Below are 227500 nucleotides of genomic sequence, written 5' to 3' on the forward strand. Positions count from 1 at the left end.
CCTCTAGAGGTTTTTAAGCAAAAGCTTAACCATTCCCCCCCCCCCCTGTTTTTGCTAGAAGCCTTTCAGTTCTCTTTGGGGGCTCAGTAGAATTAAGTGCTGAATTTCCTAGGCAGTGCATTAAATAAATCATGCACAATTTTGAAATCCCTGTTTGCAGTTTTACAGCTTGAAGTGAAAGAGGGGAAGGGAAAATCAATTTAGCTTTATCCCAGGTTGTTTGCTCACCAAATAGCAGAGTAATTAAAGATGCCGCCATAATGGCATCTTAATGGCATTTTAAGCCATCCATGATCTCTGCCTCCCACGGAGATGACTATCACTTCCCACTTAGGGTCGTACGCGATGCCTGAAGCTCAACTGTGAATTTAAAGTAGGCACACATATCTGTTAATCTTGATGGCTGTTTATTTCCAGGTTGCAGGCAGCTGTAGGTTACATTTGGTAGAAACTACTAAGAGGGCGCAATAGATTTTTCTCTTCCACATATATGTGTGTGTGTGTGTGTGTGTGTGTGTGTATGTTTCATGGTGGGTTCCTACTGGTTTGGACCGGTTCAGCCGAGCCGGTAGCGGTTTGGCAGCCTGGATCACTGGAACCAGTAGCAACCCTGGCGTATCTTGAGCCTGTGCCAAATGCCCACCATGGCCACGCCCACCATGACATCACTCCCAGCCGCCACACCTGGCCCTCTCAGGTCAAACACAACACTGATGCGGCCCTCAATGAAATCAAATTTGACACCCCTGCTCTATATCATCTGTCTGCCTTTCTTTCTTTCTTTCTTTCTTTCTTTCTTTCTTTCTTTCCTTCCTTCTTTCTTTCTTCATTCCATTCTATACACACATACATACACACACACACAAACACACAATACCTTTCTTTCTTTCTTTCTTTCTTCATTCCATTTCATTACACACACACACACACACACACACACACACACACACACACACACACACACACCTGCCTGCCTGCCTGCCTGCCTGCCTTTCTTCTGCATATGCACAAAACAATTTTATTGCCCTTGAACTACTACCCCAAACTGACTTTCCAGTATAATCCCCAGTCCTGCTGGCTGGGAAGTCTAAGCCCTGTTGTAGTCCCAACTCTTTTGAAAGCCTCAAGGTTGGAGAAAGGTGCACTCTGGTTGATGGTTGGAACAGTCAAGAACTGTTAGATGAGAGGAAGGATAAATGGATGGATGGATAGATGGAAGGAAGGAAGGAAAGAAGGAAGGAAGGAAGGAAGGAAGAAGGAGGGAGGGAGGGAGGGAGGGAGGAAGATAAGTGGAAGGATAAAAGGAAGAAGGGAAAGAAGATAATGCAACAAGATAATGTTATTGTTATCAGAGATCCAGTTAGGCATGTTCTATTATTCACACCTATCTTGTTATATTCCAAGAAATAAAGACAGGTGTGAATAATAGCATGTGGCTACCTGGATCTCTGATAACAATTACATTGTTCTAAGTTCACATCTCTCTTTTTGTCTTAGAATAACTTAGAATATTCTAAGAAACAAAGCGGTGTGAATACTAGAACATGGCTACCTGGATCTCTAATCTCTGGAAGGAACAGTAGATTACCACAGTTGTTGTTTTTTTCTATCCATGGGAAAGCTAAATGCTGCATTTGTGGACAAAAGTGGATTTTTATTTCAACAATGGGGAACGGCAGAGTTCAAAAATATGCCACTGCCTATTCATAGAGGTTTTCTAATTTGGATAGGCGTGACCTGGGATGAGAGTTATCAACCTGGCTCAAAAGAAACATTGCAGCATGCTAGATATATTATACTGGGGTGGATCAGCGTTTGTAGAGTAAAACTGATCATTTATTTGCTAGGCTCAGATTCCCGGATTTCAGGCTGAAAGATCTGGTGTTCCTCAGCTTTTCTTCCCAGCCCCTCAGATGGTGCCGTACAAAAGCTTCAACAGCTCCTTCTCATTTTTTGTTTTCAGAGTTATCCCTCTCTGGCTAGAATGCAACCATATTGTAGAATCTATCAAGTGGGGAGGGTGTATAGGAAGAAGTTCATGCAATGCTGCCATCATCTGGCTGAGCATTACCAAGCAAAAAATGTAAGTGAAGACATTTGTGGGATGGGCGAGAGTAATATGAGCCTCACACAGTACTAGCTTTGAGTCCAGAGCAGTGTTTCTCAACCTTGACAATTTTAAGATGTGTGGAGTTCAATTTCCAGAATTCCCCAGCTAGCTAGCTTGCTTGCTTTCCTTCCTTCTTTCCTTCCTTCTTTTTATCCTTCCTCTCATCTTCCTCCCTCCCTCTTCCTTCCTTCCATCCATCCATCCATTTATCATTCCTCTCATCTTCCTCCCTCCTGCCCTCCCTGCCTTCTTCCTTCCTTCCTTCCTTCCTTCCTTCCTTCCATCCATCCATCCATTTATCCTTCCTCTAATCTTCCTCCCTCCCTTCTTCTTCCTTCCTTCCATCCATCCATTTATCCTTCCTTTCATCTTCCTCCCTCCTGCCCACCCGTCCCCCCTCCCTCCCTGCCTTCTTCTTCCTTGCTTGCTTGCTTCCATCCATCCATCCATCCATCCATCCATCCATCCATCCATCCATCCATTTATCTTTCCCCTCATCTTCCTCCCCCTCTCTTCTTTCTTTCTTTCTTCCTTCCTTCCACCCATCCATTTATCCTTCCTCTCATCTTCTTCCCTCCCTCCCTCCCTTCTTCTTTCTTCCATCCATCCATCCATCCATCCATCCATCCATCCATCCATCTATCCATCCATTTATCCTTCCTCTCATCTTCCTCCCTCCCTCTCTTCCATCCATTTATCCTTCCTCTCATCTTTCTTCCTCCTGCCCTCCCTTCCTTCCTCCTGTCCATCTGAAAACATGACGACTGCTTGGAAAGATGGTTTAATGATGGACAGGACCACATGGTTTGAAATCCTGGGCATAAAAGAGCACATGGGTGAGAGAGGGAGAGAGATTTATACCCCCTCTTGGGCCCCACCTTGGAGCTTCCTGTTCCTGTGTAAGAAATGTACTCTGATTGGTTGTCAGACTCCCATGGGGCCATGCAGGGGTAACTTTGTAGGTTGTATTGAGTTCCAGGCCTGGTTGAATCTTGCTGGGTGATGATGATGATGTAATGAAGGGCTTTGGGCAATTCCTATTATGGCTTAATGGCTTTGTCTTGGTCTGGATCTTGAGTGAGTAATCCTATCATGACCTGAGGGCCATGTCTTTTGTGTTGTAGATAAGCTGGCCCAGGCTTTTTTCTTGTAGATAGGTTGGCACCAAAATATCTGTTGGGGGGCAGGGAGCTGAGATTCTGAGTTTGTCTTTAGAAACATGTTTCTCCTTTAGCGAAAATATAATATTCAGTCTTTTTAATATTTCCTAGAATATTTCATTTTCCTAGGAGAGGGGTGGATGCTAGCTTCCTTTCCTTTCCTTTCCTTTCCTTTCCTTTCCTTTCCTTTCCTTTCCTTTCCTTTCCTTTCCTTTCCTTTCCTTTCCCTTCCTTCCTTCCTTCCTCCCTCCCTCCCTCCTCCCTCCTTCCCTCCCTCCCAACCTCCCTTGTTATGCACCTTCACTCCCAATTACACTTCAAAGCAATAGAGCCTCTGTGCCTCATTGTTGATATACAACATTCTTTGCACATTATGGGAGAGCTGTGTTGGCCTATGGTGGCAAAAAAAAATAAAAAAAATCAGGAGTCCAATTGCACAATCAAATTTTATGAAAACCCCAGGAGTGTTCAAACTTGGCAGCTTTAAGACTTGTGGACTTCAACTCCCAGAATTCCTCCTCTTATTCTTCATCTTGATGATGTGTGGATGGGCGGGGGGAGGGAGTTGGAATTGGTTCTAAACGGCACAGTAGATTTGTGGAACCTCTTCTATAGAAGAGGTTAGAACTGGCAGGAACCCACCCCTGCTGCCCATCTTATAATCAGCTCTGGGCAACTCCAAATCAAAAGTTAAAACAGCATAAACGCTATATTAAAGCTATAAAAACTAAACACATTAAAAGAACTATAAATCTTTTCTATTCTATTTGTATTTCTTTTTCACCCTTTTCCTGCTTTTTGCTTCACAATATTCTTTTAATTCTTATTTTGCATGTGATACATAATTTCATGTTTATCTTTTTGTTCTGAATCTCTCTCTCTTCAGAGAGAACATGGAATTATGTATCTTAAATTTATAATAAGTATATACATACATACATACATACATACATACATACACATATGTAAATACATACATATGTATGTATGTATATATATATATATATATATATATATATATATATATATATATATATATATACACACACACACATACATACATACATATGTACACACAACACACACACACACACACACACACACACACACACACACACATATTACAACCCCCGGTATGCCCAAATATGGGAGGAAGATCACTACTTCCATTCTCTGTCCTTCGGCTCGTCACAAGAGACCATCCAGACAGAAACCCAATATTTTTTACTGTTGCCTTTTTGTTACATTTGTTATATTTGTGCTGATAAATAAATAAAGGGAGACTAGTATAGACCTATTTCAAGCTATTTAGCTCTCATCAGCTAGCCATAAAAAATATTGGGTTTCTGTCTGGATGGTCTCTTGTGACGAGCCGAAGGACAGAGAATGGAAGTAGTGATCTTCCTCCCATATTTGGGCATACTGGGGGTTGTAAAATCTAAATAGATACCTTTCACCCTGGCTGGCTGATAAGGCGGCATCTTCAGGCTGGTGCCTTCGGCTTCGTGCTTGTGAGGATTGGTTGGCTGTGTTGTAACATCTTGATTAGTTGATGGAGTTGATGTTTGCAGATTAGTCGGCTGTTTCGTAACATCCTGTGTGGTTGAGGTACTGACTTGTACCTATTGTTCTTTTGTATTGTAACGACCTGGGTAATGGGCTGTCACACACCCAATCAATTCACTTACTGAAATAAAGCCAGCACTCCACACACACACACCAATATTTATAGAAAGACGGCAGCTCCGACCACAGCCCAGGTTCAAATCCCAGTAAGGGTATGGCTAGCTGATGAGAGCTAAATAGCTTGCAATAGATCTATACTAGTCTCCCTTTATTTATTTATCAGCACAAATGCAACACACACACACACACAAGCACACACTATTTCTCACTTTTTCCCCAGAAAAGCTTCTCACGACAGCTTGCCAGTCATCAAACAGAAAGTCAAAGAGGCACATATTATGATGTTTGCATTTTGTAACTTTCTCTTGATGTGGCTGTGATTGCCCGAAAAGCAATCAAATATATTTGCACAAGATTTCTTCACTTATTTGGGTGGACAGAGAAGATAAGGTTGGAGAGGAGCCACGCTGGACTATGGTAGCAAAACATCAGGAATTAGGTAGCACTTTCCCCATCCCTTTTCTGTGTTTCTACCTTTGAACCAGTTTTAACTTCCGGCTAAGATTTCAAAACTGGTTTGTCATTGCTGCCTTTCCAAGGGGTGACAGAGAACGGCCACCGAGCTGGCTTTGTAATAATCCATAACTAAAGCACAGATGAAACCTGGTGCTTTAACTATCCCACCAAACCAGCTTTCCGGACAACCTGTTTTATTTAAACCTGTCCATGTCCTGCAGCCAGGTGTTTGACCTTGGGCCAGTCGCTCTCTCTCTCTCTTTCAGCCCTGGGAAGGAGGCAATGGTAAACCACATCTGAAATCTTGTCCAGGCAGTTTAATGTCTAGTTTAATGAAAAGAAGGAGTAGAGAGTTCCAATTTCTAAAGGGTTGCCACAAAGAAGAGGGAGTCAACCTATTCTCCAAAGCACCTGATGGCAGGATAGGAAGCAATGGGTGGAAAATAATTAAAGAGAGACACAAACCTGGAATTAAGGAGAAGCTTCCTGAGAGTGAGAACAATCAACCAGTGGGACAACGTGCCTCCAGAAGTTGTGGGTGCTCCATCACCGGAGGTTTTTAAGAAGAGATTGGACAACCGTTTGTCTGAAATGGCATAGGGCTTCCTTCTTGAGCAGGGTGTTGAACTAGAAAGAAGGCCTCCAAGGTCACTTTCAACTCTGTTATTCTGCTTTCTCATCTGTGGCCTTTAATAAGGGAAGACTTCAACTCCCAGAATTCCCCAGCCAACCCTCCCGCAGTTGAATCCTGGGAGTGGGAAGCCCATCCTACTTCAAGATGCTGCAGCTCAGAAGCCACACTCAATGCGTGATGCCGGAATCTACCCCTGCCTTTGTGCTGGTGTATGCTCTTATTCTCCTTTCTCAAGTGTGGCCCCTTTAAGAAGGGTGGACTTCAACTCCCAGAATGCCCCATTCCCAGTTGACTCCTGGGAGTTGAAGTCCACTCCCTCTTAAAGAGCCAGGCGCTCAGAATCCCTGGGGGACTTGATGGGCAATGCTGGAGTCTATCCCTGCCTTTGTGTTGGTGTATGCTATTATTCTACTTTCTCAGTGGCCCCTTTAAGAAGGGAGGACTTCAACTCCCTTAATGCCCCAGCCAGCATTCTGTTGAATCCTGGGAGTTGAAGTCCAACCCTCTTAAAGATGCAGCCGCTCAGAATTCCTGGGCTTGACTCGACGCGCAATGCTGGAGTCCACCCCTGCCTTTGTGTTGGTGTATGCTCTTATTCTCCTTTCTCAACCGTGGCCCCTTTAAGAAGGGTGGACTTCAACTCCCAGAATACCCCCATTCCCAGTTGACTCCTGGGAGTTGAAGTCCGCCCCCTCTTAAAGGGGCAGCCGCTCAGAATCCCCCGGCGCTCAACTTGGATGCGCGATGACGGCCCGCGCTTCGCTTGCAAGGGTTAACCGGCTCTCCAGCTCTTCCCCGCCCTCCTCCCCCTCCCGCAGCTTCCCCGCCCTCCTCCTCCTCCTACCGGCCGGGGCTGCTCCTTGCCGCTGGCTTCTTCCGCAGCGTCTTGAAGCAACGCCGAGCTATGGCTTTGACCCGCGCCCAGCGCTGCCTGGTGCGGGTGCTGCGCTTCTTCTCGGGCGCCTTCCTGACGCTGCTCAGCCTGGCGCTGCGCGTCTCCGCCCTGTTGAGTTGGAAAGCGAAAGGCGCCCGAGGATCTCGCCCTGTGTGGCGCACCGTCCCGCCGCCCGACCAGCCGCTGCTGCTCCTTCCCGCCGGGGAGCTGGCCAGGCGCATCCGCCGCAGGGAGGTAAGGAAGGGGAAGGAGACCCCGAGGGTCTTGGGGGGCGCCCCCTAAGAAGTGTCCTAATGTCCCCATTTATTTGTACCCATTTCCTGTGTGCTTATTCATGTTTAGTCTTATTCCTGTTATCTTGGAGTGACTGACTGACTAACTAACTAACTAACTAACTAACTAACTAACTAACTAACTAACTAACTAACTAACTAACTAACTAACTAACTGGAAGAGGAGTGGCGTTTATTTATTTATTTGCTAAGAGTTTTGCAAGCGGGGAAAGTCAAACCGGGAGAAACAGGAAAAAGAAGAAGAACAAAGTTCAAGGGAAGAAAGAAGACGCGCGGTATTTATTTATTTATTCAGGTTTGCTACGAGTTTTGCTAACGGGAAAAGCCTCATCGAGAGGGCGAGATAGGGAAAGAAAAAGAAGAAGAAGAAGAAAGGAGAAGGAAGGAAGGAAGGAAGGAAGGAAGGAAGGAAGGAAGGAAGGAAGGAAAGAGAACAGGGGCTTTATTGATGCTTGCTGAGATGTTGCAAAAAGGAAAAAAAAATCAAATTAGTTTAGTTTAGTTTGGTTTAGTTTATTTGGATTTATAGGCCGCCCTTTTCCCTGAGGGGACTCAGGGCGGCTTACAATCATTAGGGAGGGGGTGCAATTCAAAACAAACAATATGTGAACAAAATAAATAAAGTAATAAAAACACAACTTGCATTCAACATTCAACACTCGGGTGGGGCAAATTGAAGGGGAAAGGTAGGAAAAAGGGAGAAAAGCAGGAGGAAAGAAAGAAGACAGGCATCTTTGTTTAGGTTTGCTAAGAGTTTTTTCAAACAGGAAACCTGCAAAGGGGAAGAAAGAGGAGGAGGAGGAGGAGGAGGAGGAGGAGGAGGAGGAGGAGGAGAAAAAGAAGAGGAGGAGGAGGAAAGAAGAAGAAGAGGGGAGAAGAAGACGAAGAGGAGGAGGAGCAGGAGGAAGAGGAAAAAAGCAGAAGAGGAAGAGGAAAAAGCAGAGGAGGAAGAAGAGGAGGAGAAGGAGGAGCAGGAAAATGTGTGCCTTTAGTCATCCCTTAGAACAGTGTTTCTCAACCTTGGCGACTTTAAGTTCTGTGGACTTCAACTCCCAGAATTCCCCAGCCAGCTGTGTTCTGGAGGGCTTATTGCAGATGGTCCTCTTAGAGCTGGACTACAAGTCCCATCACTTGCCAAGCACTTTTAGTGACGAGAAGAGTGGCGATCCAGTAGTGTTTTGAGTCATGCTTTCTATCCAGCCTGGATAGGCCACCAAGCAGTGATCCCACTTCCTATCGGCAAGTTCCAAATGGCCCCACAGTGTAGTGGGGTGCCTGAAAAGTGGTTAAAGATGGCCATGAGTTTAAATGTTCTTATTAAATAATAATATCTCTGCCTCCCACTCTACATCTGGAATCAATGGCTGGGGTGTGTGTGTCTACATTAAGCCCAAACCCATGAGGATGGATTTTTATTTTTCATTCTTTTAAAAAAAAGCCTCTCTCTAAATAAAAATCCCTAATCTGGGATTAAGAAGAAAACATCCCCTGTTTTTTATAAATTAGAGATTTTCCAATCCTAAAGAATTAAGAGAGACTGAACAGGTCTCTCAAAATCCTCTCTAGGAAATCCTGCCATAAAATCCACTTGTTTAGATGAAGGCGTATTAGCCTTGGTTTATTTTTTTCTAAAGTTTGTAGGTTTATTACATTTTTATGATGGGCAGCTTGCCAATAGGGCAAACCTTGGCCCTGAGATTCTCTTTCTAAAGTTTTAATCCAATGTTGCCTTTAGAGGGATGACGTCCCATGTTTGTGGAAGGCCTATTCTTCATATATTGATCTTCCTATCTACAATAGCATACTCTCCCCTGAAATGTTCTCTCTCTCTTTTTAAAATATTGATTGAAAATTAGCATGTAATACCGAGGAGTCCTTGGTGTTCTCTGAGCTTGGTTGTTTTCTTGCAACATTTCATTACCAAACTAGGTAATGCCATCAGTGCTAACTAACAGATGACATGACCTAGTTGAGTGATGAAACATCTGCAAGAAAACAGAGAACACCAAGGACTCCTCATTTCAACCCTGAGCTGCAAGTATTCTCTTTTATCTCTGTCTTATAATACTATAACAAACTAAAATAAAAAAACAGAAAAACAGAAAACAAAGTTAAGAAATATGTTTATGACTTCTGGCCATTCTTATTTTCCCTCCTCCCTCTTCCATATTTTAGAAGTCTTTTTGCCCTTCATTTTCTTTAGTCCTTGTCTTTCTTAGCCTTCCAATGCATAAAACTTCAATTAATTCCCACCCTCTTCTTTTAGCAAAAAAACAGTATAAGACATCTGGAATTTAAAAAAAAAAGTTTTGTTCTCTGATGGACAGGTCAGTTTTCCCATTTCTGCCAGATCACCCCAAAAAACCTCTCTACATCAGGAGTGGACAACTCGGCCAAATTTACAACGGTGGACTTCCTGCTGGCTCAGGAATTCTGGGAGTTGAAGTCCACAGGTCGTAAAGGTTCCATATTTACCCGCTCTTGCTGTAGACCAGGGCTAGTCAACCTTTTTATACCTACCGCCCGCTTTTGTATCTGTTAGTAGTAAAATTTTCTAACTGCCCACCGGTTCCACAGTAATGGTGATTTATAAAGTAGGAAAGCAACTTTACTTTATAAAATTTAGAAAGCAGAGTTACAGCAAACCCCTACCGCCCACCATGAAAGCTGGAACGTCCACTAGTGGGCGGTAGGGACCAGGTTGACTACCACTGCTCTAGACAGCCTAAAGGACAGCTACACATCTAAGTGCCGAGGTGGCGCAATGGTTAAATGCAGCACTGCAGGCTACTTCAGCTGACTGCAGTTCTGCAGTTCGGCTGTTCAAATCTCACCAGCTCAGGGTTGACTCAGCCTTCCATCCTTCCGAGGTGGGTAAAATGAGGACCCGGATTGTTGTTGGGGGCGATATGCTGACTCTGTAAACCGCTTAGAGAGGGCTGAAAGCCCTATGAAGCGGTATATAAGTCTAACTGCTATTGCTATTGCTATCTGGAGAATGACCTAAAAAGCAAAGGAGTTAATTCTTTGCTTTGAACCCCAAACCTTTCCCTCTAAAACTTTACTTTCCAGCTTTGGGCTAATATATAATTTTGCATAATTGTCAGAGGAGAAAGAGAGCAGTGAAGCTGCAACCACAAGTAATACTGTCATAGTCTAACTTGCTTTTTTTCCCTTTCCGTGTGGGGAAAGCAGGGAATTTCAGGGGCCTTAGGACAGTGATGGCAAATCTTTTCGGCACTGAGTGTCCCAAAAGGAATGTGTGTACATGTGTGTGCGTCTGCTGGAGCGTCGAAAAACTTGAAGACCAGCTGGCCAGTGCACGCATGCCTGTTTTTTGGTTGTTTTTTGGCCATTTTTTTGGTCATTTTTGGTGTTTTGGGGCTGTTTTTCATTGCAAGTGTGAGAAATGGTCATAAATCACCTTTTCCTGTGACGTTGTAACTTGGAATGGTCCAGTGGTGGGATTCAAATAATTTAACAACCGGTTCCCTGCCCTGATGGCCAGCTGGGTAGGCGGGGCTCGGTGGTCATGTGACTAGATGGGCATGGCCAACTCAACGTCACTCAGGTCGATGGGCACTTCGCCTTAGCTGTGACAATGTCATAAGGGTTAACCGGAGAGGCAGTTTCTGTAAGCAGGGCAATCAAGATGAGGCTAGAAACAACACCAGAATGTCTCCTTCCTGCCTTCTTTACAGGATTAGCCCTGTAAAGTGGGAAAAAAACAAAAGGAGATTTCTTCCAACAACCGGTTCTCCCAACTGCTTAGAAAGTTAACAACCGGTTCTCCCGAATAGGTGCGAACCGGCTGAATCCCACCACTGGAATTGTCACTAAACAAACTGTTGTAAATTGAGACACCTGTATGGGTGTTGACAAAGAGTCCAATCAGGTTTAGCTCACCTTACTCCGCCATAGCAAGCAAAGGCTTTGAGCTGCCTAATTACACATGTAGATTTTTAAACACCAGACAGAAATCTTCTGATACTACTCATCAGAATTCCTAAGAGTTTTCAATGGGTGTACTTCCTGTCGCCTCCTAAACCTGCACATCCAGTTTCGTGTTTGTTTTTCCACTAAACAGATTATCATTTGTTTCTTTATGGAAGCCTGGAAAACATATAAACAACTATTTGGCTAAGATTGGCCTGATCTTCAGAGAGATTTGCGCACTATTTAAAGGTAAAGGTAAAGGTTCCTCTCGCACATATGCGCTAGTCGTTCCCGACTCTAGGGGGGCGGTGCTCATCTCTGTTTCAAAGCTGAAGAGCCAGCTCTATTCGAAGATGTCTCCGTGGTCATGTGGCTGGCATGACTAAACGGTGAAGGCGCACGGAACGCTGTTACCTTCCCATCAAAGGTGGTTCCTATTTTTCTACTTGCATTTTTTACATGCTTTCAAACTGCTAGGTTGGCAGAAGCTGGGACAAGTAGCGGGAGCTCACTCTGTTACGCAGCACTAGGGATTCGAACCGCCGAAGTGCCGACTGTTCTGATCAACAAGCTCAGGGTCTTAGCCACTGAGCCACTGCGTCCCGCACAACATTTACACTACCTAGAACATCATTGAATTCTTATTCATTTACTTGAAGAGTTTTATGTTTTCCCCCACCTCGAGGGCGTTTTACATCAGCTGGGTTAAATGGAATGAAACTGATTTGTAAATAATGTGGCCATTTACTCCTCTTTAAACATGCCGGGAGGGCCAAACCTTTGCCCCTACATCAATACAGGTAGCCCTTGACTTGCAACAATTCATTTAGAGGCCATTCGAAGTGATAAACGACACTGAAAAATGTAATTTACGACCATCTTTCCCCATCGTTACAGCCTTTACAGCCTCTCCATCTAATTTCTGCCTCTTATCTCCAACCATTGAAAAAAAAAACCTAATCCGCATTAAATAGTATTCTGTATCTCCTTCATCTCTTATGTTCAATGTCCATCTATAATAGATGTAATTAAAATTTTGTTCTCATCCCTCGCAGTTGAAGTGCGTTGATCTCCTTGAAACCTACATTGAGAGGATCAAGCAGGTGAACCCGCTCATCAATGCTATTGTTAAAGACAGGTAAGCTGGAAAAGCTTTCACTTTCTGTCCAACAGGTTCTGGGTTATTATCTGGGGAGGAAAGGGCAGACAGGTATGGCTTGCTGGAGGAAGCTCTTCCCTGTTTCAAAATCTTGCTGGTTCCCTTTCCCTTCGCTCTATCGGGGCAGTGCCTTGAGAATTCTTCTTCCAAACGTCCCCTTCTAGGGGATTTGCTACATAGGCCTGGCAAAAGTAAAAAAAATAAATTGCAAGCTTTTCTCCCTTCCAAGCCCTTTCTCAGCATTTCACTGGCCTTGTACAACCCTGAATTGAAGACAAGAAGATAGGAGCTGCTTAATGGACGAGGGGAGGAGGAAGGCTGCGTTGGGTGTCTCCAAGAACATCCTGTTCAGCAATTTGGATGCAAAGCATCTCACAATCGAAACAGTCCTCCTTTTTAAATCAGGCTATATTTACTTCAATTTCTCACTGCCTTGACCCATTTTTCTGCAGCCTTCTTCGTAGATAAAGTAGGGTTTTCCATATCTGGGTTGCAGAGTTCCAGAGTTGACTAGGGAGGAAGGGAAGGGTTTGACTGTTAGCTGCCATCTTGTGGCCATTCAGATTTTTTTCCAAAAAAGGTTCCCTTTGCACATACGTGCTAGTCCTTCCCAGCTCTAGGGGGCGGTGCTCATCTCCGTTTCAAAGCCAAAGAGCTAACTAGGAAGATAGTTCATCATTAAAGCAGTCACTTCTTTGTCCAGGATTCTGCTCAGCCTTAAAAAGGCAGCTGCTTTAATGAGTCAACTTCTCAAAGCAGCATCTTTTAACTTCAGCAGAAGCTCGAAGCATAGCTGCTTTGATGAATGGCAGAGACTCCCATATGTCAGGAACAATTCCCACACTCTTTCCAATCAAGTATAAGGTAAAGGTAAAGGTTCCCCTCAAACATGCATGCTAGTCGTTCCCGACTCCAGGGGGCGATGCTCATCTCTGTTATAAAGCTGAAGAGCCAGTGTTGTCTGAAGACATCTCTGTGATCATGTGGCCAGCATGATTAAATGCTGAAGGCGAACGGAACGCTGTTACTTTCCCACCAAAGGCGGTTCCTACTTGCATTTTTACATGCTTTCGAACTCCGTTACGTGGCGCCAGGTATTCGAACCACTGAACTGCTGACCTTTCTGATCGACAAGCTCAGCGTCTTAGCCACTGAGCCACTGCGTCAAACTAGACATACCCAGTTCCTGCAACCGTTCTTCATATGTTTTAGCCTCCAGCTCCCTAAAACGTTAGCTAGAGATCTCCGTTTATTAACTTCCCTGCTCTTTCCTTACCTATCTGCTCAGGTTTGAGGCTGCCTTGCAGGAGGCCCAGGTGGTTGACCAGCTGCTGTCTGACGGACAAGAAGATGAAGAATCACTCCAGAAAAAATTCCCCTTGCTGGGCATTCCTGTCACTGTCAAGGAAGCCTTTGCGTTATATGGTGAGTAGCTGGATTTTGGGTTGTTTCTTCTTTCCACTGTTTTTCGACTTCAGTCTTCAACCTAAGGTGCGGTAGAATGTAGTCCAGAGCGTGACCCAACAAATGCGCGCATGAAAAAAGCGCGCCGACAAAACCGCGGCGAGAAAACCGCAACATTGAAATTGCGCCGACAACAGCACGCCGACAACAGCGCACTGACAAAAGCGCGATTAGGGTTAAGGTAAGGGTTAGGGTTAGGGTTAGGTTTAGGGTTAAGGTTAGGGTTAGGGTTATTACCTTGTTTTCACGTTGTTTGTTGATGGTGCGCTTTTGTTGGCGCGCTGTTGTCGGCGCGATTTTGACGTCGCGTTTTTTTCGCTGCGCTTTTGTCGGCGTGATTTTGTTATGCGCGCATTGGTCGGTGAACCGTCCAGAATACTTCAAGACATGGGGAAGATTTTATGATTGGCTAGAGAAAGGAAACTAGAAAAGAAAGTAGGGAGAAGATATAGAACCCCAACGATGCACTGTTAAATGGAAAAGGGGAGAAGAAGGGGAAAACAAAAAAGAAAATATTAAATATATGTATATATCCAAAAGCGAGATATAAAGGGGAGGAAAATATAGTTAGGATAGATTAGCGAAGGTAAGGGGATAAGAAATGATATCAAATTATATTTGAGTTTGCGGAAATGCCATCCCAAGGAAACCTAAACGGAGATCTGAAAGAGACACCTAAAATAATAGAAAAGAAAGAGAGAGAGAGGAGGAGAGAATGAAAGGAAGATGGGGGAAAGAAGAAGGAGGTAAGGAGAGGAGGATGGAAGGGAGAGGAAGAGAAGGAGAGAGGATAGGAAGGGGAAGAGGAAGAGTAGGAGGAAGAGGAAGAGGAAGAGTAGGAGGAAGGGAAGGGAAGAAGGAAGGGGAAGTAGAGGAGGAAGGAAGGAAGTAGAGAAGGGAGGGAGGGAGAAAAGAAAGGGGAAATAAGGTGGTGTTACAACAGGAAGAAGGGATGGTAATAAAGCAACCCAAACTGTATATTACAACCTATTAAATGAAATAATAAATGTATAAGAATGACAAATGTAAAGAAGAATAACAATTATGTGAATGTATACTTACAATGGTATGTAAGAGAACAAAAAATAAAAATTCTGGGGGGGGGAAAAGAATGTAGTCCAGAATTTCAAGTCTTTTCCATGAAGCAAAGTTACAACAAAGTTTGGAATTTTGGGTATGCAGAAAAAGGGCAAGGACCCCCTCCTTAGCAGATCACAAGATATATCTAATAGTTTTGCAGTTAAATGCTCAAGTCCCGTGATGGCGAACTTACGGCACGCGAGCCGTCACCCAGCTCAGCTGCCCTGCGCATGCACCTCCCGCCAGCCAGCTGATTTTCGGGTCTCTGATTTTCGGGAGATGTACGTGCATGGGGGGGGTGCATGTGCATGCAGGGGGTGAGGGGGTGTGGCACTCCACCGCACTCCATTTTTGGTTTCAGGAGGCTTCAGGGAGATCTGCTAGGCCCAAAACGGGGCGCAGGGGAGTTGTGCGCAAGTGCAGGAGGAGTGTGGGGGGTTGTGCATGCATGCACAGGGGGCGGAGCGCATTGCATTATGGATGTGGACGCACGAGCGTGTTGTCGCGTGCACACCTGCGATTTTGGCACACAAGGAGCAAAAGATTAGCCACCACTGCTCTAGTCTGTAAGATTGTTGTCTGCGGACAAATGACAATTAAAAAAAAAACCCTACTCAGAAGTACCGTATTTTTCAGAGTATAAGACGCACCGGAGTATAAGACGCACCAAGGTTTTAAAGAGGCATTTAAAAAAAAAAGTTTGTGCACTCTGCAAACCTCCCAAAAACAGCCCGCTTTTCGCGAAAATGGGCCCGTTTTCCCCCCCCAAAAAAGTGCATGAATAGCCCTTAGGAGATTTGTAGAATGTTCCTGAAGCGTGGGGCCCAAAAAAACGAGCAAAAAACGGGCGGGTTGTTTTTTTTTGCAAAAACGGGCGCATTTTTTTGTCCAAAAAAGGGCATTAGGAAGCTTATAGAGTGCTCCTGGGAGCAAGGGGGGAGGCAAAATTTAGCAAAAAACAGCCCGTTTTCCCCTCATTTCTTCCCTCCCCAACCCCCAGGAGCTGTCTGAAAGCCTCCTAAAGGGTCTGCATGACCATTTTGGTGAAGGGAGCAGGGTTTCAGGAGGCAAAAAATGCTGTATTCAGTGTATAAAACGCACCCAGATTTTCAGCCTCTTTTTTGAGGGAAAAAGGTGCGTCTTATACTCCGAAAAATACGGTACATTAAAAAGAAAAACAAGCCTGCCCTAACATTGGAAAATTGGGTGTCAGATAGGGCCAGTGCTGAAGAAAACAAGCAGAAATTTAAAAAATGGGGGATTTTCTGCTGGTAGGGCAGGCTTGCCCTAACAGGGGTTAAAACAATGAGGGAAGGGAGGTTTCTACGGTTAGAAAGAAGAAATGTGCGACACATTTCACACAACCTGAATGTATGTAGGTTCATCCCTGCATATATGCACGTTATAACACCCCGAACTTCGTGCTTAATCACAGATGAGAAAGAAACTGCACAATTCCCTCGTGTACGTAGTTGTCGCATAAGTGCATCCTTCATTGCAATGCCACTGTGCAGTTTCAAGAGCCATGTTGTTCTTCGGAGAAGTGTCTTCTTTTCTCCTTTTCCTTTTTTGTGGGTTCTCGGGCAAGGTGAAACGCTGGCCACTTTCAAGTCTTCGTTTCTGCGTCTTGGTAGGGATGCCCAATTCCTCTGGATTGGTTAACCGCCGCAACGTGATCTCCGCCACGGACGCTATTGTGGTATCCCGGTTGAAGCAGGCGGGCGCGATTCCCCTGGGGGTGACCAACTGCAGCGAGCTGTGCATGTGGTTTGAATCGAGCAATTGTGTCTACGGACGATCTAACAACCCCTACAATCTTGACTGCATTGTAGGAGGCAGCTCAGGTGAGTAGAGCGTGGATCAGCCCAGTCTGGATTTAACGGGATGGAACTGGAATCCTTAACCGCCGAGGAAAGGAGAGAACTCCCGAGCAGAAACCGCTATTAAGTTTGAAGTGTTAAATTTGGTTCCACCACAATATCGCGAAGCCCTTCGGCGCGGAGACATAAGCGCGAAGGTCTAATCCGCGCTGTCAGAATCGCTGAAGCGAAATCGACCGTAGCGCGGAGACATAAGGGCTTAGGGCAAATCCGCGCCTTTCCATAGTATCTAGTAGCAAAATGCGAAGCTAGCGCGGCGTCATCACGCAGGCGCAGTTGCGCTAACATGTTGCAGCTGTCAAAGCTTTCAAATGTCAAAGAATCGCCCTAACCCTAAACCTAATCCTAATCCTAAACCTAAACCCCTAAACCTAACTTATTTAGGTTTACTCCACTCCTACAAAGGAGGCCGCACCCACAGAGTAGGTTCGAAATTTTTTTGAAACCCACCACTGGTTTTGATGATTAGAAAGAGTAAACAATGGAAAGTAGAAAAGTAAGTGGTAACCTTACAGAGAGGATAACATCATAAATGTACTTGTTACTGATATTAAGAAGATATTTATACCTTCCCTTTCCCCTTCCCTCTTTTTTCACTTTTCATTTTCTTTGCTGAACTTTTTCTCAAAATATATATTGCTTTTGTTATTCTTTTAGAAATTTCTTCCATAGCAAAAGCACTTAAACTTGTATACCGCTTCACAGTATTTGTATTTGTATTTTATTATTTGTATGCCGCCCTTCTCCGGGAGGACTCAGGGTGGCGAACAATTCAAGGGGGGAAAAAAGGGGGAACATAAAAGACAAACTACAAATAATAAAAGTAGACAACAGTCGCACAGCCATACATGTCGAGAGGGGAGGGAACTCATCACCCCCAGGCCTGCCGGCAAAGCCAGGTTTTGACGGCTTTTCGGAAGGCCTGGAGAGAGGTGAGGGTCCGAATCCCTGCGGGGAGTTCATTCCAGAGGGCCGGAGCTGCCACAGAGAAGGCCCTCCCCCGGGTAATAGCCAGGTGGCATTGGCTGGTAGATGGCACCCGGAGGAGGCCAACCCTGTGAGATCTAATGCTTTACAGCCCTCTCTAAGCAGAGTCAGCGAGTGTGTGTGTCTGTGTGTGTGTCTGTGTGTAAAGCAGAAACACTGACCTAAACAACTTTATAAGCCTGTGCGTGTGAAACCTGCTTATAACTCAGCTGGATATGCATATTTTTGCAGATAAATCAAAAAATTAACATAAGCACTAACATAACTTATTATATAACTTATTAACATAAGTTGTCAATGCCAGAGTAGTAAAACTGCTTTTTCCAGAATGGATGTTCCAGAACTGTATGATACTCTTGACTTGGTCTTTATTGGAGTGCCAATCTGGTGTTTGTTTTCGTGCAGGGGGTGAAGGTTGCATCTTGGGAGCTGCTGGTTCTGTGGTTGGTATCGGCTCAGACATCGGGGGCAGCATCCGTATGCCCGCCTTCTTCAATGGGATCTTTGGACACAAGCCCACCACAGGTATTGCCTGGTTATCCCTCCCTAGAAGCAGTTCTAATGACATGTTTGTGGTTAGCAATAGCACTTAGATTTATATATCACTCCATAGGACTTTACAGCATTCTCTAACCCAGTGGTAGTCAACCTGGTCCCTACCGCCCACTTGTGGGCGTTCCAGCTTTCATGGTGGGCGGTAGGGATTTTGTCCGATACTGAAGCACTTTCCTTTTTTTAATTTAATTGACTTCCCTACTTTATAAATCACCATTACTGTGGAACCGGTGGGCGGTTAGAAATTTTTACTACTAATAGAGATACAAAGATCCAGGGTGGCGCAGTGGTTAAATGCAGCACTGCAGGCTACTTCAGCGGACTGCAGTTCTGCAGCTCGGCTGTTCATATCTCACCGGCTCAGGGTTGACTCAGCCTTCCATCCTTCCGAGGTGGGTAAAATGAGGACCCGGATTGTTGTTGGGGGCAATAGGCCGACTCTGTAAACCGCTTAGAGAGGGCTGAAAGCCCTATGAAGCGGTATATAAGTCTAACTGCTATTGCTATTGCTAAAAGTGGGCGGTAGGTATAAAAAGGTTGACTACCCTTGCTCTAACCCGTTTATAAATGTTAGTATCTTGCCCTCAACAATCTGAGTCCTCATTTTACCCACCTTGGAAGAATGGAAGGCTAAGCCAACCTTGAGCCTGGGTCAGGATCGAACTGCTGGCAGTTCATTTTCTCCAAGCTAATTGGACAATGGTGGGAGGTAGACCAGCTGGGTTTACTACTTCTTTGTTACGTGGGAGAAAAACAATATACCTTGGAAAATTGATATTAAAAGATTAGTTTCCTGGTGGGGGGAACACAAGTCATTGTTAGTTGAGGGAAACCTGTTCTGACCCCCACCTTACCCGTTAAAAAACGGTTCCACCACAAAACCGCGGTAGACTAAAGCGCGCTCGACGAAACCGCGTACGTGACGTCCTCACAGCGCGACTAAAATAGCACGCTGTGAGCGGTAAACTTAAAATTAATGCGTAAATCTAAACCTAACCCCCCAAACCTAACCCTAAATCTAACCCTTAACCTAACCCTAAAACTAACCCTAACGCTTAACGTAACCCTAACCCTTAACCCAACCCTAACCCTAACCCTAAACCTAACCCTTACCTTTATGTGAATCGGCTTGCTTTAATTTTATTTTAATTTTATTTATTTTTAATTTTATTTGTCGCGCTGCTGCTGATGTCACGTACGCGCTTTAATCGGGCGCGCTTTAGTGGACCGCGGTTTTGTCAGGCCACGTTCAAAAACTACAGCCAGACAGAATGTCAAAGGAATATTTTTATCAGTCCCGGCTCTTGCTGGCTACGAGCCCAAAATAAACACAGATAAATTCTCTGGCAAAAAGTTAAGCAGCAAATGCAAAAACAAACTCTTACAGCAAACCACTTCTCCAAGTTGGTTTCTCAGGGAACGTTGACTAGAACAGAAATGGAACGGAATGGAACGGAATGTTGACTTCTGCAACTAGGGCGTGGCGCCATCAGTCTTTTATCCGCAGGAGGAGAGATCCTAACGAGCCACAGCTGCTCGTTAACATCTCCTGTGAGCATCCCCAAACAACTCACAGGAGGTTTCTGCCGAGTCACAACACAAGCTATGAAAAGAAGCAACTGCGAATGCCAGATTAGGAGAAATGTGGCTTGTTGTGCAGGACTGAACTCTGCTTCTGTGGGTTTTTGTAGGCGTGGTGCCCAATGACGGCCAGTTTCCTGATGCGGTTGGCCATCGTATAAACTTCCTGTGCACTGGACCTATGTGTCGTTATGCAGAAGACATGGAACTCCTGTTGAGAGTCATGGCTGGGCCAAACATTTCCAAGTAGGTGGCTTTCGTTGATTTGCAGTAGAGGTAGCCCTTGGCTTAGAACCATTTGTTTAGCACTTTTGTTCAAAAGTGACCGACCACCACAGTCATGTGATCAATGTTCAGGTGTTTGATCACATGCATCCATTCATGATGGTTGCAGTATCCGCGGGGCATATGACACTCCCTGCCAGTTTCCCACAAACAGTGTCAATGGGGAAGCCAGCTGGAAGTCAAAAGTCATCCCCACCTGCACTGCGTCTTTTGTCTAGTCATTCTGTTTCTCTGTTTAGGTAACTAAGAATTGACTTATTATTAAAGTTCATTTGCTGATACCATTTTCTATTTATGACATGTTCTCTTAGAGGCTCATGGGACTGTCCATGCACATGGTCATCTGAAAATTTAATGCTAATTGATTAACAGATTAACAGAGTTGGAAGGAACCTTATAGGTCATCTAGTCCTAACCGTTCATCAAATGTTTTAGCCTCCAGTCCCCTAATCATCCTGATTGGTTCTTCTCTGCACTTTTTCTAGAGTCTCAACATCTTTTTTATAGGGTGGTGACCAAAACTGGATGCAGTACTCTAGGTTTTTGTGGTCACCTCAAGCTGTACTACCGTCTTCTCAAAAGATGCGCCGAGTCTCAGAGCATCTAGTACAGGGGTGTGAAACTCAAGGCCCATGGGCTGGATCCGGCGCGTGGGGTGCTTAGATCTGGACCGCAGAGCCAGCCTGGAAATAGCGAAGGCACCTCTGCTAGTGAAAACGGGGTGCTGTATGTGTGTGTGCGTGTGCGCGCGTGTGTGCGTGCATGCGTGTGTGAGCCCCCTCATGCCTCGTTTTCGCTGGCAGAGGCTAGCAAAACAAACTAGAAAGAAATTAGGGAGAAGAAATTAGAAGGAAGAAGGAAGGAAGGAATGGAAGGGAGGGAGGAAGGAATAGAAGGATGGAAGGAAGGGATGGAAAGAAGGAATGGAAAGGAGGGAGAAAGGAATGAAGGAAGGAATAGAAGGATGGAAGGAAGGATGGAAGGAAGGAATGGAAGGAGGGAGGAAGAATGGAAGGAAGGAAGGAATGGAAGGAAGGAATGGATGGATGGAAGGAGTGGGAGGGAGGGGGAAGGAGGGAGGAAGGAAGGAATGGAAGGGAGGGAGGAATTGAAGAAAGGAAGGAATGGAAAGAGTGGAAAGAAGGAATGGAAGGATGGAAGGAAGGAATGGAAGGGAGAGCGGAAGGAATCGAAGGAAGGAAGGAATGGAAGGAAGGAATGGAAGGAAGGAATGGAAGGAAGGAATGGAAGGAAGGAATGGATGGATGGATGTAAAGAAGGAATGGAAGGAGTGGGAGGGAGGGGGGAGGGAGGAAGGAAGGAAGGAGATTATGAGAGGGAGGGAGGGTCTCAGGGAAGTCCTGCCCTAGCACTTGGCCACCACAAGTGCCTTCCCCCCGACACGAGTCCCCTGTCAAGCCCACCATGATCAGGCCCACCCCTGGCCCTCCGAGGTCAAACACAACCCTGATGCGGCCCTCAATGAAATCCAGTTTGACCCCCCTGATCTACTAGATTATATTATCTAGGAGCTGGATTAAACCAAATCCAGTATGCACATTTCTGATGGATTATCTCCTAAGATAGGAGAGCTTCCCTTGTTCTTCACGGCTTCCCTTTCCATCTCATTCCTTCTTCTTCAGACTGAAGCTGGATGACCCGGTCTCTTTGCAGAAGATCAAGTTCTACTCCATGGAACATGATGGAGGCTCCATTTTCCTCTTACCGGTCGATAAAGAGATCCTCCAAGCTCATCGGAAAGTAAGAAGAAGTTGACTTTGGTTGCTTCAAAGCTTGAGTGCCATTGCAGAAATCAGATAGCAGCTTAAATACAGGTGGCCCTACAGTTCATTTAGTGATTGTTCCAAGTTAAAGGTAAAGGTTCCCCTTGCACATACGTGCTAGTCGTTCCCGACTCTAGGGGGCAGTACTCATCTCCGTTTCAAAGCTGAAGAGCCAGCGCTGTCCGAAGACATCTCCATGGTCAAGTGTCAGCATGACTAAATGTCAAAGGTGCACAGAACACTGTTACCTTCCCACCAAAAGTGGTTCCTATTTTTCTACTTGCATTTTTTACCTGCTTTCGAACTGCTAGGTTGGCGGAAGCTGGAACAAGTAGCGGTAGCTCACTCTGCTTTGCGGCACTAGGGATTCGAACCGCCGACCTTTCTGATCGACAAGCTCAGCGTTTTAGCCATTTGAGCCACCGCGTTCCTCGTTCAAAGTGACAAGGCGCTGATAAAAGTGGCTGTTTTTCATACCTACGACCTTTGCAGCGTCCCCAGCATCACGGGATCAAAATTCAGAGGCTTGGCAACTGGTTCACACTTACGACCGTGGCTGTGTCCCAAGAGTCACGTGATCCCCTTTTTGCGACCTGCTGACAAGCAAAGTCGATGGGGAAGCCAGATTCATTTAACGGCAGGGTGACCAACGGAAAGCAATTCATTTACCAAGTGTGGCAAGAATGGTCATAAAATGGGGCAACGCTCACTTAACACATCGCTCACTTAACAACAGAAATTTCGGGCTGGGTTATGGTTGTAAGTCGAGGACTTCCTGTCAATGGCAGTGTTGTCAGCTGGGCTGAAATTCGTTGGGTTAGTTCTCTTGTAGCTTGAGAGATCTGGACCTTGTCTTGTTGAGAATCATGAAAAGGCCTGTAGCTCAACGTGTTGGGCCACCAGTTTTTGTTTTTTTTAAATATATTAAATTTTTATTTCTCATATATACATTCACAATTATATAATCTCATAACTGTTGTTAATAATATGTATTTATAACAATTTTTCTCCCCTACAATTGACAATATAATTGAGCTTGCTTTCTTACAATCCCATACACCCATCTTATTTTACAACAATCCTACTTCTTCTTCCTTCCCTCCCTCCCTCCCTCCCTCCCTCCTTCCTTCCCTCCTTCCTTCCCTCCTTCCTTCCCCCTTCCTTCCCTCCTTTCTTCTCTCCTTCCTTCCCTCCTTCCTTCCCTCCTCTCTTCTCTCCTTCTCTCCTTCCTTCCCTCACTCCTTCCTTCCCTCCTTCCTTTCCCTCCTTTCTTCTTTCCTTTCCTTCCTCCTCTCCCTTCTCTCCTTCCCCTTCCTCTCCTCTGTTCTTCCCCTCTTCTTCCCTTTCCTCCCCTCTCTCCTACTCTTGCATTCCTTCCATTTCTTCCTCTGCTTTTCCCTCTCTCATTTTCCTCTCCTTTCTCCCCTCCTTCCTATCTTTCCTTCTACTCCTCCCTCCATCCCCTCTTTCCGTTGTTGTGTTTACATATTTTCCTCCAGTTTTGTACGCAGAACCTCCTGGGTTCAAATCCAGGCATCTCCCAAAGCAGGAGTAGAAAGTCAGCTGAGTTGAGACCTGGAAATTTACAGTACAGGAAGAAGTCCTCGACGTACGGCCATAACAACGCCTAGAATTCCCATTGTAAGCCCCGACGGTTGTAAATCAAAGCACCCAAGTGAATTATGGATTTTTTGCAGCTGTCATTAAGTGAACACTGTGGTCCTTCAGCGAAGCAATATATTCATATGTGTGGTTTATTTATTTTCTTGCTTAAAAACCTTTCAAGATTTCAGGGTAGCTCTTTAATTGTTAGAGTTCCTCCTCCTTCCGTTGATATTTCATGTCAAAGTTTGAGACCGAAGCTGACGGCCCTTTTCTATTTCTCCTCCCCTTTGCTGTCCTAAAGATGGTGGCACACTTAGAGACGGACCTGGGGGTTGAGGTGGAGAACGTGGCCATCAGCAAAATGAAATATTCCTTCCAAATCTGGTCAGTTATGATGTCTTCCAAGAGCAGTGATAATCAGGTATGTCAAAGGCAAATCTTTCCTCTCCCCCCCCCCACTCCCCAAGGATGGAAATCTATTAGAGCAGGGGTGTCAAACTCAACTTCATTGAGGGCCGCATTAGGGCTCTGGTTGACCTCAGGGAGCCTGTCAGCTCTCCAAGCCAGATGAGGTCTGTGACTGTAAATCCTCCCTTGAAAGACTTTGCTGGATGTGAATGAGCAGAATTCACAGTCAATTAATAAAAGGTTTTTTTAATCGGGACAAGGAGTTTGCTTCAGGCTCTTGGGAAGCCTTGCTCAGAACAGCTCCCTCCCTCCCTCCACATCTGTCCTACAAAATCACAGGGGATTCATGCAGGGGATCTGGTATGCATGCTATCTGGATAGGCAAATCCACTTAACACTGAGTTGAATATCACATCTAAATATGCATGCCCAGATATACACACACACATTATTACAGATACTCAAGCTGGCTGGTGATTCCAGGCACGGAGCAGCCTGAGGTGAGGGATTGGAAAAAAGGCAAACATCTAGAAGGGCAAGGAGTGCCATACCATTCCTGGCCTTGATGTCGTACCATTTTTGGAAAAGCAACCGCCTTTCCAGAATATCTTCTCCAGTCTGCATGAGTGACACCTCCCCCAGAACAAAGGTGCAGGTGGAGCAGTGTAGGTGGAGCACAGACCCCCTAAGTGGAACCCCCCAAATGAAAGATCCTCTAAAACAGGGGCATCCAACTTTGGGCCCTGCCAAGAGAAGATCTGGTATGCATAAATTGCCCATGTCGGACAGACAAGGAGATTGCAAGAACACAAGATTGTTGGCCGAGCAGGTACAAAAATAGCCAGGGAAATGATTGAAGCCTGGGAAAGGGGCCCCTTATCAGTCAACAAGTGTTTTGATTTATCATAAACTTACCTGGTACTTAGGAGTCAAGCAGTGGTGAGATTCAGATTTTTTTTACTACCGGTTCTGCGGGCGTGGCTTGGTGGGCGTGGCTTGGCTTGGTGGGCGTGGCAGGGGAACAATACTGTAAAATCTCCATTCCCACCCACTCCAGGGGAAGGATACTATATAATCCCCATTCCCTCCCGATCAGCTTGGACTCGGGAGGCAGATAATAGATGGAGGCGGGGCCAGCCAGAGGTGGTATTTGCCAGTTCTCTAAACTACTCAAAATTTCCACTGCTGGTTCTCTGTGACTGGTCAGAAGCTGCTGAATGCCATCTCTGGAGTCAAGTGCTCAGCAGCACAAGGAAAACGATAGCCAATCTCCAACCATCAACACCCCGATCAACCAACCAGGCACTACACAAGTACTAAACATAGAAGAGCCCAAAAGCACACAATTTCAGTAGAGAGGAGATTTCTGAGGATGGCCTCCAGCATGAAAAGCGCAAAAGACTAAACCTCTGGTATCAGTGAACCAACCCAGATTGGATCCTGCAACATGTTTCCTAATTGTCCTCTGAAAACGCAGAGACAGCTGCAACTTTCCATAAAAATGATACTAAGAATGAAGAGATGAGCCAAAAGAAGGAAATATCCCTCTCTCTCTATCTGTGCCTCTTTGTCCATGTTGCCTTTCAGGAAAATCAAACTTTCACTGATTTGCTTGGTGACCACGGAAAACCAGTATGGCCATCATGGGAACTGGTGAAGTGGATGATGAGACTCTCTTCTCACACGTTTCCAGCCATTGGTAAGAACTGAAGACCTGGGGCAGTTCCTCATATTTGTTACTTTTGCCACTTCTATTTTTTAACATCTAAGGATTTTGATCTAGGCAGGGTGTGGATTGGACCAGAACACTTCCAGCATCCCTTCTAAGCAGGGTGGATAAAAAAATCAATTTCAAAAAAATATTTAAATTTATTTTTGTTTATTTAAATCAGATTTTCTTTTATTTTTATCAAATTTATTTTAATAAAATAGTATAGTGTAGCCTTTATTGTCATTGTACACCATGTATACAACAGAATTGGTTAATGCTTAATATTAATGTTAACACGCTTTGGGAGTAAATATCTAAAGTTAGCTTTCTATGTAAGATACATTAATAATTTAGTTTATTCATCATAAAATGAAGCTTAGTTATTTAGTATATGAGGCTGTAGATTCTGCAATATTGGGAGTGTTGGTGAGTCAACAGCAGATCAGAGAAGGAGCCGCTGAGGGACGGAGATGATAGTTGCTCTTCAAAAATGAGTTGATTTAAATCAAGCCTTTTTACTAGTGATTTAAATCGTGATTTAAATCAAGTTGATTTAAATCAAATCCACCCTGCTTTTAAGCCTAGAATTCTGTGATTCTACATCATGGAACTCTACTCATCCCTCCAGTGTAGGGGTCTCTAACATTGAGAACTTTAAGACTTGTGGACTTCAACTCTCAGAATCCCTCAGCCAGCGATGGGGGTTAAAGTTCCCAAGGTTGGAGACCCCTGGTCTGGTAGAATTCCTAGGGGGACCTGCACCTCCCCAAAATCAAGAAAGCCACATATATCTAAACACCCACAATGCATGGCGTAGCACAGTCTATTTGCGCATGTGAAACAAATCGTTTTTTGTTGTGAATGGGTCTGCCTCAATATGTTTTTATCCCTCAGCACTAGGAATAACGGAGAAGTTGACGAAATACAATTCCAAGGCAAATGCCAAGCTAGCAAGCATGGCACAGAGCCTGCAGACAGAGATGGTGGAATTATTGGGAGAGAATGGCGTCTTCTTATACCCTTCACACCCTGTACTAGCTCCCAAGCATCACGCACCACTGGGCATGCCCTTCAATTTTGCCTACACAGGTAGGAAGCTCCCGTCCTTGTTTGAATCACTGTGATTCATTTCTCACTCTTTCCGAATGCTTCAGTTGATAGATTGGAAGAGGGCAATTTCCTGCTCTGAAGACATCGAAGTCTTAACATGCTACCATTGGGAAATTGGGTGGAAATGGTTGGCAGAAGCAAGGAAGGTTGCTACAGTAGGGATTTTAATGTAGCTATACCAGATTGGCTTTGGGATGTGGTGGCTCAGAGGCTGAGCTTGTAGGTCAGAAAGGTTGGCAGTTCGGCGGTTTGAATCCCTAGCACTGTGTAATGGGGTGAGCTCCCGTTACTTGTCCCAGCTTCTGCCAACCTAGCAGTTTGAAAGCACGTAAAAATGCAAGTAGAAAGGTAAGAACTACCTTTGGTGGGAAGGTATCAACGTTCTGTGTGCCTTCGGCATTTAATCATGCCAGCCACATGACCACGGAGACGTCTTTGGATAGCGCTGGCTCTTTGGCTTTGAAACGGAGATAAGCACCGCCTGACGTGGGAGAAGCATCGCTCTACCGCTCATCAAGGCATCTATGTCCTCAAAGATGCTGCTTTGAGAAGTTGACTTATTAAAGCAGCTGCTTTTTTAAGGCTGTGCAAAATCCTGGAAAAGACAAGAAAAATCAAAAATACATGTATAGACTGGGTGAAACCAGGCTTAATAGCAGTAACCATGAGAGGGATCTTGGAATCTTAGTGGACAACCAATTAAATATGAGCCAGCAGTGTGTGGCGGCAACCAAAAAGCCAATGCAATCCTAAATTGCATTAACAGAGGGATACAATCAAGATCAAGTGAGGTACTAATACTACTCTATAAAGCCTTAGTAAGACCACACCTAGAATACTGCATCCAGTTTTGAGCACCACATTATAAAAAGATGTTGGGACTCTAGAAAAAGCGCAGAGAAGAGCAACCAGGATGATTAGAGGACTGGAGACTAAAACATACAATGAACGGTTGCAAGAACTGGGCATGGCTAGTCTAGAGAAGAGAAGGACCAGGGGAGATATGATAGGGTTGCTACAAGAAGAGGGGGTCAAGCTATTTTCCAAGGCAGCTGAAGGCCAGACAAGGAACAATGGATGGAAACTGAATAAGAAGAGATTCAAACTGGAAATAAGGAAGACATTTTCCTGACAGTAAGAACAATCCACTCATGGAACAGAAGTTGCCTTCAGACGTTGTGGGAGCTTCCTCACTGGAGGCTTTCAAGAAGAGACTGGACTGCCATCTGTCAGAAATGGTGTAAGGTCTCCTGCTTGGGCAGGGGGTTGGACTAGATGACCTACAAGGTCTATACCAACTCTGTTAATCTGAATCTATACAGTATGTATCTGTATTTAAAAACCCCATCTGTGCAAGACTCCATGATTTCATTCATGGTATCATTTCTGATAGCAAAGCAGTAGGCGGCATTGATTCCCTTCAGCCTTGGGCCGTTGCAGTTGAGAGCTGGTCCAAAATAGCTGGAGTTGCCTAGGATTTACCACATGGTTGGCATGAAACTTAATTTCTTGGCAAGTGTAGACATGCATGCGTGCACTTCCCTTTCCCCTCACAAGAGCAAATGCAGTCCCAGAATTCTTCTGCTGTTTCATTGTGGTGCCATGGAGAAGAGAGGTAACCTAGCTAGAAATTGTAGTTTCAGTACTGATCCTATGAGAATATTGACAGTGTTCTGAGTGAGAGGAAGGATGGCTCAGAACATACTTTAAAACTGATTGGAATCTTTAGCTCGGTCTTTGGTAAGCAGCCGAGGTGGCGCAGTGGTTAAATGCAGCACTGCAGGCTACTTCAGCTGACTGCAGTTCTGCAGTTCGGCTGTTCAAATCTCACCGGCTCAAGGTTGACTCAGCCTTCCATCCTTCCGAGGTGGGTAAAATGAGGACCCGGATTGTTGTTGGGGGCAATATGCTGACTCTGTAAACCGCTTAGAGAGGGCTGAAAGCCCTATGAAGCGGTATATAAGTCTAACTGCTATTGCTATTGCTATTTCATGACTGAAGCTCTCTTTTCTTTGCCTCTGCCTCTGCCCCCCCTCTCTCTCTGTGTCTGTCTGTCTGTCTGTCTGTCTCTGTCTGTCTCTGTATCTCTGACTCTGTCTTTCTTCTTCTCTATCTCTCCGTCTCTCTCTGTTTCTCTGTCTGTCTCTGTCCTGTGTCTGTCTCTCTGTCTCTTTAACTCTCTCTCTGACTCTGTCTCTCTCTCTCTGTCTGTCTCTGTCTCTGTGACTTTCTCTCTGACTCTCTCCCTGAGTCTGTGTGTGTGTGTGTGTGTGTGTTGCTTTCTCATTTCAATATAGTGAACAATTTGTAAACCTCCCAGGGTTGCTAGGAATTGGGCAATGTATAAAATTATTATTATTATTATGTGATTAATCTTTGGTGAGATTCACAGCCTTTGGGGCTGGTTGGTAGCTCAACAGCTCGAGTCCTAACCGAGGACCTAGGAACTGTTAAGGTAACGTTGGAGGATATAAGCTGTTCCAAGTAGGGTGGTTTTTTGTAGAATCAGAATGTTCAAGTCTGATAAATTTAAAATGTCCAAATAGCGAGGTAGCCCTTTAGGTATTGCTCCAAGGGCTCCAATTACTACTACTACTACTACTATTATTATCATTGTTGTTGTTGTTAGTTGTATAATACTCTAGATTGATTGGATTTGACATTTTATCCACCTATTAAGTCCTTCCAGGGGCCTGGGATAGGCAGATGTGGAAGTATTAAAGGTTGTATTATTATTATTATTATTATTTACACCAGGGCAGCATTCGACCCTCTAGCAGTGTTGCCCTTTTACAAGTGACATAGATTTCCTCTGAGTCGTTGGGTCTTTCATGCTGGATTCTGGTTTATGCAGCATTCCTTGCATTCGTGCTGTAGATAAGTCCAACAATGAAGGCTGGACTTTACCAACTAACTGTATCACAACATCGTTCCTAAACAATGATCATAAGCTTTTCTCCCCTTTGAGGCCCACTTTGATCTCATAATCCCAGAAAATCCTCTTTGGAATCCCTTTGGATTGCTCTAAAACAGTGTTTCTCAACCTTGGCAACTTGAAGATGTCTGGACTTCAACTCCCAGAATTCCCCAGCCAGCATTCGCTGGCTAGGGAATTCTGGGAGTTGAAGTCCAGACATCTTCAAGTAGCCAAGGTTGAGAAACACTGCTCTAAAAGATTCCTCTTCAAATGTTTTATTCTTGTTTTACAGAAAAGCGCTCCAAATCTTTGACCTCTCTGTTGTTGTCCTTTTCTTCTTTTCAGCCATCTTCAACATTCTGGGCTTGCCGGTGACGCAGTGTCCTCTCGGCTTGAGCAAGGATGGACTCCCTTTAGGGATCCAGGTGGTGGCCGGACCTCATAATGACCACTTGACCTTGGCCGTGGCACGATACTTGGAGAAGGCCTTTGGTGGTTGGGTTCCCCCCGGCCAATCCTAACACGACTTTCCCGGGACCTGGAGGACATGAAGAAGAAGAAGAATGGTTCTCCACCTGTGAAATCTGGAGTTAGGGGTTTGGGCTTGAGGTTTTGAAGGGCTGTGTCCACCTTTTCTACAGAACCCAAGGGAGTAGACATGAGGCCATGAATGTGTTCACCAGGTTAGATCATTTGCTGGCCCCAGCCAAAGTGGAGAAGGAGTCCATTGGCTCTTCTCTTTGACTTCCTTGCTAGATTTTGGTGGGGAGGATGCTGCCTCAGGGAAAGCAAGGTTGGGAGCAAAGGACGGGTGTTGGGAGGTGAACCCCCCCCCTTTTTTTTTTACCCTTCATTGGTAGAGTAGGATTGGGTATCCTCTGCTGCTGTTCCTTTTTTTTTCCTACTTAGAAAATAATTTTAGACCAAGAGAAATCTTGATGGAATTGCACTCCTCTGGTAGAAAGAACAGGAGGAATCAAGGTTCCCCTCTCGATTTGCACCGAGAAAGAGCCCAGGGACCTTGGCTTTGCTTCACCTTTTCATGGACTTCTACTCAAGTGGAGGTTGATGTTGATTACGTCACTGGGAGAAGCACAGGCAGGAACCAAGCCCAGTGAAAGACATGTTGATGGGCTCAAGAAAACCTCTGGGAGAGTCTGATGTGTCTCAGTGTTTCTGCCTAAGTGGCTGCTTCTGGTTCTGGTTCTGGTTCTGGTTCTGGTTCTTCTTCTTCTTCTTCTTCTTCTTCTTCTTCTTCTTCTTCTTCTTCTTCTTCTTCTTCTTCTTCTTCTTCTTCTTCTTCTTCTTCTTCTTCTTCTTCCTCTTCCTCTTCCTCTTCCTCTTCTTCCTCCTCCTCTTCTTCTTCCTCCTCCTCTTCTTCTCTTCCTCTTCTTTCTTCCTAGCATATTCCACCAGGTGCAGAGCCCACTTTTCGGATCACTGAATGCCACTTTGCACAATCAGCTGCATCTCCTTTGGTTCTGCTGGGCAGGCACGATGCTTTGGGGAAAACAGGAGAAGGGAGCCTGCTTTTCCCGCAGGCTTATCCAGGGGTTCAAGGGTCCCCTCTACCCTGAACTGCTTTCCACGCCAGACGTGGGGAGCCTAGGTTGGGATGAGGCGGAAGGACCAAGAAATCTTGCTTTGCAGCCCCAACTCCTTTCCCCTCTCTCCTCTACAATCATCTCAACCGTTTCCCCCCCCTCCTCCTCTTCCTCCTTCTGTAGCAATCAGATGAGGGTCTTTGGAACCAGGAGTCCAACTCATGCTTTATGTTGCCAAAAGGACTTTATCCTGTTGATGGTTGATCCTTAACTGTGTTGCACGCACCACTTCTTTGGATTGGGGTGCCTGTGATGGAAAACTGTGGTCCCATCAGTTGATTCTCATGGGCCCACTAGGATGAAATATGTATTGCTGTCTGTCCTTGACAAATCAATATACTGTAATATATTATCTGATCCTGGAGATCTGTAGTCGTTGACTTTTTTTTTTTAATTCACTTCAAACCATTGTCATCTGTGAACATCATCTAAGGCTGTTGGTACCTGTCAGGAATCAGGTGGCTGAAACATGCTCAGGGTTGAAGATGTTGAGGCCTGTTCTCAACTCTAGCCCTCCGTAAGTGTGTCAAGATATCTTGTCCCCCAAATGGAAGTGGTGTCCGAAGAGACATTTCAGCACTTTACAGCGGGACAGTCAACCTTTGCTGGAGACTTTGAGAGTGTCCTCACAAAATGACTTCCAGGGTGGACACCGCCAGCTGTAAACCACCTGCTTTCCAGAATTCCAGCTGCTGATGTTGGGTCAATTGGCCAGCAACTCTAACTGATCCCCCTTGTCAAGCGCGAAGTATCAGGGCCACATGTTAAATTCTAGTTAAGGTGATTTGTTGCTCATGCGTATACAAATAATCTAGTCAACTTGCACTCAGCATCAAATCGGTGCTAGATAAGAATCACTGAATATATATCTGCTGGGGAAAAAAACCCTCTGCATTGGCAACATGAAAGGCATCCGGCCAGTAAACACACAGCTCCATTTGATTGCCCAGACTCCACCCCGCAAGGGATTATGGGGTCATTCAAAGAAGATGATAAGAATCAATGGAATTTTTAAAAGGGCTGGACCTTGACAGCTTGTGGGAACGTAATGATTCTACGCTGATTCCTCTCTTGACGCCACCCACAAGCTCTACCTGTACTACAGTCCCTGAATTACGCCCTCTGCTGATTTGTATTGCTTTATACGTATTTTTCTAGGCAGTTAAGAATTATTCAGATGAAACTTTAAGGTGATTTTTATCGCTGTGTTTAGTTTTTAAGACTTCCTAAGAGGGCCATGATATAAATAATTAGTGTGATGTTCCACAGTTTGTTAGTTTGCCTTTTTTTTTTTCCATTGTAAAAGATTTTTATTTTCCATTTTTTCATTTTCATACACTCACCTATATACCGTGCATAGCCGGAGCCATACAACATTAAACAATAATCGCAGCAATTCCTCTTGTCAACAATACCCCCAAAAATAGAAACCCAATATACCTCTTCCACTCTCCATACACCTCTTTCTTCCACCCCCTCCAACTTTCTATCTTCCCTCCATCATCCCCCTCTACCCTACTTCCCCTCCCCCTCTACCACTCCTCTCTCCCGATCCACTCCCTCCCTTCCTTCTCACCCTCCCTCCCCTCCTCTCTCCCACCCTCTCTACCCATCTTTCTTCTATCCCACTCCTCCTCCCCTTGGTGTATTTCCACTATATGTCAGTGTACTTAACTTATCCTATTTTTACAGAGAAATTAAAAGAAATTTTTTGAAATGTTTTTAGATTGGAATTGGGTGGAGGAGAGACCCCGACTGATACCAAATGATGTATCAGGATGCCTACCCAACTTTCCATGCATCTTGCAATTGTTGGGAACAATTCTGCAGAGCGTGGTATTTTTTTTTAATTTTATTTTTATTTTTAAACAAACAAACCTAAGCAGACGTAAAACATAAAAACCATCCTCCAGTTACATACAGTGTGTCGATTGGTTACAAAACCTTTGTGCTCCCTTACCACGGTCTTCACTTACAATTTATATAGAGTCTCATATTATCAATCTAATATATATGCACACAATTATTATCATTATTAAACATTTATTTGACTACAACCATTGTCACTTCCTTTTACGTGAGGTATTCTAAGTTTAGAATAAATTTACATTATGGCATTTCATCACATCATCCCAAAATCATCCAGTAATATTACATCTTTATATTTTATTCTGCATAAAATTGTTTATCTTTGGTTACAAAAATTTTATGTATCCTCTCCATAGTCATCACTTACAATTTATATAAAATTTCATATTATCAATCATATATATATATATATATATATATATATATATATATATATATATATATATATATATATATATATATATATATATATATATATATATACATACATACATACATACACACACACACACACACACACACACACACACACATATATATATATATATATATATATACATATATATATGTATTGACATTTGTTAGACAAATGTAACAAAAGGCAACAGTAAAAATATTGGGTTTCTGTCTGGATGGTCTCTTATGACGAGCCGATGGACAGAGAATGGAAGTAGTGAACTTCCTCCCATATTTGGGCATACCAGGCGTTGTGACTTTAAATATATACCTTTCTCCCTGGGTCAGCTGATAACGGAGGACAGCCTGTGGCTTAGTGGTTAATACAGCTGCCTAATATGTAATACAGCCCAGGTTCAAATCCCAGTAAGGGTATGGCTAGCTGATGAGAGCTAAATAGCTTGAAATAGATCTATACTAGTCTCCCTTTATTTATTTATCAGCACAAATACAACATACATACATACATACACACTATTATCATTGTTAATCATTTATATGACTATATTATTACTTCATTTTATGCATAGTAGTCTAAGTTTAACCAAATTTAAATTAATTTTTATTATGCATTTCATTACGTCATCCTGTATCCATCCAATGAGTAATACAATCTTATATCTCTTGCCATTTGTAGTATTTGTGTTCTAATTGTTGTCCAGAGGGACACAAAAAGAAGTACGGGCAAAGTTGAATTATTGATTGGTTTAACAAGGTTTAAAGCCTGCCTTAATCTGAGTACAGTCTGGGTAGAGACCAAGAAAACAGACAAACATTCAATTAGCAGTAAGAAGCAATAATCAAGAGCAGTAGCCGAAAGTTCTGTGACAGCCACCCTTTCAAGAACCTTTAGTGTGTAAAGGGAATGGCCTGGAGGGATGGGAGGAAAAACTGCTACCAAAACGAGAGATAAAAGAACACCAGTCCCGGTGCAGAACTGCAACCAAAGAAAACATCTTGGACATGACACTCTCTGGTACTCATGAACAAAATGGGAGTGGGGGGAGGGGCGGTGCATTTAGACTTGCAAGACTTTGTTACACTACCTTTATCGTGAACAATAATTGATCTGCCTGACTGATTTCCTAGTCAGGTCTACCTTAAAGGCTGACAGGCTGAAAGTGTGTGGGACACGCCAAACCTGACTTTAAAGGTAAAGGTTCCCCTTGCACATATTTGCTAGTAGTTCCTGACTCTAGGGGGTGGTGCTCATCTCTATTTCAAAGCCGAAGTCTCCATGCTCATGTGGCCGGCATAACTAAACGCCAAAGCCGCATGGAGCGCTGTTATCCTCCCACCAAAGGTGGTTCCTATTTTCCTACTTGCATTTTTACATGCTTTCAAACTGCTAGGTTGGCAGGAGCTGGGATGAGTAATGGGAGCTCACTCCCTTACGCGGCGCTAGGGATTCGAACCGTCGACCTTTCTGATCGACAAGCTCAGCGCCTTAGGCACCGAGCCACCGCATCTCTAAAAACCTGGCTTTACCTGCTTGCAAAATGCGAGAAGGTTGGGAGCCAAAGACATCACCCCAAAGTCCAAGTTCATGATAGGTATGAGAAGATCCCCAGATACTTCAAAGCCAATCATAGCATCCTGTCATCCATGAATATTCTATAATGGTCCCCAACCCCATCCGTGGAATGGCATTGGTCTGTGGCATGCCAGAAAAGGACTGCATAAACAAGTGAAGCCCCATCTATGGGAAGATGATTTCCTCCCTCTAACTGAGTGCTGGGCATTCCCACCCCCTTTATAGATTCATTGTGCTTGTGTCTTCAAAGCTGCATTAGGATTGCTTCTGATAAAGTGAGATCTAAACAAATGTATCGCGTGTTTAAGAGGTGTTGGCTGATTGAGGAGGAAGATGGAAAACCATCCTTCCACATCCCTACCCTTGGGCAGCTTTCTTTGATGCCCCATTTTGCCTTGAACTAGCCATAGCAGATTAAATACTTTTCATCTGAAGATGCCTGACATCCAGTAAAAAAGGAGCAAATTGAAGGCCAGGCAGAGATGGATGTGATTATGGGCGAGGGAACTCAAGCAACAATAAGCTACTCCAGCACACCAAGTCAAGATGGATGAGGATATGGAGATCATCTGTCATTTGCCACTCCTCGCAGATGAGCCATAGATGCACGTCTAGAGGGAAAAATGAGTCTTTCAACACTGAGGATGACAAATGAGTTTCAAAAGAACTTCCATAACTTTTCTGAACAAGTTCACGGAAGCCTTTGTCTCGTTTCTACTACACTACAGAAAAGTAAACCCTGCCGTAGGGAGGAGGAGGAGAAGAAGGAAGAAGGAGGAGGAAAAGGAGAAGGAGAAGGAGAAGAAGAAGAAGAAGAAGAAGAAGAAGAAGAAGAAGAAGAAGAGAAGGAAAGGGAAGAAGGAAGGAAGGAAAAGAAGAAGGGAAGGGAAGAAGGAAGGAAGAAGGAGAAGAAGAGAAGGGAAGGGAAGGGAAGAAGGAAGGAAGAAGGAGAAGAAGAGAAGGGAAGGGAAGAAGGAAGAAAGGAGAAGAAGAAGAAGAAGAAGAAGAGGAGGAAAGGGAAGAAGGAAGGAAGAAGGAGAAGAAGAAGGGAAGAAGGAAGGAAGAAGAAGGAGAAGAAGAGAAGGGACGGACGGAAGGAAGGAAGGAAGGAGAAGGAGAAGGAGGAGGCTACCATAGCTGAACTTTGAGGTGGATGTTTGGAGTTCAACTACCAAATGAAGCAAAGTTGGATTCCCATATGAAGAAATAGAGATGTGTGGTCTTCTAAAGTGCCCCCACCCCATTAAACCATTAGATCCAAGATCTAATGATCAAAACTACTGTGGCCAGAAGTATGGGATGGAGGGAAACAAGACATGGCAGATGCTACTTTTGGGTCATCCAGCCACAATATGGATCTTCCAATATTGTTTGTTCCTTGTGTAATAAGGAAACACACACATTTTGGAAACACACCTACACACACACATAATTAGACATAGGTTGTCTGGAGAAAAAAAATCAGTACCACCGACTAAGTTGCAATTCAGAAAGACTTATTAGTCAAGTCTATATGGGCCACAGTGGCTCAGTGGTTAGAGTGCACTACTGCAGGCTGCTTCTGCTGACTGCCAGCTGACTGCAGTTCAGCAGTTCAAATCTCACCAGGTTCAAGGTTGACTCAGCCTTCCATCCTTCTGAAGTGGGTAAAATGAGGACCCAAATTGTTGGGGGGCAATAGGCTGATTCTGTAAACCGCTTAGAGAGGGCTGTAAAGCACTGCAAAGCGTTGTATAAATCTGAGCGTTAGTTCCATTGCTATACACAAGAATGTAGGCAAGGAACAGCCCTCTGCTAGATAAGGGTCAATGGAATTCAAGAGGGGAGGGACTTGAATCTTTTGTGGCAATGGTAAGATAAGATGGTTATCTTTGCTTTTCTGGGAAGGATATTTAACTGCTGTGATACACCTACACCAGTGAAGTTCAGAATGGTTCAGCCAACAATAGTTTCCCCCCTGTTAAATTGTATGGATGTTAAAGCTACATTTGGAAGAAACAAGACAGGACGAGCAATTGAACTTTGATGCTAGAGAAGCAAGCAGGAAAACAGGCACATGGGCCACAGTACAAATCTTCTGTAATTCTCACAGGAAAGTTTAATGATCAAGGCAATATAATATTTTGGATGTATCATGCAGAGACACAGTTTCCAGTTAATCATTGTGGGAAAAGTCAATGGAAAACGAGGAAGAGACAAAGAGCAGCAAAGAGATAACCATTAGCAGACCTAAAAGGCCACGTTGAAGACAGATCATTCTGGAGAAATGCCTGGAGAACAATCACCAACACTAATGCAATCAATCCATCAACAGAAGCCAACAAAGGCAGTCAATTAATGTCTTCCGGAAGTGATCAAGGCTAAGCCCTTCTATAGAATCACACCCCGGTTACAACAATTGTGATATCTGGAGTCTACACTATTCTAACAAACCCTCCTTATACCTTATGCGTCATTTCACAACTCTACCTGTTGTGGGATCCGTTGAAGGATTCTTGATTGCAACAAAGCTTTATTAAGAAGTGGGAGTGAACTCAGCTAAATGTTGGAGATGCCACCAAACACCTGGATCTTATTATCATAGGTGGTGAACACGTGGCGAGGCAAAGAAGTATTGGACAAAAATTAAGACACAGTTGGAAGAGATAATACAACAACATATTGAGCTGAAGCCAGAAACATTTCTGCTAGGAATTCTACCTGAAATTTATAATAAAGAGAATGCATCTTTAATCATTCATGTATTAACCGCAGCTAGAATTGAATTTGCACAACATTGGAAAAGTGTAGAGATCCCTATTGATGAGAAGGTGATAAGGAAAATATTAGAATGTGCAGAAATGAATAGATTAACATTAGCAATTAAGGAGAAAGAACAAAATAAATATTATATGACTTGAGAAGTATTTTACCAATGGTTGGAGAGAAAAAAAAGTTTGGAAATGAAGAAAGCTAAAAAATAAATATACAATGTACTTAGATAAAGATACAAAACTATTAGTATGTGTATGATGAGAATAATGATGTTTAATGTTGATATATTATTACTAGAAGATAGTAAGAAGAAAAATGGAGAGTTTTATAATGTTTAAATGCTCATATATTATAATACTAATCTTAGGGAAATAATATTAATATGAAAGATGTGGCAAAAGAGGAACGATGTTGCATAAAGATGTTTGTACCCAGATGACATAGTTCCTAAGGAAAGATGGAATGTTTATTTTTGTAATTGAAAAATAATAAAACGCTCTAAAAAAAAAGAAGTGGGAGTGAAATAGATCACAGAGAGAGATGTTAGAAGCTTTTTTTTTTAAATGGAAGGGGAAGATGATTTTTGCACAGAAGTAGTATATAAAAAGGAAATGCTGATTAGTTACTCATACCTAAAGAAAGCTTCTACCCATTTCACTTTTAGTCCCATTCAGCCCAGGCCAAAACCATCAATTTCCACGTGCATTTGACGTCAATTTACTGCTTCTATTCCAAGTATGTCGGGATTGAAATAAACAGTGATGAAGTCTCCAGCTCAGGCCAAATATTTATTAAGGGCTACCTGTTCAAGCGATGATACCACTGCAGCACAAAAGGGGGAGGGTGAAAATGATGCACCAGGATGACAAAATGGGCAATAAGGGCTTGTTGGTTTGTCACTGAAGTGGATGGATGGCTTGGACAAAGAGAGTCATTTGCAAGTTGATGATAACGTATTGATCCTGCAGAGATAGATGGATGGAGAAGGTATAAAAGGAGTCCCCTTCTGCTCGCCATTCTCACGACGGATCCAAGCTGCAAAGGGGTCAGAAAGAAACAGAGATGCATCCCCAGATATTGTATGTCCTGTTTATGCTTTCCGCGAACTGCTGTATGAACGCTTACCCAGTTTATCCAGATATGGATGGCATGCAAGGTAAGGACCTTTGCTTATCACGAATCCGAATTTCATATTAGCTTTCAAGTGCAGAAGGTGTAAGAAGAACCTGTTGGATCAAGGTCTTATCCCGTTGGCTGCCCTCCATCTGGGAACTAAGGGTTTTGTTCTTCCAAGACAGCTGGAGGATAGCAATAGCAATAGCAATAGCAGTAGACTTATATACCGCTTCATAGGGCTTTCAGCCCTCTCTAAGCGGTTTACAGAGAGTCAGCATATTGCCCCCAACAATCTAGGTCCTCATTTTACCCACCTCGGAAGGATGGAAGGCTGAGTCAACCCTGAGCCGGTGAGATTTGAACCGCTGAACTGCTGATCTAGCAGTAGCCTGCAGTGCTGCATTTAACCACTGCGCCACCTTGGCTCGGTAGGGGGAAGATGGGCCTCGGCCACCCTCTGGTTTGCTAAAGTGGCCATGCGTTTGGGGAGTCTATAAGGTAGATTATACATTTATTGAATCCAAGCAGTTGGCTTCAGTATTGTACAACCAAGTCCATGTAGTGTTGTGGGTCTCCAGCAGCCAGTGGAACTGGCAGCAGATTTGGACAGTGAAAAGGTCGGGGAGGAAGATGGGCCAGTCCTGGAGTCTGGGGAAGGCTCTGATGAGGGCTCTGTGTTGGAGGCAGAGAGGGGACCAGGGCCATCCAACAGTTATCAGCTGCCTTCAGAGTCAGGCATCAGTGAGGTGGACAAACAGCTGGAGCCTGTTCCCAGTGTGCGCATGCACAGAGTTGCCAGGCGAAGGGAACAGCTAAAGAACAGGGGTCGACTTGGGAGTAAGGCCACAGTTGAATGATGAATGGCCCCTCTCGGAGGAAATAAAAGAGGAACGAAAGGGGAGTGGAGTTTGCAGGAGACAATTAGTTCACTTCATTAGTTCATGACTCTCCAAGACTCCTTGCCAAGTTTTGCAGATATCGGCCTGGCAGCTCTCCAAGCCAGAGAAGGCCTGTGACTGTAAATCCTCCCTTGAAAGACTTTGCTGGCTGTGAATGAGCAGAATTCACAGTCAATTAATAAAGGGGTTTTTTGGGGGGGACCTGGAGTTTGCTTCATGCTCTTGGGAAGCCTCGGTCAGAACATGTAGGAGAAATAAAGCCAGCCTCCAGGCTTTGCCTACTTCAGCTATAAAGTTATCTAATGCAATGATCTATTATTAAAACGTATAGATGATTTTCTTTAGATTCTTCCAGTTGAAGAAAATTGGCTTAAATTTATCCCAGAATCTTTGGTTTTCCATGGAGCTCATCTCTGACTTGGGTTGATATGATTACCAAGACATTATTTCCTGATAATACCATAAGCCCCAAACAGCTTCTGTTTTTAGTATTGTCCATGTGTGCCCTGGTCTGTCTGCTTCTTCTTAAGATGTTCGTAGAGTTGGAAACCATCCCACCCCATCACTTCTGCTCAGATTTTGTGCCTACAGATTTTAACTTGGTAGACAATACAAAGAGCTTCGTACCTGACGACGTACCTTCCATTGGGCTTCGTCAACCTCGGAACACGAATCCAGCTCACTCTGTTCTGGAAGAAGAAACTAAGATCCAGAAAGGTGGATGGTGGAATGGTTAGTGAAGATGAACGGTTTGCCATCCTCTCCTTCCCCTTGCTCCTACCCAGTTCATTGTGACAATGCACGTAATGTGTTGAACAAGACTGCATCTTAATCTCAGTCTTCGTTGCATTTCCATCTTCACTATCTGGGGTTTTGATCCCTTGTCTGGGTTTCTAGTTTTTTTTTTTTTAATTTCAAAATCTTCAGCTTTTCTACATGCATGACATTATATTGCATGTGTTAAATAGGTTAAAAAAAACAATTTAGTTTAAGGCTCATTGGTTATCTAGGTTTTGGTGTAGAATCTGGATTGATTTAAGTGTGAAGTGTTTAAGTGGAAACTAATTGTGGAGAGAAGCAACTTAGAAGTAAGGAGAAATTTCCTGACGGTTAGAACAATCAGTGGAACGACTTGCCTCCAGAGATGTTGGATAACCACCTGTCTGGTGTAGGGTTTCCTGCCTGAGCAAGGGGTTGGACTAGAAGACCTCCAAGGTTCCTTCCAACTCTGTTATTCTGTAAAAGGTAAAGGTTCCCTTTGCACATATGTGCTAGTCGTTCCTGACTATGGAAGCTCATGCTGTTACGCGGCACTAGGGATTTGAACCACCGAACTGCCGACCTTTCTGATCGACAAGTTCAGCCTCTCAGCCACTGAGTCACCACATCCCTTTGTTATTCTGTATTCTCTATCTAATTTAGAATGTTTTTTTCTTCCTGAATTAATTAAGGACATTGTTACTGCATAATTCATTTTCTCTTTACTGGAAGAAAACCAGGAAGTATTTCCATACCGTATACAATTAGCTATTTATTTGTACATGTCCTTCTACACTACAGCATAAAAACACTTAGGAAGTAAAATACTTTCACTTCTGCTCTATGTTTTTCAGGTTCTTATAATTACTCTTACAACTAAAAAAACAAATCAATATATGAAAGGAAGGGAGTTTCATTTAATTTATTCAGGGAGATCTGAACTGATGCCTGATATTGTTTTCTCTCCTTTTTCTTCCTTTCCTTCCTTACCATTTTCTAAAGTCAATTATAAATATGAGAATGTCCATCCTGCAATTTACTACATTCTTACACATAATGTTGATCTTAGATATGATAACTGTAGGATTATTAACAAGAACTCAATTCGGCTTTTTTGTGTTAATCGTAGTCCGTCCATTTAAAATGTATGTCTTTAATTGTGTTTGGATCATGGAACGATTCCTAATGATACAGAACAGGGTTGCTAAATCTGTCAGTCTTAGTTTTCAAGCAGTATTTATTCAGTGGCTGCTCCGGCCCTCTGGAACGATCTCCCCGTGGAGATTCGGACTCTCACCACCCTTCAGGCTTTCCGCATAGCCGTCAAGACCTGGCTATTCCGGCAGGCCTGGGGCTGTTGAGTTCCCAGCCCCATTTGAATTGCTGCGTTTGTTGTATTTTTAATCTGTCTCTGTATTCTGTTTGTCTTGTTCGTTTTTGTATTGCCCCTTCCCCATGTGTTTGTTCGCTGCCCTGAGTCCCCCTGGGAATAGGGCGGCATACAAGTTTAATAAATACTAAATACTAATACTAGCTTCACCAAGATTAATGGATCCATGGATTTCTTGAAATTTGCATTGGCATAACATTAGTGGACAAACTCAAGTGTCATAGCATAGCATAGCATAGCATAGAAAGGGATAGGGATAGGGATAGGGATAGGGATAGGGATAGGGATAGGGATAGGGATAGGGATAGGGATAGGGATAGGGATAGGGATAGGGATAGGGATAGGGATAGGGATAGGGATAGGGATAGGGATAGGGATAGGGATAGAATAGAATAGAATAGAATAGAATTCTTTATTGGCCAAGTGTGATTGGACACACAAGGAATTTGCCTTTGCTGTATATGCTCTCAGTGTACATAAAAAAAAGATACATTCATCACGAATCCTAAGGTACGAGCAATCAAAACATATTAGGAAACAATCAATATAAATCATAATGATACAAGTAACAAAGTTACAGTCATACAGTCATAAGTGGTGGGAGATGGGTGATAGGAATGATGAGAAGATTAATAGTAATAGTAATGCAGCCTTAGTAAATAGTTTGACAGTGTTGAGGGAATTAGTTGTTTTGCAAAGTGAAGGCGTTCAGGTAAAAACTTTCCTTGTGTCTAGTTGTTCTGGTGTGCAATGCTCTATAGTGTCATTTTGAGGGTAGGAGTTGAAACAATTTATGTCCAGGATGTGAGGGGTCTGTAAATATTTTCACGGCCCTCTTTTTGACTAGTGCAGTATACAGGTCCTCAATGGAAGGCAGGTTGGTAGCCATTGTTTTTTCTGCAGTTCTGATTATCCTCTGAAGTCTCTGTCTGTCTTGTTGGGTTGCAGAACCAAACCAGACAGTTATGGAGGTGCAGATGACAGACTCAATAATTATAATACAATCATACAATCATACAATAGCAGAGTTGGAAGGGACCTTGGAGGTCTTCTAGTCCAACCCACTGCCTAGGCAGGAAACCCTATACCCTTTCAGACAGATGGCTATTCAACATCTTCTTAAAGACTTCCAGTGTTGGAGCATTCACAGCTCTGGAGGCAAGTTGTTCCACTGATTAATTGTTCTAACTGACAGGAAGTTTCTCCTCAGAAATTCCTCTATAAAACTGTATCAGTAGCTCCTTGGGCAATTTGAGCTTTCTGAGTTGGTGCAGAAAGAACATTCTTTGTTGTGCTCATCTAATTGTACCTATTTCCAGGAGCTCTTCAACACTGCATGGTGCAACTTCAAAAAAAACCAGATGCAATTAAAAAATATGTTTGAGAAAAAAAATAAGATGCAATCAGGAATCCAGAGGCTTAAAGTAGAAAGAGGAAGGGGGCATTCTTCCTATTCAAATCTATTTGGTGATTTGACGGAGTCCAGTGACAGATGCATAGATCATAAAATGTTCCACTAATATCGCCCTCCTTGTCTTCGCTCTCCTTTTGTTCTTGCAAAATGACCCCACAAGATTTCAGTGGTATAAATTTTCCTTTTCTCTCTTTCTTCTTCGCTGTTTGGGGGAGATAACTATGTTTAGATCTCTTTGTCTCTTTGTAGGAGGAAAAGAATCAAACCAGGATGATGCCCCTTCAAATCTGGTGAGCCTTCTAGGCAATTCTGTCCAATTTGTGGTGTGTAATAAAGGACCAATTTTACATAGTGCACACATCTTCTGCATGCACAGGCCAAGAATGGCTGAACCTATCCAATCCATTTTTCTTCTTTTTCTCACTTTTTCCGATCATAAGTTCATTTCCTCCTATCTCATTTGGATTGGGAAGGCTTTTTTAGATTGAAAAAAATGCATGATCATCTGTATAAAATGCTGTGCATATTTCTTCAAGCTGGTGTTTCCTCACTGGCAAGATTAGCCAGTGTTCATGAGTTTGACAGATAATTCCCACCCCCACGTCCCCCGTGTCTGGAACACATATTTTCACCAAAGACGCACCTTCTGTTGATGGGACACATTGCAGAATTCAGAGTAGGGCAAATTCTGAAGAATGTTTCTCCCATAACCAAAAGGTTACAATAAGAGGTAAGAGTGGAACGACTTGCCTCCAGAAGTTGTAAATGCCTCCAACACTGGAAGTTTTTAAGAAGAGATTGGACAACCATTTGTCTGAAGTGATGTAGGTACCCTGCCTAAGCAGGGGGTTGGACTAGAAGACCTCCAAGGTCCCTTCCAACTCTGTTATTCTATTCTGTTCTGTTCTGCTCTGCTCTATTTGAATTCTATTCTATTCTGCTCTATTCCTATTCTGTTCTGTTCTGCTTCTGTTCTGCTTCTATTCTGTTCTGTTCTGTTCTGTTCTGTTCTGTTCTATTCTATTCTATTCTATTCTATTCTATTCTATTCTATTTTCTTCCCTTCCCTTCTATTTCTTTCTATCTTCTCTTCTCTTCCATTCCATTCCATTCCTCTCTTTCTTCTCTTCTCTTCTCTTCTCTTCCATTCCATTCCATTCCATTCCTCTCTTCTCTTCTCTTCTCTTCTCTTCTCTTCTCTTCTCTTCTCTTCTCTTCTCTTCCATTCCATTCCATTCCATTCCATTCCATTCCTCTCTCTCTTCTCTTCTCTTCTCTTCTCTTCTCTTCCCTTTCGTTCCGTTCCGTTTGGTTCTGTTCCATTCCTCTCCTCTCCTCCCTTCCCTTCCCTTCCCTTCCCTTCCATTCATCAGGTTTAGCAGGGTCATTTCCCCCAATAAGCCATTAGTCATTGTAGCAATGTTATTTTTTTTTTAGATTGAAGATGTCAAGTCAATACTATGGAAATTGGAAGCTGCAGATAAGCTCCGGACTCAAGCTTTTGTCAAAGCAGATCAGACTCCTCAGAAACCAAACAAGAGAGGTGAGCTATCTTTCAGCCTCAATCGCCTTCTCGAACGGAGTTGAGTTCCATCACTGGTGACTTCATGGACAACTCCCCAAGATGGTTTGTCATTGATTTCTTGCAGGATGTTTTATTTCTTTGCCCTGCTCCCTAAGTTAGTCTTCAGCTCTTGGACTTCCTGGTGGTCTCCCACACAGACAATAACAAATCCTGATTTTGGTTAGTTTTTTGAGATCAGCCAAAATTGGCTTGGTCCTTACCCCAGTTGAAGAACTCTGTGGCCTTATAGAACAAGGATGGGCAAACCATAAGTTACCCCTCTGAAGCTCACTTGCAGACCCCCAAAGAATCTTGATATTGTAGCATAAGCTGTTCTGATCTAGGCTTCCCCAGCAGCATGAAGCATGAAGTTGAGTCCTTGGCCCAATAAACCCACTTTATTTAATTTACAGTGAATTCCCCCTCCAGCAAAGTTTTTCCTCTCCCATAGTCTTTCAAGATAGTTCACAATTACCCACCTTGATCAGGCTTGGAGAGTGGCCAGGCCGATATTTTTCAGACGCTGCAATATTTGGCAAGAATGCAGGAATGAACTAATTGCCTCCTGCAAACTCCACTCCCCTTTCGCTCCTCTTTTATTTCCTCTGGGAGGGGCCATTCATCATCCACCTGTGGCCTTACTCCCAAGTTGACTCTTGTTCCTTAGCCGTTCTCTTTGCCTGGCAACTCTGTGCATGGAGAACAGGCTCCAGCTGTTCTTCTGCCCACTGATCTCTGATTCCGAAGGCAGCTGATAACTGTTAGATGGCCATGGTCCCATCTCTGCCTCTGACGCAGACCCTTCCCCAGACTCCAGGACTGGCCTATCTTCCTTCCCAACCTCCTCACTGTCCGAATCTGTTCCCAGATCTGCTGACGGGCCACAACACAAGCAAAACATTTGCATTGGGGAGATTTTTTTAAAAAGAAATTCAACTCTTAAAAATAAGAATGGAAAGGATATTCTACATCCCTAAAGTGAAACCATGCCCGTTTCCTTTAAAAAAAAAACATGCCCCAAACAAACACATGGAGCTGCCAACTATTCATGGCTCCTGTAGTAGAACCTACACTGGGTTGCTAGAGGGACATTGGAGGATACAGATACCATGCCTTCATCATGTAAATGATGGAACTGACATATGGGATCAGACGTCATGACTGCATTACGTTAGTTGCACCATCTGCTCAATGAGATTGTGACTCATTATTGTCACCCTGATGTCATTGCAGGTTGACATGGACACCGCTGAGTGGGTCACCATTTGCCCACAATTAACAATTTTGGTTGCAGGGAGGTGACTTCATAGTTAGGAACACATCTGACCCATGAACAGGGACGTGCAGTCACTAGAGGCAAGGGAGGCGGGGCCTCACCAGTCTCCTCAGGGAAAGGAAAGGATTTTAAATAATTTTCTTAAAATAATTAAAGCCAGGGCAGTTGCTACCAGATTTCAAGTCACAGTGGCTTGGTGTCTGCTCTCAGTATTAACTAGGAGGAGGCCAGAGAACTAGGGGCCTCTTTTGCATAAGGAATTTTTCACCTTTTAAGAGTTAAGCAAGGGTTAACAAGCGAAGAATTCCTTATGCAAAGGAGGCACGTGGTTCTCTCGCCTCCTGTAGAGGGCATTTTTAGAGGCTTTTTAGAGTTCTCTGGGAGCAACTAGCTCAGTCTGACAGAGCTCTGGCTTTTCAAGAGGGGAGGGCAGGGCAGAGCAGGGCAGGGAGAAGCAGAGTTGAAATCATCTCTGAAACAGCTGGAAAAGGTGCGTGTGGGGCGGGGGGAGGAATTCAAAAAGTTTGATCGGAAGGCAGCAGGGGAAGGGGGGGTATGGCAGAGGAGCTGCTTTCAAGCCTTTGGAAAATATATCCAATCCAACTTCTGTGTTTGTGTTTGAGAGTGAGTGAATGAGAGAGGGATCAAAGTTCTCTGTGTGCGTGTGTCTGTTTGAGAGGCAGGGGAGGGAGGGAGAGAGGGAGGAAGGAGGGGGAGGGAGAAGAAAAAGAATGAGAAAACTTATTTTGCAAGGGGGGGAAATGCTGTCGCTTTAAATTGGAACTGAGCATGCCTGGCTGTGGAATTCTGGGAGTTGAAGTCCACAAGTCTAAAAAGTGCCTCACCAGGGCTAAAGCTGACCGCACGTCACTGCCCACGAATGAGGATAAGATTGGGGGAGAATCCAGGGGGATTGATTGCTTTGATTTATATCTCCCCAGAGGAGAGCTTCCTTCATCACAATGCTCTCCTGATGTGTGGACTCCAGTCCCTCTAATTCAGTGTTTCTCAACCTTGGCAACTTGAAGATGTCCGGACTTCAACTCCCAGAATTCCCCAGCCAGCATTCGCTGGCTGGGGAATTCTGGGAGTTGAAGTCCGGACATCTTCAAGTTGCCAAGGTTGAGAAACACTGCTCTAATTCTCATCCAACCAGAGTGGAAGGTAGCTTGAGGACCGAGAGAATTCATAATACTGCCATTCTAACAGCAGAAACCTTCTGTAGGAAGAGAAACACAGACCGTTCCTTGCTGTTCATCCATTTCTTCTTTTTCTTTTTTTCAGCTTGTTTCTGGAAGTATTGTGTCACCAACTGAACTTGGGAAAGAGCTGTGCCTTGTCTGCTCAAACTGCAATTTCCACCCTCCCCACCCCCCCAAGAAAACATCTTCAGATCAATCCTTCCAGAAAGTGGGTTTCTCTTTTGCAGCCACCCATCACTTCCCCATCTAATCCAGATGAGCAAAGTCATGTTGGTTACGGTTAAATACTTCACCTCGCCCTGTAAATAAAACACTTCTGAACTCTGTGAGTTTCAGTTTGCTTCCTATTTCTTCAGCAATGTCTTTGTTTTACCGGGCAAGGGGGGGTTACTTATGCCCAACACTTTCCACCAAGGCATTACAAAGTGGTATTAACACTTGACGTTGATTCTATTGCTCTTCAATTTATCAGGACTTGGGACCACCTGGTTTATCTCAAAACAGAGTTGGCTCAATTGCAGTTATTAACATAAGGTAAAGGGAAAAGTTCCCCTCACACATATATGCTAGGCGTTCCTGACTCTAGGGGGCGGTGCTCATCTCTGTTTGAAAACCGAAGAGCCAGCGCTGTCCAAAGACGTCTCGGTGGTCATGTGGCCAGCATGACTAAATGCTGAAGGCGCATGGAACGCTGTTATCTTCCCACCAAAGGTGGTTCCTATTTTTCTACTTGCATTTTTTACATGCTTTAGAACTGCTAGGTTGGCAGAAGCTGGGACAAGTCACGGGAGCTCACTCTGTTATGCGGCGCTAGGGATTTGAACCCCCGAACTACTGACCTTCTTCTGATCGACAAGCTCAGTGTCTTAGCCACTGAGCCACTACATCCCTTAGTTATTAAGATAATTAAGCTTAAATAAAATTATTGCGTGGAGTTAAGATTATTAATGCCTCTTGGGAAAATGGCGAAGATGTTGCGAGTGAGCAAAACCTCTGGAAAACACTTGCTGCCCCATGTGCTCCACACAGGACATGATGATGATGATGATGATGATGATGATGATGATGATGATGATGATGATGATGATGATCTGTGAAAGCCTTCAGATAGTGAGCAATTTGTAAAGAAGGTGCTGTCCTACTCCGTCTTGTAAAAGAGAGATGGCAGGTATTTCAAGCATCTTCCCACTGGAATCACGAACCCAATCTTATCAAAACAGAATAACAGAGTATGGAAGGGACCTTGGAGAACTTCTAGTCCAACCCCCAGATCAGGCAAGAAGCCCTGTCATATCAGACAAATAGCTATCCAACATCTTCTTAAAAACTTCCAGTGTTGGAGCATCCATAACTCCTGGAGGCCAGTCTTTCCACTGGTTAATTGTTCTAACTGTCAGGAAATTTCTCTGTAGTTCTAGATTGCTTCTCTCCTTGATGAGTTTCCACCCATTGCTTCTTCTCCTGCCCTCAGGTGCTTTGGAGAATATGTTGACCCCCCCCCTCTTCTTCATGACAACCCCTTAGATATGGAACTCTGCTATCATGTTACCCCTTGTCCTTCTCTTCATCAGACTAGACATACCCAATTCAAGCAACTGTTCTTTATAAGTTTTAGCCCCCCCCCCCCGATATCCCCTAATCATCTTTGCTGCTCTTCTCTGCACTCTTTCCAGAGTCTCAACGTCTTTAACACATTGTGGCGACCAAAACTGGATGCAGTATAGCAATAGCAATAGCAATAGCAATAGCAGTTAGACTTATATACCGCTTCATAGGGCTTTCAGCCCTCTCTAAGCAGTTTACAGAGTCAGCATATTGCCCCCAACAACAATCCGGGTCCTCATTTTACCCACCTCGGAAGGATGGAAGGCTGAGTCAACCTTGAGCCTAGTGGGATTTGAACAGCCGAACTGCAGAATTGCAGTCAGCTGAAGTAGCCTGCAGTGCTGCATTTAACCACTGCGCCACCTTGGCTCAGTGCTCCAAGTGTGGCCTTACCAAGGCATTACAAAGTGGTATTAACACTTGACGTTGATTCTATTGCTCTGTTAATGCAGGCTAGAACTGACTTTTTTGGCAGCTGCAGCACATGGCTGACTCAAGGTAGCATTTTTTCAGATATACGGATATGATTAAAAAGCAAAAGCTCATTTCATGCAGAAATGCAGAAACTCCATGAATCTGATGAAACTTGTAGAATGTAGATCCTCCCCACCACACTATAAGAAAGATGTTGAGACTCTAGAAAGAGTGCAGAGAAGAGCAACCAGGATGATTAGATGACTGGGGGCTAAAACATACGATGAACAGTTGCAGGAACTGGGTGTGGCTAGTCTAGTGAAAAAAAGGACCAGGGGAGACATGATAGCAGTCGTCCAATATTTGAGGTGCTGCCACAGAAAGGAAGGGCTCAAGCAATTATTTTCCATGACATCTGAAGGCCAGACAAGGAATAATGGATGGAAACTGAACAAGGAGAGATTCAACCTGGAAATAAGGATAAATTTTCTGACACAGAGAGCAATCAACCAGTGGAACAGAAGTTGCTTTCGGAATTTGTGGGAGCTTCATCACTGGAGGCCTTCAAGAAGAGATTGAACTCCCATCTGTCAAAAATAGTGTAGGGTCTCCTGCTTGGGTGGAGGGTTGGACTAGATGCCTTACAAGATCCCTTCCAAATCTTAACCTGTAATTGGATGAAGGGAGTCATAGTTCATGAAAGTTTATGCTTTCAACAAAATTTATTCCTCTGAATAGTTGCTGCCAGGGACCTTCTGATCTGTGGCTACCACAGCCTAGCATGGCTTTCCTCCTGGAACTTGGTTGTTGTTAACACAAAGTTGTGTCCAACCCATTTTGACCCCATGGACAACGTTTCTCCAGGCCTTCCTGTCCTCTACCATCCTCTGGAGTCTATTTAAGCTCACACCGACTGCTTGGGTGACTCCATCCAGCCACCTCCTTCTCTGCCGTCCCCTTCTTCTTTTGCCCTCAATCATTCCCAGCATTAGGCTCTTCTCCTGGAACTTTAGCTATTCCTGTTTAATGAGCCATACTTGGAGCTGCAAACTGAAGCTTCCTTTTCATGAACAGTTGGAGATAAGATTTAATTTTGTTTCTTCAACGAAGAGAAAGTTCAACAACCTTTCTGACAGATTTATGATGCGCAACAAGCTAGAAGAATGTTTCTATTCTTTTTCGCCTTCCTGCTCCACCTGTTTTGTAAATATCACTGTGGGGAACTCCAACTGTTCATGAGACGGAGCCTGGGAAGAAAACTATTCAGAATGAAGGGGCATTGCAGGGGAAAGTCTGGCTTACTACCCAGTGGTGGGTTTCAAAAATTGTTCGAACCTACTCTGTGGGTGTGGCCTCCTTTGTGGGAGTGGCTTGCCACCCATGTGACCGGATATGAAGATGCCGAAGACACTTGTCAGAACCACCTTAAATTACCTCACACACAGCACTGGCATGCATAAGAATAGGATGTAAACTTGTTTTTTAAAAGGCATCTTTGGTTTGCGTTAAAACAACTTCAACACACGCAATGTTCTGATTGCACCACAAACGCAGTAGTCATCATTACCTTTCACAAAGGCACTGAGTTTTATAAATATGAGCATGATAGGGTAGAATAATCATATCCAAGGACCAGTGGTGGAACCTCTTCTGTAGGTGTGGCCTGCTTTCCGGGTCCACTGGTGGAACCGGTGGGCGGTTAGAAAATTTCACTACTAACAGAGATACAAAAGTGGGCGGTAGGTATAAAAAGGTTGACTACTCCTGATCTAATTTTTAACCCAGTCTGATCCTACTTAGCATTCCAAATTTGGCCAAGTTGAACTTGATACTACTACCTTCCATCCTTCCGGGGTGGGTCAAATGAGGATCCAGATTGTTAGAGGCCATATACTGACTCTAAACCAGTGGTGGGTTTCAAAAATTGTTTGAACCTACTCTGTGGGTGTGGCCTCCTTTGTGGGAGTGGCTTGCTGCCCATGTGGCCGGATATGAAGATGCCGACACTTGTCAGAACCACCTTAAATGACCTCACACACAGCAGTGGCATGCATAAGAATATGATGTCAACTTGTTTTTTAAAAGGCATCTTTGGTTTGCGTTAAAACAACTTCAACACACGCAATGTTCTGATTGCACCACAAACACAGTAGTCATCCTTACCTTTCACAGAGGCACTGAGTTTTATAAATAGGAGCATGATAGTGTAGAGTAATCATATCCAAGGACCAGTGGTGGGTTTCAGAAAGTTTGGAACCTCTTCTGTAGGTGGGGCCTGCTTTCCGGGTCCACTGGTGGAACCTCTTCTAACCGGTTCGGTAGATTTGACGAACCAGTTCTACTGAATAGGTGCGAACTGGTAGGAACCCACCTCTGTTACTACCTTAGTTTGGTTTGAGATTGATCAAACTCCATTTGCATCAAATCTTCAGCAATTTCTATAATAGTGAGCCTCAAAAGAGTTCTATTGTTTCTGGAAGTCTGTGGACATTCTCAGTCATTCCAGATCATGCTTGTCCCAAATTTTTCAAAAGGCAACTGGACTTTGTTTTTCCTCAAAGATGTTTGCAAGAATATTGATATTCCTTGCCGTTATCACTCAGAGACAGTACTACAGACTAGATGATGCAAAGGAAGATCAATCCTTCCATTCTCCACCATTCAGTCAGAACTGAAGAAGCTTCTTGGATGAGAAGCAAAGCATCTACAAGGAAAACAACAAGTCCAGTTGCCTTTTGAAAAAGCACCTTAAGGGACATCATTTCTGGAAGGCATTTTCTGTTGGATCTGTGCATTTTTGGATGCAATGTGTGACTTAATCTCTTGAACAGTCTACGACATTGTAGCTGAGTTTGATGGAAGAAACACTTTGAACCCATGTGTTTATTTTACATATCAGTAACTACCATAAAAGTGATGTGGTGGCTCAGTGGCAAAGACGCTGAGCTTGTCGACCAGAAAGGTCAGCAGTTTGGCGGTTCGAATCCCTAGCATCGTATAACGGAGTGAGCTCCCGTTACTTGTCCCAGCTTCTGCCAACCTAGCAGTTCAAAAGCACATTAAAAATGCAAGTAGAAAAATAGGAACCACGGGAAGGTAACAGTGAGCGCTAAAGCTAAAAATAACCCCTAAACCTAAACCTAACCCCCCGAAACCTAACCCTAAATCTAACCCTAAACCTAACCCTTAACCTAACCCTAAACCTAACCCTAAACCTAACCCTTAACATAACGCTAAACCTAACGCTAACCCTTAACCTAACCCTAACCCTAAACCTAACCCTTAACCTAACCCTAACCCTAACCCTAACCCTAACCCTAACCCTAACCCTTACCTTAACGTGAATCGGCTTGCTTTCAAAGCGCTTTTTAAAGCGCTCTTTTTTCTCCGCGGTTGCTGTTGTCGCGCTGCTGATGACGTCAGCGACGCACTTTAATCGGGCGCGCTTTAATGGACCACGGTTTTGTCATGCCACGACCACAGAGACGTCTTTGGACAGCACTGGCTCTTTGGCTTTGAAACGGAGATGAGTATTGTTCCCTAGTGTCGGGAACGACTAGCACATATGTGCGAGGGGAATCTTTACCTTTAACTACCATAAATATCATCTAAGTCAGCAGTGGAGGTTGTATATAAAATAAAGTTTATTATCATTACAGGAATACAAAGTAAACAAACACTTATCTTTGCTTTGCAAGGGGGCTCTTATTCATCTACAGCAGGAGTGTCCAAGCTTGGCAACTTTAAGATTTGTGGACTTGTGGACATGCTAGCTGGGGAATCAAGTGAGGCCCTAATACCACTCTATAAAGTCTTAGTAAGACCACACCTAGAATACTGCATCCAATTTTGGTCACCATACCATACAAAAATATATTGAGACTCTAGAAAGAGTGCAGAGAAGAGCAACCAGGATGATCAGGGGACTGGAGACTAAAACATATGATGAACGGTTGCAGGAACTGGGCATGGCTAGTCTAGAAAAGAGGTGGACCAGGGGAGACAGAATAGCAGTCTTCCAATATTTGAGGGGCTGCCACAGAGAGGAGGGGGTCAAGCTATTTTCCAAAGCACCCGAAGGCCAGACAAGGAATAATCGATGGAAACTGATCAAGGAGAGATTCTACCTGGAAATCAGGAGAAATTTTCGGACAGTGGAAACCATCAACTAATGGAACAGAAGTTGCCTTCGGAAGTTGTGGGAGCTTCATCACTGGAGGCTTTCAAGAAGAGACTGGACTGCCATCTGTCAGAAAGGCTGCTTGAGTGGGAGGTTGGACTAGATGACCTACGTGGTCCCTTCCAACTCTCTACAGATACTCTATCTGTATCTAAATCAGTGTTTCTCAACCTTGGCAACTTGAAGATGCCCGGACTTCAACTCCCAGAATTCCCCAGCCAGCATTCGCTGGCTGGGGAATACTGGGAGTTGAAGTCCGGACATCTTCAAGTTGCCAAGGTTGAGAAACACTGATCTAAATTATGGAAGTTGAAGTCCACAAGTCTTAACGTCGCTAAGGTTGGACACCCTGACCTACAGTATCTTCTCATGTTATGATGGAGCACTTTAACTTACAAAATACCTGTTTCCCGAAGAGAGGTCACATCAGGCAGAGCCCTGATGCCAAGGAACTTGAAAATGGCGCAAAACGATAAGCAGGATGATAACGGTTCCCTAAAGTTCTTAACCAGGCAAGCCATGGTTTGACTTGCAGGTAAAGCTAAGCCAGTATTTATTTATTTATTTTAAAAAAGCTTGTTAAATAAACCACCTGGCTTGCATGCCATGCTGAGATCAAAAACAAGCACGGTTTAGGATAATCTACAAACCAGGTTAATGCGAGTATTTCTGCCAGTCCCCCCAGCGATACGCACAGATCTGTTTTTGCCTCCCTCTTGAGTGTGTCCTTCTTACACATCAGTGTCTTCTCTTACAGGTTGTCCTTGTTTAGTAACTGTCTCGTGTGTGAACTGATCTCGAAGCTATGATAGTGATGAGAAAAGACCAATCCTTGCATCTGTGACCTTCACAGGTGTGTAAAGCAAAGGAAAGCTGGAGTAAGTGTTCTGACGTAGGCTTCCCCAAAAAGCAGGAGGCAGAATCCTGGTTCCGACAAAACCCTTCTATTAAACGAATGTGACTTCCTCTCATTCACATTCAGCAAAGGCCTGGCAAACAGTCTTTTAAAGGAGTATTTATGACCACAGACCTTATCTATCTTGGAAAGCTGCCATGCAAATATTTTCCGAATGAGGTGCTGTGCATGAAAAGAGTGGGCACAGAGTCTCTGAGATTCACGGACAGATCTTCACACTCCTGAAACGAATCTAACGAACGAACGAACGAATTTTTTCCTGCGAAAAGAGCCGAGGTGTCGCAGTGGTTAAATGCAGCACTGCAGGCTACTTCAGCTGACTGCAGTTCTGCAGTTCGGCTGTTCAAATCTCACCAGCTCAGGGTTGACTCAGCCTTCCATCCTTCCGAGGTGGGTAAAATGAGAACCCGGATTGTTGTTGTGGGCAATATGCTGACTCTGTAAACCGCTTAGAGAGGGCTGAAAGCCCTATGAAGCGGTATATAAGTCTAACTGCTATTGCTATTGCTAAGCCCACTCCCCTTTCGTCCACCTGCGATTTCCACTACCTGTTTGAGTGAACTGGTCCGAACTGACTGAATATTACCTCTGGGTGGTGCTCAGGCTATTTATAAACCCCAACCAAGAAGTCTGGATGGAAAAAAAAATATCCTTCCTAGGTGCAGAGGCAAATAATCTTTTTCAACAAGGTAGTGTTTGATCAGTTGATTCTCGGAATCCTTGCAAAAATGTCTTGGAATCTCTTAACAGAACTAACCACGCTGGAGAGTCAGATTTAACTACCTTTGCTCCATGAAAAGTGTACATGTGGGTGAAGAATCTCTCATATATGGCCAACTCATGGTCAAAAGGTTTGGCAGGAGAAGATGACTACAATGATTCTCCCCCTAAAAATACAAAGTATTTTTTTTTAAGACTAGCATATGAAGAATATTCAGCTTGGGGTTAGTATTGCACACCCAATTCCCCGGTAGACCTTTGCAGGCACCAACTTCCAGAGCCTGGTCTTTAGCTCATCTTCTTAGCCACGCTGGCATAAGTGCGTTCGATCTCCTCGTCAGCTGGACAAGTGTGGCTGAACTCATTCCGCGCATAAGCCTGGTGGAGATAGCGCCAAACTGCCGTCATCTCCAAAGGGATCTCAAAGTTGCGATACTTCTTGGCGGCAATCTAGAAAACGGGAGAGAAGCAATGGAGAAAAATTGGCCAATGAGAAAAATAAGCAGATTTCCCAAGCGTCGGAGCAAATGATGAGGTACTCAGGCAACTGGTTCTTTTGGATGCAGAGACAATGAGCAAACTAGTAAATAAAGGGAAAAAAATTAAGCTTTCTTATTACTTATTATTGGGAAATGAAAGTCGGAAATTTTAACCGTTTTGCAGCTAAAATGAGGACCCAGATTGTTGGGGGCAAGATGCTGACTCTGTAAACCGCTTAGAGAGGGCTGTAAAAGCACCGTGAAGCAGTATATAAGTCGAAGCGCTGTTGCTATATGAAGATTTTCCTCCCATCTTCTTTATTCAGCAAGCAAGAGTGGAGAACAAGCAAATTAGCTGAGAACAAGCTCTAAACTTCTAAAAAAATTTCTTAATATGAAGACAAAATCAAAATGTGTCACTAAACTCCTCGGGATAAGAGTGGTCTTCCACATTGCCACTACAACACCCAACCTAGCTTCAGGTTTTATATACATGTGTATTTATGAGCAGCACAATGGCCTAGTGGTGAAGACGCTCGCCTCCCACTTGGAAAGTCGAGAGTTCAATCCTTGATAGTGGCAAATGTCTTAGCATGCGAAGAAAAAAAATATCTGCTGTGAACTTCATGTAAGCACCAGGAAGGGCATCCGGCGAGTAAATGCTCAGCTCCATCCAGTTGCCCGACTTTACCCTGAATTAAGGAATTACAGGATCATAAAAAGAGTGTATATGGTTATTTGTTATTCAGATATAATTTTCCTTCCTTCCTTCCTTCCTTCCTTCCTTCCTTCCTTCCTTCCTTCCTTCCTTCCTTTTCTCCTTCCCTTCCTTTCCCTTCCTTTCCTTCCCTTTCTTTCCTTTCCTTTCCTTTCCTTCCTTCCTTCCTTCCCCTTCCTTTCCCTTCCTTTCCTTTCCTTCCCTTCCCTTTCCTTTCCTTTCCTTCCTTCCTTCCTTCCTTCCTTCCCTTCCTTCCTTCCTTCCTTCCTTTTCTCCTTCCCTTCCTTTCCCTTCCTTTCCTTCCCTTTCTTTCCTTTCCTTTCCTTTCCTTCCTTCCTTCCTTTCCCTTCCTTTCCTTCCCTTCCCTTCCCTTCCTTCCTTCCTTCCTTCCTTCCTTCCCTTCCTTCCTTCCTGCCTGCCTGCCTTGCTTTGCATTCCTTTCGTTTCCTTTCTTTTCTTTTCCTTCCTTCCTTCCTTTCCCTTCCCTTCCTTTCCCTTCCTTTCCTTCCCTTTCCTTTCTTTCCTTTCTTTCCTTCCTTTCCTTTCCTTTCCCTTCCTTCCTTCCTTCCTTCCTTCCTTTCCCTTCCTTTCCTTCCCTTTCCTTTCTTTCCTTTCTTTCCTTCCTTTCCTTTCCTTTCCCTTCCTTTCCTTCCCTTTCCTTTCTTTCCTTTCTTTCCTTCCTTTCCTTTCCTTTCCCTTCCTTCCTTCCTGCCTGCCTGCCTGCCTTGCATTCCTTTCCTTTCCTTTCCTTTCCTTTCCTTTCCTTTCCTTTCCTTTCCTTTCTTTTCCTTTCCTTCCTTCCTTCCTTCCTTCCTTTCCCTTCCTTTCCTTGCCTTTTCTTCCTTTCCTTTCCTTTCCTTCCTGTGCTTTCCTTTACCTTCTTTCCTTCCTTCCTTCCTTCCTTTTTAAATTTCCAAACAATAGAGGCCGGAGAGACTGAGATCAAAGGGTTGCTGCTACAATTCACCAATAAAATTCTTCCCCACAAATTTGGATGAGAAAGGAAGACAAAACACAGGGGCTGCAACTCATCTGAGAAAAAGAAATGGAAGTCCATTAGAGAGAGCAAGACACACTCACCTTGATGATGTTGAGTTTGGGCAGAAGGTTGCAGTCTGCTAACGTCATCCGGTTTCCATCCAAGAATTTCCTCTCGGAAACCAGAATGTCTTCAGCACAATTCTGGTCAATTTCTTCAGGCAGGGGGTTTCTTAAATAATCATCCAAGCGCTGGAACTCTTTCACTAAAGCTTTCTCCAAACCTGAAGCACAAGAAAAAAGATGTGGAAACCAATGCAACATTCTTCACTTCTAATGGATTATAGATGGTCCTTGACTTACGGCCACACTGGGGATCAGAATTTTCATTGCTAACCAAGGGGGTTGATTTGTGATAGCACTAGCATTTAGACTTATATACCGCTTCACAAGGCTTTGCAGCCCCCTCTAAGCGGTTTACAGTGTCAGCATTTTGCCCCCAACAATTGGGGTCTTCATTTCACCAACCTCAGAAGGATGGAAGGCTGAGTCAACCTTGACCCGATCAGGATCGAAATGCTGGCAGTGGACAGAATTAGCCTGCAATACTGCACTCTAACCACTGGGAGGGAGGGAGGGGGGAGGGAAGGAAGGAAGGAAAGGAAAGGCAATAGCTTGGTTCTTATTTTACTGACCTCAGAAGGATGGAAAGCTGAGTCAACCTTGAGCAGGTCAAGATCGAACTCCTGGCTATGGGCAGAGTTAGCCTGTAATACTGCATTCTAATCACTGGGAGGGAGGGAGGGAGGGAGGGGGGGAGGGAAGGAAGGAAGGAAGGAAAGGCAATAGCCTGGTTCTTATTTTACTGATCTCAGAAGGATGGAAGGCTGAGTCAACCTTGAGCAGGTCAGGATCGAACTCCTGGCTATGGGCAGAGTTAGCCTGTAATACTGCATTCTAAGCACTGCACCATCAGGGCTCCAAATAGCAACAGCACTCAGATTTCTATACCGCTTCACAGTGCTTTACAGCGCTCTCTAAGCATTTTACAGAGTCAGCCCATTGCCCCCAACAATCTGGGTCCTCATTTTACCCACCTCGGAAGGATGGAAGGCTGAGTCAACCTTGAGCTGGTCAGGATCAAACTGCTGGCAGTGGGCAGAGTTAGCTATAGCAATAGCACTTTTGACTTACATACCACTTCACAGTAGTTTACAGCACTCTCTAAGCGGCGTACAGAGTCAGCCAATTGGGTCCTCATTTGACCCACCTCGGAAGGATGGAAGGCTGAGTCAACCTTGAGCCTGGTGAGATTCGAAGTGCCAAATTGCAGACAGTCGGCAGTCAGCAGAAGTAGCCTGCAGTACTGCATTCTAACCACTGCGCCACCACACTTGTTAAGTGAGTCATGTGGTTGTTAAGCGAAACCAGCTTTCCCTACCGACTTGGCTTCTCGGGAAGCCATCTGGGAAGGTTACAAATGGTGATCACTGACCTGGGACATTAAATCATCCTAAATGCATGCCGATTTGCCAACCCGTGCAATTTGCATCAGGGGAGCATGGGGAATGGGGAATGGTTGTAAGTGGGAGGATTGGTCATAAGTTTCTTTTCTCAGCGCTGTTGTGACTTCGAATGGTCGTTAAAGAGCCGAGGTGGCGCAGGGGTTAGAGTGCAGTACTGCAGGACACTTTAGTTGACTGTGATCTGCAGTTCAGCGGTTCAAATCTCACCGGCTCAAGGTTGACTCAGCCTTCCATCCTTCCGAGGTGGGTGAAATGGGGACCTGGACTGTGGGGGCAAGTTGGTGACTCAATTTGCTAAAAAAATTTGTAAACCGCTTAGAGAGGGCTGAAAGCCCTATGAAGTGGTATATAAGTCAAATAATAAATAAATAAATAAATAAATAAATAAATAAATAAATAAATAAATAGTTGTAAATGAATGATGAATGGTGGTTAATTTTGCTTAGCATTTGTAAGAGGTTTTTTTTAAAAGAGTGTTTCCCTTCTTCCTTACTTTTATTTGCTTCCTTATGGGGGTTCTTGATGTATGCAGAGAATTTGGCAAAAATGTTTCTGCCCACATCCACGGACTCCTTGTTTTGGGGGGTGAGCTGTGGGTACCTTAACGAGAAATGTCAATGTTAGTTTTCCACCACGCCAATGAATAACATAAGACATTTGCTTCCAAATCAATTGTTATAGAACTCAATCTCTGAAGAAAGACAAGATTTTTAACGCAGAAAATGTTACGATGATACACCCGGGATCAAAAACCTGAATAAACCAGAGCCCTAGATAGGTAAGAAATAAGAACAGTCTTTCTCCACCATTACAAAGCAAGTAACGTCTAATTCTTGCAAGAAGCAATTTATTATAGAATTCTAGACTAATAACCAAGGATGTTATTAGACTACAATTACTATTAGGTTAGATCAGGGGGTCTCCAAGCTTGGCGACTTTAAGACTTGTGGACTTCAACTCCCAGAATTCCCCAGGCAGCCATGGCTGGGGAAGACATGCTGGCTGAGGAATTCTGGGAGTTGAAGTCCACAAGTCTTAACGTCGCCAAGTTTGGAGACCTCTGGGCTAGATCGCAATGACAAGGAAACCGGGAATGGAAATTTGAGGATGCTACAAAGAGACAGGGTGAAATGGAGGAATATCTTTATCTGTTTGCAACTCCACGTACTATAGAAATAGTCAGTTTAAGGGGATAGAACCCAGCAGATTAAAAGCAAGCTTGTGAGAAGGGGGTCAGAAACATTGAGCAAGGTAATACAGTAATTAAATGCTTCATCACGGAGAGCAGGACTGCTCAATTGCAAGCTGTGCATTTCAGCCACTGCAGCCTAGAAGCCAAAGAGCATCATCTGAAATCTCCTTATCATCTCCCTTTCATGACCCAATAATGCCTTGCGGGGGTGGAGTCTCAGCAACTGAATGGGGCTGAGTGTTTTTTGGCTGGATGCCTTTCCTATCGCCAATGCGGAGTTTTCTTCAGCAGATATATTCTCATTGTGCCCAGAGAGAGAAATATCTGCCTCTACCTAGGATGGAACTCACAGCCTCCTGATAGTGAGGGGAGAGCGCCACCTATAGGCCACCACACCACTCATCATGTGAAATCTTATGAGTATTGGAAATTGTTAAAGGTTGCAGGTCTTCTGCACCTAGGAGGAGGAGGGGGGAGGGGGAGGAGGTGTGGTGGCGTTCAGCAAAAAAGAGAGAGCTAAATACAAGCAATTAAAAGTTTTGGCCGCTAGAGGGCACCATTACCATGCCGTCTCTATTTTCTTATCCTTCCATTTGCCTCTGGATATTTTAGTGCCTTTTCTGGTGAGTTTCCACAACTTAACTGAGAAACCGAAAGAATGAAAAAGAACACGATTCTCCTGGTATAATCTGTGGCAGTTTCCCCCAGTCTGGTCCCTTTCGGATGGGATGGGTTACAGTTCTCAACTTTTGTTTGTTTGTTTGTTTGTTTGTTTGTTTCATACGTGGCCCATCTCGCAATCTAAAGCGAGCCTGGGCTGCTTTATTCCCCTAAATTAAAGATCGGGCCAACTGAGGATAATGAGTATTGTAGTCCGAGACATCAGAAGGAGTGCTTATTATTGGAAGCCCACTTCATGGACTGCAGTTTCTCTTTCTCTTTCTCTTTCTCTTTCTCTCTCTGTGTGTGTGTGTGTGTGTGTGTGTGTGTGTGAGAGAGAGAGAGAGAGAGAGAGAGACAGACAGACAGACAGACAGACAGACAGAGGGACAGAGAGAGAGAGAAAGAGAGAGATAGAGAGAGGAGAGAGACAGACAAACAAACAGAGAGACACAGAGAGAGACAGACACAGAGAGAAAGAGAGACAGAGAGAGAGAGAGACAGAGTGAAAGAGAGAGAGACAGCCAGACAGCCAGACAGAGAGACAGATAGAGAAGACACAGAGAGAGAGAGAGACAGAGAGAAAGAGAGAGACAGATAGAGATAAAGAGAGAGAGAAACAGAGAGAGAAAGAGACAGAGAAAGAGAAAGACAGACAGAGAGACAGAGAGACAGACACAGAGAGAAAGAGAGACAGAGAGAGAGAGACAGAGAAAGAGAGAGAGACAGCCAGACAGCCAGACAGAGAGACAGATAGAGAAGACAGAGAGAGAGAGAGAGAGACAGAGACAGAGAGAAAGAGAGAGACAGATAGAGATAAAGAGAGAGAGAAACAGAGAGAGAAAGAGACAGAGAAAGAGAAAGGCAGACAGAGAGAAAGAGAGAGAGACACACACAGAGAGAAAGAGAGAGAGAAAGAGAAAGAGAGAGAAAGAGAGATAACACTAAACCTGTTACTTCTCTCCACTTCATACTGAATACTGAAATATTTGGGCTTGGCTGCCATGTTAAGCGAGGATAAAACTTTCTGTTCTTGTATCTTAAAAAGACAGATTATGCCTCCCTCTCCCCCCCTCCCCCCCCCCACACACACGTGTGACGCGCTGCAAGGAATGCTCTCCTTTGGGGCTCTTGTCCTTTCAAGAGCCTCCTGTTTACTGCAGCTGCAGCCAGACAATTCAGACAGTGGTTGCCAACAATGAGCGCATCTTGGCCTCCCTTCGAACCTTTGGAGCTGAGCGTTTCTTTTGGCTCCGTGGCTACTTTTTAATCCTTTAAAAAAAGAGAGAGGGAGGGAGGGAGGGAGGGAGGGAGGGGGAGACTATCTTAAACAAGCCTGCCTCCGTGGCTCTGCAAAGAGACACAACACTACCCACATAAGCCACAAATCTGCAGCATTTGCACCCCCTTGAAAGAAAACTCGCCCATCTTTCTCTGTTCCCCTAGCCTTCCCATTCGTCCTCCGCCCGATGCTTGACTTCCCTTCATTGTTTTTAATCTCTCTGGCCACCACATTTCCTCCCTGGTCCTGGTGGGAAACAGATGGCTCTTGCAAGCTGTCCCTCTCTCATCGCGAAATCGGGTCGCAGCCTCTCTGCCAGAAGCCATCTCTGCAACATGCCTCGGTCCTTCAGTGTCAGCAGCAATTCAGAATTCCCAAGCAAGAGGTTAAATGACCTTGAGCAAAGTAGAGCTTTGAAAGCGCCTAGTTGTATGTTGAGACTGTAGGAAGTTAGCGCCCACCCCTCTCCTAGAAAAATGAAATATCCTGGGAAATATTGAGAAAGGCAGAATATTATATTTCCCTGGATATTTCCCTGAAATGAAGAAACGGGCTCTTAGGTAGGAAACAGACCTTACTCTTAATAACCCACACCTTTGTCAATGGGCCATTAAAAGGCCTGAACCAGTATACTTTACATAACAAAGATCTCCCCCCTTCAGTTCCAGGGTTGATGGGATTAAGGTATGATAGTATTCACCCTTTGCCCATCTCACCACAGGGCACCTGGGAAGAAGCAATGCTCAACCAAACTTGGACTCCACACAGAGAGTGGTCCCTGCGTGGCCCCATGGGAGTCTGGCAACCAATCAAAATACAAGCTCAGGATCAAAGGCCAGAAAGGGCATAAAGCCAGGGACTTTCAACATCTCACTCTCTCTTTCTTCTTCACCCAACATCTGGAAGCATGTGATTCCCCCCTTCCTGCTCAGGAACTCAAGCCATGTGATCTGGTCCACCATTAAACCATCTTTCCAAGCAGCCTCCATGTTTTCAGTGTCTTTTTCCCCATTTGGAACTGAACCCAGAAGGAGATTTCTTCCAACAATTCCAAAAAGACTTTGGAAAGAGTGCAGAGAAGAGCAACTAAGACAATGAAGGGCCTGGAGACTAAAACAGATGAAGAACGGTTGCAGGAATTGGGTATGGTTAGTATAGAGAAAAGAAGGACGAGGGGGAACCTTGATAGCAGTCTTCCAATATTTGAGGGGCTGCCACAAAGAAGAGGGGAGTCAACCTATTTTCCAAAGAACCAGAAGACAAGACAAGAAACAATGGATGGAAACTAGTCAAGGAGAGAAGCAACCTAAAATTAAAGAAAAACTTCCTAACAGTGAGAACAATTAACCAGAGGAATGGCTTTCCTCCAGAAGCTGTGGGTACTCTGGAGGTTTTTAAAGAGGAGACAACAAATAGAATAGAATAACAGAATTGGAAGGTACCTTGGAGGTCTTCTAGTCCAACCCCCTGCTTAGGCAGGAAATCCTACACCACTTCAGACAAATGGTTATCCAGCATCTTCATTAAAACTTCCAGTGTTGGAGCATTTACAACTTCTAGAGGAAAGTTGTTCCACCGATTAATTGTTCTCACTGTCAGGAAATTTCTCCTTATTTCTAAGTTGCTTCCCTCCTTGATTAGTTTCCATCCATTGCTTCTTGTTCTACCCTCAGGTGCATTGGATCTCTTGGACAACCATTTGTCTGAAATGATATGGGGTCAAATGCTCGAGCAGGGGGTTGGATTAGAACAGTGTTTTTCAACCTTTTTTGTGCAAAGGCACACTTTTTTCATGAAAAAAATCACGAGGCACACCACCATTAGAAAATGTTAAAATTTTTTAACTCTGTGCCTATATTGACTATATATAAAGTAATTTTCCCACGGCACACCTTACACTATGTCACGGCACACTAGTGTGCCGCGGCACAATGGTTGAAAAACACTGGATTAGAAAACCTCCAAGGTCCCTTCCAACTCTATTATCCAGAGGTCTCAAAGGCTCTCCACCTCCAAGTTGCACTACATAAAATTGGCAAAGAAATGTGAGTAAGAAAAGTGAATGGACATTCAAAATAGGGAATGAAGATACTTAGGGGGGGAGAGGGTCTGCTCCAGAAAATCTTCAATCTTCAGAAAATCTGTTTTCAGCTCCTTGTTGAAGACTAAAAACGGAGGGTTGATGCCCGGGGCCAAATCCTTCAGCTCATCCGGTTTCCTAAACAGAAATTACAACAGAGAGGAAGAAAATCTATATATATATATATATATATATACAGTATATAAATGGCTTTGTATGTGTGTGCGTATGTGTGTTCCAGTATAACTCTGGAATGCCTGGAGCAATTTGAACCAAACTTGGTACATAGATGACTTACTCTCTGGAAACAAGTGCTGTGGGGATAAGACACTCCTAACACCACTCTGGATGTGTATTCTGTTAACATACAGCCTGTTGTGCCAAAACATGGCTTCTACTGTACTGCCATAAATGGCTTCTACTGTGCAGTGCAGTGGAGTTGCCGTGGAAACAGCTTCACAGTGCTCCACTAGGAGGATCCCTCTGATAAGCGGGAAAATCCAACATTAGAAATTGTGTTTGATCCGGACATTTCCCCCCTATAAATAAATACTTGGGCAATGCTGGGTTATTGGCTAGTAAATAAATAAAGATGGTCCTGACTTTGATTTTATTTCCCCATTTTACTTTCTTCTTCTTTTTCCTTAGATCAGCCTTCATTTAACTCCTAGGAATACCTAGAGATCCATCTGCAAAGGGTGGACAAAAATCTTCACCGGTCTTGAAACAAATATCGAAGTTTGCCTGGGTTTTTGGTGGACACTTGTACAAATATATCTGCAACGGAGTTTGTAATTTCCCAGATATGCTGCCTCTCTTAACCACCTTTTCACAAACCTGAACATTTTTGTGCAGGCTTTTCCTTAGTATATGTTGCGGGATTTGATCAAGGTCCCATTAATAATATTGACTCATGTAGTAAGTAGGTTGTGTTGCTATTATTCCTGTCATCTTCTCGTCTCTTCCATCTTCTCATCTACTACTATTGCTATCTTATGATTTATCAATCATTCGTATATCTTATGATGTATGATTGAAGCTTATGATGTATGATTGTAGCTTATGATTTATGATATGTGACTTATCCCTTTGTTGTTTTTATGTACACCGAGAGCTTCTGCACTCGAGACAAATTCCTTGTGTGTCCAATCACACTTGACCAAGAAAGCATCTGCTTTGCTACTTGCTTTCGGCTGCCATTGAAATGGGGGGACGGGGGACGGATGGCATGGTATTTGGAAGGGGAAGCTTTCAGTACAGGAGTGATTGTAAAAAGGGAGTTGTTCACACCGTCTGAAGTTAGTGGATTTGACGCCAAGGCCAACTGTCCGGCATACCAACCTGATGATGCTTTTTGAAGATGAAACCCACATGACACCTGAGGGGTTTGGGGATTGGACTATGGGATGGGGTTACCAGGGGGAGGGAGTTGGGTCAAATATTGATATCTATGATTACGCGCGCTTTTGCCTCAGATCTTGCTTTGCTTAGCTGCTATCTACTCATAACCAGTAAAAGTACTCTTAATTCTGCAAAATGGAATTAAGTGGTTTCTTTCTTGGTTACTGAGGGAGGCCGCCTTGACAATTCTATTCACTCAGTCATTTTCTGATTCTAGTTTGGTTTAAACGCCAAGACTTTAGTTGTGTTCACAAATGAATGGCGAATGCATGAAATCTCGCCTCCGTCCCTCTTACCTGGTCATATCTACGGTGGTGACATTAAATCTGACACCTTTGAGCCATAACACCATAAAGAGGCTTTGACAGAAGGGGCAATTTCCAATGTTCTGTCCATCCAAGCCAGCCTGCCATAGAAACAAAACAAAACAATATCTTCATAAATGACAGGTGAGGGAATAGAAGGGGAACTTAATGAGAAGGGAATGAGAGGAGAATGAGAAGAAGGAAGGAAGGGAACGAGAAGGAAATGAGGAGAATAAAAAGAGGGAAAGAAGGGAAGGAGAAGGGAAGGAGAATGGAAGAAGGAAATGGGATGAGAAGGGAAGGAAGGAAATGGGAAGGGAGGAAAGGAAGGAAATGGGAAGGGAATGAGAAGGGAAGAAAGGAAGGAAATGGGAAAGGAATTAGAAAGGAAGAAAGGAAGGAAATGGGAAAGGAATGAGAAGGGAAGAAAGGAAGGAAATGGGAAGGGAAGAAAGGAAATGGGAAGAGAATGAGAAGGGAAGAAAGGAAGGAAATGGGAATGGAATGAGAAGGGAAGAAAGGAAGGAAATGGGAAGGGAAGAAAGGAAATGGGAAGAGAATGAGAAGGGAAGGAAGGAAGGAAATGGGAAGGGAAGAAAGGAAATGGGAAGAGAATGAGAGGGGAAGAAAGGAAGGAAATGGGAATGGAATGAGAAGGGAAGGAAGGAAGGAAATGGGAAGGGAAGAAAGGAAATGGGAAGAGAATGAGAGGGGAAGAAAGGAAGGAAATGGGAATGGAATGAGAAGGGAAGAAAGGAAGGAAATGGGAAGGGAAGAAAGGAAATGGGAAGAGAATGAGAAGGGAAGGAAGGAAGGAAATGGGAAGGGAATGAGAAGGGAAGGAAGGAAGGAAGACTCTTCTGCACTTATTTACCGTACTAATAAAAAAAGGAGGGAAACTTAATAATTTTCAGATGATACTAAGCTGACAGGAATGACAGACTGGAAAACTGGGCCCTATCTAACAAAATGTCATTCAACATAGAGAAAATTAAAGTCTTACACTTAGGCAAGAAAAACCAAAAGTACATATATAGACTGGGTGAAACCAGGCTTAATAGCAGGAACTATGAGAGGGATCTTGGAGTCTTAGTGGACGACCAACTAAATATGAGTCAGCAGTGTGCAGCGGCAGCCAAACAAGCCAATACAATCCTAAATTGCATTAACAGAGGGATACAATCAAGATCAAGTAAATACCACTCTATAAAGCCTTAGTAAGACCATACCTAGAATACTGTATCCAGTTTTGGTCACCACACTATAAAAAGATGTAGAGACTCTAGAAAAAGTACAGAGAAGAGCAACCAGGGTGATTAGGGGACTGGAGGCTAAAACCTACAATGAACGGTTGCAGGAACTGGGCATGGCTAGTCTAGTGAAGAGAAGGACCAGGGGAGACACGATAGCAGCATTCCAATATTTGTGGGGCTGCCACAGAGAGGAGGGGATCAAGCTATTTTCCAAAGCACTTGAAGGCCAGACAAGGAATAATGGATGGAAACTGATCAAGGAGAGATTCAACCTAGAAATAAGGAGAAATTTTCTGACAGAGAGAACAATCAATCCATGGAACAGAAGTTGCCTTCAGAAGTTGTGGGAGCTTCATCATGGGAGGCTTTCAAGAAGAGACTGGACTGCCATCTGTCAGAAATGGTGTAGGGTATCCTGCTTAGGTGGGGGGCTGGACTAGATGACCTACAAGGTCCCCTCCAACTCTGTCTATCTAATCTAAAACCAAAAAGCGATATATTTGTTTTGAGTGATACTTTCCTGGCGACAAGCAATTAGATTGACTTGTCTAGCTTTCTAGATGCTGACTCTCTGCTCTCCTCAAAGGGGTTAAACCCCTGGAATTCCAGAAAAATGAAATATCCTAGGAAATATTGAAAAGGCAGAATATTTCTCTGGATGTGAAAAGAAAGTAGCATGTTTTAAAAGACAGAATAGCTGCCTGCAGCTTCCTGCCCATCCCCCTTTGTCAATGAGCCATTAAAGCCTGAGCTAGTCCACTTTACATAATAAAGCGTTCTCCCCTTCAGCTCCAGAGTGATGGGATTAAGGCATGATAATATTGGCCCTTTTACCCAACTCGCCACATGGCATCTGAGAACTCAACCAAACCTGGATTCAAAACGCAGCCTAGAGAGTTGCCTCTGCATGGCTCCATGGGAGTCTGACAACCAATCAGAATACAAGATCAAGATCAAAGGCCAGAGAGGGCATAAAACCAGGGACTCAGCTTCTCTTCCTTCCTTGCCTTCCCTTCTCTTCTCTTCTCCACCAACATTGAAGCATGTGGATCACCTTTTCTGTTCAGGACTCAAGCCATGTGGTCCTGTCCACCATTAAAACCATCTTTCCAAGCAGCCTTCATGTCTCCAGTGTCTTTTTCCCCACTTGGAACCGAACACAGAAGAACATTTCTTCCAATACACTGTTAGGAAGTTTTTCTTTAATTCTAGATTGCTTCTCTATCTGTTTCTTGTCTTGTCTTCTGGTTCTTTGGAAAATAGGTTGACCCCCTCTTCTTTGTGGCAGCCCCTCAAATTCTGGAATACCACGATCCTGTCATCCCTAGTCCTTTTTTTCTCTAAGAGTGACCATACTCAATTCCTGCAATGTACTTCAGATGGTTTTGTCTCCAGACCTTTAACATCCTAGTTGCTCTTCTTTGCACATTCCCCCCCCCAAAAAAAGTCTCAACATCTTCTTTGTAACTTGGTGATCAAAACTGGATGATTTTATGTATACTTGATAGAGGATTGGTGATATAATGTATAACCTTAAGAACATATTACAATGATATCTTGTTGTTGATAAATAATTTTAATAAGGGAATAATTAAAAATTGGTATATATATGTAGCGACTATTCAGAATATTTTTTTTAAATGTGTTTTTTATTTTCCATTTTTCATTTTCGTACAGTCACATATATACTGTGCATAACCGGGGCCATATAACATTAAACAATAAACACAGCCATTCCTCTTGTCAACAATACCCCCCAAAATAGAAACCCAATATACCTCTTCGACCCTCCATACACCCTTTCTTTCGCCCCCCCCTCCAACTTTCCATCTTCCCTCCATCGTTGCTTTTGGAGAGCTATTTAGAATATTTTGTTGAAAAATGAAGGAATAGGATTTCTGTTTGAATGTATGAGTACAAGGATAACAAAGAACATAAGCATACCTGATAGTTGATTGGTGGAATTATGCATAATTGAAAAATAGTGATATATAAATATAAATGGTTGGTAATTTTTTTTTCTTTCACATGGGGATTATATAAAGGTATACTTTTATCAAATAGACAATCAAGAATGTAAGGGAATTATGATTTATTGGAAAATAAAATAATACTAATTGTAATCGAACATATACTGTACAATGAAAGTGAGGTATTTAGTTATACTAGATGAAAAATCTGTGATGGTAAATGTTATTCGAGAATATGGATGTTAAAACACCTGTAACCAAACGACATGCTGTATGTGATGATGCTTTTTGTGTTTTTGTTTTATTGTGTGTATGTGTTGTCTGTGTAATAAAAACAAAAATTTATATTTAAAAAAAAACCTGGATGCAATATTCCAGGTGTTGCCTTACTAAGGATTTATAACGCGGAACTAATACGTCATGTGATTTTGATTCTATGCCTCTGTTTATTCAACCAAGGATTGTATTAGCTTTTTTGGCTGCCGACTCATGTTTAAGTGATCGAAACGTGATGGAGAAGTGGAGTTTTCTGAACAACAGCAACAAAAGGGCAGAAAAAACAAGCAGACCCAGCTTCATTCCCCGCTGGGCCTTAAATGCATGTCCTCATTTCATGCTGGGTATAGTTTTAGATGGCTGGTTGAACAAATGGCCATATAAAAACAGCCAGCAAACCTTAACCGTCCCTTGTGCTGATGAAGTTACCTAACCTAACAATAGAGAAAGAGAAATAAGCTCAAAAAACATTAGGGACCCAACAATTCAACCCTGAGTTGTTCATTTTCTCCATAACCATAAAACAACTGAACAAGGAGAGAGTTCAACCTAGAAAGAAGGAGAAATTTTCTAACAGTGGGAGCAATCAACCCATGGAACAGAAGTTGCCTTCGGATGTTGTGGGAGCTTCATGCCTGGAAACTTTCAAGAAGAGCCTGTCAAAAATGGTGTAGGGTCTCTTGGACTAGATGACTTACTGTATAAGGTCCCTTCCAACTCTGTTAATCTGTATGCCAAATCCTGGATGGGAGTTAAGACATCTGTGGGGGCTTCATATTTCATTGTAGTTGTGGAACAACTTGCCTTGGAGAAGTTGTAAATGCTCCAACACTGGAAGTTTTTAAGAAGAGACTGGACAACCATTTGTTTGAAATGCTATAAGACAGCGATGGCGAACCTTTTTTGGCTCACATGTCATAAGCGGGGGGAGTGCAGGGGGGGTCATGCGTGGGTGTGCCACACCCATAATGCAATGCACAACCCCCCAGTGCGCATGCATGCACGATCAGCGCAACCCCCCATTTTTTGCATGCTTTTTTTGCTCTCCCCAGGCTTTCAGAGGCTTTATAGGAGCCTGGGGAGGGTGAAAACAGCCCTCCGCTTCCCCCCGGAGGCCCTCCGGAGGCTTCAGGAGCTTCCCTGAAGCCTCTGGAGGACTAAAAACGACTTCGGAAGTGACTTCCGGTTTGCTCGTAGGGCCGTTTTTAGTCCTCCGGAGCCTTCAGGGAAGCCTCCGGAAGCCCCCTGAAGCCTCGGGAGGACTTAAACCGGCCCTACGAGAAAACCAGAAGTCCGTTCCTGAACTTCTGGTTTGCCCATAGTAGGGCCGGTTTTTTGCGCTCCGGAGACTTCAGGGAAGCTCCTGAAGCCTCCGGAGGGCCTCGGGGACCGGGGTGGGGTGCGGGAGAGGCTGTTTTCGCCCTCCCCAGGCTCCTATAAAGCCTCTAGAGCCTGGGGAGGGTGAAAAATGACTTTTAAAAAGGCTGAACTCAGCTGGCCAGCGCACACATGTGCATTGGCCAGCTGACAGGGCAACGCCTCCGTGTCATAGGTTCGCCATCCCGGGTGTAGGGTTTCCTGCCTGAGCAGGGGGTTGGACTAGAAGACCTCCAAGGTCCCATCCAACTCTGCTATTCTGTTATTGGGAGCTTCTCACATTCTCTTGCACATTCAGAAGACTATGGAGATTCTCAACCATTCAAGTCATGATTGTCCCAAAGGTGCTTTTCAAAAGACAGTTGGACTTTCTTGTTTTTTTTCTTGAAAACGTTTTGCTTCCCTTCTAAGAGGCTTCTTCAGAACGAGATGAGATGTGAAATATTTCCAAAGATAAAAACCAAGAAAGGTCCAGTCGTCTTTTGAAAACCACCCTTGGGTTCCTTCATAAAGTTGACCCAGTCCTATTTCAGGCTGATCCCTGCTGCCGGAGAGGAGATCTTTCCTAACTGAAAGAGAGCATGACTGTTTTGTTCTTGTTTTCAAAGCAAACAGCACATGATTTCCGCTTCCTTAGGTGCGGGCTGGATCAGGGGTGAAAGCAATACCGAAAACTCCCCATGCGGCGTGCCAGCCTATTGTAGCCCTCTTCGTCTTCGGGGTCTGCGATTGTGAGTTGTTCAGGAAATGAGATAAAGGATTGCCGAGCACAGCCAGTCCTCCCAGTGGGGGGAACCTTGGACACAACACAAAGTGTTGGTGCTGTCGGCTTGCAGCAAAGGAGGAGGGAGGGAAACCCCAAAAGGAAAGGTGTGGAAGAAAAATACAAATGTTTTCCCTAAGAGTCATCGGAGGCTTTCTCCATTCCCCCCCCCCACCCTTTCTATTCCTTTTGATTAGATCTTATAAGGAAGCTAAATTAATCAGAATTTTCCATGCATATTCTTTTAAGCTCTGACCATACAATGTGGAAAGGATTTCTCACGGGCTGGCTTATTTCCGTTTCTCTTCCCTACCCAACCCTCCTAAGTGGAAGATTCCTGGTTTAAGAAAAAGGAGAGATTCTCTCCCCAAAATAGAGTCCCAGTTTATAGTATTATAGGAATTCTATATAGGGACGCGGTGGCTCAGTGGCTAAGACACTGAGCTTGTCGATCCAAAAGCTCGGCGGTTCGGCAGTTCGAATCCCTAGCGCCATATAACCGAGTGAGCTCCCGTTACTTGCCCCAGCTTCTGCCAACCTAGCAGTTCGAAAGCACGTAAAAAATGCAAGTAGAAAAATAGGAACCACCTTTGGTGGGAAGGTAACAGTCAGTGGTGGGTTTCAAAAATTGTTCGAACCGACTCTGTGGGTGTGGCCTCCTTTGTGGGAGTGGCTTGCTCCCACAATATGAGCATGATAGTGTAGAATAATCATATCCAAGTACCAGTGGTGGGTTTCAAAAAATTTTGGGAACCTCTTCTGTAGGTGTGGCCTGCTTTCCGGGTCCACTAGTGGAACTTCTTCTAACCGGTTCAGTAGATTTGACGAACCGGTTCTATCGAATAGGTGCGAACTGGTAGGAACCCACCTCTGGTAACAGTGTTCTGTGTGCCTTCAATGTTCAGTCATTCCAGCCACAAGGCCACGGAGACGTCTTCAGACAGTGCTGGCTCTTCGGTTTAGAAACGAAGATGAGCACCCCCCCCCTTAGAGCTGGAAATAACTAGCATCCATGTGGAGGGGAACCTTTACCTTTATCTTATGAAGGAGGCTATAGGAAAATTTACAAATCAGTTTCTATTATCTTCTTCTTGTGCCATATCAGTCATCTGATGTTGGTAATCATGTTGGAAATCCTATTTTTACCAACAGCCGCACGAAGAAGTGCGGCTGAGTTTCGTCCAAACCAGTCCCATAGATTTTGAAGCCACGATGGTCTTCTTCTGCCTGGATTGCCTTCAATCTTTTCTTGGAGGATTAAGTGAAGGATGCTGTATTTTTCTAGGTGTCGCATCACATGTCCAAAATATTATTTCACTTTTTTTTTGTAGCAGATTTTTTAAAATTATTTTTTCCCCTTCTACAACACCTTACAGTCATGACATCAACATTGTTGTGTCATCATACCTGTACATGTATATAATATTTCGCTTCTATATTTACACACCTTTATACACTGTTCTATATATATTTATATATATTGTTTTTTGGCTTAATTAATTTGATTCCTGTTTTGCAGCCATTTGTACCAATTGTTACAAATTTCATAATATTCCGACTCTTCTTTATCTTTTAATTTCAGGGTTAATTTGTCCATCTCTGCACAATCCAAATTTTTTTTTATCACTAATTTGTCCGAGGGAGTATTATTTTGTTTCCAGCATTGGGCAAATGCTATTCTAGCTGTAGTTAGCGGATGTGTTAAAATGTACTTAATTTTCTTTGTATATTTCCCTTTGATTATTCCCAGTAGAAAGATTTCGGGTTTGTATTTTATCTGTTCTCCTGTAATTTCTTGCACTCATTTCCAAATTTTTGTCCAATATTTTTGTGTTTCCGGGCAGGTCCACCATATGTGATAATAAGTCCCTTGTACTTTTTTACACTTCCAGCAGGTCAGCTGGAAGAGCCAAGGTGGCGCAGTGGTTAAATGCAGCACTGCAGGCTACTGCTAGATCAGCAGGTCAGCGGTTCAAATCTCACCGGCTCAGGGTTGACTCAGCCTTCCATCCTTCCGAGGTGGGTAAAATGAGGACCCAGATTGTTGGGGGCAATATGCTGACTCTCTGTAAACCGCTTAGAGAGGGCTGAAAGCCCTATGAAGCGGTATATAAGTCTACTGCTATTGCTATTCATGTTTGGGTACATTTTAGCCAATCTTGTTATTTCAATTTTTAATGGATTTGGTGATTTCCCTTGGCTTTCCCAGGTGACTTATCACCTCCTCATTTCTGATTTTGTCAACCCAACTTATACGTAACAGCCGCCTGTAAATCCACATTTCAAATACTTCTCATCTCTTCAAGGGGCTTTCTGTCAGAAACTGACTCTCCACTCCGTAGAGCAGGGTAGAAAACATGTAGCATCTGATGACCCTGACTTTCAGTCTTAGGCTTATGTCGGGAACTGCAGAAGACCTCCTTCGTTTTGAAGAAATGCTATTTGAGCTTTCTCTAGCCTTGTCTTTACTTCAGTGGTCATGTCCCAGCTTTCATAAACATTAGAACCGAGATTTTTATTGCAGTTTTGATTGCAGAACTGAAAATTGGTCTACCAGCTAGAGCTGAGCCGAGGTGGCGCAGTGGTTAAATGCAGCACTGCAGGCTACTTCAGCTGACTGCAGTTCTGCAGTTCGGCTGTTCAAATCTCACCGGCTCAGTGTTGACTCAGCCTTCCATCCTTCTGAGGTGGGTAAAATGAGGACCTGGATTGTTGTTGGGGGCAATATGCTGTCTCTGTAAACCGCTTAGAGAGGGCGCAGTGGTTAGAGTGCAGTACTGCAGGCCACTTCAGCTGACTGTTATCTGCAGTTCAGCGGTTCTAATCTCACCGGCTCAGGGTTGACTCAGCCTTCCATCCTTCCGAGGTGGGTAAAATGAGGACCCAGACTGTGGGGGCGATATGCTGACTCTGTAAACCGCTTAGAGAGGGCTGAAAGCCCTATGAAGCGGTATATAAGTCTAACTGCTATTGCTTAGAGTGGGCTGAATTTGCTATTGCTAAATTGTGGCAAATGGCAGAATCAAGACCCTGAAAGCAGAGTGACTTGTCTATTGCACACCTGAGGAACCACAGTTAGTTTACACGTTGCCTGAGGTCTTTTGAAGGATCTTTTTTTAAAAACATTTCAATTCACATTCAGCTTAATGCTCAAACATGTTTAAAGGCTTAAAGCCTGGTTTACAAGCCATAATTTGGGTTAAAACGCCAAAACGCCACGGCAAAACAGCATGTTCTGCTACCGTGCATTTCAATCTTGACAAAATTTAAGATGTGTGGACATCAATTCTCAGAATTTCCCAAGCCAGCATGCTAGGGAATTTTTTCACACCTTAAAGTTCCCAAGAGAAATATTGGTCTATGCGTGAGCTATAGAAATAGCAGTAGTCTTATGCACCACTTCACAGTGCTTTACTGCCCTCTCTAAGTGGTTTACACAGTCAGCCTATTGCCCCCCAAACAATCTGGTTCTTATTTTACTGACTTCAGAAGGATGGAACGCTGAGTCAACCTTGAGCAGGTCAGGATTGAACTCCTGGCTATGGGCAGAGTTAGCCTGTAATACTGCATTCTAATCACTGCACCATCAGGGCTCCTAATAGCAATAGCACTTAGCCTTATATACCATTTCACAGTGCTTTCCTGCCCTCTCTAAGCGGTTTACAGAGTTAGCCCTCAACAATCTGGGTCCTCATTTTACCAACCAGGGAAGGATGGAAGGCTGAGTAAACTTTGAGCTGGTCAGGATTGAACTCCTGCCAGTGAACAGTGAGTTAGCCTGCAGTACTGCATTCTAACCCCTGCACCACCACGGCTCTTACCGCAGCAAATGGTTTCCACAGAAATCCCTGGAAGGATGACCTGTATCAATTTTTTAAACCAGTAGATTTATTGTGGCCAAGCTAGGAAGCTATGCCACTGGCCCTTTATGAAAACTCCTTATGTATTTTGGTGCAGACTTTCAGTAAGAGAAATTTAAACATAGTAAACTCAGAGTCAAAACTCTGGTCCAGAAAAAGAAGAAGAAGAAGAAGAAGAAGAAGAAGAAGAAGAAGAAGAAGAAGAAGAGGAGGAGGAGGAGGAGGAGGAGGAGGAGGAGGAGGAGGAGGAGGAGGAGGAGGAGGAGGAGGAGGAGGAGGAGGAGGAGGAGGAGGAGGAGGAGGAGGAGGAGGAGGAGGCTGGAGTTAAAGGTAGCAATAGCAATAGCAATAGCAGTAGACTTATATACCGCTTCATAGGCCTTTCAGGCCTCTCTAAGCAGTTTACAGAGAGTCAGCATATTGCCCCCAACAATCTGGGTCCTCATTTTACCCACCTCGGAAGGATGGAAGGCTGAGTCAACCCTGAGCCGGTGAGATTTGAACCGCTGACCTGCTGATCTAGCAGTAGCCTGCAGTGCTGCATTTAACCACTGCGCCACCTTGGCTCAGGTAGTTGTGAAAGGTGAATTATATGAGTCACAACGATAGAAAGAATGAAGGTGTCTTTACACAGAAGTATAAGGATGGAATCTTTTCTAAGTGCAGCCAGCCGACATTATTAAAATGCCACCCAATTTATTGTGGCACCTGTTTTTATGTATAGGAATTAATTTCATCAGAATCATATCGGTGCAACGGAATATGGTACTTGCACATAATTGTTTTGGAAGGGGAAGGGAGAAGGGAAAAGGAAGAATAATTTTTAAAAAAGGATTAGAAAGAGAATGCTGTCTGGTACATCATTAACTCAGGCACACTCACTTTCCCCATAAGTTGGTTCACACATGGATAAAGGAACTGTACCTCTGTTTTTCTGCCTCCTAAGAGGACAAGGATTAAGTTTACTTGTGAATTCTAACTGAGTTCAAATCCTTGTATCAGAGTTCAGGATTTCCACCAGGAGTTACACAACAGTGCAGGGACACTTAAGTATAAAGTGTCCTTCCTGGCTAGATCTCACCAGATTTTTCCATCCTCCCTCCCTCATTTCATCCATGTTACTTTTGCCTTTGTACAGTACTAAGAATTAATAGCAACAACATCACAAGTGTGCTACTCTGATGATGTCCAACAAAGTCTTTTGATCAGCAAAATCAGCTCTTGAACATTTGGTCAGCTCAGTTGGAAAAAAATGATAAAGCAACATATAGATTTGAAACCAGAAGTATTTTTCTTGGGCATCCTACTGGAAAAAATATAATAAAAGGAATACCTACTTAATCTTACATATGCTAACTGCAGCTAGAATTGTATTTGCACAGCAATGGAAAAGTAATGATATCCGTACATAGAAAAAACATTAGAAGGTGCAGAAATGGTTAGATTAACACTTAAAATCAAAGAAAAGGAAGAAACGGAATATTTATTTAACACGAAACTTATTTTATCAATGGTTAGACAATAAAAACAGAAAGAAATATAGAAATATAAGAGAAGGATTAATTTTACAAGTAGGGTTTATTATATGGGATAAACAAATATTACTATTATGTGATCAGCATCAATGTTATGAACGATTATTTGTTATCATGATTATTTCTCAAAAATGATTGTACTCAGACAACACACTGGTTACATAAAAGTGGATTTTTTTCATTTTAATAAAAAAAAATTAAAACTTTAAAAAACAAACCAAAACATTTGGTCAGCTCCAAACAGGAGGCAAGATTTCTAAATGGCCACACCCAAGCACTTAACCAAACGATTCGTAAGATAGTTCTCATGCAGTATCAAATGTCTGGAAACCTTAATTTAATCTACCGATGTAGTAGCATAGTTTCATAATGGTATACTCTTCTAGACTTAAAGGTCTCAGCCACCCACAATCATTCCCATTACGTTTATGATTTCCTGTTGTGGTTTGCCAGTCCTCTGGTATTCTGCCCCACAACCTGCTTATTTATTTATTTATTCTTTTTGAACAAGGCCTCTGACACTTGCCCCAAAGCCTACCTTTGCAACGAATAGGAACTGACCTTTACAAACAGCTCAATCTCGGGGTCCTTTAGGGGATTACGAAGCCAACTCGCCATCCTGTCTTTAGCTGGCCACCAACTGTTGCTGAGAACTTCCTTCCCACCACGGACTGTTTGTCACCAGGCTTCCCCACCGATGCGCTGGGGAATTTTTCAGGGCAGGGACTTTCTAAGGAAGACGATGACATTTCATGCCTGAAACTCCCTTGGTTGGAAGCGGCTGCCCTGCCTCAGCCAGAAGTCGTGAGGTGGTGTGCCGAGCAATTTGCTACCAGCCGGACGGGGATCTCTGTAAAGACCTCCCAGCCATGAGTCAGCAACACGGTTTATCAGAAAGCCACATACCACGTTCTTCTCCGTGATATCAAAAGAGCCAGATGTCTATTTCTCAGAGAAGCGACCCAGAATAAGTCCTTCTCTGGAGCGCCACTCCGCAGCTGCCAGAATTTCTATAACAGGAAGTGAGCCGGGAAGCATCTCGTACCTCAGTTAGATAGAGAGGTCACTCACTTCATACATTTCTGTCATATGATAATTGCTCCACCCAAGGACATCCTTATATTTTATTTACAAGGTCATTTCCCATATGATGAAGTTTTTACATAGATAAATGGCCCCATCCATGAATCAAAGGAACAGTGTAACAACTTTGGGGCGATGCCGGACTTTACAGGAATGAAAATGTGATTTTGGGATAGAACCTCTATGGAGGTGAGCATCTAAACAATCCCACTTCCCAACCAGTTCTAGTCACGCTCCAGAATGCTCTCTAGAAAGAGAGACCGTTGCGCTAGAAGAGGTGTAATCAGAGGTGGCATTCAACAGGTTCTGGAGAACCGGTAGCGGGAATTTTGAGTAGTTCGGAGAAACGGCAAACACCATCTCTGACTGGCCCCCCGCCCCCATCTATTCTCTGCCTCCTGAGTCCCAGTTGATCGGGACTTGGGAGGAAATGGGGATTTTGCAGTATCCTTCCCCTGCTATGCCCATCAAGCCATGCCCACCAAGCCATGCCCACAGAACCGGTAGTGAAGATTTTTGAATCCCACCACTGGGTGGAATGTTCTCCCCAAGAAGAAGAACATGATTGGATGGTCTTTCTGAAGAAAAAATACTCCATTTTATATAGCATTTTATCATGAATCACAATTGGATGGATGCCTGGATGAATGGGTGGGTGGATAGCTGGCTGGATAAGTAGATGAATGAGTGGATGGAGGCAGATGACAGATAGACAGACAGATAGATAGATTTGAGAATGGAGGATAGAATGGATTCTAAAAGAGAGCATAGCTTGCTGTTGACTGCCCCCCTCTCTCTCCCTGTCTGTCTCTCTATCTCTGTCTCTCTCTGTGTCTCTCTGTGTCTCTCTCTGTCTCTCTCTGTCTCTCTCTCTGTCTCTCTCTCTGTCTCTCTCTCTGTCTCTCTCTCTGTCTCTCTGTCTCTCTCTCTCTCTCTCATGCTTCTATCTTCTTCCCTCCCTCCCTTTATTCAATCATGTCAGAATCTTGCAGACTGCCTGTGCAAGTGCCTGCAGTTTTCTTGCAAAGGTTTTTCTGAACTGGTTTGCCATTGCCTCCTATCTAGGACTGAGAGAAAGTGACTGGCCCAAGGTCACCCAGCTGGCTCTGTGCCTAAGATGGGACTAGAACTCCCAGTCGCCTAGTTTCTGGTCTGAAGCCTTGAAGAATGACACCAAACTGGCTCTCTGACCTTCTCTAGGCCACTTGTCCTCCTCCTCATCTTCTTTTAACGACCCCATAATCTCTTGCAGGGTGGAGTCTGGGTAACTGAATGGAACTAGCAGAGTGTTTACTGGCCGGATGCCTGTCCCTGTTGCCAATGCGGAGTTTCATTCAGCAGATATATTCAGAGATATATTCTCAGTGTGCCCAGAGAGAGAAATATCTGTCTCTACCTAGGATCGAACTCACAGCTTCCTGATTGTGAGAGCTCCACCTCTAGCCCACCGCAGCATTCCCTTCTCTAGACCACTTGTCCATTCACTAAATCAATTTACTGTACCGTTTGTGTGTTTGCGTGTGTGCTTTACAATGCAACTGCAGAAGAATCTTTCCCTTCCGGATTTTCCTTCCGAAACAATTTAATAAAGGCCAAGCATTGGAGGAAATTATGCTGCTGCTGTTATTTTTCTTTTCCAAAACAAACCACGAGGAAAAGCTGGTGATATTTGCCCATTGACATAGCATTTGTACACAATACCCTTCTTTCAAAGCTTTGCTTAAGAAGCACCCTCTGCGAGGAGAAAAAATTGCCGCTTGTTGTTTTGTCCTTGTTGACCTCACTATCTTCACTCACTGTGGAAAGGGGCAGATAAGACAGCATCTTCAACTCTAATGCATTAGTGCTATGTATTTATTCGCTGCTGAAAACTTCACCTCTTAGAACCATATGTATTGCTGAAAACTCACCTTTTTAAAAGCACATTTGCTGCTGAAAACATCACCTTTTTAAAAAGTGCATTTGCTGATGAAAACTTCAAATTTTAAAAAGTGCATTTGCTGTTGAAAACTTCAAATTTTTAAAAGCACATTTGCAGCTGAAAAGTTTGCCTTTTTAAAAGAGCATTTGCTGCCAAAAACTTCACCTTTTTAAAAGGGCATTTGCAGCTGAAAACACCACCATTTTAAAAGCGCATTTGCAGCTGAAAACGCCACCTTTTCAAAAGGGTATTTGCTGCTCAAAATGTCACCTTTTTAAAAAGTGCATTTGCTGATGAAAACTTCACCTTTTTAAAAGCGCATTTGCAGCTGAAAATTTCATCTATTTAAAAGCGTTGCAGCCAGAAGCACTGAATAGCCGAAGCATCTAAAAAAAATGCCCTTTTAAAACATGGTCATACGTTTCCTTCTACCAAATCTGAACTTTCACCCTCTGTATCACTTTTGCACATTGTTAAAGAACGTGTGTGTTTTCCTCTAGTAGGGTTTTTCCGCTTTAAACCATTCCCTTTTTTTTTTGGCAGGGAATCTCTACGTTTAACTGGATGTCTTGGAGGCTCATGGCACAATGCAGTCATTTAAATGACAATGTAAACATTGAATTAATGAATGCTCTACTGGAGCATTCATCTCTGGCTTTCAGATGTTGCTGATTTTTTTTAAAACTTTCGGCAGGATGAGCAATGGTGAGGGATCTTGGGATTTCTATTTCAGCAACATCTGGAAGGCCACGACATACTTTTCTCTGCTCAGTTAGAAACAGAAAAGTGCCACCATCGGGGGAAATAGAAACAGTTTAACTAAGGAAAACCCAAAGTGTGATGCTACCATAATGTGAATAGAAATAATCTAATTAATTGGCTAAATGTTGTTGCTGAAAAGAAGCGTAAAGAGTAAACAGTTAATTAAGATAACAGTTGCTGGAAGAAATTGGGTTTCAGCTAAATGAGCTTTTGCGACTAAGCAAGAATGAAATGGGATTTTGCTGGTAATGATGAGTATTTCTGGATTTATTTGATGGGAAGAGATTTGCAATTTTAGGAGCTGTGTGGGGGCCCTGTAAACATTCAGATTCTCACTGTTGTAGGAAGGCCATGCCTCAAGAGCGTGGCCTGCTCGGGCTGCATTTTCGGCTGCGATGGCCTCCTGCAGCCTCTGCTAATGAAAATGGAGCTTGGGGGTGCCGTGCGCTGCTCCATTTTTGCTGGCATAGGGTTGCAGGAGGCCCTCATGACTGAAAACGGAGCCTCAACAAGGGATGTTAAGCTGGCCACATCCCCTGGCCATGCCACCTGCCCCCCCAGCCACACATGCCCCAGCCAGTGGTGGGATTCAAATTTTTTTACTAACGGTTCTGCAGGTGTGGCTTGGTGGGTGTGGCATGACTTGGCGGGTGTTATTTAATGGGTGTGGCAGGGGAAGGTTACTGCAAAATCCCCATTCCCTCCCGATCAGCTGTGGCTCGGGAGGCAGCGAATAGATGGGGGCGGGGCCAGCCAGAGGTGGTATTTGCCGGTTCTCCAAACGACTCAAAACTTCTGCTACCGGTTCTTCAGAACTGGTCAGAACCTGCTGAATACCACCTCTGACCCCCAGCCTTCCCAAGGTCAAACACAACCCTGATGCGGCCCTCAATGAAATCAAGTTTGACACCCCTGGCGTAGAGTCTAAGCACAAAACGAAAGTAAAATAAAATCATGAACTTAGAGAAAGAAAAATTGTATATATCACTGGAACAGCAAACATTATTTTGGTTTTTAATTTGGGACCTGCTGATGTCTAAAGCCAGCACAGATTTACTGGATCTCTTTTAGTTTAGCTAGGCAAACACAAACACACACACACACACACACACACACACACAAACACATGCTGCCAGCCACGTACAGAACCAGCTCATTGTTAATGGACAATAGGAGTGTTTAGTTCCAGCAGCAGGAGGAGATGAGAGAGACCAACATTGGAGTCTGGGCTACACCAGGCTGGCTATGCAATGCAATGCCTGGATCTTGGCAAATGGGTTGGCTTTGGGTGGTTGCCACCGTGGTGAGTTTCTCCTGTTATCCAGCACTTCTGGAGGCAGCTCCTGAGTTCTCAGGTATGTTTCTGAGCCGGTGTGCTAAAACTGGGAGGAAGGATCTGGGTTTAAGATGGGCAGTTGCGGTTTTCTGGCTGACTGTGGCTGAAGAAGAGAGAGATGGCCACTTCTAACTTAAGTCCATCAACGTCTCTTATTCCTTCAGGGAAAACTGCAGGAAATCGAAAGAGAGCAAGGCCAGGCTGAGAGGGATGGTGGGAATGAGAAATAAAGGACTCTCTGTGTGTCTGATTGTGTGTGTTTCTTCTTTTGAACGATGACTCCAAACTTTAAAAAAAAAACAAGGAAAAATTGGTTGTCAGAATAACAAAGTTGGAAGGGACTTTGGAGGTCTTATAGTCCAGCTCAAGCAGGAAACCCTATATTATTCCAGACAAGTCTTTTCTGAAGTTGCCCCTACAACTTCTGAAGGCAAGTCCTTCCGCAGATTAATTGTTCTCACTGTAGGGAGGTTTCTCCTTAGCTCTAGATTGCTTCTCTCCTTGATTAGTTTCCACCCATTGCTTCTTGTCCTGCGTTCAGGTGCTTTTGGTTCTCCATTGACTTGAATTTACACCAGCTAGCTTAAGAGAAATATTTCTTTCCTATTTTACAGTTGCTAGCAAGCCGTGCTTCCATCGCTTCTATTTGTTTATCTTTCTATGTGTTAGGTTGCCGGATTTAGGGTGCTTCGCCCTAAATTGGAAAGAGCATTTTTAGGGCTTGAACCATGCTCACAACTAAGGCTGTGTTATTAAAACAGTAAAAAAAAAATATTCAGCAGCTTGGCAAAAGACCTTCCTGCAATTAAAAACGCAAAGCTGTACATGGGTCTGCCAAGCAGTAAGTGATAGCTTCATCGCAAATGTTCAATGCTGTCCATCTGGTTTTTGGTTTTTCACTCGGTGATTTAATGCCAATCCTGCCACATTTAATAGCAAATGTGTGCTGGAACAGACTAGAATCCTAATGAAACTCCACATAGCACTGGCTGTTTCTGCAGAGTGGCTTGAAAAGGGTAGCTGAAGCATTCAGAACCTCCTAGAATAGAGGAATGGGAGAATGCTAGGGAGTGACTGCTCTTTAGAAGGCCAGATCTTGAAGAGGAAACTCAAAGACTTTGGCCACCTCATGAGAAGGAAGGACTCACTGGAGAAAAGCCTAATGCTGGGAATGATTGAGGGCAAAAGAAGAAGAAGGGGACGACAGAGAAGGAAGTGGCTGGATGGAGTCACCAGGACAGGAAGGCCTGGAGGAACGTTGTCCATGGGATCACGATGGGTCAGACATGACTTTGCAACTAACAACAACAGGGAGTGTTTGGCTAGACTGTCTCCACTTCCTTAAATATCAGATGCCCCCGAATGTTTTGGGAGTTGAATTCTAGACTACACGGCTCTAGGGTTATTTCTAATGCAGGGGTCACTAAACTTGGCACCTGTAAGACTTCTTGTCCCAAAGGTGCTTTTTCAAGAGGCAATTGAAATTTCTGTTTTGCTTCTCATCCAAGAAGCTTCTTCAGCTCTGACCGGGTGGTGGGGGAATGGAAGGATTTATACTCTTGGCAGAGAGCTGGTCATTTGCATTTCTTTTAGAGAGTCATTGAGGCCCCTAGGAGGATTGTCTGTGTCCTCAGAATCACCTGAGTGGTGCCCCAGGTTCCTGTAGCCTGCAATTTTTTTTCCCTTTGGAAATCCATCCTTACTCCCACCCTATTCCAAGGGTGTTCATCCCAAATTGTATAGCTAAAAGTCTGCAGGGATTCTCAGCCATCCAGGTCATGGTTGTCCCAAAGGTGGTTTTTCAGGAGGCAACTGGACTTTCTTGTTGTTTTTTTCTTTTGAAGACGTTTCGCTTCTCATCCAAGAAGCGGGGAACGGAAGGATTTATACTCCTTGCAGACAGCTGGTCATTTGCATCCTTTGAGAGAGTTGTTGAGACCATTTAAAGGTTCATCTGTATCCTGAGTCACCTGAGTGGTGCAAATGGTTGTGGAGCCTTCTTGGAACCGTTGAAAGGACTATCTTTTGTCCAGGCAGAGCTGAAGAAGCTTCTTGGATGAGAATCGAAATGCCTTCAAAGAAAGAAAAACCAGAAAGTCCAGTTGCCTCTTGAAAAAGCTCTTTTGGGACAACCGTGACCTGCATGGTTGAGAGTCTCCATAGACTTCTGGATTCCAATTCCCAGAGTTTCCCACCCAGCATGGCTAGCTGTTGTCACCCAGCAGGAGCCGTTGGAGCTGCCACCAGACTCCGACAGCGAGGGGCCCTATGAGTCGGCTCTGGAGGATGTGAAGGACCCTGGACAGGGTTCCGACTCTGAACAGGGCGCAGAGAGGCTGGTTGGCCACCAAGAGGCACCTGAGCCTTGGACCAATGGGGAGGAGACAAGGGAGAGTGAGCTGGACACCAGCAGTGAGTTGTTTCTGGATGCACGGCACCGAAGAGCTACTAGGCGTCAGGAGCAGTTGTGCAGTTACAGGAGGTAATTGCACTCAGCTGGTGGTCATTGGGCTCCTCTCCAGACTATAAAAAGACTGCTTGTGCACATGACCCTCTTGCAGAAGTCAACGCAGGAACGAATGTCGGAGAACGTTATGGTGAGCTTGGCAGGCTGGATTGCTGCCAAGCCTTATCTGTGCTGGATTGCTGCCAAGGACCTGTCTGTCTGTTAATTAAATGCCGTACCTTATCTTTGGCTCGGAGTGTGTGTTGGTGTGGGATGAGGGGGGTCAGAACAGCTAGGTATGGAATTCTGGGCTCCTGAACTTCACAAATCTTAAAGTTGCCAAGCTTGGAGACTCCTGGTCTAAAGACCAGGGCAAGTAAGATTTTCATGATGTCCCTGACGTTCCTCTTTCACAAGGTTATTTGAGGAAGGTTTTGAAGAACCACACCATCCATGCCTGCGATGGGGAGCAGCTCACAATACTTTGCCCCCACAAGACCTCCGTTACCATCCTGTCTGCTTTCTATGGGAGAAGGGTGCCCAGTCCAAACCTCTGCCCAGGCTCAGGAGAACTCTCGTTGGAAGACATTGATTGCTCATCCACAACAGCCCATCAGGTAAGACCAGGGGTGGGCTTCAAAAATTGCAGCAACAGGTAAACAATGATTGCTTGGGAGGGGGGGAAATTTTGGACATGGAATTGATTTAGAGCAGGGGTAGTCAACCTTTTTATACCTACCGCCCACTTTTGTATCTCTCAGTAGTAAAATTTTCTGACCACCCATCGGTTCCACAGTAATGGTGATTTATAAAGTAGGGAAGTAACTTTACTTTATAAAAATTTACAAAGCAGAGTTACAGCAAACCCCTAACGCCCACCATGAAAGCTGGAACGCCCACTAGTGGGCAGTAGGAACCAGCTTGACTACCACTGATTTAGAGTAATGACAAAAATTGTAGTCTCAAAACAAATGTCAACAGCATATAAAGAAAATTTGTATAAGATGTTTTACAGGTAGCACTTACCCCCTGATGAAAATAGCAGCAATGTTTAAGAATAAATCCGAAAAATGTTGGAAATGTCATCAGATATCGGGCTCATATTACCATATGTGGTGGACGTGTGCAGAAGCTAAAAAATACTGGACTAAAATTCACACAGGGTTAGAAAAAATGATAGAAAAACATATAGATTTTTAAGCAGAAATATTTTTATTGGGGATTTTACCGGAAACATACAGTAGAGAATTGAAATATTTGATTGTAAATGTGTTGACAGCAACTAGAATTGTACTTGCTATAAATTGGAAAAATGAGAAAATGCCAACGCAGGAGGAAATTATTCAGAAAATAATGGAATGTGCCGAAATGAGCAAATTGACATTTGAAATTAGAGAACAAGAAGATAAACTATTTTATAAGATATGGGATTTATTTTATCCATAAAGTTAAAAGGTAAAGGTACCTTTAAAGGTAAAGTTAAAAGTTCCCCTCACACATATGTGCTAGTCATTCCCGACTCTAGGGGGCAGTGCTCATCTCCATTTCAAAGCCGAAGAGCCAGCGCTGTCAGAAGACATCTCCGTGGTCATGTGGCCAGCATGACTCAATGCCGAAGGGACACGGAATGCTGTTACCTTCCCACCAAAGATGGTTCCTATTTTTCTACTTGCATTTTTAAACGTGCTTTCAAACTGCTAGGTTGGCAGAAGCTGGGACAAGTCACGGGAGCTCACTCCGTTATGCGGCGCTAGGGATTCGAACTGCCGAACTGCCGACCTTTCTGATCAACAAGCTCAGCATCTTAGCTTAGCCACTGTGTCCCTACTACCAACCCCAGCTACTTATATTGAAATACATTAAGTGAAAAAGCTAGGAAGAGAGAGAGAGGGAGAGGGAGGGAGGGAGGGAGGGAGGGAGAGAGAGAGTGAGAGAGAGAGAGAGAGAGAGAGAGAGAGAGAGAGAGAGAGAGAGAGAGAGAGAGAGAGAGAGAGAGAGAGAGAGAGAGAACTAATCTCCCTACCTTTTTAAAAAAGCTGTTTTCCTCTTTTAAGTGTGGAATCGTTAAGCAGATAAAGCAATCAACAGAAATGAAGGAAGCATCAGAAAAATAAAGTCTATGCTGCATGACCAACGCTATTTTTGAGGGCAATGGAAGAGCAACAGAGAATGAGAAAGGGCTGTTCTGGTGTCAGCCTTCTCAACATGGAGCATCTCAGCTAAATGAAACCCCTGCCAACCCCAGCTAGAAATTCCTTTTTCGGCTGCCTACTGTATCTCTAAGTGTGACAACTAGGGCGTTGACAAGCTGCAAATTCCCTGCTTTGATTGTTGAGTTGTGTGAGCCAAGGCGGGAAGTTCCCAGTGGGGAGGTTGGGGAAAGACATATTGCCATCTAGTGGCTAGCACAGCAATGCACTTGGATCTGGATACTTGAGAGACCGCCTCCTGCCAATTACCTCCTTGCGACCCATTAGATCACACAGATTAGGCCTCCTCCGAGTTCCATCTGCCAGTCAATGTCGACTGGCAACTACGCGGAGGAGAGCCTTCTCTGTAGTAGCTCCGACCCTTTGGAACGATCTCCCCGTGGAGATTCGTACCCTCACCACCCTCCAGACCTTCCGCACAGCCCTTAAAACCTGGCTATCCCGTCAGGCCTGGGGTTAAAGAATGTAACTCACCCCCACCCGAATGGTATGAATGTTGTGCTCTATTTTTAATTATGTATTGCTCTTATGTGTTATTGTTTGTTATTGTTTGTATTCCCCCTTCCTATGGGTTGTGAGCCGCCCTGAGTCCCCCCAGGGAAAAGGGCGGCCTATAAATAAATTTCAATCTCAATCTCAATCAACTGCCCAAAAGCTTGACTGGTGATGAGATTTCTCCTGTAGGTGGCTGGAAAGATCTGGGAAGGAATGGTCTGGAAAAGTGTTCCCCTGCTTTTTTTACACAAAGATTACATATGAACTGAATCGGAAGGGACCTTGTAGGTCATCTAATCCAACCCCCCACCCAAGTAGGAGACCCTACCCCATTTCTGACAAATGGCAGTGCAATCTCTTCTTGAAAGCCTCCAGGGATGAAGCTCCCACAACTTCCGAAGGCAACTTCTGTTCCATTGGTTGGTTGTTCTCACTGTCAGAAAATTTCTCCTTATGTCCAGGATGAATCTCTCCTTGTTCAGTTTCCATCCGTTATTCCTCGTCTGGCCTTCGGGGGCTTTGGAAAATAGCTTGACCCCCTCCTCTCTGTGGCAACCCCTCAAATATTGGAAGACTGCTCTCATGTCTCCCCTGGTCCTTCTCTTCTCTAGACTAGCCATGCCCAGTTCCTACAGTCGTTCATTGTATGTTTTAGCCTCCAGTCCCCTAATCATCTTGGTTGCTCTTCTCTGCACTCTTTCTACAGTCTCAACATCTTTTTTATAGTGTGGTGTAGAGAATCTACATTCTACAAGCTTCATCGGATTTATGGAGCTTCTGCATTTGACGAAATGAGCTTTGGGATCACAGAAGATTCTGCTTTTTAATCAAATCCGTATTTCTGAAAAAATGCTACCTTGAGCTATCCGTGTCAGAAGCTGCCAAAAAAGCCAGCGCAGTTCTAGACTGTATTAACGGAGGGATCAAATCAAGATCATGTGAAGTGTTAATAGTGCTTTATAATGCCTTGGTAAGGCCACACTTGGAATACTGCATCCAGTTTTAGTTGCCACCATGTGAAAAAAGATATGGAGACTCTGGAAAAAGTACAGAGAAGAGCAACAAAGATGATTATGGGACCGGAGGATAAAACTTTTAAAGAACGGATGCTGGAATTGGGTATGTCTAGTCTGATGAAGAGAAGGATGAGGGGTGATAGCTTAGTGCTCCAATATCTAAGGGGTTGCCATGAAGAAGAGGGGGTCAACCGCTTCTCCAAAGCACTTGAGGGCAGGAGAAGAAGCAATGAGTGGAAACTCATCAAGGAGAGAAGCAACTTAGAACTAAGGGAAACTAAGGGATAGAATCAAGATCACGTGAAGTGTTAATACCACTTTATAATGCCTTGGCAAGGCCACACTTGACACCTGCCTATCACCAGAATTTCCCATCAACAACCATAAATTAACTGGGAAAGAGAAACCTTGCAACCCCAAAATACTAGAGAATATTGAGATGTGGAGAGCCAATGCCCTTCTAAAGACTATTTATGTCTTTCTAAATTAGATATGGCTGAGCTTAATGCTTATCTTTTCCCACCAGAAAATGATGGACGAATGCCAGGACCACCGATGGTGCCATTTCCTTGTCCACAGCCATGTGTTTGGGCCCGATCCATGCCCAGGAACACACAAATACTTGGTGGTTTCATACAAATGCAGACCTGGTGAGTGATTTTGGCAAGGCAGGAGTGTGGAAAAGGAGAAGATATGTAGTTCTACTTTAGAGTTTCAGTAGATCATCCAAAGCTGCTCTAACATCATTGGTAGAGATCAAAAGCTTCCATCTATCTGGAGGGCTTTGGGAAAAGGGCAGAGGTGGGCTGCTGGGGGTTCACACGGGTTCGGATGATTCTCTAGCGAAGATTTTGCGTGGTTCAGTAAACCCCCAAATACTACTCCTGGCTGGCCCAGCCCTGTGAGTTCTAGGCCTCCTTTAGGCATAAAAGCCAGCTGGGTTACCTTGGGCCAGTGACTCTTTCTCAACACTAGCTGAGATAATGCCCAGCCGCTTCTGAAAAATCTTGCCAAGGAAACAGGGACTTGTCCAAGCAGTCTCCAAGAATCAGACATGAATGAATGAATGTGAATGAATGAGAAAGAAAGAAAGGAAAGAAAAGAAAAGAAAGAAAAAGAAAGAAAGAAAGAAAGAAAGAAAGAAAAAGTAAGTAAGAAAGAAAGAAAGAGAAAGGAAAGAAAGAAAAAAGAAAGAAGGAGAAAGAAAGAAAGAAAAGAAAGAAAAGAAAAAGAAAGGAAAGAAAAAAGTAAGTAAGAAAGAAAGAAAGAAAAGAAAAGAAAGAAAAGAAAAAGAAAGGAAAGAAAGAAAACAGTAAGTAAGTAAGTAAGTAAGTAAGAAAGAATGAAACAAAGAAAATTAAGTTTATATGATCGCCTGTTGAATTTCAGTTGAAAATATGACATCTAAAATTAAGAGATGTGATTTTTGAAGCTTTATCCGGAAACACCTATAATTGAAAACAAGAACCAGTTGATTAAAATATTTGAGGCTAAATCATATTTCATTGTAATTTGACTAACTGTTGTCATTGAATTTTTGCATAAAACGTAGTTGTCCAGGTCTACGCAATACATTATCCAGCACTTACAGCCATTAACGGTTGATATCAGCTCAAAAGGATTCATTTTCAGATTTAGCCTGTTGTACTGATAGTCCCTTCCTTATCTCAAATATGGCCTTAATAAAAGCAAGAGATTTTTTTTAAGAAAAAATATTATGGAGCCAGGAGGAGGTAGAGACTGATGAGGAATGTCTTATGTCTCATCTTCAGCCAATCATCGTCTCAAGACTGTCTGTGAAAATGACAAGATGAGGCTACAATGTCGGAGCAGCTCAGTTCTAGCAATTTATTCTTCGATCTATGGGCGACCTTTGCGGGGAAAGTTGGAGTGTAATTCTATGAACGGGACAGAGCCTGAAATAGGTACACGAGAACTCAGCCTCGGCTAAGACAATCCTAAGCATTGCTGCACTTGGTGAGTCTGTGGGGCCTTCCACATCAGGATCTAGTACCAGCTTGAAGGTTGCTCTGGATCTCTGTATTTCTATCATGGGAACTGGTTGGAGAACTTTCCCCCATTGCACCAAATCCTCTGACAACGTCCCAGGTCCTGAAAGGGGAAGGGTAGCTGGTTGGCTTTGTAGCTTCCTTTAAGCAGCCCAATCCAAGCAAACAAAACTGAAATTGGCCAGCGTTCTATCATTGATCCTAGGGTGGTGTGTAAAATGCCACGCTACTGTTTTCCCCCCTTCTTTTCATTCCCCCTCCTTTGAGTTGAAGTGGAAACGAGTGGGGCCTTTGCTGTTGTCGAACCGGCTGTGATGGATTTCAGCCTTTTGAAATGTTGAGAAGGTCTTCTGAGGCTCGGAGAGGGAAAGTGGTGGTGTACAGGTGTTATAAAGGAAAGAGAGCCCTTTAAGTATGACCTCTTTCAAACATGCACTCTGGTTCATCTGCCCTGTTGGATATTTATTTTATCCTTGTACAAGAGCCTGAAGATCTGGCTCTGCAGGTTGGCCAGAGGACCAAATGGGGCAGTTGGAATTCATTGTTGGAATGTATTTTTGTGCAACAACTACAGTAGTATTCAGCCAGTAGATAGCAGTGTGTACAAGTTTGGATCTCTATGGTATATATATTCCATGTTCTTTTGTTCTAAGTGACAGAAAAGCAGTTAAGCAGTAAAGCACATGGTGACTGTACACTGATCTGTGGTGCTACATATAAACAGAATTTCTAACATGGATTGATGGCAGATTCCATCTAAATCTTCTCCCCTTGCTTTCTGCTCTCCACCCACCCATCTTCTTAATTATCATATTGATGTATTTATTCTAATTGTGCTCCTTTGTCATAGTTTTTTTAAATCATTCTATTATTGTACTTCTGCTTATACTCCTTTCATTTTTCTTCCTTTTTATTATTGTGAGCCACCTAAAGTAGCCCCACAGTAAAATAAGGCAGCAAGGCAGCAAATGAATTAATAAACAAATAGATCACCAACTAATGGATGCAGCTAGTTCTGAACAGAGGCTTCATTACTGTACACAAAGAGTCAACAATTGGTCTAGCTGGGCAACTACCAAGAGGCACACGCTAGCAAGGGCTGGTGCCAACCTCTCTTGTCCTTGCCTTTCAACTCCTTTTGTTGCCTGTTTGTTGCCGGCTCAGCTCTGGCCCCTTCTCCGGTTATAGTACCGACTCTCCGTCCAGCAAGAAACTAACATTGGCAGGAAATTTGCTCTCCACTTAGCCATCTCTGTTCTCCCTTTTACGGCTTATTTCAGTTGAAAGGTGGACAAAAGAGATGTTGAGGTCAAAGAGAATACACTTCGCGATGACACCGCTGTGTTGCGAGACTAACATTGAGGGAGCTTGGGCACTGTCCAGGAACGCTTTTCCACAGCAGGGTTTTTATTCAAACAATTCTGCAGGGTTCCCAGAGAGACGAAGGAGAAAAAGGAGAAGAATGCAAGCAGGACACCCGTTGTTAAAAAGGGTGAATTTTTTTCTCCTGCAAAAAAATAAATAAATCAGAAACACACATCCGACATTTTGTGGTTCTGTTTAAAAAAAAAAAAAAAGCTAACTTCATAGTTTGAAAAAGCTGGGACACCAAGTGTGGCCCACCTGAGTGTCTCCAAAATATTTTAAACTCCAGGATCTTCTCAGCATCACCTAAGCAAAACATCTGGAACATCGCTTGATCAGCAGCTTTCTTTGCTTTCAGAATCTGAACAAGATGGAACAGATTCACCCATGCCACGCTTGCATTTTATGAATGACTAGCTGATGAGCTGGCATTGCCTGGGTATTTATTTATAGGGGGGAAATGTCCGGCCCAAACGTAATTTCTAATGTTGGATTTTCCCCTTTACCAGAGGGAGCCCCCTTGTGGAGTACTGTGAAGCTGTTAACATGGCAACTGCATTGTGCTGCACAGTAGAAGCCATTCTATGGAGGTACAGTAGAAGCCATGTTAAGACACAACAGGCTGTATCTTAACAGAACACACACCCCGAGAGGTGTTGGGGGTGGTCTTACCTCCCACAGTGTTTTTCTCCAGAGAGTAATTCATCTGTGTACCAAGTTTGGTTGAAATTGCTCAAGGCGTTCCAGAGTTATGCTGGAACACACATACACACATACACAGCCATTTATATAGAGAGAGATGAATGAAAGCCACACCAACCAAGCGGGTCTCTATCTAATTATACATATCCGAGAGAAGAATATGGTGTCTCAATGCTAACAAAACTTGCGACCACACATTTGAGACTGGACTGTGTAGTCTTGGAGGCCTCTTTGGAAAGTCCACAGCAGAGACAACCGCCGGAATCTGCCATTTTGCCACCCCTACTTGGGCTGACTGCGTTGTGTCTCTGTGTGTGATTTGTAGAATGCACAGCTCCCGATGCCTTGAGAAGAGTGTCCCACAGGTGCCACAAGAAGAGGAATTGCACCCTGGTTGCTAACTCGGCTACATTTGGAGACCCATGCTTCCCGGGGGTGAAGAAACAATTGAGAGTGTCCTACACTTGCGGTAAGCAGGACATTTGAGGTGGGATAGACAAGCAACTGACAAGCTAAGTCCGTGATGGCGAACCTATGGCACGTGTGCCACAGGTGGCACGCAGAGCCATTTCTGAGGGCACACGAGGCATGCGCATGTTCGCCAGCTAATTTTCGGTCTTGATTTTCAGCCATTTTTCACCTTCTGGAGGGAGAAACATGCATGTCCATCTCCGCCCCCCGCCACCCCGTGCCCCATTTTGGGCCAGGCTGGAAGGCCTCCTGCCCCAACCTGGAAGCCCAAATAGGGTACGAGGACGCTGTGCGTGGCCCCGCCTGCACCCCATTTTGGACCTGGGGAGCCTCCTGCACCAACCTGGAAGATAAATATGGGGGGGGGGTGGAGGATGTGCACACATGCCCGGGGTGCTTGCATTGCATTTCGGGGTATGGCATGCCCATGCACGCACTTTGGGCACCCAAAAGGTTAACCATCCCTGGTCCTAGCAATTCCCCCAAAATAGATGAACCATCATCATCCCCAAGTATTCAGTGACCCCCCAGCCATTTCTTAGTGCTAGTATAACGGATGGCCTCATGTTAGCAATCCTATTTTTCACGTATGTTAAGATTATGATAACTATTTATACAAGCTTTGGTTTGATTTTTTCCCCATCCCCTGCACTCCTGTGTGTCTTTCAGTGCCAAGGCAGTTGTTAGAAGAGGCGACCCGCGAATCCCGAGAAGATCCCTTCTCAATTTCTGATTACACCCACGGTAATCATTCCGCCTTGATTTTAATCCGACGTACGGCTCTGTATGGAGAAGGGCCTGGGAAACGCCTCCCCTCCTCACCACAACCTTCTCCTAGATCTATGGAGAATTTCAACCATCCAGGTCATGATTGTCCCGTGGGGCTTTTCCAAAAGGCCACTGGACTTTCTTGGGTTTTCGTTCTTTGATCATGTTTCACCTCATCCAAGACCCGAAGAAGCTACCTGGATAAGAGGTGAAATATTTTCAAAGGGAAAAAAAAAAAAAACTAGTGGTGAAATCTAAACAAAAATTCCTACAGGTTCTGTGGGCGTGGCTTGGTGGGGTCACGTGATGGGGTGGGTGTGGCTATGTAGTCATGTAACTGGGGAATAAAAAAACAGAAACTCACTTTAACAATGTCCTGCTGGAGCAGGGTTGGACTAGATGACCTCCATGTCCCTTCCAGCCCTGGATTATCTTTTGAAGTTGCTTCTAGTGCCAGGTTTGTAGTCCTTCCTTCCTCTCCTTTTTCCCTCCCTCCCTTTCTTTCTTTCCCTTTCTTTCTCCCCTCTTTCTTTCTCCTTCCTTCCTTCCTTCCTTCCCTCCCTCCCTCCCTCCCTCCCTCCCTCCTTCCTTCCTTCCTTCCTTCCTTCCTTTCTCAGCGCTCCACCACCCCCCGTTTTTGGCCTAGCAGACCTCCGGGGAGAATGCTGGGAGCAAAAACGGAGCCACCACCCATTTTTGGAGAACCTGTAGAAAAAAAATTCCATTGTTGGAACTTTAAAAAAAAACTTTTTAAAGTATTTTTTACGAGCAGTTTAGGAGAACTGGGCCGAAGCGGTAGCATTCCACCCCTGAAAAAAACCCAAGAAAGTCCAGTTGCCTTTTGAAAAGCACCTTTGGGACAATCTTCTCCAATATCGAATGGTGTAGAGCAGTGTTTCTCAACCTTGGCAACTTGAAGATGACCGGACTTCAACTCCCAGAATTCCCCAGCCAGTGAATGCTGGCTGGGGAATTCTGGGAGTTGAAGTCCGGACATCTTCAAGTTGCCAAGGTTGAGAAACACTGGTGTAGAGGTAACAGTCCCTGAATTTGTGAATGTCAGGAGTGAATGCCAAGAAACCTGGGGCTACTATGTGGCTGCAGAAGAGTAGAAGAGAACAGCAGTGTGTACATGAAACTCCAAAGTTTGCTACAAGGACTTAACTCCCTCCCAAGAAAGAGTTCCATAGAGATTGGATCTGGTTAGTAGCCACGCAAAGCGAAACAAGAGTTGGATATGAAAAATAGTATATTTAGAGAAAGACAATATATCTTTGAATGAAGCCAGCCAATCACAGGCTGGAAATATGAACCGAATCAATTGGAGGGATGAGGTTCTTGCTACATTTTTCCATAAGGTCCACCAGATTATCACATCTTCAGGTAACAGGCCACGTTTTCACAGCCTGTTTGGCACATCGAATCAAAAGTCACTGTAGAAAGTGGGGGGTGCCCTTGGGATGGTTTTCCCGAAGGGGTGCCTTTTTGTTTGGGAATTCTGGAATCCCTATCCCAGTTCGGCAAAGTTTGCCTTAGGAAAAAACCTGGAGACATCACGCCAAGGAAAGGAAGGAGGATACTTCCTTGTTCCTCTTCCACTGGCTTCTTTCCTATGGTCACATCCTATAAAGAACCCATGACATCCTCCAGAGGTTGCCGCGATGCACCTCTCAACACCAGCTGGATTGAACCCGGGTGAGACATCCTGGGATTAGTAGCTCAGCAAGTTCTGAAGGATCTCCACCCTCAGCCTGCAAGATGGAAGGGAGGCCTTCCTCCGTGGCAGTAGCAGGAGTGGGCAGCTGCGGGTTTGCACGGGTTCGGGAGAACCTCTAGCTAAGAATCTGCCCAATTCGGAGAACCCGCAAATCCCACCCCTGACTGGCCCTACCCATCCTGCTCCTCCTCTCCCACCATGCCCCTCCCCTCCCGGTAGTCTCTACGTCGCCCGTTTGGGATGCTAGTAAGTACAGGGGCCGCACGGAGGCTCAGGGAGGGCAAAAAACGGGCCTACTGGAAGTTTAATAGGATTTGTATGCTTTAATAGGATTTGTATGCCGCCCACTCCCTAGGGACTCTGGGCGGCTCACAACAAGTAAAAGCATTTAAAATATTTAAAAATACAAAATTAAAAACAATGCAACATCCATTCCATCAAGCGGGGCTGGAAATTAATCAACAGCCCCAGGTCTGCCGGAACAGCCAGGTCTTGGTCGCTTTACGGAAGGCCGGGAGAGTGGTGAGGGTCCGGATCTCTGCAGGTAGCTCGTTCCACAAGGCCAGTGCAGCTACAGAGAAGGCCCTCCCCCGGGGAGTCGCCAGCCAGCATTGTCCGGTCGACGGCACCCGGAGGAGGCCCAACCTGTGTGATCTTATTGGTCATTGGGAGGTAAATGGCAGGAGGCGGTCTCTCAGGTAGCCAGGTCCAATACCATGTAGGGCTTTAAAAGCAACGACTAGCACCTTGAAGCGGGTCCAGAGACCAATGGGAAGCCAGTGCAGCTCGCGGAGGATAGGTGTAACATGGGTGTATCTAGGTACACCCATTATCGCTCACGCGGCTGCATTCTGGACCAATTGTAGTCTTCGGACACTCAGTTCAGCTCCAGAGGGCCCCTGGAGCCCGGAGGAGCCTGTTTTCACCCTCCTGGAGGCTCAAAAAAAAGCCTCCAGAACCCAGGGAGAGAAAAAATGGTTCCCCTGCCATGGTGCAGGAGGCTGACTAGGCCACACCCACCATGGCCACTCCCACCCAGCAACCGGACAAAGAAGTCCACCAGTGGTGGGTTCTGGATCCCATTGCAACTGGTATGCTGCAACGGGGCCGGGCATCCTTATTGGGCACTGTGCATGCCACCACCCAGTGACACTCAGCTGCTCGGTGGAGGTCATGCAGCCACTGCACGCTGTGCACACATGTGCAATTGGTCCATTTGCATCAAAAAGTGGTCAGGAACGCAGGCAGGCGGGCGTTGCTCCCAGCTCCCACCGGTACATCTGTACCGGGCCGTACTTCCCAGAACCCACCAGTGAAGCCCACCCCTGGGCAATAGGAAGCGCCTAAGAAATCTAAGCAACATATCCCTCCGTGAAATCCATTCTCCAGCTTTTGACTCCTGCATTTCTTTCTCCTCAGTTGCGCTGGGCACCTCTGTCCTGAAGAGAACAGAATTCCCAATGGGACTCTGCTCCCCCTTCGGTGGCTCTGATTCTGCCGCGGCAGGAGATTTCAGTTGGGCTCCCCACCCAAGGGAAGACAACATTCTCTCAAGAGCCCTGTCGTATTTCCATAGATAATAAACCTGTAGCAGCCTGTAGCACTAACATAATTCCCTTCTCTTAGAACATAATCCCTTCCCGGGATCTTGCTCCTGGAACACGGAGGCGCGTTTGCCAAATAATAGCAAAGATGATTTCCTGCCGGCTTCGGGTGAGAAATGAAACGGTTGTGAATTCCCACCACGTAATAGGCTTGCTTAAAGGGTTGTTTGTCGCTTTTGTTGTTGATAGCATAGCATGTTGTACACAGCAGAGTATTAGGTTCACTGCCGTGTGGCAAGCCAGAAATGCATTAATCTGGTAACCACATTGTGCCAACGGGGCTGTTACAATTGTGAACGGGCCTAGTGGAGTGTCTTGCCTTGAGGTCGCCTGCAGTCAAGCTGGGGAAATCATTGGCATCCTTCCGTCTCAAGAGACGATGGTATCGTGCTCTGGAAAGAGGTCCTAATTCAGCATCTGGTGTGACTAAAAAGGCCAATTCTGGAGTGGCAACCCCTTCCACACTGAGGACAGATACATTCTGTCTACTGCCCGACCCCCAAATTTTGCTGGTTCTGGGACTGCCTCTTTGCCTCAGCCTGCCGAACAAGCGTCTCTTCAAATTGGAGAAGGCCATGCTGCGTCTTTAGCCTCCAAGCTGAACGATCAGAGGTCAAGGTTTCCCAGCTCTTGGTGTCCATTCCCAAGACCTTTAGATCCCTCTTGCAGATATCTTTATATCACAGCTGTGGTCTCCCTCTGGGGGGCTTTCCCTGCACTAATTCTCCATACAGGAGATCTTTTGGAATCTAACCATCGGCCATTCTCACGACATGCCCAAGCCAGCGTAGACATCGCTTTTTCAACAGGGCATACATGCTAGAGATCCCAGCACGTTCCAAGACTGAGCTATTTGGAACTTTGTCATGCCCTGTGATGCCAAGATGCCAAGATCTGGGGAAATAGAGTCATAAATATCTCTTCCATTTTGGCACAGTTTAGAACAGGGGTGTCAAACTCAAGGCTCAGAGGCTGGAAGTGGCCCACAAGGTGCTTAGATCTGGCCCACACGCCCATCCTGGAAGCAGCGAAGGACCAGCCCACGGTGCCTCTGCCAGCGAAAAGGGAGGCCTCCCCGAGCTCCATTTTTGTTGGCAGAGGCCTGCAGGAGGCCATCGGGGCCAAAAATGGAGCCCAGAAGGGTCATCGGGGCCAAAAACAGAGGCTCAATGAGTGACACCGAGCATCCCACCCTGGAGACACACGGACACACACACACACACACACACACACACACACACACACAAAACCTTGATGCAGCTCTCAATGACATCAAGCTTGATACCCCTGGTTTGTTTGTTTTATTTGTCAACTAGTACAAGGAAATAAGTAAGAAAATGACATGAAAAAATGCCACAATTAAATGGATAAAAATAAGCAAAAACATAGCCATAAACACATAAAAAGAGTACATATAAATGGGACAGTAGGACAGGGACGGTAGACACCTGTCAGTAGGTAGATGATGGGTTTAGAATATTGGGATGGATGGGTAGAGAAGCAAAATGGCTGCCTTAACTTTTTCTCGCTCCCTCAATAGGATCTGATTCCACCTCACTTTTTTTTTGAAGTATGGTCCTTCTCATGCCTTCTACCTGACCAAAGTTGCGTGTTCCTGGCCAGATGGATCTCAAAAACCTCCTGTGAGATCATATCAAGAGGACACCATCATGTAAACGGCATCAGCGTTGCCCTTTGCTTGATGATGTCATCAGTGAGACACTCCGACTTCCTTGTCCGATGTCATTCCTGCTCCTTCTGGAGTGCTTGGCCACCGAAACTAGTGGCACAGAGGAAGGCATAGGTTTTGGTTGTCAAAAAGTCAACCATCCCCTATCTGGAAGGTGTGGCCTTCAAAAGATGCATGAGCCGGTGAGTTTATGCTTGTCCCTTAAGCAAATCTAGACTAAGAACAAGAACTTTGCTCTCTTGCTACTGGAGACATCCTTAGTAAGACCACCCTGTCCCCTTGTTTGCTACAGGTGGCTGGTACACCGGGCCGAGGCTGTCCAAGCGGTTCCAAGAAAATCTGATGATATTTACTAACTCTCTGGAAACAATAGCCCATATTTGGGGTACGTGCGATCCTTCTGGGCTGTACAGGAGTGCGAGGCGTGACATGAGATTTTCATCCTACACGAAACAGAATCTTTGACCTCCTCAGGTCATCGATTACCAGATTCCTCCCTGCCTTCAACCATGGCACAGCTTCTAACGTGCTTGAGAAGTTCTTCGAAATGCAGGCAGATGATTTAGAGGTGTATCACATGTTGAAAGTATCACATGTTGAACTGTGCAGCAACAGTCAAACGTCAACAGTTGACGTCAACACCAGGAATTCTTCCATGGTGTTTGGCATTCTGTCATAACATGTTTTATGATAATTTTATGTTGCAAAGGGTTTTTATAAAGTTTCCCAAATTCTAACTCCACGGGAGTCATGCTTCCCAGATTTTGGACGGATTCTGTAAGTTAGCCAATTTAAGGTACCTTAATCAAAGCCAATGCAATCCTAAATTGCATTAATAGAGGGATACAATCTAGATCAAGTGAGCTACTAATACCACTCTATAAAGCCTTAATAAGACTTTAAGAGCCAAGGTGGCGCAGTGGTTAAATGCAGCACTGCAGGCTACTGCTAGATCAGCAGTTCAGCGGTTCAAATCTCACCGGCTCAGGGTTGACTCAGCCTTCCATCCTTCCGAGGTGGGTAAAATGAGGACCCAGATTGTTGGGGGCAATATGCTGACTCTCTGTAAACCGCTTAGAGAGGCCTGAAAGGCCTATGAAGCGGTATATAAGTCTACTGCTATTGCTATTGCTAAGACCACACCGAGAGTATTGCATCCCGTTTTGGTCACCACACTATAAAAATACGTTGAGACTCTAGAAAAAGTGCAGAGAAGAGCAACCAGGATGATTAGGGGACTGGAGGCTAAAACCTATGGTGAACGGTTGCAGGGCGTGGCTAGTCTAGTGAAGAGAAGGACATGGGGAGACATGATAGTATCTTCCAATATTTGCCACAGAGAGGAGAGGGTCAAGCTATTTTCCAAAGCACCCGAAGGCCAGACAAGGAATAATGGATGGAAACTGACCAAGGAGAGATTCAACCTGGAAATAAGGAGAAATTTTCTGACAATCAGCCAGTGGAACAGAAGTTGCCTTCAGAGGTTGTGGGACTTTCATCACGGGAAGCTTTCAAGAAGAGATTGGACTGCCATTTCTCAGAAATGGTGTAGGATCTCCTGCTTGGGTTGGGGGTTGGACTAGATGACCTACAAGATCCCTTCCAACTCTATTAATCTGCTAATTGAAAAAGGGCTTTCCCTACCATATGCACCATTTTGCCTAGTTAAAAGTACAGGCCCAAGAATTTTAATAGTATAGAGACAGATTTTCACAATCCTTTGGGATTCAGCTAGCCCTGTGATGCTTTCATTTCTTTCCCACCATTGAGAATTTAAGGCAAGTTTATCCTCGAGACCAGAAAACTATTTAACTTTTCATCTTTAAGATTAAGGAATTAGAGGATGTGGTTCACATCACATGCAAAGCCACACTATATGTTGGTTGAACATTAGTAGAGAAGAAACAGACTAATTGTACTTATTTTTTCATTAAATGTAGGAAAACTTAAATTTATTTTTTTCTCCTGGCCTCACCAGTTAATTTTTGGATTGTAGGACCCAGGAGCGTACTACGAAGCCAAATATAATAACAGGTAACAGATTAACAGAGTTGGAAGGGACCTTATAGGTCATCTAGTCCAACCCCTCACTCAAGCAGGAGACCCTACACCATTTCAGGCAGATGGCAGTCCAATCGCTTCTTGAAAGTCTCAAGTGATGAAGCTCCCACAACTTCCGAAGGCAACTTCTGTTCCATTGGTTGATTGTTCTCTCTATCAGAAAATTCCTCCTTATTTCTAGATTGAATCTCTCCTTAGTTTCCATCCATTATTCCTTGTCTGGCCTTCAGGTGCTTTGAAAAATAGCTTGACCCCCTCCTCTCTGTGGCAGCCCCTCAAATATTGGAAGACTGCTATTATGGTTCTACTCTTCACTAGATTAGCCTTGCCCAGTTCCTGCAACCCTTCATCGTATGTTTTAGTCTCCAGTCCCCTAATCATCTTGGTTGCTCTTCTCTGCACTTTTTCTAGAGTCTCAACATATTTTATAGTGTGGTGACCAAAACTGGATGCAGTACTCCAGGTGTGGTACCTGGACAAACACTGCACAGGGAACTGTGATGGGTTCAGTAAACAAGGGTTGAACAAGCCATGGCTTGTTGAGGTTTGTGAATTCAGACCAAATGTGTTGAACATTCATCATCTTCTCTCTTTGCAGGTGTTCCTGAGAAGGTGGGCTTTTATTTCCTATGTGGGGTATCTGGAGGGCTGCTGTTTCTCCTCCTCTTCTTTGCCCCCAAAGCAACCTTCTTGGAAGACCTCAAAGGGCCCTTCAAAAAGGCAGATGTGACGGACTCCTTGCAGCTGGAGACAGCCAAGCTACAGGACGACCAAGATGAAGAAAATCGGGAGGAAAGCTCTTCTGAATCCTCTTTCAGCCACCTTACCTCCAATTGCCGGAACACCAACATCTTTGGGCCGGAACTGACGGCGGCCTTGGAAGGGGCAGCTGATCAAAGAAGCCACGAAGGCGATGAAATTTGGATCCCCAAGGAATCCAGCCCATACGCCATCCACAAAATTAAGGCAGCCACCAAGTGAGAAGGACCAACGTTGGAAGTAGTTGGGCAGAGCGAGCTGCGCTGGGGGAACGCAGGGAGTCCTTCATTTCTGATTGCAATTGGGACCAGGATTGCTGTTGTTAAGCGAAGCAGTTGTGAAGTGAGTCCTGCCCAATTGGATGAGCTTTAATACAGGGTTGTTAAGAAATTCACTGCAGTTGAAGGAATCGCAGTCATTAGAAGCAAAATCCGGCTTCCTCCATTGGCTTTTGTTTGTTGGAAACTGGCAAGCTGGGAAGGTTGGAAACGGGGATCACACGACACCCCCCCTCCCCGAGATGCTGCAACTATCATCAATACATGCGAACTGCCAAGCACCTGAATTTTGACCATGTGACTGTAGGGATGCTGCAGTGGTTATAAGTAGCAATTGCAATAGCCCTTAGATATATACCATATTCTTTGGAGTATAAGACACACCGGACTGTAAGACGCACCATGATTTTGAAGAGGTTAATTTTTAAAAAAATAAGTTTTTGCACTCTGCATGCCTCATTTTTTGCAAAAAAAGGGGGGGCATGCGGAGGCTCTGGAAGGCTCTTAGAGTGCTTCTGGGGGCCGAGGGGGCAAAAACGGCCTGTTTTTTGCTCAATTTTGCCCTCCCCAGCCCCCAGGAGCACTTTGCAAGCCTCCTAAACCCTCTGCATGTCCATTTTTGCAAAGGGGGTGGAGTTTCAGTAGGCCAAAAATGCTGTATTCAGCGTATAAGACGCACCCAGATTTTCATCCTCTTTTTTTGGGGGGAAAGGTGCATTTTATAATCTGAAAAATATGGTACCGTTTCACAGTGCTTTTACAGTCCTCTCTAGTCAGCCCAACAATCTGGATCCTCATTTTATCCACCTCGGAAGAATGGAAGGCTGAGTCAACCTTGAGCCTGGTGAGATTCGAACTGCCAAATTGCAGGCAACCAACAATCGGCAGAAGCAGCCTGCAGTACTGCATTCTAACTACTATGCCACCGCAGCTCATACCTGTTGCATGTTCCTTTTTTCAATGCTGTTGTAATTTTGAACGATTGCTAAACAAATAGCTGTAAGTGGAGGACTGACTACTTGTATGTGAAGTTCAGACTTCGTGAGGATGGAGGACAGTTTGTTACACCACCCACCTTAAAAGTTTTTTTTTGGGGGGGGAGGAAGAGACCATGGACACAGGTACCTGCTATATCCAGATTTCCTGCAGAGTTAGGGCCAGATTCTTTGGCCATGTTTACTGAAAATGATGCTAACCATGTAACGTTATATTTTCAATGTAATTTTCAATAGAATGTCCTAGGGGGGAAATTCACCGGAGAAAGCATTATGTTTGGGAAAAATAGCCATGAAAAGAAACCAGGCCACCAAAGAACACGATGGATGGACACCATCAAAGCGGACACCAGCCAGTGCATAGGTAAAGGTAAAGGTAAAGGTTCACCTTGCATATATGTGCTAGTCGTTCCCGACTCTAGGGGGCGGTGCTCATCTGTTTCAAAGCCGAAGAGCCAGTGCTGTCCAAAGACATCTCCGTGGTCATGTGTCTAAGAGCCAAGGTGGCGCAGTGGTTAAATGCAGCACTGCAGGCTACTGCTAGATCAGCAGGTCAGCGGTTCAAATCTCACCGGCTCAGGGTTGACTCAGCCTTCCATCCTTCCGAGGTGGGTAAAATGAGGACCCAGATTGTTGGGGGCAATATGCTGACTCTCTGTAAACCGCTTAGAGAGGCCTGAAAGGCCTATGAAGCGGTATATAAGTCTACTGCTATTGCTATTGCTATTGCTATTGCTATTGCTATTGTCTGGCATGACTAAATGCCAAAGGCGCACGGAGAGCTGTTACCTTCCCACCAAAGGTGGTTCCTATTTTTCTACTTGCATTTTTACATGGTTTCGAACTGCTAGGTTGGCAGAAGCTGGGACAAGTCACGGGAGCTCACTCCATTGCACGGCGCTAGGGATTCGAACTGCCGAACTGTCGACCTTTTTTATCAACAAGCTCAGTGTCTTAGCCACTGAGCCACTGCGTTCCCACCCAGAGCATAGAACAACTGAAAAGAAGCAGTGCAAGATCGGATGACATGGAGAGACCTGGCCAGAGAATCATCAAGAGTCGGACACGCCTGAATGGATAACATCATCATCATATTTTCAATCTGTACGTTATTAGGTTGCTAGGAGTCGGAGGGGAAAATATGTAAATTCTCCCCTTCCAAATGATGTCAACCATGTAGGGAAACTTTGACTTCCAGACCTGGGGGTGTCTTTAAAGCCTGAATTTATATTTACTTACAAAGAAATAAATGGAAACTAGCATAGATCTATTTCAAGCTATTTAGCTCTCATCAGCTAGCCATGCCCTTCTGGGATTCGAACCTGGGCTACTTACATATTAGGCAGGGGTGGGTTGCTGCTGCCGTTACTGCCGGTTTGCAACCCGTGTGCAATTTGTGCGTGCTGCGCATGTGTGCACTGTTCAGTGTAAATTGTTCTGCGCGCATGCACAGAACAATTTACAATGAACTGAGCACGCACAGTCACTTAAAAACAAAATGGCGGCGCTTAAGTGGAACCAAGGGAACCGGTTTGGAGGCATGTCAGGCCTGGGACACTGCGAATTCTGAACACAGTCCTGAATTCCACTACTGGTTCGGTCGATCCGGGCTGAACTGGCAGCAACCCACCTCTGATATTAGGTAGATGTATTAACCTCTAAGCAATGGGCTCTCCTAGCTTTGTCAGCTATACCAAGGAAGAGATTAAAGTGTTGTTGTTTTTTAATCAGGGCAATCTGGTCTACTCAGATATGGGATGGAACATACTGCTTCCACGTTCGCCCTTTCAACTCAGTCCAGGAACCTTCACAGGCAGTCACTTCTGTGACAATGTCAACTTGATAACAGGCATGGAAATTTCGTGTTAACACAAACTATTTTGTGTTAAATTTAAATTTATTGATAAACAAATAAAGGGAGACTAGTCTAGCTATTTCAAGCTATTTAGCTCTTCTCAGTTGCCATACCCATCTGGGATTTGAATCCGGGCTGCTTGCATATTAGGCAGATGTATTAACCTCTAGGCCACAGGCTCTCCTCGTTTTGTTGGCTGTACCGTGAGCGGGAGGGGGGGAGATTAAGTGTTTTTCTGGTGAGACCGGTCTATAAGGGCGATGTGGTCTACCTAACTATGGGACAGAGCATACTGCTTCCATGTTCTCCCTTTCAGTCCAAATCCAGGAGCCTTCGCAGGCAGTCGCTTTCACGACAAACTGTTTTTGCGTTAAATTTATATTTACCCACATAAATATAATTTGTTGTGAAAGCAACTGCCTGCGAAGGCTCCTGGATCGGGACTGAAAGGTGAAAACAGAAGCCGTGTGCTCCGTCCCATATTTGGGTAGACCAAGTTGCCTTGATTTAAAAAAATAATAATTTAAAGCCTGAAATTATTCTGATGAAAACAACTTGGAAGTTGTTTTCTTGCCACCTCTCAAGGTTGAGAGAAGTCTAGACCAGGGATCTCCAACCTTAGCAACTTTAAGCCTGGCGGACCTCAACTCCCAGAATTCCCCAGCCAGCTGGCTGGGGAATTCTGGGAGTTGAAGTCCGCCAGGCTTAAAGTTGTCAAGGTGGGAGATCCCTGGTCTAGACTGCTCCTTTCAGTTTTTCTTGCTTATATTATGTGTGGGTGTCTGCCTCAAATCTTAACCCTGATAGTCCCAGGGATAACTGAGTTGAGCACACCTTTTAGCACTAAGTGGTTTGTGGTTTTGCACGTTCCATCAGGGCCATTTATGTGTATTACATTTCTCGCATTGATACCCTGACCTAAAACCTTAAATGTGTGCATTTACATAAAAATAACAAAATGGATGTTTAAGCTGTGTGAAAATCAAATTCTTTCACAATGGGTTTTTTTTAAAAAGAGGCGTTGTTGTGTGTGGTACATCATTCTGCATATGGATTTCAGTGTGCAGTATATTAAACTGGGTAACCTCAAATTGTGATGCTGGGTTGTGGGGAAAAATAGATGTCACCTCATACCAGTGGAAAAGAAGTTGCCTTCGGAAGTTGTGGGAGCTTCATCACTGGAGATTTCAAGGAGAGATTGGACTGCTATCTGTCAGAAACGGTGTAGGGTCCCCTGCTTGGGCAGGGGGTTGGACTAGATGACCTACAAGGTCCTTTCCAACTCTGTTAATCTGAATCTATCTCAGACGATCAAAGGCCTGGAGATTAAAGCATATGAAGAACGGTTGCAGGAACTGGGCATGGCTAGTCTAGTGAAGAGAAGAACCAGGCAAGACACGATAGCAGCAATCCAAAATTTGAGGGGCTGCCACAGAGGGGAGGGGATCAAGCTATTTTCCAAAGCACTCGAAGGCCAGACAAGGAACAATGGATGGAAATTGAACAAGGAGAGATTCAACCTAGAAATAAGGAGAAATCTTCTGACAGTGAGAACAATCAAACCATAGAACAGAAGTTGCCTTCAGAAGTTGTGGGAGCTTCATTACCAGAAGCTGTCAAGGAGAAACTGGACTGCCATTTGTCAGAAATGGTGTAGGGTCTCCTGCTTGGGCGGGGGGTTGGACTAGATGATCTACAAGGTCCCTTCCAACTCTGTTAATCTGTAAGTATCTCAGATGACGGCTCCTGGTTTTCTCTTCTTTTTCGTCACCGACTGTCCATGGTAGAAGCAGGCAGAAGAACCAGCTGTCAAAATATCTCAGACACTAGGTGAAGATTGCTATGCTATTGTTCCTTTGAACATGGACAGGGAAACATCTGAACGGGTAGCAGCAGATGGTGCTGTCTTCATAGCTTTATATAGCCTGTGATTTAGATTGATGAGGTTCAATCCAAAGACATTTGGAAGGCCATACATGATGTAAGAAAAAACATCCTGATAGGGTTTAGCACATTTCCCCATCTCTTAAGACACACACACACACACACACCAGGGAATATTTCCAAAAGATATAATAACATCCGCACTGTTTCTCTTCCACTTCAATTGCAGTGGAGTGAAATCTACTTAATGGACCATTTGGAGAGAGAGAGAGAGAGAGAGAGAGAGAAGATTCCATTACTGCCAAATGTTTATTACATTACAAAGTATTGGTGGTGATTTATGTCATTTGGATCCATTGGTGTCATTCATCCAATGCCATTATGCAAATGAAGATAGCGGCAATTGATGTAAAAATGCATGTAAATGAACAGGCTTGCCTGACACTTCTGCGAAGAGGCGTTCAGATGAAAATTCAGTCTCTTGCATCTGCTAAAAGAGATGTCTTAAAATCAAGATTTCAACGTGCATCTTTTCTCACCGCCCGGTTTTGTTTCTGATTACTATTAACAGTGTACTTGAACAACCCACTGTAGGTCTCTAATCTGTTAAATTTATGTACTACCCATCTCGCTATTGCGTGTGTTGTGGCCCGTCAGCGGCAGCAGAGTCGGACAGCGAGGAGGTTGGGGAGGAACATGGCCCAGTCCTGGAGTCTGGAGAAAGTTCGGACGAGGGCTCTGTGTTGGAGGCAGAGATGGGGCCGAGGCCATCTGACAGTTCTCAGCTGCCTTTGGAGCTACACAGCAGTGAGGCAGAGGAACAGCTGGAGCCTGTTCCCAGTGTGCGCATGCAGAGAGCTGCCAGGAGAAAAGAACAGCTCAGAAATCAGGGTCAACATGAGAGCCACAGGTAGACGGTGAATGGCCCCTCCCGTAGGAAATAAAAGAGGAGCGAAAGGAGAGTGGGCTTTTGCAGGAAACAATTTGTTCGTTTGTTCATTCATTTCAGGAGTGTGAAGTTCTGTCCATGAATCTACAAGGCCTAGGACCTGGGTACCTACGAGACCGTCTTCTGCCACATACCTCCCTTAGACCAATAAGATCTCACAGGATGGGCCTTCTCCGGGTGCCTTCAGCGGGACAATGCCGGCTGGCGGCGCCTAGGAGTAGGGCCTTCTCTGTTGCCGCTCCGGCCATATGGAATGAGCTGCCCCCAGAGATCCGGGCCATCCCCACTCTCATGGCCTTTCGCAAAGCCATTAAAACCTGGCTTTCCTGGCAGGCCTTCTGATTGGGTGTTTGCTGCGTCCCCTTTTTAACTTTGTGTGTCCTATTGTTTTTAAATTCTTTTAATTTCTTTTTTATTTCTGTAAGCCGCCCGGAGTCCTTCGGGATTGGGCGGCATAGAAATTTAATCAATTCAATTCAATTCAAATGCAATAAATTCAATCTCAGAGACTTTGTGCCAAGTTTTTCTTTGCACTGCATTGCATTTGGAAAATATTTACATGGCAGCTTTCCAAGCTAGATAAGGTCTGTGGTCATAAATTCACCTTTGAAAGACTGTTTACCAGGCCTCTGCTGAATGGCACCAAGGACCTTTCAAGGAGAACATCTAGCCTTCTTCTGTCCTGTATCTTCCAGCATCCCTGACATGAAGACATGCTGATGAGGCCATCAGACAATCCCTGATTTCTCCCTTTTGAACAAATCGTTCAGTGAGTCCATTTTTCCCCAACTGAGTTGGACTTCCAGGCTTAGAATACAAAATATAGACATATGGAAGCAATTGCAGGAGACTGAATCCGAATGAGCCAGAATCTCAAAATATTCTGTCTGCTTGAAAACCTCAACCCTGCCTCCTATTTATTCCTTTCTATGAATACCATTGACACTTGGGACTGCTGGCTGCCAACTCTCCCTCCCACTTTATGTCCAGCTGGTTCCAGGAGATTTCATCACACTTAGTCAACATTTTAAGTTTACGTTTCCAGTTGCAACGGATGGCTGTGAAGGCTGGACCATAAGGAAGGCTGAGGGCCAAAGAATGGAGGCCTTTGAACTATGGTGCTGGAGAAGACTCCTGCGATTCACTTGGTCTGCAAGGCGATCCAACCGGTCAGTCCTAGAGGAGACCAACCCTGACTGCTCTTTAGAAGGCCAGATCCTGAAGATGAAACTCAAATGCTTTGGCCACCTGATGAGAAGGAAGGACTCACTGGAGAAGAGCCTAATGCTGGGAACGATGGAGGGCAAAAGAAGAAGGGGACGACAGAGAAGGAGGTGGCTGGATGGAGTCACAGAAGCAGATGGTGTGAGCTTAAATGGACTCCAGAGGATGGTAGAGGACAGGAAGGCCTGGTGGAACGTTGTCCATGAGGTCGCGATGGTCAGACATAACTTCGCAACTAACAACAATAAAAGATGTACAAGGAACAAAAATAAATTTCTAAGGGTTACTAGAGGGTGTAGGGAAATCTAACATACATAAAAAAAAGAATTAGAGAAGCAAAGCACTGGTGTCCTGCAGCCAAATAAAAGACTGTATTCCTTTACAGACAGATTGTTCATCTCAATATTGTACCATCCAGTCATCTCACTGCAGCCAACTCACTGCAGCACAAGAGAGATACTAATGTATCAAGCAAACGATGAAGTAGAATCCTTAAAGAAAGGATGCAAAAAGAGGGACAGGTTGAACCGTGAATGACAAAAAAATTAAAATATTGTTTTATTTACTCTAAATAACTAAATTGAATTGTTAAATTTTCCCACGGCAAGTTGGCTGCAGTGACTTGGTGTGGCCAGTTGTCCCATTCTGACTTGAAGAGGTGTGGACTTGTTCCCTTGAACGTATGTGCTAGTCGTTCTCGACTCTAGGTGGCGGTGCTCATCTCCGTTTCAAAACCGAAGAGCCAGCGCTGTCCAAAGACGTCTCCGTGGCCATGTGGCCGGCATGACTCAATGCCGAAGGTGCATGGAACGCAGTTACCTTCCCACCAAAGGTGATTCGTATTTTTCTCCTTGCATTTTGCACATGCTTTCGAACTGCTAGGTTGGCAGAAGTGGGAGCTCATTCCGTTACGCTGTGCTAGGGGTTCGAACCGCCGAACTGCTGACCTTTTTCATCGACTACCACATATGTGCAAGGGTAACCTTTACCTAATTATATATATAAAAAAGATTTCAAGATAACTTCAGATAGCCACAGCTTCTTCCTTTTATTTTTTTTACTAAACAATTGGAGGGAAAGATGGAAGAAAGAGGGGTAGAGAGGGCGGGAGAGAGGATGGGAGGGAGGGTGAGAAGGAAGGGAGGGAGTGGATCAGGAGAGAGGAGTGGTAGAGTGGGAGGGGAAGTAGGGTAGAGGGGAATGATGGAGGGAAGATAGTAAGTTGGAGTGGGGCCGAAGAAAGAGGTGTATGGAGAGTGGAAGAGGTATATTGGGCTTCTATTTGAGTTTGAGTTTTATTTTATTTATATTTCTGGGGGTATTGTTGACAAGAGGAATTGCTGTGATTATTGTTTAATGTTGTATGGGCCCGGTTATGCACAGTATATATGTGACTGTACGAAAATGAAAAATGGAAAATAAAAACATTTAATGAGAACAATTGGAGGGAAACAAAAGTAAGGAGGGGCATTTGACTCAGTTGTGAGCCCTGATACATTCACACATTGCAGCAATTGTTCAAAATGTTAGCTAGCTGTCTGGCTCATCATCTCTTTCCTCTACTCTCCCCAATGTCTGTTATTATTAGCTATAACATCTCGGGCAAGATTTGGGACAAGAAGCCATTTTTAAAAAAAAAACAAAAGTCTACTGGAAGAAGTGGAAGAAAATCCAGGAAGGCTGACTAAAATTGGCTTTTGTCTGTGGGAAGCTTGTTCTTGGCTTTCTCAACAAAGAATTCATGAATAGCCACCTCAGAAAGTAGTTCGTCTTATCAAATTTTAACCAATTTTCTAGGTCACGGAGAGAATTCAGGCCTCGCTAACACCCGAAGATATTTTATCTGTCCTGAAGATGAAACTTCATCTAACATTTTGGAAGTCAAATGGCGGTCTTGCTTGTCTACAAAATGAAAACAAAAAAACCGTTCAAATTTGGCCTTGAGGGTGAAACAAAAAAAAACAACCAACAGGGACATCTTATTAATAAATTGAAAAACAAAACAAAAAAAATGCAAATCCCGTACATTTTCTACTCAGAAAAGAGTCTCTCTATGTTCAGGGAAGCCTCTGGGCAGATAAACATGTCCAGGGTTAGAGGTTCAATTGTTTAGATTCATCAGGAAGATCTCATTATATTAGGAATCGTGTTGCCGAGCTGAATTTTTTTGGAATCCTTCCGGTCTAACGGGGTCTAGAATTAGGAATAGGAATCCACATTTTGCCAAGCAAATCTGAACTATCTTCCTATTTGTCTTCCTCCACCCAATTCATTTAAATACCATTGTGTGATGGAATGTGTGCTTGGGAGAAGCAGCAGGGGAAAGATTTGGCAATGCAGAGCTTTTCCCAGAGAAGGGCCCAAGACCAGCGACGGCTTACTATTGAGCTGAAGGAGGGAGGGAGAAAGAAGTTTGGGGTAACTATACCCTAGAATCATGATAGCTAATCTATGGCACACGTGCTGGGCACGCCACCCATTGCCCGTTGCTCTTCTAGGTTCCGCCGCACACATGAAGCCAGCCAGCTGGTCTTCGCATGTGCGGGAGTGCTGGAAACTGGAAGAGCAGCTCCCTGGCGCGCATGCATGGGCTGGGAACATGAGCTTTTGGTTCCTGGCATGCACATGTGCGCCAGTCAGCTGGTCTTCGTGTGTGCATGTGCACCAGAAATCAGAAGACCAGGTGACTGCCACGCATGCACACACTGTAAACTGGAAGATCAGCTTCCCGGCACGCATATGTGTACTGGGGAACATCTTTTTCAGTTTCCGGTGCTCCCGCACATGCGTGCTGGGGAGCTGCTCTTCTGGTTTTCAGCACTTCCCCGCCGTACGTGCTTCTGTTTCGGCACTTGGTGCCAAAAAGGTTTTCCAACACTGCCCTAGAATCTCTCAAGATATGTCATGTAGGTTAGAAGGTTATGCCTTTAGTCTGGCAAGATTCTGTCCTTTAGGAGTAAGCAAATAAACTGGACTCAATCAGATTTCATTGTTGTTTTTGGGCTTCTATCTGACAATTGGGCTCACCCTAGAAACTCTCAGGATGTGTCAAGTAGGTTAGAAGGTTATACCTTTAGTCTGGCAAGATTCTGTCCATTAGAAGTAAGCAAATAAGTTGGTTTCAATTGTCTTTGGGCTTCTACCTGACAATTGGGTTCACTCCAGAATCTCTCAGGATAGGTCGTAGGTTAGAAGGTAATCGCTTTAGTCTGGCAAGATTCTGTCCATTAGGAGTAAGCAAATAAACTGGACTCAATCAGATTTCATTGTTGTCTTTGGGTTTCTACCTGACAATTGGGCTCATCCTAGAATTTCTCAGGATAGGTCAAATAGGTTAGAAGGTTATCGCTTTAGTCTGGCAAGATTCTGTCCATTAGGAGTAAGCAAATCAACTGGACTCAGTCAGATTTCATTGTTGTCTTTGGGTTTCTACCTGACAATTGGGCTCACCCTAGAATCTCTCAGGATAGGTCAAGTAGGTTAGAAGGTTATAGCTTTAGTCTGGCAAAATACTGTCCATTGGGAGTAAGCAAATAAGCTGGATTCAATTGTCTTTGGGCTTCTACCTGACAATTGGGCTCATCCCTTTTGGCATCTACCTAGAGCCGCAGAATGGCAATGGATTTGGCCACTGAGGTATGAGCGTAGAAGTGTTTGCAATCTTCTACACCAGGCTCCTACTATACATTTGCTCTGGAAAGAATTCAGGAGGTTTAAAATTGCAATCACTGGTCCATCAGCAAGTTCCTGAATTTTCCTAGGGATAAACTTTTTGAACCACAGCCCCCTCCCCCAAATTCAAGTCTCCCTCCTACCTCATACTCTGAATGAAGAGGAAGAAATAGTCACCTTTGCAGTTGGTAAATTGTCCCCTCTGTCCCCTTATGAGAAAGGGTAAAATTAATCATTTTAAATTTAATTCTTTTCCCCCGAAATATGCCATTTGGATCCCAAGGACCCTGGGGTATAGTAATTAGGAGTCTCTCTCTCTCTTCTCCAGCCTTCTCTCTCCAAAATTCACAATCTAAACATATTGTGTTGGAAGGATCATCTTGACAGAAAGTGGCTAAATACACTGAGATGTAATAGGAAAGTGTTGACAATCTGCATCCTGCTTCCTGATTGTTCGCTCCAAATTTATGAGTAGGTGGGAATTCAAAGCCACAAACAATAGCCAGAAAATTCTGAGTGGGATCCATTAGAGCTGATTATGTAAAGGTTTTTCCCCCTTATGTTACGCTTTTAGCTTTTCCACAAAGCCGAGATTCTCCGAAGTAAAACAAAGGGGCATGATCCACAAAGCAGTTGAAATGAAGAAATACAATGTGTCCCATGTCCTTTATTAAAGGGAGGGACACACAGAGTTCTTCTTATCTTCGTAGCTCCATTGTCCATCTTCCTATCCCAAGGATCTCCAAACTTGGCAGCTTTAACATTTATGGACTTCAACTCCCAGAATTCCCCAGCCAGGCATGTCTGGCTGGGGAATTCTGAGAGTTGAAATCCACAAGTCTTGAAATTGCCAAGTTTGGAGACCCTTGCCCTATCTCAAACCCCCTTCATTGTCTTAGGGGCTGCCACAGAGAGGGGGGCGGTCAAGCTATTTTCCAAAGCACTTGAAGGCCAGACTAGGAATACTGGATGGAAAGTGAACAAGGAGAGATTCAAGAAATAAGTTTTCTGACAGTGAGAACAATCAACCCATGGAACAGGAGTTGCCTTCGGAAGTGGTGGGAGCTTCATCCCTGGAACCTTTCAAGAAGAGACTGGTCTGCCATCTCTCAGAAATGGTGTAGGGTCTCCTGTTTGGGCAGAGGGTTGGACTAGCTGACCTATAAGGTCCCTTCCAACTCTGTTAATCTGTATCTATGGACATGTTGGAGACTTCATCTTCCCTGGTGTTCTACAATTACATTTGGACCATAATGTTTGATGGTGGAATTCTATCTTCATAACATCAATAAATCAATTGGACTCAGTCAGATTTCATTGTTGTCTTTGGGTTTCTACCTGACAATTGGGCTCACCCTAGAATCTCTCAGGTTCTGGTCAAGAAGGTTAGACGGTTATTGCTTTAGTCTGGCAAAATACTGTCCATTGGGAGTAACCAAATAAGCTGGATTCAATTGTCTTTGTGCTTCTATCTGACAATTGGGCTCATCCCTTTTGGCATCTACCTAGAGCCGCAGAATGGCAATGAATTTGGCCACTGAGATATGAGCATAGAAGTGTTGATACCCACCTAGTTGGAATAATTGATAAACGTTTGTTACCTATTCAACCAAATTCCATACTGATGCTCAGCTTCTCTGCAGCAGAGAATGCAAAAAAGCCTGCCATACTGGTAGGATAGAAGATGAGCTTCTTCCATTAGCACCACACTTTTCCATCCTGAGTAGAAGAATAGCAAAAAAAGGAGGAGAAAACAAAGGAGAAGGGGGAGTGTTGAGAGAACTTGTCACGATCACCAAAGCACAACATTTTTATGATATGTATTTTTTTTCCTCAACTTCTGAGCCAGGGACGTTAATTGCAACCCTGATTGTGCAAATCCATGGCAACGGATTGTGGAATGTGTAATTAAAGCCCAAACAAGCAGGGAGCTAAGTGCTTTTCTGAGCAAATGTTGCTTCATCTAAGCAGAAAGGATAGGTGATGATTCTGTCCTGCATACAAAAGGGTATTAATAGAAAGGACGGTGGTTCTTCTGAAGGATGATGATAATGGTGCAGAAGTGTTCCACAGAAGAAGGTGAGAGGCTATGCAGAGGAAACCAGCCTCATCTCCCTATTGGCCTTGGCGTGAATGAAGCCATTTCTAGAAACGTATTAAGAGAAAGTAGAAGAAGGAGGGAAATTAAAAGACGCTTGCTCCTGGGGATGAAAGCTATGGGAAATCTAGACAGCATACTTAAAAGCAGAGACATCACCCTGCCAACAAAAGTGTGTCTAGTCAAAGCTATGGTTTTCCCAGTTGCAATGGATGGCTGTGAAAGTTGGACCATAAGAAAGGCTGAGCGCCAAAGAATTGAGGCCTTTGAACTCTGGTGCTGGAGAAGACTCCTGCAAGTCCCTTGGATTGCAAGGTGATCAAACCGGTCAGTTCTAGAGGAGATCAACCCTGACTGCTCTTTAGAAGGCCAGATCCTGAAGAGGAAACTCAAGTACTCTGGCCACCTAATGAGAAGGAAGGACTCAGTGGAGAAGAGCCTAATGCTGGGAACGATGGAGGACAAAAGAAGAAGGGGATGGCAGAGAAGGAGGTGGCTGGATGGAGTCACTGAAGCAGCCAGCATGACCTTCAATGGACTCCAGAGGATGGTGGAGGACAGGAAGGCCTGGGGTTGCGATGGGTCAGACATGACTTTGCAACTAACAACAACAAGGAGGAGGAGGAAGTACCTCCCTAAAGAATGAAGTAGGAGATTAAGAAAAGTTAAAAAAAAATCTTATACCTAATGTTGCAGAATAGATTCATTTCATTAATACGTATCACAAGAAACTTTCATTCCGGAGCTTGATATTCTCATGATTTTTAATGTCAGACTGAGATGAACCCTCAGTACTGTCTTCACTATCCAGATTATTTCTTAAGAGATGTGGATTTCTGATCTCCAAAACTATCTAGAAAGCATGATCCCTATTGAGAATGGAGCAAGGTATTGAAGCAAATGTTAAACTTGGCTGGGAAAGAGAGTTCATACAAGTCCATCATGTGGATGATCCACAAGAGACTGGGTGAACAGGCCACACTTGGGATCCTGCATCCAGTTTTGGTCACCACGATGTAAAAAAAAATGTGGAGACTCTGGAAGGAGTGCAGACAAGAGGAACAAAGAGGATTAGGGGACTGGAGACTAAAACATATGAAGAATGGTTGCAGGAACTGGGTATGTCTAGTTTAATGAAAAGAAGGACCAGAGGAGACATGATAGCAGTGTTCCAATATCTCAGGGATTGCCACAAAGAAGAGGGAGTCAAGCTATTCTCCAAACTACCTGAGGGCAGGACAAGAAGCAATGGGTGGAAACCAATCAAGGAGAGAAGCAACTTAGAACTAAGGAGAAATTTCCTGACAGTGAGAACAATTAATCAGTGGAACAACTTGCCTCCAGAAGTTGTAATTGCTCCAACACTGGAAGTTTTTAAGAAGACATTGGATAACAATTTGTCTGAAGTGGTGTAGGGTTTCCTAACAAAGCAGGGGGTTGGATTAGAAGACTTCCAAGGTCCCTTCCAACTCTGTTATTCTATTCTATTCTATTCTATTCTATTCTATTCTATTCTGACATCTGCTCCCAAACAGGATATCACATAGAAGAGTAACCATAGGATATGGCTGCAAAACAGTGGATATGCAATTGCAATTACTCACAACTTGCGGGATCTGAGAAACAAATTGCAGGATAGAACTCCGAATTCATCAAGAATGGGAAAAGTTCAAGAACTGTCAAGCCCATCCAGTCTTCTTGCAATGTTTGACTTCATCAATTCATTCACACATTGTAATGTAAGGGAGAACTTATAGAAGAAGAAACAGCAGACTGAGAAAGATAGAAAAAAAGGAATTACAATTCTCTTTAATAGGAAGGACAAATGAAAGACCACCCAAGGTCAGAGAGCTCATTTGATGCAACTCTCCTATCCAGAAAAGGGCTGTGTGTCTTTCATTGAGGTTTCCAAAGCAAAAGGAACAACTGATCGCCATCACAGGGCCGAAGCAATCTAATGCCCTCTTTGATAAAATAATCTGCTTAACCGACAAAGAGGCAGAAGAGCTCATTGTGGTCTACCCCCTTGGCCTTTTCAGAGAAAAATTGCAACACATCCTTAACAAGAAAGAAAGTTTGGCTACGGAAAGAACTACCACAATAAGAGATAAGCAGCTTGCTGAAGAACAACTTGTGCTCCGTCCTGGCCCACGAAGGCAACTTGTACTGAAAGGGAGCTAAGTGCTTAACACATGTTATTTCAGCAACTGATCTGCCACAAAAACTCAGAATGGACCTTGTGAAAATAACGCTTCCCTTGTTTGTCATCAATATTGGATGAGCGCTTCAACGTCTGCTCTATGCTGGCGTTCAAAGCCTACTCAAGTATACAGCAGGTATTCCTGAGACAGCTTGCTTGTTAATTCCCTGAGCCATCACTTTCTTTTTTCCTACGGCTCTTTGCTCCAATTTTCTTCTTACTTAATAGCACATTTCAAACCAGGTATAGTCAAACTGAGTGCAATAGGTCTTATCTACTGACGAGATCTTCGGAGTGAAAGGAACTGCTATTTCTTTTCTCTCATACAACTGGTCAAACAACTGTCCTTCTTCTTTTCATTATTTTGTTCCTTTCTTTCTTCCTTCATCTATCTATCTATCTATCTATCTATCTATCTATCTATCTATCTATCTATCTATCTATCTATCTATCATCTATCTATCTATCTATCTATCTATCTATCTATCATCTATCTATCTATCTATCTATCTATCTATCTATCTATCTATCTATCTATCCATCCATCATCTATCTCTATCCATTCATCCATCTCTATATCTATCTATCTATCTATCTATCTATCTATCTATCTATCTATCTATCTATCTATCTATCTATCTATCTATCTATCTATCTATCTATCCAACTATGTATCTATCATCTATCTCTATCCATCCATCCATCCATCCATCATCTATGTCTATTCATCCATCCATCATCCATCTCTATCTATCTATCCATCTATCTATCTATCTATCTATCTATCTATCTATCTATCTATCTATCTATCTATCTATCTATCTATCATCTATCTATCTATCATCTCTATCCATCCATCCGTCCATCCATCCATCCATCCATCCATCCATCCATCTCTATTCATCCATCCATCATCCATCTCTATCTATCTATCTATCTATCTATCTATCTATCTATCTATCTATCTATCATCTCTATCCACCCATCCATCTATCATCTATCTCTATCCATCCATCCATCCATCCATCCATCCATCCATCCATCCATCCATCCATCTATCATCTGTCTACCTGTATCTTCTCTCTCTATTAATCCATCCATCCATGGATGGATGGATCCATCCAGTCTACCTGTATCTCTCCCTCTTCCTCTCCCTCTCCCTCTCTTCATCTATCTTGTCTACCTGTATCTCTCTGTATCATCTCTCTCTCTCTCCATCCATCCATCCATCTATGCACACAAACACCCCATCCCCTCATCCTACTTTTTATTAACAAAATAACATCAGACTGAAGAACAGTTATGAAGTACTCAACTTCTTGAACAATTTGAGCCTCCTTTGAATGGCCCAGATAAAGGGATCACCTAGCTATTAGTCAGGGAACCAAATAAAAGAAAGAATAATGGAATAGCAGGATCAGTTGGATGCAATAGGTCTTGGTGTTCTCAAATCCATTTCTGTTTTGAGACCATGTGTGTGCTCTTAATCTGAACCCCGTTTCTTTCTGCTTGATGATTTGCGGCTCCATGTGACTATAGCAGAACCCCAGAAAACTGCCCTTCCTTCTAGCTCTCAACACTTCTCCCACTGCACTGTGGGGCAGCTCAAGGAAAGCCTTCAATAGAAGCAGCCAAAATCGGCAGCTCAGATATTCCCAAACTCAAATGGGAGCCCTCTCTATTGCTCCCAGCTCTCCAACTGTTGCTGTTAGTTGTGAAGTCATGTCTGACCCATTGCGACTCCATATGACAATGTTCCTCCAGGCCTCCCTGTCCTCTACCATCCTCTGGAGTCCATTTAAGCTCACGCCAACTGCTTCAGTGACTCCATCCAGCCACCCCATTCTCTGCCATCCCCTTCTTCTTCTTTTGCCCTCCATCTTTCCCAGCATTAGGCTCTTCTCCAGTGAGTCCTTCCTTCTCATTAGGTGGCCAAAGTATTTGAGTTTCATCTTACAATGAATCAAACCACAATGTTATGGATGTAAATTAACCCAATAAAAGGAAAAGGGAGAATCTCGGCACATTTCAAGCCAGAGTCAATGGATTTGCGTGTTATTTTCCCTGTTCCAATTATTTCTGAAATCCAGCTTTCTGACCAATCTAGCCCAAGAGAAAAATATTGAACCCCAATCCTTTCTTTGATAAAACTAAATTTTCTTTGAAGTAGATAAACAACCCCATCTTTGAGGTCATCAGTAGACTAAACTTGGGGTTTTACATAAGAGTATATACATGTTATATACTGTACTTTGTTCTCAATATGGATTACTGCTTATTCCCAGTTATGATTTTTCCATGCTTGAGTTATAGCACTTGAGGATATTCCTGAGTTTTCTATATGGGTATGTAGGCGTGGGTATCTATGTGTAGACATACATTCTTTTCTTAATTCATCCGGAAAATTCAACGCTTCTCAGTTTTATGATCCCATTGTTTCTTTTTCTAATGCACATCTTGGAAAACAGTGTGCAGCAACACACCTCCATCCCAATTCTTCAAGACCCTGAAGATGAGAGGTCTTTGTTCAGTGTTAGCCGAGGTGGCGCAGTGGTTAAATGCAGCACTGCAGGCTACTTCAGCTGACTGCAGTTCTGCAGTTCGGCTGTTCAAATCTCACCAGCTCAGGGTTGACTCAGCCTTCCATCCTTCCAAGGTGGGTAAAATGAGGACCCGGATTGTTGTTGGGGGCGATATGCTGACTCTGTAAACCGCTTAGAGAGGGCTGAAAGCCCTATGAAGCGGTATATAAGTCTAACTGCTATTGCTATTGCTATTATAAAAAATATATAGGTAAATGTAAAGATTCCCCTCCCACATATGTGCTAGTTGTTCCTGATTCTAGGGAGTGGTGCTCATCTCTGTTTCAAAGCCGAAGAGCCAGCACTGTCCAAAGACATCTCCGTGATCATGTATGTGGCTGGCATGACTAAACACCGAAGGTGCATGGAACACTGTTACCTTCCCACCCAAATGTCCCCGTTTTTCTACTTGCATTTTTAAATGCATTCGAACTGCTAGGTTGGCAGAAGCTGGGACAAGCAACAGGAGCTCACTCCGTTACGCAGAGCTAGGGATTCGAATTGCCAAACTGCCAATCTTTCTGATTGACGAGCTCAGTGTCTTAGCCACCGCGTCCCTAAAAAATAAATAAACACATATCATAATATATATTCCATCTCTTGCTCTCCATCCCTTAATAGCCGAAGGTTATTAGAAGAGCCGAGGTGGCGCAGTGGTTAGGGTGCAGTACTGCAGGCCACTTCAGCTGACTGTTATCTGCAGTTCAGCGGTTCTAATCTCACCGGCTCAAGGTTGACTCAGCCTTCCATCCTTCCGAGGTGGGTGAAATGAGGACCCGGATTGTTGTTGGGGGCAATATGCTGACTCTGTAAACCACTTAGAGAGGGCTGAAAGCCCTATGAAGCGGTATATAAGTCTAACTGTTATTGCTATTGCTACCTCACTGGGGCAGTTCTGTAGGGATGGCAAGTGTGTTGATGCATAGCAGAGTCTTGGAGGTCCTCCTGCTGCCAATTACCTCCAATAGACCAATTAGATCCCACAGATTAGGCCTCCTTTGAATTCCATCCGCCGGCCAATGCCGACTGGCGACTACCCGGAGGAGGGCCTTCTCTGTGGCTGCTCCGACCCTCTGGAACGAGCTCCCCGTGGAGATTAGAACCCTCACCACCCTCCAGGCCTTCCGCAAAGCCCTTAAAACCTGGCTGTTTTGACAGGCCTGGGGCTAAAGAGCTTTTGCCCCCCCCCCCTCGAATGGTATGGTTGTTGTGTGCTTTTAAATTATGTATTGTTCTGTTCGTCTTTTTTATCCCTTATCTGTACCCCCTTCCCTGACTTGGATTGTGAGCTGCCCTGAGTCCCCTTCGGGGAAAAGGGCGGCATATAAATGCAATAAATTCAATTCAATTCTATTCAATTCTATTCCATTGGGTTTAAATTTAAACCTTGGCTCGCTTTTTATGCAGATAACTGCTTCCTCTCCCCCCCCCTCCCAGCCCAGCCCCGCCGCCAAGAAAGAAAAAAAAAGAAAAAGAAACCACAATCCAGACAGAGAAAATTAAATCCTGATACAATCCAGCAATAAATTGAATATGCTCAGGCAGGATAGGTTGAATTTCATACAGGCAGGTAAGATACAGCAGGATTCATAGAAAACTAAGCTTTGAATACATATATTTCTATATACATCTATATTAAACAAAGTCACCCTGTTTTCATTCTGCATATGTGACAAATTGCTGTCGGCTCCTGGTAGCAAGATCGCTAAGGGCGCTTACCCTGTTTCGTTAGGGGCACTTTTTGGTAACAAGGAAGCCAGAGGCTGCATCCATACAACCATGCTTAACTGAGTTACGGGAAATAACCCATTCTTTGGGTCTGCACAAAATACACACTGCATCGTTAACTAAACGGGGTTTGCACCACACAAAGCCACATCAACCTCCTCCCCTCCCCCCACGCACACTTAAACCGAGGTTAACACAAACCAAGCTGAGCACGTTTAGGTGAATGCAACCACTAGGCCTTTCTCTGGCACGGTTCGGCGGGATAAAGCTCAGTTAATCCTCGACTTACAACAGTTCACTTATAATGACTGTTCAAAGTTACAACAGCACTGAAAAAAGCGAGTTGTGACCAAGTTTCACCCTTATGACCGTTGCAGCGTGTGATCAAAATTCAGAAACTTGGGCAACTGGCTCATATTTATAATGGTTGCAGAGTCCCGGAGTTACGTGATCCACTTTTGCGACCTTCTGACAAACCAAATTGAGGGGGAAGCCAGATCCACTGATCCACTGATCCACTGGGTTTACTAGCTTAACACCTTCAGTGATTCATTTAACAACTCTGGCAAAGAAGGTCGTAAAATGGGGCAAAATTCACATCACCACTGTCGGGCTTAGCGATGGAAATGTTGGGCTGTGGTCGTAAGTCGAGGATTGCCTTCTAAATCTGTTAGATGAAAACCTCAGAAGCTCCGGCAAGCAGGAAAATTAATTGGAATTTTGAAAATAAAACGGAAATTCTCAGCAAGCAACACTTCCAAGTTCTTGGGGAAGAGCTGTGATAAAGCATTAATAAAATTAATGGTTGCAAGGGGAGGGGTTTGATGTTGTGGTGAAATGACGGACTTTCCTGGAGCACCAGGATCGCCACTGAATTCTGGTCACCCGGATGGTCCAACTGGACCTAAACCATCCCGTAGAGACAGTGACAGGTAGGGGTATACCCTGTCGATTCCAGAGATACCCGCAAAGTCTCTGGTGATCCGGGAAAAAGCCCCTCTTGCCGGTGAATGTGTCAGCCATTAGGCTGCTGGAACTGCTGACAGCTCCGTAACGCAAGGGCAGAAGAGAAGCATGTTGTTTTGGTGAGAGTTTTAAATTTTTTTTAATTGGAGAGAGAACACCCTAAATCTGGAGATTTAATTCAAAATAAAGACTGATGAGAGAGTAAGCGGCAGATTTAAGGCATGGTCAATTGAAGGTTTCCTTTCCCCCTCTTTTTTTTTTTTTTTTTTTACTGCCGGAAGCCTGATTGGACTTACATTGTATTTCACTTTTTAAATTGGACTGGAGTTTTGGAAATAAAACGGAAATTCTCAGCAAGTAACCCTTCCAAGTTCTTGGGGAAAAGCTGTGATAAAGCATTAATAAAATTAATGGTTGCAGTGAAGACCGTGTTAGGTCCCAGCTGTTGTCTAACTCTACATCGGCAATTGTCGAACAACTCTTATAAAGAGCAATTTAGCATTCAGAAAGATTATTTTTAGGCAAACAAATGCTAAAGCCTGCAAGTTATACATAAACGTTCTCTCGAACTAAAATGAATGTCATGTCCATTTCACTGTCATGGCTCCAAACCAAAGAACTTTGACACTGACATTTTGTAAACAAAATTCAGGATAAAGGGAGGAGGAATGGTGCATTTTGTTGCAGCAGGCCGTCCTGGACTTACAACCCTCTGTTTAGTTCCAAAGTTACGACGACACGAGGAAAAAGTTGATTTATGATAGGTTTTCTCACTTACGACCAAGGCAGCAGTCTCTTGTTCATGTGATCAAAATTTGGGCACTTGGCAACTGGCATGTACTGATGACAGTTGCCCTGTCCTGTGGTCATGTGATCACTTCCCAACCAGCAAAGTCAATGGCTTAAGGACCACCTGATTCACTTAGAAACTGCGGTGACTGACCTAACGACTGCGGCAAAAAGGCAACACAATTGGGTGTGATCGCTTAACAATTGTCTTGCTGAGCAACGGAAGTATTGTGGTTGTGAGTCAGGGACCACCTCCTGCAACTACGGTTTCTAAGGTTGTATCAGGAATTTAACATTCATTTCAAGTCGTCTCAAATTTGCCATTCAACATCTACCCTTTTGAAACTTCCCACCCCTTCTCCAAAAAATAAAAAGAAAATAAAATCCTTTGGCAAATCATTTTTGTCCAGTATGACCATGTAAAATTCGAGAGTCCTGAAATTTTGTTCTACCGTATTCTTTTGGAGTATAAGACGCACCAAGATTTTGGAGGGGCAAATTTAAAAAAGTTTTTGTACTCTGCAGACTTCCCCAAAACGGTCTGTTTTTCACAAAAATGGACCCATTTTTTCGTAAAAAAAAAGGGGGGGCATGAATAGCCTTTAGGAGGCTTGTAGAATGCTCCTGGGGGCTGGGGGGGGAGCAAAAACAAGTAAAAAATGGCCCACTTTGGAAGTCTCCTAAAGGCTATGCAAAGGGGATGGGTGGCGCAGTGGGTAGAGTGCAGAACTGCAGACCACTTCAGCTGACTGCTAGTTCTGCAGTTCGGCTGTTCAAATCTCACCGGCTCAGGGTTGACTCAGCCTTCCATCCTTCCGAGGTGGGTAAAATGACGACCCAGATTGTTGTTGGGGGCAATATGCTGACTCTGTAAACCGCTTAGAGAGGGCTGAAAGCCCTATGAAGCGGTATATAAGTCTAACTGCTATTGCTATTGCTATTGTTTCAGGAGGCCAAAAATGCTGTATTCAGGTATAAGACGCATCCAGATTTTCACTCTTTTTTTGAGGGAAAAAGGTGCGTCTTATACTCCAAAAATACTATAATTTTTGTTTTTCTGCTGGGTGGGGGGGGGCAATGGGACTATGTTCCTTCAAATGTGGAAGAGTCATCTTGTGTTAAAATGACAAAGATAGAACAGTTGGATGCCTCTGACGATAGCCATGTCCGCACTATTGATTTTCAATTTCTTCTAGAGTCATTTAGTCATTGTAGTGCCAAAATAACAATAATCAGGACAGGTTTTATATCACTCAATGATCTTTGTGTGATGCTATGAAACCCCTTTAAATTTAACTAACCGTTGGGGAAATGATCAAAACAATTTTGAAATTCTTGTTTTTAAATTCGGCTGTAATTAGACCACTCCATTTGTTTTGGCCTTTGTTACATAAAAAAGGCATCCTGGAGAAATAACTTTGCATTAGTTAACTAGGCTTCGTTTTTCCAGGTGCCTGGTTAGAATTTTGATTCATTCCAGAATAAACTGACAAGATGTTGTTGTTGTTTTTTAAATATTGTTATTCTGTCAATTTGTTCAGAACATCAGATACTAGATTCGTTTAAAACACAAATTGGAAATATTGTATGTTTTGCCCTAGTCCTCCGGAGTTATGCTGCACTCACAGAATCTATGAAGAATAGGGAACCAAGAACATAGAAAAGCATTAATGCATGGATTGGCGTCTGTATGTGTATGTGTGTGTGTGTGTGTGTGTGTGTGTGTGTGTGTGTGTGTGTGTAGCATTGTTCTTCAACCTTGGTTGCTTGAAGATATGTGGACTTCAACCCCAGAATTCCCCAGCTAACCTGGAATTCTGGGAGTTGAATCCTGGTGGAATTCTGGGAGTTGAAGTCCGATATATTTTCAAGCACTCAAGGTTGACAAAACACAGCTAGATGCTAACAGCACTGCAGGGCAGCCCACAAAGCAGGGAAAGCCTACATCATTTAATAGCAAGCATGCTGGGTAATTCTAATGATTGTCTTTGCATCTAAACCTATCATCCTCAGCTTGGTTTCTGTTGCCTCTGCCTAATGCATTCGCCGAGGGAGTAGAAAACGAGGCCCTAAGCAAAAAAAATAAAATAAGAAATAAGACATGCAAGTCATGGCACAACAGAGGAGATCATAGCTGAACAGGTAGGATGAGGGTTTTGGGGCTAACCTACTGGTTTTTGTATGCATCAGATTCAATGGACTAGTTAAGGCAGGGGCCAGCAACCGGCAGCTCTGGAGCCGCATGTGGCTCTTTCATCCCTCTACTGAGGCTCCCTGTCGACGGTTGGCTCCACAATTGATAGGGCTTTTGGTTAGGACAGGTAGGGGGAAAAGGATGCCACGCTAGGAGGAGACTCTATGGTGGGGGGAACCAGACTTCCGGATGGCAGAAGAAAAAGGATGCCATGCTAGGAGGAGACTCTATGGCGGGGGAACCAGACTTCCGGATGACAGAAGAAAAAGGATGCCATGCTAGGAGGAGACTCTATGGTGGGGAAACTGGACTTCCGGATGGCAGAAGAAAAAGGGTGACATGCTAGGAGGAGACTCTATGGTGGGGGAACCGGACTTCCGGATGGCAGAAGAAAAAGGATGCCATGCTAGGAAGAGACTCTATGGTGGGGAAAACCAGACTTCCGGATGGCAGAAGAAAAAGGACGCCACGCTAGGAGGAGACTCTATGGTGGGGGAACCGGACTTCCGGTCGGCTCCAGAATTGAACGGAGGGCTTTCGGTTAGGACCTTTGTGGCTCTTTGAGTATTTAAGGTTGCCGACACCTAAGTTATATATAAATATGCAAAGTGCACCAGTATGTTGGCAGGGAGTATTCTTTAAAGACAATTGGGGAGAGGGCTGAGAAAAGGAATTCTTTGCCAGTAGTGATCTATGCAGTTTCCCAAAATACGTATGGAAAAATGACAGCCTCAGAATGACCAGAAATATAGAAATCCCACTAACTCGTTTAAGAAGACCTGGAAATTCTTCCAACTTCGCTTTGACAAGGGAGGGGGGGAAAAACCCCACCAATATTTATCTCCATCTTTTTTTCTCCATTCTTCTCTTTCAAATTAGTTTTATCTCCCTAGGGATATCCTGTTAAGCAGTTTTCATCCTCTGTGTGGAGCCATCAAGGGGAGAGCAAGCAACAACAGCAGTGTTGTATCGTTGTGACGCAAGCTCTACCCCATCTGTACCTGCGTTTGACAACATTTCATCAATTGGACAAAAACATTTGTACCCAAAAGACAACTCTTAGTTTTCAGCCTCGTCTCTCTAAAGTGACTCGTTGGTCAAAACTCCTAAAAAGTTTTGCAAACCTAAAGTTGAAAATAAAAAATAAAAAACCCAGATTTTGTGTTTGTGTGTGTGTGTGTGTTTAAAAAGAAGAAAAGCCACAACAGCTGCATATTATAATCCTACAAGCACTTAAAAGTACCACATGCCAAAGAAACTGGACAGTTCCAAGTTAGCTGTTGCGGAGAAGAAATCAAACATGAGGAGCTCCCAATTTTGTACACCTGGAAAAAGAAAAGAGAGAGAGAGAGAGAGAAAGAAGGAAAGTGAGAAAAAAGGGAAGAGAGAAAGAAGGGAAGAGAGAAGGAGAAGGAGAGAGATTTTGTTCCTCATGCAATCAGGGAGGAGAGGCCTAACTCTGACACCCACCTGTGGTAGCCCTTTCTAGATACATCCATTGTGCAAGTTCTCTTGGTCTAACCCAGGAAAGGAAAGAAAAATTCGGTCTCTTAAGAGGAGAAGTGTGGGGCAAGTTCCACGAGGGATGATGGGTGTGCTCTTCATTTAAGACACTTTTCTTGAATCTAGAGAGTCATCTCCTCATCCTCTTCCTCACTGATTCACCCAACCATCCTCCCTGCCCATTAAAAACCCAGAAAAAAGTTTTGGCTGTGGGGAACAAATCAACCAGGAATGCTGAAGCTTCAAGGGGAAACAGACTTACTCCTAAGGTCAACTCGGAAGAGGATGAGAAGTATAAGGGGCATAGACTGCAAAGAAGAGTTCTTTAAAAGAAACTCAGGGCTGGATTTTGGAGCCTGGGATTGTCCCGTCCACAGTAAACTCCGTCATGACCCTCCGAGCCAAAGGATTGGTGGTCTTGAGAAGTTCGGCTGCAGATGTTCGGATGCCTGAGGCTCCTTTGCCCCCTTTCTTCTGAAGGAGAGCCTTAAAGTCCTCGTTCTTGCTGGAGGTTCTGCTTGTGCTGGAAGGGCATTCGTTGATCACAAGCCCTGCGATGGTCTTGGTGGGCATCTGGGAATTTGGTCGGTTGCCAAAGGAGTCAGTGGGTTCCTTCCAACCCAGTAACTTCCGCTTGGATCTGTGAACAAAGGGATGATGAGAAGAAACCAAGGGAGAAATGGAGTGATGATGGCCGCTAGCACAAGCAACACTTGTGAGCCATCTAGAAGCTAGGGAAATATTTCTAATGGTACAAGCTACAAATCATCTATTCATCTATCCAACCATCCATCCATCCATCATCCATTCATGCATCCATCACCCATCCATCCATGCATCTATCCATGCATCCATCCATGCATCCATCCTCCATTCATGCATCCCATCCATGTTTCTATCCATTCATCAATCCATCCATCATCCATCCATCCCTCCATCCTCCATCCATTCATGCATCGATCCATGTATCTATCCATGCATCCATCAATCATCCATCATCCATCTATCCCCAAGCATCTATCCATGCATTCATCCATCCATCTTCCATCCATCCTCCATTCATCCATCCTCCATTCATCTATCATCCATCCATCCATCCATCCATCCATCCATCCATCCATCCATCCATCCATCCATCCATTCACCCGTCAATCCCATCCATCATCCATCCATCCATCCATCCATCCATCCATCCATCCATCCATCCACCCACCCACCCACCCACCCATCCATCCATCCATCCATCCATCCATCCACCCATCCATCCATCCATCATCTGCAAGAGCTCAAAGTGCCATAGAAGAGAATATTTGTAGCTCAGGGTTGAAATGTGGGGTCCTTGGTGCTCTCTGAACTTGGTTGTTTTCTTGCAGACATTTCATTGCCTGACTAGGTAACATCATCAATATTTGAGGCTGGGGAATTGAACTGATGGGGCTGGAATGGTCAGTTCTCCCCCCCCCAACCTTGGAAAGAGGTGGGTAGCTTTCAAAAAAAGTAACATAGGAAGCCTGCTATGTAAGTCTCTACTTTTCTAAGCGGAAAATTGTTCTTATCTGGCAGTGTGTCCCCAGATTTCACATGTTGGGATTGAGGGGGAGGATTTTGCAAGAAAGTAAACAGGAGGAAGGCTGGGGCCTGTGCTTCAAAGGCTGCCGATTGTGAATGTTTAGAACAGGGGTGTCAAACCAGCCTGCGGTGTGCTTAGATCTGGCCAATGGGGCCGCCCTAGAAACAGTGAGAGATCGGCCCGCAGTGCCTCTGCCAGCAAAAATGGAGCTCGGGAGGGCTGTGTGCGACCCTCCTGAGCTCGGTTTTCACTGACAGAGTGTTGCAGGAGGCTGTCGCAGCTGAAAACGGAGCTCGGGAGCCCGTTTTCGCTGGCAGTGCTCAGGCCACCATGGGTGCCCCCAACATGAGTGATGTCGAGCTGGTCACACCCACCCTAGCACACTTACCCCAACCCATCAAGGACAAACACAACCCTGATACAGCCCTCAGTGAAATTGAGTTTGACACCCCGGTTTAGAAGATCTGCCAAAGGAACCTTCTGCACCTCTGCCGGATAAACACAAAGAGCAACAGGGCCACGAGAAAGGAAGATGAATTCTACCTAGGTCTTGCTCTCACTCAAAGCAGACTGGCTAGTGGGAGGGGAGGTAGCCCCAGGGATGTGGGTTGGGCAAGCAGCCCAGAATGCTCTTTCAAGAGTTGTCCCCTGGATAGACTCTCACCTGTGAATGACGGTGAATAAATCTTCTGTGGTTCGGGTTGTCACAAAGACATCGTCATCTTCCTCGGTTATGGACTCGGCTGTTTTGTCGTTTACAAAGCCTTTTTCTTTGCTCCTCAAACCCACAGAATTCCCTACAGAAAAGTAAAAGAGAGCCTTGGAAAAAAAATAGGTTGCTTCCTACAAGTGGGATTCAGAGAGCAAGTAGGACACAAAAAGTAACAGGGCGTCCCTCAAACAGTGATAGGCAGCATCTGCGTACGAAGGAAGGGCAATAAAATAAGGTGGAGCACTTTGTTTGAAAGATATTGGTTTGAGTCTTCCCACCGTCCTCAGGAAACCATCCAGTTGGCCACAGAATGGTGAAAACAATTTTCTTTCTCTCTTTGCTGCTATCTAGTGGTTGACTCGATGTTTGCATCCCCTAATCTTCAAGACCTACGCCATAAATATCTGTTCTGACTGAGGCTTCGCCAGTAGCACGAAGCCGAATCCTCGTCCTGATAAACCTCCTTTATTTAATTTACAGTGAATTCCTGTCCAGCAAAGTCCCAACCCACAGTCTTTCAAGATATTACCAACCTTTATCAGGCTTGGTGAATGGCCACGCCGATATCTTTCAGACACCAACATACTTGGCAAGAATGCAGGAATGAACTAATTGTCTCCTGAAAACATCCCTCCCCTTTCGCTTCTCTTTGATTTCCTTAAGGGGCCATTCATCATCCCGCTGTGGCCTTACTCCCAAGTTGACCCCTGTTCTTTAGCTGTTCCCTTCGTCTGGCAACTCTGTGCATGCACACACTGGGAACAGGCTCCAGCTGTTCATCTGCCTCACTGATGTCTGACTCCGTTATCAGCTGACTGACTTATCAGGCAGCTGATAACTGGCATACGGCTCTGGCCCCCTCTCTGCCTCCAACACAGAGCCCTCATCAGAGCCTTCCCCAGACTCCAGGACTGGCCCATCTTCCTCCCCAACCTCCTCACTGTCTGAATTTGCTGGCCACTGGCGAGCCACAACAATATATTAGCATACATTAGCTGAGTGTCCCATCCTACACATTCTGCAGATATTTTTGACCAGTGCCTGGAATTCCATAGCAACAAGACCACTGCAGAGAATCCTGGGAGTCAAAGTCCATAGGGAAGGCACGTCGGGGAAGGCTGTGTTTAGTTGTTGGGTGTTTCATTTCAGTTAAAAATGCTGTGCGAGCCTCACAAGTGTGACCTGAAAAATCCTGTAAGGTGTGTTGTCATCTGTGGAAAGCACCCATGGTTCCAGATATTGAACTTCTACGAAGTCCCAAGGAAGAACAATCATCAGAGATAGAACACAGAGTAATCTGGTTGGAAGGGACCTTGAAGGTCTTCTAATCCAACCGCCTGCTCAAGCAGGAGAGCCTATGCCATCCTGGACAAATGACTGTCCAATCTCTTCTTGAAAAACTCCAGTGATGGAGCACCCACAACTTCTGGAGGCAGGGCGTTCTCACAGTCAGGAAATTTCTCCTTCGTTTGCATTTACTCCTTAACTAAGGAACTAAGGCCTTCCTTCGATCACCCTGAAGTAGGAAAAGCAAGAGGGCTTACCTGGAATGTCTCCCCATGACAGGTCTGCAGAAATTGGACTTACATTCACCTCATTGGCAACTGGAGATGGCACTTTGTAGGTAGCCAGTTCTGAGTAGGCAGAATCCTCATCTAGCATGATGACCGGGCTAGGAGGCAACCTCTGATCCCCAGGACAAGGCCCTGGATGGAGTGGGGAAGTCGCCAAGGGCAAGTAAAGCACATTAGGCTTCTTTGGGACAGGAGGTGGGACTTTAGTTTTACGGCTCTCTCCCCCGGGCACCGCCTCATCGAAAACCTTGGCCTTCGTCTGCTCATCCTCCTCCAAGCTTTCCTCAGAGAGCCTCCGTGCAGTGGAGAAGAATGTCCCCGAGATGCCTTGGGTGGGAGAAGCTGCCCCCTCAGCAGAAGGGGATTGTGTGGGGCTCCATGTGCTGGCACCCCACAAGTGGTCTGGCCTCCTGGCCATCATATAAATGTTCTCTGCAGGGACCAACTCCTGGGGTGCCGCCGGAGAAGTCGGGGAGCTCACAGGGGACTCCTCCTGGACCGGTGGCGTTTTATGCAACAGCATGGGTGGCCTTCGGGAGAGGGGTGGTTTTTCTGCCACCGGGGGCCGGATCTTCTTGCCAGGTTCCTCAAGTAGCTCCAGACTGTCCAGGTTATCCTCAGTCTCGGATCGGCTGACGGAGCGCAAACGGACAGAACGCAGGTCTAGCTGGGTCACCATCGGCATCACTGGCTGCACCGGGCTCAGTTTGGGGCCCAACTTGGCTCCAAAGGTAGAATCCGAGTGGTGTCGGCTTACTTTGGCTTTGCTTTTGTGTGTGATCTTCAAGCCCGAGAGGTCCAGATGTGTCGGCGGGGCAAATGGCAGGTCAAAGGAGAGACGAGACTTGGGGCTTCGCTCTATGGGAGAAACCGGAGGTAGGGAAGATTTCCTCTCCGGCACGAGGGGCCTCATCCGTCCACTCTGGTGAGGAGCGTGACCCAGGACCACAGCTGTAGGAACTGTTGGGGTTGGCGTTTCGGATTGACTGGAGTAGCCACTGGAAGGAGACATGACCCCCGTCAACCTCCCCGGGGAAGAGGTCTTCAAACTCATGTCGGCACAGAGGTGAGATGGGGTGGTGGCCCGGGAGATGGAAGGAGAAGGGAGGGACTCGGAACTACCACGTACTTTGGACAGTTCAATGACAGTGGTCCCAGTCGCAGTGCTGGATCCAGACAAAGAGCAATACGGATCCCCGGAATTCCATTCAGGAACAAAACCCTGCTGGACGTATGACCTGCTCTCCAATTCCCTCGCCGGGTCCCCTTGGACTTGGTGGTGGACCTGGGCGTCAGGCAGCAAATAAAGACTTTTGGGTCTCTGATCCTGGGGCAGTGCCTCACTGCCCTCTTCGGTTTCACTGACGTGCCCTTCCTTGATCAAGGAGACGCTGCGGGTGGGTGGACAAGGTTTCTTCTTGGCCTTCTTGAGGGAGATGCTCTTGGTCCGTTGTCGGCGTTGTTTCCGGGCCTCCTGCTCCACAGCCAGGGAGAGGTTATCGGTGCTCGTGCTCCCTTCTGAACTGGCGCTGGGATAACTAAGGCCACAGGTCTCACTGCCCCCAATGTCCACTGAGCACAGGGAGGCTGTGTCCGTAGGGACAGAGAGCGACCTCTCGCGGAACCGGCACATGATTCGTTCCCTCTCCAGTTGGGAAGGTTCCTCTTCGCTTGTGTTGACAAGGGCTATGGGGACTTTGAGGTCTCTTCTTCCACACCTTGAGCTTCCTTCAGCCTCCAAGGGTGACTCGGGAGAAGCGCAAAACGTCCCACACTCGTTGCTCCCAGATATATTGTCTTGGCTGATGAAGAAGGAAGATGGCTGACTGGCCTCTGGAGTGTCCCTAGGTGTGCAAGGAGACATCGCAGAGGCGCTCTCTGCTGCCACCTGGTTTTGACTCGCAGGCGAGTTGGTGTAGCAGAAGGAGGATGTGCCACAACCAGGGGAGAAGACGGAGTCCTCTCTGGGGCCGTTGCACAATGGGCTGGCATACATCACCTTGGAGTTCTCAGCACGGCCTGCTTGGGTTTGGCAACCTCGTCCCTGTAGGACCCCTCCAAGATCACTGAAGGTCTTTCTCAGCTGGGGCCGGGAATGAGGAGAACGGGCTTGGCGAGTGGAGCTCCTCCCATTGACCACGTCAGGGACAAAATTGCAAGAGATGGACTCGGCTATGGTGGCCGGTGGGTTGAGGATGGGCCCATTGCTACTTCCTAGAGGAGAGTTAGAAAGGCAAGGATGAAAACAGAGTAGAGAAGCTCTCCTTCTTGTATGGCTCCTGACTTAGATCAGGGGTGTCCAACCTGGGTGACTTTTAAGACCTGTGGACTTCAACTCCCAGAATTCTGCCTGTTCAAGCCAGCTGGGGAATTCTGGGAATTGAAGTCCATAGGTCTTAAAGTTGCCAAGGTTGGATACTCCTTGCTTAGATACACAACATAGCATTTTTTTTAAAAAAAGCAAGACCCTTCTATTCAGCCTCAGATGTAAAAGTAAAGGTTCCCCTCACACATATGTGCTAGTCGTTCCTGACTCTAGGAGGCGGTGCTAAGCTCTGTTTCAAAGCCGAAGAGCCACTGCTGTCCGAAGATGTCTCCATGGTCATGTGGCCGGCATGACTAAACGTCGAAGGCGCACGGAACGCTGTTACCTTCCCACCAAAGGGGGTTCCTATTTTTCTACTTGCATTTTTATGTGCTTTCGAACTGCTAGGTTGGCAGAAGCTGGGACAAGTAACGGGAGCTCACTCCATTACGTGGCACTAGGGATTCGAACTGCCGAACTGCTGACCTTTCTGATTGACGTGCTTGGCATCTTAGCCACTGAGCCACCCAATAAACTCGGATGTAACATGCATTTTAAATCCACAAATAAAATATATATCTTTATGACCGCTGCTGACCCACAAAAGAGCCGAGGTGGCGCAGTGGTTAAATACAGCACTGCAGGCTACTTCAGCTGACTGCAGTTCGGCTGTTCAAATCTCACCGGCTCAGGGTTGACTCAGCCTTCCATCCTTCCGAGGTGGGTAAAATGAGGACCTGGATTGTTGTTGGGGGCAAAATACTTACTCTGTAAACCGCTTAGAGAAGGCTGAAAGCCCTATGAAGCAGTATATAAGTCTAACTGCTATTGCTAACTGATAAAAACCAAGGGAGCACGGGAGCAGCTGCCCCACCAGTTGCTCACCTGGATCACGTAGAGAGAGGTGGGGGAAACCAATCACGGTCCGTCTTCGGCGCAGCAACGACTTGGGATTCATGGCCGTCTCGGTATTGAACAGAGAGTGTCGTGCACTGGCGTGACGAGCGAATGGCTGCCCTATAGCCGAGACAAAAGAGATTCAACGGTCCAAGAGGAGACAAGGAAGCCCAGAAGATGATAGCAGACAAGGAAGGGAGATGACCTTCACTCAGTGCTTCTCAATCTCGGCTTGACAGAACTGAACACTGGGCCCTCTCTAACAAAATGAAATTCAGTAGTGTAGAGAAAAGTAAAGTCTTACGCTTAGGCAAGAAAAACCAAAAGTACAAATATAGACTGGGTGAGACCAAGTGTAACGTTCTCGTGGTTCACCCATGAGGCCAATGTTGAGAAAAGACAAGACACGAACTTTCTCGGGATGGAGCGACGACCCAGATTGGGGGTCTGGTAGCCCCTTTTATTGAGATAGGACAAAGGCAGGAGGGGCAATAGCATGTGGTTAAAAACAGCCTGTAAAAGTACAATTTCTAATCTACTGCTCAGAGAAGTTCTGTCTATATATGGTCAAATCCTGGGCGTCATTGGTAGGGCACATCTCAGGATGTTATGTTATGAACTATCAGGATGTTATGGGGTTTTAGGAGTTTGTTTTCTCCTGTGTGGTTCAGCGTGGCTCTGCAACTATATTACAACAACCAAGCTTATTAGCAATAACTGTGAAAGGGATCTTGGCACTAAATATGAGCCAGCAGTGTGCGGCGGCAGCCAAAAAGATGCAATCAATATCAAGGGAGGTACTAATACCACTCTACAAGGTCTTAGTAAGGCCACACCTGGAGTACTGCATCCAGTTTTGGTCACCACACTATAAAAAAGATGTTGAGACTACAGTATCCTTCCCTTGGAGTGGGGAAGGAATGGAGATTTTACAGCATCCTTCCCCTGCCACGCCCACCAGGCCACGCCACGCCCACCAAGCCACGCCCACAGAACCGGTAGTAAAAAAAATTGAATCCCACTACTGACGCATACATGCACGCACGCACGCACGCAGCCACGATCTACTCTACCTGAGACGTTGATAGGGACGATGTTGGCTTGAGTGGAACAGGGCTGTTGCAATCTCTTTTCCTCCAGAGCGGGCAGGGGGGATCCGTGGGCCCAGGCTGTGTGTTTGTCTGGGGTAGCAGGCAAGCTAAGCGAAGGCTCCAGCACTCTTACCCCCAGGGATGCGGTTTCGTTCTCCTTCACTTGCTGGCTTGGAGGCTGTCAGAAAGTGGCATTGAGGGGGGGAAAGGATCAGCATGGTCCTTTTGGAGGTTGGAGGTGGACTTCAGCTCTGCACCAGCCCCCCGATATTTCCCTTAAGAAGCTGCAAAGCACCACACTCACCATGTAGATGAACTCCATGCGTTTGTTGGGGGGAGGGCGAGGACTGCACTCCAGATGCCTGTCCACTGAAGGGGAGCTGCCATAGCGGAAGGTTTGGCCACAGATCTTGGCATCCGAATATGGCTCCTCGTACTCTTCTGGAAGGAAGGAAGGAAGAAAGGAAGAAAGGAAAAAAGGAAGGAACGGAGGGAGGGAAGGGAGATGGAAGGGAGGAAGAGGGGAGGGAAGGAAGTGAGGAAGGGAGAGAGTGAGGGAGGGAATAAAGGAGGGAGGGAGAGGAAGGGAGGGAAGAGGCAGGGAAAAAGGAAAAGGGAGGGAGGAAAGGAGGAAGAAAGGGAGGGAAGGAAGTAGGGAGGAAAGGGAGATGGAAGGTAGGAAGAGGGGAGGGAAGGAAGGGAGGTAGATGGAATGGAGTGAGGGAGAGAGGAAGGGAGTGAAGGAATGAAGGAGGGAAGGAGGGAGAGGGAGGGAAGGAAGAGGCAGGGAGGAAGGAAAAGGTAGGGAGGGAAGAAGAAAGGAAAGAAGGAAGGAAGAGGGAAAAGGGGGAGGGAGAGAGGGAAGAAAGGAAGGAAGAAAGGAAGGAAGGAAGGAAGGAAGGAAGGAAGGAAGGAAGGAAGAAGTTAGGATAATTTGTATACAATCCATTTTTCACCTATCCTTGGGCAAAGGCACTTTCATTTTCTCTTTAAATGTTTTTCAACACACAATGTTGAGTTGAGTAATAACCTTTTCAAAATGGCCTTGCCTTCTTCCCCACGTCTTCTTTTTTAAAGCCATAACTGCTTATCTGTTGAGGAACTCTGAAAAAATTTGGAAGCTGGAATTCTTTATGTTATTTTATTTGGGTTTTGTAAAGGAGTGGCTAGCTTTTTTTTACCTTCTTTCCCAAAATGTGGTATTACAAAACATTATTTTTTCTGCCTCCCCAAAATGGCCACTCCCAAGGTAACAACACTGGTTGATGGAAGAGTGGAATTTCCTTGATGAAGAAAGGAAGAGGGGAAAAAACCCCACACCCCAATCTACATATTAGATAGATAGATGATAGATAGATGATAGATAGATGATTGATTGACAGATAGATAACTAGATGATAGATACATAGAAAGATGATAGACAGACAGAGATGATGGATGGATGATCGATGATAGATACATAGAAAGGATAGACAGACAGATGATGGGTGGATGATAGATAGATGATAGATATATAGAAAGATGACAGACAGAGAGTTGATGAATGGATAATAGATGATAGATGATAAATAGATAGATAGATAGATAGATAGATAGATAGATAGATAGATAGATAGATAGATAGATAACTAGATGATAGATACATAGAAAAATAATAGACAGAGACAGACAGACAGAGACAGATGATGGATGGATGGATCGATGATAGATACATAGAAAGATGACACAGACAGATGATGAATGGATGATAGATAGATAGATAGATAGATAGATAGATAGATAGATAGATAGATAGATGGATGATAAATAGATAGATGATAGATACATAGAAAGATAGACAGACAGATGATGGATGGATGATAGATCGATGATAGATACAGAGAAAGATGAAAGATGATAGACAGAGAGTTGATGGATGGATAATATATGATAGATAGATAGATAGATAGATAGATAGATAGATAGATGATAGATAGATAGATAGATAGATAGATAAATACATAGATAGATACATAGATAGATACATAGATAGATAGATAACTAGATGACAGACAGACAGATGATAGATGGATGATAGATGATAGATGATAGATAGATGATAGATGATAGATTGATAGATATTGATTGATTGACAGCTAGATGATAACTAGATGATAGATACATAGAAAGACAGGCAGGCAGACAGACATTCAGTACCTTGCAGCAAACTTTGTAGGTTGAGCTCAGCTTCATGGTGTAAATCCTCCACACCAACCGGTCGAGCCAAAAATATGTTGACGGGTTGATGCCATAACAGCTTTGGTGGGGTAGGCTTCTTCACATCCAGGTCTAAGTTGGAAGTAGCTGGAGAGGAAAAAAACAGAGGAAGAAAGAGAACAAAGTTTGCGTTAGGATTCAAGAAGCGCTGAGAGATATTTCCAGACATGATTGCACAACCAAACTCGATCTACTTTTGAACTACAGGAAGGTCTCGATTTGCAACCACTGAGAGCAACTTTTGCATCTCATTTGGAAACCAAGGACCCAGAGTATGGAGGAAGAATGGAGAGGCCAATCAAGCATAGTAATCCCACGGTCATTGAACCAAGTTTTAGTGCTTTCATCAGAAAAGAGGACTTTGGACCACTGGGCAACGGGACTTTGGACCACTGTGCTTTATAAAGTCCAGGGTCAACGCAGCCATCTACCAGGAGATTTTGGAGCACTTCATGCTTCCTTCCGCAGATGAGCCTTATGGGGATGCTGACTTCATTTTCCAGCTGCCCACACTGCCAAAAGCACCAAAACCTGGTTCAATGACTGGGGGATTACTGTGCTTGATTGGCCAGCAAACTCGCCTGACCTGAACCCTATAGAGAATCTATGGGGCATTGCCAAGAGAAAGATGAGAGACATGAGACCGAACAATGCAGAAGAGCTGAAGGCCGCTATTGAAGCATCCTGGTCTTCCGTAACACCTCAGCAGTGCCACAGGCTGATAGCTTCCATGCCATGCTGCATTGAAGCAGTAATTGCTGCAAAAGGGGCCCAAACCAAGTACTGAGGACCTATGCGTGCTTATACTTTTCAGAGGTCCGATATTGTTCTATGTACAATGCTTGTTTTATTGATTGCATGTAATATTCTAATTTTCTGAGATGGTGGATTTGGGGTTTTCATGAGCTGTAAGCCATAATCATCCCAATTATGACAAATCACGGCTTGAACTATCTTGCTTTGCAGGCAATGAGTCTTATCTCATATATTAGTTTCACCTTTTAAGTTGCATTGCTGAAATAAATGAACTTTTGCACGATATTCTAATTTTTCGAGTTTCACCTGTATATAAAGAGAAGTTAATGAATCCTGCTGAATCAGTTATCCGCGTGCGCTTTCTGGATTTGATTTCTGCAACAAACTCCGACAGGCCCTTGGCAACCAGCATGCATGTACAATGTTTGCAGGATCATGGGAATCACCATTTGTGACTTTCCTTGCTGCTTCCCCGACAAGACTGAGTGGCTATTGATGCTCCCTCCCAAAGATTGGCTATGTACTCCATCTCTCAGGCTGGGGGGTGAAATTATACCCCCCTCAGAAAGGGTTCGCAATTTGGGAGTCCTCCTGGACCCGCAGCTGACTTTAGAACATCATTTGTCGGCTGTGACCAGGGGGGGCATTTGCCCAGGTTCGCCTGGTGCACCAATTGCGACCCTACCTGGACCGGGAGGCCCTTCGAATAGTCACTCACGCCCTTGTGACCTCAAGACTGGACTACTGTAACGCGCTCTACATGAAGAGTATTCGGAGACTTCAGCTTGTCCAGAATGCAGCCGCGCGAGCAATTGTGGGTGCACCTCGGTACACCCACGTGACACCTATCCTCCGCGAGCTGCACTGGCTGCCTTTTGGGCTCCGGACACGGTTCAAGGTGCTAAATGTTACTTTTAAAGCCCTACATGGTATCGGACCTGGGTACTTGAGAGACCGCCTGCTGCCAATTACCTCCCTACGACCGATCAGATCCCACAGATTAGGCCTCCTCCGAATTCCATCTGCCAGCCAGTGCCGACTGGCAAATCCCCAGGGGAGGGCCTTCTCTGTGTCTGCTCCGGCCCTCTGGAACGATCTCCCCGTGGAGATCCGGACCCCTCACCACCCTCCAGGCTTTCCGCAAAGCCACGAATGGAGCCAGCAAGGTTCCAGACAGAGCTTGGGGTTATTCCTGACACTTTCGCCCACAGTCCGGCGGAGACTCTGGCTGCTGCGTGGCACTCGGCAGCGTCAGAGGCCCTCGACCGGATTGCGCCACTGCGGCTCCTCCGAGGCGGCGGATCCCGGAGACCTCCTTGGTTCACCGAGGAGCTCCGGGAGATGAAGCGCCGGAGGAGATGCCTAGAGCACCGTTGGAGGTCCGATAAGTCCGCATCGAACCGAGCAATGGTAACCACCTGCACCAGGGAATATACTAGGGCACTTAGGGCAGCTAAAAGATCACACATAGCCTCCCTGGTCGCATCCGCTGAGTCCCGCCCAGCCGCCCTGTTTAGGATAACCCGCTCCCTATTGAACAGAAGGGAGACGGGGGAACCCTTGCAGGGCAGAGCTGAAGAATATGCCCAATTCTTAGCGGACAAAATTGCTCGGTTTCGGGCGGACTTGGACTCCACACCTGCAGTTCCAGCCGAGGCACAGGGGGACCAAGTAGAACAGCTCTGGGTTGAGTTTCAGGAAGTTACCCCCGGGGATGTGGACAAGGCCATGAGAGCTATAAGTTCCTCCACCTGTGCTTTGGATCCGTGTCCCTCATGGCTGGTTTCTAACTGCAGTGAGGTGACACGAGGCTGGATCCAGGCAGTTGTAACCGCCTCCCTTCGGGAGGGGAACTTCCCCGCCGCACTGAAAGCGGCGGTGGTGAGACCCCTCCTGAAGAAACCATCCTTGGATCCAGCTGCCCTTAACAACTATCGCCCGGTCTCCAACCTCCCCTTTTTGGGGAAGGTTGTTGAGAAGGTGGTGGCCTTTCAGCTCCAACGGTCCTTGGAGGAAGCAAACTATCTAGACCCCTTCCAGTCAGGCTTCAGACCCGGTTACAGCACAGAAACCGCTTTGGTCGCATTGATGGATGATCTTTGGAGGGCCAGAGATGAAGGACATCCCTCCATCCTGGTCCTCCTTGACCTCTCAGCGGCTTTCGATACCATCGACCATGGTATCCTTCTGCGACGACTGCGGGAGGTGGGAGTGGGAGGCACCGTATTACGGTGGTTCTCCTCCTACCTCTCGGACAGGTCGCAGTCGGTGTTAGTGGGAGGGCAGAGATCGTCCCCAAAGCCCCTAAAATATGGGGTGCCGCAGGGTTCGGTCTTATCCCCCCTACTATTCAACATCTACATGAAACCGCTGGGGGAGATCATCCGCAGGCACGGGATCAGATACCATCAATATGCGGACGATACTCAATTGTATCTGTCCGCCCCGTGCCAAATCAATGAAGCGGTGGACGTGATGGACCGGGGGCTTGAAGCCGTTATGGACTGGATGAGGATTAACAAGCTTGTGCTCAACCCGGAAAAGACCGAGTGGCTGTTGTGTTTTCCTCCCAAAGATTTGACCAATAATCCAACACTCAGGCTGGGGGGTCAAATTTTACACCCCTCAGAGAGGGTTCGCAACTTGGGAGTCCTCCTGGATCCACAGCTGTCATTCGACCACCATATAGCGGCTGTGACCAGGGGGGCATTCGCCCAGGTACGCCTGGTGCTCCAGTTGCGACCCTACCTGAATCGGGAGGCCCTCACAACAGTCACTCGGGCCCTTGTGACCTCTAGGCTGGAATACTGCAACGTGCTCTACATGGGGCTGCCCTTGAGGAGCATCCGGCGACTTCAGTTAGTGCAGAACGCAGCCGCGCGAGTGATTGCGGGTGTACCTCGATTCACCCGCATTACACCTATCCTCCGCGAGCTGCGCTGGCTACCTGTCGATCTCCGGATGCGCTTCAAGGTGCTATTGATCACCCATAAAGCCCTACATGGCAGTGGATCTGGATACTTGAGAGACCGCCTTCTGCCAATTACCTCCCTACGACCTATAAGATCTCATAGATTAGGCCTCCTCCGTATTCCATCGGCCAGCCAGTGTCGGCTGGCAACCACAAGGAGGAGGGCCTTCTCAGCAGTGGCCCCGACCCTTTGGAACGAGCTCCCCGTAGAGATTCGTACTCTCTCCACCGTCCAGGCCTTCCGCATAGCCTTGAAGAACTGGCTCGCCCGTCAGGCCTGGGGATAAGGACTGTTACCCCGCCCGAATGTAGTATGCATGTTGTTTGCTATTTTATTATGTGTTGTAATCTCAATGTTGTATTCCCCCCTCCCTTGGTTTTCTGTGAGCCGCCCTGAGTCCCCTCAGGGAAAAGGGCGGCCTACAAATACAAATAAAAACCAAAAACCAAAACCAAAAACGAAGACCTGGTTGTTCCGGCAGGCCTGGGGCTGATGAGTTCCCAGCCCCACTTGAATTGTTGCGACTGCTGTTGTTTTTACTTTGTCTGCCTTTTGTCCTATTTTGTATCCTCTTCCCCCCATTTGGTTGTTAGCCGCCCCTCAGGAGTGGGGCGGCATACAAATTAAATAAACATTCAAAGAAACATTCCCCACGAGCAGTCAATGGGGAAGCCGCATTCAATTAACGACAAGTGATTCATGCAACAACTGCAGTGACCTGCTTAATAACCCTGTCAAAAAAGGTTGCAAACCCAGACCCATCTCACTTCGTTAACCACCTTGCTTAGCAATGGAAGTTCTTGATCCCAACTGTGGCCATAAGGTGAGGGCTTTCTGTACTTCGCTCTTGCCCCTTTGCATTATTATTTTTTTAGCAGGAGAGTGAAACTATGAAGCCTCACCCAGCAAAATCCACGCTGATTAAACCCTGTTAAATTGAAGCCCTTGATCTGGCTTGGAACTTAACCATTCAAACTGATTCAATCAATCTGAATCGGTATCCAATTATCAAATGTTATTTGGAAAACACCATATTCTCCAGGCCCTGATCGGAACTGTCCAGATCAACGTGTTGGTTGTGTTCCAGTATTTGAGGGGCAGCCACAAAGAAGTAGAGGGTCAACTTATTTCCCAAAGCACCAGAAGGCAAGATGAGAAACAATGGATGGAAAATCATCAAGGAAAGAAGCAAACCTGGGATTAAGGAGAAGATTCCTAACAGGGAGGACAATTAACCAATGCAACAGATGCCTTCAGATGTTTTGGGTGCTCCATCACTGGAGGTTTTTAAGGGTTCCACCACAAAATCGCGGACGACAAAATCGCGCTCAACGAAAGCGCGCATTTGACGTCATCACAGCGCGACAAAAACATCGCGCTGTGATCGAAAAATGTAAAAATAAAGCGAAAACCTTACCCTAACCCCCCCGAACCCAATCCTAATCCTAAACCTAAACCTAAACCTAACCCTTAACCTAACCCTAAATCTAACCCTAACCCTAACCCTTAACCTAACGCTAAACCTAACGCTAACCCTTAACCTAACACTAAATGTAACCCTAACACTCTAAACCTAACCCTAACCCTTAACCTAACCCTAACCCTAACCCTAACCCTAACCCTTACCTTTATGTGAATCGGCTTGCTTTAATTTTATTTTTATTTCAATTTTTAATTTTTTTCATCGCGCTGTGATGACGTCAAATGCGCGCTTTCGTCGAGCGCGCTTTTGTGGACCGCGGTTTTGACGGGTCACGGTTTTTAAGAAGAGACTGGACAGCCACTTATCTGAAATAGTATAGGTTCTCCTGCTTGAGCAGGGGGCTGGACTAGAAGACCTCCAAGGTCCCTTCCAGTTTCTATTCTGATTGATTGATTGTATCCAACTCCACCATTTCATTTGTGTTTCACTCAACTTGATTGTGAACCGAACGTTCCCCCAGAATTGACAATTCGCACAAACGTTTTCTCTTCAAATGGGTGGATTTTCCTGGAAAAAAGTTCCCTTGGAGCAATCTTTTATTGCTCTCGGCTCAATCGGAGATCAAAGGTTTAGCATGCCCGTTTGAGTCTTATTTAATAAACAAGACTTTCGAAATATGACAATACTTAACGGCTTGATTAAACAAGCCCACGACTTTTCTCTCTCTCTTTTGTAACAATGTTATCTCTAAGGGGCGCGTAAACAACTCGGCTGGAAGGAAGTGGATTGAAATGCTTGAGTAGGGGAAAAAAATAAATACAGAAGATACCGCAGAGTCCATGTGATCGAGAAATGTGCAAATAATTACTATTGAAGTGGCTGTAGGAGAGATTCTCTTCCCCTCCCTTTCCAAATCTTATGTTGCGTTCCTTCCTTCCTTCCTAAAGCCCCTTCTTTTTTTGAGTGGGAAGCTGAATTTCCTTTTATATTTCTTTCTCTCCCAAACAATAATTCATCCTTGCTTTCAGTAGGTGGGGAATTAGTCACGCTGGGTGTTCTACAGGATGTAGAGGGCTGCTCTTAAGGAATCCGTCAGGCTTCAAACCAACTCTGTATGTGTCTATTGCATCAAGGATGACACCCATTGCGGTCCATTTTTACCAAAGGCTTGTCGATCAGAAAGGCCGGCAGTTCGGTGGTTCGAATCCCCAGTATGGGTCTCATGCATGAGCAGGGGGTTGGGCTAGATGACCTCCAAGGTCCCTTCCAACTCCGTTACTGTTTACGTTTTATGAGAATGGGCGAACCATCCGTTCAGGCGTGGGATTCAGCCAGTTTGCACTGTTTCGGGCAAACTGGATGCTAATTTTACATCTGGTTCGCCGAAACCGTAGTTGAAAGCGATGAAAGAAATGTCCTTCTGGGTTCGGCTCCAAGTGGGGAAAAAGACACTGGAGACATGGAGGCTGCTTGGAAAGATGGTTTATTGTTGGACAGGACCACATGGCTTGAGTCCTGAACAGAAAACATGCTTCAATGTTGGTGGAGAAGAAGAGAAGGGCTGAGGGAGGGGCTTTCTAGGCTTTTTATAACCTGTTCAGTCCCACCTCTCTGTTTCCTGTTCCTGTGTAAGAAATGTATTCTGATTGGTTGTCAGACTCTCATAGGGCCATGCAGGGTCAACTCTCTAGGCTGTGTTTTGAATCCAGGTTTGGTTGAGTTCTCAGATGCCAGGTGGTCAGTTGGGGCCAATAGTATCATGCTTTAATCCCATTCCCTGGAGCTGAAGTGGAGAAGCCTTTATTATGTAAAGTGGACTAGCTTGGCCTTCTCAATGGCCCATTGACAAAGTGGGGATGGGCAGGAAGCTACAGGCGGCTATTCTGTCTTTTAAAACATGTTTCTTCCTTTTCACATCCAGAGAAATATTCTGCCTTTTCAATATTTCCTAGGATATTTCATTTTTCAGGGAGAGCGCTGGGTGATAACTTCCTACAAAAGGACTGGCTGACTCTCCCCACCTTGCCCCTCCCCTCCCAGGAGTCTCCAAATGGCCAGTTTTGGATGACAGGTAAGTGCAGGGCCTGCACGGAGGCTCTGGGAGGGCAAAAAACAGGCCTCCCGGAAGTTCCGGAAGTCCAGAAACAAACCCATTTCCGGCCTCCAGAACCTGGGGGAGGCCGTTTATGCCCTCCCAAGGGCTCGAGGAAAGCCTCCAGAGCCTGGGGAGGGTGAAAACACACATCCCTGCTGTGGTGCAGGAGGCTGAGTAGGCCATGTCCACCATGGTCATGCCCACTCAGCGACTGAGCAGAGAACTGGTTGCTAAAAAAATTTCAATCCCACCCCTGCATCCATTGTATTAACCTTAACTTCCAATCTGGCACGAAGCAGCTGATTTCTGGGGAAGGAGGAGAGAGAAGAGAATGTTCCACAGAACAGCAAACATAATTGCAAATACTGATGTTGTCTTTGATTAAAACAACAGATCTCAAGCTGTGTTCTGGGGGCACCTTGTAAGAAAATGAGTGCCAGAGTCTGGGGGCGGGGGGAGTTAAGAGAGGGACCAGCCTAGAATTCCTACATAGCTACATGCAAACTAAGTCCAACTACCCTTGAATTCTATGGATCCCTTCTTTGTAATCGTCAAACGTTAATTTTCATTTAAGTTGTAGAGTATTATAAAATACAAAATACAAAAGGAAATAAAAGAGCAGTGAGGAGGGAGGGGAAAGGGGGAAGAGAAGTGAGAAAAGATAGGGGGGAGGGAAGAAAGAGGAGCACTCACTTCCGACTCTCTCTGTTACAGTAACATAAGCCATTAACATCAATTCATAGCTTTCTGCTTTTCCATAATAGTATGAACAAGTCATTTCTATAAAGATCTATCAGTCTAATCAGTAAAACCCAAAGTCAGTGTTCCATTCTATTCCACATCAAGCATGAAGTTCAAAATTGGTTTCCACAAAAAGTGGAAACAAAAAGTATTTATGTTCTTTTCTTTAATCAAAGTAGTCCGTTTTGCCATTTCAACCAACTCCATTAAATTCTTTTTTTTAAAAAGTTTTTAATTGTTTTTATTTTCATGCAAATAACCACATGTATACCATTTCATAACCAACACTATTTTGTATCATTCAATATTATGTCAATTCGTCTTACCATCAACCCCCAAAGAATATCATTGGCTCTTCTGCTCTCCATACACCCTATCCATCGCTTTCTTGCCTCTTCTCCCTCTCTCCTCCTCCCTACCTCCTTTCTTCCAACATTAAATGGAGCCTGCTCAGATACAGGTGAGATTAAGAATGTGGAAGAGAGACAAGATGAGGAAGAGAGGGTTAGGAGAGAGAGTAGAGGGGGGGGAAGAGGAGGAGAGAAAGAAGGAGTGGAAGAGGAGAGAGGAGAAGGAGAGAGGAAGGGGAAGTAGAGAAGAGAAGGACGACAGAGGGAACTCCATCAAATTCTATGGATCCTTATTGAAATCTAAGTAGTTGCTGTTAGTTGAAAAGATTCCTGCACATAGGCTGCTTAGCAATGGAGTAACAGACCTGTGAACCTGGTCTTTTACTCCAGAAGACCTGAGATCTTTTCAGGATTCCACCAACTCATATAAATAAATATTTTTTTAAAAAAATCTCAGTTTTAATTTCTGATGCAATACATATTGAGAGACATAACCCTTATAAATCAAAACTTGTTGAAGTCCTCCATTATTTTGGAGATGGCAAAGAGGTCCTGAGGCCAAAATGTTTGAAAACTCCTTGGTTAGAAGTGTGTATGAACCCACCCAACTCATGGTTTTCCCAGTTGCAATATATGGCTGTGGACCAAAGTTGGACCATAAGGAAGGCTGAGGGCCAAAGAATGGAGGCCGTTGAACTCTGGTGCTGGAGAAGACTCCTGCGAGTCCCTTGGGCTGCAAGCCAATCAAACTGGTCAGTCCTAGAGGAGATCAACCCTGACTGCTCTTTGGAAGGCCAGATCCTGAAGAGGAAACTCCAATACTTTGGTCACCTAATGAGAAGGAAGGACTCCCTGGAGAAGAGCCTCATGCTGGGAAAGTTTGAGGCCCAAAGAAGAAGGGGACGACAGAGAATGAGGTGGCTGGATGGAGTCACTGAAGCAGTTGGCGTGAGCTTAAATGGCCTCAATAGGATGGTGGAGGACAGGAAGGCCTGGAGGAACGTTGTCCATGGGTCGCAATGGGTTGGACACAACTTTGAGTACAAGTACACTTTGTTGATAGAACTCCGTATGCCAGTGGAAAATTCCCCGATCATCCTCTCCTCCACAACCACCTTTGTGGTCTTTAAATTTTCAAACATATTAAGCTGTTTTCCTTGGAAATTATCACTGGCTTATAAATGTTTTAAGACCAGATTGTTCAATAGCCTGCAATTGCCTTGCATTTTTTAAAGGTCAGCAGGGGGAGAAAGGAATGAAGAAAACCAAAAAAAAGGCCGACTATATTAATTTTAGCACGCAGCGATACGCCGGCTGCCATGAATGGAAATTCAATTGGTAGCATGCAAATCTGATGAATAAATAAACCTGTGTCCCAAAGGCAAAGGATGCTGCAAAAAGCTAATTACAACTTGAATTTTTCCGTTCCAGTTGCTCAAGCCGATTTGCATGGTATTCGTCTAATTACGCTGCTGCTAATTCGTTTTCGGCAACAACGCCTCTCTAATAATATGGGATGGGGGGGGGGAATTCACAGGAAAAGCTAGCAAGAAAAAAAAAATTCGCCTTCCTATTTGAGGTGGCTCCAAACCAGATCATGGGGAAATCCTAGGAGAGCAATTCCATCAAGGAATTAAAGATCTCATGCGTGAGAAATATCAGTACAATATCAAATTCTTCCCTACATTCTGGAGATTTTTTCCCTTATTTTTTTGAATATTCCCTCATAGAAAGTGGAATATAAGTAATTTTAGATGCTTTCTGTTTTTAACAAATGAACAACTGTGACTGAGATACAGATACTAGTCCTAAAGTCTCTCTTTCTATTTCTTTCTTTCTTTCTTTCTTTCTTTCTTTCTTTCTTTCTTTCTTTCTTTCTTTTCTTTCTTTCTTTTTGTTTTCTTCTTCAATAGGTAACACAGAAGAAAGAGTGCATACAAAATTTATTTTCTGAAAAATGTTGATGGTTTTATATATTTATATATAAAATATATATAAATATATACTGATATATATATATATATCAGCACAAATACAACAAAATGTAACAAAAAGGCAACAGTAAAAATATTGGGTTTCTGCCTGGATGGTCTCTTGTGACGAGCCGAAGGACAGAGAATGGAAGTAGTGATCGTCCTCCCATATTTGGGCATACCGGGGGTTGTAAAATCTAATAGATACCTTTCACCCTGGCTTGGCTGATAACGGATAAGAGCCTGTAACCTAATATTGCTTCCAACTCACTGATGCAACGGCTCTGGGCAACTTACAATGTAATAAAAAAGTTTTTTAAAAGTAACACAAATCAAATAAAATTAGGAAAATTAAACCAAAGCTAAAAACCAACTGGATGGGAGACATGGGTGAGGATCACCATCCTGCCAATGCCAAAGGTCATTCAAAAATGAGGGCCTTTAAAAAAAGTAGAATATTATCCGCTTGTGGGCAGGTGTGAATATGTGCTTGGGGTGGGTTCAGTGGTGAAATTCACTTTTTTAAAACTATCAGTTCTGTGGGTGCGGCAGGGAAGGATATTGCAAAATCTCCATTCCCACCCTACTTGGGAGCCAGCCAGAGGTGGTATTTGCCGGTTCTCCGAACTACTCAAAATTTCCGCTACCGTTTCCCTAGAACCTGTCAGAACCTGCTGAATTTCACCCCTGGGTGGGTTGAATATTTAAAGTTGGATAGGCTAAAAGATCATGCAGAGATGGGAGACCACAACTGTTTTCTTCCCCAGAAATATCAATGCACACAAAACAGCATTGTAAAGATAAAAGAGAAGCTCAAATCAATCAAGTCCCAAAGATGTTTTTTTTTCAAGAGGCAGCTCAATTTATCCCAGAATAAGACAACTGATTTAATTTCACAACTGGAAGACAGAAAAAGCACCTTTGGGACAACCATGACCTGGATGACTAGAGAATCTCCACAAACATTTAGCGATGAACACCCATTAAATGGTGTGGGAATATGAATGGATTTCCAGAAAAATTGCAGACTACAGAAACCATTTGCACCACTCAGGTGACCCCGAGGACACAGACAAACCTCCAAGTGGCCTCAATGTCTCTCTAAAAGGATGCAAATGACCAGCGATCTGCAAGGAGCATAAATCCTTCCGTTTCCCACCATCTAGTCAGCGCTAAAGAAGCTTCTTCGGTGAGAAGCAAAACATCTTCCAAGAAAAACCAAGAAAGTCCAGATGCCTCTTGAAAAAAGCACCTTTGGGACAACCGTGACCTGGATGACTGAGAATCTCCATAGACTTTTCGTGATGGACTTTGGGATGAAGGCCCTTCAAATGATGTGGGAGTATGAATGGATTTCAAAAAAAATTGCAGACTACAGGAACCATTTGCGCTTCAGTTTGACACACAGACAGGACAGACTCGTCTCCAGCAGCCTGGGCCTGGGTTCAACGGTGAAGGGACACAGGGCAGAAAACATCCTGCAGAAAGCACAGCTCCTGCTCAGAAGCTGAAATACACCAAGTAAATGAGAGTGGGAAGTAGAGGAGAAAGGTAAGGGAAGAGTGTTGACTGGCAACCACACGGAGGAGAGCCTTTTCAGTAGTAGCTCCGACCCTTTGGAACGATCTCCCCGTGGAGATTCGTACCCTCACCACCGTCCAGACCTTCCGCACAGCCCTTAAGACCTGGCTAGCCCGTCAGGCCTGGGGATAAAGATAATCTGTCCCCACCCGAATGATGAATGAATGTTGTTTATTATTTTACTTTTATGTATTGTTTTGCGTTTATTGTCTTGTACCCTCCCTTCCTTATTTTATGTAAGCCGCCCTGAGTCCCCTCAGGGAAAAGGGCGGCCTATAAATGCTAATAAAATCACTAAATCACTAAAAAAGAGAGGGAGAGGAGAGAGGGTAAAGGCAGGGGGGAGAGGAGGAGAGAAATGAGGAGTGGTAAGGGGAGAGGGGAGAAGGAGAGAGGAAGGGGAAGTTGAGAAGAGAAAGACAGAGGGGTGAAAGGAGGCAGGGAGGGGGGAGGAGAGAGGGAGAAGAAAGTGATGGATAAAGTACAATTATGGTGTATGGAGAGCAGAAGAGCCAATAATTATGGTTTTCGTGGAGTTGTTGGTAAGATGAATTGATGTAAACATTTAACAATACAAGATGATGTTGGTTATGTAATAGTATACATGTTATGTAATAGATCATAAGTTATGAAAATGGAAAAAAAAACTTTAATCAGAAAAGAAAAGAAAGCACAGCTCCCACGGCCACAATGAAAGATTAAGACAGATTAACTTCACAACTGAGGTTTTGAAAGAGTGGAACACGTACTCCAAGATCTGAAATCACGTCTACCAACAGAAGTATTGGAACAGGTCACAGAATCTATAAAGAAGGCACAAATAACACAACACAACACAACACAGAAAGCCCAGTTGCCTTTTGGAAAAGCTCCTTTGGGGCAACCATGACCTGGATGATTGAGAATCTCCATAGACATTCAAATCTATGGAGAGCTAGTGGGCAGGTCCTCAAGCATCAAGCAAGACACTGCCTTCAAGTTGTTGAACTCCCCTCCTGTGACAACACAGTCATGTCCGTGTGGTTTTTGTCGCAACAGCATGGAGAACCTGGTCACTGTCTTCTTTCACATTTTATTTTTAAACTTCACAGGCTAGCCTTCAGACCCGAATAGCCCTGGCAGTCTTCTGCCTCCAGTCCTCTGGTCTTGCATAGATTTAATACATCAATGTTTCTCAACCTTGGCAACGTGAAAGTGTGTGGACTTCAACTCCCAGAATTCCAGCTCCTGTGCCAATCCATTCAATTTTAGGGGAATTCTAAAGGGACGCAGTGGCTCAGTGGCTAAGACGCTGAGCTGGTCGATCGGAAAGGTCGACAGTTCGGCAGTTCGAATCCCTAGCGCTGCGTAACGGAGAGAACTCCGGTTACTTGTCCCAGCTTCTGTCAACCTAGCAGTTCGAAAGCCCGTAAAAAATTCAAGTAGAAGAATAGGGACCACCTTTGGTGGGAAAGTTACAATGTTCTGTGCGCCTTCGGCTGGTAGGATTTCACCCCTGGAAGGCAGCCTCCTCTTCCTTATTTCAAATGAAGGGGTTGCTTTCGTGCCCGAACTTGGAGCAACTTGGCAAATGACTTGCTCCTAATTGCCTATCTATTCTGATGTTGGAAGGAGAGCATCAAAGTCCTTCATAAAGTCCAAGGAAAAAACAAAAAAGTGTGACGAGCAAATAAAAACAGCCAATGGAATAAACCCCAGGTCAACAAAGAGGAAAGTACTCTATAGTATAGCCTTTATTGTCATTGTACAAAATAAATAAGGAAGGAAGGAAAGGAAGCAGAAAGGCAGAAGGAAATCTTCCATTTGGACACAATGCATGCAAGTCAGTTGGTAGTGAAGGTTCACGGAACTCAGCTTGCTAGCTTGAACTGAGTTAAAGAGGAAGCACCACTCGGCACGTGTGCCTCAGCGCCAGCTTTCCTACCCAAGGAGCATCACAGCTTGGGCATGATTTATTTTGATCCAAGTTTGGATTTTCCAGCCCTGCAAGCAGACCCAATCGGCATGATCCCTGCGTCATCAGTAAATGGCAAAATTAACGACTCAACAGTGACTTTTTCTTAGCACGTCAGTCCTTAATTTCTTAGCAAAAGCTACAGCTTTGACCTACTGTAGAAGCATGTCACAGCAAGCCTCATACGCAATTCCATAAGCCCGGACTTGTAAGTCTCCAGATGACAAATCGTTATTATTTACCATATTGCAATTCTTAATGTGTCAAAAGAGTTTATTAAAGACCGGACTGGAGACTAATTTTATTGGGTTTAATTTTAATTAACTCCCAATAGAAATCTCTCTCTCTGTCTCTGTCTGTCTGTCTGTCTGTCTGTCTCTCTCTCTCTCTTTGTCTCTCTGTCTCTCTCTCTCTGTCTCTCTCTCTCTCTCTTTCTCTCTCTCTCTTGTCCAATTCATAATATCCACTTTCCAGGGCTCTTGGGATGCCCTCTGAAGGCACGGTGTCCTTCTTAGCCTGCAAAAATCTCTGCATCCATGCATTTTGCACATGCTTGGGTATCCTCTAACCTTTTGATTGCTTTCTATTAGAAAATCATTCAACTTTAGAAATTGAGTCATCTACCCTTCTGGGATTCGAACCTGGGCTGCTTGCATATGAGACTAGAAGGGCATGGCTAGCTGATGAGAGCTAAACAGCTTGAAATAGCTAAAATAGTCTCCCTTTATTTCTTTTGTGGGTAAATTTAAAACACAAATAGTTTGTCATGGAAGTGAAGGCTCCTGGATTGGGACTGAAAGGGGGAATGTGGAAGTAGTATGCTCCATCCCATAGTTGGGTAGACCAGGTTGCCCTGATAGACTGGTCTCACTGGAGAAACACTTAATCTCCCCCCTGGTACAGCTGACAAAGTGAGGAGAGCCCGTGGCCTAGAGGTTAATACATCTGCCTAATATGCAAGGGGACCTGGGCTCGAGTCCCAGATGGGTATGGCTAGCTGACAAGAGCTAAACAGCTTGAAATAGCTATAACAGTATCCCTTTATTTCTCAGTAAATTTAAATTTAATGTGAAATAGTTTGTCGTGGAGGCAAATGTGTGCAAAGGCTCCTGGATTGGAACAGAAAGGGTGAACATGGAAGCAGTATGCTCTGTCCCATAGTTAGGTAGACCACATTGCCCTTATAGACTGGTCTCACCAGAAAAACACTTAATCTCCCCACCCCCAGTTCAACTGACAAAACGAGGAGAGCCTGTGGCCTAGAGGTTAATAGGTCTACCTAATATGCAGATGTGGTGGCTCAGGGGATAAGACGCTGAGCTTGTCAATCAGAAGTTGGAAGTTTGGCGGTTGGAATCCCTAGTGTCGCGTAACGGAGTGAGCTCCCGTTACTTGTCCCAGCTTCTGCCAACCTAGCAATTCGAAAGCAGGGGAAAATGCAAGTAGAAAAATAGGGACCACCTTTGGTGGGAAGGTAACAATGTTTCATACGCATTCGGCATTTAGTCATGCCGGCCACATGACCACGGAGACATCTTCGGACAGTGCTGGCTCTTCGGCTTTGAAACGGAGATGAGCACTGCCCCCTAGAGTCGGGAACGACTAGCACGCACGTGCAGAGGGAAGCTGCTTTTGAAAAGAAGTCAGCATGGATGGTGTCATTTGAACCCTTATTTTGTATTCGTGGGAAGCACTTGTTTCCAGTTGTTGACTGACATTTTTTGGGGGGGAAGAAATCATGCTGTCCTTTATTGAGACCAGAAGCTCCATTCGATGTTTCCGCACAAAAGGGGGTCATAAATAATAATGCACAGCATTGCCTCCCTATGTGGGAGAACCGAGACGCCTTCTTCTGAAGAAGGCCCTTGCCATCTGCACTTGTTCCAAATTCTTCTGTTCCCTAAATTGCAGCTTTTAAACTTCATCGCGCTGCTGCCTTGTTTTTAATTGCCTTCGTGGAGCTGAAAGCCCCCCCTTGGAAACATTTTATTTTTAAATAAAGCACCTAGGGATTCTTTTTTTTTTCTTCTTTTTTTTTTTCAAAGATTCAATTAAGAAGCCACTCCACATCATCCATTCGGAGATTTGCAATGGTTTAAATCTTGGGAGTTTAATTTAAAGATTGCAATGTTACTGGCTTGTGATTTACGCTTGTGATTCTAGCAAGGCACCTGTGGGAAGAAATGTCCATCTGGGTTCAGTTCCAAGAAAGACACTGGAAACATGGAGGCTGATTGGAAAGACTGTTTAAGGATGAACAGAATCACATGGGTTGTTCTAGTGCAGCTGACCACAAGGAGTTGGGGTGGGGGGTGTTATTTATATGTTCTCTTGGGCTTTGCCCTTGAGCTTCCTGTTCCTGTGCAACAACATGATATTCTATTGGCTGTTGTCAGGCTCCCACGGTGCCATGTACAAATCCTAGGAGTGAGCTTCCTGTTCCTGTGCAACAACATGATATTCTATTGGCTGTTGTCAGGCTTCCACGGTGCCATGTACAAATCCTAGGAGTGTGTCTGAGCTACGTTTGGTTGACATTTGGGCTGTACCACCTGAACTGGTTATTCCGGCTGAGGATGATTCCATTTCCCACAATGCTTTGGTGCTGTTCTGTTTCAAGGGCATTATGGGAAACTAAAAAGTGACTCGGCTGCCTGGTGCTGTGTCAACCAAATGGTAATGGAAGGAAGGATTAAAAGCAGGCTTCAATGTCACACCTTGTGGAAGTATTAGAGTCTTACGTTCCACACACACTTTAGCCGACGTAGCGCAGTGGTTAAGAGTGCAGTACTGCAGCTACTTCTGCTGACTGCCGGCTGCCTGCAATTTGGCAGTTCAAATCTCACCAGGCTCAAGGTTGACTCAGCCTTCTATCCTTCCGAGGTGTGTAAAATGAGGACCCAGATTGTTGGGGGCCATAGGCTGACTCTGTAAACCGCTTAGAGAGGGCTGTAAAGCACTGTAAAGTCCTATATAAGTCTAAGTGCTTTTGCTTTTGCTATCCATAGATCCTGGCCCTGGCCCTTCCTTATTGAGCTCCAGTCCTTCCCAAGATATTGGAAGAGCAGTATCCCTTGCTGGTCTGCCTCAAGTCCCAATTTTTTTCTGTAAATTAGCATGTAAGGCCCTTGAGGACCAAAAAAAAAAAAAAAAAAAAGCTTTAAAGTTTCCAAAAGCTTCATTGGGATTTTTGCATTGAAAGCACTCCATATGAGAGGGGGCGGGGGAGAAAGAGGATTTCCGATCACAAACGGTTTCCTGTTTGTTGTTCATGAAGATATGGCTGAGGAAAGAGGGTGGAAGGGGAGGAGAAGGACTAATCCCTGACAATTGGCCTTTTTTCTGAAGTTTTAAGGAGACATAATTTTTTTTGGGGGGGGGGCACGCGTGCATGCAAAGAAAGAAAAAAGAAAAGAAAGGAAGGAAAGAAAGAAAAAGAAGGAAGTAAAGAAAAAGAAGGAAGGAAAGACAGAAATAAGGAAGGAAAGAAAGAAATAAGGAAAGAAAGAGAAAAAGAAAGAGAAAGAGGAAGCAAGGAAGAAGAAAGGAAGGAAGGAAAGAAAGAAAAAGAAGGAAAAAAGGAAAGAAAGAAGGAAAGAAAAAGAAGAAAGGGAGGAAGAAAAGAAAGAACAAAGGAAGGAGGGAAGCAAGGAAGAAGGAAAGAAAGAAAAAGAATGAAGGAAGGAAAAAAAGAAAAAAGGAAAGAAATAAAAAGAAAGAAGGAAGGAAGGAAAGAAATAAGGAAGGAAAGAGAAAGAAAGAGAAGGAAGGAAAGAAAGAAAGAAAGAAAGAAAGAAAGAAGGAAGGAAGGAAGGAAGGTAGGAAGGTAGGTCCCAGACTAGAAAATACCACCACACAAAAATTCTCATTTGCAGAAAGGCACCAGAAATTAAACATCCACAGGAAGAAGCATTGGAATTTATCTTGTACAATATCCTTCCCCATTAAAATTTCTTCCATCTCCAGATGTGTGCGCTTCAACTTCCAGATGTCCCAAACTGGCATGGGCATGCCTTTGAGAATTCTGGGAGCTGAAATCCACCCAATTGCAGACCATCAGACTGAAGATGTGTACCCCTAAAGGACGTGCATTACACCGAGGTAACAACGAACGCACCTATTTCTAAGCTCAGTGCGGGGGAGAACAAAGTGCCACTCAAACACACACTTACCCCCCCCCGCCCCCCAGGACCCACGATGTCCATCCAAGAATCCAGCTGTACTAAGACGTCGTCACAGCAAAAATTAGAAAGGGTAAAATTTGGAACCTACTCGGCGACAGGACTGTGCTTCCACCAAAAAAGAAAAAGAGAGAGAGAAAAAGAACCTGAATGCATTTTTCGTCTCTGGAAGTGAACAACCCATAATCACTTCAGCCCTTCAAACCTTTTACCCCCCAAACAGGTACTACAAACCAATCACGCATCGATGCTGTCACAGAACAAAGGCATGTGAAGAATCCCGATTTACTCGCTTCCACCAAAATCCAGACGTCCACCAGAAAGCAGAGCAAAATGATGACCCAGGGTGGGGAGATGCAAAACGGTGGTTAGAAAATACTGGCCGATAATCTAGAAACTTTGCATTTCCTGCCCTTTTCCCTTTCAAAGGAGACTTTTGCTTCTGGTGTGAGAGCCTAGAATCAAAAGGTGTCACCTCCATAACACTACTAATATCATTTTTTCACTAGCTTGCCTGGACCCAATTACCAATGGCTAGTCTAGTGAAGAGAAGGATCAGGGGAAACATGACAGCAGTCTTCAATATTTCAAGGGCTGCCACATACCTATTTTCCAAAGCACCCGAAGGCCAGACAAGGAATAATGGATGGAAACTGACCAAGAAGAGATTCAACCTGGAAATGAAGAGGAACTTTCTGACAGGGAGAACAATCAACCCATGGAACAGGAGTTGCCTTCGGAAGTTGTGGGAGCTTCATCACTGGAGGCTTTCAAGGAGAGACTGGACAGCCATCTGTCAGAAAAGGTGTAGGGTCTGCTTGGGCGGGGGGTTGGACTAGATGACCTACAAGGTCCCTTCCAAATCTGTTAGGCAAGACTCGGCATTCACCTGTCCCCCTTCACAAGAATGTTGGGGGGCGGTGTTCTCCACATTCCGTGGCAAAGTGATTCTGAAACCAATTATTCTGTGGCATCCTTGATGCTCTCTGAGCCTGGTTGCCTACTTGCAGGTGCTGATTTATTCATCTTTTATTTGTTTTGTCAAGTGTGTATAAGATAATAGATATAAATACATCCAAGATTATGAAATGGACATTAAAAAAAGGATCATCAGGACAGGGACAGTATAGGCACGCTGGTGCGTTTATGCACGCCCCTTACCGACCTCTTAGGAATGGGGTGAGGTCGACAGTAGCGCAGTCTAAGGTTAAAGTTATGGGGGTTTGCGGATGAAACCACAGTCAGGTAGTGCGAAAAAGAAAAGAAAGAAAGAGGAAGAAGGAAGCAAGGAAGAAGAAAGGAAGGAAAGAAAGAAAGAAAGAAAAAGAAGGAAAAAAGGAAAGAAAGAAGGAAAGAAAGAGAAATAAGGAAGGAAAGAACAAAGGAAAGAAAGAATGAAGGAAGGAAAGAAGAAAGGAAGAAGGAAAGAAAAAAAGAAAAAGAATGAAGGAAGGAAAGAAGGAAAGAAGGAAAGAAAGAAGGAAAGAAATAAAAAGAAGGAAGGAAAGAGATAAGGAAAGAAAAGGAAGGAAGGAAAGAAATAAGGAAAGAGAAAGCAAAAGAAAGAAAGAGAAGGAAGGAAGGAATATAGGTAGGTAGGTAGCAGGGGTGGGTTTCAACCGGTTCGCGGCGGTCCCTGTGAACCGGTTGGTCGGCGAACCCGGAAGTAAATAACTTCCGGGAACGGCAACTGGCCCACCCGCCCGCCAGGAGCAGCTGGAGCATCGCACAGACGCTAGTACGCATGCGTGCGCCACGCGCGTGCACGAGGACGCCGCCGGCCCCGTTCCAACCGAACCGGTTGGAACGGGGCGAGAAACCCACCCCTGGTAGGTAGGTAGGTCCCAGACTGGTAAATACCACCACGCACTTCGGTTGCTGAAGTCGTCTTTTCTGTAATCATGTTTGGAGCGGTTTACCTTGAGTTTGTATCTATTGTGTGCTGGTGTATTGTTGCGGTTGAAGCTGAAGTAGTCATTCACAGGTAGAACATTGTAGCAGATAATTTTACCTACTGCGCTTAGGTCAGAGCGAAGGCGGCATAGTTCTAAGTTGACTAAGCCCCAAGTTTCAAGTCTGGTGGCAGTGGTGATATAACCTCGTCAGGTAACGAAACATCTGCAAGCAAATCGCTGCAAGTTCAGAGACCACCAAGGATTCCACAGTTCAGCTCCGAGCTAGGGATACTCTTTTCTCCTGGGATCAATTATACTGCCACTTTGCAAGACTCCCTGGATGTTGGCAGCAATGGCCTCAGGCACTTCTCCCGGCACGGAGATGTTGCAACGAAACAGAATTAGGTGACTTACTGGCCACCCTACTTTTCAAAGCAACGGATCAGTGTCCCAGCCATAATCTGCTGTGGATCGCATGTCCCAGATTGTGGTGTGGAAGGTATGTGTGTGTGCTTGTGCTGGCAACTCCTCTGTTTTGCAAATAATACCTAGACAATCCTCTCGTCTCCCAAATTCTGGAAATGAACTCTATTTCAGGAAAATCTCAGGAGCGCCCAATACTCTACCATGCTGGTGGGTATCGGGAACAAAGGGGGTTGCGCCAACTTCGAGTCCAGAAGAAAATGTTCTGCCTCTTTGCGCCCACTTGCTGTTTGAATTGAGGTTGCTGTGGCAACCTGACATCCTGGAAGACTGCTTCTCTCAACCCCCCCCTTTAAATAATTTGACTTGTTGCCGTGCCAACAGAGAGAGGGAAGCAGCAGCAAAATCCGAATCCTCTTCCCAATTCTCTGGCGCATGCAAAGAGGGCTTAAGCATCATTTCGCAAACACAGCCTGACAATGGTAGCTTCGTCTGAAACCTTTAAAAAGTTCAAAGATGTATTTGGAAAACAATAAAGGTAAAGGTTCCCTTTGCACATATGTGCTAGTTGTTCCCAACTCTAGGGGGCGGTGCTCATCTCCGTTTCAAAGCCGAAGAGCCAGCGCCGTCCGAAGACGTCTCCATGGTCATGTGGTCGGCATGACTCAACATCGAAGGTGCATGGAATGCTGTTACCTTCCCACCAAAGGTGGTTCCTATTTTTCTACTGGCATTTTTCGAACTGCTAGGTTGGCAGAAGCTGGGACAAGTAATGGGAGCTCACTCCATTACACGGTGCTAGGGATTCAAACCGCTGAACTGCCGACCTTTCTGATCGACAAACTCAGCGTCTTAGCCACTGAGCTACCGTCTCCCTTCTGAAAAACAATGTATCTATATATATTCACAGTTGAGAAAACTACCACATATAAAAGCATTCCCCCTGCCCACCCTCCGCATGAGGCATTAATGACCATTGGTGATTGCCACAAACATTTCTCCATCACTGTCCCACAATCTTTTGTAGATCATTAATGGAAAAGATGTTGGTCTGGTTTGTTAAGTATGGAGAGGTTTCCTCTGAAGAAGCTCATCGGTTCTTCCTGGGTGAAAGAGTGTCAGAAACATCAACATCAATAACAACAACAACAACAACAACAACACACACACACACACACATACACACAGGGTGCTGCCTTCACATAAAATGTTGCATTAGGTGATGGGAATGAAACATTTTCTGAGTTCACACAGTACTTTTCAATATGTGGGTGTACCCTGATTTGGAGAAAACAGGCTTCCTGCACATTGGAGAGTGTGAAATCCTTAAGCAAACACAAGGCTATGTTTACATAAGATGCAGTGGTCAAAACAAATTAACCAATTGTGTCTTAACGCGATGATTTGGTTTGCACAATACACAACTGACAACGGTGGCTAGGTTTCCAAAACATGGAGAAATCAGAAAAGATCCAAGCTAACTTGCCTAGCTGATTCTCTTTAGGTGTGTTAAGACTCTTACTATCTAAAATCCTCAAACTCTTAGGGGTGTTTAGCAGGGCCTGGTCAAAACCATCAAGACAGTGGTTGCAACGGGACAATCAAAACTGTGATAGCAACACAGAACCGGCAAGATTATTATATGCACAAAAGTGCAAAGAATTTTGAATGGAGGAACAGTTGATGAAGAGGACAGAATATGCAGAGATGGGAAAATGGAAGTTGTTTGATTAAGGAAAAGACATTTGTCAATGTCTGGAAACCCTTTATGGACTCTTTGCCGAAAGGAAGATCAAACTTAACAAGGAAGTATTTCTCGACCTCAGCCATTTTAAGATGTGTGGACTCCAAATCCCAGGATTCCTTAGCCAGCTGGTTGGGGAAAGCAGAGAGTTAGAGTCCATATGTCTCCAAGTGGCTGAGGGTGAGAAAGATTGTTGTAAGTCATGGCTGGAAACTGAACAAGGAGAGATTCAACCTAGAAATAAGGAGAAATTTTCTGACAGTGAGAACAATCAACCCATGGAACAGAAGTTGCCTTCAGAGGTTGTGGGAGCTTCATCACTGGAGGCTTTCAAGAAGAGATTGGACTGCCACGTGTCAGAAATGGTGTAGGGTCTCCTGCTTGGGCAGGGGGTTGGACTAGATGTCCTACAAGGTCCCTTCCAACTCTGTTAATCTGTTAAGTGGTGTGCCCAGAGACTGCCTTCACAGCATGATGAATGGTTACTGAACCCCTGTTTGTTCAGTTTTACTTGTATACTTGTTTTACTTGTAAAACAGGTTGGATTGCACAGCCCACTAAACTACATACATCCTCCTAATCAAAGCAGGTAGTACAATTGTATCTTCTAGCCTGCTAGACTTGATTGACGGCACAGCCTCTACCATCATTTAATCCCAACCAAACTGCTCAGAAAGTTAACAATTGGTTCTCCCGAAGTGGTGCAAACTGGCTGAATCCTACCACTGCCCTAGATGTTCTGACTGAGGCTTCCCCAAGAGCATGAAGCAAATTCCTGGTCCCGACAAAAAACCCTTTTATTGATTTACTGTGAATTCTGCTCATTCACATCCGGCAAAGTCTTTCAAGAGAGGATTTACAATCACAGACCTCATCTGGCTTGGAGAACTGCCAGGCTGAGATCTGCAAAACTTGGCAAGGAGCCTCAGAGAGTCCCGAACCAATTAAGCGAACTAATTGTCTCCTGCAAACTCCACTCTCCTTTCGCTCCCCTTTTATTTCCTCTGGGAGTCACAAACCAATTAAGTGAACTAATTGTCTCCTGCAAACGGCACTCCCCTTTCATCCCTCTTTTATTTCCTCTTGGAGGGGCCATTCATCGTCCACCTGTGGCCTTACTCCCAAGTTGACCCCTGTTCTTTAGCTGTTCCCTTCGTCTGGCAGCTCTGCACCTGCCCACACTGGCAACAGGCTCCAGTTGTTCATCTGCCTCACTGATGTCTGCCTCTGAAGGCAGCTGATAACTGGCATACGGCTCTGGCCCCCTCTCTGCCTCCGACACAGAGCCCTCGCCAGAGCCTTCCCCAGACTCCAGGACTGGCCCATTTTCCTCCCCAATCTTCTCACTGTCCGAATCTGCTGCCAGCTCTGCTGGCCACTGGCGGGCCACAATACTAGATCGTGACGTGACATATCCAGCCCACCTTGCAACTAGTGAAACAAGCCTTGGCCAGGAGCTCCCCAGAAGCTGCCAAATCAAAATGGATATTCCTCTTTCGGCACCAAGCAGAGAACACTCTGGTATCCATGGATACCGAACGTCTTGTCCACTCCAGGTACAAAGAGTCTCTGAATAAGCAGATCCAGGCGTTCAGGGGTTCAAAATCCACAGGAGGAAGGGGAGAAATGAAGCTTGAGAGAAGGGCACCTTAGGAGCAACGAATCCAGGCTAGCGTGCAGCCAGGGGATGCTCTCGGCCGTTCACAGCTGTGATTGAGGCCCTCCAAAAAAAAGGAGCAAAGACACAAGGTGAAAGGAATTTGCCCCAAGGTGCGGCCTATTTTATGTGTTTGTCAGGCTGTCCGCTTTCATAAACAGCCCTTACAGGAAAGGAATGACATCTACAGTTATGTAGCCTCGGGATCTTTGCACAGAAGGACAATATCTGCCACTCCTGGAGCCTCCCTTCGGTTAATGACAGAGCTGGTTTTCCGGGCGAGGCCAAAGAGATGGGACCAGGGGTGGGTTTCTCGCCCCGTTCCAACCGGTTCAGTTGGAACGGGGCCGGCGGCGTCCTCGTGCACGCGCGCGGTGCATGCATGCGTACTAGCGTCTGCGCGATGCTCCAGCTGCTCCTGGACGATCGCGCAGGCGCTATATGCGTCCTGCGCATGCGTGGAAGCGCAGAACTCGTCAAAACCAGGTAAGGACCACGGGCGGGCGCGCCCTTCACCGTTCCCGGAAGTTAATTACTTCAGGGTTCAGCGACCAACCGGTTCGCAGGGACCGCCACGAACCGGTTGAAACCCACCCCTGGATGGGACCCAGTTTGAAGGAATGGGAGATTTCTAACATGAAGGAATGTAGCAGAGCTCACGAGTGTTTGACATCCCTGTTAGAAAAATATTCTCCGTTTCTAAGCTTGGGTGTCAAAGATCAGGGCCTACCCTCAGGTGGCGGGGAAAAAACCCAAGAGAGAGACTTAAAACTATTACAGTTCAAATGATACCAGCCTTCCCATATTTATGGAGTTATCAGAGAGAAGAGGGAGTCATGCTATTCTCCAAAACACCTGAGGGGCAGGACAAGAAGCAACGGGTGGAAACTTATCAAGGAGAGAAGCAACTTAGAACGGAGGAGAAATTTCCTGACAGTGAGAACAATTAATCAGTGGAACAGCTTGCCTCCAGAAATCACGGGTGCTCCATCACTGGAAGTTTTTAAGAAGAGACTGGACAGCCATTTGTGTGAAATGGTCAAGGGTCTCCTGTTTGAGCAAGGGATTGGATCAGAAGACCTCCAAAGTCCCTTCCAGTTCTGGCTTGCCTCCAGAACTTGCTTCACCATTGGAGGTTTTAAAGAAGAGATTGGGCTGTCATTTGTACTGAATGATATAGGGTGGGGGTGTCAAACTCGATTTCATTGAAAGCCGTAACAGGGTTGTGTTTGACCTCGCGGATCAGGGTGGGCACGGCCAGCTTGACATTCCTAGTTTCATGGGTGCCTGTGGGGTCCGAGTGCTCTGCCAGTGAAAACGGCCTCCCGAGCTCCGTTTTCAGCCAGGACAGCCTCCTGCAGCCCTCTGCCAGCGAAAATGGAGCTCGGGCGGGCCGCGTGTGTCCTCCCGGGCCCAGTTTTCAGCTGCAATGGCCCCTTGCAGCCCTCTTCCAGTGAAAACAGAGCTCCGTGGTCTTTTGCTGTTTCCAGAGCGGCCTTGTGGGCCTGATCTAAGCATCCCCCTGGGGCAGATCTGGGCCCCGGGCCTTGAGTTTGACACCCCTGGTATAGGGTCTCTTGCTTGAGCAGAGAGTCAGACAAGAAGACCTCCTAGGTCCTTTCTAACTCTGTTATTCTGTAAAAGATTCTTTCAAATATTGGAGTACGTGAGTTTGAGGAGCAGAGGGGGAAGGTATTAGGGATTTATTCCTGCATCTTCAAGAGCTGAGAGGGTTACATGTCAGGAAAAAAGAGAGTCACAGTGATTTGTTGCAGCCTGTTTCCAAAATATTGAAGGGGTAGGTGGACTAGAGCATCTGGATGAGAGTTCAGCCTACCTGCCCAGCCTTCGGTGCTTTCTGCCCACGTATTTTTCCAGGCACAGCCTAGTCCCTGTTCCTTACCTAATTCCTAAGGATGAGAGTCATGCCTGCTGCCAGTGCCGTGACTCCCACCTGATCTGGACCGCATCCAAGGGCTGTTCTCACTTCCTCTTCTCCGAGTTAATTGAAGCTTTTGAGAAGGTCTGCTTGTTGCCTGCTTGAAGAGTCCGTCCAAAGGCTGAACAGCAATAGCTTCCCCCAAAATGGAGCAAAGAGCTCAGCGGAACAGCAGTTGGGACGGATTGCTCAATGGGTCTTCTGCTCTTAGCCCAAGGGAGGGGACAGCAGAACGTGAAATGAATTCCCTGGCAGGGGGATCCACCGGCACAGAGGGAAACCCAGAGATGGAATCCATGTCTTCAATCTTGGTTCCTTACTCAATTAATCAGTGGAGCCTCCAGAAGTTGTGGGTGCTCCAAAACTAGAGGCTCTTTAAGGAGAGATTAGACACCCAGTTGTCCAGAATGGTGTAGGGTCTCCTGCTTGAGCAGAGGGTTGGACTAGAAGACCTCCAAGATCTCTTCCAATTCCAGGCTAGTAAAAGATACTGTCCTTTGTTTAAGGAAGTGAAACCAGTAGCCAAGCAGAGAAGTTGAACTCTACTCTCCAACTTCTTGTCCTTCCAGATGAACTACAATTTCCATCGTGCAACGCCCTCCGTCCCCAGCCACCAGCCACAGTTCTTAGTGCTTAGGCACCAAAACTGATCTCATTTCATTATTGGTGCTCTGCTTTCCAGAGTCCCAAAGGTGCTTTTTTTCAAGAGGCAACTGGAGTTTCTGGGGTGGGGGAGTTCTTTGAAGGGGTTTCACTTCTCATACAAGAAGCTTCTTCGGCAACTTCCCAGAGGGATCCATTATGAGTGGATATCAGGAACATTAAAGCCGAGGGCCTTCTTCCTAAAGATGCTTAAATATTTGCTCAACACCATGGTGGCCTCTTGCTCCGGCAAAGCTCCCATCCTGCCCCACTTATATACCGCTTTACAGCCCTCTCTAAGCTATTTAAAGAGTCAGCCTCTTGCCCCCAACAATCTGGGTCCTCATTTTACCCACCTTGGAAGGATGGAAGGCTGAGTCAAACTTGAGCCAATCAAGATCAAACTGCTGGCAATGGGCAGAGTTGGTCTGATATTGTGCATTCTAACTGGTGTGCCACCATGGCTCCTTCCTTCCTTCCTTCCTTCCTTCCTTCCTTCCTTCCTTCCTTCCTTCCTTCCTTCTCCCAATAGCACTTAAGGCTTATATACAGCTTTACAGCCCTCTCTAAGTGGTTTACAGAGTCAGCCTATTGCCCCCAACACTCTGGGTCCTCATTTTACCCACCTCGGAAGGATGGAAGGCTGTGTCAACTTTGAGCCTGGTGAGATTTGAACTCCAGGCTGTGGGCAAAGTTACCCTGCAATACCTCATTTTAACCACTGTGCTTTCCTTCCTTCCCAATAGCACTTAGGCTTATATACCACTTTACAGTGATTTACAGCCCTCTCTAAGCGTTTTGCAGAGTCAGCTTATTGCCCCCAACAATTTGGACCCTCATTTTACCCACCTTGAAAAGATGGAAGGCTGAGTCAACCTTGAGCCGGTCAGTATCGAACTGCTGGCAATGGGCAGCAGTTGGTCTGCAATTCTGCATTCTGCATGGTGTGCCACCATGGCTCGCTCGCTCCTTCCTTCCTTCCTTCCTTCCTTCCTTCCTTCCTTCCTTCCTTCCTTCCTTCCTTCCTTCCTTCCTTCCTTCCTTCCTTCTAGCACCTAGGCTTTACGGTGCTTTACAGGCCTCTCTAAAGGGTTTACAGAGTCAGCCTCTTGCCCCCCACCAATCTGGGTCTGCTCTTCTCTGCACTTTTTATAGAGTCTCCACAACATTTTTTGTAGCATGGTGACCAAAACTGGATGCAGTCCTCTAGGTGTGGTCTCACTAGGGCTTTTTAGAGTGGTATTAGTACCTCCCTTGATCTTGATTGCTATCGGAGCTCTGCGATCCCATTTCCTCGCTTAACTTTACAGCCAGCGAAATGGCTTCTCATTTTTATCATGGTTGCGACAGAGCAGTGGGTGTCTTACTCCCCCCCCCCACCGTTCCCTTTTGCCATTTCCCTGATCTGAATCTCCTGCCAAAGAGTGAAGAAATACAGATGCCCATAATAGGCTGTTATTCGTTACACCCTGGGCAGCTGATAGCAGCCTAGGAGAAAAGGAACAATGTCTGAACAGGAACCCCTGACACCTCCATTCAGGGGGGTTTTATGGAAGCTGAAGGGCTGCCTTGGCCAGGCTGATTTCAGTAAAATAAAAGACACAAGGGGAATTTTTTTCCTCCCATCCCACATCTGTTCTGGTGACGAAACAAGAGTCAGGTGTGTAAGGGTTGCTCCAGGGGTGAAATCCAGCAGGTTCTGACAGGTTCTGGAGAACCGGTAGCAGAAATTTTGATTCTGAGAACCGGCAAATACTACCTCTGGATGGCCTCGCCCCATCTATTCTCCCCAGGAGTGGGGAGGGAATGGAGATTTTGCAGAATCCTTCCCCTGCCATGCCTACCAAGCCACGCCCATAGAACTGGTAGTAAAAACATTTGAATTTCACCACTGGATTGCTCCATGTAGACCATGGGAGTCAACCTCAATTTCATCGAGGGCCACATCAGGATTGTGTTTGACCTCAGAGGGGTCGGGATGGACATGGCCAGCTTGACATCACCCGTGTTTGGGGCGCCTGTGGTGGCCCGAGCACTCTGCCTCTGTGACGCAGCCCTCCCAAGCTCCATTTTCACTGGCAGGAGGTCATGGCAGCCAGAAACAAGAGCTTGGGAGCCCATTTGTGTTGGGAGAAGCACCACGGGCCGGTCTTTCGCTGTTTCCAGGGAGGCCCCTGCGGCCCAGATCTAAGTATCCCCCAGGCCAGATCTGGCCCCCGGGCCTTGAGTTTGACGCCCCTGAGGTAGACCATAAAAACCGTAAAACAGAAGAGAGCCAACAATCCAAAAATATCAAATTATCCATCAAAGCACGTCAATACAATTTAAGAAGCCCCTCGTTAACAAAACTCCTTCTTTCAAGAAGCAGGAAGTCAACCGTCATCCCTTTGTGGTAGACCAACTTTAGAACAGAATAGAATAGAATAACAGAGTTGGAAGGGACCTTGGAGGTCTTCTAGTCCAACCCCCTGCCTAGGCAGGAAACCCTACACCACTTCAGACAAATAGTTATCCAATCTCTTCTTAAAAACTTCCAGTGTTGGAACATTCACAATTTCTGGAGGCAAGTTGTTCCACTGACTAATTGTCCTGTCAGGTAATTTCTCGTTAGTTCCAAGTTGCTTCTCTCCTTGATTAGTTTCCACCCATTGCTTCTTGTTCTACCTTCAGGTACTTTGGAGAATTGTTTGACTCCCTCTTCTTTGTGGCAACCCCTGAGATATTGGAACACTGCTATCATGTCTCCCCTAGTCCTTCTTTTCATTAAACTAGACATACCCAGTCCCTGCAACCGTTCTTCATATATTTTAGCCTCCAATCCCCTAATCTTCTTTGTTGCTCTTCTCTGCATCCTTTCTAGAATCTCTACACCTTTTTTACATCGTGGCGACCAAAACTGAATGCAGTATTCCAAGTGTGGCCTTACCAAGGCATTATAAAGTGGTATTAACACTTCACGTGATCTTGATTCTCTCCCTCTGTTCATGCAACCTGTGTTGGCTTTTTTAGCAGCTGCTGCACACTGCTGGCTCCTATTTAAATGGTTGTCCACGAGGACTCCAAGATCCCTCTCACAGTTACTACTTTGACTAACCAAGTTATGAATGCTAGGATAGTTTCATTATAGGGTTACAAGAATCTTGCAACGTACCTCCCCACGGTCTGTCTCTATCCTAAAGAGAACAAGGGAGGGTCACATGTGAGACAACTTTTCTTTAATTACGTTTCTGTCCCAGACTCAAATTTCTCTTTATTGACAGTTGCCTTCGCTGAAGCCCTTCAAGGCTATTCTCGCAGTCCATTACACCAGCTGAGCTAGCTACCAGCAGAAAGACAGCAGTGATGGGACTTACCTGTTTTCTTCTTGCTCCTACCTTATCCCTGATTTCCATAAGGTAGGAGCAAGCACCAAGAAGGCCCACCTTCTTACTTTCCTCTAAATGTACAGGCAGAAGGAGGCAGAAGATTCAATCCCCAATATCACCAGCTTTTAAAAGAATTACTTAAGAGACGTAGGGTTGCAGAACTGCTTCCAAGCAGAAAGACGGGGAAGACACCATCCCAGCTCATTTGGGCGGCCTCTTACATTTCCTTAGCCCAACCCGCTCACATGCAAAGTTCAGAATTTATCTTTCTTCATCAAACGAAAGGGCTTAGCTTACCATCCAGCAGCCAAGTTTTCAGGACCCTCGCTAGAGAGGCAATCTCCAGAAACCTTGTGACCCGTGCCTAAAAGCTGGGTTTCTCTTTCTCCAAAAGATGGTCTCCACCCTCCCCACCCTTCCAGCTAAAAGCACCCACCCAGCTTTCATCACGGGCAAACCACACTGTTGCAAATATAGCTTGTGAAATGGGAACTTCAAAGAGGAAGGGACAATTTTTGACACAGATAAGAGAGGCTTTCAAAGACAAGGAAGGCAGAGGTTACATTTTCCTTGCAGTTATCCTAAGGGGCAGAAACAAACAAGGCAGAGATGCTTGGATACCATTGGAGGGCAATTTAAAATCCGGGAGGCAAAAGGGCGGAAGGAGATCTCTTAGTTAGAGAAGCTACCGGAACTCTTGCACGCAAACCATCATCTGCAGAAGCAGGTGGTTGTCGGTGCAGTGAATTCTGTAGGTGTTCTGACCTAGGCTTCCCCAAACCATGAAGCAGGCCCCTTGTCCTGACAAAAAAAACCCTTTTATTAACTGACTATGAATTCTGCTCATTCACATCCAGCAAAGTCTTTCAAGGGAGGATTTACAGTCACAGACCTCATCTGGCTTGGAGAGCTGCCAGGCTGATATCTACAAAACTTGGCAAGGAGTCTCGGAGAGTCACGAACCAATGAAGCGAACTAATTGTCTCCTGCAAACTCCACTCCCCTTTCCCTCCTCTTTTATTTCCTCTGGGAGGGGCCATTCATTGTCCACCTGTGGCCTTACTCCCAAGTTGACCCTTGTTCTTTAGCTGTTCCCTTCCTCTGGCAATTAATTAATTAATTCCTCTGTCTGTTAATTAAATGCCGTAACTTATCTTTGGCTTGGAGTGTGTTGGTGTGGGACGAGAGGGGTCAGAACAGATACGTATGTTCAATTCTACCACAGAGGGCTCAAGGAAATTTACCTAGCATTGTTCATTTGCATACAGGTAATTCTCATCTGACAACCATTATAAAGCTTTACCGCTTTATAAAACCCTACTGCAGCCCATATTGGCCACCATACTACAAAAAAGATGTTGAGGCTTTGGAAAAAGTTCAGAGAAGAGCAACTAAGATGATCAAATGCCTGGAAACTCAACCGTATGAAGAAGGCTGCAGGATCTGGGTTTGGCTAGTCTAAAGAAAAGAATTAGGGGGTGATATGATAGCAGTTTCCACTATCTCAGGGGCTGCCACAAAGAAGAGGGAGTCAAATAATTCTCCAAAGCACCAGAGGGGCAGGACAAGAAACAATGAATGGAAACTAATCAAAGAGGGAAGCAACCTGGAATGAAGGAGACACTTCCTAACAGTGAAGTCAATTAACCAGTGGGACAGCTTGCCTCCAGAAATCCTGGGCGCTCCATCACTGGAGGTTTTTAAGAAGAAACTAGACAGCCACTTCTCTGAAATAGTATAGGTTCTCCTGTTTGAACAGGGGGCTGGACTAGAAGACCTCCAAGGTCCCTTCCAGCTCTATTCTATTCTAAACCATTCATTTAACAACTGTTCTTAGCAAGGGATAATAAATATAGGGCGCTAAGAAATGTTATTTATGTTTCAATGAATTAATGGAAAAATGATAAAGGATTATGATGGAAAGAGACTAATATTGTTGAAGTTGGAAGATTAGAATCGTACATATTTATTTGTATCACTATTGTTAAGTGTTGTTTGAAAAAGACTTGACCCAGTCAATGTACTGTCCACAAAATACATATGTTTATACTGGAAATAGTAAAGAAATTAATACAACACTCCCCCCCTCCCCATTGTTCAAAGTGATGATCATGATTGCTGGGGGCAAAAGTGACTCACGACTGGTTCTCACACTTATGATTATCACTGCATCCTTGTGGTGGTCCTGTGATCAATATTCAGGTGCTTGGCAAATAACGGGAGCTCACTCCATTACTCGGCGCTAGGGATTCGAACTGCCAAACTGCCGACTTTTCTGATTGACAAGCTCAGCGTCGTAGCCACGGAGCCACCACGCCCTCCAACTAAAAAATTCAGCTGGAATTTTGCAGCTGCTAAAAACTCCACCCATGTCAGCTACATCTATCGCCTTCCTTTAAGTTGTCCTTGGCTTAGAAACAAAAAGGTTTGCAGTACAGATATTCCCAGCCTTAATTCCCAGCATGCTGAAGATGCTTATTTATTTATTCTTCAAAAATGACTTGCGTCCGGGAGACACAAACGTTGTTTAAACAAAAGCCAACCCAATACTCAAGAAGCAAATGCCAACTCAAACAAGCTACAAACAGTGTAAGATAGTCTTGCTATTTAATATACTGGATTTTTTTAAAAAAATAAAGCATTGGGGAGAGTGGTATTCCTGTCCCTGCAGAACAAATCTACTTCTTAGCCAGTTGGCCCAAAACCTGCAACTTATAATATCCAGCATCCCAGCCCCCCAGATCAGGACTGTCTTTAAAAAAAACAAACCAGTTTTTTATTAGATAAACATTAAAAACATTGGACATGGTGTGACATTTCTGGCATTTCCATATAGCGATTGGATCTTACAACAATTACATATTATATCCATTACATAGGTATGTGTAGTCTTGTAGTGGGATTCAAATAATTTAACAACCGGTTCTCTGTCCTAATGACCAGCTGGGTAAGTGTGGCTCAGTGGTCATGTGACTTGGTGGGCGTGGCCAACTCAACATCACTCACGTTGATGGGCGCTTCATCTTAGCTGTTACAATGTAGTAAGGGTTAACCAGGGAGGCAGTTTCTGTGAGCAGGGCAATAAATATTAGTCTAGAAACAACACTAGAATGTATGTTTCCTTCCTTCCTTCCTTCCTTCCTTCCTTCCTTCCTTCCTTCCTTCCTTCCTTCCTTCCTTCCTTCCTTCCTTCCTTCCTTCCTTCCTTCCTTCCTTCCAGGAGTAGCCCTTTAAAGTGGGGGGGGGGACAAAAGAAGATTTCTTCCAACAACCAGTCCTCTGAAGTCTTTGGAAGGTTAACAACCAGTTCTCCCGAATAGGTGCGAACCGGCTGAATCCCACCACTGGTGTAGTCGGTCAGATTACCTATCCTTTGATCCTTTCTTTTATATAATTACTAACCATACAAATACATATCCAATTCCTAGCTATCACACATTCTTAATACCATATTTTCCAATTCTTAACTTTTCTGCGTTTTTCTGTCCCGGCCTTTTCTCCTCATTTCTAACCATCGGTAACCATTTGTCCCAGATTTTGTAATATTCCATCTCATCTTCGTCTTTGAGCTCTAGAGTCAGTCTGTCCATTTCTGCGCACGTCAGTATCTTATTTATTATTTCTTGTTCCGAGGAGTCTCCTCATTTTTCCATTTTTGTACAAACACCAATCTTGCCTCCGTTAAAATATGCAGCATTAAATGTAGAGATCAGGACTGTCTTAATAGCATGATGGGCCCCGTGCAACGCAGTGTACTGGGGCCCCTACAACTACTACTCATAGGAATAAAAAAAAAATGTAAGTGGTCGATAAAATTAAACACATATTTATTTTATTGGCACTTCCAACAAAATCGGTGTTGGTATGGGCCCCCTATGCTCATAACAATAGCAATAGCAGTTAGACTTATATACCGCTTCATAGGGCTTTCAGCCCTCTCTAAGCGGTTTACGGAGTCAGCATATCGCCCCCACAGTCTGGGTCCTCATTTCACCCACTTCGGAAGGATGGAAGGCTGAGTCAACCTTGAGCTGGTGAGATTAGAACCGCTGAACTGCAGATAACAGTCAGCTGAAGTGGCCTGCAGTACTGCACCCTAACCACTGCGCCACCTCGGCTCCACTCATGGGGCCCATGGGCATGTGCCAGTGGTGAAATTCTTTTTTTTTTTTACTACCAGTTCTGTGGGTGTGGCTTGGTGGGCGTGGCAGGGGAAGGATACTGCAAAATCCCCATTCCCTTCCCACTCCTGGGGGCTGCCAAAGGTGGCATTTGCCGGTTCTCCAAACTACTCAAAATTTCCGCTACCGGTTCTCCAGAACTTGTCAGAACCTGCTGGATTTCACCCCTGGCATGTGGCTGCTGATGCACTGATGCAGGCCCAATGCTTAAATTAAGACAGCCCTGCCCCAGATCCAAACAGGGATTCTGGGACGTGTTAGTCCCAACAGCCTCCACAGGCCGCATCAAGTCTCCTGGCGGGAGATGGCGCAGTGGTTAGAGTGCAGTACTGCAGGCCACTTCAGCTGACTGCTATCTACAATTTGGCGGGTTCAAATCTCACCGGCTCAAGGTTGACTCAGCCTTCCATCCTTCCGAGGTGGGTGAAATGAGGACCCAGACTGTGGGGGCAATATGCTGACTCTGTAAACCGCTTAGAGACGGCTGAAAGCCCTATGAAGCGGTATATAAGTCTAACTGCTATTGCTATTGCTTTAGCTAATTTGACGAAGAAACGGTAGCCCCATTGCTTTTGTGAAAAAGGCAAATGGATTAGGGGACTTGGGATGGGGGTGATTTGGAAATCAGCAGCTTTGGGTTTCAGCTAAGGTTCAGGCTGCAGAAAGGATGCCTTGTGTAATTTTCTGAGAAAACAATAACTTCTAAGAAGGGAAGGAGAAAAGATACAAACCTTCCTCCTTGCTACAAGAAGCTCTGTTTAATGTGCTAGAGCCCCCGTTCTCCCTCTTCCCCACCCACCCACCCACAGATCTCTTTCCAGAAGAGAGAGAGAGAAAAACAATGCATCAAATCTGGTTTGGTAACAGCAGGAAGGGGGAAAGAGACAATGGGAGAGCAATTCCACTCAGACTCTGCTTTAGCATTTGAGATGATTCAAAGGTTTGGTCCCTTCCCTTCAACCCATTAAAACGCAAAGCCCGAAAGTACTTGTGGTGGGGGGTGGGTGGTGAGAGGGGCTGGAGGCTAGGGAGGGAAATTCTGATTATTATGCCATGAACCCTCAAGGAAGAGAAAGATGGAGCAGGCAGCAAGAAGAAAGTGGGAATGTGGACATATAAGTCAGAGGTGGCTCCCTACCGATTTGGACCGGTTCAGTCGAACCGGTAGTAACTTCATTTCATTTATTAAATTTCTATGCCGCCCAATCCTGGAGGACTCCGGGCGGCTTACAGAAATGAAAAAAATTTAAAAGGATTATTAAAAACAATTGGACACAACAAGGTTAAAAAGGGAAACACAACAAACACCCAATCAGGAAGGGGCTGGACCTCAATCAAGGAGTCAACAGCCCCAAGCCTGCCGGAAAAGCCAGGTTTGAATGGCTTTGCGAAAGGCCATGAGAGTGGGTAGGGCCCGGATCTCAGGGAGCAGCTCATTCCACAGGGCCGGAGCGGCAACAGAGAAGGCCCTACTCCTAGGCGTCGCCAGCCGGCATTGTCCCGCTGACGGCACCCGGAGAAGGTCCATCCTGTGCGATCTTATTGGTCTGAGGGAGGTATGTGGCAGAAGAGGGTCTCGCAGATACCCGGGTCCTAGGCCATGTAGGCAGCCTGGGTCATCGGAATCGGCAGCGACCCAGGCCTCCCATGTCCTCCAACCGATTCTCCTCCAGTGGTGCCATCTTGATTGATTTTCACTGCAGAAATGCAATTTTTTCCCCCTTTTCTAACATTCTGTGGATGTACAGACCTTTTTAGATGCCAATGCGCGCGAGCGAGCGAAGCGCCGGCAATTCCAGCAGCAACCCACCCCCGATATAAGTGATCACAGGACATAGATTAATAGAGTTGGGAGGGACCTCAGAGGACTTCTAGTCCAACCCCCTGCTCGAGCAGGGCACTCTAGATCATTTCAGACAAATGGATGTCCAGCCTCAACTTCGAACAGTTGTTAAAATGAATGGTTCAGAATAGAATAGAGCTGGAAGGGAACCTTGGAGGTCTTCTAGTCCTGCCCTGGTTCGAGCAGGAGAACCGATACTATTTCAGTCTCTTCTTGAAAACCTCCAGGGATGGAGGCACCCACAACTTCTGTTCCATTGGTTGATTGCTCTCACCGCTAGGAAATTTCTTCTTAGTTCTAAGTTGCTTCTGCCCTTGATTAGTTTCCATCCATTGCTTTTTGTCCTGCCTTCAGGTGCTTTGGAAAATAGTTTGACACCCCCCCTCTTTGTAGGAGCCCCGCAAGTATTGACACAGGGCTAACATGGCCTCCCCAGTCCTTCTTTTCATTAAACTAGACATGCCCAATTCCTGTAACCATTCTTGGTACATTTTAGCCTCCAGAATTGTTTAAATTCTGCTTCCCAGAATTGCGAAAGGCTCTGGCAGAAGGTATACACGCACCTGTGCACATCCTTCCCCTGCTCAGTCTGCACTCCACACATACACACGCACACCCAAAGCGTGCAGGAGAGTTACAGCTTCATGCAGGCACACTCTGTGCAGTTCCAGTGCTCGAGCTGGGGCAGAAGGCCAAGGAGACAGGAAGAAGATTGACAAGTTGGCATGACAGCCCCAGGGAGGATTCTGTGAAAAGCTAAGTTAAACTCCTTGCTTTCACTATACAGCCCATGATACAATCCAGAGGTGAAGAGGCCAAGCCATCCAGGAGGACAAGCATCTCCTCAATCCCTCCCTCTCTCCCTCCCCCTCCCTCTCTCTCTGCAGAATAGGTCTCTCTGGTACCCAGAAAAAGGTGGAAGATGCTGTTAAACAGGGTTGCTAAGCAACCCAGCCTCCTGCCCTCAGAATCTTGGCTCAGCCAATGGCAGCATGCTCCAATGACATCATCAGCCTTCTCTCGAATGGACTTACCCGGCGTGTGCCTGGCTGGATTCACTTGGCAAAGGAAAGTGGATGGCTTGGCAAAACTTTGGGGGGTTGTCCTGCAAAACCATTTTTCTCTGTCCCTCTTAAAAAGAGCCAAGCGGCTGGGCTGGGTTAAGGCATCTATTTGCTCAAAAGCACACATGCATGCTAGTCGTTCCTGAACTCTAGGGGGCGGTGCTCATCTCCGTTTCAAAGCCGAAGAGCCAGCGCTGTCCAAAGACATCTCCGTGGTCATGTAACCGGCATGACTAAATGCCGAAGGCGCACGGAACTCTGTTATCTTCCCACCAAAGGTGGTCCCTATTTTTCTATTTGTATTTTCGAACTGCTAGGTTGGCAGAAGCTGGGACCAGTAATGGGAGCTCACTCCATTACGCAGCACTAGGGATTCGAACCGTCAAACTGCCAACCTTTCAATCGACGAGCTCAGCATATTAGCCACTGAGCCACTGCGTCCCTACATATACCCTACACACTCTCTCTCACACACACAGACACACATACACATATACACACACATACATACTCACACACAGATATATACACAAAGAGATATGTATATATACACCAGAGTTACACCAGTTGCTGCTGGTTTGGCCCAGTTCAGCCAAACCAGTAGTGGAATTCAGGCCCGGGTCACAGAATCAGGAGCAACCCAGGCCTGCCACGTCCCAGAACCAGTTCCCTCACTGCTGCTTGGCCTCTGCCATTTTGGATTTTGGTGACTGCACGTGCGCAGTTTATTGTAAATTGTTCTGCGCCTTCGTGCAGAGCAATTTACATTGTTGAGCATGCACAGAACGCTTCTGGCACGCACATGCATGTTGCAAGCAGTTTGGAAATGGGAGTAACGCCAGCAGCAACCCAGCCCTGATACACACACACACACACACACACACACACACACACACACACACATGTATGCATGCATGCATGTCTTCCTCTTTGGTTCGAGTACAAGAACGTGTTATATGTTTCAGCTTTTGTTAAGATCAGTGCAGTCCTATTGTGTGTTGCCCTAGACCACAAGCTGTGGGTTGGGACCCCTTTTGGGGGTCGAACGACCCTTTCACAGGGGTCACCTAAGACCATTGGAAATCCCATATTTTCGATGGTCTTAGGAACTGAGACACCAATTTGATGATTGGGGGGTCACCACAACACGAGGAACTGTATTAAAGGGTCGCGGCATTGGGAAGGTTGAGAACCACTGCCATAGACTAAGAATAAACTCCTTTCTCCCTTCTTCAAGGGAAAAAGCTCACAGAGCCAAAATAGCAACGGAGAGATAAGTGGGATAACAAAGCCGAAAGCTTGTCTGAAGGAATTCAGTCTTTGGAAAAGAAGAAAGGGGGAAGTTAAAGGATGAAAATCCAAGAAAGGAAAATATCCAAGGCTAAAATCTGGAGTATCTGAGGAGAACACGGATTCTGTGGAAGCGACATAAAGGCGCATCCTTTAAAGCAGCGTTTGTCAAACTTGGTCACTTGAAGATGTGTTGGACTTCAAGTCCCAGAATTCCCCAGCCAGTATGGTCATTGGGTTAAACTTTTTCTATGCTTGACAGTTGGCATGTATTGAGGATGGTTGCAATGTCCAGGGGCGATCACCTATTGAGACTTTCGGACAAGTAAAGTCAATAGATAAGCCAAATTCACTTAACAACCCTGTGACTCACTTAACAACTGTGGCAAGCAAGGCCCTTAAATCAGTCAAAACTGATTTATTGACTGTCTGGCTTAGCAATGGACACTGGGCACAATTGTGGTCAAGGATTACTTTAGACAAGTAAAGTTGAATACTAAATTGGTGCCAGATAAGAGTCAACAGAATTTAAGAAGGTTGGACTTGGGTCGTTAGTAAGGAGTCTAAGCTGATGACACACTTAATTCTGTCCCCTAGTTGTACCTGCTCTTCTCCTACATCTCCAGATTTGTTGGAGTGATTTACAACCCCCTAGCCTGGAAAAGCTGCATTTCCTGATTACTAGAAGGATTTTGTTTTTTTACTTCTGCAAACTCAGACTCTTCAGCCAGCCTATCTTTGACAAACAGCTATTGAAACCTACCTTGTCTGTCTGTCTGTCTGTCTGTCTGTCTGTCTGTCTACCTATCTATCTATCATCTCTCCCTCTCCCCTGTCTCTCACTGTTTCTCTCTCTCTCTCTCTCTGTTTCTCTCTCTCCTTCTGTCTGTTTCTCTCTGTCTCTCTCTGTCACTGTTTCTCTCTGTTTTTCTCTGTCACTGTCTGTCTCTCTGTTACTGTCTCTCTCTGCTTCCCTCTGTCTCTTTCTCTGTTTCTCTCTGTCACTGTTTCTCTCTGTCCCTGTCTCTCTCTGTTTCTCTGTCTCTCTCTGTTTCTCTGTCACTGTCACTCTCTCTGTTTCTCTCTGTCACTCTCTCTCTCTCTGTTTCTCTTTGTCACTGTCTCTCTCTCTGTTTCTCTCTGTCACTGTTTCTCTTTCTCTGTTTCTCTCTGTCTCTGTCACTCTCTGTCTGTTTCTGTCTCTGTCACTCTCTCTGTTTCTCTCTGTCATTCTCTCTCTCTTTCTGTTTCTCTCTGTCGCTGTCTCTCTGTTTCTCTCTGTCTCTGTCTCTCTGTTTCTCTCTGTCTGTCTCTGTCTGTTTCTCTCTGTCTCTGTCTCTCTCTCTGTTTCTCTCTATCACTCTCTCTGTGTTTCTCTTTGTCATTGTCTCTCTGTTTCTCTGTCACTGTTTCTCTCTCTGTTTCTCTCTGTCACTGTCTCTCTGTTTCTCTCTGTCTCTGTCACTCTCTGTCTGTTTCTCTCTGTCTCTGTCACTCTGTTTCTCTCTGTCACTGTCTCTGTTTCTCTCTGTCTCTGTGTTTCTCTCTGTCTCTGTCTCTCTCTCTCTGTTTCTCTCTCTCTCTCTCTGTCTCTCTCTCTCCTTTTTCCCAAAGGCAGACTCTCCCACCTCTGTTCCGGTGTTTTAGAGGGTTGGCATCACCGTCCAACCACTTCAGCTATTTGGGTTTTACTTAAAAGATGACGCCAGCTAGAAGCTTTATTCAGAAATGTTCTGCATATCTGCATGGCTTCGAGGACCTTGAAGGACCTCATTCAGGGACTGAAGGAGAAAGGGAGGAGCCTCCATGCAATCCCCTGGTGAATTCTTAAGAAGTCGCAATGATTCTTTTGCAAAAGCCAGCAGGGTACTTTCAGCTGTGCTCAAATTGCTCGGCTGCTGAGATACAAGTGACCTTAAAGCACTTCATGAAGCAGCTTCATGGGCCTTTGGATCCAGCCATGAGGCTCTGCTGCTCCGTTCCTCCCCCCCACCCCCCACCTCCAACCCTTGATCCGCACCAAACACAATTCGTGGAAATTGCCTACAAGTCGAGTGGGAGGAAGGAGGCCCAGGGTTCAGGCCAAGAGGTGAGATCAGAGGCAGAAAGACAATGCACAGCTAGGCATCCAGCCTGGCTAAATAGCAACTTACAAGCCCACCTTCCTTTTCTCTGTAACCCAAGATCATTCGAAAGCAGCGACGGCGCCTTACTGCCAACTCAAACAAACTTCGGAGAGTTGAGGGGGAAAGCCTGAGACATCATGGCCCAGTGCTCCAATCTTCTAGGACCGTGATGGCAAACCAGTGGTGGGTTTCAAAAAATTTTGGAACCTCTTCTGTAGGTGTGGCCTGCTTTCCGGGTCCACTGGTGGAACTTCTTCTAACCGGTTCGGTAGATTTGACGAACCGGTTCTACCGAATAGGTGCGAACTGGTAGGAACCCACCTCTGTGGCAAACCTATGGCACGCGTGGGCACCTGTGCCGTCACCAGCTGGTTTTCACGGGCACCAGAAAACAGCCTGAAAAATGGCCCGAAAAACGGCCAGAAAGGCCGTTTTTCGGGCCATTTTCAGGCTGTTTTCTGGGGTGTTTTTGGCCCTGAAAATGGCCCCAAAAAACGGCCTGAAATTCAGCCAGAAAATGCCCAAAAATACAGGCAGGCGCATGCCAGCCAGCTGGTCTTTGGGTTTACGGCACTCTGACGCGCATACTTGCACGCATGATCCAGTTTAGCAATAGCAATAGCAGTTAGACTTATATACCGCTTCATAGGGCTTTCATCCCTCTCTAAGCGGTTTACAGAGTCAGCATATTGCCCCCAACAATCTGGGTCCTCATTTTACCCACCTCGGAAGGATGGAAGGCTGAGTCAACCTTGAGCCTGGTGGGATTTGAACAGCCGAACTGCAGAACTGCAGTCAGCTGAAGTAGCCTGCAGTACTGCACTCTAACCACTGCGCCACCTCGGCTCTTATAGTTTGGACACTCGGTGTTGAAAAGGTTCACCATCACTGTCCTAGTATAACGATTTTGGTTCAGTTTTGTTCTTTAGGGAAAGAGTGACCTCTTCCACCACTCACGCTCCGCTCCTGCTGACCACACGGATGGAGCCAGGCCGTTTTCTTGGAAACAGCATGGCGGGGATTGTCCATGTCTTCTTCTGGGATGGTTCTCTCAACCTCCTGCTCAAGAACCGTGGACACCATGGACGTTCCTTCAGGGATGAGCCCATCCCATTCAGTTGGATCCTACTCAACCTCTAAGCCAGGGGTCTTCCGACTTGACAGCTTTAAGACTGGTGGACTACAACTCTCAGAATTCCTCCTCCAGTCAGGTGAGCTCAGGAATTCTGGGAGTTGAAGTCCACAGATCTTAAACTTGCCAACTTTGAAGACCCTTGCTCTAAGCCTATACAAATTGAGTCTTTGGTGCTCAGAGATTCCACAATTCAACCCTGAGTTGCAAATATTCTCTTCTATTGCTATATAAAATCGGCTGGCTGTTTCTGCCTACTGCTGAGGCCAAAAACACAGAGGCAGAATAACAACTGTGTTCTAGCTCTGTTGAGAATTGTATTCTTTTTAGGGAGTCTATGGGGCATGTGGTAGGTGGGACTGAAACAAGCCAGTGGGATTCAGAACAAGAGAGGGATTGTCTACTTTACGTGATGAAATCTGATGAAAAGAAGGGGGGACATGGTAGCAGGGTTCCAATATCTCAGGGACTGCCACAAAAAAGAGGGAGTCAAACTATTCTCCAAGGCACCTGAGGGCAGGACAAGAAGCAATGGGTGGAAACTAATCAAGGAGAAAAGCAATTTAGATATAAGGAGAAATTTCCTGACCGTGAGAACAATTAATCAGTGGAACGACTTGCCTCCAGAAGTTGTGAATGCCCCAACACTGGAAGTTTTTAAGAAGATGTTGGATAACCATTTGTCTGAAATGGTGTAGGGTTTCCTGCCTAGGCAGAGGGTTGGACTAGAAGACCTCCAAGGTCCCTTACATCTCTGTTATTTCTATTCTATCCTATTTCTATTCTATTTTTTTTCACTTTTGTTACAATGTCCATTTTCTTCCTCCTTAGCAACAGATCTGATCTTTTCTGCTACGAAGATTCTTTCTGTGATCAGAAAGTTGTTCCCCTTTTTTTCTACTGAAGCTTTGTCTACCAGCCACAAGAACACCCAAGAGTTACAGCAACACGCTAAACAAACCCCATGTAGAAGGAATGCACGCAACCCTCACATGCCCAGCACTGCAAACATCTCAGCTACACAAAAGGGGGAGAATTTGCATCGGGAAACCATAACCAGGGCTTTGTAATATAACACAGGTGTGTGTTGCAAACTCTCTGCTTCGAGTCAGGTATAAAACACACACAATGATCTCCCAGGCTGGAAAAAATCTCGGGCCTCTTTGTCACAAGCAGATTGTAAAATCCTAAAGGAGATTTGAAATAACTTTAGGCTTTGCGCTGATCTTAACTACAAGTGAAGAGATGACCTTACTCGTCCCTTTCTTGTGTCTTTGATCTTCTGCCAGTGAAAGGAGTAAACTGGGGCATTTTCTCAACAGCGATTTCTCATGGAGAGAATCTGCGGTGCATTTTTATTTCCTTTCTCAAAGCTCACGCCAACTGCTTGGGTGACTCCATCCAGCCACCTCATTCTCTGTCGTCCCCTTCTTCTTTTGCCCTCCATCGTTCCCAGCATTAGGCTCTTCTCCAGTGAGTCCTTCCTTCTCATTAGGTGGTCAAAGTGTTTGAGTTTCATCTTCAGGATTTGGCCTTCTAAAGAGCAGTCACAGTTGATCTCCACTAGGACTGACCAGTTTGATTGCCTTGCAGTCCAAGGGATTCGTGGGAGTCTTCTCCAGCACCAGAGTTCAAAGGCCTCAATTCTTTGGTGCTCAGCCTTCCTTATGGTCCAACTTCACAGCCATCCATTGCAACTGGAAAAAACAGAGCCTTGGCTATACGCTCTTTCGTTGTCAGGGTAATGGCAGACATCACCCTGCCAACCCTATAAGGTAGGCACTGCTTCACCCAAAGTCACCCAGAAATCATTTGTGGCTGAAGGGTGAGTATAACTTTGGTATGATCCAATCTCTTTCAACACTTTAATCACCGCACTATACAGCTGTACCTAACACACTAGTCTGTAACAGCCTGTTTTCAAAAACCCAACACAGAGTTTTCATCTGCTTTTTAAAAGCAACGTATCTTTATAACGTTCATAGAAAACACTTCCTGAGAAGCGGCCTTCCTTTGCCCCACTTCTATACAGGAGGTAATAAATCTTCTAAAAATAATGTCTTCTGCGGGATACATGTAGAAAAATATCTGTCTCGCTTGCTTCGGAACAATCAGTTTTCATTCTTTGCACGGGTAACTTAGGACATGGGGGGGGGGGAAAAACACACCACATAAACCCACCCCTGGGTTTAAGTCTGGACCGAACAGATTTAGTAGCTTGGAAACTGCCCAGAGAAAGAGTTACTCACTTACACTACTCTCTGCATTATTTAAGTAGAAAAGCAGGAGGGATAGATTTTGGCTGAAGACTGAATTCAATCTTTGGATTGGGGGAAAAAAAAACCTCTGCAAGAAATAAAACATTCCAGGGTAACTATTGCTTTTTCAATCTCCAGGTCAACAATGTATATTCCCAGAGTGTGTACTGGGAGAATGATGTGGTTTGTTGGCTTGGATTTTGGTCATGTTGTGGGAGCCACCAAGCCCATGTGATCAATTCGAGGAATCCTGATAGAAGGACGGTTTAAGAAGATTCAGGATCCCATGCGCCAAGCATGCAACGCATCATCAGAGTTTCCTATCACCCACTACTCTGTCCGTTCCCCCAACCAGCAATTCTCTCTTACCTGCTCGATGGAAAGCCACAAGCAAAGATCCCGTCTTCTCCATAACCACCGATGCAACCGACGGTCTCCAAAAGTCCACCAAGCATGCACGCCAGAAAACTCCAATTGTTTCCCAGTAGCCCGCTTTCAGCAACCTCCTGCCTTCCAATCTTGGCTTACAGCAAGCGGGGAAATATCGGCCACCGCAGACCCTGTCCTCGATGGGTCACTCTCCCACCTCTTGAGCCAGCAAACCCAGGAGGGAGTTGTCCCTTTTGTTCCCTGCCGGAGGCTGCTCAACGCCCTCCCCCACGTTCAGCGGCCCCTGGCCGGAGAGAGGAAATCACCAGGACTTGGATGTTTGAGTCAACTCCCGGCTTTCTCATTGTCATTGCCTTGTCCCGTCTTCCTTCCTAGCAACAAGAGGGAAGCGGGCAGATTCTGAGCTGGCTAGAAAGTCAGTTGCAGTTTTTGACTTTCCCAAGTTTTGGGAAACACCAGGGTTTGAACCCCGGAAGCATTTTGGGCTAAAGTAAAAGTATAACAGCCTCATCCTCACTTTTAAGAAGCCGACAGGTACTACCGAGTGAATTTCCACTCAGGCTTCCAGTCGGCCCCTTCTGTGGAAAACCAAACGATTCTGCTTCAGAAAGTAGTTTTGGACTTCAGGGCCTCCAGTTGCTGGTAGTCCTCAACTTACAACAGTTCATTTAGTAAGAGCCGAGGTGGCGCAGTGGTTAAATGCAGCACTGCAGGCTACTTCAGCTGACTGCAGTTCTGCAGTTCGGCTGTTCAAATCTCACTGGCTCAGGGTTGACTCAGCCTTCCATCCTTCCGAGGTGGGTAAAATGAGAACCTGGATTGTTGTTGGGGGCAATATGCTGACTCTGTAAACCGCTTAGAGAGGGCTGCAAGCCCTATGAAGTGGTATATAAATCTAACTGCTATTGCTATTGCTATTGCTATTGCTAGTGACTGTTCCAAATTACAACGCCACTGGAAAAAAAGCGAGCGATGGCCATTTTTCACACGTATGAGCCCGTTGCAGCATCCCCACGGACAGGTGATTTGCATTCAGATGCTCGAGCACCGACTCACATTTATGACGGTCGCAGCGTCCCAGGGTCAGGGGATTCCCCATTCGGGGACCTTCCATATGGGGAAAACAGATTCACTTAACATGACCCAGTTAACAACGGCAGGGATTCACCGAACATACGCGGCGAGAAAAGTCGTAAAACGATGGCAAAGCTCGCTTAACAAACTTCTCGCTTAGGCACGTAGGTTTTGGACTCAATTGTGGTCGTAAGTTGAGGACTACCTGTATAGGAAGAGACTGGGTTTGAGCGGCTTTACTTAAGCAAACGTGCAAACGTGTTAAATGTTGCACAGACAGAACAAAATACTAGAGTGCACAAAGGATTCAGGCATTCCCAAGGTTTTTCTTCCTTTTTAACCAAAAACATGGTTGGACCTCTTGATACCTGCGTTTTTACCTTGTAACAAGTTTCCCCACCTCTTCAGAATGAGAATACAAGCTAGTGCAAAGAGTCCTTTTTTTTTTTTCAGCTGCCAATTTCTCCAACTGGCAGCATCTGGTAGTAGGTGGTGAGAGAGGCCCCACTCAAGAATAGAAGACAACGTTGAGCCAAAGAGATAGTCGCACTCAGTGCTCTGGTCTGCACATCACATGAGGCTAAGCCTTCTTTAACCACAACACACTAAAATAAATCATAATGGGTGGCTTTTGCATTCGGGGTTAAAGTCGTAAACCCGGGCTGCAACTCTTCACAACCACATACATATATTGAGCTAAGCCAATAGAATGGAATGGAATAGAATGGAATAGAATGGAATGGATAGGAATAGGATAGGAATAGGATAGGAATAGGATAGGAATAGGATAGGAATAGGATAGGGATAGGAATAGGATAGGAATACAATTACAGAGTTGGAAGGGACTTTGGAGGTCTTCTAGTCCAACCCCCTGCTTAGGCAGGAAACCCTACACCACTTCAGACAAATGGTTATTTAATCTCTTCTTAAAAACTTCCAGTGTTGGAGCATTCACAACTTCTGGAGGCAAGCTGTTCCACTGATTAATTGTTCTAACTGTCAGGAAATTTCTCCTTAGTTCTAAGTTGCTTCTCTCCTTGATTAGTTTCCACCCATTGCTTCTTGTTCTACCCTCAAGTGCCTTGGAAAATAGTTTGACTCCCTCTTCTTTGTGGCAGCCCCTGAGATATTGGAAGAGTGCTGTCATGTCTCCCCTAGTCCTTCTTTTCATTAAACTAGACATACTCAGTTCCAGCAACCGTTCTTCATATGTTTCGGCCTCCAGTCCCCATTAGTATGGGTGTTGTTGGTTTGGTGCTTGCTACCTTATGCGAATCTCCATTTAGCTGGAGAAATGATTTAGAAGCTAGCAAGAAGAGCTGGGATGGGTTTGGTACCCCAGCAGGCTCGCAAAGGAGGAACTGGGAAGGTAATGGATACCCCAAATGCTTCCTCTTTCCTCTCCAACCATAGGAGTCTACACACACACACACACACAGCAAATTGTGTTAAATGTAGAATCAGGATTGTTCTCCAGAGGGAAGGAATTCAATTGCTGAAAAACTTCTTTCTGGCAATCGGAGTTTAATCACTGCAAGGAAAACACCTTCCTGGAGCAAAGCCATTCCTTGAGTGCTTAGTAATCAGGCATGGCCCAAGGGCTCTTAGTGAAAAAATGTCTCCCCCCTCCCCCAGTCCTATCTTTGCAGAAATGAATTTTGAGATATGTGCCCAAGGCTGTGTAGATATTACACAAAACAGCCGCAGAGCCCCCAAAACAAGGATCGCCAAAGCATTTGGCTCCCTCTCTCTCTATATGTTCAATCTCTCCTTCCTTCATCCCTTCAGATTGCTGGAAATCCTGATTCGTTTGTAACTCCTCTCCTTTGTCGGCTTCTGGGATTTCACCAGAAATGTCCCGCTTTTTTTTAAGGCTTGTTTTCACAGCCCTGAGGGCTAGAAACTTGCTTTTTTAAATAGCCCTGAAATGCTTAGCATACCTTCTAAATCCTGAGCCTGTACTTAAAGCGTATTGTAAAAATGAACAAACTTTTACTTTCCACTCAGTTGAGAATGACACATTAAGAGGAATTTGGGAAAGGAAAAAAAATGTAGAAATGGGGAGGGGGGGCACTCGGGGCTGGAGATGGTATGAATTGCATTTATATTCCCCAGGCCCTTCTTTTTTTCCTGCTTTCTTACATGGAGACACAACGTTCCTGGAATGCTGCATCCCAGCAAAGGCATGGCTGAAAAGTTGGACTGAAACAAAATCAAATTAGGAGAGCAGAAAAAGGAGAAACTACATTGCAAGCCTGCTTCTCCTTTTCAGGCCTTGGATGTCTGCAAAGGGTCCGCCAACACCCTTCATTCCTAAAAGATTACAGTAAAGATTTCCCCTATCCCAGGGGTCAGCAAAACATAGCTCTGGAGCCACATGTGGCTCTTTCATTCCTCTGCTGTGGCTCCCTGTCGTCGATCGGCTCCACAATTGATAGGGCCTTCGGTTAGGACAGGTAGAGGAAAAAGGATGCCGCAGTAGGAGGAGACTCTATGGTGGGGGAACCAGACTTCCGGTTGGCTCCAGAATTGAAGGGGGGGGCTTCCGGTTAAGACCTTTGTGGCTCTTTGAGTGTTTAAGGTTGCCGACCCCTACCCTATCATGTCGTGTCCAACTTTAGGACATAGTGCTCATCTCCATTTCTTGGCCGAGGGAGCCAGCATTGTCCGATGACAATTTCCACGGTCATGTAACCAGCATGGTTACATGGTAAAAGGTGCATGGAACATTGTTACCTTCCCACCAAAGTTGTACCTACTTATCTACTTGCATTTGCTTGCTTTCGAACCGCTAGGTGGGAAGAAGTTGGAGCAAACAACAGGAGCTCCCCCTGTGTGCTCAGGTGTTGGACTTGGGCTGTCATCTCTTCAGCTGACAAGTTCAGTCTCTTTCACCTTCATTCCTAAGTCCTGTGAAATTAAAAGAAGGATAGTCCTCCAACTTTCCCAAGGAAGGGCTTGGGCAATTCCTTGGCACCGGAAGCCAAATTTTGGCACCTCCAAAGCCAACTGAACCCGCTCGTCAAGCCTGAACAAATCAGCGAAAGGAGATCAACATTCTTTGGCGCCGCGGATTCAAAAGGAGGCTGGAATCCCTCTGCCCTACATAGAAACACCTGAGAACAGGGGTGTCCAACTTGGCAACTTTGAAGACTGGTGGACTTCAACTCCCAGAATTCCCCAGCCAGCAGGAATTGAAGGCCACGAGTCTTACAGCTGGACACTCCTGCATTAGAAGTTGAAAACCAAATTGAATCAGCTTCCAGCTATGGATGTTTTTTTTTTAAAAAAAAGGAGGGAGGGACGGATGGAGGTGGGATGACCTTTTACAACTTTCTCTGAGTCAACATGCAAATATTTTTTTTCCATAGCCTGGCTGGTCTTTCCAGCTCAATTTCTCCCCCCCCCTAATGGTGGCTTAAGCTCCCCTCCCCTCACCTGCACTGCAGGAGGCAGATAAGAAAATAAACAGCCAGCCTCTCCCCTCCCCAATCGACAGCCAATCGGCTCGAGCATCACTTCCGCCACCCTGCTCACATACACCTTGCGATTTGCTGTCTCTGCCTGCTAATTAGCAGGCTAAAAGCAATCACCCGGGCACCATGGCAACAGCTTACAGATCTCCCGCCCACCCACCTACCCACCAATGCCTTTCGGATGTTGAGTTTTTGTTTCCAAAAGAGGCTTCTTAAAGGCACAGAGATGGAGGGGAACAAAAGGGAGGAAGGGTGTGTGTGATTGATTGATTGGGGGAGGGGGGCAGTTCCTGATCCCTCCCACCCTCTCTCCCTCCCCCTCCCCTTCAAGGATTATGTGCCTCTGCATTCAGGTGGTTGCCAGTTCTGTTTGGTGAATGAACGTATTTGTGCATTTGCATGCATGACTTAACCGAATAACAGTAGAAATAACAATAGCGACGTAGACAATGAGGATTATCTTTGCATGCCGATTCCCTCAGAGGCCATCAGTTAGAAATATTGGGAGAATCAAGGAGAATATTTGTAGCTCAGCGTTGAAATGTGGGGTCCTTGATGCTCTCTGAGCTTGGTTGTTTTCTTGTAGACATTCCATTACCCAAACTAGGTAACATCATCAGTGCTAGAAGGGAGTGGGAGAGGAAGAGGAGGAGGAAGAAGAGGAGGCCTGTGGGATCCTTGGTGCTCTCTGACCTTGGTTATTTTCTTACATACATTTCATTACCTGAACTAGGTAACATCACCCGTCGTAAATCCCACTTCCTCCTAGCACTGATGATGTTATCTAGTTTGGCTAATAAAATGTCTGTAATCTAACGTAGCTTGGTTGATATCAAGAAGAATTAAGTATGGTTCGAATGGGAGTAACTGATTAGCACTGGATGGGAGGCCACCAGGAGTTCTCCCTGCAAGAGGGCAACATCAATTCATTTCCAGTTGTGTGGGGGACTGCATTGCTGGCTGGGGAATTCTGGGAGTTGAAGGCCACACCGCTTAAAGTCGGTGTGGTTGAGAAACACTGCTCCATAGCTCCATATTAATGTTGCCTACTTTAATGTGTGCTGTTCAGTTTCAGAAAATGAGTTAATTTAGTAACCAGGCCAAGGGTGTTTTGTGGATGGATTGCACAGCTGAATTTTATTTCACCACCTAGTAAAAGTTGCTGGATTCCCCCCTGCCCCCCAATATATCTTGCCATCAAACCAATCCTAGCTTTACAGCAGAGAAATATTATTTTTACAGCAGGATTTCATTCTTGAAATCTCTCAGCTGGGCTGAAAAAAATCCCACTCGAGTCCAAGAGATTCAACTTGATGAGTCAGAATGCGACTCAGTAAAAAACAGCTTCCTGTGCTTCCATTTCAATCCATTTTTTCCTCCCTACACTCAGGTAACAGACATGTAGTTCTCGATTTCCTTGGGACGGAAATTTTCATTGTAGATTATTGTCCATAAGTGGACCCAATTTTATGACTATTATTAAGCAGTTATTAAGTGAAGAGTGTGGTGGCCTAGAGGTGGCGTTCTCACTTCGCAATCAGGAAGCTGTGGGTTCGACCTTAGATATTTCCCCGTCTGGGCGCAAAGAGAAAATATTTGCCGTGAGCTCCGCACGGGCATCAGGAAGGGCATCCAGCCAGTAAATGCTCAGCTCCATTCCGTCACCCCGACTCCACCCTGATTCAAGGGGTTACAGGGTCATTAAAAGCATGACCCGTCAAAAGCGCGTTCCACAAAAGCGCGGTCAAGGAAATCGCGTATGTGACGTCATCACAACGCGACGAAAAAGATCGAAAAATTGAAATAAAAATTAAATTACAGCAAGCCGATTCACATAAAGGTAAGGGTTAGGTTAAGGGTTAGGGTTAGGGTTAGGCTAAGGGTTAGGGTTAGGGTTAGAGCGTTAGCGTTACGTTTAGCGTTAGGTTAAGGGTTAGCGTTAGGTTTTTCGTTACGTTAAGGGTTAGGTTTAGGGTTAGGTTTAGGGTTAGGTTAAGGGTTAGGTTTAGGGTTAGGTTTGGGGGGGTTAGGGGAAGGTTTTACCTTTATTTTTACATTTTTCGATCTTTTTCGATCTTTTTCGTCGTGCTGTGATGACGTCACATACGCGCTTTCGTCGACCGCGATTTTGTCGTCCGCGGTTTTGTGGTAGAACCCATTAAAAGAAAACAAATTAAGCAGTTATTAAGTGAATCAAGCAGTCATTAAGCAATGGGAATTTTCCCAATGATTGATTATTATTATTATTATTTTTTGCTGGAAATCACTTCATCGTCAATGAAGAGTTGGTTTCCAAGTGCCCCAATTGTGATCAGGTAAACACAGGGGTGGAGTGAGAATTGTAAGTGAGAATAGGAGGTTGTGAGTCACTTGTTCCAAGGCTGTAGTGGTAGTCGTAAGTTGAGGACTACCTATATTTGCATCCACTTAGTAATTCAGGATTATTTCATTCATCAAGGAAGCTGACTTGGTTGCTCCTAAGGGACCCCATGAGCAGCACACTGTGTTTGCACATGTTGATGCATGGCCTTCTTTGCAAACCCACTCAACACAATGAAGTGTAAGCTAACAACACTAGCTAAATGGCAAACAACACATTCAGCTTGGTTGCTGAACAAAATCATTTTCTACATTCCCAAAATATATTGAGCCATACATTTACCAAACAGGTTTCGGGGCAACATATTAAGCCTTGAACCGATTCCAGAAAACTGGAATCAGAATATTCTTTATTGGCCAAGTGTGTTTGGACACACAAGGAATTTGTCTCCGGTACATAAGCTCTCAGTGTGCATACAAACGACAAAGTGGTAAGTTCATAGATCATAAGATACAATCATAGGTTGCAAACAAGTGATAAATTCTAAGATACAAACAGGAGGAAGATGAAGAGGTGAGAGAAAGAAGAGAAGAGGAGAAGGAAAAACCTTCTCATATTTCTTCTCAAAATACAGGAGGTTAAAAAAACAAACCCTTCCCCTCCTGCATTCTAACCACTACACCATACTATTTCTCCCAACACAAAGAGATGAGGGATGGAACAATGATGTCCTGGCAGGAACTCCTCACATCTATTTGGTATGTAGCTAGAATCTGCAGTAACTCTTCCTGTTCCAACAGATTTCAACACTGAAGGTCGCAAAAGATCTAACATATTTCGGTTCAGGTAGTCCTTGATTTATGACCATCCCTTTAACAATGGTTTGAAGTTACAACAGGCCTCCAAAAAAGTGATTTAGGACCCCTACATTGAAATTATGACTGTCACACCACCTTCACAGTCACATGGTCACGATCTAGGTGTTTGGTTACTGACTGGCGTCTGACAGCCATGCGATCATGATTTACAACCTTCCCAACTAGTTTCCATGGGACGCGTTGGCTCAGTGGCTAAGATGCTGAGCTTGTCGATCAGAAAGGTCCGCAGTTCAGCGGTTCGAATCCCTAGCGCCGCGTAACGGAGTGAGCTCCCGTTGCTTGTCCCAGCTTCTGCCAACCTAGCAGTTCAAAAGCAGGTAAAAAATGCAAGTAGAAAAATAGGAACCACCTTTGGTGGGAAGGTAACAGCGTTCCGTGCACCTTCGGCGTTTAGTCACGCCGGCCACATGACGAGGGAGACATCTTCAGACAGCGCTGGCTCTTCGGCTTTGAAAAGGAGATGAGCACCACCCCCTAGAGTCGGGAACAACTAGCACATATGTTGGAGGGGAACCTTTACCAACCAGTTTCCAAGAAAGCCAAGTTGACTGGAGAAGCTAAGTTGACTTGATGGCCATGTGAATCACTTAACGAACAGGTGATCTTCTTAACAAGCATGCTAAAAAAAATTGTCATAACACGGGGTCTGGTCGTGTGATGACTTCCTCGATGACTTCATCGCTTAGCAACCAAACTTCCACTCCAAACCTGTGGTCGTAAGCTGAGGATTAGCAGTACATGACCTTCCTAGCACCAGGGAAAGGGAAACGGTTACTTTCAAACACCCTTGAATGGGGAAGAAATTGCAAACGGGGGGGGGGGGGACGGGAGGGGCAGCAGGCGATCTCAGCAGTTAAGCAGAGCTGAGTTTGGTGAATGTTTGAATGGGAGACCTCAAGGAAAAAGCTCAGAGCTTTAGACTAGGCAGGAAAATCAAGAGGAAACATTTGTGCATAAAGGCAGCCTCCTTTTGTGTTGCAAATTTTTTCAAAAAGAACCAACACTCCTACATTCATGAAATGATCAAGGCTCATCTTGAAGGAGACTTGTTCTCTTCCAGGAAGCAAAGCAGGGATAAGTAAAAAAAATAATAGGCAGATTAAACCCAGTTCAGCTCTCCCGTTCGAACAGAATTGCATTTTCCTTGCTACAAGGTTGAACTTATTCCCATCGTCCATATCTCCTCAGATTTAACATAAGAGCCAGTTTTGGTGTAAGGGTTAAAAGCGCCAGGGTAGAAACTGGGAGACTGTGACTTCTAGTTTCACCTTTGGTACAAAGCCAGATCGGTGACCTTGGGCCAGTCACTTTCTCTCAGCCCTAGGAAGGAAGCAATGGCAAGCCACTTGGGGGGGATGGGGAGGCGGGAACCTTGGCATGGAAATTACAGGGATATGTCTGTCTATGCAGTCTCCAAATAGCAGACACAATTGAATGGGATAAATAAAATATTTAACACGGCTTTAATGGAACTGCGTAGCAAAAAAAAGGGACCGGTATTTAAATAAGTATAAAATAATCACTTTCCTATAGAAAGCATGATGAGGATCTCAACCTGTTCGCTCCTTCCAGACAAGAAGGATGAAGGCAGTTATGCAAATCAGCTCTGCAGGATATCAGTTTTAAAAAAAAAAACACCCCAGAATGTGGGGTGTAAAATCCAAAGAACATCTTCCCAATTCTTTTCAATCCTTTATAAGTCTATACGTATCCCAAACATGCAGGCATAACACAACAGATGGGCCATCTTCAGGATACAATGTGTTCCTGTTTTATGGCTGCGGGGTGTGATTATTTCCAAGCATCGGAAAGACGCCAATCTCTGCTTCTTAAATGGAAACTCCTATAGCTGCATGTTCACACAACATGTTAAGTACGAAGAGCCATAAACCAGGATAGCCCCAGAGTTTCTGGATTTGTGATGCAACAGCCTCAGAGTTTCTGGATTTGTGGTGCAACAGCCCCAGAGTTTCTGGATTTGTGGTGCAATAGCCCCAGAGTTTCTGGATTTACAATGCAATACCCAGGGTTCTGGATTTGCCGAGAACAGCCAACAAAACTAACACCTTTTAAGCTAGCAAACACAGCATCCGGTTAGGATTGTATCCTGGTGGATACCAGGTAGTACATCCCTAGGGTCCATTTGGCTTGGAGGAAAGAGAGAATTCTTGGAAAAGCCTCCAGGCAGACAAGAGTTAATTTCCTCCCCCCCCCACTCCCCCTTCCTTTCCATCCCCTCCTCTCTGTAGCTCAGAGCCCTGGTCCCCGATTTGCCTCCAGGCCTTGCAAGAGGCATCCCGAGGTCCTCCTTTCAGCATCCTTCTTCTGACCTTCTTCCTAAGGGCAATCAACCCATCCCTGGATTCTTCTGATTCTCACAACCATTTGCTAGCAGCTCAGGAGTTTTGTGTGCGTGGGGGGGGTGGGGGTGGCATGGACAGAGGGGGGGAGGAGAGAACTGTGCCTTGCAAGGAGGAATGTGCTGTGCAAGCCGGCAGGTGCCGGCTTTAACAACCCCATTCCTGGCCCTCCGCTTGTGAACGTGTGAATCGGCTTTTGAGCCCAACCTCCCGCGACCCTTGCTGGCGCTCAGGGCTTTGAACTTCTGACGCCCGAGAGAGTCTCTCTCATCCCCCCGCCCGCCTTGGAGGGAAGAAGGGGCAACGGCGGCCCTTTCTCCCACCTGGGGCGTCGCATGATGGGAATTGTAGTCACACACACACACACACCTTCGCAAAGCTCCAGGTGGCTCGGCCAAAGGCTGAAGACGGCTTTCTCCCCCTTTGCAGGTCGACCCCCCGACTCTACCTGTTGGCGGCTCGGCCAGCGTGGCCGGCGAGGAAGAGGAGGAGGAAGGCGAGACGGCGGCGGTCCGCTGGAGTCGCTTCCCGCGCGGCGTCTTCCCCAGCATCACCGGCGGGGAGTTGCCCATCTTGGCCACGCGATGCTGCTGATCTTCCTGCGGCGGCTGTTATTGCGGCGACGGCGGCGATGGGAAGCCGTGGAGCATCGCCGAGCCTTCGGTGCGGAGCGAGCTCCGTCGGGGCCCCGCCGCCGCGCTGCTGCCCAGCTCCGAGCCGCCGGATTCGCCGCCGCCGCATCGCCGCCGCTCCTTGCCCCCGCCCGCGGGCAGGCGGGCCGGGAACCAAGCGGGGGGGAGGGCATCTCCGCCGGCCCCACCCCTCCTCGAGCGCGGACACGCGCGCGGGGGAGGAAGGGGGGGGGTTTGGAAACCGGGGACGAGCGCCCGCACCCGGGACCGAGCTTGCTTGCTGCAGCCGCCGCCTGGACGAGGGCTCTGCAGAGCACGTGCAGAGCGCTTTCCCCCTTCCTCCCCTTCCCACGCGGGGCGGCGGCTCCGGTGGGTGCTGTCCCGGGTGTGGCCCACGGGGCAGCCATCATCCTCGGGGCAGCCAAGGATTGGCGATGGCCAAGGAGACCAACGGACGGCGCCGGATTCAATGCACCCGCTCGGTCCTAAGATTTCCCTGGGTGGGACTTGGGAGGGAGGGTGTTAGATTGGAAGGAGACACACACCCCGCCCCACGGGCCGCGAGGGGAAAGAGTTCTCGCTCCCCCCCTGCCCCCCCGCAGCCTTCCTCACCTTAACAACACTTATATACGCTGCTTTACAGCCGGCTCTAAGCAGTAGACTTATATACCGCTTCATAGGGCTTTCAGCCCTCTCTAAGCGGTTTACAGAGAGTCAGCATATTGCCCCCAACAATCTGGGTCCTCATTTTACCCACCTTGGAAGGATGGAAGGATGAGTCAACCCTGAGCCGGTGAGATTTGAACCGCTGAACTGCTGATCTAGCAGTAGCAGTAGCCTGCAGTGCTGCATTTAACCACTGCACCACCTCTAAGCTGTTTACAAAGTCAGGATCTTGCCCCCAACGATTCCGACCTGGGAAGGATGGAAAGCTGAGTCAACACCCATAGCACTTAGACTTATATACCACTTCACAGCCCTCTCTAAGCTCTGTACAAAAATAGGGATTGACTCTGATAGTTTAAGAGACTTGGTGGCTCAATGGCTAAGACACTGAGCTTGTCGATCAGAAGGTCAGCAGTTCAGAGGTTCGAATCCCTAGCGCCGCATAACAGCGAGAGCTCCTGTGACTTGTCCCAGCTTCTGCCAATCTAGCAGTTCGAAAGCACGTAAAAAATGCAAGTAGAAAAATAGGGACAATCTTTGGTGGGAAGGTAACAGCGTTCCATGCGCCTTTGGTGTTGAGTCATTTGCAGCCCTCTCTAGCTGTGTACAGAGTCAGCATATCACCCCCAATGCTGCATTCTAACCACTGTGCATCATGGATGGATGGATGGATGGATGGATGGATGGATGGATGGATGGAAGGAAGGAAGGAAGGAAGGAAGGAAGGGCAATAGTAGTAGCAATAGCACTTAGACTTATATACCGCTTCACAGTGCTTTACATCCCTCTCTAAGAGCCTATGCCCCCCCCCAACAATTTGGGTCCTCATTTGACTGACCTTGGAATGATGGAAGGCCGAGTTAACCTTGAGCCGGTGAGAATCGAACTGCTGACAGGTGGCAGAGTGGCAGTTAGCCTGTAATATTACATTCTAATCACCTAGCCGCCACGGCTCTCCTAATGTGTTGGACTACAATCCCCATCAGTCCCTGCCTGCATTTCCTTATTTATTTGCTCTTTCTGGCCGTAGCACTGCTGAGTTCTATGGGAGAGCACCTCCCTCTGGCTTTATTCTAACAGGAGTTCTCCACACCCCGTTGGAGTTGCTGGATAATCCGTTGGTGGATGTCCTTGAAGACCCAGGACCTTCAGAGACCAAATCTAGCATTCCACTTCTGAGCTAAGCAGGAGGAACCACTAATATTAACCACACACCCCACTTAATTTTCAGTCCATAAAAACCAGTGTATCTCAGCCTCGGCAACTTGAAAATGTGCCCATGCTGGCGGAGGAATTCTGGGAGTTGAAGTCCACCCATTTCCAAGCTGCCAAGGTTTGAAGAAGATTGCTGTCAACAATTGTGATGACCCCATCACTCTCTAGACCCAGTGTTTCTCAACCTTGGTGACTTTAAGTCCTATGGACTTCAACGCCCAGAATCCCCCAGCCAGCATAGCTGGCTGGGGAATTCTGGGTGTTGAAGTCCACAGGACTTAAAGTCACCAAGGTTGAGAAACACTGCTCTAGACTGACCTGTTTGTCCTAGTGGTTCTTCCAAATGGCTCAGCTCCAGCCTCAAGTGACTTGCAGGAAGTCATAGAGAGAGGCTGAAACTTTATCCTAGACCGGGGAACTAAAAGCAAGCAACTGAACCCAAGAATCAGTCTTTGCAGGCCAGCAATCCATTAAGGAAACACTTCTCAATGTGGGGGACCACATTATCCCAACTTGAAGGTGGTGCTGGGTTCAACCCCCAAGCTTTGGTCTTCTTCCAATTGACATGAAGACTCAGGGGGTTACAATGGTTACGGTGCTACGCCAACCTCAGGAAATTTAAGATGTGTGGACGTCATCTCCCCAAATTCCCCAAACCAACCTTGCTGGCTAGGAAATTCTGGGAGTTGACATCCACACATCTCAAAGTTGCTGAGATGGAGAAAAACACCACGTTAGACTTAAGATTGGGAAGACCCAGGTTTAAGTCTCCCCCCTCTCCTAAACCACATCTAAAGGTAAAGGTTCCCCTTGTACATATATGCTAATTATTCCCAGCTCTAGGGGGCGGTGCTCATCTCCGTTTCAAAGCCGAAGAGCCAGCGCTGTCCGAAGATGCCTCAGTGGTCATGTGGCTGGCATGACTCAACACCAAAGGCGCACGGAACGCTGTTACCTTCCCACCAAAGGTGGCCTCTATTTTTCTACTTGCATTTTTTACGTGCTTTCGAACTGCTAGGTTGGCAGAAGCTGGGACAAATCACAGGAGCTCTCGCTGTTATGCGGCGCTAGGGATTCGAACCTCTGAACTGCCGACCTTCTGATCGACAAGCTCAGTGTCTTAGCCACTGAGTCACCGCGTCCCTTAAACTATCCGAGTCAATCCCTATTTTTCAACCCCCACCCCCCTGTGGTTGCGGTTGTGTCAATGAAATTGAAAAAGGACTCTTACGTATGCGGTGTTAACCACCTGCAAGGAAGGTGACTGACACACAGCACTTAATACAGATTTCACAGCAAGGATTTTCCTCCTTTGGTTCCCACTTTTAAGGAGGTGGTAAGCTAAAAATTCACTGGAGCGGCTGGGAAGTTTGTGGTCCTGCACAAACGGATGCAGAGGAAGACATATTGCCCATCCAACCTAGAACTAAGGAGAAATTTCCTGACAGTGAGAAGGGTGGAGCCAGCGGAACTCCTTGCCTCCAGAAAATAAGGATGTTCCCATACTGGAGGGTTTTAAGAAGAGATTGGACAATGCTTTGTCTGAAATGGTCTCGATCTCCGGCTTGAGCAGGGAGTTGGATTAGGAGGCCTCTAAGGCCAACTGGTGGTCCGTGAGAAAATGTCGCAAAAAAGTATTTGCATTTTTTTATATTGCACTAAATCAGGGGGGTCCTCAAACTATGCCCCCCGGGACACATACGTGGAATGAACACTTGTATTGCTGCAGAGAGCCTCCCCCTTTCGGGGTCTTTGTGTGTGGGTCAGAGGGGGGCAGAAATTCCAACTTGGGGTCTGCTTCAACCTCCTGGTGGGGGGTTTTGGGCGAAGGCTGGAGGGAAGTGTTGGCCAAGAGCCGGAGAGCCTTGTTCCAATGGGGACAGTATCATGGCCTGGAACTGGCTGACCATCTCAGCCTGCTGAGCCTACAGGCGCCGGTACTCCTGGGCTTGAACTCCTGCAGGTCTCTCCCCTGCTTGGAAAGCCTATGCTCCTAGTTCTCAGTGAGGTGCTTCTGCTGAGCCTCCTTCTGGGTCAGATCCAATTTGAACTGAGCTGTTTTGCCAACTCTTTCTCATGGCGGCTGCTTAGCTCCAGCAACTGCTTCCTGTTGGGGCCCTAAGGAGCCCAGGAAGGGAGGCAAGGAGTGGCTGGGAGGGGAGGGGCCAGTAGAGGCTGGAGAGGTGGCCCTTGATGTGAGTGACATCGAGTTGGTCACGCCCACCCAGTCACACGCCCACCTAGCCACGCCCACCCAGTCAGTGATTAGGCAGATCCTATTAGTGGTCCACGGGATTTAAAATTATAAATTTGGTGGTCCCTGAGGTCCGAAAGGTTGGTGACCCTTGCTCTAAGGTCCTTTCCAACTCTGTTACTCAAGTTATCCCTCCTTTTAGGGGATAATTTAGGATTCTAAAAAATGGTGGAAAAAATGAGATTTTCTGTGGGCAGTCCTCGAACCCTGCGGAAGTGGCAGAAAACCAGAGGTGGGTTCCTACCAGTTCGCACCTATTCAGTAGAACCGGTTTGTCAAATCTATCAAACCGGTTAGAATAGGTTCCACCAGTGGACCTGGAAAGCAGGCCACATCTACAGAAGAGGTTCCAAAATTTTGGAAACCCACCACTGCTACACACACACACACACACAGACAGACAGACAGACAGATAGACAGACACAGAGAGAGAAAGAGAAATAAAGAAAAAAGAAAGAGTGAGAGATAGATGAAAGAAAAAAGGGACAGATAGACAAAAGGAAGGAAAGAGAGAGAGAAAGAAAGAAAGAAAACACATGGCCGGCAAGCCACTCCCACCAGGTCACATGGCCAGCAAGCCACTCCCACAAAGGAGGCCACACCCACAGAGTAGGTTCCAAAAATTTTTGAAACCCACCACTGCAGAAAATGTATAGAGGGAGCTATGCACCTCCGTGACCATATGAGCTTCATCGCCAGGTTAGGACCAAAGGCTACAATCACGCAAGGAAACTTCATAAAAAGCAGGGGGAAAAAATCCTCTTGGATCAAAATCAGCTTGGTCTAAAAATCAATAATACAGAACTGTTTTCTTTACAGAAGTGAGAGCTGTAATCAAGGAGAGAAACCAACCTAGAACTAAGGAGGCATTTCCTGACAGTGAGAACAATTAACCAGTGGAACAGAAGTTGCCTCCAGAAGTTCTGTGGGAGGCTCCATCACTGGAGGTTCTGAAGAAGAGATTGGACAACCCTTTGTCTGAAGTCATATAGGGTTTCCTGCTTTGAGCAGGGGGTTGAACTAGAAGATCTCCAAGGTCCCTTCCAACTCTTGTTATGGTGCTTTGCCATGATTTTCAAAAAAATGATTTCTAAATCTAGTGTTCAGTCTTAGACTTGATGGTCCTCCATGCAAGGCTGATCAGCTCCAACTAGTTTTGGGGTTCAGTCATGATGGACTAAGTGTTGCTGCCCTTCTTTTAGCACACAATCCCACAGTCCAGTATAGGAAGTTAGCACCCACTCTCCACTCCTAGGAAAATGCGATATTTTAGGAAATATTAAAAGAATATTTCTCCTAAAAGGAAAGCAGAAACATCTCTCCCCTCCCCACCTTTGTCAATGGGCCATTAAGGCCTGGGCCAGCTTATCTACAATGCAAAAGACATGGCCTCTATGACATAATAGGAGCCATCTAGCAACAGAACAGGAGGCGGTGGCTCAGTGTCTAAGATGCTGAGCTTGTTGATCAGAAAGGTCGGCAGTTTGGCGGTTCAAATCCCTAGCGCCGTGTAACAGAGTGAACTCCCATCACTTGTCCCAGCTTCTGCCAACCTAGCAGTTCGAAAGCACATAAAAATGCAAGTAGAAAAATAGGAACCACCTTTGCTGGGAAGGGAACAGCGTTCCGTGCGCCTTTGGCATTTAGTCATGCTGGCCACATGACCACGGAGACGTCTTCGGACAGTGCTGGCTCTTTGACTTTGAAACGGAGATGAGCACCGCCCCCTGGAGTCGGGAACAACTAGCACATATATGCGAGGGGACCCTTTACCTTTAGCAACAGAACTCACCACATGGCACCTGGGAAGATTACATCACCCAGCAAGGCTCAACCAAACTTGGGACTCAAAACACAATCTACAAAGTTACCCCTGCATGGTCCCATGGGTGTCTGACAACCAATCAGAACACAAGCTCAAATTCGAAAGCCCAACAGAGGGCATAAAACCCAGGCCCCCTCAGCATCTCTTCCCTTTTTTGCCCAGGAGCTCAAGGCATGTGATCCTGTCCACCATTAAACCATCTTTCCAAGCTGTCTCCATGTTTTCAGTGTCTTTCTCCCCACTTGGAACGGAACCCAGATGGGAATTTCTTCCAACAGCAGGTTTTAAAGACCAAGAAGCAAGGGACTAGGGAAACCATCCTTCTCAGCCTCCACAAATAAACTTGAAGGACAGAATGATCTAATCTGGTAACCGGAGATGTTTCATGTTCCTAGATAATGATGAAAGATCAATCGTTGGGGGAGAAGCTAGAACTGACAAGCCTGGAAGTTTTGAAGGTAGGAGTTACAGACTGAAGGATACCTACTGATCTGCAAAACAAAAAACCACCTGCCTTAATTGATTCCGGCTTTCAAATCGGGAATAGATTCTCATTTTACCAGTCACTAAGATTCATCCATTTCTTATCTCTTGACAGATGACGGGCAGAAGAACTGGTCCTGTGTGGGAGGTAGCACAGAGATTGATACCGGCACACGTTAATTGGGGAGGCGGGGAGGAAGAAGTAAAATAATAAAAATAAAATGAGACTAGAACAGTGTTTCTCAACCTTGGCAACTTGAAGATGTCTGGACTTCAACTCCCAGAATTCCCCAGCCAGCATTCGCTGGCTGGGGAATTCTGGGAGTTGAAGTCCAGACATCTTCAAGTTGCCAAGGTTGAGAAACACTGGACTAGAAGCATGAGTTCTTGGGTGGGTCAGCTGAACTCTATCTTGAGTTTTGGGGGTATGCCACTTATGCCACCAGGGTTGAAATTTTGGCCTTGGACAATCTGGGATTGCGCCGTCTGCAGTCTGACCTAAGCTTAGTTATCTGCTACAACGTCCTACCTGTCAACAACTACTTCAGCTTCAGTCACAATAACACACAGGCAAACAATAGATACAAACACAAAGTAAACTCGATTGCAGAAAATAGGACTTCAGCAACAGAGTGGTCAACGCCTGGAATGCTCCACCTGACTCCGTTGTTACATCTGCAAACCCCCAAAACTTTAACCTTAAACTGTCTGCCATGAACCTCACCCCAATACTAAGAGGTCCATAAAAGCGGGTGTGCCTAAGGCAGAGGTGGGTTCCTACCAGTTCGCACCTATTCGGTAGAACCGGTTCGTCAAATCTACCGAACCGGTTAGAAGAGGTTCCACCAGTGGACCCGGAAAGCAGGCCACACCTACAGAAGAGGTTCCAAAATTTTTTGAAACCCACCACTGGTCCTTGGATATGATTATTCTACACTATCGTGCTCATATTTATAAAACTCAGGGCCTCTGTGAAAGGTAAGGATGACTACTGCGTTTGTGGTGCAATCAGAACATTGCGTGTGTTGAAGTTGTTTTAACGCAAACCAAAGATGCCTTTTAAAAAACAAGTTTACATCATATTCTTATGGATGCCAGTGCTGTGCATGAGGTGATTTAAGGTGGTTCGGACAAGTGTCGTCGGCATCTTCATATCCGGTCACATGGGCGGCAAGCCACTCCCATCCAGTCACATGGACGGCAAGCCACTCCCACAAAGGAGGCCACACCCACAGAGTAGGTTCAAACAATTTTTGAAACCCACCACTGGCCTAAGGACACCAGCGTGTCCACCGTCCCTGTCCTACTGTCCCCATTTATTTGTACTCATCTCTTATCTAAATACGTATATCTCCTTAAACTTATATGTTTAGATGGTACATTCATACTTATGCTTGTTTTCTCATACATGCTTGACAAACCCAAATAAATAAATAAAATGCTTATTTCTGGGGTGGGGAGAGTGAGGGGAATAGATTTGCCTAGGGGTAAAAAATGGCAAAGCGTTTCTTTTTGTTGTTCCTTTCTAGAAGAAGCCAACCTTCCACCATCATCTGCGTTAAGAAGATGGAGTATCAGTAAGCTCCGGGAAGTTGCTATGGAAACAGATGCAAATTGGATCGGTACTTGGCATCCTTTGGCAACACAGCTTCTCGTTTCCAGAAGCATTTGTGCTGCAGAGTCTAGCCCCGGACCAGCCGGTAGCATCACACCAGTAACGCAACATGAGGCACAGAAATACAACGGTTGTTGTGGCCCGTCAGCGGGCAGGAGAGCTGGCAGCAGATTCAGACATTGAGGAGGTTGGGGAGGAACATGGGACAGTCCTGGAGTCTGGAGAAGGCTCGGACAAGGGTTCTGCATTGGAGGCAGAGAGGGGGCCAGGGCCGTATGCCAGTTATCAGCTGCCTTCAGAGGCAGACATCAGTGAGGCAGATGAACAGCTGGAGCCTGTTCCCAGTGTGCGCATGTGCAGAGCTGCCAGATGAAGGGAACAGCTGAAGAACAGGGGTCGACTTGGGAGTAAGGCCACAGGTGGACAATGAATGGCCCCTTCAAGAGGAAATAAAAGAGGAGCAAAAGGGGAGTGGAGTTTGCAGGAGACAATTAGTTCGCTTCATTGGTTCGTGACTCTCAGCGACTCCTTGCCATGTTTTGCAGATCTCGGCCTGGCAGCTCTCCAAGCCAGATAAGGTCTGTGACCGTAAATCCTCCCTTGAAAGACTTTGCCGGATGTGAATGAGCAGAATTCACAGTCAATTAATAAAAGGGCTTTTTGTGGGGACAAGGAGTTTGCTTCATGCTCTTGGGAAGCCTAGGTTAGAACAACGGTGTTGAAAGACACCGAAACCTTGCAAATAATACATTTGCTCATGAGCTGGGGTTGCATTTATAGGTAGTTCTTGATTACGACCCTGATCGAGCGTGAAATTATCGTCGCGAGTCTGCACTTCTGTAATTGCATCAACCCACCCAGAGTAACAGCCAAACAAGTTGGTTCAAGTTTTAACACCACCACCACCCCCAGAGACCATGGAAAAAAGCAATTTCAAATCTGTGTCTCAGTCCACATTTTAAATAAAGCCACGGTTTGCTGATTGAATAAGCCACATTAGTTGGGTTCACACACTCTGCTAAGCCAAACGCCCAATGTCAGATAACTTTAGAAAGCAGCACCCAATCTGTGCCTCGGTCCACATTTTAAACGAAGCCCTGATTTATTGATAGAATAGGCCACACTAGCCAGGTTCACACACTCAGTTCAGCCCGAATGAAATCGCAATGCACTTAGCACAAAGCCAGTGGTGGGATTCAGCCAGTTCGCACCTATTTGGGAGAACCGGTTGGTAACTTTCTAAGTAGTTCAGAGAACCGATTGTTGGAAGAAATCTCCTTTTGCTTTTTTCCCCACTTTACAGGGCTAATCCTGTAAGGAAGGCAGGAAGGAAACATTGTGGTGTTGTTTCTAACCTAATCTTTATTGACCTGCTTACAGAAACTGCCTCTCCGGTTAACCCTTATTACATTGTAACAGCTCAGGCAAAGCGCCCATCGATCTGTGACCTTGAGTTGGCCAAGCCCACCCAGTCACATGACCACTGAGCCCCACCTACCCAGATAGTCATTAGGGCAGAGAACCGGTTGTTAAATTATTTGAATCCCACCACTGCACAAAGCGTATTGGCCAATGATCACCAGGTATATCAGCTTGACTGAAAACACTGAATGTGAGATTCTGAGACAGCTTCCATCAAAAAAAGCCAAGATGGTCTCAACTAACTCCTCCTCTTCCAGATCCTCCCTCAATCAAACACTGAGGGATCTCATCGATCTTCTACATGTTCCAGCGGTGACTTCTGCTATCAGCCTCCGAAAGCTGAGATTCGGCCTGACGAAAAGTAGGCCATGCCCCATCTCAGTGACCTGGTTTTATTTCCCTTCTCAACTGGGAACCAAACGCTTCAAAGAGAGGCTTCAGAAAATGTAGAGGAAGGTTGCCCAAACCTTGTCAACTTTAAGACTTGTGGACTTCAACTCCCAAAATCCTCCAGGCTGGCTGAGGAATTCTGGGAGTTGAAGTCCACAAGTCTTAAAGGTGACAAGGTTGGGCATTCCAGTGTAAAAGAACTTCTGAGTTGATGATAAAGAACAGGAATGGATGGTGGGGAGGGGAAACAACTGCGGTTTTCACTCTGGCCCAAATCTGCTGCCAATCAATTTAATTGGGAGCCCTGGATGGAAATGTTCTGATGGAGCGTCAAGCCCAGGCATACCTCTCTAAGCCTATTTCTGTCCTCCGTTGGAACTTTCGCTAAAGAAACTGGTGGGTTTATTGCTGTTAAAGCAGTGTTTCTCAACCTTGGCCACTTGAAGATGTCTGGACTTCAACTCCCAGAATTCCCCAGCCAGCGAATGCTGGCTGGGGAATTCTGGGAGTTGAAGTCCAGACATCTTCAAGTGGCCAAGGTTGAGAAACACTGTGTTAAAGCATCACTATTACCATGTTTGACACAATCTGAATTCTGGAAATTAGTGCCCTTTTACCTTTTAAATATGTGGGAATGCTGCTAGAGGCTTTAGCTGAAGATTTTTTAAAATAGAATAGAATAGAATAGAATAGAGTAGAATAGAATAGAACAACAGAGCAGAGCAGAACAGAACAGAATAGAATAAGAGAGTTGGAAGGGACCTTGGAGGTCTTCTAGTCCAACCCCCTGCCTAGGCAGGAAACCCTATACCGTTTCAGACAAATGGCTATCCAACATCTTCTTAAAGATTTCCAGTGTTGGGGCATTCACAACTTCTGGAGGCAAGCTGTTCCACTGATTAATTGTTCTAACTGTCAGGAAATTTCTCCTTGGTTTTAAGTGGCTTCTCTCCTTGATTAGTTTCCACCCATTGCTTCTTGTCATACCCTCAAGTGCTTTGGAGAATAGATTGACTCCCTCTTCTTTGTGGCAGCCCCTGAGAGATTGGACCAGTGCTATCACGTCTCCCCTGGTCCTTCTTTTCATTAAACTAGACATACCCAGTTCCTGCAACCGTTCTTCATATGTTTTAGCCTCCAGTCCCCTAATCATCCTTGTTGCTCTTCTCTGCACTCTTTCCAGAGTTGTGGTGTTCTTCTTCCAGTCCCTCCCTCTCGTCGCCTTGGGCAGCCTCATCTGGTTCAATACCTCCTCCCTTCCTCTCCCCCACCGTAACTTCTCAGGATCCTCACAAACCCTTGGGAAACAGGTTTACTGTCAGTCCAAACAGGGTTTTTTTTATTTATTTGTCAAAGCCTAAGATTCAAATAGAAGCAAGGAGGAGGGATGGAAACAGATGGTCCCAGAGAGAGAGAGAAGAGAAGAGAGAGAGAGAAAAAAATAGAAGAAAGTGGGGAGGGGAGCATATTTTACAGTTTGTACTTGTTAACACCTTCCTTGCCTCTTGGAAGCAGACATCGGCACGCACGCATTCTCACACACAAACACACACACGCACACACACATGTCCGATGGGTACAGATGCCGACAGAAGCCTTCCACGCGAATCAGCTGTCATTTCAGGAACAAATAGCACCTTCTGAGTGGCATTTCATAGATCTTTCTTATCGCAAATTCTGTTTTGTTTCGAACAATGGGAGGGGGGGATATTTTGCCTGTTGGCAAATTCAACCAAAACTGGGCAGTTTCTGGTTGTTTCCTTGCTGTTCTTTCTCAAAACCCACATCAGTATGGGGGGAAAAATCTGGCAAGAACCGTCTTGGCTAGCCTGGTGTTCTTTTCAGAGGTTGAAGGACTGTGACTCTGATGGATTGGGGGTGGGTGGGAAATGCAGCCTCAGGGCAGGTTGGATTGACAAAGGCATGGCCCCCACAGTACCAAGTGCCTACCTCGATTTCAATCTTTCCTGCTAAAGCCAAGAGCTGTCTGGGATTGGAAAAAGACCAGCATAATGTGGATATGCTTGGAAGGCAAAAGGAAAGAGTGCAGAAAAGAGCAAGGAAGAGGATTAGGGGGCTGGGGGCTAAAATGATGAAGAATGCTTGCAGGAATCGGGCATGTCTACTTTAACGAAAAGAAGGACTTGGGGTGACGGGATAACCCTGTTCCAATATTTGCGGGGCTCCTACAGAGAAGAAAGGGTCAAACTATTTCCCAAAGGACCTGAAAGAAGGACAAGAAAGCAATGGATGGAAACTAACCAAGGAGAGAGGAAACCTAGAACTAAGGAGAAATTTCCCGACAGAACAATTAGTCAACGGAACAGCTTGATTCCATCGCTGGAAGTTTTCCAGAAGAGAATGGACAACCATTTCTCTGAAATGATATAGGGCAGTAATGGTGAACTTTTTTGGCACCAAGTGCCAAAAAGGTCGCACAGAAATGTGATGTGCGCCATGTGTGGGCCATGCTCCAGAAAAGCCGAACTTCCTGGTTCTAGCGTGCATGTGCGCCCGATGATCAGCCGGATGGCATGCATGCGCAGGCTGGTTTTCAGCATTGCGGCACGCACAAAGGGATCGCACTCCGGAAAAGCCAAACCTCTGTGTTTTGGCGCACCCCCCCCAATAATCAGCTGGACGGCACGCATGCGCACTGGTTTTCAGCACTGCTGTGCACACAAAGGACAGCTGATCATCATGCGTGCATGCACACCAGAAATGCAGAAGACCAATAGGCAAGGCTGCGTGTGCTACTTTGAGCCCACATGCTGTGTAGGTTCACCATCACGGATAGAGGCTCTCCTGCTTGAGCAGGGGGTTGGACTAGAAGACCTCTGAGGTCCCTTCCTTCCAAATCTATTATTCTGTGTTCTATCTTCATATCCTTGGAATGTCACTCCTAAGAGTATGCTCTGCACACTCTATATCAGTATTTCTAAAAATTGTAAAAATTGGGATATGTGGACTTCCAACTCCTAAAATTCTGCAGCCAGCATAGGAAAATTCATCATCTGGTCACCAACTCCACCACAACCACAAGCAGCCATTTCCCTTTGAGATAAGAATAGCATCAAAAAAAATAACTCTGCAGAAACGAATGAGCCTAAAGTCTTATGGCGGCCTTATGGCTGTTTCTCTCTCTCTTGGTTTCATTCCCGGAAGCTAAATAAAAGATTCAGTACATATATATATTCAGTACAGTTTTATTCCTTTTGCAGCAGCACCCGAATGAAGGGATCCTGGAGAACATTTAGAAAATCAAAAACTGATTCGTACCCTCTCTGTTAATTCTCCATTAATTATAATGTTTGCTGATTGCTATGAATATATAGTTTCTATAATCTTAATAAATTTGTCGCCGAATTTCATCATTTTTAAAAACCATTTTTTAAGAATATCCCCATCTTGTTTATCCAACTTTTAAAATTTGCAACGTGCATTTATTCCGGAACAGAAGATCAAGAAGAAAAAAAAAAGCATAATGGAAATGCAAACACGGGAAGAAACGGTTCTCGTTGATTTGAGGACATTAAAAGCAAAGACAGCTGAGTGACAGCAAAATTGACTCAATTTCTCCTGTAACACAGACGAAGCGATCTGGATGATGTGGGTTTCTTTTTATGATGCTCCCGAGCATATTTTATTTTCTGTCCTCTGCCCTTTTGTTTTCCTTGGTACCGACTGTGCATAAGCCACCTTGTGTGCTCTTCTAAAATGACAGGGGAATACATTTGCATTACATAATCATGCAAAGGAAGTTCAGCTTTTCACCAGAACTGCAGAATTCTGGGAATTGGAGTCCGAACTGCTGAATTCTGGGAACTGGGGTCCCAGAATTCTGCGGAATGAAGAATTCTAAAAGTTAACAACCTCAAGATCTGAGGTGGTATTCAGCCAGTTCTGACAGGTTCTGGAGAACTGGTAGCAGATATTTTGAGTAGTTTGGAGAACCGGCAAATAGGCTGGCCGCGCCCCCACTGCCTCCCAGCCTCCCAGCGGATCTTTTTTTGTTGCCCTGCATAGGAGAACGGAGCTGGAAAGCAGATTAGTGGGGTGGGGAAGGAATGGGGATTTTGCAGTAACCTTCCCCCAGAAGTGGGGGGGGAATGGGCATTTTGCAGTATCCTTCCCCTGCCATGCCCACAAAGGCACACCCACAAAGTCCTGCCACGCCCACAAAGCCACGCCCACAAAACTGGTAGTAAAAAAAAAACAATCCCACCCCTGGTTAAGACATGACAACTCCTGAGCAGGTTCTTGTTGAGCGCAATAGGACAGCATGGTTTCGAATTCACACAACCAGTGTAGCTCAGCTCAAATATGCATGAATGATTCAGCCTGTGCTGGGAATTTGGCAAATGTTTTGCCAGGCTGAATAACCCAGCCATTGTATAAATAATATACTTTATCTGTTTTGGGCACAATTCAGAGTTATGACACATGAACATCTGTTCTATGAATATGGCCATTATATTTTCACAACCCAGCTTTACCGTTTATTTTTAAACAATTCATTGAACAAGAGGAAAGGGGGGAAAAGTAAGCAAAAGGGAAAGATATTTTAAATATATAAGAAAAAGTTGATGGTTGTAATCAAATGTTAATTTTAACATAGTTGTCTAACACAGGACCAGGTGTGCAGTTTAGGTCAGTATTTCTCAACCTTAGCAGCTCTAAGATGTATGGATTTCAGCTCCCAGAATTCCCCAGCCATGAGGGGATGGACATTGAAGTCCTGACATCTTAGAGCTGTCATAGTTGAGGTCTCAGAGGTGATTTTCAGCAGATTCTGACCAATTCTGGAGAACCAGTAGTGGAAATTTTGAGTAGTTTGGAGAACCGGTAAATACCACCTCTGGCTGGCCCTGCCCTCATCTATTCTCTGCCTCCTGAGTCCCAGCTGATCAGGAGGGAATGGGGATTTTGCAGTATCCTTCCCCTGGAGTGGGGAAGGAATGGGCATTTTGCAGAATCCTTCCCCTGGAGTGGGGAGGGAATGGGCATTTTGCAGAATCCTTCCCCAGGATGGATGATTTCTCTTTTTATTGTTGTTTTGATTTGCTCCTTTTCTCTCTCTCTCTCTTTGCTTATCGCTATATTTTTTAGGTAGGTGACATGATTAGAAGTTAGATAGGAAAGAAAGAAAGGAAAATTCTTTTAATAAAGGGTGACGTGATTAAAAGCTAGAATAAGTGACAGAAATAAGAGACGGGGGAATATTAGTGTATACATTTTTATATGATAAAGTGAAAGTAATAATAAGAGAAAATGTGGAACAACTAAACAATGATAGATTGCAACTCAGTATAAACACGTATTATTATTAGAAATACATAAGTTGATTGAATGTAATAATTATGATTAACTTTATTAGTTTTGTTTGTATTGGAATGTATGACACCCAAGTGCCACATTCTTCACACATTGATTTGATATTATAAAAATTTTTTAAAAAAAATTAGGACAAAAAAGAAGCTCACTGGAGCTTTTAAAGAAGAGATTGGACAGACATTTGTATGGAATGGTATAAGGTCTCCTGTTTGAGCAGGGGGTTGGACTAGAAGACCTCCAAGGTCCCTTCCAACTCTGTTATTCTGGATATGCTTTGGACAAAGCACCATTGATTCTGTATGCTGAATGGCAGCGCTGGGTTAGAAATCAACAAAGCTAGCAACAGCTTCCCAAAACCCATGCCATCAGTCCCAAGAAAAGGAAGCAATTTAGGGGAACCAAGGTAAAGGGTCCCCTCAAACATATGTGCTAGTCGTTCCTGACTCTAGGGGGCGGTGCTCATCTCTGTTTCAAAGCCGAAGAGCCAGTGCTGTCTGAAGATGTCTCTGTGATCATGTGGCCGGCATGACTAAACGCTGAAGGCGCACGGAATGCTGTTACCTTCCCACCAAAGGTGGTGCCTATTTTTCTACTTGCATTTTTACATGGTTTTGAACTGCTAGGTTGGCAGAAGCTGGGACAAGTAACAGGAGCTCACTCGGTTACGCGGCACTAGGGATTCGAACCGCAGAACTGCCGACCTTTCTGATGGACAAGCTCAGTGTCTTAGCCACTGAGCCACCGCGTCCCTTTAGGGGAACCAAAGAGAAGGGCAAATCAAGGATGAAAAAAAAACCAAGCCAACCATACCTTCGTCCTCATCCAGTGTTTCTTCCCAACTGGAGATCCTGCAAACTTGACTTCTCAAGCAATGTTGCAAAGAAAAAACCAAGCGAACCCCAAGATCATGGAACACCATGCATCAAATCTGCTTGTCTCCTTCCCTCTCGCAAACATAGCCAGCATCAAGGACTCCCAAGTCGCCAACATTGAAGGACAAGCTTAACTATCATCCTCTTCAACCCAATGAAACGATTGACCAGTCAAAGCACGGGGTCCCATTTTCACAAGTTTGACGGCCTTAAGCTCCCTTCCAACTGGGTCCTTCACGGCCTTGATCTTCCCCACCGTCTTCCAGGCTGGAGCTCCTTGGCTCTTGTCTGATCCTCGAGACCGAAGAGACTCCACCTTTGAATGGGAGGCAACATTTCACGGCTGCGGGAAAGCGACTCTTTAAGAGTTTAGTGAGACCAACGATCAGGCAGCTGAGAAGATTCAAGAGCAGTTGTGGTGAGGCAATAGATCAACGGGCTGGGAGGAAAAAGATGGAATTTGGAAAAAGGGGTGGGTGGGAACGCTTTCTCGCAAGACAGCTGCTTCTGCAACACTGGCCTCAAGGCAGATGGGTTGAAGTCCCTACTTACAAACATTTACTCAGCTGTGCATCAGCTCCGCTGAGAACGCCAAAGTTTGCAGGCCAATCCTTTGCACCAAGCATTCCTACGGACATTTAACACTGGATATAGTTTATAAATCACAACAGTGACATTCACCCAGCACAGTACCCTCAATAAGCCACTTTATGGCTCCATCCATTTTCTCCCACCCCTTTAATCCCATAAGGGACGCGGTAACTCAAGGGATGCGGTGGCTCAGTGGCTAAAACACCGAGCTTGTCAATCAGAAAGGTCGGCAGTTTGGCAGTTCGAATCCCTAGCGTCGTGTAACGGAGTGAGCTCCCATTACTTGTCCCAGCTTCTGCCAACCTAGCAGTTCGAAAGCACGTAAAAAGGCAAGTAGAAAAATAGGGACCACCTTTGGTGGGAAGGGAACAGCATTCCATGCGCCTTCGGTGTTTAGTCATGCTGGCCACATGACTAGGGAGACGTCTTCGGACATCGCTGGCTCTCTGGCTTTGAAACAAAGATGAGCACTGCCCCCTAGAGTCAGGAATGACAAGCACACATGTGCGAGGGGAATCTTTAGCTTTTATAACTAACACAATTCACCATGCAGTTACATTCACCTGGAATTATCCAATTTCTCCAGGACTTCATAAAAGAAAGAATGTCAGCAGAAAAACAATGTTCAACAACCACTCAAGTCTACCTTCCTCTCCTCTTTGGGGAGAAGGGCTGGCTAGGTGAGGCGAAACCTAGGAATTCATTGCCCACAGCAGTAGTGATGGCCACCCATTTAGAAAGTGTTTAAAAGAAAATCAAACAAATTCATAGGGGATTATACTTATCAACAGCAGCTCATCTGAAGGGTTTACGGGATTCTGAATCACAGGCTAAAAGGTTAGGTTGTGTCTCCTCCAAGGACGTGACTTCAAGTGTTATCTCCATGTTGTTTCTTTGGCAACTGTTACAGAAATACTTTGCTGCTGAAATCTTCTTTTGAGAAAGACTTCTTCTTCTCCAAGTAGAACTTCCACTTGTGGTGGTCCCACATCCAAAAATAATTAAATCACCTCCACTTATATTCCAACCCTTATGTTGATGCTGGAGGAGGTCAAATCAGGGACCACTTTCAGAAGAAACTTATGCCAGGAGTTTCAACAGCTGGGAATTGCAGAGAAGCTGATTTGGGATCCACACTAGGAGAACCTTATTTAAAGATCTCAGTGATTTGTTCTCAAGAAATGGCATCTTCTTTGTTGGCTGGGGAATTTTGGGAGTTGAGGTCCACCTACCTTAAAGTTGCCAAGGTTGGGATATACTACACTAGATGATGGGGGAATGATCCAGATTTCTCTAGCTTTTTGCTGTCCAATAGTGCTTGCCTGGATTTTTGTAGATCTATTTTAGAAGTTGCTTCAGACTCCTCAACCTTAGCCATATTGCCTGGGGTTAGTAGAAGTTGTTGTTCAAACTATCGGGATGATGTAAAGCTGGTGTAGGTTATAAACTGACGCTATCTCAGCCAGCCATCGCTGATTCCTCTGGTCTTCTTATCTCTATTCCTCCAAGGGAGAGGACAGTAGAAGGTCATGTTGACCTTCTTGGGAAGAAAGCTGAGATTGCAGAAGTTGAAGTCAAGACCTTTTGAGGCTGTTCTCTTGCAGCACCACCTGGTGGTGCTTGAGACTAACTGCACCTCCAACATTACCGGCTTCCCAATCCCATCTGAGTTATTTTTAACGATTCGTTAAACGGATTATTTAAAAAGAAACAGGAAGATGGAAATCAAGATTCTGTTTGCAGGGGACTGATGAGCAAAGAACTATTCGGAAGTAACTATGTGTGTCATTTTTAAAAATTGATTGATTGACATCCCGCCTTTATTATTTTAACAAATAACTCAAGGGAGAGAGCATCTTCAACACACCTTCCTCCTTCTGTTTTCCCCACAACTCTGTGAGGTTGGTTAGGCTGAGAGAGAGGGACTGACCCAAAGTTACCCAGCTGGCTTTCATGGCTCTGGTGGAACTTGAACTCACAGTCTCCTGGTGATTGGCCCAAGGCCACCCAGCTGGCTTTCATGGCTAAAGTGGGACTTGAACTTATAGTCTCTAGCTTTCTAGCCTGGTGCCTTCACCACCAAGCCAAACTGGCCCTTGTGGCAGTAGTGAAATTCAATTTTTTTTACTACCGGCTCTCTGGGCGTGGCTTGGTGGGAGTGATGTGGCTTGGTGGGCGTGGCTTGGTGGGCATGGCTTGGTGGGCGTGGCTTGGTGGGCGTGGCTTGGTGGGCGTGGCAGGGGAAGGATACCCACTATGAGGCCAGCCAGAGGTGGCATTTGCCAGTTCTCCGAACTACTCAAAATTTCCGCTACCGATTCTTCAAACTACTCAAAATTTCTACTACTGGTTCTTCAAACTACTCAAAATTTCCACTACTGGTTCTTTGGTTTAAAAAATCCAATGGAACTTTTAGAAATGTTTTAGAACAGCATTTTATTTATTTATCTCCATTTTATATTTCTCTGCATTAAATGCTAGATTCGCATATCACTTTGCTCCATTTCAACAAAGGTTAATTGAATAAGCTCCAAAGAACTGGGACCAGGATGAATCACAAATGACTACAGAAAATACAATCCTGCCATTCAACACACAGCCCTATCATAAGCCATCCATCTTTCCATCTTCCCACCATCAGAACTTCTTGGATGTTTTCCTTAACTTAATGAAAAAATAGTTCAAGTGTCTTTTGAAGGAGGGGGGAAGAATCTTTGAGACAACTATGACCCGGCTGGCTGAGAATTTCCATAGGCTTATTTATCCTGTATGTTCCTTAAGTCAGTGTTTCTCAACCTTGGCAACTTGAAGATGTCTGGACTTCAACTCCCAGAATTCCCCAGCCAGCGAATGCTGGCTGGGGAATTCTGGGAGTTGAAGTCCGGACATCTTCAAGTTGCCAAGGTTGAGAAACACTGCCTTAAGTCTCAAGTCCCAAATGAGTTAAGCTCACGACAGCCAGTAGGTGGCAGCAGTGGCTTAAACCAATCCTTGTAATACTAAGATTTAATTACCCATGTAGAATTACTTCCTATAGCTTGATTTTTAACGATTATTTAATTATTCTTATTCAATTGCTTCCTCTGCCCTACCTTTGAAATGATTATGTCGTGATTCATTATTGCTTCATTATTTCCCCTGCCGCAGCTTAATTTTTAATTATTATTTCACTATTAATTATTGCCATATTTCATTATTTCCTACTCCTACACATTTTTATCTGCCTTGCCTCATTTTCCATGAGTAATAAAAGCATGAAAAAATATTTTTGATGTGAGATCCAATGTCTTCTCTTTTTTTAATAATACATTTAAAAAAAAAACAAACCTCTCTGTACAGGGCGGGGCATAACCTTTTCCTAGGGGGTCACAGCAAGATCGACAGCAGTTTACAACTTCCGCGACACCTCATTTTAAAGCCCATAAAAAACTGAATTGAATGAGCTATTAAATGTTAAATTTGCTTTAAGAATGGCTGGAAAATTCGATTCGGACAAATCGTTTGCAATCCGACTTGCATCGGGATTTTCGTCATTTTCACAGCCAAGAAACTGCATTGGGTTTTGAAGGATAAAGGGGAATCCTGGGATGGCAGTTATTTCCGTGAGAAAATTTTATTGGAGAATGTCATTCCATTTCTCAGTGATCCAGACAATGTCTTGGTGGTTGGTGAGGCTGTCTTTCTTCATGACAAAGCTCCTTGCATGCGTGCAAATGCGACTCAGCAATTGTTAAAGGAAAACAATGTCGAATTTTGGGGCAATGACGTCTGGCCGGGAAATTCGCCAGATCTCAATCCGGCAGAGAACATTGGGGCCATAATTAAAGATGAAGTGGAAGCTCTGATGATTCAGGAGCAAGGTCAAAATCGATATTCGGTTGAAACTTTGAGAATGAATTTGGAAACTGTGTTGAAAAATCTGGAAAATCGAACGGAACTGTTTGAAGATTTGTTGTGTTCTTATCCACCTCGTTTGAATGCTGTTCGAAGGGCTAATGGTGGTCATACTGACTATTAAATCGTGTCAATAAACTCAGTTTTTGATGGGCTTTCGAATGGTGTATGAATTATTTGTGTTGTTATTACAAGTGTTGCTGTGACCCCCTAGGAAAAGGTTATGCCCCGCCCTGTATTTAGTATTTATAACTCCAATACACAAATACTAAAGAAAGACCCATTTGGGAATAGAATGGAGATCACTTCATAAAAATATTGTTCAGGACTTTGAGTTTTCTTAGTTTAGTTTAGGTTAAGTTAGTTTAGTTTAGTTTAATTTAGGTTAGTTTAGTTTACTTTAGGTTAGATTAGGTTTTCCCCTTCTTATTCATGGTATTCTGTTTGCCTACTGGAAGAAACATAAGGCTGGCTTCATGTACCAGGAGCATCTCCAAACACCACAATACTGCAGTTACAACAAAGAGCAAAGAATAACAGGATTGGAAGGGACATTGGAGATCTTCTAGTCCAACCCTCTGCTCTAGCAGGAGACCCTAGACCACTCCAGACAAATGGTCTGGAACAAATTCCAGCCTCTTCTTGAAAACAACCAATGAAAGAGCAACTCGCATCTCCAGGAGGCAAGCTGTTCCATTGATTCATTGTCAGGAAATTATTCCTTAGATCTGGGTTGGAATGAATAGAATAGAATAGAATAGAGGACAGAACAGAATAGAGAATAAAGAATAGAATAGAATAGAATAGAGGACAGAACAGAATAGAGAATAAAGAATAGAATAGAATAGAATAGAATAAAGGACAGACCAGAATAGAGAATCAAGAATAGAATAGAGGACAGAACAGAATAGAGAAAATAGAATAGAATAGAGTAGAATGGAATAGAATAGAATAGAATAGAGGACAGAACAGAATAGACAATAAAGAATAGAATAGAATAGAATAGAATAGAGGACAGACCAGAATAGAGAATAAAGAATAGAATAGAATAGAATAGAGGACAGAACAGAATAGAGAATAAAGAATAAAGAATAAAGAATAAAGAATAAAGAATAAAGAATAAAGAATAAAGAATAAAGAATAAAGAATAAAGAATAAAGAATAAAGAATAGAATAGAATAGAATAGAGGACAGACCAGAATAGAGAATAAAGAATAGAATAGAATAGAATAGAATAGAGGACAGAACAGAATAGAGAATAAAGAATAGAATAGAATAGAATAGAATATAGGACAGAACAGAATAGAGAATAAAGAATAGAATAGAATAGAGGACAGGATAGAGAAGAGAAGAGAGAACAGAATAAAGAAGAGAAGACATTCTTATTTAAAAATTGCTATTAGCATTATTATTATCTTTTACTTAGATTGTGTTCTAAGTCTCCCTCTTCTTCCCCCACCTTAAGATCTTTCCAATTGAAAGATCTTGATTGAAAAGGGATTGAAAATCATTTTGGGGTTCATCGTATATCTTTTTCACAAAGTTGAGCCTCTCTAGTTAGTCCTATTTCCTGCCCTAAAACAGACCCACGAGGAGATTTCGTTGCCAGCCGTCTTTTGAGAATTGCTTCTGTGGTTTCCTTGAATATGGCTGAGGGCTAGACTAAATGATCTTTGTGGTCCTTTCCAGCTCTCCACGTCTAGCAATTCGAGGCGTCCATCTATCTGTCTGTTTAAATGTTTTAAAAAGCCCATTTAAGAGGGGGGGGGGGGAATAAGCCGGCACTCAGACAGAGACACAAGGTTAATGCAGAGAAGTTTCTCACCTGCCTTTCCCAGCCCACGGTGTCGGGTCAGAGGCAGCTTGGATGCCACTGGCCAAGGCAGCTCTGTGTCTTGAGCTGCTCCAAGATCCCTCTTCGGGGAAACACCTGCTCCGCACTGGGAAGCAAATCTGAGAACGGCCCTTTGCAAATCAGAGCCGTAGAGCACGGCACACTGATTCCCTTAGAATATGTGCCCGAAACACACGCATAATGCCCCTTCTTTGGGCAAGCACACTCCACTCATTCAATCAATCAGCGTTAAGGCCGGGGGGCTCCCAAAGCCGGGACCAGCCTCTCTCGCTGAAGCTCACTTCGTGCCAGCCTGGCATCGTTCTCTGTGTGGGCTTCTGTGCAGGGACCTCGCTGGGCCGGCTGGGGCTCAGCCAACATCCCCGCGTGCTTGGTACTTTTGGGGCAACCTTGGCAGGAAGAGTGGGGCTGGGGGGGGGGAGGCCTCTAAGAATACGTTTCCTTGGAGGGCGATGGGGCTGAGCTCAATGGGGCCCTTGTTTGCTCTGGAGAAGGCTTGGCCAGCGAGGCTCCATCTGTAGAGATAGCGAGCAGAGGAGCAATTCTGATACAGCCTGAGAACAGTTTCGAATAGATGGCTAAGGCAGGGTGGGAGCGTGGGGAGGGGGCTCTCTCTGGAAATTGAAACACTTGAAGGATTGTAAGGTGCCTGCGGTTCGGAGTGTCTGAGCATTGGCATGCAGATACACATTAACAGAGTTGGAAGGGACCTTGTAGGTCATCTAGTCCAACCCCAACCCCGCCCAAGCAGGAGACCCTACACCAGTGATGGCAAACCTTTTGGGCACCGAGTGCTCAAACTGGAATGTGCATTCACATGCACATGTCGGAGTCCCAGAAACCTGAAGACCAGCTTGCCGGCGGATGTATGCCTGTTTTTTGGCCAATTTTGGCCATTACTTGAGGCTGTTTTCAGGCTGTTTTTGGGCTGTTGCCAGCTGCTCTTCTGGTTTACAGCATGCCAGCTGGTCTTTGCGGGCACCGGAGCACCAAAAAACCACTGGAAAACAGCCCAGAAAATTACCTAGGTTTTTTTGGGCTGTTTTCAGGCCATTTTCCTGCACACCGGTGCCCATGAAGACCAGTTGATGTGCCAGAAACCAGAGAAGCAGATGGCGACAGCGCATGCCCATAGAAAGGGCTCTGAGTGCCACCTCTGGCACGCATGCCATAGGTTCTCCATCACGGCCCTACACCATTTTTGACAGATGGCAGTCCAGTCTCTTCTTGAAAGCCTCCAGTGATGAAGCTCCCACAACTTCTAAAGGCAACTCCTGTTCCATTGGTTGATTGTCCTCACTGTCAGAAAGTTCCTCCTTATTTCTAGGTTGAATCTCACCTTGTTCAGTTTCCATCCATTATTCTTTGTCTGGCCTTCAGGGGCTTTGGAAAATAGCTTGACTTCCTCCTCTCTGTGGCAGCCCCTCAAATATTGGAAGACTGCTATCCTGTCTCCCCTGGTCCTTCTTTTCATTAAACTAGACATACCCAGTTCCTGCAACCGTTCATCATACATTTTAGCCTCCAGTCCCCTAATCCTCTTTGTTGCTCTTCTCTGCACTCTTTCTAGAGTCTCAACATCTTTTTTATAGGGTGGTGACCAACCTCCAACTCCAACATACCTACAATTTGGAGAAGAGCCCGTGTGGTTCCAAGGTCATTCCATTTCAGATATGGTCACCCTCGTTGACTGGGATATTATCTTTCAACTCATAGTAGGCTGGTGGTGGGAGGGCTGGGATGAGATGAGAATGGCCTTGGTAGGCAGGAGGAAAAGCCACAGGCTTGACAATTTTTATCTAAAGCAATGTCCCCCAACCTTTTGCACTCCAACCTTTTGCACTGCCCTGGCATGAATAAGCCGGTAGATAAGAGTACAAGTAGTGCTCGACTTAGAACCACAATTGAGTCCAAAATTTCTGTTGCTAACCGAGGCATTTGTTAAGTGAGTTTTACTCCATGACTTTTCCTGCCACTGTTGTCATCGCTGCAGATGTTAAGATAGTAAATCACCGCAGATGTTAAGTTAGTAAAGCAGTTGTTAAGTGAATCCAGCTTGCCCATTGACTTTGCTTGTCAGAAGGTTGCGAAAGAGGATTGCGTGACCCCTGGGTCACTGCAACCGTCATAAATGTGAACCAAAATTGCCAAGTGTCCGAGTTGTGTTTTTATGGTTTTTTTGTAACGCAGAACTTTTTTTAAACAAAAAAAGTTTTTTTTGGTAAAATAAAAATAAATCGAAGCTGGTATTTTAATTATCGGAGTCGAATAAAATTTAAGGAAAGGGGGGGAAAAAAGAAAGGCAGAATCACTCCTCCTACTTGCAGGGGTTTTGTTTCTGTCTGGAGGGGCGTTGAAGGCTTCAGTGCAGTGGTGGGTTTCAAAAAATTTTGGAACCTCTTCTGTAGGTGTGGCCTGCTTTCCGGGTCCACTGGTGGAACCTCTTCTAACCGGTTCGGTAGATTTGATGAACCGGTTCTACTGAATAGGTGCGAACTGGTAGGAACCCACCTCTGTTTACAGCCCTCTCTAAGTGGTTTGCAGAGTCAGCTTATTGCCTCCAACAATCTGGGTCCTCATTTTACCCACCTTGGAAGGACGGAAGGCTGAGCCTGGTGAGATTTGAACTGCCAAATTGCAGGCAGCTGGCGGTCAGCAGAAGTAGCCGGCAGTACTGCACTCTAACCACTGCGCCACCGCAGCTCTTAATCTTGCTCAGACCAAGCTGAGTTGGGTCAGGTTGGACCTCTATGCAGATCACTTGAGCGCCCAGAAGGGATATCCATATAGTTAAAATAGCACCAATGCAAATAGTGCATTGCACATCCGAGATCAGGCGTTCCCTGGGGACCATCTCAGGTAGGCAATGCTGAGAATGGCCACTGCTGGGATCTTGAAAGGTTCCTGATAGAGGTTGAGAGGAATCCTTGATCATGGAATGAATCCACCAATTTCTTGTCTGGAGAAGACAGGAGATGCGGGCAGCCACACTAAAGAAATTGATAATCCAAGTCTGTTTTTAACATGCACACCCAAGTTGCCTACTGTTGTGTCCCACCAGCAGCCAGTGGAGCTGGCAACAGATTCGGACAGTGAGGAGGTTGGGGAGGAAGATGGGCCAGTCCTGGAGGCTGGGGAAGGCTCTGACGAGGGCTCTGTGTCGGAGGCAGAGGGGGGGGCCAGGGAAAGGGGGGGGGAAAGAAAGGCAGAATCACTCCTCCTACTTGCAGGGGTTTTCTTTCTGTCTGGAGGGGCGTTGAAGGCTTCAGTGCAGTGGTGGGTTTCAAAAAGTTTTGGAACCTCTTCTGTAGGTGTGGCCTGCTTTCCGGGTCCATTGGTGGAACCTCTTAGCAATAGCAATAGCAATAGCAGTAGACTTATATACCGCTTCATAGGGCTTTCAGGCCTCTCTAAGCGGTTTACAGAGAGTCAGCATATTGCCCCCAACAATCTGGGTCCTCATTTTACCCACCTCGGAAGGATGGAAGGCTGAGTCAACCCTGAGCCGGTGAGATTTGAACCGCTGAACTGCTGATCTAGCAGTAGCCTGCAGTGCTGCATTTAACCACTGCGCCACCTCGGCTCTCTTCTAAGCAGTTCGGTAGATTTGACGAACCGGTTCTACCAAACCGGTGCGAACCGGTAGGAACCCACCTCTGCTTCAGTGACATGGGTGGGTGGGGTTTCTTGATGTCTCTCTTAAGCTTGACCCCCCAGCTCTCCTCCTCACAGCCCCCAGCCCTAACCATTCAGCATCGCAGCCCATCCCTAAGCCTGTGTTGTTGTGTAAACTATTTCCATACACCCTGGGTGGCAAAGAGTCCACTGGAGGCAGTACCAAAACGCAGCAAAAAAACAGGAGGCCACCCACTGAGCGGGATTTCACTTTCTTTTCATTTCCTTCTCTTTTTGCAAGATGATTCTGGCTCGGCGCTTGCTGTTCCTGCTCCCACACCGGGCACACAAATCTTAACTCCTCTTCTCCTTTCATCTCTTTTGCAAGAGTTTGCCAATTCTCTGCTGTTCTTTCATATCTCCAGGAATGTTGCCCCAGCCGCCTTCCAAACAGCAGCCGTGGGGAAGTGGGAAGTGGCGGCTCCAATTTCCGTCAGCCACACCAGATCACCTCTCCTGCTGAAGGATTATGGCCCCCCCCTTTTTAAAAAAAGCTAATAGAACTGCTGGCGACGACCTGCTTTTTTAACTTTGGGGGGGAGGGATGAAAGGGGGAGCAAAGCTTTTGGAGAAAACTTTGAAGTGTCTTTCTCCACTCGCTTGCAATCAAAACACTCCAGGAATGAGCAAAACGGGAGGCTGGGTTGGATTAAAGAGGGAAATAATAAATATATAAGGTGTTTTTCTCCCCCCCCCCCCACAAAAAAAAATGAATACAGACAATCCTCAAATTACAACAGTTCATTTTTGCAACCCTTCAAATGAGTATAAAGCCCTTCATGGTATTGGACCTGGGTACTTGAGAGACCGCCTGCTGCCAATTATCTCCCAAAGACCCATTAGATCACACAGGGGTGGCCTCCTCCGGGTTCCATCTACCAGCCAATGCCATCTGGCTACTACCCGGGGGAGGGCCTTCTCTGTAGCAGCTCCGGCCCTTTGGAATGAACTCCCCGCGGAGATCCGGACCCTCACCTCTCTCCAGGCCTTCCGGAAAGCCGTCAAAACCTGGCTGTGCCGGCAGGCCTGGGGTTGATGAGTTCCCCTCCACTCTAGACTGGTATGGCTGTGTGATTTTCATGTATTTTAATTATGTGTACTGTTGTTTATGTTCCCTTTCCCCTTTGAGTTGTTCGCCGCCCTGAGTCCCTCCTGGAGAAGGGCGGCATACAAATAACCCCCCCCCCAAAAAAAAGTAGTGCGGTGGCCTAGAGGTGGAGCTCTCGCCTCACAATTAAGAGGCTGTGAGTTCGATCCTGGGTAGAGGCAGATATTTCTCTCTCTGGGAACAATGAGAGTGTATCTGCGGAACAAAACTCCGCATCGGTGACAGGAAAGGCATTGGGCCAGTAAGCACTCAGCTCCATTCAGTTGCCCCGACTCCAACCTGCAAGGGATTATGGGGATGATGATTTAGTGGATGATGATTTAGTGACCATTCAAAGTTACAACGGCACTGAAAAAACCTTTCATTTTCCCACCATCCAGTCAGAGCTGAAGAAGCTTCTTGGATGAGGAGCGAAACATCTTCAAAGAAAAAAACATAAAGTCCTGGTTGCCTCTTGAAAAAAGCACTTTTGGGACAACTGGGACCTGGAGGATTGAAAATCTCCATAGGCATTGAAAAAAGTCACTTACGACCGCTTTTCACACTTACGACAGTTGCAGCATCCCCATGGTTATGTGGTTTATGTTCAAAACTGATTCATATTTATGATGGTGGCAGTATCCTAGGATCTTTGCAACCTTCTGACAAGCAAAGTCAATGGGGCAGCCCGATTCACTTAACAACAAGACTATTAACCTATCAACTGCAGTAATTTACTGAACTGTAAAATGGGGCAAAACTCTCTCTCTCTCCATCCATCCATCTATCTTCTCTATCTCTTATCCATCCATCATCCATCTATGTCCCATCTCTGTCTGTCTGTCTGTCTGTCTGTCTGTCTGTCTGTCTGTCTATCTATCTATCTATCTATCTATCTATCTATCTATCTATCTATCATCTATCTATCTATATCTATATCTATCTATCTATCTATCTATCTATCTATCTATCTATCTATCTATATAATCTACCTACCTACCCACCTACCTACCTACCTCTGTCTGTCTGTCTGTCTGTCTATCTATCTATCTATCTATCTATCTATCTATCTATCTATCTATCTATCTATCTATCTATCTATCTATCTATCTATCTATCATCTGTCTGTCTGTCTGTCTGTCTATCTTACCCATCCATCATCCATGTCCCACATCTCTCTCTCTCTGTGTTATCCATCCATCATCCATCTATGTCCCATATCTATCTGTCTGTCTGTCTGTCTGTCTGTCTGTCTGTCTGCCTGCCTGCCTGCCTGCCTGCCTGCCTGCCTACCTACCTACCTATCTATCTATCTTATCCATCCGTCATCCATCTATGTCCCATATCTATCTATCTGTCTGTCTGTCTGTCTGTCTACACACACACACACACACACACACACACGCACACACACACACAGAGAGAGAGAGAGAGCCTGCTCAGGTGATTGCACCTCCCCCCTCCTTGCAAACTGCTCTCTGCACCAAGCAGAGGAAACAGCAGCCGAATCTCCCTGCAAGGTTGTGTGTGAACTTAAAGGGAAAGCAAAAAGGTTTCCCCGAGAGGAACTTCTTTCCAGAATCCAGCAGCTTTCGGCAACCTGGCTCCCATCTCCGCATTGGCTGTCTTCGCCAAGCCTGCTTTTTCTTCCCTGCCAAAACCTACACCCTGGGCTGCCCTCTGGATCGCAGCCTGAAATCTGGAAGTGATTTTCCTCCTTCGAGCATCCTGGCCTGCTTGGAAGTTTAGGAAAGCCTCCGGCCTCATAAATCTCACTGAGCTAGAAGCTGTTTCCAAACCCAGGACTCTTGTTTTCTTTCATATCCAATGTGCCCCTCCCTGCTTTGATAGTCTTCCTTTTTTTTCCATCCCAGTGTTGATCGAGCAAGAATTGTCTCCTGCAGAAAGAAAATGGCCCATGGAGAAAGCTTCTCGGGATGGTAGGGAGTCAGAAAAGCCTCCCTCCAGCTGGAGGAAATGTCCATCTGGGTTCAGCTCCAAGTGGGGGGAAAGAAAAACTTTTATAAGATGTTTTATAGGTGGCATTTAGATCCTAAAAAATTAGCCTGTATGTATCCGAATTTACAACCTAAATGCTGGAGATGTGATTGTCTCAATGCTACATACTATCACATATGGTGGACTTGTAAAAAGGTAAAAGCATTTTGGATAAAAATATGGTGGATTATGCAAAATGTTCTTTAAAAAAGGATAAAGTTTACCCCTCAAGTTATTCTTGTTAGGTATAATTACTGATTGTACAGTTATAGAGATTAACTTGATTTTGCATTTAATAACGGCAGACAGACTGCTGGTGGCACAATACTGGAAGAAGGAAGATTTGCCTACTATTCAAGAATGGACACTAAAAGTAACAAACCTAGCAGAGATGGCTAAAATATCAGCATATCTCAAGGACCATTCAAATGAGAGATATAAACTGGAGTGGAGAAGATGGATTGACTATACTCAAAATAAATATGGGACTAAGAAATTCCAGATAGTTTATGACTGAAGAATGATATAATCTGTTTAGAGCTAGCAAAGAGGAGTTAAAACTCAAATGAAAGATGATACTAACTTTTTTTAAAGTTTATCTTAGAATATCTTTGTTAAAGATTTATACCCTGTATTGGTTCTGGGAAGTCGGGAGGGGGAGAAGGTTGGGGGGGTTGAGGGGGAGGGCAGGGAGGGAGGTAAACATTTGTAAAGGGTTTTTTGTCTGTGTCCCAGGCTTGGTTGAACCTTGCTGGGTGATGATGTAATGACAGGGCTTTGGGCAATTCCTCCTGCGGCTCTCCCTGGAGAGGTGGGGTAGATCTTTGTTATGTAGAATAGACTGGCTCAGGCCCAGGGGGTGGGTTGCTCCTGGCATTCCTGCCGGTTCGGTGCACGCAAAAACTGTGCGCGCTCACACGCACGCCTGACACATTTGCACAAAAAATAGGTCTGCACATGTGCAAAATTATTTTTAAAAGTGGGGGAAATTAAATGTGTGCAATTACAATTGTTCTGCGCATGCGCAGAAATGAAAATCAAGATAGAGGCCCGGTAGGCGTGGCAGGCCTGGGTTGCTGCCGGTTCCAGCAACCCAGGCTGCCAAATCACTACCGGTTCAGCCGAACCAGTCCGAACTGGTAGGAAACCCCCCCCCCCCCGCCTCTGGCTCATGCCTTAATGGTCCATTGACAAAGGCAAGGTATGCGTGAGAGTTTCTGCCTCCCTGTTAGGGGAAATATTCTGCCTTTTTAATATTTCCTAAAATATTTCATTTTTCTAGGAGAGGGTTGGGTGCTAAGTCCCTACACTCCAGTGGTGAGTTTCAAAAAATTTTTGGAACCTACTCTGTGGGTGTGGCCTCTGTTGTGGGAGTGGCTTGGGGGCCATGTGACCTGGTGGGAGTGGCTTGCCAGCCATGTGTTCTCTCTCTCTCTCTCTCTTTCTCTCTCTCTCTCTCTTTCTCTCTCTTTCTCTCTCTCTCTCTCTCTTTCTCTCTCTCTCTCTCTCTCTCTCTCTCCCTCTCTCTCTCCTTCCTTCCTTTTGTCTCTCTGTCCCTTTTTTCTTTTTTTCTTTCATCTCTCTCTCACTTTTTCTTTCTTTCTTTTTTCTTTCTTTCTTTCTTTCTTCATTCCTTCCTTCCTTCCTCTGTGTGTGTGTGTGTGTGTGTGTGTGTGTGCGCGAGCGCACGCACGCGCGTGCGTGCATGTGTGTCTGTGTGTGTCAGTGGTGGGTTTCAAAATTTTTTGGAACCTCTTCTGTAGGTGTGGCCTGCTTTCCGGGTCCACTGGTGGAACCTCTTCTAACTGGTTCGGTAGATTTGATGAACCGGTTCTACCGAATAGGTGCGAACTGGTAGGAACCCACCTCTGCTACACTCCCTTTAATGCTTTCATTCCATAAGACCCTTCCCCCCATTTTAATCCCATAGGGACTTCACTGGGACCCCCAACTCCGTCCAGCCATCTACAAACCCTTCACACAGGGAGAGTCCATCTATTTGCAATCAGAACGTTCTGCTCTCTCTTCACTGCCGTTACGAAGGGAAAAAAAAAACTTTTGAGCTTAACAAATTATGGGCCAATGTCCAAGTTTTACAAACGGAGGCATTTTGACAAAGTCCAGAGGAGAATGGAAAGAAACAAGGAGAGGCTGCATGTCTAGATAGCTAGCATTGCTTACATCTGTTGTTGTTTTTTAAATTCCCAATCTGGATTTTAGGTTACATTTAAATTAACTGAGTTGGAAGGGACCTTGTAGATCATCTAGTCCAACCCCCGGGCAAGCAGGAGATCCTACACCATTTCCGACAGATGGCAGTCCAGTCTCTTCTTGAAAGCCTCCAGGGATGAAGCTCCCCCAACTTCTGAAGGCAACGTATGTTCCATTGGTTGATAGTTCTCACTGTCAGAAAATTTCTCCTTTATTTCCAGGTTGAATCTCTCCTTGATCAAGTTTCCGTCCATTATTCCTTGTCTGGCCTTCAGGTGCTCTGGAAAATAGCTTAACCCCTTCCTCTTTGTGACAGCCCCTCAAATATTAGAAGACTGCTATTATGTCTCCCCTGGTCCTTCTTTTCATTCGACTAGACGTACCCAATTCCTGCAACCATTCTTCTTATGTTTTAGCCTCCAGTCCCCTAATCATCTTGGTTGCTCTTCTCTGCACTCTTTCTAAAGTCTCAACATCTTTTTTATAGTGTGGTGACCAAAACCAGAGGCAGTACTCTAGGTGTGGAATACCGCAATATTCTAGAATGATATCTTGAAGTATGGATTTCAAGTTCCAGAATTCCCAAGACTGTACAGTGAAGGCTGAGAATCCTGGAAGTTCAACCCAGGGCTTTGGAAGTCCCCCAGGTTACACAAAATACCTGTTTAAATCATCTAGCATCTGCAACTTGCTTATTTGAATGGAGACGGTTCATCGTGAACTGGGACGAACTGAAGAAGTTTAATTTGTTTGTTAAATTGACTTTTCACTTTTCCTATGGTAGCTTCCCTGGGCCTCACAAGAACCATTCCATGAACTAAGTTGAGAAGACAAGAGTTTGTGTGGTCCAAAAAGCCACCATGGCTGTGAATGGATGTGAATGTGGGACTCTATAGCATCACCAAGATCTTAGACACTTGGCCATACTGGCAGTCATATAAAGATGGTTTGCCTTTCCGTGACCCGACAAAAGCGCGAACGTCATAAGCGCGCCGACAACACCGCGGGGCTAAAACCGCAATGTCAAAAGCGCGCCGACAACAGCGCACCGACAACAGCGCACCGACAACAGCGCGCCGACAGAAGCGCGATTTACTTTAAGGTAAGATTTACATTTAGGTTTAGGGTTAGGTTTAGGGTTAGGTTTAGGGTTACTTTACAGCGCGCTTCTGTCGGCGCACTTTTGTCGGCGCGCTTTAGGGCTAATTAGTCACTCATTCGTCACACGGTTTTGTCACCGCGCTTTAGACATCGCAGTTTAGTCAGGCGCGCTTTTGTTGTGCGCGCATTTGTGGTGGAACCTTGCCTTTCAACGTGCCCTTTTTCTGATTTCACACCTTGGAACCAATCATCGTTCCAAACTGGCATCTTGCAGAATTGTCGCAATGCCTTTTGCCGGCGAAACACACATGAAAACCAAAAAGACACCCCTGAAAATCTATTAGCAAATTCGCGAAAATAAGGAAATTCAATGTACCACATCATCCGAAACCTCTGGACGTGTATTGCAAAGCACTTCTACAAATGCACAGGCAAAAAACGAGAAAAAAAAGTGCAGGAGGAATTGGTATAAACTAGAGGGTTTTTCCTGGTGTAAATTAGAAGGTTTTGCCTCAGCATCATGGACCATATTGATTCAGTAATTCCAGAGGCAGTCCAGTAAAGACTGCAATCATCTCTAAACAGCTTTCTAAAGTTGTTCTCCCAGTTGGATCGCAAGTTTTCTCCTCTTAGAATTTTAGAATTTTAGAATTTTATTAGAATTTGTAGGCCGCCCTTTTCCCTGAGGGGACTCAGGGCGGCTCACACAAAAACTGGGAAAGGGGAATACAGACAGTAGGACAAAACATGTAATAAAATAGCAAACAACAAACACTCATCATTCGGGCGGGTAACTATCCTATCCCCAGGCCTGACGGGCGAGCCAGTTCTTCAAGGCTATGCGGAAGGCCTGGACGGTGGAGAGGGTACGAATCTCCACGGGGAGCTCGTTCCAAAGGGTCGGGGCTACTGCTGAGAAGGCCCTCCTCCTTGTAGTTGCCAGCCGACACTGGCTGGCCGATGGAATACGGAGGAGGCCTAATCTATGAGATCTTATCGGTCGTAGGGATGTAATTGGCAGAAGGCGGTCTCTCAAGTATCCAGATCCACTGCCATGTAGGGCTTTATGGGTGATTAATAGCACCTTGAAGCGCATCCGGAGATCAACAGGTAGCCAGCGCAGCTCGCGGAGGATAGGTGTTATGCGGGTGAATCGGGGTGCACCCGCAATCACTCGCGCGGCTGCATTCTGCACTAGCTGAAGTCGCCGGATGCTCCTCAAGGGCAGCCCCATGTAGAGCACATTGCAGTATTCCAGCCTAGAGGTCACAAGGGCCCGAGTGACTGTTGTGAGAGCCTCCCGATTCAGGTAGGGTCGCAACTGGCGCACCAGGCGAACCTGGGCGAATGCCCCCCTGGTCACAGCCGTTAAGTGGTGGTCAAATGACAGCTGTGGATCCAGGAGGACTCCCAAGTTGCGAACCCTCTCTGAGGGGTATAAAATTTGACCCCCCAGCCTGAGTGGTGGAATAATAGCCAAATCTTTGGGAGGGAAACACAACAGCCACTCGGTCTTTTCTGGGTTGAGCACAAGCTTGTTCACCCTCATCCAGTCCATAACGGCCTCAAGACCCCGGCTCATCACGTCAACCGCTTCATTGATTTGGCACGGGGCGGACAGATACAATTGAGTATCGTCCGCATATTGATGGTATCTAATCCCGTGCCTGCGGATGATCTCTCCCAGCGGTTTCATGTAGATGTTGAATAGTAGGGGGGATAAGACCGAACCCTGAGGCACCCCATAATTTAGGGGCCTAGGGGACGATCTCTGCCCCCCCACTAACACCGACTGCGACCTGTCCGAGAGGTAGGAGGAGAACCACCGTAACACGGTGCCTCCCACTCCCACCTCCCGCAGTCGTCGCAGAAGGATACCATGGTCGATGGTATCGAAAGCCGCTGAGAGGTCAAGGAGGACCAGGATGGAGGAACGTCCTTCATCTCTGGCTCTCCAGAGATCATCCATCAATGCGACCAAAGCGGTTTCTGTGCTGTAACCGGGCCTGAAGCCTGACTGGAAGGGGTCTAGGTAGTTTGCTTCCTCCAAGGACCGTTGGAGCTGGAAGGCCACCACCTTCTCAACAACCTTCCCCAGGAAGGGAAGGTTGGAGACTGGACGATAGCTATTAAGAACAGCTGGATCCAAGGATGGTTTCTTCAGGAGGGGTCTCACCACCGCCGCTTTCAGTGCGGCGGGGAAGTTCCCCTCCCGAAGGGAGGCGGTCACAACCGCCTGGATCCAGCCTCGTGTCACCTCACTGCAGTTAGTAACCAGCCATGAGGGACACGGATCCAGAACGCAGGTGGAAGTACTTCCACCTACCAGAACGCAGGTGGAAGTCCTCTTCTCTTCTCTTCTCTTCTCTTCTCTTCCCGTCCCTTCCTTTCCTTTCCTTTCCTTTCCTTTCCCTTCCCTTCCCTTCTTGCTATTCCATTCCATTCCATTCTATTCTGCTCTATACTATTCTGTTCTATTCCTGTCCTGTCTTGCTCTATTCTGTTATATTCTATTCTGTTCTGTTCTATTCTATTCTAATTGCAATTCTATTCTCTATTCTCTTCTCTTCCCTTTTTGCTATTCCATTCCATTCTATTCTGCTCTATACTATTCTGATCTATTCCTGTCCTGTCTTGTTCTATTCTGTTCTATTCCTATTCTATTCTGTTCTGTTCTATTCTAATTGCAATTCTATTCTATTCTCTTCCCTTCTTGCTATTCCATTCCATTCCATTCTATTCTGCTCTATACCATTCTGCTCTATTCCTGTCCTGTCCTGTCTTGTTCTATTCTGTTCTATTCCTATTGTATTATGTTCTATTCTGTTCTATTCTAATTGCAATTCTATTCTCTATTCTCTTCCCTTTCCTATTCTGCTCTATTCCTGTCCTGTCTTATTCTATTCTGTTCTATTCCTATTCTATTCTGTTCTGTTCTGTTCTATTCTAATTGCAATTCTATTCTCTCTTCTCTTCCCTCCCCTCCTCTCCTCCCTCTTTTGCTCCCTGCCTCCCTCCCTCCTCCCCCTCTCCAATTGATCTGCAACTTCAGCATCTCTGGGAGCTTTGCAAATGTCCAGTTTGGCCAAGGCCATTAAGCAGTGGGAAACGTATTTCTGGAACACCATATTCTTTTCGGCCTTTGGGGGCGAACACAGTGTCCTTTGGACAAGGCCCAGCCAAGTCGGATCCCAGGGGCAGCACCTTCTCTTTTCTTGTGAAACATCAAGGGCAGAGCTCCTCCACTATTCAGCAAGGGGGTGTGTGGTGTCTCCTCTTCTCTGCCCAAATTCAACAGACTTCCACTTTGCTCTCCAAACTGGGCTGGGGAATTCTGGGAATTGAAGTCCAGGCATCTTAAAGGGGCCAAAGTTGAGAAACTCAGATATAAATAGTTCTGCGAAGTGTCCTCCTTCGGTGGTCCTGATGGAGATTTAGCTGGAGAGAAGCCGCAAGGGGAAATTGGGGTGGTTGGGTGTAAACCTGGAAGGAAAGGGGTGCTGGCAATGGATAGTGGGGGCTGCAAATCCAGCCTAG

General features: G+C 45.2%; 4 protein-coding genes and 1 long non-coding RNA gene across 9 annotated transcripts; 3 read left to right on the plus strand and 2 right to left on the minus strand.

The window, feature by feature from the left end:
- The first annotated feature begins 6897 nt into the window (after positions 1–6897).
- Positions 6898–30898, plus strand: FAAH2 (fatty acid amide hydrolase 2). Its single transcript, XM_087727201.1, has 11 exons — positions 6898–7175; positions 12226–12308; positions 13618–13754; positions 16508–16717; positions 18146–18265; positions 19987–20122; positions 21805–21922; positions 23852–23971; positions 25546–25657; positions 26564–26758; positions 30042–30898. The coding sequence occupies exons 1-11, from the start codon at positions 6951–6953 to the stop codon at positions 30215–30217; spliced, it is 1632 nt and encodes a 543-aa protein (XP_087583327.1). The 5' UTR covers positions 6898–6950; the 3' UTR covers positions 30218–30898.
- Positions 30899–53175: 22277 nt separating this feature from the next.
- CLIC2 (CLIC family member 2) lies at positions 53176–78040 on the minus strand. Its single transcript, XM_087728417.1, has 6 exons — positions 77585–78040; positions 65981–66090; positions 64296–64421; positions 59563–59669; positions 57646–57827; positions 53176–55818 (listed from the first exon to the last, which is right to left on the minus strand). Exons 1-6 carry the CDS (start codon positions 77639–77641, stop codon positions 55657–55659), a joined length of 744 nt encoding a protein of 247 aa, XP_087584543.1. The 5' UTR covers positions 77642–78040; the 3' UTR covers positions 53176–55656.
- Positions 78041–81994: 3954 nt separating this feature from the next.
- On the plus strand, positions 81995–102125 carry LOC106554884 (protein eva-1 homolog C). 2 transcript variants are annotated; one of them, XM_087727750.1, is made up of 8 exons: positions 81995–82144; positions 84989–85188; positions 88819–88942; positions 90065–90217; positions 92694–92837; positions 93509–93583; positions 98911–99003; positions 101278–102125. In XM_087727750.1, exons 1-8 carry the CDS (start codon positions 82045–82047, stop codon positions 101658–101660), a joined length of 1272 nt encoding a protein of 423 aa, XP_087583876.1. In that variant the 5' UTR covers positions 81995–82044; the 3' UTR covers positions 101661–102125. The 2 variants fall into 2 exon arrangements, with proteins under 2 accessions (XP_087583876.1, XP_087583877.1); XM_087727751.1 differs by lacking the exon at positions 98911–99003.
- On the minus strand, positions 89612–207802 carry NHSL2 (NHS like 2). 4 transcript variants are annotated; one of them, XM_087727748.1, is made up of 8 exons: positions 207490–207802; positions 136701–136847; positions 134809–134945; positions 134487–134682; positions 133402–133533; positions 130182–132425; positions 128590–128722; positions 123514–126995 (listed from the first exon to the last, which is right to left on the minus strand). In XM_087727748.1, exons 1-8 carry the CDS (start codon positions 207596–207598, stop codon positions 126692–126694), a joined length of 3402 nt encoding a protein of 1133 aa, XP_087583874.1. In that variant the 5' UTR covers positions 207599–207802; the 3' UTR covers positions 123514–126691. The 4 variants fall into 4 exon arrangements, with proteins under 4 accessions (XP_087583875.1, XP_087583874.1, XP_087583873.1 ...); XM_087727747.1 differs by lacking the exon at positions 207490–207802 and adding an exon at positions 191292–191576 and having other exon boundaries at positions 134809–134942; XM_087727746.1 differs by lacking the exon at positions 207490–207802 and adding an exon at positions 191292–191576.
- Positions 102494–103974, plus strand: LOC148043178 (uncharacterized). The gene is made up of 2 exons (XR_015698272.1): positions 102494–103075; positions 103616–103974. It is a non-coding gene; the product is annotated as an uncharacterized LOC148043178 (long non-coding RNA).
- Positions 207803–227500: the final 19698 nt, after the last annotated feature.

The sequence above is a fragment of the Thamnophis sirtalis genome, unplaced genomic scaffold (assembly GCF_051295495.1).
Source record: "Thamnophis sirtalis isolate CommonGarterSnake01/CBP01778 unplaced genomic scaffold, rThaSir2_p1.2 scaffold_13, whole genome shotgun sequence".
In the NCBI taxonomy this organism is placed as follows: Eukaryota; Metazoa; Chordata; class Lepidosauria; order Squamata; family Natricidae; genus Thamnophis; species Thamnophis sirtalis.

Excerpts from the sequence above, each read along its gene's own strand:
- FAAH2 (XM_087727201.1), top strand. The coding sequence starts at position 6,951 with ATGGCTTTGACCCGCGCCCAGCGCTGCCTGGTGCGGGTGCTGCGCTTC. Across the intron at positions 16,718-18,145 it reads CATTGTAGGAGGCAGCTCAG|GGGGTGAAGGTTGCATCTTG; the intron begins GTGAGTAGAGCG and ends GTTTTCGTGCAG. Across the intron at positions 20,123-21,804 it reads GCTGGGCCAAACATTTCCAA|ACTGAAGCTGGATGACCCGG; the intron begins GTAGGTGGCTTT and ends CTTCTTCTTCAG.
- CLIC2 (XM_087728417.1), bottom strand. The coding sequence starts at position 77,641 with ATGGCGAGTTGGCTTCGTAATCCCCTAAAGGACCCCGAGATTGAGCTG. Across the intron at positions 59,670-64,295 it reads CAGACCCTCTCCCCCCCTAA|GTACCCACAGCTCACCCCCC; the intron begins GTATCTTCATTC and ends TTTCTCGTTAAG. Across the intron at positions 55,819-57,645 it reads CCAAACTCAACATCATCAAG|ATTGCCGCCAAGAAGTATCG; the intron begins GTGAGTGTGTCT and ends CCCGTTTTCTAG.
- LOC106554884 (XM_087727750.1), top strand. The coding sequence starts at position 82,045 with ATGCCTGGATCTTGGCAAATGGGTTGGCTTTGGGTGGTTGCCACCGTG. Across the intron at positions 88,943-90,064 it reads TTCATACAAATGCAGACCTG|CCAATCATCGTCTCAAGACT; the intron begins GTGAGTGATTTT and ends TCTCATCTTCAG. Across the intron at positions 93,584-98,910 it reads AATTTCTGATTACACCCACG|GTGGCTGGTACACCGGGCCG; the intron begins GTAATCATTCCG and ends TGTTTGCTACAG.
- NHSL2 (XM_087727746.1), bottom strand. The coding sequence starts at position 191,415 with ATGGGCAACTCCCCGCCGGTGATGCTGGGGAAGACGCCGCGCGGGAAG. Across the intron at positions 134,683-134,808 it reads GCATGGAGTTCATCTACATG|CCTCCAAGCCAGCAAGTGAA; the intron begins GTGAGTGTGGTG and ends ACTTTCTGACAG. Across the intron at positions 126,996-128,589 it reads TTATTCACCGTCATTCACAG|ATCCAAGCGGAAGTTACTGG; the intron begins GTGAGAGTCTAT and ends CTTTGTTCACAG.